Source organism: Lithobates pipiens, unplaced genomic scaffold, assembly GCF_037356315.1.
Source record: "Lithobates pipiens isolate NorthernLeopardFrog02 unplaced genomic scaffold, aLitPip1_a1.2 Scaffold_18, whole genome shotgun sequence".
Classification (NCBI taxonomy): Eukaryota; Metazoa; Chordata; class Amphibia; order Anura; family Ranidae; genus Lithobates; species Lithobates pipiens.
In genome coordinates this window covers 58,169,541-58,457,898 of record NW_027507758.1, presented here as the reverse complement: position 1 = coordinate 58,457,898, position 288,358 = coordinate 58,169,541, and the positions used below count along the sequence as shown (strand labels likewise).

Sequence of the window (288,358 nt, the reverse complement as noted above, 5' to 3'; positions counted from 1 at the left end):
TGCAGCATGGTGGCCAATACCATACAGTGGTTTAACTGGACAGGTTCCACTCAGAACAGGCCTCGCCAAGGTCGACTGAAGAAGTTGAGTGCATGTGCTCAGTGTCATATCCAGAGGTTGTCTTTGGAAAATAGACGTAAATGTGCCTCCAGCATTGCTGCAGAGGTTGAAGGGGTAGGGGGGGCAGCCTGTCAGTGCTCAGACCATATGCCACACACTGCATCAAATTGGTCTACATAGCTGTCGTCCTAGAAGGAAGCCTATTTTATAGATGATGCCGGCACTGGGGAGCTACAGTTCATTGAGGAAACCATGAATGCCAACATGTACTGTGACATACTGAAGCAGAGCATGGTCTCCTCCCTTCAGAGACTGGGCCGTAAGGCAGTATTCGAACATGATAACGACCCCAAACACACCTCCAAAATGACCACTGCCTTGCTAAAGAAGCTGAGGGTAAAGGTGATGGACTGGCCAAGTATGTCTCCAGACCTAAACCCTATTGAGGAGTGCAAGGTCTCTAACATCCATCAACTCCATGATGTTATCATGGAGGAGTGGAAGAGGACTCCAGTGGCAACCTGTGAAGCTCTGGTGAACTCCATGCCCAAGAGGGTTAAGGCAGTGCTGAAAAAAAATGATGGTGGCCACACAAAATATTGACACCTTGGGCCCAATTTGTACATTTTCACTTAGGGGTCTACTCACTTTTGTTGCCAGCGGTTTAGACATTAATGGCTGTGTGTTGAGTTGTTTTGAGGGGACAGCAAATGTACACTGTTATACAAGCTGTACACTCACTACCACTGTGAGATATTGTATACGTATGTATATAGTAGAACTAGACATGAGCATGTGCAGCCTATTGGATTAGGGTGTGCCCCTCAAAACTCAGGCACACACGGATATATATATATATATATATATATATATATATATATATATATATATACATACAGACACACACTTTTAAATAAATGTAAACAAACATTTTGAAATGTGTTAAAACAATTTTTCATATTTCAATATATTTTACATCTTTTGGCTGAGCTGGTCAGAGGGAGAAAGAGGGGGTGGGGGGGGGGGTGGGATCAGTTGGCAATGGTGGTGGGGGGGGGAATGGGATCAGCGGCAGTGCTGGGGGGGGTGGAATGAGTGGAAGTGCTGGAGGGCATGAGATCAGTGGCAGTGCTGGAGAGGGGAGGGGGTGATCAGTGGCAGTGCTGGAGGGGGGGGGGGGTAATCAGTGGCAGTGCTAGGCGGTTGATAAGATCAGTGACAGTGGTGGTGGGAGGTAATGGGATCAGTGGCAGTACTAGGGTGGGGTGAGTGGCAGTGCTGGAGGGGGGGGTGATCAGTGGCAATGCTCGAGAGGGGGGTGATCAGTGGCAGTGATAGGGGATTGATGGGATCAGTGGCAGTGCTGGGGGGGTGGGATCAGTGGCAGTGTTGGAAAGTTGATGGGATCAGTAGTGTTGATGGTGGTTGTGGTGGGGGGGGGGGGGTAATGGGATCAGTGGCAGTACTGGGGGGAATGGGATGAGTGACAAGGTTGGGGGGGATCATTGGCAGTGCTGGGGGTTGATGGGATTAGTGGCAATGGTGGGGGTTGTGGTGGGGGGATTTGTGGCAGTACTGGGGGAGATGAGTGGCAGTGGAAGGGGGATCAGTAGCAATGCTGAAGGGAGATAGAATGAGTGTCAGTGTTGAGGGGCATGAGGTCAGTGGCAGCAGTCGTGAAGGGGTGGGATCAGTGACAGTGCTTGGTGGGGGAGATAGGATAAGTGGCAGTGCTCGGGGGCATGGGATCACTGGCAGCAGTGGTGGGGGATGGGATTAGTGGCAGTGCTGAGTAGGGGAGATAGGATGAATAGCAGTGCTGAGGGGCATGGCATCAGTGGCAGCAGTGTGGTGGGGTGATGGGATCAGTGGCAGTGCTGGATGGGGAGGATAGATGGGATCTGTGGCAGTGCTGGGTGGGATGGATGGGATCGGTGGCAGTGCTGGGTGGGGGGATGGATGGGATTGGTGGCAGTGCTGGGTGGGGGGATGGATGGGATCGGTGGCAGTGCTGGGTTGGGGGGGCGGATGGGATTTGTGGCAGTGCTGGGTGGGGGGGATGGATGGAATCAGTGGCAGTGCTGGGTGGGGGGATGGATGGGATTGGTGGCAGCGCTGGGTGGGGGGATGGATGGGATCAGGGGCAGTGCTGGATGGGGAGGATAGATGGGATCGGTGGCAGTGCTGGGTGGGGGGGGGGGGTGAATGGGATTGGTGTCAGTGCTGGGTTGGGGAGATGGATGGGATTGGTGGCAGTGCTGGGTGGGGGGATGGACGGGATCGGTGGCACTGCTGGGTGGGGGGACGGATGGGATCGGTGGCAGTGCTGGGTGGGGGGATGGATTGGATCAGTGACACTCACTTGCTCTCAGTGTTGACGCCATGCTTACTGTGTGTCTGCCTCCCTCCAGGCTTCACGTGTCTCCTCACCTAAATGCTCGCTTCTCCTCCTCTTCCTCCCGAAGGCATTCAATAGCTGTAGGTCAGAAAATGCAGAGCATCAGTTGTTCTGTATGCTGCCTGCAGCCCCTATCATCCAGGTGTAGACAAGTATGTCAGGGGATTAGGGTGTGCCCAGGCACATCCGGCACCCCCCCTGCGCAAGCCTATGGAACTAGAACTAGAAATGGGAGCTGATCACTTTGAAAGTGCAGTGTCTACCTAATGCAAGACAAGGATTTTTTTTATATAAAAAATCCGCTGGGTAAATTTTTTGCTTGTTTTCAGTGCCTTGAGGCACCAGTGTATAATTAGCCCCTAGTTTATAACTATAACTTTAGTCCTTAGAAAAATTTACCAACTTTAACTTCAAAAGTTTGTTCAAATGAAGTCCTTCATCAGGTTTTGAATACATGATTATAATGAACATAGTGGATTAAAACTTTCTGTAGCACTTCTTATTCGTGTGCTTTTACGGCTCTGCTGATTTTTTTTTGATTTTTTTTTTTTTTTTGGGGGGAGTTGTAGGAGTTAGCTGAAAATACCCATTTTGATTGATATTAAATCTTCATTTCTTATACAAGAACTGGTTCTCCTAAGTGACAATGAATACATAAATATCAAATCTACTCTGCGGCAATTGCTCACTGTATCAAATGGCTTTTTCCACTCAGCAAAAGTGTGAACGAATCAGCTCATGTATTTAAATTCATTCTTTACATAATAAAACCCTAATAATCCAAGATCTAAATTACAAGCAATTGTGATTCCCCTTTTGAAAATTATACATTTTCATTCCTTTGTACAATCAAGTCTTTTTTTTGCCTCTTTTTTTGTAGCAAACCCTGTGTGCTCTTTTGAGTGATGATGAAATACAGCTGGTATATGTAACACAGCGACCTCTTACATTCTCTATTGTTTATCAGAGCTTGATTACACAGATTTATGTGACACATGGCATGAACTATTACTAATATTTTTATATTGATGTTGTCATGAAAAATGGTCTCATTAAGAATTTTGTTCAAAATTTTTCTAAGACATTTTAATAGGCAAGTATACGTATCTACCCGGGAGGTCCAACTAGTTGGCAAAAGAAAAACGAATTAAATTGCTTTAGCCCTTGTCCACGCTGCTGCAGCTTCAAAGTCGCACAACTTTAAATCCGACATCTTTAACAGAAGTCAATGCAAGTCATGTTGAATTCGCACCAAAGTAGTGCAGGAACCTTTTTCTAAGTCAGAACGATTAGAATGCTTCCATTGCCGTTAACCCTCCTGGCGTTAATCCCGAGTGTGGCTCGGGGTTAAATTTCACTACCATTAGTGGTAACCCCGAGCCACACACAGGATTGCATTGCAGAATCCTGGTGCAAAATACTTACCTTGTCACCAAAATCCTGCGATTTCCCACCGCTGTGTCATTCGTCAGATCCGCCCGATGTCCTGTGTTCCAGGCTCCGTTCCATGCGAGCGTCGTGACGCATGGGGGTGGAGCCCGGCGGGAAATTCAAAAAGTACAAAAAACATAACACATACAGTACATTGTAATCTTACAGCTTACATTGCTGTATCAAATAATTTCACCTCCATTTTGCCCATGGTGCTTTGTCCAATGCCCTGCATGCAGTTTTATATTATATATACTGTTCTTTCTACCTGGAAACTTGAGATTATCCATAGCAACCAAAAAGTGTCCCTTTACATCAAAAGTGGTTTTAGACCAGCTAGAAAACAGCGATAGTAAATTAGAATCACTTGCAGAATTGAGCGATAGCGATCTTAGGGAAATTAATTGTATTATTATATTATTATTTTTTATAATTATTTATAGTTATTTATTATATTATAATTTATGATTTAGTGTTTCAAACTTTATCATACCCAGGATGTCCACTAGACTCTTTTTCGGACAGATTTATGTGTGTTAATACTAAGAATTACAGGCCTACAATATAAAACGCCAAATTTCTATGCAAAACAATTGTACCACTTTGAGATTCAAAAATCTGACATAATCATACCGCCAGGGAGGTTAATGGGGTGCGACTTGTCATGTGACTTTGAACTCTCAAGTTGCATGACAGTGTGAACCGGGGCTACACATGTATGATTTGTTGAATACATTTGCAAAAACAAAAATAAATCTCACTGCCACATCAATCCTCCTCTGCTGAGTGTGGTCCCTAAAGCTGGCTACACACTATACATTTTCCTTTAGCTTTACCAAAACCATATGATATGAGTTAAAACCTAAACACTTTCAACTTGTATGCAATCAGGCAGGTCCTTGCACTACATAGTTCAAGGTAAATCTAAAGGAAATCGAACAACAAAAGTATTATATGTATCCAGCTTTAGGCTGGCCATACACTATACAATCAGCTTATTCAATTTCCTTTAGATTTACCTTCAACTATGTAGTGGAAGGGCCTGCCTGATTGCATACAAATTGAAAGGGCTTATGTTTAACCTCATACTATATGCTTTTGGTAAATCTCAAGGAAAGTTGAACAAGAAAATTGTATAGTGTATGGCCAGGAGTGTTATCCTGCTGTGCATTCTGGTAAAGGGTATTCAAGGTACTGACATCACGTGCTTCTGGGTTCCGGTCCAGAAGATTCTTCTGTCGGTTTGGTCCTGGTCCTCCTGACCAGCCCCCAGGGGCCCTCATGGCCTGGGGTGCGGATCCATCCAATTCCGAGTCTCAGGGCTGAAAGGAGGATTCAAAGGTGTTCCGATTCTGTCTCACCTGAGGAGAGGCCCAGCAACTGGAGAAGCACCCAGGGAAGGACCCTTCGGGAGGAGGCTATGCATAAGGCTGGCTCTTCCGAAGGAGCCTGGAGGCTCAGTTGAAGGACACTAAATGGATTTACACTCATATGGTATCGCCGGACCGGCTGCGAGATACTGGTACCGTATGATAGCTCTCTAAATTTACCTACGCTCCTCAGTTACATCCAAGTCTGTGGCAGAGAGTTTGTTCTACTTAAACACTCTATTGGCTGCTAGGCCTAGTGAGAGGAGGTCTATCCGGTAGCTGTGAGAATCCAGTTGTGAAACGGTAATTCTCTGGATTTCTATTGTGAGAAACTTTCTACTTCTGCAGTTCCAAAAAAGTACCTGAACTTCATTCCTAACCCTCTACCCTTCATTTAAGAGACTGTGTTATCTTTTAAACAAATATCCCAAAAAGAGGATCCAGTGTCAGTTTCTGCAGTTCTTTTGGGCCATCTACCACGGGAAACCCTAGACGCATACAAGGTCAAGAAGCTAACGGTAAGCCCAACAAAACCAGCAGCTCCTTTGGAGGTCAGTGCTACACAGATAAAATGTGCACTTTGCAAGTGCAGTTGCACTCATTTTCCCCAGAGCATAGTGAATGTGGTGAAGTCCTACTCATTTTCAGCACCCAATCATGTCCAAGCAAAAATTCTGCTTTTAAAAAAAAAAATTCCTTGCAGCTGTTTGAGTGTTTTTTACAAAGGGCAACTGCACTTGCAAAGTGCACACTATTACCGTATTTTTCCGTGTATAAGACGCTACTTTATCCTTAAATTGTTAGGCTGAAATTCGAGCAGCGTCTTATACACGGTCAGTCAGCCTGAGAGAGAGCCGCGCGGGTGCGTAGATGGTGCGTAGCTTACGAACGGCTTCCTCCAATCACGAGCTGTATGCTAGTGACGTCAGCTGGAGGTAGAGGCGGAGGTGGAGAGTGCGCAGATGCGATCCCGTTCGTGGAGACTGCGCAGATGCAGAGAGCGGAGCGTTTTGAGCCCAAGATGTCACAGAATACCGGTAATAAAAGTAAGAGACTGTCTTATTCTGCAAAATTCAAACTCAGTGTAGTTAGCTATGCAAAAGAGCATGGGAATAGAGCTGCAGAGAGACAGTTTGGACCTCCCCCCACTGAGAGTATGATCAGACAGTGGAGAAAACAGGAAGAGCAACTCCTTAAGATGCCAAAAAAGAAGAAGGCCTTAAGGGGAAAACCAGCAAAATGGCCAAATTTGGAGCAGAGGCTTAAAACTTGGATTTTGGAGCAGCGCCAGAGTGGCTTATGTGTGTCAACCAAACTTATTCAATGTCAGGCAAGAATGTTTGCAGGCGAAATGAACATTGTTGATTTTACAGGAAAGGCAAAATGGTGCTTCAATTTCATGAGGAGAGAAGGGCTGGCCATGAGAACACGAACAAAGTTAGCTCAGAAAATGCCACCAGTTTACGAGGATAAAATCCAACAGTTTCACTCCTATGTCATAAAACTTCAGAAAAAATATGATTTTGAACCAAGTCAGATTGCAAACATGGATGAGGTCCCTCTCAATTTTGATGTGCCTTCCAACAGAACTGTTGATGTGAAAGGAATCAAAACAGTGCCAATAAAAACAAGTGGCCATGAAAAGACACACTATACTGCTGTGCTTTCATGCTGTGCAGATGGTACTAAACTGCCTCCTATGCTTATTTTCAAGAGGAAAACCTATCCTAAAGAGACCATACCACCTGGCATTATTGTGCAAGTTCAAGAGAAGGGATGGATGGATGAATGAAGACATTATGGCCATTTGGTTTGCAAAGGTTTGGTCCAGAAGACCTGGAGGGCTCTTAAAGAAGCCAGCTCTGCTTGTCTTTGATCAATTCCGAGCACATTTAACAGAAAAGACTAAAAGGGTTGCATCAGATTTGCGAACACACCTAGCAGTTATTCCTGGTGGACTTACAGGTCAGCTACAGCCACTCGATGTTTCAATCAACAAGCCATTTAAGATCCTGATGAGAGAAGAATGGAGCAGATGGATGCAAAAAGCAGGTGATAACTTGACCCCGGCAGGAAGAGTGAAAAAACCAACCATTACCGAGGTCTGCAATTGGGTCCTAAACTCATGGCATGGCGTCAAACAAGAGGTGATTGTGAAGTCCTTCAAGAAATGTGGAATCAGCAATGAAATGGAAGGAACTGAGGATGATCTCACATATTTAGACAGTGACTCAGAAGACAGCAGTGATGCAAAAGAAGTTGAAGAAATTCTGTCTGGAACTAGTGATGAAGAAGAGAACATTGATGCAACAGAGGTTGAATAAAGTGATATGATGCATAATATACTGGTATGTAAACTTTAATTACTAAATAAAACTGTGTTCTGTTTTACCTGTTTAAAATATGGATTTCTTAATTCTGGGTTGCAAAAGTGGGGGGCGTCTTATACATGGGGGCGTCTTATACACGGAAAAATACGGTATATCAAATTGACCTCCTAGTTTGGTTTCTGTGAGTACTAGCAGATCTGTGCTTCCCCACATTGCTTTGTCCACTGCCACTGAAATTTTCTTCAGGTCTTATTCTACAACTGGCATCTTCTGTCTCGGATGCAGATTAAAAATGCTATGGACTGCATCTGGTGTGAACCAGTCCACACGTCGGATGTTTACCAGGAATACCCTAAAGGGGGAGAAAGCAAAGAGACTACCTCATCAGTCTGCTTCTGCTCTTTCACTGTCCAATCACTGACTGGTGAGGGGAGTGACCTACTCATGTTACCTACCTGCAGCATACAAAAGCCAAGTCAACAAGCCAGCTATATTGTAGGTCTGTGTACATTTCAGGAAGAGGTGGACAAAATTACAAATCCTATGACAGGAAAAATAGCTCCCTTATATGATTTTCAACCATGTACAGTGGAAAATTATCACCCCTCATTAACCACTTCAATACCTGGCACTTTTGTCCCTTCCTGCCCAAACCAATTTTCAGCTTTCAGCGCTTTCACACTTTGAATGACAATTGCGTGGTCATGATACACTGTACCCAAACACATTTTTATCATTTTATTTCCACAAGTTTTCTTTTGGTGGTATTTGATCACTTCTGGCATTTTTATTTTTTGTGCAACAAATAAAAAAAGACCGAAATTTTGAAAAAAAAATGGTTTTCTTTGTTTCTATTAAATCTGTGAAAATAAATGAGTATAACCACCAATCGTGTACAAAGATAAGTGCCTAATTACAGCAAAACATATGTGAATATAAATAAATAAATAAATAAATAAATAAATAAATAATTTCTCCTGTATAATGAAAGAAAGAAAAAAAGGATGAGGGTTGGACGTCTAGTAGTTATCCAATCCAATAATAGACATAATAAAGTCAAATCAAATAACAGTAAAAATGTTCAAAATAATCCGTAATTATATTGAAAAGTCCATACAGAAAGTCCTAAATTATGAAATGGTGATTGTAGCTCCCGCAGTGAAGAAACAGTGACAAGAGATCCAAATCTGTGAAGACTGTGAACACCTCCACCACGGTTAACACTGCCGCTTACCAGAAACACATGGTTCTTTATTACAGAGAACCACAGATCGCAGATGGCTAATTTTCCCCAGCCAGGGGTCCTTGGACAGATAAGGTGGTGAAAACACCCTCTCGTAACTCAAACTCAGCAGCAATCCCTCACGTCAGCGAACATATAAAAAGATAAGGCTCGCAATAGTGTAAAACCAAAACTTTAATATAATAAATAAAAACAAAACAGTATAAGTCCATCAGTTTATGAGTATTTATCCTTCACTTTTATTTTTTTCAGTTATCTGATACATCCCCACGTTGCTTCCCTGCAAATCAGATCACCTGATCCCATTTGAGGGATTTGTAAGGGAGAGGTTGTCAATAAGCACTGCCCCCCCTCTCCACATCCCTTAGGGTTTCCTCATTTGGTGCAGCGGCGACACTTTTGCAGTGTGGTTAGTTCAGAGAGCGCGTCAAACTCTAATGCCGCATACACACGATCGGAATTCTCATCGGAAAAAGCTCTGATGGTTTTCCCGACGGAATTCAGCTCAAGTTGTCTTGTCTACACACGGTCACACCAAATTCCGATTGTTTATAACGTGGTGACGTACAACACGTACGACGGAACTAGAAAAAGCAAGTTCAATAGCCAGTAGCCAATAGCTTCTGTCTTGTAGTTGAATCTGAGCATGCGTGATTTTTGGCGTGTCGGAATTGCACACACACGATCGGAATTTGCGATAGAAAGTTTTTCCGTCGGGAAAATTGAGAACATGCTATACATTTTTGGCTGGCAGAAATTCAGACAGCTAAATTCCGTTGGAGCATACACACGGTCGCATTTTCCGATGAAAAGCTCTCTTCGGTCTTTTTCTGGCCGGAATTCCGATCGTGTGTACGCGCCATTTGAGTGGTGAGTTCATGTGTTATGCATAATGTAACGATGTAGCCTATTGTTGTATATACATTTTCTGCTTGATGCAAAGTGTAAGATATATTGTAAGTGGTATGTCCTTCTTTATCTCTATATAGAAGCTCCTGAGGAAGCGAGTTTTTACTCACGAAACATGTTGAGCAGAAGCACTTTTTAACTTAGTAGGACAAGTGGATACCCCAACATGCTATGCCACATCCTGGCGGAAGTCATTAGGAAGTAGATATACATGCTCCACAGGAAAGCAACTCCCTTCTTTCCTAATTTTTCTTTTTTTTTTGTTTGTCTTTTGTGTTCTTATATTTGTGTTTTGATATGTAATAGGTGTATAACATGTTTTATGTATGGCCTGTGAACAAATAAATTTTGCTATTTTTTTACCTGCCTGTAAAGTCCATTTCTTTTTCCAAAATAAAATTTTTCAAATGTTTTTAGGATGTGGCACACATTACATTGAGGGTGTTTTTTGATTGCCACCCGAGGGCTCAGCAATCATTATTTTTCCTAAAATAAGTAAAGTGAGTAAATACAGCTGGATAAAAGGAAAACTTGTGTCTGTCTTCACATCAGGCTGCAAAGCAATAAAATGTGATTATTTTAAAGGGGGTGATTCTTTTCTATACCCACTGTAAATTCCCGTTTGCTTGGAGTTCAGCTTTAATACCAGGAGACCCCCGGGCAATAAAGGTGGACTGATAGCAGCTGGGAAAAAACAAGATGTGCTGCATGGGTAGAACACTTATGACTTTAATCATGCAGTCAAGAAAGACAATCAAGTTGTATTGTATCACATTATGCAGGGTCTTACATGCACATAACCAGCAAGGGGTAACGTCAGTCTTGATGGGCCTGTAAATGTCGTTTATTTAAGACCCTTAATTAAAAACACATCAATGTGCTTTGTAAGCCTGTTGTGCCAGTTGTTTTCCTGTCAAATATTCCAGTTGGGTTACAACAAAGATACTGTATAGCTCCTGTTGTATTTGACATTCATTTGTTGCAGAATTTCAAACAATATACAAAGCATGCTGAGGTCAATAATTGTTATAACCATGCTTTGTGATCCTTTAAAAGCATTCCAGCACTGTTATGTTTGCTACCAAAAAAGAATATAATGCAAAAAAATAGTATATCCTTGCTCCTTCACTCAAGCTTGCTTTATTTAGATACATACACTATATTGTCAAAAGTATTGGCACGCCTGCCTTTACACGCACATGAACTTTAACCACTTCAACCCCCGAAAGGATTTACCCACTTCCCAACCAGGCCATTTTTTGCGATACAACACTGTGTCGCTTTAACTGACAATTGCACAGTTGTGCGACATTGTATCCAAACAAAATGTATGTCCTTTTTTTCCCCACAAATAGAGCTTTCTTCTGGTGGTATTTGATCACTTTGACAGTTTCTATTCCTTGCGCTATAAACAAAAAAAGAGCAACAATTTTGAAAAAAACACAATATTTTTTACTCTTTGCTATAATAAATATCCCAAAAAAAAAGTAAAAAAAATAATTTCTTCATCAGTTTAGGCCAATATGTATTCTTCTACATATTTTTGGTGAAAAACAAAACAAAACGCAATAAGCGTATATTGATTGGTTTGCGCAAAAGTTATAGCATCTACAAAATAGGGGATATAATTATGGCATTTTTATTATTTATTTATTTTTTACTAGTAATGGTGGTGATCGGCGATTTTTAGTGGGACTGAGACATTGTGGCGGACAGATTGGACACTTTGACTTTTTCAGACCATTGACATTTATACAGCGATCAGAGCTAAAAATAGCCACTGATTACTGTATAAATGTCACTGGTAGGGAAGGAGTTAACACTAGGGGGGCAATCAAAGGGTTAAGTGTGTCCTAGGGAGGTTTTCTAACTGTGGGGGGAGTGGACTGACTGGAAGTAAAGAGAGATCACTGTTCCTGATCACTAGGAACAGCAGATCTCTCTCTACTCCCCTGTCAGAATGGGGATCTGTTTGTTTACATACACAGATCCCCATTCTGGCTTTCTATGGAGCAATCGCTGGTGGCCGGCGGACATCTCATCCGCCGGCCATGCGCATTGGCTCTGGCATCTTGGGCACACCCCCTATACCTAAAGAGGCTGACATACATCTACAGCGGTTTGTCGCCGTGCTGCGGCAGAGGTTAATGACATCCCTGTCTTAGTCCATAGGGTTCAATATGGAGTTGCACCACCCTTTGCAGTATAACAGCTTCAATGCTTCAACTCTTCTGGGAAGGCTGTCCACAAGGTTTAAGAGTGTGTCTATGGGAATGTTTGACCATCCAAAATGAAAAAAGAAATAAAGTTTTGTCTATAGTTCTACTTTAACTATTTATTTATGCTTAGGAGAGCATGAAAAGCAGTTTTACTCACCTGATCCTCTGCTCCCACTGGCTCCTCTGCGCTGCTAGCCTCTTCTCCCCTGCAGCTCCTGTGGTCTAAGATCCTCTGATATCATCAAGACTGATGAAGAGTCCATAGGCCTACATTGGATGTGAGGACACCAAGGGACAGTTCACTGCAGGAGCAGAAGAGAGTGTTGTTTGCTGGTGGGGGAAGGGGGGGAGTCTAAGCAAAGCGCCAATCTACTGTTCCTCAAACTGTGGCCAATGGAAGTAGAAATGTGTTGGCATCAGAAGGGGTAAACAATGCCCCATGATTGGTATTAGGGGGAGTAATAGTGCCTCATTGGTGCCAATGGGAGGAATATTGTGCTACCATTGGTGTTAATGGAAGGAATATTGCCCCAGGATGGGTGTTAGTGGTAAGAATAGTGTCCCATGGTTGGTGTCCGTCGCAGGGCCCCACTGTTGCAGAGAGTGGAGGGAATAATGCTACAAGGGCCAGATAAAAGCAAGCAAAGAGCCGCAATTTGGAGACCATTGTCCTGTAACCATTGCAGTATGGGGCAGCCCCACTGCAAGTGCGGACTTTTTCGTTTTCCAGAGTTCAGTTTTAAAAGGTACCAGAGCTGCCTGTTTGTCTGGGGAAAACCTTAGAGGGCACCCTGTTAGCCAGGATCGGACCTGATTTTAGTAAGTAAAACAAAAAACATATTTGGGGGGCACACCCTAATGCGTTTAAATTCAAGATGGTGCTGCCATAAGACCAACAAACAGTAGCAAACATATTACAGCTCATACATTCAAGAATGACATTTCCAGCAGGCTAGTTAAAAACACCTGAACATATTCAAAAAAGCTCACTTACTGCATCAAATAGAGGAGTTTGGCTCCCATGGTTGAGACGCAGGATCTTTCATTCTATTACTAGGGTAAAACCCATTAATCGGGGTACTTTGACGCAGTAAGTGGGCTTAGCACTATATAACCATATATTGTGACCAAACCCCTGTATTTTTTGAATATGTTCAGGTGTTTTTAACTAGCCTGCTGGAAATGTCATTCTTGAATGTGTGCACTGTAATATGAAATACTGTAATATGTTCACTACTGATTTTAGTAAGTGGCGCAGACAAGAAGATATTTTCTTCTATGTAATGGACTTAATGGAAAACGCCAAACTCTGGGACCTTGGTTTCCAGATGAAATGCTAAGTTTTCCATAGTGCGTAATTATTTGGGGAGCCATGTCATCTGGTAGTGTTGGTCCACTGTGTTTTATCAAGTCCAAAGTCAGCGCAGCCCTCTACCAGGAAATTCAAGAGCACTTTCTGCAACCCTCTGCTGACCATCTTTATGGAGATGCTGATTTCGTTTTCCAGCAGTACTTGGCACAAGACCAGACGACGTCCAATGACGAAACGCGTAGGGCGTGGCCTAAGGTGTACACTCTCTCATTACGGCGGCGGTGGTGAATTCAAATGCTGTGACCAGCTTATACATTGAGGCGCTTTTCTCATCCTTTGTTTTGTGAGTAGCATTTCATGCACCTAATAAAATGTTGTTTTAAACTAGATTACACTATGTATGCTTCATTCTGTTTTTAATGAGGGAAACTACTGGATGGTAAACGGAGCAGCTCTATATAGCGACACAGGGGCTTACACTGTGGAGGCGCATTAACCCCTTAAGGGGCAGGGGAGCTGGTGAGTGTGGAATATTGTCCTTATGCATGGGAATCGCACCGGTTGCAATCCAGGAAGCCACTAAGCACTGAAGCACACTGTCACTTTTGTTCCAGAAAGGACTTTCTGATATTAACTTTCTGCTGCTGGACTTGTGTATTAACTTACATTTGCATTCTTCTATTTAGCGACTTTTATTTAGCGACTTTACTAAATGTAAAGTACCGTATTTACACATTGCGGCACTTATAGAAGCACGTAACACTTTTTTTCAGTATATATTGAATCTGTGGCACTTTCATAAGCACTTAGCACTTTTTATCATGTGATTTGTATAAACGCACATATGCCTTTTCTTCTATAGAAAGTATATAGAATTTTTGCACTAATATATAGTAACTTAGTGATAATTTAAAACAGTATTTCTGTAACACCTTCATGCATGATTCATACTGTTATTTGTATATTGCACATATGGAATTTTTATTTTTATTTTTCATTTTTATGTTTTCATTTCATTCATGTGTAGAATTATTAGCAAGTAATTTAACAACAAGGTACAATTATTAGCAGGTGAGTTCCCTGCAGATACTAGGTATAATTAACAGCAGGTGAGCGCCATAGCTACCTCTTTAATATTTGTCTAAGTACTTGGCACATGCCTACACTGCCAAAAGTACCAATACCTGGTTTAATGATCATGGTATCACTGTGCTTGATTGGCCAGAAAACTCGCTTGACCTAAACCCCATAGAGAAGGGGTATTGAATTAAAATTCATGGAGGTCTTATTAGTAAAATTTTCTTCCAGCAGAGGTCCGAATCCCATTTTTTGTGTGAGGACTCCGATGCTTTACATCACAGCCCAGATGTGCAGCCATGACAGCCCATTCATTTAATCAAGCTGCTGTGCCTGTGTTTTCTGCTGGGAAAAGGTCCTGGCACCTATTTAAAAATGCAGCCACATTGAAACTACATTGTGCATTTGTACCATGCAATTTCCATGTGCGGGTACCACTGCCCCATCCCCACCACAGCACTTTCTCCCTTCACATCACCCCCATACACACACACATAGCACTGCCCCTTCACATATCATCCCCACAGGACTGCCCCTTTTCGCTTCCCTCTTTACATCACCACCCCCCACACACAGCACTGTCCCCTTCACATATCACCCCAAAAGCACTGCCCCTTTCACATAACCCCACCCCACAGCACTGTTTCCCTTCACAAATTTCCCCCACAGTGCTGCCCCCTTCACATATAATCCCCAAAGCACTGCCCTCTTCATTTATCACTCCCAAAGCACTGCCCCCTCATATATCACCCCCACAGCACTATCCCCTTCATATATCACCCCAAAGCACTGCCCCCTTCATATATCACCCCCACAGCACTGCCCCATTCATATATCACCCCCATGGCACTGCCCATTTCATATATCAATTCCAAGGCACTGCCCCTACATATATCACCCCCACAGCACTGCCCCCTTCATATATCACCCCAAAGCACTGCCCCTTCATATATCACCCCCAAAGCATTGCCCCTACATATATCACCCCAAAGCACTGCCCCTTCATATATCACCCCAAAGCATTGCCCCTACATATATCAGCCCAAAGCACTGCCCCCTTCATACATCACCCCCACAGCACTGCCCCCTTCATATATCACCCCAAAGCACTGCCCCCTTCATACATCATCCCCAAAGCACTGCCCCCTTCATACATCATCCCCAAAGCACTGCCCCCTTCATACATCATCCCCAAAGCACTGTCCCCTTTACATGCCCCCACAGTATTGCTCCCCTTTACATGACCCCTCAACACACCCAAAGCACTGCCCCCCTGTACCCCCCACCCTTTACAGTGCCATGTTCTTTCCTCCCTTCACTGAAAGTGGAGGCACAGCAGTACAGGATGGGGAATGGGAGCTGCCGGGTTAACTCATATTAGTAAACTGGTGATTGGCTGCTAGGACTGCCTCCTAGCAGCCGATCGCCTCCTGGTTAACGTGAAAAGTAAATTCAAGTGTTTAGCAGCTGCCTCTCTCCATGTAGTTCTAGCCCCGCTCCTAGTCCAGAATTGTCCAACCGTTCGCTCTGCTAAAGACAGTGGCAGAGGCTGGGGAGAAAGGCAGCAGCTAAATGGCACGATTGCAGCGTTACAGATAGAGCAGTAGCTCGGACCGGACGTGAGCCTTAGGCTGCCATTTAGCAATGCCGCCATAGAGAACCCATGGGGTATTGTCAAGAGGAAATTGAGAGATGCCAGACCCAACAATGCAGATAAGCTGAAGGCCGCTAAGCAACTTGGGCTTCCATAACACCTCAGCAGTGCCCCAGGCTGATCGCTTCATGCAACTCCACATTGATGCAGATTTTCATGCAAAGGAAGCCCCAACCAAGTATTGAGTGCATATTATACTGTACATGGACATACTTTTCAGTAAGCCAACATTTCTGAGATCCTGAATTTTGTGTTTTCACTAGCTGTAAGCCACAATCATCAATGTTAAAAGAAAAATGCTTGAAATATATCATTCTGTGTGTAACGCATCTATATAAAATATATGAGTTTTACTGTTCTTCTGGTATAGGACACCAGAGATCATGCATTTTTATGATCCCTCTCTGTCCCCTCTTTGCTGGAGATTTGGTAAGACCAGAGGTATCCATTACCATATAATCTGGCAATGTGAGTTACTTACACCTTTTTGGTCCATGGTAATGTCTCTGCTCCAACGCTTAATTGAGTTCCCTCTCCCGTTGGACCCGTTACATCTCCTCCTAGGCCTTCCCTTTCCAGGGTTGAGGAAAAAATTGAACAAATTAGCTTTATACATTTTATTAGCAGCTAAGAGAGTTATTCCAGTGCGTTGGCTGGCCTCCACTCCTCCATCTCAAGAACAATTTCTCAATGTTATCGCCGAAATTCGCAGAATGAGGCACATGATGGCTTTAGTAGAAGATGCTATTGACAGGTTTGATGAGATCTGGGACTTGTGGGACAAATCTGAGCATGGTTCCCCCTCTTAACTCTGTCTGAATCACATTAATCCTTTCATCTCCACCCCCTCCAGGTTTAGATCCCCCACATCCAGTTTCCTTGCTGATTTCTGTATGCCACCCAGTTTACTACCCCATGGTATATATATATATATATATATATATATATATATATATATATATATATATATATATATATATATATATGTGTGTGTGTTTTATAATTTTGCTATACATTTCTAGTTGTAATCAAGAGAAAAATTGTTATAGCCTTTAGATGGTTTGCTATACACAGTTCTTTCTATGGATACATATCTGATCTAGATCTTTATTTTTTTTTCTTATTTGATTCCATCTACCTCTCCCCGAGCTTATTGTGCCTTATTTGTAATGTAAAAATATTTAATAAAAATACAATGAAATTAATAAATGTACAAGTTTCACTTTTTGAATTGAATTATTGAAATAAATTAACTTTTTGATGCTATTCCAATTTTATGAGATGCACTGTACTTGCTCTGTGCAATGGAAATGCACAGAGAAGCCCCAAAACTCCTCTTCTTGGGCACCCTCGTCAGCGCTCCTGGCTCTTCCTCTATGTTCAGTGTCCCCACAGAAAACTGGGTCCCATGGGGGCACTCGTGCTACTAGCTCCTGAGCCCCGCTGTGGCGTCCATTGACAAAGACACCGGGACTCTGCCTCTTAATGCAAGGAATGCATTAAGGTAAAAAATGTTTAGGCCGGGTCAATGGGGTCCTGTCCGACCCCTTTGAGATACGCAACGGGACTCACCAGGGGTGCCCGTTATCCCCTCTCCTCTTGGCCTTGTCGCTGGAGCCTTTCCTGTGCAAGGTGAGAGCCAATCCGAGCATTACAGGTATTTCAGTGGGGGACACGCAATACAAAACTGCTGCATATGCAGATGACATGTTATTTACACTGACTAATCCAGTGACCTCCCTTCCCCACCTACTGCAGGAATTTAGGGAATATGGCATCGTCTCCAACATGAAAATCAATTTCCATAAATCGGAGGCGATGGGCGTGGGCCTCAGCCCGCGCCTGGTCTCCACGCTCCGACTGAACTTTAAATTTAAATGGACACAGACGGCCCTGAAATACCTGGGAACGTATATCCCACCAAAAGTGTCACAAATCTATGCACTAAATTTCCCCCCACTGCTATCAACAATACGGAACCTGCTCCTCAAATGGAACAAGGGCTTACATTCATGGCTGGGCAGATGCAACATCGTTAAAATGTGTATCCTTCCTAAATTTTTATACCTTTTACAGGCTTTACCGATCCATATCCCTTCTCACTACTTCCTACAGACTAGGGCCTTATTATCAGACTTTATTTGGGCTCACCACAGACCTAGAATTAGCTACAACCAGTTGACCAGACCAAAACAACAGGGAGGATTAGCAATCCCATATCTCCGTAAATACTATCAGGCTACCCATCTGACGAGACTAATTGATTGGAATAGGCACCACAATACGAAACAGTGGATTCAGCTAGAACAAGCTCAATGCGTAGTGGCACTGCACAGAGCCCCGTGGTGCCACGATAGCTTGCCAGGCAATGTGAGGGAGCATCCTCTTATAGGAGTTACCTCGCGCGTGTGCGCGTCTCTCTTCCTGAGCGCCAGGCTAGTGTCGCGAGCCTCCCCGCTCCGCCCGATCCTGGGAACCCCAGAGTTTTCTCCCGGTCTTACAGATCCGCCGTATCGTTCACTTCAACGGTCAGGGATATTTCAGGCGTCTCATTTGCTCACGGGGGGTAAGTGGCCCACGGCAGCCGCCCTGGTTGACCAGCGGGGGCAGTACAAATTGGACTTCTTGAGAGCGTCACAACTGCTTCATTTTTTGCAGTCTTTACCTCCCCCTGGTGACTTCACCCTAAATTTAACCCCCTACGAGGTCCTCTGCTCGGAGGAGGGCACTTTGCCTCACGCCTTGTCTGCCTCATATCATTTACTGATCGCGCCACCGGATGATTATGATTTGCATTGCCTTGGGGCCTGGGAGAGAGATGCGCGGTGCAGATTTTCGAGCCGTCAGAAACAAAATATCCTTTATTTTACGCATAAGTCTTCCATCTGCACAAGAACACAGGAGACCAATTTCAAAATTGTAACTAGGTGGTACAACACTCCGGCGAAATTGCGTCGGATCTTCCTGACTTCGTCAGATAGATGCTGGAGGTGTCAGAGGGAAGAGGGGACGATTCTCCACATCTTTTGGAGCTGCCCTCTGTTGGAGCAGTTCTGGAGGACGGTTCGGGGAATGATATCGAAATTAACTGACAGTCCTGTTCCGGATGATCCTACCTTTTTTCTGCTCCATGCCACGAATGTTTCCCATAAGCGGTATAAGACCTCCTTGACCCGTCATCTTTTAGATGCCGCCAAAGCATGCATTCCTCTAAAATGGAGGAGCACGCAACCGCCGACAGCTGGGATGTGGCTTAAAAAAGTCAAGGACATCAAAAAGATGGAAGACTTAATCCTTACACACAGGGGCCAGAACGAGCAATTCACTAAAACGTGGTTGGGTTGGAACATGTTTATATTCTCAAGGGAAGGTAGGGCCCTCTTGGAGGAGGATGTGTCCCGGGTTTGATTCTCTGTGAGGGTTGATGGGCCGATGCTGTTGAGCTAGGTACTTGGAGAGGGGAGCTGGTTTTGGGGGGTTATGTTGCCTCCGTGTTTCCCTCCTTGCCCTGGCCCCCCCCCCTCTGCCCCTGGGGCTACCAACCCCCCCCCTTTTCTTTTTTTTTTCCTCCCCCCTCCCCATTCTCCTATCCTTCCCTCCCCATCTTCTTCTGTCTTACCCTTCTACTTATTCTTGTCTTCTTCTTTGTTTCTTTATTCCTTTCTCTTTAAGGATTGGGGTCAGGAGAGAATGTTGGAGTGTCCTCCAGGCCTTCGATACCTTTTCCTCTCTTAAAAACTGAAAATTGGGGCAGGCTGATGTTTTTTGGGCATATTTTAAACTACTATGGGCTATGCCCTTTGCGAATCAGAAGAGACGACACTGAAAAGGAAGACGCTCCCTGAGAGGGAGCAGAGGAATGGAATTTACATGGATAATGTTAAGGCTCTGGGTGTCGCTCTCTCTTAACCCTACTGGTCCATGGGATACAAGGGCAGGATGTATTTCATACCAATCGATGCAATAGTTTACGCCGAGTGTTATCAGCTCATTGTAATGTTTACTTGTTATGCTCCATGTTTCTTTGTCCTTTGAATAAAAATAAATTTAGGACCACTTTCAATGCAGACACAACACTTTATAATAAATTGCTTCCAAACGCCCTTCTTGGTAGCAGATTCCCTTTAATGTGATATAGCGGTTAGAATATAATTAAAGGGGTTGTAAAAGAAGAATGTTTTTTTTATCTTAATGCATTCTATGCATTAAGATAAAAAGCCTTCTGTGTGCAGCAGCCCCCCCACACCCCTAATACCTTACCTGGGCCCCCTCTAGATCCAGCGATGTCCACAAGTGACTCGGCCATCCGGGACTCTCCCTCCTGAGTGGCTGAGAAACAGCAGTGTCAAGGTCAATCAGCCAATGAAGAGAGAGAGGGGATGGGCTGAACCGCGGCTCTGTGTCTGAAGGGATACACAGAACTATGCCTCAGCTTGGGTGCTCCCATAGAAAGCTGCTTTAATGTGGAGGCACTCAAAGGAGGGAGGGGCCAGGAGCACAGACGAGGGACCCGAGAGGAGGAGGATCTTGGCTGCTCTGTGCAAAACCAACTGCAACAGGGTAGGTAAGTATAACATGTTTGTTATTTTTATAGACAAAAAACAAGACTTTACAATCACTTTAAATATCACTTGTTGCATATTAATTTTAATTTTAAAGTATATAGAAGCTCAGTCTGAAGTAGAATATTTCAATAGTTAGGAACAAATCTTGCCGTTTATCTGGATGGAATCAAGACAGTTTAAACAACAAGTTTCACACCTGACACTGGCAATTAGGTCATTTTTATGAGCTGCGGTAATCTTGCTTAGTCCATGGTCTTAGGTAAGGTGACCTGTTACAGACGGTGTTGAGCTGAGCAGAGGTCAAAGCCTGGGAGCTGAAATGTGATAATAGGTAATCCACGGACGGAGCGGAGGAGTAGACAGAGGCTGTTTGATGAAATTACTCTTCAACAAAAGACGCCCAGCAATTGTTTACCTGCCCTTGGATTAACCCAGGAACATTATGAAATGCAATATACCTGTCCGAGCTAGCAACTTGCTGAATACTTAGTCAATTTAACAAAATTAATGGAACCCAATCACCAGAAAAAGCTCAGAAAAATCAAGTATTTTTAAATGTTTACTTTCAGTGTTTCCTTTCCAAACTATTTTTTATTCATTTTTATTGTAAAATTTTTATTGTAATATGCCTCTGAACTTGCTAGCAAATTCGGCTACTCGAGAAAGTTAGTTCCTTAGCACAGCCCCCTCACTCCTTGCATGTCATAGCCCTTTCATTTTTTGGCACTATCCCTTCACTGTCTGTGCTGGCCCAGCTCCTCCAGCTATCCCTTCATCTCCCTGCATAACCATGTACAGTATGTAGCAGCCCACAGAGAAGTAAAGAGAAATACTATCAAGCATCACTGAAGTCAAAGCTCTGAGCCCAGACCTAGGAGTCACTTTCTCAGACTTACAGAAAAACAAGATCTTCATGTTCACGCATAAGGCGTCAATAGCAACTAGATACCAAGAAGGGGGCTATAAAATTTTGTCTAGATGGTACAGGACCCCAGAAGTATTGCACCAGATATACCCACAAGTATCAAATTTGTGGTGGCATTGCCAGAGAGCCGAGGGTACTCTGTTACATATATTTTGGGCCTGTCCCGGAGTAAAAGATTTTTGGAAGATGGTATCGGAAATAGTGAAGGAAATAACAGATGTGTCTCTTGGGGAAAATCCGGCAGCCTTTTTACTGCATGATGTTCCGGTATCCATAGAGAAATATAAAAAGTCTCTCTTAAGGCATTTGCTTACAGCAGCAAAAGCATGCATTCCAGTTTTATGGAAAACCACGGTGGCTCCAACCAAATCACAATGGATGAGCAGGGTATCGGAGATCCAACAAATGGAAAATTTGACTATGATATTGAGAGAGCAAGAGGATAGGTATCATGAAGTGTGGAAACCCTATATTATATATAGGGAACAAAACCATTAGGGGGGGTTCCCTTTTATTTTTTTTACTTTTTTTCCCTCTCTCCTGTCTGTTATGTCCACATTCTGGTCCGGGGTCATCCTGTCTCTATAATATCTCTGTTTTACCATTTTGATCCTGGTCTAGAATGGGGACATGAAAATCCTTCCATGTTTTTTTTCTGGGCAGGGTTAAGGGGAGAGATATACTAGTTGGGTCATAACACAAGGTTAAAACAAAGATTAATCTCAATGTTTTCTGGTATTTAAATATCTGTGGGAGGGTCAGTAATTTTTGGGAGGGGTAGGGGAGGGGGGAGATAGAGGAGGAAGAAAAAGAAACAAAAAACATTTTTTTTTTTATTTCTTTTTCTATATTTATTTCTTTTTTTTTTTTGTCCTTTTCCTCTTTCTCTTTCTTTTTTGTTATGTTTTATCATTTTTTTTTTTTTTTCTCTTTAAAGACAAATAACCAGGGCTATCCCAGGTTAAGGAAAAAAAATAATAGTGAATATAAGGAAATATGGTAATGTAATAGAAGAAATTAAGCACGATTAAATGATGAATGGCACGGTGTTAAACATAAGATGTAGGTGTGTAAGTGTTTAGATATGAAAAACTGTATCACTATATTATGAAAATAAAGAATAAAAAAAAAAAAAAAGCTCTGAGCCCACTGGGGCTGCTGACCTCACATTCAGGCTCGGTTCATACTGATGCGATGTAGGAAATACACAGGAATCACTGTGTTTGCCGTATCACGCCACATAGCAATCACGCTGTGTTCATGCGATCTGCTGCAGATGTCGATTAAAAGTTAACACCCCAAAAGCAGGTCGCAGAATGCAGTGCGGTTGCTGGAATCAGAAAAATGTGGTGCAGATGCGGTGTTATTTGAGACATTCAAAATAAATAGGCTCAAATCGCACCCCACAGAATCGCATGTGATTTGCACAGGAATGCAGTGTGATTACTCTGCAAATTACATGCAATGTGATGCATCGCATCAGTGTGTATCCAGACTCAAGATGCAGGAAAAACCAGCACACAGAGGAGTTAAATTTAAAGCAGGATTTACTGAGATCCCATATCAGCAAATATCAGTGGCGGTGTGTCCATTAAGGGCACGGCGGCGCCCCCTCTCTCCGGCCACCCCCTTTGTGTAATATGGATAGGTTCATGCATTGAACATCAAACTGAACACACCATAACACATTAAAGCGGTTGTATACCCGCTGATGTTTTTTTTTTTTTTACTCACCTGCAAAGAAAAGGGCATAATGAGCTAGTATGCACCGCATACTAGCTCATTATGAAATACTTACCTTAGAACGAAGCCCCGACATCTGGCCCGATCCACGCCGAGGGAGCTGACATGTTCCCTCAGCGTTTCTTCCGGGTATCGTGGCTCCGGCACTGTGAGTGGCCGGAGCCGCAATATCGTCACTCCCGCGCGTGCGCGCTGGAGATTTCTTCCCGGCGGGGTCCGGCGTTTGAATCCCCTGTGCGTATGCGCCCCTGCAGTCAGCGGAGCATTGCGAGGGGAATATCTCCTAAACCGTACAGGTTTAGGAGATATTTTCTTTACCTACAGGTAAGCCTTATTATAGGCTTTCCTGTAGGTAAAAGTCCCAAAATTACTATATAACCACTTTAAGCACAATAAAAAACATTCTCCAGTAAACTTTTTGTTAAAATTCTTATCCTAGCACCTGTGGTTCACAACTTTCAATGCTGCTGGCTCCTGGCCTCTCATTGCTACTTACCTGAAGTGCCATTCTTCACAGTAAAAGTTAAAAATGGACAGTGTACTCTCCAGGCAGTCTGTTAGCTTGGAGAGAGAGCCTTGCCATCTTAGGCTATGGGGCTATGTGTTTCTATTGATGCACATAATGTAGGGAGACAAAACTCCCTACAGGTAAGGGTCGCTCCACTGGATGCAGCAAGAGAGGAGGTAGCTTTTTGTGACAGCTATCCACTCCCACATGAGCAAGAATTATGTCAGTTTGGCCTGGCCCCTCCATCCACTCCTACTGTCACAGGAGGCTAAAAGCCCATCTGACAGTGCAGCGCTGTCACACACATATGCAGTAGGGAGCTGACTGTGGGACATCAGGAAGTCAAAGCTGGCTTTGATCCAGGACTGAAGTTGCTCTTTAAATAGGGAGCACAGGCAATGAATAAAAGATTAAGAAGCCGCATACTCAGTAAGTTATTATTTGGCTGCTGAAAGCGCTTAAAAGTGTTTAATATCACTTTAAGCCAAAACCAGTGGAATTTATATTATGCAGATTCAGTTTCCTCTTTCTGACATGCTGCTAATAAATAATAATATGCACAAAAACAAAGTTTACCAGTCTTGGAATAATGGTACACCAAAAAATTAAGGCTTTTAATACATCAAAGAACCCTATGGGTTCAGATATGACACACACTGCCAACTCCTGAATCGATATTTGGATGCCGCCTTTCACAGATCCATCAAAAAGGTGAAATACTGAAAAAGTAATGGCTCTTTTATAGTACCTAAAGTACCATTATCACTAATATTAATGTATTCAGCTAACTGTATAGAGTTAATACATGTCATCAGGATATTTCATTATAAATGATTCCCTTTTATGTGATGATGTTGTCCCCAGCTTGCGATCGATGTAAGGGGTTTAAACAGTAGTGTATTTAGGTTTTGTGCTTCCCTAGGCCTGACTAAACTCGTGTACCCCCTAATTTAAATATGACCCACCCCTTTCTGACAAGGCTACCTTCCCTTGCTGTTTAAGACCTGCCCTGAAATTTTCGAGTGGGGACACTAGTTCTGAGAGCCGGGGGGGGGGGGGGGGGTGGCGGGGGGGTGACGGACAAATGAGGCAGGAAGTGATGGGAAATATCTGCAATGGAGTAGGGATGGTAAAAAAATAGACTGACGGGCTATAAACCTCCCTGATAATTTTATGGAGAGGACTAAGAAGATATAACCATGCCAATGGTGCAGCAGAAAACATAGCACAATGAGGAAGGTTTGTGGTCCAGGATGAGAGGACAGTCAAAGTTAGAAGCAGCGACCACGCCCCCCCCCCCCCCCCCACACACACACACACACAGTTGCGGAATGTCGGCCGCCCACAAGCCAGAAGCAGTGTGGCCGCTTTATGGGGCGCTGGACTAATTTGGCTCTCAGCCCATTCCTCCTCATTAGGCTGGCGCTACACTAACAGTGTGATGCAAGCCGGTGGGGACTCTTTCCATGCTGCCTCCCTGCAGAGTGCTGCCCTAGGCCTGGGCCTTGGCGGCCTAGTACAGGATACAGCATTGGGTTTGAACTACACTTTCTGTCATTCAGCCCATAGAGACCAGTGGCACTTGATAGAAAAGACATTGTGAAATGTGGAGAGGATGAACAGAGCTTGGCCATGTTTTATTTTTATTTTATTACAGGAGGAGGGGGCCAAAGCTACAAAATGAATAAAAAATAAAAAGGTTTTACAGGTTTTTATACATGTGGCAGTAATTTAATTAAATAAGCCACCTGCTACTGGAACCACTAAAACAATCAATATATACATGACACATGTTTAGGGTCCATTCACATGATTGTACTGCATAAACGCGTCATGCCACACCAAAAAATGTGTATGTAGCATTTTTAGCAGCACACTTGTAATGCACGTCTATTGGCACGGTGCATTGGAGTGCCATTCAGAATGAATGGCACAGCACAGAATCAGTAAGCATTATTGAAATGCAATAGTCTGCAGTGATTACCATGATCATATGCAATTTGCAGGTCTTAGAACAGGAATGGAAACAATGCCATTCTATAGATAATATTGGCACTGGAAGACATCCAATGACAACTTAGCATTAACTTCCTGGGCTGGAGAAATCTAGCAAGTAGTCCCGCACCAAAATCTTGCAGCAACCCCCCCCCCCCCCTCTCTGACTGACTGATGGGAGGGGGGGGGGGTTGCTGCAAGATTTTGGTCAGTTGCTGTTCCCCAGTGTCTCCTCCCTCCTGGCGGCTTTGGTTCCCCAGGGTCTTCTCCTTCCTCCTCCTTTCGGGTGACGGCTCTCATGACCTGCTTCCTGATTGGCCGGTAGGAGAATCAGTGTTACAATAGTGAATATTCATTTGCTATTGTAACACAACAGGGTGGGCTTGGAGCGCAGTGTTCAGTGCCCTGAGCCCACCCTTTTTTGAAATCTATTAGAGCCTCTGGCTCTAATCATGTGCTTCAAAACCCCTCCCCCCAATTGGAATCCAATGCACCCGTGCCCTGTATGTAGATCAGGGGGTCAAACGCATAGATGGGGGGTGCTGCCCTTATGCCCCTAATGGACGGGCCACCACTGGTGGAAGGACAGACAACCACATTCAGATCCAATCAGAAATGGAAAAGCCTTAGGTACCCACAAACCCAACTGCTGGTAGCAGAAAAAGGGTCAGAAAGCCAGGAGGTAGCCAATTTGTATGCAATCAGACAGGCCTTTGCACTACATGTTTTGGTAAATCCGAAAACAAAAATCTTCTGAAAATCTAATGTGTATAGTCTTCAAAAACAAGGTAAGCACTGAAGCAATTGCAGGGGCTCTGGACCTGGAAAGCGATCTGCCCCTAACTTGTAACCAAAATGGGGTCTGGAAAGCTGCATAAGCAGAATCCAGTATCTGAAGGTCACTTTTAGTTTTGAAACCAGTGGTTTCAAAACTGCTGCCCTTTGCTTACTTTTATCCAGCCCTTGGGCCACTATTTTCATCCATTGATACCAACAATGGGACATAATTCCCCCCACTGACACCAATAAAGGGGCAGAATTTCTCCCAATGACACCATAGATGGGGTACAATGACACAAATTATGGGGAACAATTCCTACCACTGACACCAAATAATAGGGCATTGTTAATACCCACTGATGTCAGGACCTTTTTCTACTCCCAATGGCCACAGTCTGGCCCCCCTGAAGTCTGAAGGACAATTAACTGGGCCTTTGTTTAGAAAGTTTGGAGACCCCTGGGCTAGACCCACAACGTCCAATCCAGTGGGGTTCAGCACTCCAAAGCTAGGCTGAGAAAAGGCGGATGCAGATAACTGCCAAGTAGAGACCAGCTCAAGCAGCAGTGGCCAAGTGTTTGGAAGACAAAAATGCTAGCAATATATTGGTGAAACTTTTTCCAGAAAAATTGAAGAAAACACATCTATCTTCCTAGGACACTAGCAAAAAACCAACGCACGATAGTAGTAGGAGAAATTATCTTGGGCTGGCACACAATTTATTTGTCCAGTCCTTCTATAGGCGGCAGTATAACCTGTCACTTAATATCTCCCTTTGTCGCCCAAAGGACGAAAAATAAATAGAATCTCTTAAGGGAGAATGCTATCTTTTCTAATAAAGAAGGAACAGAGTTCCATGGCCTTCCGACATCTCAAACTTTGCTGTCTTCTAAATGTAAACCTGTTTGCCATTTCTTTTCTTTTTCTCAGACAATGAATGAATTTTTCTCGCATTGCAAAGGAGGTTATGATTTTGTATTCAGCAGAAAATACAATGTAACATGATTCATAATTCAGAAAATGGAGGAAAAACTAACAACGGTATTGAAGGAGGGGAAAAAAACTCTACTTGTAAAGAATGTTTACTTTGCATTTGAACATTTCTTTCATGGATGGGATAGTGGAAACCTGGCCTCCAGCTGCTTCTTTCTTTTGCCTTAGTTTTCCCTGCAATCAAATTCAATTAAACAATCCGTATACCCTTCTCAATGGATGACAATAAAGCCAATTACGCTGCAATCACACAGTCTTTTTGCACTTTCCCTGTTCCTTGCCTATTGTGCTGGGTATTTTTATTCCATGCTGGAGACTTTAACCTACACCTTCTCTGAGTATTACAAGAGCAGCGCACTGCTTGGCAACCAATCACTAACCCACGGCGGACCAAGCAAAGGGTGATTCAAAACACTATTTAGCACCAGCCAGATCTGGAATTAAATGGAACTCGCTGCTGGCCATTGTGTGACTCTGTGGGTTGCAGCAGTTTAATGGCAGGAGATCTGAAGGAAACGAGACCCTAGAATCTAAGGCTGAATGTGATATCCACGTGCAGAGTGATGTATTGGGTAGAGAAGAAAAAGCTGCTGCTTGTCAGATCAGTCATTTTATCTTAACAACCTTAGTCAGAGCACAGAGAAACTTAAAGGAAACCTGTTATGACCGCAACTGCATTTTCTTGGCTTGCCTTCCTAAAACACTTGTTGCCTGGCTGTCAGTACTTCAGATTTTTATGACTTTCCTTATCAGCATACTTGTTTTTGGGTCAGCAACACAACCAGACAGCTAGTATTTTCAAAAGAAGGTCAGCAATGGCTGCCAGCATTTCTCTCATGACATGTTCACTTTAAAGCGGTTCTCCACCCTAAAGGGGAAGTTCCGCTAATCTGATCCCTCCCCTCCTCCGGTGCCAAAATCGGCACCTTTCAGGGGGGAGGGGGGTGCAGTTATCTGGATAATCCAGGTATCTGCACCCACTTCCGGGACAGATCGCCGCAGATGCCCCCCCCCCCCCGTTGTGTTCTGGGAAACACACAGTTCCCAGGACACAGCGGGGACCAGAAGAGACACGCAGAGCGACTCGCGCATGCGCAGTAGGGAACTGGGCAGTGAAACCGCAACGCTTCACTTCCCGATTCCCTGACAGAGGATGGTGGCGGGGGCAGCAGAGAGACGAGCGATCGCTCGTCATCTGCCGCCGACGTCGCTGGACCCTGGGACAGGTAAGTGTCAATTTATTAAAAGTCAGCAGCTGCAATATTATTAGCTGCTGGCTTTTAATATATATATTTTTTTTAGGTGCAGAACCACTTTAAGGTCATTTCTTTGGTTCTCATTGATGCTGTGCAGACCTTATTGCTTTACCACAGATTTTCATAAGTCTGTCTATTCATGTGACCTTTTCATGCACTATTTTTGCACATTTGAAAAAGCAACTTTTTGTTAAAGGAATTACAAAAAAAAGTGGAACTGATATGTTTCAATTGAAAAATCTGGTGTATTTATTTTTTCGATAAAGATTATTTTCTGCCAGTACTTACCAATTAACCACTTGCCTACTGAGCACTATTACCCCCTCCCTGCCCAGGCCAATGTAGCACTGACCCCCGAAGGAGCTGCTGGTTTTATTGGGCTTACCGTTACCTTCTTGTTTGTTTCTCCGTCTAGGGATTCCCCTGGTAGATGTCCCAAAGAATGTGCAAACTGACACTGAATCTTCTTTTGGGTTATTTATTTGGAACAGAAACAGAGTCTTTCAATAAAGGGTAGAGGGTAAGTAGTGAGTTCAGGTACTTAGATTGCAAAAAATAATGGAAGTCCTTAGAGAAAATCCAGAGAATAAAGACCGTTTCACAACTGGATTTAACAACCCCCGGATAGACCTCCTCTCACTAGGCCTAGCAGTGGGTAGGGTGCTCGACAAAGTCTCTGCCACAGACTTGTGATGTACACTTGAGCGTTACTGAGGAATATGGATAAATTTAAAGAGCTAACATATGGTACCAGGTTCTCTCAGCCAATCCGGCGATACCATATGTGTGTTGATCCAGGTTGCGTCCTTCAACTAAGCCTCCAGGCTCCTTCAGAGAAGCCAGCCTTGCGCACGGCCTTCTCCTGAAGAGTCCTCCCCTGGGGTTCTTCAGTTGCTGGGCCTCTCCCTTGAGATGAGACGGCACCGGACCACCCTTGGATCAGTAGGCCCCAAAATCCAGTCAGACCTGTCCCTGCAGTTGCGTTGCCTCAGGCCAGCCGGCCCAGAGACTCAGGATGCATGGTTCCGCACCCTAGGCCAGGAGGGCCATGGGGCTGGGTCAGGAGGACCACCAGAACCGAACAGATAGAAAATAAAAATGGAACCCCCGAACCACGTGGCGTTGGTACCTTATATACCACCCCCCAGAATGCACAGCAGGAAAACAATCCCACTGGGCTGGTTCCGAGAGAACTAGTGGCATTCAATGCACCCAGCTAGACTGCGTTTCTACTCTTGCCGGCGGTGACAGCAACACCTGCGGTCAAGGAGAACCCAGCTGGACTGGTACTGAAACCTGAAATTTAGAGAAATAGTCCTGAAACCCAACTGTGGTTTCAGGCAAATTACCTTTTCAAAAAACCATAGCGCCTGCTCGTCAGGAGCCAACGCTACACCAATTTTCAGCTTTCAGCACTATCACACTTTGAATGACAATTGCGCAGTCATGCAACACTGTACTCAAATTACATTTTTTTTTTTTTCGCACAAATAGGGCTTTTTTTGGTGGTATTTAATCACCACTGGGTTTCTTTTTTTTTTTCTAAATAAATATATAATAAAATAAATAAAATAATCAAATAAATAATAATATACTGAAATTGTGGAAAAAAACTAAAACTTTTTCATAGTTTGTTTTAACATTTTGCTAACAGGTAATTTTTTCTCCTTCACTGATATGCGCTGATGAGGCTGCACTGGTAGGTGGCATTGATGAGCACTGTTGGGACTTCACTGATAATCAGAACACAGATAATCAGTGCCCTGATTATCAGTGTAGATGTCACTTTTACACAAGTCGGTTATTGGCTCTCTTCTCCTCTCCTCACGCTGACAGCTGATAACTGACGTCTGTTTACATTGTAATGAGCTGTGATTGTTCCTCAGATGATGTTGTGGATGACGAAACGCGTCAGTGTGAGGCCATACGACGAACAATAGTGACGTCAGCACGCCGTTCGGGGACACGGCTACTACTATCGTCAGAAAGCTGAGCTGAGTGTTGGAGGAGACACTGCCACATTCATCCCCATATGGTTCACTGCTGACTACATTAACAATATGCTTGTGTGAAATTTATTTTATGTAAATGAAAGTCCTAAGAGGGGGGACGTTTTGGAATACAATAAACCTTATTAAATGGAATTACGCTATGGAGTTTTTCCTTTTATCTATTTCTTTTATCTTGGAATGAGCTCATTAGCGTGTGACCCATCCTCCTGGCTGCAATAAGATTTGGGGTGAAATCCATCCAGAGACAGTATCCAAGTAAAAGAGTTGGTGTTGATGCCTATTATCTAGTGTTGTCTGGTAAGAGTTTTGTTAAAGGGGGTTTTGTTCATCCCCCTATCTTTTCACATGTGGAGGTGATGGTGACAGCTTATCAGTGCTGTAATTAAAACACGACGTTGGTCTTTCTCCTTATATGTACTGTGAAATAACATACATTTGCAGTGGATATTGGACATTTATATGTGCACACTTTTTATGACAGCACACCTGTAATAATTGGAATTTCTTTATTGCTATGTAGTGCTGCCTTTATGTTTGTTTTTATTGTGATTGGACACAGCTGATGGTAAAGAGCCGCTGATTGGCTCTTTACCTTAATCTGTGATCAGCAGTGTCCGGTTTACACCAATGTGATTTCACAAGCCATTTAAGGGCCCTTTCACATGGGACGGATCAGTAATGATCCGCCCCGTGATGATCCGCTTGCTCAGCGGGGATCGCTCCGTTGTCCCCGCTGAGCCGGCGGCTGACAGGGAGGTCTCTGCATACTGTGCATGGACCACCCTGTCAGCTCTCCGCTCTCCTCTATGGGGGATCGGATGAGCACGGACCGTCTGTCCGTGTTCATCCGATCCGCTCTGCAGTCGGATAGAAAAATAGGATTTTCCTCCGTCTGCAGAATCGGACAATAGCGGAGGCGGACAATAGCGGGTATCTGCGGATGTTTATCCGCAGACACCCGCTATCCCATAGGGATGCATGTATGCCCATATTTCATCCGCAAACGGATGGATGAAATACGGACATAATGTCCACATGTGTGAAAGGGGCCTAAGGCTAAGGCTGACTATTTTTCTTTTTTCTGAGAGCACTTTATTGGGCACGTGTGTTTATTTTTTTTATTTGACGTTTGCACATTTCTATCTTTAAGCACTTTAGAAGTTTATTAATTATATAAATTTATTTATGTTTACATTTGATCTATTTTGTTATTTCAATGAATTTTTAATATTTAATATTTATATATTTGAGTGAAACTGTTTATATATTGTATATGCACTAATTTTATATATGTATCAAGATTGATTTTTATTTGCTTATTATTACTTTTATGCACTAATTTTATATATGTATCACGATTGATTTTTATTTGTTTATTATTACTTTTCTTCTTAATTTTTGGCAGTCATAATAGATGATGGCTGAATTCCATTAGGGTTTATTATATTGGAGAGCACGGTTGTAATCTTTGTTTTATTTAGAAATAGTAGATTTCGATGCTGCCTGTCCTCTTTTAGGACCTTCAGGCAACACAAACATAACATCCGTTTTCCGAATCTAAGCAGTCGCCTTCAAGTAGACTTTGACAGATCTCATGACATCAAGAGAATGTAGTGATTTTTCTTCCGCGGAACAGGGTTCTGGAAAAAATGAAGGCAGAACAATATCCTGGTTTAGATTAAAACCTGATTCTACCCTCAGTAGAAAATTAGAATGAGAACACAATACAATCTTATCCTTGTGAATAATTAAATATGGCTCTTTACAAGAAAAAGCAGCCAACTCTGATACCCTTCTTGCAAGAGATATGGCTAGCAGAAAAACTAGTTTCCTTGTCGGGAGGACCAAGGGAATATGTCGTATCAGTTCAAAAGACTGTTTCTGTAATGCCGACAGAACTAAATTCAAGTCCCAAGGGTTCAGGGGTGACCTAACTGGAGGATTAATCTGCGTTGCCCCTGAATAAAGCTACGAACCAAACAATGAGAAGCAAGTGGTTGTTGAAATAATAAAGAAAAGGCCCGAAACCTGGCCTTTGATAGTACTCAAGGCCAGCTTCATTTCTAACCCCATCTGAAGAAAATCAAGGATTCTACCTATGACATATTTCCTTGGGTGCGAACCCCTGGATTCACACCAGGAGACTTATTCCTTCCAGACTCTATAATATATGATTCTGGAGGCCGGCTTCCTTGCATTAAAAAAGGTAGACACTACTGAACCACACAGCCCATGCTTCTTCAGAATGTGGGTCTCAATAGCCAAACCGTTAAATTTAGCTTTTGTAAGGTAGGATGGAATACCGGACCTTGCAAGAGAAAGTCTGGACGTGGCGGTAGGATCCATGGGACCCCTACCACCATCTTTATGATGTCTGCATACAAAGATCACTTGGGCCAGGCCAGGGCCACAAGAATCACCGACTTCCCTTCCTGCTTGATCCTGCAAAGAAGTCATGGAAACAGCAGAACAGGAGGGAATACACAAATCAGTGAAAACTGATTCCACAGGAATACCAAGGAATCTCTTCCGCATGCCATTGGATGTTTTGTTCTTGACACAAAGTTGTCAATCTTTTTGTTGAACCTGGACGCAAACAGATCCACATCCGGAATTCCCCATTTTTGACATATCGTCAGAAATATGTCGGGGTGAAGAGACCATTCTCCCGGGAACAACTGCTGGTGACTCAAGTAGTCCGCCTGCCAATTCTCTATTGCTGGAATGAAGACTGCCGATAGGCAAGGTATATTGTTTTCTGCCCAAGTTAGGATATGATTCACCTCTCTCTGGGCCGCATGACTTCTGGTACCCCCTTGGTGATTGACATAGGCCACTGCTGTGGCATTGTCGGATTGGATCCTGACAGGGCAATTCCTTAGCCTGGAGAGAGAAAAAAGGGAGGGACTTATGGACTTTTAGTCACTAAACAAAACGATAATGTCACCACAGATTAATCATACTATATATTTGTCTCCTATGCCCCGTACATACGGTCAGAAATTCAGAGGGAAAAGGTCCGATCGGATTAAATTGTCGGAAAATCCGATTGTGTGTGAGCTCTATTGGACTTTTTCCATCGGATATTCCGACGGAAAAAATTTGAGAGCAGGATCTCAAATTTTCCAACAACAAAATCCGATCTGACTTTTGCCAATCGTTTGTAGAGAATTCTAATCGCACAAAGTGCCACGAAGCTCAGATCAAATTACGAGACCAAAGCTATTGGCTAGTAGCCTCAACGTAGTCTCGTCGTAATGAACGAACGTCATCACATTCCGAACAATCGGATTTTCTGACAACTTTGACTGTGTACGCAACACCAGTTTCGGACAAAATCCATCGGATTTTGTGGTTGGAATGTCCAACCGTGTGTACGGGGGCTTAAAACCATAAAACCATTACTGATATACAGTACTATACATGTTTCCAATAATTTTATATATATATATATATATATATATATATATATATACATATACTCAACAAGCTAAAAAAGCTGTTACACAGTATATAGCACTTGAAATCCCAGTCTGCCACCTAGTGGAAAATTCTTAATGGCATCGTCAACAGAACTGCATATATCTCTGGGGATATCCAGTATACATCTAATTAAAATGTATTATTCCTTACCTAAAATATCCTGACCCATAACAGTACACTATGGGGTATATTTATCAACAAGTTAAATAAAAATGACATTTTCATTAGCGTCACTTCAGGCAATTTATCAAGGTGTTTAAAAAGTGAGTACTTTAGTATAGTACTTGTGAATGGCGCCAATTTATTATTCCAGATATTATTCGGATTGCTGCCCATTGTAACACAGGCAGAAAAAAAAAAAAAAAAAAAAAAAGTATATTTATGATTGGCTGAACATTAAAAATCATGCCGTTCTGTAATGCCAAAACCCAGCTTTTGTTTTTGGTTGAGAGGTTTGCATGCGAATTTGCATGTCACACATAAGGGCATAAAGTGTTCACTTCACGGGCTGCCCTATGCCTGTTTTTGGGAGACAAGCTTTGCACCATTTTTAACCATTTGCCCTCCAGTTGGTTTACCCAGATATGGCACTGTGTTACTTTAACTGACAATTGCGCAGTCATGCGACACTGTACCCAAATAAAATATCTGTCCTTTTTTCCCCCCACAAATAGCGCTTTCTTTGGGTGGTATTAGATCACCTCTGCGTTTTTTTTCTGCTGTAAAACACATCCAATAAAAATAAATGGAAAAAAAATAAAATTCTTCATCCGTTTAGGCCAATATGTATTCTGCTACATATTTTTGGTAAATCCCAATAAGCGCACATTCAATAGTTTGCGCAAAAGTGTTTCTCAAACATTGTGCTGTTGGAAACATGGGGTGGGGGCCTGACCCAAGCTATAGCCCCGCATGGGCCCCCAAAAAGCTCATAGTGCTCGTTTTTATATTATTAGCCCCAAAAGTCCAGGGCGGCATGCCGATTCTCCACTGGTTGCCAAGATCGCCTGGCATCTAGCAACCAGTTATGTCAGAGAGCGAGGTCCCAGTTTTCAGAGCGGAGGAGTATTTAAATTCCTCCTCCGCCACATTAGACCCAAAACAATGCTTACTTGGGGTGCTTCCAGATACTAAAGAAAAATACACTAAGCACGCGGTCAGACATTCCGACAAAAAAAATCAGTTGGATTTTCCAAAACTGGCGTTGTATACACACGGTCGGACAAAGTTGTCGGAAAATCCGATCATTCGGAACGTGATGACGTTCGTTACGACAGGACTACGTTGCGGCTAGTAGCCAATAGCTTTGGTCTCGTAATTTGATCCGAGTATGCGTGGCACTTTGATCAGAATTCTCTACAAACGATCGGAAAAAGTCCGATCGGATTTTGTTGTTGGAAAATTTGAGGTCCTGCTTTCAAATTTTTCCCGTCGGAAAAAGTCCGGTAGAGCCCACACACAATCGGATTTTCCGATAATATAATCCGATCTGACCTTTTCAGTTGGAATTACCGACTGTGTGTACAGGGCATAAAGACATTCCTGCATGAGGCCTTGTTCTCGGTGCGGAAGGTTATTGCCCTGAAGTGGATGTGACCCGCACCCCCTAAGCTGGTAGAGCGGAAGGTGGAGATCAATAATAATTTACCATATAAAAAGGTTATGTATATTAACAGGGAATGCCCAGCCAAATAAGGCAAAATAAGGGATTATTGGTTACAAGACTCCAATACTTGTACGTAAGGCACCTTGAATATATGTTGCCAGTTGGATAGTTTGGCCCTAGCTGTGTGTCTTGGTATAGGTCTAGATGACCCACATGGTCAGGACCAGCTATTGCTCTCTCCCTGTTTTTGTTCCTTTTTACATACGTTTTGTTATTTATGACACCGCTTTTGAACTGGCTGTACTCAGTGATGCTTTGGATGCATCTAAAAATACGTATGCACTTTTTCTCAGTTTTTATTCCTTTGACATAAACTTGATTATATAAAAAAAAATAAAAAATAATTCCTCCTGCGCCCGCTCCACGCTTAGCGACTCCATTTTGGTTCCAGCTCCACCCACCTCCCTTCATCTTCTCCAGCACCGTGCAGCTCAGAGCCTGGGACCGAGGGAAGGGAACATAAACACCGCACGTCAGAGGAGCCTGTCCAGTGTACACCTGCACCTGTCTCAGCCTGAGGTGAGGCGGCCTAGCCAGCTTGTGTAAAGTGCTGCTGGGGAGGAAGGAGTTAACAACGCTTGTCCCAACTCTGCCCCATGCTGCCCACTACTATGGGGGAGGCCAGGCTGTACATACAATCTATAGAGGTGTGAGATACGATTTCAGAAAGTGCTGATGGGAATGGAATTAAATATTTTTTTAGGATGTACTGATCCAGGCGTCAGGGGCATTCTATGGATGGAGAGGGGGAGGGGCCCTAAGTTCACCTGGATGCCAAGATGTGAGCATACCCCATCAGTACACATTAGGTAAAAACTAATAAGTTCATCACCACAAAAAATTGTTAAATCTTTTCAGGTGTGCCATGACAATTTTTAGATCTTTTTAGTGCACCACAGGACAAAAAAGTTTGAGATATTTTTATTTTTTACTAGTAATGGTGGTGAGCTTGATGCAGACAGTCGGACACCAATTGACACTTTATTTGACCAGAGACACTAATACAGCGATTGGTGGTAAAAATATGCACTGTCACTGTACTAACGACACTGACTGGGAAGGGGTCAAACAGACGATCAAAGGGTTACCCATTTGCCTAACCAGTGTTCTCTTAACGTGGGGGAGGTGCTATTACTAGTGGAAGGCATTGATCGATGTCCCTGCTTTACAGGAACACAGGATCAATGCCTTTACTTACTGACAGAACAGCGATTCTGCCTGTGCATTGAATGAGTGAGTATTGGATCCATGGTGCCCGCTGATCAGCTGCCGCAAGCTGGCAGTGGCGCACACTCACGCCCGATACCCGGAAGTGCAAGATCACATATATATGCACGTGATCCTGCGCATCACTGTGCCCTCTAGCAGTAAAACTGCTATAGGGCGGTCCGGCAACTGGTTAAAGGCAGGGTTTGCCACGCGACATAAGTAACAGACTTACATAGCATTTGGGGGGTCATTAAAGTATAATGGCCCCCGAGTGCGCATCGGGCTATGTGCAGCGATTGTTGTGCAATTTGGAATTGCATGCAGAATTGCCACAATTCCAAATGGCGCAGAGTGAATGAAGCCTGAATGTTATTAAAGCCGAATTCCAAGCAAACAGCTAAATATGCAGATGAAATATTATATAGAAAAGCGGTTACAACTGCCAAAGGATCGGTATTCCTGTCCACCTAGCCCAGAGATTTACATAGATCTGCAACACAGCACAGTCCTGCCAGGCGGGTAAGGGGACCGAATCTTTTTCTGTTGCAGTTTTATTATCACTTACAAGTCTCCTCCTCACCCCCCCCCCCAATGTTACTGGACTGTGAAAGAAGCAGTATACTTATAAGCTCATTTCTATCACACCGCTTCCTCCTCCAATTAGCATGCTCTTTGCACTACAACACATCACATTGTGCTGCTTCTCTCTCCCCTTTTCTGACCTCTGCTGTACAGGGAGTGCAAAAGGTCGAGACCAAGATAAAAATCAGATGCTTATAGCTCGCATTTAATAAAAAAAAATTACAGAAAACAGAGCTGCATTTTTTTTTTTACAGCTGTGTGCATGATCCATTCAACAGCATGAGTGAGGCTGTGTACACAGGCCCAGGGGTGTCACGTAATAAACTGCAGACTAGTTAAGCTTACCTTACAAGATAAAACAAGTAGCGATGCACCAATATATTAACCCACCAAAAATTATCGGCCGAAAAAAGGGTTATCTGGGTTTTACCAAAAAGAAAAGAAAAAAAGGGGGCTGATAATGGCATGCTGTGTTCCATTGACTTCAATGCAAAACTGCATCCCACAGACCTCAATGCAAAATTGCATCCCACTGACTTCAATGTAAAAATGCCAGCCACGTCAATTAACCGGTTCCCGACCAGCACACACCGATGTACGTCGGCAGAATGCCACGGGCAGGCATATTGGCGTACAGGTACGTCCAATCTTCAATGCTGCCCTGCCATCGCGAGCGCGCCGTCGGCAGCGGCTCTCACGTGCCGGTCGGGACCCCCATGAGTCCGGTCGCGGCTCCAGTGGACTCGATCGCCGCGGGCATACCCGCGATCGTCTCACGGGACAACTGAATGGAGGAAATGCCATGTAAACAGCATTTCTCCATTCTGCCTAGCAACTAGTGACGCTGATCTCTGCTCCATGTGATTGGAGCAGAGATCAGTGTTCCCTAAATGAAAGCCCAACCCCCCTACAGTTAGTAACACACCCCTAGGAACACTTAACCCCTACACTGCCACCCACTGGTTAACCCCTTCACTGCCAGAGTCATTTACACAGGAATCACTGCATTTATATAGCAGTGATTACTGTATAACAGACAATGGTCCCAAAAATGTGTCAAAAATGTCCGATGTGTCCGCCACAATGTCGCAGTCATAATAAAAAAAAAAATTCGCTGATCGCCACCATTACTAGTAAAAAAAAAATTATTAATAAAAATGCCATAAAACTATCCCTATTTTGTAAAGGCTATAACTTTTGCGCAAACCAATCAATAATCGCTTATTGTGTTTTTTTTTTTACCAAAAATATGTAGAAGAATACGTATCGGCCTAAACTGAGGGAAAAATATTTTTTTTTATATATTTTTGGGGGATATTTATTATAACAAAAAGTAAAAAATGCGTTTTTTTCAAAATTGTTGCTCTATTTTTGTTTATAGCACAAAAAATAAAAACCGCAGGGGTGATCAAATACCACCAAAAGAAAGCTCTATTTGTGGGAAAAAAAGAACGTCAATTTTGTTCGGAAGCCACGTCGCACGACCGCGTAATTGTCAGTTAAGCACTTCCCGACCGCCGCACGATGATGTACGTCGACAGAATGGCACGGGCAGGCATAAGGGCTTACATGTACGTCCTTGCCTGCCCGCGGGTCGGGGGCCTCGCCCGGTGCCTGCGGCGGTCGGTATTCGTTCGGGAGCGATCCGGGATGAGGGGGCGGCCATTCATTCATGGCCACCCCCTCGCGATCGCTCCCGACGAATAGAAATCCTTCGTCACATCACTTCCTCTCCTGTAATGTAAACACAGGAGAGGAAGTGATGTATTCTCTCCTCCGTGTCGGTATTTTTCGTTCCGACACCGAGGAGAGAGGATCGGTGAGTTGCACCAACACGACACTACACAGTAGAACATGCCAGGCACACTCACACCCCCCCGATCACCCCCCCCAATTACCCCTGCCCCCCAGTCACAGTGACACCAATGTAATTTTTTATTTTTTTTTGCATTGGTGTCATTTGTGACTGTAATAACTGTTAGGGCAGTTAGGGTTAGCCCCCTTTAGTTCTAATGTACCCCCCTAACCCCCCCAATAAAGGTTTAACCCCGTGATCACTCCCCGACGCCAGTGTCACTAAGGCTGGGTTCACATTGCAGCGGTTTATGAGAACAAATGTGATTCGCACCGCACTGCAAATCACATCCGATCTCTGTGCGATTCGAGTTCAGCCATACAGATAGTATGGCTGAATTCGCATCGCACCCGCCGCACATTCACACGGGACCCTTTTTTTGGCCCACAGCAGAATCGGATCGCATGGGTGTTCACACCATGCGATCCGAGTTTGCAGATCGCACTGCGATATGCGAACTGATCTGGGGGTGTCATTAACATTTCACTGACACTCCCAGCAGTTCGCATAGGGCAGTGTGAACTGCCGCCGGGAGGCATGCGATGCGGGAACCCGCCGTGGATTAGTGGCGTTCCCGCATCGCTCCAGTGTGAACCCAGCCTAATAAGCGATCGTTTTTCTGATCGCTGTATTAGTGTCACAGGTGACACTAGTTAGGCAGGTAGGTATTTAGGTTCGCCGCAGCTTTTTATAGCGCCAGGGACCCCCATATACTACCGCATAAAGCCCCCTGATTGCCCCCTAGTTAACCCTTTCACCAGTGATCACCATATAACTGTTACAGGTGACGCTGGTTGGTTAGTTATTTTTTTATAGTTTCAGGGCACCCGCCATTTATTACCTAGTCTCACTAGTGTACCCCTAAATTTAGGGGTGTCTACTTTCCAAAATGGGGTCATTTGGGGGGGGGTTTGTGCCATCTTGGCATTTTATGGCCTTCAAAACTGTAACGCCCTTAGAAAGCCTGAAGGCGGTGCTTGGTTTTCGGGGCCCCGTACGCGGCTAGGCTCCCAAAAAGTCCCACATATGTGGTATTCCCGTACTCAGGAGAAGCAGCAGAATTTATTTTGGGGTGTCATTTCACATATGCTCATGGCATGCGTGAGCAATATATCATTTAGTGACAACTTTGTGAAAAAAATAAATAAAAAAAAAAGTTTGTAATATTCCCGCAACTTGTGGCAAAATATAAAATATTCCATGGACTCAACATGCCTCTCAGCAAATAGCTTGGGGTGTCTACTTTCTAAAATGGGGTCATTTGTGGGGGTTTTGTGCCATCTTGGCATTTTATGGCCTTCAAAACTGTAATAGGTAGTGAGAAGTGAAATCAAAAATTTACGCCCTTAGAAAACCTGAAGGCGGTGCTTGGTTTTCGGGGCCCCGTACGCGGCTAGGCTCCCAAAAAGTTCCACATATGTGGTATCCCTGTACTCAGGAGAAGCAGCAGAATTTATTTTGGGGTGTCATTTCACATATGCCCATAGCATGTGTGAGCAATATATCATTTAGTGACAACTTTGTGTAAAAAAAAAAAAAAATTTTTTTTTTTTGTCATTATTCAATCGCTTGAGGCAAAAAAATAAAATATTCAATGGGCTCAACATGCCACTTATTAATTTCCTTAGGGGGTCTACTTTCCAAAATGGGGTCATTTGGGGGGGGTTTTGTACTGCCCTGCCATTTTAGCACCTCAAGAAATGAGATAGGCAGTCGTAAACTAAAAGCTGCGTAAATTCCAGAAAACGTACCTTAGTTTGTAGATGTGACAACTTTTGCGCAAACCAATAAATATACAATTATTGACTTTTTTTTTTACCAAAGACATGTGGCTGAATACATTTTGGCCTAAATGTATGACTAAAATTGAGTTTATTGGATTTTTCTAATAACAAAAATAGAAAATATCATTTTTTTTCAAAATTTGCGGTCTTTTTACGTTTATATCGCAAAAAATAAAAATCGCAGAGGCAATCAAATACCATCAAAAGAAAGCTCTATTTGTGGGAAAAAAAAGGACGCAAATTTTGTTTGGGTACAACATTGCATGACCGCGCAATTACCAGTTAAAGCAGCGCAGTGCCAAATTGTAAAAAGACCTCTGGTCATTTACCAGCAAAATGGTCCGGTCTGAAAGTGGTTAAAGCGACGCAGTGCCGAATCGCAAAAAGTGGTCTGGTCTTTGACCAACAAAATGGTCCGATCCGTAAGTGGTTAAAATGTAAAAATATTTTTAAAAAACTGTTTTGGTTTTTTGGCCAAGTGCATCCTGAATTTTCAGTTTCGGGACCAGAATTTTTATTTTGGTGCACCACTAAAAAACAAAACAAACAAAAATATAAAATAAAATAAAAAAAACACTCCTCTTAAAAGAGCGTCATGTTTTTTTTTTTTAATTAAACCAAAATTCTTATTATTTTAGAGGTTACATAAACACACTGGGGTTGATTTACTAAAACTGGAGAGTGTACAATCTGGTGCAGCTCTGCATAGAAACCAATCAGCTTCCAGGTTTTATTGTCAAAGCTTAAAGTGTCTGTAAACCTAGTTACACCACTTGTACCTATAGGTAAGTCTATAATAAGGCTTACCTGTAGGTACTGTAAATATCTCCTAAACAAGCACAGTTTAGGAGATATTTACCATATACATGCTCGGCACATGCGCACTGAAGAAATGGCTTGCTCGTGCAGTTTCTTCAGCAGCTGTGCCGTGACCGGAGGGTCCCACACATGTGCGTGGGAATGACATCATCGCGGCTCCGGCCAATCACAGTGCCGGAGCCTGGGAACCCAGAAATGGCTCTGAGAGACATGTCGCTGGTCACAGCGGTGTATGGGGACCGCTGCAACAGCTTCAATCTAAGGTATGTGTTTCATAATGAGCTAGTATGCGATGCATACTAGCTCATTATGCCTGTGTCTTGGGTTCACAAAAACTTTAATTGAATAAAGATGAAGTTAGAAGCCAATAGGCTACCAGGCACCAGATTTTGCACTCTCCAGTTTTAGTAAATCAACCCCTATATATTTCCAGGTGCCGTGTTATTTTCAGCAGCTATTCGGACAAAGGATCCCCATTCATGCAATACGATATACACTGTAGTTCATGAAGTACAAAGTGCAATAAGAATGGAGCTGAAAAGAATTTGGGAATGTTGCCGGTCTAGAACCAATAGTCATTTTTTGTAGAATGAAGCGGAGTTCTGCCTGAAAGACTTCCCATGTATTCAGTTATTTTCCCCAGTAACAAACAGATGCACGTTCTTCTTTGACTGCAACATCTGCGCGGCTCTCTCTGCTCCCACCACGGCAGCCAGTCTCTGAGCATCGTACTTCGAATATAGAACTGTACAAGTCCACGTGGCTTCTTCACCCTGCTTCCACGCCTTCATCATGTTACACACCTCACTGTAGAAGTGTGGGTAGGTGGGCAGTTCATAAAATATTAGGTTCCTGATGCCTTTTAATGTGTATCTGAAAGAAAAATTATTACATTAGCATTAATCACATCTTCCCAGCTTTGTAGCATCAGAAAAAGTCAGGACACAGACAATAGCAGACATCTTCATATACTTTGTGTTTTGTCTTTACCCAGATAGAAAGCAATTGTGCTGAAAGTCTGAAAAGGACTTGCTAAAACTATTGCTAGGCTTGCCAGTCTTCACAAGTTTGTGGCACAATTGCAGCAAGACCGCATTGCATGACTCCAGATCAACTTTCTTTGCAAACATTCTGCAAGTCTGCTGCAAGTTCTGGTTCAGCAATAGTCATCCCACCACAAGGGGTCACTGTGGCCGTATTTGTTGTAGACTTGCAGAGCTTGTGTGGTAGATTCACCACTACAACTTTGCTCTTGCACTTAGGATGCTATTCCTTCCACTGAGACCAACAATGGGGCACTACGCCCACTGACACCAATAATGGGGCTATTCCTCTCAGTGACAACAACGATGGGAAACTATTCAACCCACTGATACCAACAACGGGACACTATGCCATCCACTGACACCAATGATGAGACACTACTCCTTCCACCGACACCAATGATGAGACACTACTCCTTCCACCGACACCAATGATGAGACACTACTCCTTCCACCGACACCAATGATGAGACACTACTCCTTCCACCGACACCAATGATGAGACACTACTCCTTCCACCGACACCAATGATGAGACACTACTCCTTCCACCGACACCAATGATGAGACACTACTCCTTCCACCGACACCAATGATGAGACACTACTCCTTCCACCGACACCAATGATGAGACACTACTCCTTCCACCGACACCAATGATGAGACACTACTCCTTCCACCGACACCAATGATGAGACACTACTCCTTCCACCGACACCAATGATGAGACACTACTCCTTCCACTGACACCAATAATGAGACACTACTCCTTCCACTGACACCAATAATGAGACACTACTCCTTCCACTGACACCAATGATGAGACACTACTCCTTCCACTGACACCAATGATGAGACACTATTCCTTCCACTGACACCAATGACAAGACACTATTCCTTCAACTGACACCAGTGACGAGACACTATTCCTTCAACTGACACCAAAGATTGGATACCATTTCTCCACCCACTGACACCAAAGATAGGGTACTATTTCTCCCATTACCTTCAACAATGGAGTACCATTTCTTCCACTGTCACAATGATGGGGCACTATCCTTCTACCACTAACCACAGGAGCCAGGTCATCTTTCACTTTGACTGCTCACCAACCCTGGGACTTTATTGAAAGTAGGACAGGAACACCTAAAAAGGTTGGTAAGGACATTAAAAAACTCCAAGATGGAGGGGTGAACAAATCAGAAACAAATGGTAGGCAAGTTCTTGTCAATAGAATCTTTGAAGGATTTAAGGACCACACTTCTTACCAACATAATAGAACATATATTTCTAGGTGAAATTTCCTTTTATTAGTCTTTAGAAAATGAATCACAGAGTTAAAAAATGCTCCGATATCATCTACTCTAAACATTCAGGTTTATTAACAAATGTAATGCTCCCACCTCTTATAGAAGTGAAATCTTTCCGTGACGAGGAGAAACTGTCTTTGTCCTTTCAGAAAGAACTGCCGCGCTCTAGAAATCCCAGGTTTGTCGGTGTATTCACAGATATGAGTGAAGCTGAGTTCTTCCTTTTTAAAGTAATTCCGAAGACGAACATAGTCAAAGTAAGATGGAACGTAGATGAGCGTGTGCGACATGATGGCATCTCGGTACTGCGGCAGGATCTTGTCAGTGAAAAACTTAAATCTGTAGCAATAATGAACAAATGTTACCAGTGACAAAACAGAAGATGTATACTTTTACAGAACAATCCCTTCAGACATGGCAACAGTACCAAGCAGGACACTGCTATGTATTCCATATTAACATATGATTAACAGAACTGCGTTTTATTAAAGCCGTTTGATAAATGCAGCAAAACACTCGTTCACCCTGCCAGAAATCCTTTGATATTGCTATAATCACATAACCTTGAAGAAATTAAAATCCAAAATCGTATTTAAAATGTCGCATGCCACGTCAAAAGTACCTTCTATGACCCTTACCTTGCATCTATCACAGAAAGCACGCTGTCGGCCTCCAATCGCTGAAATACATGTGGTAGCTGGACCAGAACTTGACATATAGATCCTGTCTTAGGGATGTTTTTCACAGCCACCTATATTGAAATAAAGTAAGCAGAGAAATAGGATTGAACTTACAACCACTAATAAACCTTGTTACTTCTAAGGGGCTTTTGCGTCCTTGGATCTATTTTCTCTAAGCCACCAATGGCTTTTGGTGAACTTACCTGCCCATTGTAATTGAAGCAATGCTTATTAAATATAGAGTTTATCTGGGGCTCCTGCAGAGCGCTGAACAGCAGTGTCTGCCGATAGTATTTGGACCAATTACTGAGGCTCCACATACGAACGCGGGAGAAGTCCACCCCATGAGAGTCCGTTGGTTGGAGGTTGAGGTGAGACATTAGGTGCTGAAACAAAGAAAATCAACAAAGTTATAAAAAAAAAAAAAAAAAAAAAAACACACGGACAATACTTCTCTCTTCATCTGAAAACGATGCATTGGCTAGCACTAAAATTGCAGCTGGGACAAAAATCCGGTCCGGAGCCTTGCAAATCTGCATCTGAAGAGCACCAAACACACACCTGAACCGCTAAACAATTTTTTTTTTTTTTATTTGCTTTTAAAAAGACATTCTATTCGCACTGTGAGAACCCAGCCTTATTGTCAAAGCGTCATTGAAAATGCTCACGTTAGAAGCCGATTGGTTAATATGCACAGCTGCACCAGATTCTGTGTGCACCAGTTTTAGTAAGGCCTGGTTCAAACTTATGCTGGTGATAAGTTTTCCAGGTGCCTTTTTTCACACGTTTTTGATGAGTTTTTATTGCGTTTTGCATTTCTGGGAGGCATCTGTTGTCTTGCTGGAGAACAGCAAAAACAAATCCAAAAGCATTGCGTTTTTGAAGCAATTCCATAGAGTCCATGGAACCAAAAACACAACCTGCTGCGGGAAAAGTAGTCCCTGATCCTTTCCAAAAAAACGCACCAGTGGAAAATGCACAGCTGTGCACGTGACCCATAAGAAACCATATTACTGCTTGCCTACCACCCCACGTATATGTACTGTGGGGTGGTTGTTTCTACAGCCGAAATCTTATACCTATATGTGAGCTTGCTGTTCGGGTCTGCTGCGCTTGGACACAGTGGGAGCCAAACATTGGATCCGATGGACCCGATGTCTGCCGAAACCTACTGATCATTCCTAACAGAAGCAAAAATGGCAGTCTGCCTATGTAAACAAGCAAGGAATAGGGATCTCTGTCTTCCCACAGTAGAGGCACATCCCCCCACACAGAAAAAACTCCCAAGGAACATTTAACCCTTTGATCGCCCCTGATGTTAACCACTTCCAAGCCAGTGTCATTAGTACAGTGACAGTGCATATTTTTTAGCACTTATCACTGTATTGGTGTCACTGGTCTCCAAAAAGTGTCACTTAATGTTCGATTTGTCCGCCACAATGTTGCAGTACCGCTAGAAGTCACTGATTGCTGCCATTAGTAAAAAAAAAAAAAAATGTATAAAAATATCCCATATTTTGTAGACACTATAACTTTTGCGCACAAACCAATCAAAATATGCTTATTGGGATTATTTTTACCAAAAACATGTTGCAGAATACATATTGGCCTAAAATGATAAAGAAATTAGATTTTTTATTGGATATGTTTTATAGCAGAAAGTAAAAAAAAAATTATTTTAATTTTTTACAAAATTGTCGGATTGTTTGTTTATAGCGCAAAAAAAAAAAAAAAAAAAAAAAAAAACACGCAGAGGTGATCAAATACCACCAAAAGAAATCTCTATTCGTGGGGAGAAAGGGAAATCCATTTTATTTAGGTAAAGAGTTGCACGGCCACGCAATTGTCAGTTAAAGTGACACAGTGCTGTATCGCAAAAAATGGCCTGGTCATGAAAGGAAGTAAATCTTCTGGAGATGAAGTGGTTTAATGGTGGTTTTCTGCAAAACTGAAAAACGCATAGAAAACCAGGCCTAAAATGCCCCCATTTGTGCCTTTTTTTCCCCCAACCATATTACCTATGTAACAAGTAGCAGCTGGAAGTGAAGCATACACAGACATCACAGAAAAGAGTTTGATGTTATCCATTCTTTGGGAAATACTAAGCCCCTGTACACACGGTCGGAGATTTCGACAACCAAATCCGTCGGATCTTGTCCGAAACTGTTGCATACACACTAAGTTGTCGAAAAATCCGATCATTCAGAACGTGATGACGTAATTTCATTACGATGGGACTACGTTCAGGCTAGTAGCCAATAGCTTTGATGTAGGAATTTGATCTGAGCATGCGTGGCACTTGGTCCGATCAAAACTCTCTACAAATGATCGGAGTATGTCCGATCGAACCAGTTGGTCGGGAAATATTTCCAACATGTTGGAAAATTGGGTCCGACGGAATCAGTCCGATGCATACCACACACAGTCGGATTATCCGACGACACGGTCCGATAGGACACATTCTGACGGATTCTCCGACCGTGTGTACAAGGGCTTACAGAAGGTGATATGTTATCTACACCAATATCCAACACCTACCAAGACATGTTCCCAGTTCTGCATGAGGTAAATATCAGCTTGATCAATGATGAGGATTTCTATGGAAGACAGGAAATCAAAATCCCGGTTTTTCTCTCCCTCACTACCAATGATGGTACGAAGACCAAGTGGAGAAGCAACAATGATGTCCGAGGAGTAGAATGGAGAGTAAAGTCTCATGCTCTTCTGCAGAATGGCCACTCCTGTCAACCAAAGATAGGGCAATGTCAACACCTATTCATTAAAGTTCTTCACAAACCATTAACAAGCAGAGAACATAAATTTCGTGTTTTACTGAGCTACAAATACTAGATCAGGGGTAGGCAAGCGGCACGCAAAGTCTCTTTTGCCAGCACTCGACTCCCTCCCCATCGGCAGAGCAGCGCAGGGAATGCATTCCAATTTCAGAATTCCCCACGCCACACCTGCACTGAGGGGGAGGCTCTGTACCCCCACAAATTGTAAAAGATGGGAAACATCGATTGGTTTTCCAACTGTAAAAATATTAGAATATATGTATGTGTGTGTGTGTGTGTGTGTGTGTGTGTGTGTGTGTGTGTGTGTGTGTGTATATATATATATATATATAATGTCTCTTACATATCTGGTAAGACTGATTGAGATTGTGAGACGAATTTCCTTAATTAGTTCTGAGTCAGCGTAAATCAAAAAGTGTGTTTTATTGTACACACTAAAGTAGAAAATAATACTTACAAAAATAGTGCAATGATAAAATTCTAGTATCGTTCTTTCGTTTCAAAGATATAACAATAATTCTTCAAGCTAGACCATGTGTTCTATTGTTATCTAAAATGGCGGAATAACCCTTTGTATGCTGAATGTAGCTGAGAGTCTGTTTGCTGGGATGTATGTTTCAAAGCTGTGGGAATCAAAGAGACTTGTCTTGCCATCAGCCTTTTGCTTATATGAACCAAAGCTTCTAAATTCGTGCCAAAAGAATAAACCCTCCTTCACAAAGGTGTGGGCTAAAGAGTGGGTACCATAGTAATCTACCATCTGGTAATACTTAAACATAGCTGACCATAGCTGACGAAGTGGGGGGGGGGGGGGGAGGAAAAATCTAAACAACATATCAGTTACATAGGCATATATCTCTTAAAATATATAAGATTTACAATATTGTAACACAATGGAAAATTCATATTCTAAATAAAGAATAATAAAGCCAATTTAAATTTAGATATTAAGAATATAACACTAACTTTGCTGTAGCTGCAGGGCTGGATTAACGTAGAGGCTATTGGAGCTTCAGCTCCAGACCTCTACCTTAATATAGGCTCAGCCACCCAAAAAGAACACACTGCTCATGAAAAGCAAAGGGCCAACAGAGTTCTCCCCTGACGGGAGATGGTGTCCTGTGTAAATTCAACAGATTTTTCTGTAAAGGTGAACTTACCCTTTAAGGATTTAGAGAAGATCTGTAAAGAAGAGTGGACCAAAATCCCTTCCGAGATGTGTGCAAACCTGGTCACCAACTACAAGAAACATCTGACCTCTGTACTTTCCAACAAGGGCTTCTCCACCAAGTCCTAAATCATGTTTTGCTTAGGGTAGCTGCGATCGTCAGCATTTGTGATGGTGAAGAGATTGGGTGCAATTTTGTAGCGGGGGGGGGGGGGGGGGTGTTGAAGTCCCCGTTTCCAGGAGGACGACTGGCCCCTGCTAAAGCCAATCACAGTCCTGCTAGCCCCATCTACCACCTGGAGGAAGATGACTCGCTTGGTTGCCTCTACCAATCTCAGAAAGAAGGGATTTCACAGTGATTGAGAAAACCACAATCGGGTGACAGTTTGTGGAATTACTGTTGAGCTTCTGAGAACTTTGTTGAAATTATTCCCGAACCTTTGCGCCACTAACAACCTTACCCCCCGGCAGCCACAGCCAGTATTCAGCCCCTGACCTGAGCTCATCTTTGCGCATCCATTCCAGATTCCTGTATGTGACATCACATACAAGCACGTGGGCTGGATGTGAGAGTTGGATCAGCTCGACGAGTGTGTCAGGACAGGTAGATGTGTCTCATCTCTGACTCCTTTTACCACTCCATATCCCACACAGTGGCGTGGCTACGGGGGGGGGATACCGGGGGCTAAGCGATACCCGCCAGATAGGTTGACACCTGCCCACTAACGCCGCATGCGTAGAGCAGTGAGGCAGATGTAAAAGGAAGTGTATTGGTGGGACAGGTAAGCAGGGGGAACAGAGGTGAGACAGGTGTGCAGGAGGTACATTGGTGGGGCAGATGGTTTTAGTGTTAGGACAGATGAGAGGGCGATTCAGTAGGGAGACAGAAGAGCATTGGGGATACGGTGATGTGCAGGGAGGTACAGTGGAGCAGATGAGAAAATGGGTACATTGATGGGGCAGATGAGAGGGGGGGGGGGTTTACAGTGGTGGGGCAGATGTGCAGGGTGGTATAGTGCTGGGAGGGATAAGAAGGGGGTTCAGTGGTAGGACGGAAAAGCAGGGGGGTACAGTGATGGGACAGGTGAGCAGAGGGGGTTTAGTGTTGGGCCAGATGAGAAGGGGGTTACAGTGGCGGGAAAGATGAGCAGGCAGCGGTGGGGAGGAATTTGCAGGGGGGACAGTGATCGGAGGTGTGAAGGTGCAGGAATTGGGGCCGATATGAATTGTGGAGTTGCAGGAACTGAGGCTGATCTGAGGCATGGGAGTGCATTTACTTTATAAAAACTCCTTTTTGTGACTGAGAGTGACATTTTTTTTGTTATAAAATCGGTACGTTCAATCTCTTTGAAAACATTTTTCGGCACACTGTGCTCAAGAGGATGCCTACCCCCGTACTAGACAGTTAAAAGAGAAGTACGTTTTTTTTTTTGCTAGTTATACTTACCTCAGTGGATGCAACATCAGACCAATCTCAAGTATGGAGCCAAAGAGTCACCAATGGTGAATCACGCAAAGGCCCTAGCAGCGCTTTGTTTTTTTAAAACAAACATCCAACTAGAAGTTTAAATTTAAAATGTGATACAGAATATCAACCTACACCCAGTAAGAAACCTTATAGTATATATAATTAATTTCAAACCGAAAGCATAAATACTATCACTTATGCCAGAAACAAAAAAGTCCATCACAATGTTTCAATAGTTGTACAAGGATGTGGTGGACGGGAAGACCAAGACGGACTGTTTCTTCATTCCTTCACATGTGCAAATCACCTTCTGGGAAAGTGACTAATATACAACCAATGAGATATATCCGATGCCTTGTCATATGTGAGAGCTGATGATACAATCGGTCATCTGGCGATATGAGCTTTTAAACCAGGTGTTTTCTGGTAAGTGCATAACCTATATGGATTTGCACAGGAGGTGTGGTGGTGGACTACTGTGAATCTGAACGATCTGCTAGCAACACTTGCCACTTTTTCACTTGCAGCACTTTATACTGGCAGGATTTGTGTTGAATATGAACTACTATTGAAACATTGATGGACTTTTTTTGTTTCTGGCATATGTGATAGTATTTATGCTTTCTGTTTGAAATTAATTATATATACTATAAGGTTTCTTACTGGGTGTAGGTTGATATTCTGTATCACATTTTAAATTTAAACTTATAGTTGGATGTTTAGGTTTTAAAAAACAAAGCGCTGCTAGGGCCTTTGCGTGGTTCACCATTGGTGACTGTCTGACTCCATACTTGAGATCTATGATTAATATAGCAGCAGCTACATTTTATGATTTACCGTGAGTGCCGAGGGAGTGGGATTTTTAGTTTTCTAATATCTTGCTCATATTTCTTAACATCAGACCAATGCTGCAGCTGTCCCCCGGTGTCTCTGCACTGAGAGCTGAGCCACCAAACATCACCGATGGCTCGGTTCTCACTCTTCCATGAGCAGAGCGATGCTGACTGTCCGTCAACATCGCTTCTGTGATGAGCTGTAGTGCGAATTTCATCCGTTTTTTTTGTCCTATGCGAGGTGCGAATTTGCCTTGCATTTTGGAAATGGACAGGTGCGAATTTAGCGAGATTTTCGCAAATTTCAGGGAGGCAGACAGTGAACAATTTGCAGAGATGTGAACTGTGCTCTGTGAGATTACAGCAAGTTCAACTGAAGCCTATGAAGATAAAATTCGCACTGCACCATAGGAATTTGCATTGCACTCAACGCGCACAGGACCTTTTTTTTTTATCCCCTCGCAACAAATTCCCAACGCATAGATGTGAACCAAAGCCATGGAATACAATGCTTTTTACATGACCTGCGAATCTGTGTGTTCCTAAATGCATCAAACCACCTGTAAAATCAGTGTGAATCCAGGCTTAAAGGCTACAAAGAGCTTCTGTGGTCTATTTTGATCCTTTTGCAGCAATGGGAAAAGAAGTGCAAATTTTTATGATGAAGCAGCATTCAATTCATAATTAAAAGCAAAAACCTTTTTTAGTTTTATTTAAAAGTAGAGCAGTGTTTTTCAACCTTTTTTTTTTAGCCTGGGCACCCTTTTTTTGCGCATTCATGCATGCATCACAGTTGTTTGAATGGGTTGTCCTCTTTATGTGAATCACCTCAAAAAAAAAAAAAAAAAAAAATATATATATATATATATATATATATATATATATATATATATATATATATATATATATATATATATATATATATATATAAAAAAGGTGCCAGAGTGAATTCTTAAAATCAGGCTGTTTTAGTGGGCTTGAACACAAGCAGAACAAAAAAAAGAAAAAAAAAAAAAAAAAGTGATGAGCTCATTACTGTGCTGCCTCTAGATTCACTGTTCAATCACAGGCTAGAGCAAGTCCAGAATGATACAAGCTCAAAAGATGTAGGTTTATATAAATATAATAGCTTTCTGCTCTTAGTTTACAGGTGTATGCCCCCAGCAGTCATACATACGTGAAAGGTGTCGTAGATGTCTATGTGATGGTAGACGCAGCATGGCTGCTGCTGGCTCCCAATTATCATATTAGAGTAACCACACACAGCAAAGAACAGAAAATTACTGTATGCTTGTGACAGTTACACATGCCCATCCTTACCTATCCTGAAATGATCATCGATATTCCCAGAAAACACTGCTTCATAATCATCTGGCCTCCTAAGGTTGGGAGGACGGTCTTCGGGGGCACAGCCAAACTGGTCTTTGAACCTCTTCTTGTTGCTCACATCCACTTTCTTATCAGGGACTTCCATGAGGCTGATTAGAATCTGGACCACTCGCAGGGCAGACTCACGAAATGGAACAACAATAAGGACCTGAGGATATCACAGAGAACTGTATATTAAATGTATAGAGATGGGGGATGAACACCACAGAAATATATAACAAGATGCTACAGTTCCACCAGAAGCATCATGTAGAAGATGCACTGGATTACATATAAACAAAACTAAAATTGAGTGGTTCGAGTGTATCTAAAACCAAAATAGTTTTCTACATTGAGTAATGAAGGATAGAGGTTTTTAATTTTTATCCAACATGAAAATAATTAATATTTATTGTTTTCTTCAGCTTGTATAAGGAGTATTGATTTCCATTTTGGGCAAGCTGCTAGTAGGCTTCAGCAAGCTTCAAGAAGTACTGAAGCCTGCTAGCAGCTTGCTTAAAGTGGCAATCAATACTCTTATTAGGATCTGTGTTCAACATTTAGAAACTAGGAGGTGAATGGTACTTTAAAGTGGTTGTAAACCCTTACAAACCACTTTGACCTACAGGTAAGCCTAGATTAAGGCTTACCTGTAGGTCCAAGAAATATCTCCTAAACCTATATGGTTTAGGAGATATTTGCCCGAAAACAGGCACTGCTGTCTACGGCGCATGCGCCGTAGACAGCGGTGCGCAGGCGCACTGAGCGCGGCATTCTCAACAAAGGAGCTGCCGCGCGTGTCGGCTCCCGTGCGCATGCGCGGGAGTGACGTCATCGCGGCTTCGCCGAATGACAGCAGCGGAGCTGTGAGACCCCACCAAGAAGATGGATGCGGCAGACTACAGGGGACAGCGGCGACTTCGCTGGCTCCTGTGTCAGGTAAGTGATACATAATGGACTACTATGCGATGCATAGTAGTCCATTATGCTTTGCCTTTGCAGGGAATGAAAGAGGAAGTAAACTCATCAGGGTTTACTTCCTCTTTAAAAGCTTCAACAAAGTTTGCTGAAAGCTTTGCTCATTTAATGCTTGGTTAAAGCTTGCGGTTCCACTTTGCTCTTAAACAAGCTGAAGCCCATGTAATACAGGTCTTATTATTGATACTACAGTAAAACATGACAAGGCAATTTCAGGTAAGGAATTAAGATAATCACTTAACTTCAATACTGGGCACTTTCACCCCTTCCTGCCCAGGCCAATTTTCAGCTTTCAATGCGATCACACTTTGAATGACAATTGCATGGGTTGTACCAAAATTAAAATTTTTATCATATTTTTGAGAAAGAAAGAACGAAAGAACGGACTGAAAATGTTGAACAAAAAAAACTTTTTTAGTTTCTGATAGAAAATGGTTGTAAATAAGTAATTTTTTTCCATCACTGTTGGGCACAGGCAGCACTGATAGGAACTGATAGTTGTCACTTAGGGGCATGCGGCACTGATTGACATCAATGCTGGGCACTGTTGGGGCTGAACTGATTATCTGTGCAGGTCTCCCCTGTGAGGAATTGCAGCTGATCGGCTCGCCTCTCATGCGGTCGGTGTGAGGAGAGGAAAGACGATGACCAGCATTTCCTTGTTTACATGTGATCAGCTGTGATTGGACACAGCTGTTCACATGGGTCAAGAGCCTCATCATTGGCTCTTTACCAAGATCTGGGATGCGCCGTGTCCCAGGAAGCAAGGCAAAAATGGCATATGACGTCATCCCAGAACGAGAGCACCACCGTCATTTGTTTATATGGCAGGTCGGAGGTGGTTAAAGTACTGTATATTTAAAGTCAAAACTTTTTATTCTTACCTGGAATTACAAGACATATAAGAATTTTCTACAAGAAGAACTGCCTGTTTTATCTCTAACAAGCAATCAACTTTTTCTCCAGACACTTGAAGATGCAGAAAAGATATATAAAGAACATTGGTTGTAAATGGTATCTCAGACAATTCTTACAGTGTTTCAATATGTCAAGAGCACCAAGAACTTTGGATACCTTAGGTCGAGTTAGGCCCTGGTCCCGCAGATCCTCTTCATCAAGTCCGCTCTTCTGATCTCTCTTCCTTGTGTTGTTGTTGAGGACCTGGGAGTTGGCTTTCAGCACGTGATTCAGGGCATGGAGACAGTACACATGTCTAATCTCTTCTCCTTGGGCTGTTGCTAGCCTGGATGGGTAATACAAGTCCTTGTAGGAATCCATAACTGTAAAAAGTTCCCTTTGTAAAGAGGTAAAGTTCTGTTCAGGCTGGTTTGGTAAATACAAACGGTTCACTTTAGGCCAGGTGGAATCCAATGGCTTGCGGAGATAGAGCTTATCCGGGTCATTTTCCTTGTCTAGTTTTACAGGAAGAGCTTCCTTGAATGTAGATGTAAATGCTAACTGTCCCAATGTTGGCCACTAAAAAAGGAAAATAAATGTAATCATTAGTACTCTAGTGCTACCCAACAATGAATACTGGCTGGAATAAACTTACGTTATTCTTTATTGGTAAAAAAACTATGAGGGTGGCACTGTAAAAATGATGAAGAGGTGCAAATAAACAAGAGACGATTCAGGGGGGAGAAGTCTGCAAGAACATTCTCTGTAGAGTTGTAAAGTATTCTGAGGGTAAAGCCTGAAAATCTTCATAGAAGACCAGGCAGGAGGTAAGAAATTGTACAAACATGAACAAGAGCATGAGTGGTCTCTTGAAACATTGCATCCTAGAGGTACGCAGAAAACCCAGTCTGAAATCTTTTTGCAGCAAAACAAACACTAATGTTTCAAGAGCATGATGGTCCCATCTTCATCTACATTTGTCACCTTGATAAAGAGGGGCTGCCATGCTCTCGGAAAGTTGAGGGTTGTTATGGGACATAACTGTTTTTCACCTGGATATTTTGTCTGCCATGCTCATATTTTGAATTGTTGGAGTTATACAACGTTTAGACATGCATCCACACCATCATGCCTGGATTTATTTTAGTCTGTATGGAATTAAGTTTTGGATTCCTTTAGTGACTGGTATGACTAGGAATGGCCAACATACAAAAAAAAACAAGAACAGAAAAAACAAGTGAAGTACAACCTAGAAACCGTAACCTAGAAGAAAATTATATATACATACAGCAGGGCAGATTAACAGTGAAGATGGTAATGCAGGGATTTTGCATCTGCAAAAGCCAAGCTGCATAGATAGACACCTGCTGGTGGTTACTAGAGTTACAGATTCAAAAAAAAAAAAAAAAAAAAAAAAAACACAGAAGCTTAAAGCCATGAGCAGGTAACAAACGGGATCAATCAATCTCCTGGCAAGGTACTGCACAAGCTGAAGTGGCTGGAGAAGTTCTGATGTATAGCATGAAGGAGAGGGCTAGATAAAGTGCAATCAAAGGCAGCAGGCTAGTCAGGCCGATAAAATGATAGAACAACTGGGGTTGATTTACAAAAATGAAAACGTGCAAAATCTGGTGCAGGTCTGCTTAGCTTCCAGGTTTTCTTGTCAAAGCTCAATTGAACAAGCTGAAGTTTGAAGCCGATTGACTACCATGCACACCTGCTCCAGATTTTGCACTTTCCAGTTCTAGTAAATCAACTCCACAGTGACTAAGCGGTTAGCACTTCCACCTAGCAGTACCAAGATTGTCTGTTCAAATCCCAACCATGGCACTACCTGTAAGGTGCTTGCATGTTCTCCCTGTGCCTGCGTGGGTTTCCACCATGTACTCCAAAGACATGCCGATAGGTTAATTGACCGGGTAAATTGGCCCTATTATGTGTATATATGAATGTGAGTTAGACTGTAAGCTTCTTGAGGGCAGGGACTGATGCGAATGTATGATAAATATGCAGAGCACTGTGTAAATTGATGGCGCTATACAAGTACCTGTAATAAACAGCCAACCACCAATAAAGGCATATACACAACAAAATTTGATGTCTGATACAAGGTCATTCCCAGGGAGGGAAAAATCACTCTAATGCTGCGTACACGACCAGACTTTCCGGCAGAAAAGGTCCAACGGTCTTCCCGACGGAGTTCCGACTGAAGGGACTTGCCCACACACGAACGGACCAAAGGCCATTCGTTTTGAATGCAATGACGTACGACGGGACTAGAAAAAGGAAGTTCAATAGTCAATAGCTGCCCTTGCGTCGTATTTGGTCTGTCGGACCAGTATAAAAACGGTTTTCCCGATAGAAATTGATTCCGTCGGACAGATTTGAAACATGTTCTATTTCTAGCTCCGACTGAATTTTTGAAGAAAAAAAAAGTCAGATGGAGCCCACAAACGCAAACAATCGTAATATCCGATGGACCTTTTCTGCCGGAAAGTCCGGTCGTATGTACGCGCATAAGGGATTCCCAGACAGCAGTAAAACCTGACAGGAGTTCTAATCCTTTCCATTCAATCTGAAACACATTAGAAAATACAGTAAGAGAAATATTAATGTATAAGTGTGGGGGGTTATATATCCCTACTAGTGAATGTTACTTACTGGTTTGTCTGATATTTGAGATCGGTGTGAAACTCAGGTCAGACTGCAACATAAGATCCAATTGAAATGCAAACACTGCATTTGATATCCTTTATAAATGCATCACAAACTATGCCCAGAAGCTAAAACACAAAATGATTATGCACACTAGACCTAATACTAAAGCCTGGTACAAACAGGCCAAATTTTCAGGCAGCATTGGCTGGTTCAATAGAAACCTGGTTGACATTCGGCCTGTGTACCGCAGCTGGTGGCTGGCTTCCATCGATGGGTCATGGCCGAAAGTAGTCTGCCAATCAGTGCTCTCAGCTAATGGCCGAGAGTGCTGACTGGAGTGTTCTGGCAAGGGGGGCCGACCCCCACCCCCATCAGAACACAATAGCACAGCAGGGGAGATCGCAGTACTAACATTGGATTATAAGTACAGCGGCTCCTCCAGAGCTGTCAATTTTCTTTCATTCAGCCCAGCTGGGTTAGTATAGTACGAGCCATAAGCTTTTTGTTTTAGGCCCAGCAGTCCTTTAATGAAGGCTTTACACTGTTCTGTAGCACAAACATAAACAAGGCACTGATAAAGGCTGCATACTTTACCTTGGAATTCACTGTTTTTTTAGAGCTGGTTGAAATTTGAGTGATGTCATCCTCCTCCAATTCTCGAGCAACATGCTTTTTGAAAGGATCTTGGAGGAGAAATAAAAAAGTTGTTTCAGATGTGGGTTTCTGTGTCATTCACCATTCAAAAGTATAATGATCCTGGCAGAAAAATTGATAACTACAAAGTGGGCTGATAGAGAACCTGGAGGAAAGAAAGTGGAGGCGATTCTCAAAAGCAATTAGTCATAAACCAGCTGTCATTTCTAAGTGCAGGTGACAAAGTCACAAAGTGGTTGCTATGGCTGACAAATTCCAGGTTTCCTCCATATTTTATTTGGCTAGAACAAGCAAAATTAACCTCATATTGTCTCATTTTAAAGAATAGATGAATATTGTATGTACGCCCTCCTGCCACATTCATTATTTCCCAGATACAATACCAAACCTCAAAATATAAAAATTGTAGATGCGCAAGTATCCCGTACCCACCTCTCCGGCCACATAAATTATTTCTATAAATACAATAGACCTCAAAAGCGTAAAAATTGTATATGTACTGTACAAACAATCAGCTTCTAGGTTTTATTGTCAAATCTTAATTGAACAAGCTGAAGTTGAAAGCGGATTGGTTTTTATGCACAGCTGCACCAGATTCTGTGTGCACCAGTTTTAGTAAATCTCCCCCATTATGTTACTTCTACAATTAAATAAAAAAAGCTTCCTGAAAGCAAAATTTAGTTTAAAAGTTGAAGTTCCTCATCAGGTTGTAATTCACTTCTGGACTTTAAGTCATGATCAATCCTGATGGCTGGTACTCTTCAGTGCCCCCACGAATCACTAAATGTGCATAAACCTGGTTACATACCACCGATGATCTGCAGACCAGGATACACTTAACAAAAACACGAGCCGTCTCAGGTGTTTGAGATGTGTTTCACTGCCTTAGTAATTACCAAAGCTGGTTCATCCAAGGGAAATCCTGAAAAACATGACCTGTTGGGGCGCCTTGAGGACTGCAGTTGAGAAACACTGCCCTAGGGTACCTCTATGTACAAAGGTGCAAGTGCCTCATTGGACAGTAGGGTCAAGTCAAGACTCCTTGATGATACCATGTCTGGCTTAACGCAAGGGTCCCAAGATACAGATAGGTGGATTTACTAACAATTAAAAAGTACATGCAAGCACTGTATATTGTATGCTGCTAGCTAAGAACAGGTCCACATGAAGAAGGCAAGCTATAGGTATACCTGCAGAGGTAACAGCTGAAGGCGATGCAGGTCTGTCCTTGTAATCTTCCATGTCAGCGTCTATAAAATTTGTCTCTAAACTAAATGCAGATTCATGTTTGGTATCTGTAAATTCTTCTCCTTCCTGGGTTGGATCTTCAGGTTTTTTGTCATCATCTTCTTCTTCTACTTCAGCCACAAGATCTGGAACCAAAAAAAGGTCACATTTTACATTTTCTGATCAGGACACAGTTAAGAATAAACAGAATTTTTATACCATTTTGCTTTTAATACATACAAAATATGCTCCAACTACCAGACTGTAATATATAAAATATACCTAGAACAAGCTAAAGGACAAAACAAACACCATGGGACCACAGCTGTCTGCAGCATGGTCAGCCCTTTCCTCACCTGAACTCCTGTGTCCCCTGGCATGTGATGTACAAAACTATAAAAGTTGCTCATATAAGGATACCAATTTATTTCTGGCTTGCTAAATTAACAAACAAAATACCGTTGCAGTAAACATTTTGTTTTTATGCTCCCCAGCAGCTACTCAAAATGTATGGGAACACAGGGGAGGAGATATTTGAACAGTCATAATCTATAAATTAAGAGATACAAACTACCTGCCCACTTAATATAGGAGTAACATGAAGAAATGTGTGGGAGGAGAGGATGTTAGGCTGAAAATGGTATTAGAAGTGGCTTGTAAAAATTGGTAGCTACATCATTTAGCTACAAAGCAGTTCAAGCTGGGGTTATATAAATCTACGTGCAATATAAAAAAAAAAAAAAAAATCCAAATCAAATATACATTTCCATCAACCCAAATAAAATAACTAACTAACTATCAGAATAAGAATCATATGTGGGGATTCACGTTCAAAATTGTACCTAGGAAAAGGCATTGTTGTTACAGCCAGAACATACGGGTTTAAAGTGATTGTACAGTCTTGTTTTTTTTTCCCATATAAAAATTAGAAAAAAAAAACAAAAAAAAAAAAAAAAACATGTAATACTTTTCTCCTCCGCACAGTGGATTTGCACAGAGCAGCCCAAATCCTCCTCTTCTCAGGCCCTCTTCTGTGCTCCTGGCCTCTCCCTCCTGTTCAGTCCCCCCACAGCCAGCAGCTTGCTACGGGGGCACCCGAGCCGAATTACAGCTTCCTGTGTCCATTAAGACACAGAGCCCCACCTGGTCTCGCCCCCTCTCTCCTGATTGGCTAGGTGACTTTGACAGCAGTGGCAGCCAATGGTGCCGCTGCTGTGTAGGGAGGAGGGAGAATCTCTAACATCTGGAGATCCTTGTGGACATCTCTGGACAGAAACAGGTACCTCAAGTTTTAGGGAAGCTGCTGCACACAGAAGGCTTTTCATCTTAATGCATAGATTGCATTAAAGCGGAGTTGCACCCAAAAGTGGAACTTGCACTTTAAGCACTCCTTGCCCCCTTACATGCCCCATGGGGGGGGGGGGGGCCTTCTTTTTAGTAGGACTTCCTGTCCCACTTCCTCCTACCTCTTCTCGGTCGCCAAGGCAATTGCTTCTCTCTCCCTAGGCAGCTGCTCCCTACCGGCAATCTTCTGGAAAACGTCACAGGTCCCAGAAGATTGCCTGGACAATAGCAGAGCACATCATGACTCACGCATGCGCAACCGGCTGTGAAGCCATAAGCTGTAGCTTATGTAGCCCACAGTTGCTACGGAGGTGCTGTGGAGAGGAGGGGGAGAGTAGCGAGGCTCTGGGCGGCCGCATCGCTGGACCGCGGGACAGGTTAGCGTCTGTTTGTTTATTAAAAGTCAGAAGCTACACTTTTTGTAGCTGCTGACTTAAAACCACTTTAATTTCCTCCTTCTATAGTGTCTAAGCGCAACATAAATCTACCCGATTACTTTAAAAAGCAATTGGACATCCCAGATCTCTCCGATGAAAACTGGGAAGAACGTCTTGGTACGTATTTTGTCTCCACCAGTTCCGCTAGGGACAGAATGATACAGGTATGTATCTTTCACAGAATATTTTATACTCCAATAATGTATACCACATTAAGGCTCTTCTCAATGTGTAAAAGGGATAGTCCTACATGCCATAAAATGTCACAAAAGCATGGGCGATTTACTCCACATGCTTTGAAACAATATGACAATTTTGATCATTTTAGTATAGCTATTTTTAATTTACCCAATATGTGCAGTCCGAAGTGGTGTATATTAGCGGTGTTGGAGGACGTTTGTTTACGCTCATATCAAAAACAATTCCTACGTTTCTTACTGTTTTATGCCAGGAAAACAGTAGTGTTGCAGTGGATACATCCCACAGTAATCTCCCTCAATCAATGGAAGACCTTGATCAATCAGGTATTACCGACTTATAAACTTTTAAGGCTAGGGGCTTTCCTAGTAAATTTGAGAATTTGGGGCCTGTGGACTGAACTTTCTGATACCGGTGTATTGCCCCGATCTATGATCTGGACTCACAATGTATAGGAAGTGGAGCTTAGATTGCATATTATATGTAACATGTTTCTATTGTACACCTTGTGTTATAAATATCAAAAAAAATAAATAAATAAAAAACACAATTGGGGAAAAAAGAAAAAAAAAAAACACAATCATATACGATTTCTATATAGTTAACCATACTTGACTGTTCCTGAAAATGGTATTTGTAGTCCTAAAGTGTATCTCTCGTCTAAAATTATGGAGTAGTATAATGTAGATTATACTTTCCTAAAACTATATAACCTCTTTGTATTTCTGTAATTTTAATAAAATGTACAAGTGGATCCAGCCAGCTTACCATAGCAACCTTGCCAAGTTCGTGCAACACCTCTAAATATTTTCCCTCTGTAGCCTCATGCCAGACCTTGAACCCCTATCACTGTTCAATCCTTGGCATCTAAAATATTAGAATACACCTCTTATAGTTATTATTTTGGTGCTGCACAAACTCATGACATTACAGGGATGCTGCTTTCCAGAGCCGAGAGATCCTGTGTAAATTCTGCACTTTGAATGGATGCAGAGGAAAAACATGCTGTAGTTACACAGGTATAACTTATGTAAAAAGGTTTGTTTTATCTCCATGCATCACCTGAGGCCAGTCATTTCATTGGGTACAGGTAAGGGTTTACAACCACTTTAACCTCTTGCCCCATGCGCTATACCTGAAAGACGGCTACAGCGTGGGCCTAAATTGCAGGGAGGGCGTCCATGTATGTCCTCCTGTGCATGTGATGCCTGCAGGGCATGAGCAGAGCTCTATGTAATCAGCGAGACCATGAGACTCGGCTGATCACAGATCGAAGTAAGGGGCAGATCCTGGCCCCTTACCATGTGATAAGCTGTCAGCCAATGACAGTTGATCATGTGATGTAAACAGAAGTCGGCAATTGCCTTTTTTACCCCCTCATGCTGACAGCGCGAGGGGGGGGGGAGGCAGATTACAGTCTTGTGTAAACAGAACATTGGTTCCACACCCTCACTCAAGACCCACTGCTGCTAAACAGTGCCAACCATTAGTGTAGCCTCTTCAGTGCACATTAATGAAGGAGAAAAATTACTGGTGTGCAAAATTTTATAGCAAACTATAAAAAAAAAAAAGTATTTTTTTTTCAAAATCTACAGTCTTTTATTATTCGTTTAACAAAAAATAAAAACCCCAGTAGTGATTAAATAGCATCAAAAGAGAGAGCTCTATTTGCGTGAAAAAAATGATACAACTTTTCATATGGGTACGGTGTTGCATGAACGCACAATTGTCATTCTAAAGCATCATACACATGATCGGACTTCCTTCGGACTTTTCCGTGGATTTTTGTCCAAATGGGCATTGGCTGTGAACTTGTTCTGCATACACACGGCAGAACATTTTCAGCCAACTTTCACCAAATCACATGGTTTTAAAGGCTCTTTACCACCACCCTTTGGGCAACTTCTGCTATTGTTGGCTAATGTTTAGCATTGGTTCTTAGCATGTGTGTTTGTACTTTGGACTTTAGTCCGATGGACTTGTATACACATGATTGGATTATCCTCCATCAGACATTTGTTGTTGAAAAGTTTAAGAGCATGCAAAGCGCACATTTGTCCGTTGGAAAAGCAACAACAATTGTCCGATGGAACATACAGATGGTCGGATTGTCCGATAAAACAGGTCCATCGGACCGTTGTTGTCAAAAAGTCTGATCGAGTGTATGGGCCTAGGCCATACACACGATCGGACTTTTCAACAACAATGGTCTGACGGATCTGTTTTATGCTGAAAGCTGAAAATTGGCCTGGGCAGGTAGGTTTAAGTGCCCAGTAAGAAAGTGGTTAAAGGTAGAAATAGAGCCCACAAATAAGGAGCAATTCTTAGAGTTCACTATTCTAAAGATTGGGCATATACAACATAATGCTGTGTCCCCAATTAACAGCAAGAGAGACCTGTATATAGTTTATGGATGTCTGCATATGCGGGACAGCCATATTTGAGCTCTTTATTAGTACTGCACAGTCAATGTGCTTTGCAGTGCAAGCCAGCTCAGATGGACTAGACAAAAAAAATAAAATAAAAAAAAGGTATTCAGTATATGTACTCGCAAAAAAAAAAAAAAAAAAACACCCACTACAGTTGCCCTTTTAAAATTGCATAACCATGTTCTGCCAAATTGCCCCCTACTGGTGAAACAAAATCACTTACCTTCTCCCTCTGCCTTTTCCCCAGACAATTTGTCTGCTGCCGTGTCATTCTCTTCCCCATTGTCCTCCTCCTCTTCTTCAGAGGCCCCTCCTTCCTCCTCTGCTCCACTTTGCCCTTCTGCTTCTTCAACACCTTCATTATCATCATCTTCTTCATCATCATCCTCCTCTTCCTCGTCATCAGAGACATGCTTTAATGTGGCCAGCAGCTGATGATACACACTGGCATTCTCTGGCTCACTTTCAGGCTCACTTCCACTCTCATGCGACTCTTCCTCTGAGCTTTCAGGCTAAACACATATCACATTGTCAGAGGAGAAATCATGAGAAAAAGAATATTCACTTCGGAAATGTAAACAACGGTTTCTTTAATGGCCCAATATTATAACTTTCATGCAGCCCTTTCTTTTGGAGACTATCAATATCTTCATCTTTATCTTTGTATTCATCATCCTAAATATCAGGCAAGGCGGGACCATCCCACAAAAACTCTACAATAGACACAATCTAATAAAATCAAAATTACTTTTCCGATACAGCTAAATGCTAGCTACTTTCTTCTTTTAGACTCCACCACGCATGCTTTGGTTAACATAAAAAATTATTAATTTGCATACTTGCACAACTTTTAAATAAGGCTTTACTTGATTCAATATTTTAGGAAAAAAAAAAAACTCTGCTGTATTTTTTACCATAGGCCGACAAAAGCACAAATAAAATGTACAAAATTTTGTTTTTGTTTTTTTTCTTACTACTGTCATTGTACCCAACAATTACAACAATAAACAGGTGCACACTGCCACCTTCAGGCTGCATGCGATCTGAAGGTTACTTTGTGAACAAAAGCTTAAACGCCTGCGAGTTAAAAAGCAACCCGTGCTGACAGAAATACTTACATTTTTCAAATTTGACCAGTCCTTCTGTAATTGCTTGTAGACTGACTGTCATGATGATCCAATGGCTTTTAACCACTTATGGACCCCTTCCGCCGTCGTTATACATCGGTATTTTGAAGAGGGATGATGTTGTCTTTTTGACCCCAGATCTCATATTTAACCACCTTCAGACCGGACCATTTTGCTGGTAAATGACCAGAGGTCTTTTTACAATTTGGCACTGCGCTGCTTTAACTGGTAATTGCGCGGTCATGCAATGTTGTACCCAAACAAAATTTGCGTCCTTTTCTTCCCACAAATAGAGCTTTCTTTTGATGGTATTTGATTGCCTCTGCGATTTTTATTTTTTGCGATATAAACGTAAAAAGACCGCAAATTTTGAAAAAAAATGATATTTTCTACTTTTTGTTAGAAAAATCCAATAAACTCAATTTTAGTCATACATTTAGGCCAAAATGTATTCAGCCACATGTCTTTGGTAAAAAAAAAAAGTCAATAATTGTATATTTATTGGTTTGCGCAAAAGTTGTCACATCTACAAACTAAGGTACGTTTTCTGGAATTTACGCAGCTTTTAGTTTACGACTGCCTATCTCATTTCTTGAGGTGCTAAAATGGCAGGGCAGTACAAAACCCCCCCAAATGACCCCATTTTGGAAAGTAGACACCCTGAGGAAATTGATAAGTGGCATGTTGAGCCCATTGAATATTTTATTTTTTTGCCTCAAGCGATTGAATAATGACAAAAAAAAAATTTTTTTATTTTTTTTTACACAAAGTGGTCACTAAATTATATATTGCTCACACATGCTATGGGCATATGTGAAATGACACCCCAAAATAAATTCTGCTGCTTCTCCTGAGTACGGGGATACCACATATGTGGGACTTTTTGGGAGCCTAGCCGCGTACGGGGCCCCGAAAGCCAAGAACCGCCTTCAGGTTTTCTAAGGGCGTAAATATTTGACTTCACTCCTCACTACCTATTACAGTTTTGAAGGCCATAAAATGCCAAGATGGCACAAAACCCCCATAAATGACCCCATTTTAGAAAGTAGACACCCCAAGCTATTTGCTGAGAGGCATGTTGAGTCCATGGAATATTTTATATTTTGCCACAAGTTGCGGGAAAATTACAAACTTTTTTTTTTTTCACAAAGTTGTCACTAAATGATATATTGCTCACGCATGCCATGGGCATATGTGAAATGACACCCCAAAATAAATTCTGCTGCTTCTCCTGAGTACGGGGATACCACATATGTGGGACTTTTTGGGAGCCTAGCCGCGTACGGGGCCCCGAAAACCAAGCACCGCCTTCAGGCTTTCTAAGGGCGTTACAGTTTTGAAGGCCATAAAATGCCAAGATGGCACAACCCCCCCCCAAATGACCCCATTTTGGAAAGTAGACACCCCTAAATTTAGGGGTACACTAGTGAGACTAGGTAATAAATGGCGGGTGCCCTGAAGCTATAAAAAAAATAACTAACCAATCAGCGTCACCTGTAACAGTTATATGGTGATCACTGGTGAAAGGGTTAACTAGGGGGCAATCAGGGGGCTTTATGCGGTAGTATATGGGGGTCCCTGGCGCTATAAAAAGCTGCGGCGAACCTAAATACCTACCTGCCTAACTAGCGTCACCTGTGACACTAATACAGCGATCAGAAAAACGATCGCTTATTAGGCTGGGTTCACACTGGAGCGATGCGGGAACGCCACGAATGCGCGGCGGGTTCCCGCATCGCATGCCTCCCGGCGGCAGTTCACACTGCCCTATGCGAACTGCTGGGAGTGTCAGTGAAATGTTACTGACACCCCCAGATCAGTTCGCATATCACAGTGCGATCTGCAAACTCGGATCGCATGGTGTGAACACCCATGCGATCCGATTCTGCTGCGGGCCAAAAAAAGGGTCCCGTGCGAATTTGCGGCGGGTGCGGCGAATGGCTGAACTCGAATCGCACAGAGATCGGATGTGATTTGCACTGCAGTGCGGTGCGAATCACATTCGTTCTCATAAACCGCTGCAATGTGAACCCTGCCTTAGTGACACTGGCGACGGGGGGTGATCACGGGGTTAAACCTTTATTGGGGGGGTTAGGGGGGCACATTAGAACTAAAGGGGGCTAACCCTAACTGCCCTAACAGTTATTACAGTCACAAATGACACCAATGCAAAAAAAAAAAAAAAAAAAGCAATTGGTGTCACTGTGACTGGGGGGGGCAGGGGTAATTGGGGGGTGATCGGGGGGTAGTGAGTGTGCCTGGCATGTTCTACTGTGTAGTGTAGTGCTTGTGCAACTCACCGATGCTCTCTCCTCGGTGCCGGAACGAAAACTACCGACACGGAGGAGAGAATACATCACTTCCTCTCCTGTGTTTACATTACAGGAGAGGAAGTGATGTCACCGGACAATTTCATTCGCCGGGAGCGATCGCGAGGGGGTGGCCATGAATGAATGGCCGTCCCCTCGTCCGGGATCGCTCCCGAACGAATACCGACCGCCGCAGGCACCGGGCGGGGGCCCGATCGGGCCCCCGATCCGCGGGAGGCAAGGGACGTACATGTAAGCCCTTATGCCTGCCCGTGCCATTCTGCCGACGTACATCGGCGTGCGGCGGTCGGCAAGTGGTTAAGAGGTCCCGTCATGCTTTTTTTCTATTACAAGGGATGTTTACATTCCTTGTAACAGGAATAGAAGTGACTTTTTTTTTTTTTTTTTTTTTTTTTAAAGAACAGTGTAAAAATAGAAAAAAGGTAAAATAAATAAGAATTTTTTTTTTTTAAACACGCCGTGTCCCACGAGTTTGCGTGCAGAAGCAAATGCATACATGAGCAGCGCCCGCATATGAAAACGGTGTTCAAACCACACGTGAGGCATCACCTCGATCGTTAGAGCGAGGGCAATAGTTCTAGCCCTAGACCTCCTCTAACGCAAAACATGCAACCTGTAGAATTTAATCACCTATGGGGATTAAGGGTAAAAGTTTGTCGCCATTCCACGAGCGGGCACAATTTTAAAGCGTGACATGTTTGGTATCAATTTACTCGACATAACATTATCTTTCACAATGTAAAATAAAAAATAAATGGGGCCAACTTTACTGTTGTATTTTTTTTTCCCCCAAAAAGTGCGCTGCGCAAATACGGTGTGACACAGTATTGCAACAACTGCCATTTTATACTATTTGAGGGTTCTAAGCAATTTACATATTGTAACAAAAACAGTTTTTAACCTGTAAACACCAAATCTCAAATAGAGGCTTGGTCCTTAATTGGTTAAGTAACATTAGTATCTCTTGTGATAGAGCATTGCACATTTTTACCGCAAAGAACCCCTACTTTTTTGGGGGGGGGATTTTTAGACCAAAAGGATGTCGGTAAGGGACATTTATGGGACAAATGTAAAAAAAAAAAAAACAGATTTTTTACATACTGTCACAGGTTTTACTGAGGCTGGCAACCCTGATGGGGCCCCCTAGTGGCCTGGGGCCCTCAGGCAGTGCCCGAGTGGTCGGTCCGCCCCGGTACAGATACTGGTATTGGTGCAACCAGGGGTCAAGTCCTGGGGAAAAAAGTGTGGGAACTACCACCCAAGATCCACTCCCCCACCAAAAAAAATTTAAATAAAAAAAAAAGATACGCTCATATGTACGAACACTTCAAAAGTGGTATTTTTCATCCAATTTTGGTATAATGTGTATGAAGCTTAACGGTTAGTACATATAAAAAAAAAACAATCCTCAATAAACATAAATACGGTAATTCTCTGAATAATTCAGCATTCATTCAATTGTTTCTTAATGCAAATGTGAACATCATGTTCTGATCTTTATTGGGGAATGTTATTTTGTATATAAAGTGTTTATGTGGGGAGTTTCGCATTTCATTGAACAGAGTTTGGATAACACAGGGTTAAACGGAAAGGACATAAATGAACTGCGCATTATCTGGACAGAATGCTTGGGGAGATAGTGATGTGTTCCTGCTTAGGAGATGTATGTTAGCTTGGGGGGCTGCAAACTCTGCAGGGCTCCAACACACACTCGCTGATATTCCAACCCTTCACATATTTCCACTTAATCTTCCTTCCTGGCATTACACTTTTATTTTTTTATTTTTTTTAAGTATTTATTAATTTTGTCAAAAAAATAAATAAAAGGATATTACATACATGTATTGACATTTACATCTTACACATGTTGTCATCTTACACATATGCGTGGATTTCAACATGAGAGTGAACCGTTTAAATGTACATATCAGTAGCCAAACAGGGCTTACTGGTAGTGACCATAGGTCCTTATTTCTTTATTCCTCAACGGAGGAGTAAACCTTTGTCTAAATTTGTTACAGGTTACTTTACTTTGACCACACAGGGTCCATTTTGGTAAGTCCCAGTGCTGAAAACAATAGTTTGCATTCATCAACAAAATATCCATACCCACACCCTGGCATTAAACTTTGCCAGGTATTGTGCTCAGCTTACCTCCCCAAACTGATGTTCCTCCCTCAGCTCACCTCTCTCCCTGCATGTCCTGTGAGCAGAATAGCTGTGCTCCTCCTCTGGGTTCTCTCATCATATGGCACTGCAGATGGGGGGGGGGGGGGGGGATTCAGCAGGACACACAGAGCAAGTATTAAGACTGGGGGGGGAGATGAGGAGACAGAAAACCAGGAGGACCGGCGGGGAGGAGCGCATCACGAGAGGTCTGACTAAATACAATCTCTTAGCAGCAGGGACCTGATCTACCCGTCAGCTAGCTGTGATTGAAAGGTAGATCGATGAGGAAGCTGTCATGGGGCCCCCTAATGGCAATGCTTGAATGGTCAGTCCACCCCTGGTGTGCGGCACTTACTATTGCAAGCTGTGTCGGCGGCTGCTGGTGTAGCACCTGCCACACAGCTCACATATTTCAAAGTCTTGCAGGATTGCAGGACGCGGCTGCTAATGGGAACTGAGTTCCTGTTGTGGAAAAAGTACAGGAACTCCGTTCCCATGCATTCCCGCATGACTTGAGCCCTGGGTGCAACCGTAACTTATATATGAACATAATTGTTTATCCGAAATAGTTCCTCCCCCCCCCCCAAGGGAGCATAACTAATGCTCTCATTTTAAAAATCTTGGCAAAACTTATGTTCCTTTTACAATGGGGGGTCCAAAACCATAACCTTCTAGATATAGCCTTACATGTGATTCACACAAAACACACACAATATATATATATATATATATATATATATATATATATATATATATATATATATATATATATATATATATATATATATATATATATATGTATGTATATATACACACACACACACATAGCCTTGCGAAAGTATTCGGCCCCCTTGAACTTTTCAACCTTTTGCCACATTTCAGGCTTCAAACAAAGATATAACATTTTTATTTTTTGTGAAGAATCACCAACAAGTGGGACACAATTGTGAAGTGGAACGAAATCTATTGGATTTTTGAAACTTTTTTAACTAATAAAAAAAATGAAAAGTGGGGCGTGCAAAATTATTCGGCCCCCTTGCGTTAATACTTTGTAGAGCCACCTTTTGCTGCGATTACAGCTGCAAATTGCTTGGGGTATGTCTCTATCAGTTTTGCCCATCGAGAGACTGAAATTCTTGCCCATTCTTCCTTGCAAAACAGCTCGAACTCAGTGAGGTTGGATGGAGAGCGTTTGTGAACAGCAGTTTTCAGCTCTTTCCACAGATTCTCGATTGGATTCAGGTCTGGACTTTGACTTGGCCATTCTAACACCTGGATACGTTTATTTGTGAACCATTCCTTTGTAGATTTTGCTGTATGTTTGGGATCATTGTCATGTTGGAAGATAAATCTCCGTCCCAGTTTCAGGTCTTTTGCAGACTCCAACAGGTTTTCATCCAGAATGGTCCTGTATTTGGCTGCATCCATCTTCCCCTCAATTTTAACCATCTTCCCTGTCCCTGCTGAAGAAAAGCAGGCCCAATCCATGATGCTGCCACCACCATGTTTGATAGTGGGGATGGTGTGTTGAGGGTGATGAGCTGTGTTTCTTTTACGCCAAACATATGGTTCTGCATTGTGGGAAAAAAGTTTGATTTTGGTTTCATCTGACCAGAGCACCTTCTTCCACATGTTTGGTGTGTCTCCCAGGTGGCTTGTGGCAAACTTTAGACGAGACTTTTTATGGATATCTTTGAGAAATGGCTTTCTTCTTGCCACTCTTCCATAAAGGCCAGATTTGTGCAGTGTACGACTGATTGTTGTCCTATGGACAGACTCTCCCACCTCAGCTGTAGTTCTCTGCAGTTCATCCAGAGTGATCATGGGCCTCTTGGCTACATCTCTGATCAGTCTTCTCCTTGTCTGAGCTGAAAGTTTAGAGGGACGGCCAGGTCTTGGTAGATTTGCAGTGGTCTGATACTCCTTCCATTTCAAAATGATCGCTTGCACAGTGCTCCTTGGGATGTTTAAAGCTTGGGAAATCTTTTTGTATCCAAATCCGGCTTTAAACTTCTCCACAACAGTATTACAGACCTGCCTGGTGTGTTCCTTGGTCTTCATGATGCTCTCTGCGCTTTCAACAGAACCCTGAGACTATCACAGAGCAGGTGCATTTATACAGAGACTTGATTACACACAGGTGGATTCTATTTATCACCATCAGTCATTTAGGACAACATTGGATCATTCAGAGATCCTCGCTGAACTTCTGGAGTGAGTTTGCTGCACTGAAAGTAAAGGGGCCGAATAATTTTGCACACACCACTTTTCAGTTTTTTATTTGCTAAAAAAGTGTAAATTATCCAATAGATTTCGTTCCACTTCACAATTGTGTCCCACTTGTTGGCGATTCTTCACAAAAAATTTAAATGTTATATCTTTATGTTTGAAGCCTGAAATGTGGCAAAAGGTTGAAAAGTTGAAGGGGGCCGAATACTTTCACAAGGCACTGTATACACACACACACACACACATATACATAATTTTTTTTTTTTTGCTCTTGCAGCTTCCATTCAGCATTGAGTTGTGCTGCTAAGCTCTCTGTTCTTCTTTAGCTGTTTAGCCAGTCCGATAAATGTAAAGGCACTTACCAGCTGGACAACCTGAGTCCTCTCTGCTCTTTGCGAAACTCTGCAATCAAAGGAAAAAAACTAAATCAGTGTCAATATCATCAAAATCATCATTTTACAGTGGAAAAACTTACATTTTCTGAAAGTAAAATATATAAAAATAAGTGAAATTTTTCAACTATGCATCTGGTATGTTCTATTATAAGTTGTATTATAAGGAAATAAAAGAAAAAAAAATAGTATTCCATATTTTAAAAAGGCACATACAGAGATAATTTCTCTTTAATTATGTTCAGAACTATAACATTTAGCAAATTCTTTTTTTTTTTTTTTTTTTTTTTTAAGCTGTATACATATGAGTAAATGCATAGAAGTGTTTGTAAACGTAAAAATACATTTGTCTCTTTATTTTAGATGCGATTTTATTATAAATAGGTTATTTGTGCTTGTACTCTTTCTATGTTACCTGGTTGATCCTGCCAGTTCCCCACTTCCTGGTTAAAAATGGAGCATGCTTGTACAGAAGCCGATCCATGTTAGCATGGTCAATCTGCATTTTCATGTCATCCTGTTCTTAGATAGAGGCAGCTTTGTGAGCAGCGTGCCTTTATCTTCTATGGTCAGTGTATAGCCATGCCCCCAAGCCCATCCCTCCTTCCTTCCTTAATTGATAACTTCCCTAGCCAAATCGATGGGCATGAACGTCCTTTTCGGAAGTGATATTTGGTACGTCCTTGCTTTGTTTACCTTGGATACTGTAATGCTCAGCAACAAATGTCACTTCTGGAAGTGATGCACATGCCCATCAATGTGCACATGCCCACCTGCAGGTTCGCTCCAGGAAAGCGATCTCGTGACCTGTTTTTTCAGAATGAAAAAATACGTAAAAGTTGCACATTTTACTGGGAAGTCCTATAAAGTAAATCTAAACCCAAAACATTTAATATATTTTAGCTTGCCAGTACTTCGATTTGGTGGCTGCATTTGTTTTCTCCCCCCCCCTTTTTATGTTCTTCGGGCGATTTGGCCAGCAACACTTTCTATGCTAGGGCTCATTCACCCCACACTCAAACTGGATCTGTGAATGACTAAACCACATTTCTTCTGCCACCACAGCAGATGGACTTATAGTTCTCAATGGATTGTGAATGTGGTAATCAGCACACTTGTAGTCCACCGATTCTTCCTCCAGCTCATTGACAGCCATAGAAAGATACGGGCAGATAGCTAGAGGAAGCGTTTGATGGAGCCTGACCATGCACATGTAGTCAGTGGATGCTTTATTTAGAGACTCCTTTTAAAAAAAATATATATATGTGTATGCAAGACAAGTTGGAGCCAACAACCTTCGAACAAAAATCCACGGTTTTATTGTTGGAAAGTCTGATCGTGTGTAAGGGGCAAAAGTGTCAATCAACCAGCACCGTTTCAACTATTAACCATTGGTGACACACTCTCCCCCCACAAGAGACCCCCAAGTTTCCCACACCCCTGGGTTAATGCACAGGCTGGATGTCTACATATAGCCATACTGGTACAATAACAGGACCCAATTGTGAATTTGTATGACATCCTGTATGTGCATTATGAAAAGGCATCCGGATGTCCATTGTTTTTAAAGAGTTTTGTATTGTTGTATTATATGTGTGTCTCCGTCTATTGTCATTTTGATTCAGTACCTTCCCCAGGTACTGACATGACCCAGATGATAATGCGAAGCTGCAATCCGAGCCGATTGTAGAAAATTATTTATTTTAAAGCTTGTTAATACATTTATATCTGTTTAAACACATCCCAAAACTACCCTTATCTAGGGATGAGCTCGGTGTTCGACTCAATGGCATGTTGGACTCAAACATCAGGCATTCGTCTGTTCGGCGAATTCAGAACTTTGTGGACCGTTCGCACCAAATTCGTGTGGCGCAAATGGCCCTCAATGCACCAGGCCATCGCAGTGCCTCCAGCACAGTATACACCTGAAGATACCCCTTATTGCTGGTGTTGTCTGTTGCAGATTAGCCCTTAAAATTAGCACTTTTGATTTTGAACGTTCGAGTCCCATAGACTTTAATAGGGTTCTAAATTTCGTACGAATTTTCGGTCTGTTCGAAGGTTTTGGTGCAAACCGAACCGGGGAGTGTTCGGCTCATCCCTACCCTTATCAGTAATATTGGAAAGAACACACTGCTGACAAGAGCAAGAAGGGTGCTGCTCACCCCTATAAATCAGAAAAATAAAACAAATTCCCCCACCAACGGGATTTTTAGGCAGCAATAAACAATAAGCGTAGCATACTATATAAAAAAGATTACTTTATTGTGTGGTAAAAACATGAGCTTCACCCAGGTATTTAAAATAAAAAGATATAAATAGAACCAAGCTTGTACATACAAAAATTACAATAACAATTGGGCATACACTAAGCAGACCTAACTATAAATATACTGTATAAGATTAGTAACAGCAAAAAATAAATTTATAGTTCTAACGCGTTTCAACCACTAGGGTCTTCTTCAGAGATAGTCCAGTATGGTATTGCCGAGAGGTTCATACAAATTATAGTGCTTAATGGTGGAGTTTACCCAGGTTCATGCTTAGACGTCCTTCACAAGTTAAGAAAGATATATGGTCCATACATCTCGCCACAGGATCCAGCAGTGGGGTGAGGGTCGGAAGCCCAGAGGCGCGGCTCACGAGCGGTCACACGACAAAACCCTATGCCCCACAAAGGTTGTAGGGAATAGGTGCAAACGTAGGCAGCCTGCCTGTATGGTAAGCCACGCCTGGATAGCTGGGCTGAACAAAAGATTCCCAAAATGGAAAAGGGGAGACAGTAGCTGGGAAACTATCCCGGGAAGAGTGCCAGATACGGTCAATAACTCCTAGTCCATAGGGGCACCCCCATCAACCAGGGATTCAAAGATACGAGAGTCCTCTCGGCAATACCATACTGGACTATCTCTGAAGAAGACCCTAGTGGTTGAAACGCGTTAGAACTATAAATTTATTTTTTGCTGTTACTAATCTTATACAGTATATTTATAGTTAGGTCTGCTTAGTGTATGCCCAATTGTTATTGTAATTTTTGTATGTACAAGCTTGGTTCTATTTATATCTTTTTATTTTAAATACCTGGGTGAAGCTCATGTTTTTACCACACAATAAAGTAATCTTTTTTATATAGTATGCTACGCTTATTGTTTATTGCTGCCTAAAAATCCCGTTGGTGGGGGAATTTGTTTTATTACCCTTATCATTAGTAACCACTATGGTTTCCCACTGGCCTCTACTGGGACTCCCCCCCACCCCATTTTTTTTTGTATACTAAACCCAGGACCCTGCATCCATGTTCTCCCAGAGAACATGGAAATGCAATTTTTTCAGTAAGACCCCTTTTCACACTGGGGCCGGTAAACTAAAGTGGTACTTTTTGGTTGCTAACAGGGCGTTTTTAACCCCAAAGGGGATAAAAAGTCCTGTGTTGCGGTGCTTCCAAAAGCAATTTGCAGCCATTTCGAAAGCGCTGCCCATTCATTCCAATGGGCAGAGTGTTTTGGGAGCACTAAATACAGCACTCCCAACCCGCCCCAAAGATTTCGTAATGCCTGCAAGTGCATCGCCCCAGTGTGAAAAGTCACACTTGAACAAATGGAAGGCGGTTTTTAGGCGCTTAGCAGAGGCCATTTCCAGCGCTAAAGTGCCACTGAAAACTGCCCCAGTGTGAAAGGGGGTCTAAATATAAACTGGTAAATACATTTTCTTATCAGAGGTATAGAGCAGTCTTGTGACTTATCAGTGCCTGGTTAAAGCTTGTAGGAGCTTTCATACTGCACTGGCTGTCCTATCAGGATGCAGGACCCCTGACCCTCTGTCTGGACAGTGCTGATTGGCCCTGTGCTGTTCATATGCACCCTCCCAAGAAAAAATAAATAACCTCTCTAGCAACACACACTGAACTGAGCATGTGCAGAGCACCCCCCAAGGCTCTGTTCTATCAGTTGAAGGATTGGGGGCAATAAAAGGAGGGGGTGATTAGAGAAGGCAGGATCAAACATCCTTTTAACACAATGCAGTGGATTAACCCCTTAGGTTCCACAGTGCGTATAACAAGCATGCTTTACTGCATATACACTTTAAAGTTGAGCTTTAACATGAGCAGTAGACTTTAACACTCACTTGTCATAGAACGGATGCTGCTCCCCAAATTCCTTCAGATGCTTCTTGCTCAGCGCGCTCACATCCTCGTCCCCCCTCCTCTGCCTCCTTCTCTTCCCCATCGCTCAGCTCACTCACACACACGTGAGCTCCCCTATGCACAGGAGTCCCGTCGCCCACCGATGACGTCACGGGAGCAGCCACAGCGGAGGTAGACAGGAGCGCAGGCGCCGTGCCCAGTCACCCAACGTCATCCGGAAGCGCGGCGGTTACTCAGCTGTCACTATGGAAGCGGAGAGGTCTCGTGTACCGGAGCGCTTACAGCGGAGGGATGAGGAGCGGCTGCGGGAGGTGGGAAAGAAGCGGCAGGAGAAGGAGGAGCAGACCGTGGTGGAGGAGAAGAGCAGCTACTTCAACGCCAGCTTCGGGCAGGAGCGGGCGGCCATAGAGGAGGCTCTGGGCGGGGAAGGGGGGCCCGAGTTGCTGGAGGAGGCCGCCGGGCGGATTCAGGGGCTGCAGAAGCTGCTGAATGACAGTATCATGTTCCTCCCTTCCTATGACACCCGGCAGGCCCAGGAGCAGCTCACCCGCCTGCAGAGCGCCCTGGACGCCCGCCGCCAGCAGATCCAACCCACCAAGAAATTCACCTTCAAGACTCGGAAGAAGGAAGGTGTGCCCACCGCCGTCGTCCAACCCACCCCGGCCCCGGCTAAGGAGGTCCTCGTCGAGCCGGTGGCCCAGCGCGGCTTCAAGGGTCTCTCCGGCCAGGCGCTGTCCATGGGCGCCCAAGAGATCCGCCAGCAGGACGTCCAGCTCAGCCAACTCCGGGATTGTACCATCATCCTGAGCGGAAACCCCTCCACCCTGCACATGAGGGAGCTGAGCGGGTGCCGGGTGCTGAGCGGGCCCGTCTCCACCTCCATCTTCGTGGACAATTGCCACGACTGCCTCTTCGCCTTCCCCTGCCAGCAGCTGCGCACCCATTCCTCCCGGGACTGCCGCTTCTATCTGCACGTCACCAGCCGGGCCATCATCGAGGACTGCACCAACCTTATGTTCGCCCCCTTCACCTGGAGCTACCCGGAGATCCTGGAGGACTACCGGCTGTCCGGACTCGACAGGAACCGCAACAACTGGGACCAGGTGGATGACTTCAACTGGCTGGCTATGGGGGAAAAGTCTCCAAACTGGAGCTTGATCCCTGAGGAGGAGAGAGTTACCCACTGGAACTGAAGTCCCATACCAAGCTGTGTTCACTGAGGTGCCTCAGCTGAGCTTTACTTGCATAGAAATCGATATACCATAAAGAATTCAATCAGAACTGAGCTGGATACTGGGGAGCACTGCATGGATCTCCTGATTGATACCTTCATTTACAGCTACTCAGGGGTCCTGCAGATCTTCTGTGGACCTGTTTACCTGGAGCTACTTGAGGACCCTGCAGAACGTTTCATCCTTTCACCTGGAGCTACTCCAGGGTCCTGCAGATCTTCTTCTTTGGGCTCCCTGCTCCTGAAGCTACCTTGGGGTCCTGCAGATCTTTAATGGGCTGCCTCCATCAAAAGCTACTCTGGGGTCCTACAGATCTTTTGCGGGCCCTTTACTATAGGACCCTGCAGAAATTTTGATGGATCCATTCACCTGAAGCAACTTGCGGGTCCTGCAGATCATCTTCTATGGGCTCCCTGCACTTGAATAGGGATGAGCTCAGGCGTGTTCGCATGGAACACGTACAGAGGCCGCCAGGAAGTCGGCGCAGCGCTACGCTAATCACAGGCAGTGAGACATTGCCCCGATGTGCGGCTGCAGAGATCGGGTAATGTCTCACTGCCTGTGATTAGCGCAGCGCTGCGCCGACTTCCTGGCGGCCTCTGCACGTGTTCCATGCGAACACGCCTGAGCTCATCCCTACACTTGAAGCTAATCTGGTGCCCCACAGATTGTCTATGGGCTCCCCCTGCCAAGAGCTACTCTGCGGCCCTACAGATCTTTTGTTGGCTTCCTTCGATTGTAGATACTGTGTGGTCCTATTGATCTTCTACTTAAAAAAAATATATAAAACATATAGGAAAGGGGTGGTTCTAAAGATTGGTACACACTATTTGAGTTGAATCACTATATGGGTGGACCTGCCAGCCACTTTTTACCCAATATCCCTCCATTTAAAAAATCCAAAGAGCCAGGGCAGAAAATCGTCAGGCAAACTGTGGCTCCAATCAGATGCAGCCACTGTTCAGGTATTCTGACGGGTGCTGGCTGCAGCTGTCAGAATACAGTAGCCGCAGCGGGATATTCCTCCATGTACTCTGTACCTCGTGGATGTGGGGTTTTTCCAATTCTTTTGTTCAGCGTGTATACTGAATGAAAATTAGCTTTGAGTGTGTGTATCTAGCTCAAGAGTATTTGTCAGCAATGTGATCACAGTACGCTAATGATGATATCCTCACCTTGTTGTCTAATAAGTCTGTTGTTTTAACAGCCACAAAGCAAGGGGAGGATAGCGTCATTCGCTACCTGTGATCACATTGCTGACAGGTACTCTTAGAGACACCCCTTCCCATATGTTTTTTCTTTTTAGGATTATGCCATTTTCCTGTTGATGGACTGAGGTTGAATTGCTCCCAGAAAAGCACACTGACAGACTGCACTGCATTCATCTTGGTTTAACAAAGAAGAGCTCCCCTACAAGATTGTATTGTATACAAAATACTATTCTGGATCCTTTCATTTAGAGCTGCTCTGAGTCCTGCAGACCTTCAGTGGGCTTCGTTCATGTGGACCTATCCTGAGCCCCCGCAGATCTATTGATTGCTTCCTCCACCTGGAGATATTCCTGGGTCCTGCAGATCTCCTGTGGGTCCTGTTCACCTGGATCTAATTTGGGGTCTTTCAGGTCTCTGGTGTGCTCCCTATACCTGGAGCTACTCTAGTGTCCTGCTAAGTCTAGTAGCAAGTTCTTCCCAGTTAGAGTTCCCCCACCCCTAAAAGGTTCTCACTTAACATTCCATGAAATTAGGTATTTTGCTCTCTTCCTCTCAGTGTGGTCAAACAACTGGACTTTGAATAGGATTGCATCCATTTAAACTGTTGCTCTATACCTGCAAAATGCAAATAAAGCTTTATATCCACTTTATTAACAGGGGTGCCTGAATTGTTACTCCATCAGTAGCAAACATTATTCTAGAAATAACTGCTGGATTACTGGTTATCAGGAGGTGCCATGCAAGACTTGGCAGCACAGTGGTGTAGTGGGTAGCACTCTCGCCAAGCAGTAAAGTGGGTCGCTGGTTTGAATCCCAACCACGACACTACCTGCCTGGAGTTTGCATGTTCTCCCTGTGCCTGTGTGGGTTTCCTCCGGGTACTCCGGTTTCTTCCCACACTCCAAAGACATGCTGGTAGGTTAATTGACTTCTCTCCCAAATTGGTTACTAGTATATGAATGGGGACCTTTGGATTGTGGGCTCCTTGAGGGTAGGGACCGATGTGAGTGTGCGATGTATGTGTGGAGCAATGTGTAAATTGACAGTGCTATTTGGGTACCTTTTTAAATAATAATATAATAGACGAGCATCTTAATGAGACACAATGTACAGGGATAGGGACAATTGTAGATCCTCATTTAGGTTGAACCGGATGGACTGGTGTTTTTATTCAACCTTACTAACTATTTAACTATGTAAGACTTGTCTGTGGGTAATATATAAAACCATTGGGGCAGTATTCTAACGTGCAACGTGACACCTTAAGGAACCCTGTTGCTAAAGTTCACATAATAGAAGAAAGTAAATAGTGAGGTTAGAAGTGCTTCTGAAGGGATGTTGGGGTGGGTGATTGTTCTATATTAGTGGAGTATGGTTGTGCGGTCAGTGAACATAACTTTTTTTCTCTGTAGGGAATTAATTTGTTTACAGGATAAACTCTCCTTATAAATGCACATTTTTTTTTTTTTTGCAGGTAAAAAGATTTCAATTCATTGATTTTTTTTTTTTTTTTTTTTTTTTTTTCTAGGGAGCCTGCAAAGCATTGCACCCGCAATCAGCAGATCATGAGTGTAATGCAGGGCTCCTGCAGACTCTCAGAATAACTGCTCGTACCTTGTATGGGCAGGCAGTTAGGCTGGATTCACACCTATGCATTTTTAGTGCTTTTTGCATTTTGCAGATTTGCACTACAGTCCATTTAACATGGTTTCCTATAGAACACGTTCTGTAGTGCAAATCTGCAAAGTGCAAAAAGCACACAAAAATGCGTAGGTGTGAATCCAGCCTTACTTAAGAGCAGAAAGGATCCATGAACTACGAGTGTGCTCATCAGTGCCCTCACAGTTCATTGAAAACTACAAGCCAGCAGCCGGTAGTTGTGGTTCATTCACAGGAATCTCTGAATGAATGAAGTGGCAGGACCCAGTATGCCTGCATTATTTTCAAAAAGTGATAGCAGGAGGGGAGAGAAGATCCCCCTGCCCATTGTCATAGAGAAGTGGAGATCAGTGGAATTGGCAGCTGGAGCTGGCACGTGTTACATGCTCCAATAGGTCATGAGTGCTCAACCTGTGGCCTTCCAGCTATTGCAGAACTACAAGTCCCATCATGCATCTGCCTTTGTGAGTCATGCTTGTAACTGTCAGCCTTGCAAGGCCTCATGGGACTAGTATTTCCACAACAGCTGGAGGGCCACAGGTTGAGCACCCATGCAATAGGTAAACCTATCCTTTAAAGCTGGACACTAGGATAAGCAAATATTGTCTAAATACAACAGATATACGTTCCTACTTAAAGAGGAAGTAAACCCTGATGAGTTTACTTCCTCTTTCATTCCCTGCAAAGCATAATGGACCGTCCATTATGTGTCACCTGACACAGGAGCCAGCGAAGTCACCGCTGTCCCCTGTAGTCCGGCGCATCCATCTTCTCGGTGGGTCTCGCAGCTCCGCCGCTGTCATTTGGCGAAGCGCGGGAGCCGACATGCACGGCATCTCCGCCGTTGACGGTGCCGCGCTCAGTGCGCCTGCACGCCGCTGTCTACGGTGCATGCGCCGTAGACAGCGGTGCCTGTCTTCGGGCAAATATCTCCTAAACCGTATAGGTTTAGGAGATATTTCTTGGACCTACAGGTAAGCCTTAATCTAGGCTTACCTGTAGGTCAAAGTGTGTTGTAAGTGTTTTCAACCACTTTAAACTTGGTGTGCTTTGCATATTACAGATCTGTTCAGTAATCCAGTGTGATCGTTTAACTCTGTGCAGGAGCTTCCTGTATCAAAGATGTGTCACCTCTGCTCTCTCTCCTTGTGCAGTGTGACTGGTCTTGTCTCCTCCCCTTCCTGTAGTTCTCTGCAGCCAGCCTGTAGTTGGTGGAGTCTGTTGGGTTCCTCCCACAGCTCTGCTTTCTGCACAGGCTATGTACAGCACAGTAATGATTCGCTGCTTCTTTTACAAGTTAATATCTAGGTTTGCATTTGGTGCACACAAGGTGGATTTATATCCTTTGTGGCTTATGAGCAGTATATTTAAATTTAGAATTTGTGTGCCCTGAGTTCTGCTTTAAACTTTCAGTTTAGCAGTAGTCACTTTAACTTGTCTCCTACCAATGAAATGCTGTCAGTTACACTGCCAACCAATAATTTTGCCATTAAAGCAACTTTACACTACTGTGTTCTGGTATACGTCAACTACGTTTTTCCCAGGGATCCAAGAGAAATATATGAATCTGTTGTGTTTGTTGGTAGAAATGAATGCTTAACTTTAGTGACGTCTTTTTTTTTTTTTTTTTTAATCGGCGGCGGGGATGGTACTTGTGTCTAAAAAGTGTCCCTCGTGCTGGTGGCTGCTGTGTTGCTTGAAAACAAATAAAAAAAACAACCTGATGTATACTTGTACTGTAGTATTGGTGTTTATGTGGGAAATATTCACAAATGCCAGCAAGGTTGCACTAAACCCATCTTGACCTAAAACGTAGCTTTTATTCATAACTATCTAAAACCCATGATAAAGGACATGGAAGAAAGTGATCAAAAATGCCAGGTGTAGAATCTTATAGGGCAATCCAAAATGGTGGCACAAATATACAACTGATTTCAGTACAGGGAGATCGCAACCAGACAGCAAATATGTCTTTAGCTGCCATTTAGTTATTCAGAGTGGAGATGTGTATAAGGTAGGTGAGTATCCTGGCCACATACCACAACCTAAAGGCATGGATTAATACTGTGGTTACTCAAAGGCTCAGCTTCCCTTCAACATCAGATATACCACAGTGCCCTACCAGCCTAAAATATACTCCTACCAGTCCACTATCTCTACCAGTCCACAAGAATCTCCCTTATTCTCATGCAGCTAGATCCACATTGCCCCAATAAACTAAGTGCCCATAGAATGAAAGGCATTTGTATATTTGTGCCACTATTTTTTGGATTCATGCACTATTTCCACATTACCCTATAAGGTTATACACCTTGGACTTCCTTCCATTTCATAAATCATGGGTTTTAGCTAGTTTTGAATAAAAGCTAAGGTTTAGGTCAAGGTGGGTTTAGCGCACCCTTGCTGGTGATTGCTGCCTGAAATCTTCTGTCCTTCAGTTGGTCAGCCAAGAAAAATATTTAATCGGAACTAAATATACCTACTTTTTCAAGTCCAGGAGGGGCCCCTCCACAACTCCACCCAGGTGCCAGTCTTCAGTTCTCTTGATTGGCCTATGCAGGCATGACTATCTCCTACACAGGATTCAGTCATTCCGACACACGGGGACTGTCCTAATGATCTAACCCTGACCTATGCATGTGCAGCTCACTTTACATGCCACAGAAGGCTGCCGGTAGGTAGGTGTTTATTATCGCAGAAGAGACATTGCATGACTTTTCCGCAATAAATAACCTGTTTGTTCTTAAGTTGTGTTTTTTTTTTTTTTTTCTTGTTGCCTTCAGTTCCGCCTAAAATCATTATTTTTCTTGGCAGCAATGAAGGCTTCCATATTTCTGTCCTTACTGGTTTTCTGTTTATTTTAAAACAAATTTACTGTAGCATTTTAGATTTTAACGTTAACTTTTTTTTGCACTGTTAATGTATTACACAATCTAATCTGTTAGCGTTAGTTAACACCCCCCCAAAAAAATCCTTTTCCTTTAAAGCATGTTATACAGCAGTTATAATGCTGTGCCATTGACCCTCTATAATACCTGTCTAATCCTGCCAGTTTCTACCTTACCCCTGTATGCTGACCCTGATATATCAAGGCTGCTGAGCCCAGACACCAGAGTCAGTATGTGCCTGTATCTGTACTAATAACGCAGTCTTTCTGCAATCATGTGACTCCTCAGCTCTGTCTCTCCTGCTGATGTCGGCTCCCCCTGCATGAACTGTCAGCTAGGCAGAGGAGAGAGGAGGAACCTGATGGTATGTTATCAGTACAGATAAGCAAATTTGTGATATAACATAGACACAGGGGAACTTATTGTTACAATACAAAGGGCATAGGAGTTTTTTTTTATAGAAGTGGCTTAACCTCTTTAAAGAATACATTTGCTTAAAATGTTCTCTAATAAAGGCTTTCCTCAATGTAATAAAATACGTTTTAAAAGAGAAGTGTGGGGTTGTTTTTTTTGTTTTTTTTTGGGGGGGGGGGGGGGGTTTCAAAGATCAAGGTCCCCCAGCACCTCTAAGACTAAAAACCAAGTGATCGAACACCGCGATCGCTCGGTTCTCACAGCTCCCCGAGCAGAGAGCTGCTGACTGTCAGTCTAGTCTAGATGCCTAGACCAAATTGATGATTTGGGGAGCCATGGCATCTGCTGGTGTTGGTCCACTGTGTTTTATCAAGTCCAAAGTCATTGCAGCCCTCTACCAGGAAATTCTATGGCACTTCATGCTTCCTTCTGCTGACCAGCTTTACGGAGATGCTCATTTCATTTTCCAGAAGGATTTGACACCTGCCCACACTGCCAAAATACCAATACCTGGTTTAACGATCGTGCAAATGCAGCACCACGCCAATTAGGACGGTGCCATTGCCTGCAATTGCCACTTATTTGACATGTCAGATCGCACCAATGTGAACCAGGGATAACTGAAATACATCACGGGTGATATCATTTGCTTTCAGTGATTGCACTACTCTAGTCTCCATCTCCCCAAGGTAAAACTTGAATCTGTGGGGTATTTTCAAGAATAAGAAATTTGGGTTTGTGGCTAGTGGGCTTTAATGGTACCATAACAATCTAAGCACTTTATGCCTGGGCCTATTTTTCAAACTTCTTTACAAGTTTAAAATCGTTTTTTTAATTTTTTTTTGCTAGAAAATTACTTGGAACCCCCAAACTTACATATTTTTTCTAACACCCTAGAGAATAAAATGGTGGTCATTGCAATGCTTTTTGTCACAATGTATTTGCTCACTTTTTTTTTTTTAGAAAAGATTCACTTTTTTAAATTAAAAAATAAGAAAACAGTAAAGTTAGCCCAATTTTTTTTTTTTTTCATATTGTGAAAGATGTCAACGCCATCTTCCCCTCAGTCGTATCCATACCTAACAGGGAGAAGGACTTGATCGCTTACGCCGCTGCTGGCGGCTCCAGTAACCGGCAGAGGATGGCGAATCTGCTGCAGCGACCACTTTTATCTGAAAGCAGACCGCCCGCTGAAGAAGAGGATACTGGGGTTATGGCACCTCGCTTCTGCCATAACGATATCCCTCTTCAAACAGCCGCCGTATAATGACAATGGGCGGTCCGGAAGTGGTTAAAATGCACAGAAGTGTAAAACAGACTTTTATTGAATCTGCTTATTAAAACATACATATTTATTTAAAATGTATATCTCTGTCTATTCATTCATGGGGGGGGGAGGGTACAGATAAAATGTGAAGTACCAGTTCGCCCTGTGTCAGTTAAATTGGCATGCTCTACATGTTTTTCGGGCGCTCAACGCTTCCTCAGGAGCATTTGTTTGCATCTTATGATGTTATAAGAACAGAGATAGTGTATAATACTACAAAAAACAAAAAAAAACAAGTTAATCATAATATACATAAGGTACGTCACATCACATGACCAATAATAACAGCATAATAGCATGGTGTTCCTCCCAGAAGGTGATCATGACCCTTACCAAAGTCAGCAACAAACATTTTAATATGCTGATGTTAATTCAATAAAAATCTGTTTGTTTTATACTTCTGTGTATTTTAAATTGTTACGGTACCATTGAAGTCCACTAGCCTCAAACACAAATTTCTTCAATCTGATAGGTACACTTTTCTTCTGTTATTAAACGATTGGCACTCCAATTAAAGTGGAAGTAAACCCATTAAATTAACAGTTTCAAAAAACAGTTACATTCCTGGCATGCCAGGAATGTAACTGTCACATTGATTGTGCTCTCAACCAAACTGTTAAGCCATCCAATGGCTGCTGTCATAACTGATCACATGTGTCACAACATGGCAGTTGAAGATTAAACAGAGGTCAAGATGGCAGCTTCCTTGCCTGAAAATGATAGGAGGGTTTACTTCCACTTTAACTTGTCAAGAAGAAGATGAGAGACACCAGACCCAACAATGCGGGTGAGCTAAAGGCCGCTATGCCAGCAACTTGGTCTTCTATAACACCTCAGCAGTGCCACAGGCTGATCCCCTTCATGCCACATCGCATTGATGCAGTAATTCATGCAAAATCTCCTGCCCAAGTGTTGAGTGCATACTATACTGTACATGGACATACTTTTCAGGAAGCCAACATTTCTGTATTAAAAATCCTTTTTTTTTTATTGGTCCAATGTCAGAGTCAAATTTTCTGAGATACAGAATTTTGGGTTTTCACTAGCTGTAAACTATAATCCTCAAAAATAAAGAGATGTTTGAAATTATGTGTGTAACGCATCATATAAAATATGAGTTTCACATTTTGAAATTAATTACTGAAATAAATTAACTTTTTGATGATATTCTAATTTTATGAGAAGCACCTGTAGATAATATAATAAAACTTCTTTTATTTTTAGAATTCAAAAAAAAAAAAAGGCAACATAAATCTATTGCGATATATGACACTGAGGGTTATTTACGAAAGGAAAATCCACTTTGCACTACAAGTGCAGTCGCTATAAATCTGAGGGGTAGATCTGAAATGAGGGGAAGCTCTGCTGATTTTATTGTCCAATCACGTGCAAGCTAAAATGCTGTTTTTTATTTTCCTTGCATGTCCCTCTCGGATCTACAGCGACTGCACTTCCAAGTGCACTTTCAGTGCAATTTCAAGTGCACTTTGCATTTGTAGTGCAAAGCGGATTTGCCTTCAGTAGTTAGTAAAATAACCCCCACTGTTTATTAAAAACACTCATCAGATTATGTTTTTAACAAGAAGGCTCATCAGATATTTTGGTTCTGATTTTGCCCTTCATGTGCTTCACCCTTGAAAATAGTTGCTCAAAAATATAGGTGCTGCTGAAAACTGATGGCACTAATAAGGGGTGATTGTGAAGAGCGGGATATTTTTCTTTGGGAAGATAAAACATAAAAAAAGTCAAGTAAAGAGACACTCAAATTTTTTTTCGGCCACATGTATTCGCTAAGTGTAAACTAATTTAAAAAAAATAATTACCCCCCTCCAAAAAGCAACATTTTTAAGTAAGTTTACAATATTGTGCTGGGCCGTAGTTTGAACCCCCCTGCTTTAGAAACACTTTAACTACAACTCTATGAATCGTTTACTAAAAATTTTTTTACATCTTTTAAAAAGACATGTCGAGCTTTTGGTTTTTAAATCCCATGTTTTTTTTTTTATTATAGACTGACTAAAATTTTTTTTATACTGTAATTGTATCTAATATCTCTTGGCTGCAGTGGTACAATGCCTTGAAAAAGTATTTATACCCTTTGAAATTTTCCAAATTTTTTCATATTACAACCAAAAACATAAAAGTTTTATTGAGATTTTATGTGATAGACCAACACAAAGTGGCACATCATCGTGAAGTGGAAGCAAAATGATAAATGGTTTGCATTTGTATTCAGTCCCCTTTACTCTGATACCCCTAACTAAAATCTAGCGGAACCCATTGCCTTGCGAAGTCACCTAATTAGAAAATAGAGTCTACCTGTGTGCAATTTAATCTCAGTATAAATACAGCTATTCTGTGAAGTCCTCAGGTTTGTTAAGAGAACCTTAGTGAACAAACAGCATCATGAATGCCAATGAACACACCAGACAGATCAGGGATAAAGTTTTGGAGAAGTTTAAAGTGGTTGTAAACCCTTACAAACCACTTTGACCTACAGGTAAGCCCAGATTAAGGCTTACCTGTAGGTCCAAGCAATATCTCCTAAACCTATATGGTTTAGGAGATATTTGCCCGAAAACGGGCACCGCTGTCTACGGCGCATGCGCCGTAGACAGCGGCGCGCAGGCGCACTGAGCGCGGCATTTCCAAGAATGGAGCTGCCGCGCGTGTCGACTCCCGTGCGCATGCGCGGGAGTGACGTCATCACGGCTTCGCCGAATGACTGCGAGACGCCACCAGCAAGATGGATGGGGCGGACTACAGGGGACAGCGGCGACTTCGCTGGCTCCTGTGTCAGGTAAGTGACACATAATGTGCTACTATGCGATGCATAATAGTCCATTATGCTTTGCCTTTGCAGGGAATGAAAGAGGAAGTAAACCCATCAGGGTTTACTTCCTCTTTAAGGCTGGGTTCACACCTACGTGAATTAGATGCGGGTTTCCCCACATCCAATTCGCATAGAAGGAGAATGTGACTGGCTCCCTATGGAGCCGGTTCACATATCTCCGTTGCGGCTGCAGAGCGCACTGCACAGAAACACTGTGCATCTTTGGCTTAGTTTCAGGGCCAAATTCAGGCATAGATTCTGCCCTGATTCGTCCTTGAAATGGGGAACAGGCACATACAGCGCTCCTGTGCGAATCCGCTGCTGGTTCCAGTGTGAACCGAGCCTCAAGCAGGGTTAGGTTATAAAAAATATCCCAAGCCAAACATCTCACGAAGCACTGTTCAATCCATCAATCGAAAATGGAAAGAGCATGGCACAACTGCAAACATACCAATACATGGCTGTCCACCTAAACTGACAGGCTGGGCAAGGAGAGCATTAATCAGAGAAGCAGCCAAGAGGCCCATGGTAACTGGAGGATCTGCAGAGATCCACAGCTCAGGTGGGAGAATCTGTCCACAGGACAACTATTAGTCGTGCACTCCACAAATCTGACCTTTATGGAAGAGTGGCAAGAAGAAAGACATTGTTGAAAGGAAGTCCCATTTGTATTTTGCAAGAAGACATGTGGGGGACACAGCAAACGTGGAAGAAGGTGCTCTAGTAAGGTGAGACCAAAATTTAACTTTGTCCTAAAAGAAAAATTCAATGTGTGGCGTAAAACAAACACTGCACATCACTCTGAGCAGATCATCCCCACTGTGAAACATGGAGGTGGCAGCATCATGTGGGGATCCTTTTCTTGTGCAGGGACAGGGAATCTGGTCAGAGTTGATGGGAAGATGAATGGAGCTAAAAACAGGGCAATCTTAGAAGAAAACCTGTGAGAGTATGCAAAAGCCAGAGCTACAATGGAATGGTTTAGATCAAGGCATATTCATGTGTAACAATGGCCCAGTCAAAGTCCAGACATAAATCCAATTGAGAATCTCTGTGGCAAAACTTGAAAATTGCTGTTCACAGACGCTCTCCATCCAGTCTGACAGAGCCTGAGCTATTTTGCAAAGAAGAATGGGCAAAAATGTCACCATCTAGATCTGCAAAGATGGTAGAGACATCCCCAAAAAAGACTTGCAGCGAAAGTTGGCTCTACAAAGTATTGACTCGGGGGCTGAATACAAATGCGCCCCACACTTTTCACATATTTTATTTGTAAAAAAATTTGAAAACCATTTATCATTTTCCTTCCACTTCACAATTATGTGCCACTTTGTGTTGGTCTATCACATAAAATCCCAATAAAATACATTAACATTTTTTGGTAGTAACATGACAAAATGTGGAAAATTTCAAGGGGTGTGAATACTTTTGCAAGCAGTGGCGGAATTACCAGGGTCGCACCAGTCGCATTTGCGACTGGGCCCTTGAGTTCCGCCACTGTATGGGGGGCCCGCCGCTGCCCTGGATATAGTACTGGTCATTTACAGGGAGTCTCCGTCTGCTCTGCCCATTCTCTCCAGCTGCTCCACCCATCCTCTCCTCCCGCATGCATTCTGCCAGCAGTGCACTCACGGGCACAGTCCCTGCCCATCTTCTCTGTCTTCGCCTGCAGTGCACTCACGGGCACAGACCCCACCCATCTCCTCCGACTCCGCCTGCAGTGCACTCACGGGCACAGTCCCCGCCCATCTTCTCTGTCTTCGCCTACAGTGCACTCATGGGCACAGACCCCGCCCATCTTCTCTGGCTCCGCCTGCAGTGCACTCACAAGCACAGTCCCCGCCCATCTTCTCCGGCTCCGCCTGCACTTGAGCGTACTCACAGTAAAGAGGGGAAACCAAGTGATCTGGAAGTGAGTAGCACCATCTCTCAATATCAACACTACCACTAATTCTCTACACACACCACCACCACTGCACTGATACCCCCCTCACCACCACTGCTGCCACTGATACCCCCCACACCACCACTACTGCCACTGATACCCCCCTACACCACCACCACTACTGCCACTGATACCCCCCTCACCACCACTAGTGCCACTGATACCCCCCACATCATCACTATCTGCCACTGATACCCCCTCACCACCACTACTGCCACTGATACCCCCCTCACCACCACTACTGCCACTGATACCCCCCACACCACCACCACTACTGCCACTGATACCCCCCACACCACCACCACCACTACTGCCACTGATACCCCCCTCACCACCACCGCTACTGCCACTGATAACCCCACACCACCACTACTGCCACTGATACTCCCCCACGCCACCACTACTGCCACTGATACCCCCGCACACCACCAACCACTACTGCCACTGATACCCCCTCACCGCCACCGCTACTGCCACTGATAACCCCCATACCACCACTACTGCTACTGATACCCCCCACACCACCACCACCATAATCTCATTCCCCTGACCACCTCTGCCACTCATCCCATTCAATCCCCCCTACCACTGATCCCATCCCCCAAGCACAACCCTTGCCACTGATCCCATCCCCCCTCACAGCTGGCAATCATCCCACCAAACCACCACTGCTGCCACTGATCCCACCCCGCACCACTGCCACTGATCCAATCTCTTCCTCACCGCTGCCACTCATACCATCCCACACCACCACCACCAATGCCACTGATCCTATCCCTCCCCGACCACCACTGCTGCCACTGATCCCATCCCCCACCGCTGCCACTCATCCCAGGGGCACAATTGCAATAGCGCACATGTTGCCCCTGAACACCCGGATTGGGGGGCATTCAGAGGAACAAATCCACTCCATTTTTCTCCTGCAGCCACTAAAAGTCTGCTTCTCCTCCTCTCCCTCTGATAGGCATTCAGTGGCTGCAGGTGGAAAAATGGAGGGGATTTGTTCCCCCTCCTATTCAGGTCCTGCTGCCCCCAGGATCAGTGGAAAAGACTGTGGCCAGAGGTCAGGGGGGCCCTCCATGATTTCTTGCACCGGGGCCCTGAAGGTTCTAGTTATGCCTCTGTTTGCAAGGCACTGTATCTGCAGGCTTTAGACCCCTTTCACACTGGGGCAGTTTTCAGGTGTTTAAGTGCTGGAAATAGCCTCTGCAAAGCGCAAGCGTTGGAAATAGCCTCTGCAAAGCGCCTGAAAACCGCCTCCAATTCATTCCAGTGTGTCTTTTCACACTGGGGCAGTGCGCATGCGGGACGTTCCGAAATGTCCATCAAGCACTATCTTTGGGGTGGGTGGGCTGTTTTTTTCCCCCCACAAATAGCTTTCTTTTGGTGGTATTTGATCACCTCTGTGTTTTTTTGGGGGTTTCTTGCGATATAAACAAAAATAGACCGACAATTAAAAAAATTAAATACATAAATGTTTTTACTTTCTGCTATAAAACATAAATAATTTTAAAAAAAAATATCTAATTTCTGCATAAATTTAGGCCAAAATGTATTTTGCTACATGGGTTTGGTAGAAAAAATTCCAATAAGCATATATTGATTGGTTTGCACAAAATGTATAGCTTCTATAACCTATGGGATATATTTATGGAATTCATATTTATTTATGTTTACTAGTAATGGCGGCGAGCAGCAACTTACAGTGGGACTGTGATATTATGGCAGACAAATCGGACGCTAACTGACACTTTTGACACTTTTTTTAGAACCAGTGTTACTGATACAGGGATCAGTGCTAAAAATATGCACTGTCACTGTACTAAAGACACTGGCTGGGAAGGGGTTGCCATTGGGGCGATCAAAGGGTTAACTGTGTGCATATCCAGTGTTTGTGTTTGAGCAGCAACTTACAGTGGGACTGTGATATTATGGCGGACAAATCGGGCGCTAACTGACACTTTTGACACTTTTTTTTAGAACCAGTGTTACTAATACAGGGATCAGTGCTAAAAATATGCACTGTCACTGTACTAAAGACACTGGCTGGGAAGGGGTTGCCATTGGGGCGATCAAAGGGTTAACTGTGTGCATATCCAGTGTTTGTGTACTGTGTGGGAGGTACTTTAACTAGAGGAAGTTATGGATCCTAGTCCCTGCTTTGCAGGAACACAGGATCCATGCCTTCCCTACTGACATAATGGCAATCTGCCTTGTTTACATAGGCAGATCGCCATTCTGCCTGTGTACTGAACATTTAGTGAGTGTCGGTGGACATCCAGTCCGTGGTACCTGCTGATCAGCATGTGTATAATCGCAGCGGGAGCGAGCCATTGCTTATTCGAGCCCGCTACCCGGAAGTGCAGGATTACGTGTATATATACACGTGATCCTACACACTGCGGCCACCCTGTAGCCATGGGCGTCCGCAGAACTTTTTTCAGGGGGGGGCATAATTTTAGGGTCACCCATGCGCCGACCCTTTTCGACAATGTCATTATCACATTATCATGGTCAGAGACTGCAGACGTAGTACAATCCCTAGGATAAGTAACTGATAATGGCCAACAGGCCCTCTTACCAGACCCAGTGAAACTTACAGGAGTGATCCCTCCGGCTGGACGATCGCTCACTTTGGGTTCCCCGGGGGCAATTCCGGTCAGTAGTGTAGCATGTCTGTACCCTGGCAGTGGCTCAATCTTTCTCTCTCTGGCGGTGCTGGGCAGCATGGCTCTCTCTGGTGGCGCTGGACAGCATGGCTCTCTCTGGTGGCGCGGGGCAGTGTAGCTCTCTCTCTGGTGGCACTGGGCAGCGTGGCTCTCTCTCTCTGGTTTCTGCCCAGCACACTCCTCATTCTTTGTCCTGTAGCACTCTCTCCCTCAGCTTTTTTCCAGGCTGCAGTATCTCAATCTCTCTCTTGATCGAGCTGTAGCTTCCTCCCTGTGGAAAATGGGGCTGCCAATCTTTGGGACTACATGTCCCATGATGCTCTCCTCTCCTAGTCTCCTTTGATTGGCCCTCAGTTATGGCCAATAGGGAAGGAACGGAGCGGGCAGGAAGCTGGGCGAGGAACCTGGTGAGAGCCGTCGTCTCTTCTCCCAAGTTCTCCTGTCACAGCACCGCCAAGTTCTCTACTGGACTGAGCAGGAAAAAGAGCCCGCAGTCACACTGATAGAGAACCTTGATGGTGTCACCCCACTGGCGGGTTGCACACGGGTGTGGGCTGCCCGCACCCCGATAGCGATGGAACTGTGTTGAATTTAAGATCTGATCCCTGATTCCAGGGGGGGGGCACTTGACCCCCCTTGCCCCTACCTGCGGACGCCCATGCCTGTAGCAGTATATCTGCTATAGGGCGTTCGTCAAGTGGTTGACTTATAATAAAGATGTTCTAGCTTGCAACTTTGTTTCTATTTTGTTTTGCTTTTTGTCTAAACAGTCGGAATTAGCTGTCGAAAGCACTCTACTAACAAACAGATAATCGAATGATCATCATATGGACATTTGTGTCCGCTTTTCATAGGGGCAGATTCCTTTAAATTGAAAAAAAAGAAAATGTGTTAAATAGCTGACCCAATAGTAATCTGAATTCAATCCGAATGCTTGTTAACACAAATAACACGTGTCGAGTTAGAGTAGATGATTTGGAGGCCATGTTCCTTTGAATCTCCGTGTGAAGTGAGAGTTCTCCATTCTAATGTTGTCAGGAGACAGGGTGAAATATTAGGTCAAGTAGCCGATTGTGGAAGTTGCCATTTATCTGTCTACCTACTAATCACCAGCAGAATGTATACCAGGTCACAGGCTTACCGAGGTTAGCTTATGGGTGTCCTGAGCACTGGCCTTTTACAGGCTTAACCTCCACTGCTTGCATGCAACGCCTTCTGTACTCCAAAACACCGCCTCCTCCGTGTCAAGTAAATCCGAACTGCGATGTCTCTTGTATACAAACACACGTGGTTTGTACTTACAATTGCGCTCAAAGGTTTGCACCCCCTGGCAGAAATTGTGAATTTTTGCAATTGATATTTAAAATATGACTGATCATGCTAAAAAAGTATTTTATTTAAAGGGTAACTCCACTTTTTTTCCGTAGGGGAAAAAAATTTGCAAAAAAATTAAAATAAAGTAACATAGCTTATACAATTGCGACTTGTCATATTGTAACTGAATGTTATTAAAAAAATACCTCTCCTTTTCAAGCTGCAGCATTTTAATTTTCTGAAAAATGCAATATGGCAACCTGTAGGTTTTCTGTACACAGAATGTATACAAAATTCCACCCAGAAACCATATTTCCTGCTTGTGTGATTGGCTCACTGATTTTCCCAGAAGTCTACACTAAGATACAAGTCAGATATCAGGAATCCCCTGCAACAAAAATAATATTTTTGGTGAGATATTCCCAATTAGGGATTAATCCACAGTTTGAGTCGAACGTAAGTTTGACATGAACATCGGGTGTTTGTTTGTTTTAAAACAAAACATTCGGGAAAAATTTGAGTACCGCGGAACGCCCCATAATGCACTGCGAGATCGTGGTGCGTTGCTGTATGATGATTGGCCAAAGCATGTACCCTCTAAGGAAGACACACGATTAACCCTATGTCGTCACATGTGGGGGGGCCAGGATGGCGGAGGAGCTCGGATACATGCTTGTTTGTAAAAGCTGCTGACACATACAAGTTTGGAAGTCGCTTGGAGAGGAATCCTATGCTTAAAGGCCAGGAGTGGTTCACCTGCTTATGTGGACCAAACTTAAGTGTGCGGTCACACTGTTGGAGGTGAGCGCATTCACATGGGGGGGAGCACGTGTGTCATGTCACCCTCTTCTGATCAGGATTAGCATCACTAGAGTCACTTTTTGGACAGTAATATGTATAATACCCCAATTTGTACTTTTGTCTCTGTGGATTGAGGAAAATTGGGAGAAAAAATATTTTTTTTTGGATACTTGATGTGAATGGATAATACTAAATTTCTTTCACCGTGAGCTTGCTTGTTACACAAAAAAGATTTTTTTTTTTCATAGTTATATTTTTTAGTAATATTGGTTTTCATTGTTTATGGCACTATCTATGCATTTGTAAGGTTCAGTATCACACAGCGCTGCTTTTTCTTGTTTTTTGTGTATATGTTTTCACAGATTATGGGATTGTGATCAATGCTTAGCAGCTGTCAATTTGCAGCTGCCAAAGCGGCCTATTCCACTGACTCCTTTTCCACAGTCACTCCTTCTGTAGCCCCACCATCATGCACAGAGGAGTCCCCAGAATTATTCGACCACAGTGTGGGTTATATGCTGCTGGAGGATGTGCAGCGATTTGAAGGCTCCGATGTTGGTTCCCAGGTTGAGGAAGGGAGTAACGTGAGCCTAGAGAGAGGGGGTGTCACAGAAGGACAAGAAACCGGCAGTCATGTTTTACAGCAGGTCCCGTTCCTGCACCCAACAAGAGTATCTGTGAGGGGCAGGCATGTACTGGCCATAGGGACTACAGGGAGTTTCCCGGTGGGCCGATGGCTCAGTGGGCCGGTCTCAGTGAGCCTGCCAAGTAATGGCTGCACAGCTCACCCTCAACTTTACGCAGTGATGTGAGAAGGATGAGAAAAAATACAGAGGAGAATAAGTGAAATAATAAGAGGTTAGTGAGGACTCCTTATATTATGCTACTTATGTTTTTTTGCATAATTGCGTATAGTTTATATACTGTTTTTGTGCTTGTTTGCAAAATTAAAGTGGGCCGGTCTGGATGAAGTCCAGGGCCAAATTTTTGTCCCAGTCCAGTCCTGGTGAGGGGTTACAGTGTTGTGGCACCACCACCACCACCCAAGGCCCAATTTTTCTGCCCCTGTTTAACAGGGGCATGTAATTACAATTCTTGATACAATATTTCACAAAAGGGCCCATTCCTGCGCCCACCAAGAGTAACTGTGAGGGCTTACAGTGTTCTTTTTTTTAGATCTTTATTCAGGTCTTTACAGTACAAGCAATGCAAATGCAGAATTAGTATTATACAAATTGATACAGATAACAGTATTATGTGTCTATCTATTATCCATAGGAGAGATGGGAGCGAAATCCCTATATCACATTGAATATTGGTTCAGTAGTTACATATTCCAGCACAATTACCCAAGGAGGTCACGTGGGGGGGGGGGGGGGGAGGAAAAGGAAGGGTGGGGGGGGGGGGGTGAGAGGACCTTGTGTGAGTGGGTAGTTTACATACTGTAGCAGGTCAATAACATACAGGGGAGCAAACCTGTGGTTTATTATTGTGGTTCTTCAGCTTGAATACCCTGAGCATCATCCAAAAGCTCTATCCCCCAGGCATCTATCCATCCCGACCATATTTTTTCAAACTTGCCAGAGCAGTTTTGTTTGATATAGGTGATTTTATAAAGTGGTAGCACTGAGTCCAGAACCGAATGCCACATAGGCACAGTAGGTGGTGTAGAATCCTTCCAGTGGAGGAATACAGTGGTGTGAAAAAGTGTTTGCCCCCTTCCTCATTTCCTGTTCCTTTGCATGTTTGTCACACTTAAGTGTTTCGGAACATCAAACCAATTTAAACAATAGTCAAGGACAACACAAGTAAACACAAAATGCAATTTGTAAATGAAGGTGTTTATTATTAAAGGTGAAAAAAAATCCAAACCATCATGGCCCTGTGTGAAAAAGTGATTGCCCCCTAAACCTAATAACTGGTTGGGCCACCCTTAGCAGCAACAACTGCAACCAAGCGTTTGCGATAACGTGCAATGAGGCTTTTACAGCGTCCTGGAGGAATTTTGGCCCACTCATCTTTGCAGAATTGTCCTAATTCAGTTACATTAGAGGGTTTTCGAGCATGAACGGCCTTTTTAAGGTCATACCACAACATCTCAATAGGATTCAGGTCAGGACTTTGGCTAGGCCACTCCAAAGTCTTCATTTTGTTTTTCTTCAGCCATTCGGTGGTGGACTTGCTGGTGTGTTTAGGATCATTGTCCTGCTGCAGAACCCAAGTTCGTTTCAGCTTGAGTACACGAACAGATGTATAGGGAGGATAAAGGTTTATCTATGATTTTGGCAATAAGTAATCCCTCTACGGAGTCCGATTCCAGGGTAATAGAAGGTGGGAATGCTTATTTTTTGATAATTTCGAAATAGCATCCAACCCGGCAGCTGATAGGCATCCCTGAGGTCAGGGAACGATCGCAATTTACGGCCAGTGACTATCCCCTTCCTTGCCCAAATCTGTGAGTCTGGGACTTTGTTCAGGTGCGGGGGGTTGGGTTTACCCCATAGAGGGAGGTGAGGGGAGTACGTCCCTCGGGAGCCAGTTCGCGTTCCAACCCTGTGCCATACCGAGATTGTCGTACGCATGAGTTCTGTGAGGCCGGGGTGAGATCTTGATCCCCTGAACATCAGCATGCTGAGGGAGGAGTATGATCCCATAATCACAACTTCGAGGGTTACCGCTGGGTTGTCTCTGGGCTGAGAGAACCACCACCTGACTGTTACCAGAACCGCCGCCCCAAAAATACACCTGAAAGGGATAGGGCTAGGGATAGACCCCCCTGAGTAATGGGGAATTGTAGGGTGGAAATGGCTAATTCCACACAAAGGAGGAGGATATGATACCTTTCAGTATGGCAAAAAATGAGGCTGGGGGCACTAGTGAGTTGTGGAAAAACTATAGGAATTTAGGCAAGTAGATCATCTTAACCAGGTTCACCCTACCCACTGGTGAAAGAGGAAGAGATCTCCAGGTCATGCATTTCTGTGAAAAAGGTCTTTAGTAGTGGCATGAGATTCGGTTCTATGCATGAGGACAGAGGAGCTCTAATCAGCACCCCTAAGTATTTGATTTCTGAAGTCCAATTTAAGAGGGTAACCGTTGGAGGGTGATGTCCCAACGCATGAAGCAAGAAGAGGAGTGACTTACCCCAGTTGACCCTAATGCCTGAAAATGAGCCGAACACATCCACAATGTGGAGGGTCGGTGGGCGGAAGAAGACGTCTTTGAGGAATGGGAGAGTGTCGTCAGCATATAAGTATATTTTGTCTGTGATCACTCCCTGAGTGACATGTGTAAGCTCGCTGGTGAGGATAATGCCACTTCCACATGTCAGTCAAGTTGGAGGCGCCCGCCTATGCGAGCAGTTCCGGGAGTGGCCCTGCTGCAGCAGAGAGTCTGTCCATCCCAGGCTCCGGGACCAAATTAAAGTCACCCATTATCACCACATTATCCGTAGCAAATACAGCAATCTTGGATGTTGGCTGGTTGAGTAGTCTCATGAAGGCCAGAGGGGGGGGGTAAGTACAGTCCCCCCACCACCAGCTCCAACCTATCTATCATAGCATGCAGTATGAATGTCCAGGTCCAGCTCCAGTGCCATCAGCCTGAAAGGTAAGGATTTGTGAACTAGAATGCTAACCCCTCTGGAGTAATTAGTATTGGTGGAGTGGTATTGATGTCCCACCCAGGGCCTCCTAAGACTTAAAAGTTTGCTGCCTGTTAGGTGAGTCTCCTGTAGGATGCAGATCTGGGTACGGTAAGTATTGAGGAACTGAAACACCGGTGACCTCTTCACAAAGGAGTTTAGACCCCTAGTTTTCCACGAAATTATATTGCACTCAGCCATATTCGCCCTGTGGCACTAGTGGAACACAACCACTGGGCCCAGGAGCTGAACACGGACCACCACATAAATCAGGACATGACGTCCCAAGTATGCCATGTCATATATTAGAACATCGCTTGTGAAAGTATAATAAAAAAAATCATAACAGAACCGTCCCAACAAACCCCTCCACCCCCCACATCGCCAACCCCGACTCCAACTTTGGGGAGGCTTAGGATCCCAACTCAGAACAAAGGCGAACACGGCTGCAATGGGGAAACGTGTGTGGAATGGCATCCACAGTCCAGCAATTAGATGACACACATTTAGTCCTCTGCTGGGGACAGGATCCAAAAATATGGGTGCAGTCTCCCAGCAGTGCAAAACTTTAACAGTGACCAGTGACGGTACACGTGCTACCAAAAGTAAAGACCTAGGTATCAGGATGGGGAGAAGGGGGGAGATGGGAGGGCAAAACAGGATACAGTCACATGCAGGGGCGGACTGACCATTCGAGCCCTCGGGCCCCATGCCACCAAGGGGCCCCATCAGGGTTGCCAGCCTCAATAAAAGCAGCGACAGTATGTAAAAATCTGTATTTTTAAAAAAATCCCAAGGTTATAGCTGCCCCACCTCTCCAGTACCTTTTCAGTTTGTGTATGTGTATTCTGTGTATGTATATTGTGTGTCTGTGTGTGTATACTGTATGTGTGTGTGTATATACTGTGTGGCCTCATAATCTATTGCCTGGGGGCACCATAATCTCCTATTACTTGGGGGGCCCATAATCTCCTATTGCCCAGGTGCCCCATAATCTTCTCCTATTTCCCGGGGCCCCATAATCTCCTATTGCCCGGCGGCCTCATGAGTTGTTAGTCCACCCCTGGTCACATGGGTGTACCTCCAGCAGCTAGGCCTCAGGGGTTAGTAAGGAACATATTCTTTTGGTCCCCAGGAGCCATGGGATGGGATGTATACTGGCGTATGAGAGCTGTTAGGATCCAGAAGGTTGAACCAGATCAGTGTATACAAAGAAGGCACATTCAGAAAGCAGCAGGTGAATTTGGCCTGTATGAGCAGGTAGCCAAGATAAGTACTTATCTGCGTGGTAATGTGTCGATCCACATGGAGGCCTCCTCTGGGGATGTGAAAAACCGAACAGATTCTCCATCTCCCACCTGCAACCTGACCGGGAACAACATACTGTACTTGTATTTGGAGCGAAGCCTGGCTCTCAGTGCATCATAGGATTTGTGCTGCCTCTGGGTCTCCAACTAATAGTCCGGAAATATCAGGAGTTTGGCATTTTCAAAGTGGAATTCGCCTTGGGCTCTGCCTTCCTTCATCACCGTATCCCTATCCCGGAAATAAGGCAGCTTTAAAAAAAAATGTGGGGCAGTGCTCTCTGGGGGCCCCCTAGTGGAGGGCATGCGATGAACCCTCTCAACAGTAAAAAAAGGAGAAAAAAATGTGATGAGGGGAATAATTGTTGTAATAAATGTTCAGCAAAGGCAGTGGGGTCTGCACCCTCGGCCCCCCCAGGGAGCTCCAGAATACGCAAGTTATTTCTTCTGTTGCGATTTTCTGCATCCTCTGCCTGGGCCTCTAGCATCATAACCTTGGTCTTTAGTGTATGGTGGTCAGCCCCCCGGTCACGTACCACGTCCTCAGTCTGGGAGACCCTTTTCTCAAACTCGGTCATATGGTCCACCTTATCGGTCAGGGTAGTTATAGCCTGCATGACCACTTTAAAATCGGCCGCAGTAGAAGGCAGCCACTTGGGGTCCTCGGCCTGGTTCTCCATTTTTTTAGGCGAGGCTGCAGCCTTGCCCACGAAGTCCGGCGCTGCAGCCTTTTTCTGGGTTTTCGGCCCTATTTCAGGACCTAGTCTGACGGAAAGTCCGGTCGTGTGTACGCGGCATAAGGCTTTATTCCAACTGACTGCTAGCCTCAGGAGATTTTGATTTTGGTGATGTCACTGTAAGCACATATTCGGTGACCCATCGCAGTTTGCTAGTGTTAACATCGGAAGAAGAAGAAGAAATTGAAGAAGAAGAAGAAGACGGCGAACGAGAAGATCGGGCCAACGCTAGTAAAAGAGCTGGAGGAAGATAGCGGAGGAGCCCGGCAGCAGAACCGGAGAGCGGGATAAGACCCCCAAAGTCAAAAGAAGACCCACGAAGTTGGAAGAAGACCCCGGACGGCGACAACGACGAAGGAGAAACCCGGGCTCCTCCGCTAGCAAAAGAGCGGCAAAAGAGCAGAAGATAGTGGAGGAGCCTGGCGAGAAGACCCCCAAAGTCGGAAGAAGACCCCCGGAGCTGCCCAATAAACTACTTTAAAAACCTGTGTTGTGTGTTTTTTTATTGACGCTTTTTCCCCCCAGGTGAATGGGTAGGGGTATGATGTACCCCATACTCATTCACATAGGGTGGGGGCCAGAATTCCGATAAGCCCCCCGCCCACAGACCCCGACAAACAACGGCCAGGGTTGTCAGGAAGAGACCCTTGTCCTCATCAACATGGGCATCAACATGGGGACAAGCACCCACCGCCACCAATATTGAGGGCACGCGGCCTGGTACGGTTCAGGGCAGGGGGTGCTCGTTCGTCCCCACCCCCTTTCCTGACCGTCTGGGCTGCGTGCTCGGATAAGGGTCTGGTAAAGGACTTAGGGGGGGCCCCCACAATATTTTTTGGCATAGGGGTTACCCTTAAAACCCATACCAGGCGACGGGGTTCGCAAGGTGTCAATCTCGCAGATGAAAGCGGGGACATTGACTTCCTTCTCTAGTCCCATCGTACCTCGAGTCACGTTCAAAATAACGGTCTTTACTCCGTGTGTGGGCAAAGTCCATTCATTTGCAAGGTCCAGCGGACCTCCGCCAAAAGTTTGCCGGAAAAGTCTGTTCATGTGTGGTCGTGTGTGGGCAAGTCTGCTCTTTTCGGAAAGTCCAGCGGACCTCCGCTGCAAAGTCCGGCGGATTGTCCGATCGTGTCTACGGGGCATAGTGGCTCCTGCACTTTGGATTTAACAGTTTCAATTTTGCATTGGCCTGGCTAATCTCTACTCAGGAAACAATCCATCATCCTTTTCAGTAAAATGTAATACAGAATTGCTTATATTGCTGTAAAGGGAGGTCTTACCTGGTACTGATTATCATTTAAATTATTTAAAATCATTATTGTTGATCATTATAGAAATCATTATTCTAGATTGCACGTTAAATTATTTTGCAAAGCTTAATTACAATCTTTTAATTTTCTGTAGATGCTGGAATTTTAAGTGGTAGCAAGGCTCATCCTAAAAAAAATAAAAAATCAGGCCCCTGGGTAGTTTACGTCATGATGTGCTAGTATGCATCGCATACTAGCACATTATAAGAGATTTACATGAAAACAAGGCCCTCAAATGGCACGCTGTCACTATTTCCATCTTCACCCGGTCTTCTGTCTGGGTTTGAGGGCTTCGCCGATATGAATGGCCAAGCCGGCGATGATGTCACTCCCATGCATACATGTGGGAGTCACGGTCTAAGGCATGGCTCTGAAGGACCGGCACAGGCATGCTCCAGTGCTGTCACTGGCTGCATCAAAAGTAAATATTTCCTAAATGGCGCACGTTTAGGAGATATTTATGATACCTATAGGTAAGCCTTATTTTAGGCTTACCTATAGGTAAAAATCATACATACATTTTCACCACTGTATATCAAAATGTTGTGTCTGAGTCTTTAGGTACCACGTGGCTCTCTGGCTCTTCATTAACTGCAAGTGCCAGTAATCCCATCTGCCTTCTTCACATTTGCACTTGTACTTCATCCATAGCTGAGGAACTGTAAATTGTCTATATCTATCGTCTTTAAAGCAACACTTGCTAGATAAAAAAAGTTATGTAGTTCCATTCTTCAGCCCTTATGTCACTACATGAGACAGTAGCAACTTAGGTGGATGGAACCATAGCGCACATCTGAGGACTAGGCATCCTACATTCCTGCTAATGATAAAAACTGATAGGACTGCACCATTGCAGTGTGCTAGGCAGGGGTTAAGAATGAAACAAAAAACAAACAAACAATCCAAGTATCATTTATCCAAGAATACTAAGGACCTCCTGTGACTGTGGAAGGAATTAAGGAGGCATCACCATGGAGCTCTACAATGACAGTGTGATGATGCAGAGAGCGGCCCTGACATCGTCACATTAGCAATGCTCAATGCATGACGCAGGACTGCTCAGTGACAGTGAAGACAAAGGAGACCCTGTGTTCCCTGATCTGCCTGAAAACATCTAGAAAAAGTATTTTTTTAAAAAGGATAACACACTGCTGCGTAGAGATGGGCCGCACACCCCCCAGTTACAGTTTGCAAAAGAAATCCTGAACAGGGAGAAAGTTTGTCCCAAAGCCGCAAACCCATTGATGTCTATGGGACTTGAACATGAAAAATCTAAATATGCCATTTTAAAAGCTTATATGCAAGTAATTTGCCATATAAAGGGTATGGGGCACTGGGTACTGCCCTGGGGGGTCATGCTTCAATGCAATGCACATTTTTTTTTTAAAACAATCATTTTTTTCAGGAGCAGTGATAAATATAATTCCGGGGGGGGGGGTCCCCTTAGTCTGCCTGTAAAGTGGTGCATCTGTACCATGTATAAAACCTGCTGCAGCAAAACTGACATTTAAAAAATGCATTTACATGTACTTCACAGCTGAAAGCCATTGCCGGCACCTGGCAATACAAAAAAAAAGAACAAGAATGTGGAAAAAACGGCATGCGCCCTACCCCAGTACATTTGGATTTTACATGAATTTAAAGTGATTTTAAGTGAAACCCCGTGCCAAACCCCATGCCAAAATGATAAATAAGAAGAGCCATACCCCAGTACATTCGGATTTTAAGTGAATTTAAAGTGATTTTAAGTGAAACCCCATGCCAAACCCCATGCCAAAATGATAAATAAGAAGAGCCATAAATAAGGACGAGCGAGTCCCCCCTCCTCAACCATACCAAGTCACATGCCCTCAACATAGGGTGGTGCTTTGCGGTGGGGGGCTTTTATTGGAATCTGGAAACCCCCTCTAACAGCCCCCTAATAAACAGTACATGTTTTTGACAAGTCCTTTATTTAAAAAATGTAAAAAACATAAAGAAACAATGTCCCCCAATGTAGATCCATTGTCAATCACAATGCCGCCACCGCCGTCGGACGTGAAAAAAACAAAAATGCTACACCTGCAACGAAGGCTAACCGCCTACTGCCGGTTCTGCCATTTGACAGTTCTTATATAGGTATCACCTGGTGGCACCGACCCCTTGTGACGTTATCGACCCAGCATGCATCACAAGGGGGCGGTGCCAACAGGTGACATGGCTAAACTGGTGAACCGGTGATGTTCGGCCCAAACTTTTGCTCAGCTCGAACAGTTCACCCATTTCTACTGCTGAGGGGGACAACAGGGGTGGTCGTGGGAAAGTCAGTGGGGTTTTAAAGCTTCTGTAGCGATCTGTACATGTCTACATTCTATACATGCAAGCAGTTTTATTATACTTTTTTTCTTTCTTTTTTTTTTTTTTTTTTTGGTCACAGAGATACTGAACACATTCTCTGATGACCAAGCAAGTTAAGAATATGTTTGTAAAACATTACTTTTGGGAAATTATATTATAATCATGATTTTACTAGAATTTTCCTTTAAACAATCATTGAACATTAAGTTTATTTAAAGTGTATGTAAAGGCAACATTTTTTTTTTATTAAGTTTTAAACAGAGTGGGGAAGGATAGGTCACTCTGTCAGTTTTTTTTAATGCTGTCTGTTTCCCCTGTGTTACCTTATTTGTCCTGGTGACCACTGTCACTGAAACAGAAAGTGATAGGAAATCCCAAATGTTACAGTTGCCACCAGAGCAAAAACTAGAGGAAAGTCCTCCAAAGGGGACACCCGTCACTGACAAATCTGTAAGATGGGATGTCTGTTCACTTTAGAGAAATTTGTATCTCGAAGACAAGAACTACGTGTAAAGGGAAATGTCCCTAGCGAGACACAGGCAGCAAAATATAACCTGATAGGGGTTTGATTCTGTTTTTACCATATCCAAAAAAATAAATGAATTGCCAGCTAATAAAAACTGGTATAAAGATATATCACTTTGTGAAAGGAGAAATTCAGTAGCCAGTAAAACGAGGATTATATCTGCTGATTATCAGAGCTGGCAGAGATTCTTGCAAATGGGATGAAGAGGATTAGAAGTATTTAGATGACGTCTTGCACTTGTAGGTTTAATCGTCTGAAACTTTCATGCTCCTTCTTCTTCGGTGGGACTGGGCCACCAGCAATAGGTGTAGCTGCCTTCAGCCAATTACCCTTTAATGACGGAGCTATTAATAACTCAGGAAAGAGTAGTTGTCGTGTCACCTCCGTCTTTAGGTTAGGATGGCAAACATGGAAGAACCACAAGTAATGAAGTCACTCGTGGAATGAGGGGAGACCCCAAACATCTTTCCTTCATTCTGTCAACCACCTTTTGAAATTCCCAAGATATCCACTCTCTGCCTGCTGCAAACATGGCACTGATGAAGATTAGATTTAACCAGAGGAAAAGAGTCAAGTTGGCTCAGGGGTTATGGCTAATGAATTGGTGCTGTGTATTAGCTGGCATAGCCCTTTTCACTATGGGAATATTCCTAAAAATCGAGCTCAGGAAGAGGAGCGAGGTGATGGATAATGTTGAAAGCCATTTTGTGCCCAATTCTCTCATACTTATTGGTGTGCTGGCTTGTTCCCTCAATGCGTTTGCTGGGAAAATCTGCTATGATTCCCTGGACCCTGCAAAATTTGCAAAGTGGAAGCCAATGCTGAAACCTTATCTGATTATCTGTCTGCTCTTCAATATCTTCACCTTCTTCATCGCTGTGATGTGTCTTGTGACCAGGGGGTCCTTGGAGAGTACTCTGGCACACGGATTAAAGAATGGCATGAGGTACTACAAGGACACGGACACCCCAGGCAGATGTTTCATGAAGAAGACCATCGACTTGCTCCAAATTGAATTCAAATGCTGTGGGAACAATGGCTTCCGGGATTGGTTTGAGATTCAGTGGATCAGTAACCGATACCTGGACTTCAGCTCTAAGGAAGTGAAAGAGTAAGTAGATTTTAGTTTTACTTGTATGCTATAAAAACACAAATAGTACCCTGACTGCTAAAGGTTTTCTAAGCCCTTGTACACATGGTCAGAGATTCCGACGGAATGTGTCCGATCGGACCGTATTGTCGGATAATCCGACTGTGTGTGGTCTCCATCGGACTGTTTCCGTCAGAATATCCGACGGACCAAGTTTTCCAACTTGTCTATAAAATTTTCTGACAACATGATCCGATCGGACATACTCCGATCATGTGTAGCCTACTCTGATGGACAAAGTGCCACGCATCCTCAGATCAAATTCCTAGACCAGAGCTATTGGCTACTAGCCTGAACGTAGTCCCGTCGTAACGAAATAACGTCATCATGTTATGTACAATCGGATTTTCCGACAACTTTGTCAGACCGTGTGTATGCAACAGTTTCGGACAAAATCCATTGGACAAAATAAAACTGATATGGTTGTCAGAATGTCCAACCGTGTGTACAAGGGCTTAGTCTCAAAACTTGACATCCAGATGCTTAGACACAACCAGAATAACTTATTAATATAATTGTTCTTTAAACAACTCCTTTTTAAAATAATTTTCTCCAATTCAGTAGTTGTTAAGTTCTATCCACTTGGAGAAAAAAAAAATGTAATGCAGATTGTTAACAAAAGTGAGAAAACTTGATATTTGTTCATCAAAAGGTCATACTGATTGATGGTATACAAGCCTAAATGATGACCTGTATCTGTCATGGGTGAAGCAAGATCACAGTGTTGTAAAAAAAAAAAAATGTAACAAATCAAATTCTCTCTCATTAACCCATTCCACCATTGCTAAGTAATCAGTAGTTGAAAAGCAGCAGCTTTGGCACCTTTCATTGAATTCACTGACTGAATAGGAAATTGAGTCATCGGCAGTGCTGTGAGTTTGGACCCTGTAGATCAGTCATTCCCAGCCAGGGATCTTTGGAACAATAGGTTTCCTCCAAAGGTTGCAAGGGGTTTCTTGAGATGTGGCTGATTGACCTCCCATCTGATGGTGCCTCTATAGTTCCAGGTCCAAAGCCACTTGGCAAAGAAAGGGGCATGAGGCTAATGATTTTTTTAGTTGTCTGTAAGGATGGCATCATTCCTATCGGCAACCAGTGTAGGTGGAATTTTTCCTATTGACCCCAATAAGCTAATTTTAGTAAGGGTTCTCTGAAACCTGAAAATTATTTTTGGAGTCCTCTGGGGTATAAAGGCTGAGAAAGTTTGCTGTAGATCCAAACTGTGCAGCCCTTTTCTTGCCTTTTTCTGGTCCTTGGGGCACTATTCCTCCCACTGATGCTTGGGCATTTTCTACTTCTACTGGGCACAGTCCAAGCCCCGCAAAGTCTGAAGGACAGTAAGCTGGTCCTTTGTTTAGAAAGTTTGGAGACCCCTACTCTGGATGATAATCCACAAATGCTGAATCCAGGGTGAAGCCATGTCCAAATTAAGCATAGCATTACATTTTTTTCCTCAACTACCTTTATGAAGGCTTCACCACATTCATAAATGTGAATGTCCTTGTATGGAGCCCAGACTTAAACCCCATTGAAAATGTATGGAATGACTTGAAGACTGCAGTCCACAAACAGTCACCATCAAATTTAACTGGACATAAGAAGTTCTGCAAAGGAGAGTGGGCAGATATTGCAAAGTCTAGATGTGCAAAGTTAGTAGACACATATCCCAACAGACTAAAGGCTGAAATTAAAGCAAAAGGTGGTCCAACAAATTACTGACATAGGAGGGTAATCATTTTTCCAACTCAGTGATTCTGTTTTTGAATTCTTTTTTTTTCTGACCTGTTGGTGTTATATCTTTTATTTGGGTGTTATACGTTGCCCTAGTCAATACAGCTGGATAACAAAAACAGTGTCTGTCTTCATTTGAGGCTGCAAAGCAACAAAATGTGATTATTTTAAAAGGGCGTGATTCTTTTCTATACCCACTGTATGATATTGTCGTTAATTCAACACCAAGAGTGTTTATTTCTTGGGCATGAACTTGAGAATTATGTGTGGCATTGAAATTAGTGCACAATTGGCACTCACAGGCAACTAATTTATAAAAACATCAGCACCATCATGTGGGTTGTTTATTAGGACACCATACATACTCTCAAGGTCCTTGCGCTTTGTTTTGTGTTTTACCTTTTGATTTCTTCTACCCTACAGCAGCAGGACTATTGGGGCTACTTTAGTCACTACTGGCCAATAAGGTTTAGCGCCTTGGTATATCGTTTGTGTTGTCTCTTATACATCTACATACTAATAAGGGATTGCCAAGACAATATTTGTGAAAGTCGGTTTAAGAAGTGCATTGTAAGCAGTGGACATGCTGCTGTGAGATATATATAGTCCGGAGCTGGGTGATTAGCTCATTATTATCCGTTGGTTAAGGGGTGGGATATGCTGGTTAATCTGGCAGTAAATACACACAATGCATTGTGCTGCGGAGGAGTTGCTATATGCTGAGAGAATAGATGGAAAGTATATTAACCCCTAAGGATTGCCACTGGCCATAAACGGCTCGATCTCACCCCAATCTGATCATATAAGATGCAGGAACAAGGACCGGGCCCTGCAGTGCTACACGTGGGATGGCAAAAATGTGCAGCTCCAAAAGTCAGAACAACTAGGATTTTCTAGCACGTTGGAAAATCTCAATGGGACCTTTTTTTCTCCTAATTAGAACATAAAGGTGTTAATTGAACATTCTACACTTCCATCCAAAGAGTGAGTCGTGTGAGCCAGGCTGGCGTTACAGGGGACAGAGGAATGCCTTCTTGCCTTTCAGTCTTGAGAGACATCTAGTCTTATATGGGTAGCTTTAGACTTGTGTATATGGACATTCAAGTCCTATCCAGTTCAACCATTGCATGCAGTTAGACTCAAAACTTGAATGTATATTACACGAGGACTGATCTTAGGGCTTAATAAAGGAAGTACACTATATTGTCAAAAGTATTGAGACACCTGCCTTTACACGCACATGAACTTTAATGGCATCCCAGTCTTAGTCCGTAGGGTTCAATATTGAGTTGACCCTCCCTTTGCAGCTATAACAGCTTCAACTCTTCTGGAATGGCTGTCCACAAGGTTTAGGAGTGTGTCTATGGGAATGTTTCACCATTCTTCCAGAAGCGCATTTGTGAGGTCAGGCACTGATGTTGGACGAGAAAGCATGTCTCACAGTCTCCACTCTAATTCATTCCAAAGATGTTCTATCGGGTTGAGGTCAGGGCGTGCAGGCCAGTCAAGTTCCTCCACCACAAACTTGCTCATCAATGTCTTTATGGACCTTCCTTTATGCACTGGTGCACAGTCATGTTGGAACAGGAAAGGGCCATCCCCAAACTGTTCCCACAAAGTTGGAAACATGAAATTGTCCAAAATTTCTTGGTATGCTGACACCTTAAGAGATCCATTCACTGGAACTAAGGGGCCAAGCCCAACCCCTGAAAAACAAGCCCACACCATAATCTCCCCCTCTACCAAATGATTTGGACCAGAGCACAAAGCAGGGTCCATAAAGACACGGACAAGCGAGTTTGGGGTGAAGGAACTGGATTGACCTCAACCCGATAGAACACCTTTGGGATAATTTAGAGCGGAGACTGCAAGCCAGGCCTTCTGGTCCAACATCAGTGCCTGACCTTACAAATTCGCTTCAAGAAGATTGGTCAAACATTCCAATAGACACACTCCTAAACCTTGTGCACAGCCTTTACAAAAGAGTTGAAGCTGTTACAGCTGCAATGGGAGGGCCAACGCAATATTAAACCCTATGGACTAAGACTGGGATGCCATTAAAGTTCATGTGCTTTATCCACAGGGGTGCCTATAAGAAATCCAAGTCTTGTGAACAGAACAGCTAGAGTAGACCTCTAACATACACTACTTTTGACAATATAGTGTATGTTAGAGGTCTACTCTAGCTGTTCTGTTCACAAGACTTGGATTTTATATAGGCACCTGTGTGTATAAAGCTTTAGGGCAGATTCACCCTTTTGCATTGCAGAAATATGCAGGTTTATGTGCTTTGTGTTGTATTGCCATTCATTCTAAATTGCATGCCAATTCACGTATACAGTAGAAAACAATTCACCTGTGCAGGAGTGCACTACAGCCCAGCACTGTAAGAAAATAGTTCAGGTGTGTTTTTTTTAAACATTGAGGTTTGTTGAGACCCCATTAATACATATCATATATCATATCATCCACCTATCATATTCCTCTACATTACATTTGCAAGAAACCCATCTAAAGGTTTTTGAATTTGTCTACATTCTCCACTGACACTACCAACTGTGGAAGGGAGTGCCACATCCTTATCGCTCCAACAATAAAGAAACCCTTATGCAGTTTAAAGAGGAGCGCCAGGCTCTTTCAGAAATAAGGAACAATAAAAGTCAGCAGCTACATATACTGTAGCTGATGACTTTTAATTTTAGGACACTTTTAATATTAGGACACTTATCCACAATTCCAGCAGTGTCTACTTCACTCTCGGTGCTCCCGCCGCCATCTTGACTGAGGGAAACCGGCAGTAAAGCCTTGTGGGAGAAGGGCTCTTACAGTTCACTACCGCAAACTGCTCAATTTGGCAGGACCTCGTTCCCTTTGTTATTCACTTGGGCACTTGCAGCTAAATGTAGAAGGATAACTGTATAGGGATGTGTGTGCAGAGGACATGGACTAACTGTAATTTAAAGTGTTAATAAAGGTTTGGCTTAAAACATATAAAGAATAACAAACATATTATACTTACCTGCTCTGTGTAATGATTTTGCATAGAGCAGCCTTGATTTGCCTCTTCTCAGGTCCCCCGCCGGTGATCCTGGCACCTCCTCCTTGACCAGTTCCCCCAATAGCAAGCCGCTTGCTATGGGGGCACTGGTGCGTGCTTGAGCATGAGCCTTGCTTTATGCATCCGCCCATAAGACACAAAGTGCCGTGGCTTGGCTTCGCCCCCACTCTCTCCTCATTGGCTCACTAGCTGTGATTGACAGCATTGGGAACCGATGGCTCCCGCTGCTGTCTCAGCCAATGAGGAGAGGGAGGCCTGGGACAGCTGAGGCCCTCGCGCACAACGCTGGATCGAGAGGGGGCTCAGGTGAGTAATAGGGGGGCTGTGGTGGGAACAGCACACAGAAGGTTTTTTACCTTCATGTATAGAATGTATGAAGTTAAAGAACCTTCAGCCTTTACAACCACTTTAAGAAACATGAAACCATCTCTTCTTTTTGTTTGTTGGTCTATACAGTTAGAACTGAACGATGGCCACTCAAAATTAAATCAGTATTTCCTTCTACTTACACTCCTAAGCAATCTCTACCTTGTTTTTTTTTAAAGCAGAGCTCCAGAGAGATAAAATAAAACAACCATTATTCACCACTAATTTACTGTTTTCCCCTTTTTTGTCTGCTATGATATCCTCACTTTGATGGCCAGCATCATTCAATCTACTTCCTGTAAGCCCAGGTCATCCTGGACCCACCTCAGCCTGTGACCGGACAATGAAATTAGGAGCACAATCAAGAGCTGATTTCATCACACTGATTTCTCTTTCTGTCTGCATGCTTCAACTCAGCACATGAACTGATTGGTTCCATGTACTGCTTCTCCCTCTTGCACTCCAGCCCTGCTGTACAGGGATTGAAAGAGGCTGACACCAGTCAAATTCAGGTTCTTACACAGTTTGCAATAAAAAACTAAAACAGTTCAGGCATCAGCTACTAACCCACTTAAAGTTATTATTATTAATATTATTAATATAATACAGGATTTATATAACACCAACAGTTTATGCAGCGCGTTACAATATAAATGAGAGACAATACAGTTAAAATACAATAAAATACAAGAGGGTTAAGAGGGACCTGCTCAGAAGAGCTTACAATCTAATAGAGTGTGACGAGTGGTGCAAAAGGTTGCAACTATAGGGGATGAGCTGACAGATGTGATAAAAGATTAGTTGGAGGTGTGCTAGGCTTCCCTAAAGAGATGAGTTTTCAGGTATAGCCTGAAGGCCACCAGAGTAGGAAATAGCCATACAGATTGAGGTAGAAAGTTCCAGAAGATTGGGAGAGGCTTTGAAAAAGTCATGGAGATGAGCACGGGAAGAAGAGACAAGGGAGCTAGAGAGCAGGAGGTTTTGAGAGGAGCAGAGAGGACAGTTTGGGTGATATTTGGAGACAAGATTGGTGCTGTAGCTCGGGGCAGAGTTGTGGATGGCTTTGTATGTTGTTAGTATTTTGAATTTCATTTGCTGGGTGATCAGAAGCCAGTGTAGGGATTGGCAGATTGGGGTGGTGAACACTGAATAGCTGGTAAGGTAGATGAGTCTGGCAGCAGCATTCATAATAGACTGAAGAGGGGATAGCCTACGGGGGTTTTAGTAAATATTCTATCACCAACTTTGCCATAATCTATAGACCCAGTACAACAAGCATCCAAGTCCTCTGATCCTTATAAAAAAAAAAATAGTCCTTCAATCCTCAGCCCTGGAATGTGGGTGGGTATTTCTAGCTGTTCTCATCTCGGCCAGCGGTCTCCAGAGTGATGCCAGCAGCAGGAAAGAAGAGATCTTCAGGTCAGTGTGAAGCAATACACCGGGTATAATAATATAGGGCTCCTTTCACACTGATGTGCTGCTGTTTACCCACACTGTGGCAGCAGTGCAGTGTACCTGCAGCTCTCCTGCAGGTTTTCTAGGTTTAGCCATAGACTTCTATTATATCCTGCTGTTTTACCATCCCAAACTTTACGTGTTAATGAGCCCTAAGGGTACCACTGCTGAATGCAACCAAGAGCTCATTCACAAGTGCTTCTCCTCTGAAAAGCGATCCAAGTGTGTGTTGATAGGTGGTGAGGGGGCAATGTGTTGCCGTCACACTACCTGATTTAAACCCATGATTGCTGTGCAATCCTCACATTTGCAACACAGTAGTACTGCAATTAGAGTTTTAAATTAGGTGTGAGGAGGCGACACTGTGCCTGGTGATCTTTGACTTCTCCTGTGTTGTTCAGGTAGATCTCCACCCCATTAAAGTCGCCTACCCCTGACTTAAAGTATAGCTAAAGGCAAAACTTTTTTTTAGTTTTGAATAAAGTGGAGAGGATTTATTATGCTTGTCAGTTATTATTGCTGTCTGTGCCCCCGTTACAGAGACTCTCTATTTGTCCTGTTTACATTTATAATTGAAAGTAAAAGAAACTCCCAAATTTTGGGTTGTCCCCGGAAAAGTAATAGAAGGGAAGTCTTCCAAAGGGGACACTAGTTCTGGTGACTTGGGGCCCCCCAGGAATTCCCTTAATTTACAGGGATTTCCTCTCCCTTCCTGTTTGGCTATGGGACAGGAAGTGAAGGGAAATCTCTGCAATGGGACACACATGGCCAAAAAAAATCTGACAGGGGTTATAACCCTCCCTTGCTTTATCCAGAAAGGAAAAATGTTGCCTATAGTTCTATTTTAACTGATATTTTCTTATGTCAAGAAATGCCCAACCTACATATCTTATCTTGGCACATTAATCTTACTTGGAGGCATGAAAAGGTTTCCAGGTTCGCTCACAGACTATGGAGTTGCTTTACTAAAGGCCAATAGATTGTGTACGTTGTAAAGTGCAGTTGCTCCAGAACTTAGTAAATGAGGTAAAGTTTCATTTGGCAAAGAATGCCCAATCACGTGCAAGAAAAAATAAAATAAAATTTTTGCTTCTGCTCATTTACTAAGCTCTGGAGCAACTGCTCCTGCAAAGTGCACAGTCTACTTGCCTTTAGTAAATGAACCCCTATATGTAGATTGCACTGCACCTCCTACTTCAGCAGTGTGGTACACGGTAAAGATAGAAATCAATGGGGTTGATTTACTTAAACTGGACAGTGCAAAATCTGGTGCTGTTCTGCATATAGAAACCAATCAGCTTCCAGGTTTTTTTTGTCAAAGCTTAATTGAACAAACTGAAGCTGGCTACCTTGCAGAGCTGCACCAGATTTTGCACTCTCTAGTTTTAGTAAATCAACCCCAATGTTATGTTCCATAGTTCAAGAATGTTTATCTCTATGCCGCCAATAACAGTGTGTGGTGGTGCTGAATTAGAATGGTATCCAGGGTCTGAGCTCATTATAGTGAGGTGCAGATGGCAGTTCAGTGTGAGACTTGTCGGATCAGATCCTTGGCTGCTCAACTCCTGTAGATACCAGTGTGGGCACAGGTTCTTCAGAAAAGTGTAATCGGTGTAATACGGTGCATGAAGAGTCATACAACTTGATGGATAAGATCCAATCTTTATTGGTAACCAGATAAAACACAAACAGCCAAAGCATTTCAACAGATGCAGATTAAAGCACTTCCTTTCTAAGGGCTGCAGGGCAAAAAAGAACAAACATATAGTGATCCATAGGAATATACAGTTAGCTCCATATATATTTGGACACAGGCACAATTTTCATACTTTTGGCTCAACTCATTGAGCTGACAATTTGCATTATATTGCGATTCTGCGACTACCATCCAAAGAGATACAGAGCAACAACCCCCATAACTGCATATTTTATTTCCACCATTTATAGTGATACACTGCATCCAGAAAGTATTCACAGTGCTTCACTTTTTCAACATTTTGCTATGTTACAGCCTTATTCCAAAATGGATTAAACTCATTATTTTCCTCAAAATTCTACAAACAATACCCGATAATGACAATGTGAAAGAAGTATTTTGAAATCTTTGCAAATTTATTAAAATAAAAAAAAAAATCACATGTACATAAGTATTTACAGCCTCTGCTGAATACTTTGTTGAAGCACCTTTGGCACCAATTACAGCCTCAAGTCTTTTGGAGTTTGATGCTACAAGCTTGGCACACCTATTTTTTGGCAGTTTCTTCCATTCTTCTTTGCAGGACCTCTCAAGCGCCATCAGGTTGGATGGGGAGCGTCGGCGCACAGCCATTTTCAGATCTCTCTAGAGATCTATCAATCGGGTACAAAACTGGGTTCTGGCTGGGCCACTGAAGGACATTCACAGAGTTGTCCCGGTGGCACTCCTTTGTTATTTTGGCTTGTGCTTAGGGCCGTTTTCCTGTTAGATTAATGAACCTCCGTCCCAGTCTGAGGTCCAGAATGCTCTGGAACAGGTTTTCATCAAGGATGTCTGTACATTGATGCATTCATCTTTGCCTCGATCCTGACTAGTCTCCCGGTTACTGCTGCTGAAAAACATCCCCCCAGCATGCTTTGCTGTAGGGATGGTATTGGCCAGGTGATGAGCAGTGCCTGGCTTCCTCCAGACATAATGCTTGCCATTCAGGCCAAAGCGTTCAATCTTATTTTATCAGACCAGAGAATTTTGTTTCTCATAGTCTGAGAGTCCTTCAGGTGCCTTTTGGCATACTCCAGGCAGGCTGTCATGTGTCTTTTACTGAGGAGTGGCTTTCTTCTGTCTACTCTACCATACAGGCCTGATTGGTGGAGTATTCCAGAGATGGTTGTTCTTCTGGAAGGTTCTCATCTCTCCACAGAGAAACACTGGAGCTCTGTTGGAATGACCATCCGGTTCTTGGTCACCTCCCTGACTAAGGCCCTTCTCCCCCGATCGCTCAGTTTAGCCGGGCTCTAGGAAGAGTCCTGGTGGTTCCAAACTTTGCTACTGTGCTCATTGGAACCTTCAATGATGCAGAAAATTTTTCTGTACCCTTCCCCAAGATCTGTGCTTCAATACAATCCTGTCTTGGAGGTCTACAGACAATTCCTTGGACTTCTTGGCTTGGTCTCTGACATGCACTGTTAACTGTGGGACCTTATAAAGACAGGTGTGTGCCTTTCCAAATCCTGTCCAATCAACTGAATTTACTGGGTTGGTGCCCTGGAACCTGTAAGTTATGTGGTGTTTGAGCTGCTCACATGTGCGAGGAAATGCAGGTACCATCAACATTTTTAGTGCCTGTAACCAGTTCTAAGCTGAAAAACCAATCCACCACACATCTCTATTTTAAAGGGGCAGCAGAGCCTGCCCTTGAGTGCCATTGCACTTACTGCTGCCATTACCCTGCACATAACATCTGCTCCAACAACATACTTTTCTTGGAGCTGTGCTGGGAGCTGTACCGAGAGCCTGATGACATAACAGCTGGGGAGGGGGAACAGCAGCCAACAGCTGTGAGGAAGAATTCTACTTTGCCTACATTGAGATGAGGTAGTATAAAAGCTTTCCTTGGTCTCTTCGTGGCTGGTCAGACAGCAACACTGTAACTTTGTAGCAAGTTATAAGGTTAGAAGATGCCGCAAAGGTTTATCTGTGTCAGACAACTACTGAAACTTGTTAAATGGCTTGTAAATGTTTTCTGAGTATGAAGCTCTTCAGAGAACTATTAACAGGATAAGATTTGACACCAAGTAGGGGTGGCCACCACCCATCCGCGACCTAGATGGGGCTGGATGACTGACCGACACTGCACGCAGAGGGGGGGGGATGGGTAGTTCGGGTGAGCTGACCGGCTGACAGGGTGAGGGTATGCCTCTGGCCAAAATCACTGATCCAGGGGGGTTGCCCCCCCAAAAAAAACACCAGCTGCCACTGACACCAAGCACACCTATATTGCCTATAGGTGAAAGATTCATCATGGACGTGTCATATTTGGTGCCTAACTAATCAGAATTTCATTCTGCTAAATAATATGCTGTTTTTTTGGATTGTGAAAGCTTGCCATCTGGAAATATGGGTATACCCAAAATAATTGACATAGAGGGTGTATCCGCTGGGCATAATAAAATACTTAATCTGTGAGGTTTCGGTTCATCATCGGAACAATTAAAAATTCCTGAAAGTCATGTTAAGAGGACCAGCGACTCTTGCAACATCAGATTAGACATAATCGTCAAGTGATCTGAACTCTGCACTGTACGGAGGCAGGCTCCATTGAAAGTGATTGTAAAGTCTCCTTTTTTTTTTTTTAGGTAAAAATAACAAGCATGTCATACTTACCTTCTATATGCAGTGGTTTTGCACAGAGCAGCCCAGACCCTCCTCTTCTGTGGTGCCTCTTTCCGCTCTTCTGGCCCCTCCCTTCTGTTGAGTGCCCCCATAGCAAGCTGCTTGCTATGGGGCACCCGAGCTGAGCCACAGCTCCCTGTGTCCATTCTGACATGGAGCCGTGGCCCAGCCCTCTCCCTTTCTCTTCTCATTGGCTGACTGACTGACACCAGTGGGAGCCAATGGCGCCACAATGCTGTCTCAGCCAATATGGAGGAGAGTCCCAGCAACATCGCTGGATAGAGATAGGGCTCAGATAAATATTAGGGGGGCTGAGGGGGGTGCTACAGTCATAAATTTTTGTATTTTAATGCATAGAATGCATTAACCTCCCTGGCGGTAATCCCGAGTCTGGCTCGGGTAGGGATTTTAGTATCATAAGCGGTAACCCCGAGCCAGGATCGGGATCGCATCGCTGGATACAGGGAGAAGTTACTTACCTTGTCCCCTGGATCCAGCGATGTCCTCTGCGCTGTGTGATCGAGCTGTCCTCCGCTCGATTCACACAGTGCCCGAGTGCCGCCGAGCTCCGTTCCCTGCGACGTTATGGCGCACGGGAGCGGAGATGGGCGCAAAATTCAAAAAAGTAAAAACACACAAAACACACACAGTACTGTTATCTTACAGATTACAGTACTGTATAAAAAAAAATGACACACCTCCTTTGTCCCTAGTGGTCTGTGCAGTGCCCTGCATGCATTTTTATATTATAAATACTGTTTTTTCTGCCTGGAATTTGGAGATTGTCCATAGCAACCAAAAAGTGTCCCTTTATGTCAAAAGTGATTTTAGACCAACTAGAAAACAGCGATAATAAATTATAATCACTTGCAGAATTGAGCGATATCGATTTGTGGGGAAATTCGTCATCAAACACTAAATCTAATGACAGCGACAATTCTGCAAATGAGCAAATTTCAGTGTTTATGGATTTGATTACATTATTGAATAATTTTTATTATTATTTATTATATTATAAACTTTATCATACCCGGGATGTCTGCTAGACTCTGGTTTGAACAGATTTAAGAGAGTTATTCCTAAGAATTACAGGACTACAATCTAAAACGCCAAATTTCCATGCAAAATAATTGTACCGCTTTCAGCACCTAAAACCAGAACTAATCATACCGCCAGGGAGGTTAAGACCTTCTGCCTTTACAACCACTTTAAAGATCAACTTGACTCCTCCCCTTCCTTACCTGATTTACTGGGTACTCACCTGCCCAGTAAATCCAGCCTCATCCTGTAGCAATTCGGGTGTGATGGCCCGTGTCACACGCCATCATTTTGGTTCTCTTGAGTTAGCTGCCTCTACCGAGTTCAGGCAGCCTAGTAGATCTGTGAATTGGCTCCTGCGGCCTACTGGAATATGTGACAAGGTTATCCCACTGGGCTGCTGGAACATGACAACCCATTCTGGCGGTGGAGGTGGGACTGCCTAGAAAAATACAAAAGAATAAAAATACCTCTCCAAAAAAACACTCTTATAATTGTGGAGGTGTGCACAGCCATGGCCTTCAAAGCAAATTTCAGAGTAACGCTCCACTTTGAAGTATAACTAAAGGCAATTTTTTTTTCAATTTTGGATAGAGTGGAGAGGGATTGGAAAGCCTATCAGTTTTTATTGCTTTTTATGTCAATGTTAGAGAGATTCAACCTCTCTATTAGTCCTGTGTACCATTATCATTGAAAGTGTAAGTAAAAGAAAATCCAACATTTTGGGTTGTCCCCACAACAGTAATAGAGGGGAAATCTTCCAATGGGGACACTAGTTCTGGTGACCTGGGCGTCCCCAAGGAATTCCCTTAATTTGCAGGGATTTTTCTCTCACTTCCTGTTTGGCTATGGGAGAGGTGGAGGGAAATATTCTGTGTAATCGTGCAGGAGTGAGATAAATTCTGTGTAGAATTTTAAATTGTACAAGTCTATCCCTAATTAAAATGTGTCTGCTTTGTAATATATTTTCTATAAATATTTCTCACAGTTGAATCTCAGAATACTCTGCCTTAAAATTAAGAACTCTGCCTCAATGAAGAAGCTACCATAGTGTAAATGCTGTTACATTCCCCTCTGGATGTGGCAGCGAGTGACACTGATATTTTTTTATTGGTTGCAACAGAATGCCAACAGCGGATTAAACACTTGGTGGTGGCTGCCATATGTGTGTGTAAAGGGTTAACTGCTTCGTTGACCTGTGATGGTCACTCTCAGCCTGCTGGTTCTTGGATTGTTGTCCTACAGCCTGGAAAACCTCAGCACAGGGTAAGGCTGAGAGAATATCACATTATGTATAAAAGATTTTTATTTACTCCAATTTCATTTACCGTGAACATGACTTTTCAGCAAGAGAGTCAAGTGTCACATATAAGCAATGGTGTATTTAGGTTTTACGCTGCCCTTGGCCTGATTAAACTCGTGCACCCCCCAGTTTAAACATGGCCCACCCCTTCCTGTCAATGCCACACCCCTTCCTATTTAAGACCCGCCTTGTCATTTGTAAACCACACTTCCTCTTTAGACTCCACCAACTCAGTTGCTGGTGTGATTGGACCCTAAGCTCCTGTGCTGAGAGGCTTTCACTTGCTTCAAGTATGTTTTCCACACCTATGCAAGTCTATTGGAATGCAAAACCTGCATGAAACACAGGTAAAAGCAGGTCAGAAGGAGGTCAAGTGCATCTGTCAACAAATTCTGAATGATCACTGAAACATCTCAAACTGATGTCAGAACAAATGCCAGTGCTAAGTGATTACAAAGGCACTTCAAGTGGTGGAAGTGCTCATATTCACCTGCTAAAATACCCCTAAATGACATCACATTGGGCCAGCAGATAGGGTTGGGCTTAATCCATATTTGTGGATTAATGGACATACAATGCTGATCTGACCACGCAGGTACCACTCTTGGCTATCGGTGCCACTTATCCCAGTAGGGACACCGGGGATGGGGGCCTGCCCAACTAATGTTCAATTTGATGGTGGCCATGTGACATTCACAAACACATTTAACAGTCAAAGAATTAAGACTCAATCAGGCCAAAAATTACCCCAAGATATGTCAACACACAGATTGAAAGATCTTTAACCCTTGCATGTTTAATTACAATACATTTGTAAGACAAATCAGCAGGTTGCAAAAACCATGAGCAAATAAATATACGTTCCAGCATTACTTCTCATCCAGAAGACTACAAATGCCCGATAATTTCATTAAACCAACTCTGGCGCTCTCAAGATTTAACCCCATCAATTCCAAAACAACAGGTAAGATTTATTAGCGTTCAAAGAATGACAAGGAAATAACCCTGTAATCACTTGATATAGCTTATCAAAGTTATCAAGCAGGAAGGAAACCATCTAAATGCCCTCTTCAGAGTTCTCAGTGAGAACGCAAAGAAAAAAACCCTCTGCTGCCAGATCTGGGGGCTTCCCTCCTCTCTTCTCCATGCTATTGACACAGAGAGCCCTGGGAGGAAGTTACATTACATAGTGTAACTTCCTTCCAAGGATACCGTGGAGGAGGGTAGGTGGAGCATTAGGCTGCTAAGACCTGCTGCCAGTACCACACTTACTATTATTGCCAGAATGCCAGTATTATTAAGTGTAGCCGCCGATCTGTCCAAACATCAGGTCATATTATCATACCACAGCAGTGCGGTCACTTTATGGGGAAGCCAGACTGATTTGTCTTCTGGACCCTGCCCCAGAAGGCTGGCATTACACTAAAAGTGCATGACAAGCTTTTTGGCTGCCATCCTGCAAAGTGCCACCCTAAGTCTGGACCTTGTTGGCCTAGGCCAAGATAAAGCGCTGCATATAAGGGCAATTTACTCTATAACAGCTTCAGGTATCAGGCAGCACAAGGACCAATCAGGGCCCAGTCACACTACTGAGCTTCTATAGTGTGCATTGATGTGCTGTAGTGTCATTCATTGTGAATGGCTTCCCAAATGCATCAATGTGTGGTAACGCACAAACATGTTTTCTGGTGCACTAGCAAAGCATGCTGTAGGAGCAATTTATGGTCCATTGTGTTGCATCAAAAAAGGGCAGCCCTTGTATGAATGGGTCCTCAGTTGTCCAGCAGTGCTTATGTGCAACAAGAAGCATGCTGTTAGGAGTGCTGTAAGGAGTAGAGATCAGAGCGACAGAGAGGTGAGCTTATCAGTCTGTTACTTTTCTTACACTCTCCAGTCTCAGGTTGGGGGAAGGACAAACCTGTTAGTGTTAATTAAAGTTATTGTAAGCTCAAATAAAAATAAAAAGAACACATTCATAGGCGTGTGCCGGATGTGCCTGGGCACATCCTAACCACCCTGTGCGATGCAGATTCCCTCTGCTGACTGTGGGCTTGTTTACAACAACCACTGCACTGCAATACAGCAGCTGGTGTGCGGTGCAATGAGGTCGCGTTTAGCACAGTGATGATGCACTGAGCTCAGCGCATCGCTCTTTTTCCCTTGTTTTTTTTTTGAAAGAATTTTTCTGAGATGTTACACAGACATCTCATATAGTTTAATTGCCAGCTGTGCGGTGCGAGGCAGTGGATTGCCTTGCATTGTGCTACTCTGAATAAAAGTACTGCTTGCAGTGTTTTTTCTCAGGGCACTGTGTCTGTACACCACCGCAATGCAGTGGCGTGAACACCACACATGAGAAGTGACGCCATCCCGCACATTGGCACCGCTGCAGGGAAATGCACTTTACAATGTGAGTGGGCATTGCTTTATGGGATTTTAACCCCTTCAATACCTGCCCATTGTCACAGATGGGATCTTCCATCCTGGGTGGGCTTCATACGATGTCCTCGCCTTCCTGGCGGTATAGGAGGTGCGCATGCATGCCACTGTGTCACCGAGGAGCTCATGCACATGCCTGGCGGCTGTGATGTCACTGCTCATGACAGAGAACAAACGTTGATCTGTATGTGTAAACACAGAGCGACGTCCTGTCAGGGGACAGGAGACAGCTCGTGTGTTCCTAGTATATAGGAACACCGATTGGTCTCCTCCCCTAGTCAGTTCCATGCCCCCCACAGTTAGAATCACTCCCTAAGTAACACATTTAACTCCTTGATCGCCCCCCTAGTGTTAACTCCTTCTCTGTCAGTGACACTTATACAGTAATCAGTGCATATTTATAGCACTGATCGCTGTATAAATGTGAATAGTCCCAAAATATTGTCAAAAGTGTCCGATCTGTCCGCCGCTCACAGTCATGATAAAAAAAAAATCGCAAATAACTATCATTACTAGGGGGAAAAAAATGCCATAAATCAATAACCTATTTTGTAGGCGCTATCATTTTTGCACAAATCAATCAATATACGCTTATTTCAATTTTTTTTACGTAAAATATGTAGAAGAATACATATCAGCCTAAACTGAGGAAATAATGTGTTTTTTATTGCAAAACTTGTCATTTTATTTTTTGTCTTGTATAGCAAAAAAGAAAAAAAAACGCAGAGGTGATCAAATACCACCAAAATAAAGCTCTATTTGTGGTGAAAAAAATTATAAAAAGTGTGGGTACAATTTTGCATGACCGAGCAATTGTCATTCAAAATGTTACAGCGCTGAAAGATGAAAATTGACTTGGGCAGTAAGGGGGTGAAAAGTTTTAATCATAAGATACAAGGGTTTTACACTATAGTGGCCTTTCTTGTGCTTTCCATGGAACTCTCTATGTGAGCTGGTATATTTTGGATACATCCCGGTTTAAAGTATAATTACAGGCTAAACTTTTTTTCTAGTTTTGGATAGAGTGGAGAGGGATTAGAACGCTTGTCAGTTTTTATTGCGGTCTGTGCCCCTGTTAAGCAGAATAACCCTTTCTGTTTGTCCTGTTTACCGTTATCATTGAAAGTGAAAGTATAAAAAAATCCCAAATTTTGTATTCTCCCCAGAATAGTAATAGAGGGAAAAGCTTCCAATGGGGAAACTAGTTCTGCTGATTTGGGGGTCCCCAAGGAATTCCCCTAATTTGTAGGGATTCCCTCTCACTTCCTGTTTGGCTATGGGACAGGAAGTGAAGGGAAATCTCAAGAATGGGACACAGATGGTGAAAAAAATCTTCTGAGTTATAACTCTCCCGTACGCTATCCAAAATGAAAACAAAGACAAATCTGCATATACAGTAGTTCTACGTTAAGAGTGGAAGTGACCCTGGAAGGTTTGATCCACTGGGGAGACATAAGCACTCAATGACCTACCATACAAACGGGTGGTCATGGTAATCAGGTGAGTTCTCTGATATGGTGGTGGAGAATCATGGAAGATAAGCACAGGAGACAATAGAAAATGGAATGATATTACTGGAGGATATCTTCACAGCACAGAGCAGTTATATTCTCTGCATGGACACTTTATTAATGCATGGACACTTTAATATATTTGATGTTGTATTATATTTATTGGTTTACGAATATAAAGCACATTTTAGCGCTGTATACTTAGTAATTAATATTTTTTGGCACTAAGTTTGGATGTTTGCATACAGCAGCTGGTGCGTGTTTTATAGATCCTAGCGCTAGTGAATAGTGGTTATATTGCACAATATTTAGGCATGCCTCTGACTTCTGGCTAATCATTTAACCTTCACATTTTTCAATGCAGCCGGATTAAAAGTAATGTGGATGGAAAATACTTGATTGATGGAGTCCCTTTCAGCTGCTGCAACCCCAACTCTCCCAGGCCGTGCATCCAGCTTCAGATGACCAATAACTCTGCCCACTACAGTTATGACCACCAGATGGAGGAGCTCAACTTGTGGACCCGGGGCTGCAGGGAAGCTCTTCTCACTTACTACACCAGCATGATAAGTTCAATGGGGGCCCTTGTGCTCCTTGCCTGGATCATGGAGGTAATAATAATAGCAAACAAGGAGATTCTGTTTTTGAGTGCTATTTTTCCTTTCCTTGTTCTTTGCAGGATATTCCTTTAAGTAAAGATTTGATCTTGGTCTGAAATTATGAGAATTCGCTTTTTTATGCTCCTCATGTACTGGAGAATGCAATACATTAACATTATTCTTCGGAAAAAGAAAGCCGCAACCCAACAATTTGGCATAGGGGCAGGGAGATTGGTTGCAAGAAAACCTTTGGAAGCTTTGTAGAAAAGGTTGGTACTGTCGTGCAGGAGTGTTGCTAGACCCTGGTACCCAGAGCATGTGCTTGGGTCTTCTACAGAGTGCTTCAGGACTCCTTTAAAGTGGTTGTAAACCCTTACAACACACTTTGACCTACAGGTAAGCCTAGATTAAGGCTTACCTGTAGGTCCAAGAAATATCTCCTAAACCTATACGTTTTAGGAGATATTTGCCTGAAAACAGGCACCGCTGTCTAGGGCACATGCGCCATAGACAGCGGCGCGCAGGCGCACTGAGCGCGGCATCGTCAACGGCGAAAATGCCGCGCGTGTCGGCTCCCGTGCGCATGCGTGGGAGTGACGTCATGCTATCAACTTTATATTTTAAAGAGGAAGTAAACCCTAATGGGTTTACTTCCTCTTTCATTCCCTGAAAAGGCAAAGCATAATGGAGTACTATGCATCGCATAGTAGTCCATTATGTGTCACTTACCTGACACAGGAGCCAGCGAAGTCCCCGCTGTCTCCTGTAGTTCGGCGCATCCATCTTCTCGTTGGGGTCTCGCAGCTTCGCCGAATGACAGCGGCGGAGCTGCAAGACCCCACCGAGAAGATGGATGCGCCGAACTACAGGGGACAGCGGTGACTTCGCTGGCTCCTATGTCAGGTAAGTGACACAAAATGGACTACGATGCATAGTAGTCCATTATGCTTTGCCTTTGCAGGGAATGAAAGAGGAAGTAAACCCATCAGGGTTTACTTCCTCTTTAAAATATAAAGTTGATAACATTCTATCCAATATACAGTAGACACAGAGCTGAGACAAGGGGTGGGTAGAAGAGGCGGCTACCCTGTGCACAGCATGTATTGTAGGGATGCGGATCTCACAAGTTCCTTCTACTATAAGGCTTAAAGAAGTAGTGACAACAGCATCACTACTTCTGTCAGCCCAGCTCTGAAAGTGGCAGGGAGAAGAGGAGAGAGCCGGGAGGAGGTGCGGGCTGTGTTCTTTATCCCCCTCCTCCTCATAAGCTCGCACAAAATGAAGGGGGGGGGGCAAGTTGGCAATTTTGCCCTGGGCACTAAATGGTCTTGTCCCAGTGACACTGAGTGGACACACAGTATAATTTCATCTCATCTATTAATTATTTTGTAATAATGATGTAACATTACAGTTTTTAGACCAATTCATTTTTGTTGAGATAAAATAAAGTGGTTATGATGGAACTCTACCAGCCCCTAAATATTATAACCTGTGTGCCCGGAGGTGCTCCATGTCTAATAGCACCCTAAAAAGGAGGTGGAGATTTTGCAATCTCGACCCCTTCCCTCCACTTCTTTGAATCTCATGTAACCAGTATTTTGGCCCCATTCAGGAGTAGTGTTGACTTGAAATCATCAGATCTTCAGACCTGAAAGATTGAGTCACCAGTGACCCAAACAAGTCAGACTGGACGGCCAAGTACTGTACACTTGTGGGTGTGTTTTTTCATTATCTTTGATTAAAAATGATCTTCTTTATTAGTATTATTTATATAAAACAGTGCAGACAAACACCATTGGAACTAATCACTACAAAATGTGGTCACCATCAAGTCATGTGAGCTTGTCACTAATATTTTCTAAGACACACACCTTTTAAGGTTCAGTCCACACTAAATCAACTTGAAAACTGACTTCTATTAAATCTTGGGGACTACGGTGTGAAGCTGCCTGCACAGCCCACTTCTAATACAACGTGGTACCATACTTCCTATTAGATTTTTATTTACTTTATTATGGAGAATGGGGTAGAAGAGGTAAAGATTCATAGGACAGGGATCTACAAATCACAGCATTATTCCAAAAAGATAACTGAAGCTAGAGGGTTAACTTCATGGACATCAGACACTAAAACTGCATTTTTAGAACGCAACCTATTGAATTCTACGGTTGGTCCCTATATATGCAAGAAAAAAAAAGTGTTTTGGTTCAGTGCCTAGGATATAAGTGAATTGTGTTGTAAAAGTTGATGTTCTAAACCAGAGATATGCAATTAGCGGACCTCCAGCTGTTGCAAAACTACAAGTCCCATCATGCCTCTGCCTCTGGGTGTTATGCTTGTGGCTGGCAGAGTCTTGCTATGCCTCATGGGACTTGTAGTTCTGCAACAGCTGGAGGTCCGCTAATTGCATTTAACTGTTCTAAACAACTGCTCCAAGAAAAATCACAGTCGCAGTTATAATGTGTACCGGTGTGAACACCACTTAGATATTATTCAGTAATCAACCCCACTAGTTGAACACCATTCCATGTGATAAACAAATGTAGATACCATATAAAGTGCTTAGCATTGCATAAAAAAATGTGAATAAAGTATTTTTTTTTTTTACAAAAAATTACAAAACAATATAAAAGTCCCATTCACTTTGCCCACAGTGCATGTGCAGGTGCTCTATAGAAATATTTCACTTTGGTGCTTGATCTGACTAGTGCATGTAGTGCCCCATATGAGTTTGCATTCACCAGATATGTGTGACCAACTATTACTATTATGGTCAATCGCACTTGTGGGACATGTCCCCTTAAATCCAGTGTCTCCTCTGCTAGGTTTGCCCGATCATACCAGGGATAACACAAAAAGAAAGCCAATAGCGTAAAACTGTTTTTTTAAATGTATTAGGTAAAGGTAAGGGATATTCTCACTTGTTTTAGAACCCAGCACTTGCTGTGTACAGCATTGGAAATAAGTGGGTCCCTGTCCAAAGATGGTGTCAGCAGAAGTTACGTGACTTCCGCATCAATGCAAGTGAGAGTATCCCTTAGCTTTATCCAATAAATTAAAAAAAAAAAATGGTTTTACACTAACTTTAACCACTTCAATATCAGGCACTTAGACACCTTCCTGCCCAAGCCAATTTTCAGCTTTCAGCGCTTTGACAATTGCGCGGTCATGTTGCACTGTACCCAAACTAATTTTGTATCATTTTGTTCAAACAAATAGATCTTTCTTTTGGTGGTATTTGATCACCTCTGCGGTTTCTATTTTTTTGCGCAACAAAAAAAAAAAAAACCCGAACATTTTGAGAAAATAAAAAAGTTTTTCTTTGTTTCTGTTAAAAAGTTTTGTAAATAAGTATGTTTTCTTCTTCAGTTACGGGCACTGATATGGCTGCACTGACAGGCACTGATAAGGTGGCACCATCGAGGTGGCACTGATGATGGGCACTGATAGGCACTGGTAGGTGGCACTGGTATGCGGCACTGATGGGTACTTATGGGTGGCACTGATAGGTGGGCACTGATGGGCATGGATGGGCACTGATGACACTGATTGGTGGCACTGATGACACTGATGGGTGGCTTTGCTGGGCATCATGATATATAATGTTGCCAGTCAGTGCCCATTTGTGGGCACTGATTGGGCATCATTTGCACATGTGGATGGCCATGGGGTACATACCTGGCCATCCACATGTTGCCCCCTTCCCTGGTGGTCCTGGCGGTTCTCCTGGTGGTCTGTGGGCATCCGAGTGGAGGCTGCGCTGATAAATAATCAGCGCAGACCCCCCGTCAGGAGAGCTGCCGATTGGCTCTCCTCTACTTGGGCCTGTCAGACACGAGTGAGGAAAAGCCAATCAATGGCTTTTCCTGTTGACATCGTGATCAGCCGTGATTGGACATGGCTGATCACGTGGTAAAGAGCCTCCAAAGATTGGTGTGTCAGACTGACACACCGCTCCACCAATTGCCACGATGCGCGCCCCCAACAGGCGAGCGGCAGCTGTTATCCTTAAGGACATCATATGACGCCCAGTCAGGATAACTGAACCACCGTCCGGCCGTCATTTTGCTATAGGCCGGGTGGAAAGTGGTTAATGGCATCTCAATCTTAGTCTGTAGGGTTAAATACTGAGTTGGCCCCCCCTTTGCAGCTATAACAACTTCAACTCTTCTGGGAAGGCTGTGCACAAGGTTTAGGAATGTGTCTATGGGAATGTTTGACCATTCTTCCAGAAGCACATTTGTGAATTCATGCACTGATGTCAGGCAAGGAGGCCTGGCTCGTAGTCTCTGCTCCAATTCACCCCAAAGGTGTTCTATCACGTTGAGGTCAGGACTCTGTGTAGGCCAGTCAAGTTCCTCAATCCCAAACCTCGCTCATCCATGTCTTTATGAACCTTGCTTTGTGCACTGGTCCAAATCATTTGGTAGAGGGGGATTTATGAATTGGGGTTGTTTTTCAGGGGTTGGGATTGGCCCCTTAGTTCCAGTGAAGGGAACTCTTAAGGCATCAGCATACCAAGACATTTTGGACAATTTTATGCTCCCAACTTTGTGGGAACAGTTTGGGGATGGTCCCTTCCTGTTCCAATATGACTGCACACCAGTGCACAAAGCAAGGTCCATAAAGACACAAATTAGCAAGTTTGGGGTGGAGGAACTTGACTGGCCTGCACAAAGTTCTGATCTCAACCCAACAGAACATCTTTGGAATGAATTAGGCCGCGTACACACGGGCGGACTGTTCGCCCAACCTTGTTCGGCAAACAGTTTCATCAAACAGTCCGCTCAAAATTTGCATGAGCGGACTTGCCCACACACGAGCGGACTGTTTGACGAACAAGGTTGGGCAAACAGTTCGCTCAACTTTTGAAATGAACGGACTCGCCCACGTAAGGCGGAGGCAAATCCGCCCATTTCGAGCGCGTGTACAGGTAGGCGGGGCCCGCGAAGGAGACGTCGCGGGCTCCGCCGCCTGGAATGGGCTTAAAGGGGAACCCCAACGCCGAAAAAAATCGGCGTGGGGGTTCCCCCCAAGTCCACACCAGACCCTTGTCCGAGCACGCTACCCGGCCAGCCAGGAAAGGGGGGCGAGCGAGCGCGCCCCCCCTCCTGAGCCGTACCAGGCCGCGTGCCCTCAACATGGGGGGTGCCTTGGGGAAGGGGGGGCCGCGCGGCCCCCCCACCCCAAAGCACCTTGTCCCCATGTTGATGAGGACAAGGGCCTCTTCCCGACAACCCTGGCCGTTGGTTGTCGGGGTCTGCGGGGTCCGTTCTTGTTCTTCTTCTTGTTCTTCTTCTTCTTCTCCTGGAGATGTTGACTCGACGATCTCTCCGGCCGGAATGCCAGAGCCGCGCTGTGCGGTCACTTATATAGTGACAATGGGGCGGTGTCACATGGTATATGTCACATGGGTTGGTCACATGGTGACCCCGCCCCCTTACGATGTCATAGTCCCCATGTGACATCAACCCATGTGACCAACCCATGTGACATATACCATGTGACACCGCCCCATTGTCACTATATAAGTGGCAGCGGAGCGTGTCCCTGGCATTCCGGCCGGAGAGATCGTCGAGTCAACATCTCCAGGAGAAGAAGAAGAAGAACAAGAAGAAGAACAAGAACGGAAGGCGGCGGCGGCGGCGACAACGACAGCGGCGACAGAAGACCGGGCCACCGCCTGTAAAAGAGCTACAAGAAGGCGCGGTGGCCCGGCAGAAGAACCGAAGGCGGCGACAGAAGAACGGAAGACGGCGACAGAAGACCGGGCCACCGGACCAGGCGCGGTGGCCCGGCAGAAGAACCGAAGAGGGGGACAAGACCCCCGAAGTCGGGAGAAGAGGCCGGCGGCGGGGAGGAAGAAAGCCGGACTCCTCCGCTAGCAAAAGAGCTACACACACATAGCGGAGGAGTCCGGCGAGAAGACCCCCGAAGACCCCCGGAGCTGTGCAATAAAATATTTTTTCTCTGTGTTGTGTTTTTTATTGTACTTTAGTTCACAGGTGAATGGGTAGGGGTACATTGTACCCCATACTCATTCACATAGGGTGGGGGGCCGGTATCCGGGGGCCCCCTTCTTAAAGGGGGCTCCCGGATTCCGATAAGCCCCCCGCCCGCAGACCCCGACAACCAACGGCCAGGGTTGTCGGGAAGAGGCCCTTGTCCTCATCAACATGGGGACAAGGTGCTTTGGGGTGGGGGGGCCGCGCGGCCCCCCCTTCCCCAAGGCACCCCCCATGTTGAGGGCACGCGGCCTGGTACGGCTCAGGAGGGGGGGCGCGCTCGCTCGCCCCCCTTTCCTGGCCGGCCGGGTAGCGTGCTCGGACAAGGGTCTGGTGTGGACTTGGGGGGAACCCCCACGCCGATTTTTTTCGGCGTTGGGGTTCCCCTTTAAGCCCATTCCAGGCGGCGGAGCCCGCGACGTCTCCTTCGCGGGCCCCGCCTACCTGTACACGCGCTCGAAATGGGCGGACTTTCCGAGCGGGAACAGTCCGCTCATTTCGAAAGTACAGCGGACAAGCCCACACACGGGCGGACTGTTCGCTCAAACACAGTTTCAGCGGACAGTTTTTCGGAATTTCCGAAAGACTTTGTCCGTCCAACTGTCCGCTGAAACTGTCCGCTGAAAGCCCACACACGAGCGGACTGTCCGCCCAAACACTGTTCAGCGGACAAGGTTGGGCGAACAGTCCGCCCGTGTGTACGCGGCCTTAGAGTGGAGACTGTGAGTCAGGCCTTCTCATCCAACATCAGTGCCTGACCTCACAAATGCATTTCTGTAAAAATGGCCAAACATTCCCATAGACACACTCCTAAACCTTGTGGACAGCCTTCCCAGAAGAGTTGAAGCCGTTATAGCTGCAAAGGGAGAGCGAACTCAATATTGAACCCTATGGACTAAGACTGGGATGCCATTAAAGTTCATGTGCGAGTAAAGGCAGGTGTCCCAATACTTTTTACAATGTAGAGTATCTTGTGAGTGCAAATTCATGTGGGACACTACATGCAGTATTCGGATCAAGAACCAAAGTTAAATATTTCTATAGAGCACCTGCACATGCACCATGGGCCAAGTGAATGGGGCTTTTATATTTTCTTGTATTTTTTTTTGTTCAAAAAAAATACTGTGCCCATTTTGTGAGATAGTAAGCATTTTATATGGTATCTATATTTGTTTTTCACATGAAATAATATTCATGACTAGCGTTGATCACTTCTCTATATAAATGCCCTACCTACCATTGGCTGGTTATTGGTGGTCAATATATACAGGGCAGAGTGTATCTCTAGGCAAAACTTATTTTTTTGATAAAGTGGGGGAGGGTTAGACTCTCTGTCAAGTTTTTATTTTTGTCGGTGCCCCCACTGGGAAGATCTGCCCATCTGATTGTACTGTTGAGCAAAGTAGCAGGAAAATGCAAATTTTAGTTGTTCCAATAACGAGACGTAAATCTTCTCGGACGCCTGTTCGGGGGACAGATGTTATTAGCTCACAAGATTTGTGGCAGGATTAACAGGTTTGTTTTTCTTTTCTTTGCACTTTTGAAACAGATATAACAAAACATTTTCAATTGTATATGTAACGGACCAAAAAGATAAATAAGAGCAGTGAATTATTAGGGTTACAATATTTGACCAATAGCATTTCTTCCAGTTTAATTTAGTAGTTAAAGGAAAAGTTCACGTTTTATAACATGTTACACATTACACCCATATTCAGCTTGTAACAGGTAACATGTCACTGTAGCACCAGCCCCGATCCCCATTGTGACAGTAAGTAGGGGATCTTCTCCCCCTGCTCGCTGTCAGAATTTTAAAGTTCTGTGAATGGAAAAACACCCACCAAGGCTGTCGGCTTGTACTTCTCAATAAACTACCAGGACTCTGTTGAGTGCTGTGGTAGTCCATTGATTCTTCCTGTCAGTGTGAAACTGCTTGCACATACGATGTACAGCCAAACAGCTTACATTTACAAACAAAAACAAATAAATATTTCCCAGCTCAACTCACCAGCCAGCCTGCAACAAACCGAATTGTCCTGTCTAACAATTCATGTTAAAAATAGGGGTTTAGTTTACACACATTTGTAAAAACACGTATAAGCTGCAGAGGCATGGCACCCCAGAATTATCTGCAGTGGTGGTTGGTGTGTTGTTGTTTTTTTGGAGGGGGGGAAACAACCACCCCCCCCCCCTCCGTTTGCCGGTCGGTCCAGCACTAACCCCACAGCAGCTCTGTGTCCTCTTCTCCATCGGCTGCTTCCAGAGTGCGGCGCCTCCGCTCCTCCTAGGCATCCAATAAGATCGCTTGTCCTTTCAGCCAATCGGGTGATGGGTCTCATACCCGCATCCTGATTGGCCTGGAGGAGGACCAGTGTTAGAATAGCGAACATTAATTCGCTATTCTAACACACCTGGGTGGGCTGTGAACGAATTCTCTGCACCCAGAGTCCACCCTATGTTGAAGCCTATTAGAGACTTTGATTCAGTTCTTCAAAAAAAAAAAAAAACCCCTGCAACTGTAATTCATGTGCCCGGCATCCTACAAGGGGCCAGACGCATGGATAGGAGGGGTTGTGGCATGGATAGGGAAGACGGCTCCTGTGTGCCTTTAATGGACAGGCTGTCCCTGGCCTCATAGTAGGAGTGCATATGTAGCACTGACCCCCCGAAGGAGCGGCTGATTTTGCTGGGTGTACCGTTTACCTTCTCCACCTCGTTGTTCTTGTCTAGGGGTTCCCGAGGTTGATTGCCCAATAAACTGCAGAGACCGACACTTATTTGCATAAAACATTGAACAGAACACAGTCTCTACAGTTGGGAATAGAGGGTATGGGTAGGAAAGCTCAGGTACTTTTGGAACTGCTGACATTTGAAATGTTTCTCTCTAGATGATCCAGGGAATAGCCATTCCCAACTGGATATTTCAACTACCGGATAAATCCCTGTTTGTGGATTTAGCAGCCGACAGGTGATTTAAGCTTAACAAAGTCTCTGGCACAGACTTGGTTGTAGAACTTTAAACAAGTAAAGAACTTATGCTGCGTACACACGAGCAGACTGTATGGCATACTTAGTCCGTTGAAACACATTTCAGCGGACAATCCGCTCATGTGTGGGCTTCAGCGGACTTTTTCAGCGTGCAGTCCGGCGTACTAAGAATTTAGTTTTTTTCGAAATTCTGTCCGTCGTACTCGCATTTCGGCGGACAATCCGGCCGTGTGTATGCCAGTCCGCCGTACTTTTGAAATGAGCGGACTTTTCCCGCCCGGAGGAAAGTCCGCTCATTTCGAGCGCGTCTCCAGGTAGGCGGGGCCCGCGAAGGAGACGTCGCTGGCCCCGCCGCCTGGTATGGACTTAAAGGGGAACCCCAACGCCGAAAAACATCGGCGTGGGGGTTCCCCCCAAGTCCACAACAGACCCTTGTCCGAGCACGCTACCCGGCCGGCCAGGAAAGGGCGGCGAGCGAGCGCCCCCCCTCCAGAGCCGTACCAGGCCGCGTGCCCTCAACATGGGGAGGCCCTTGTCCTCATCAACATGGGGACAAGGTGCTTTGGGGTGCCCCCCCCTGTTGAGGGCATGCGGCCTGGTACGGCTCTGGAGGGGGGGCGCTCGCTCGCCCCCCTTTCCTGGCCGGCCGGGTAGCGTGCTCGGACAAGGGTCTGCTGTGGACTTGGGGGGGACCCCCACGCCGATTTTTTTCGGCGTTGGGGTTCCCCTTTAAGTCCATACCAGGCGGCGGGGCCAGCGACGTCTCCTTCGCGGGCCCCGTCTACCTGGAGACGCGCTCGAAATGAGCGGACTTTCCTCCGCGTGTGTGGACGAGTCCGTTCATTTCAAAAGTAGGGCGGATAGTACGGCGGACTTAGTACGCCGTATTAGTCCGCTCAAAAAGTGCCGTGTGTGGGCAAGTAGCCCGTTCGGAAAGTCGGACGGACAGTCTGGCGGAAAGTACGCCAGACTAAGTACGTCATACAGTTTGACCGTGTGTACGCGGCATTAGATGTAACTGAAGGATGAAATTAGGAACTTTCTTACAGTACCAGTATCTTGCAGCCAGTCCGGCGATACCATAAGAATGCGGATTCACTTGGTGTCCTTTCAGCTTAGCTTCCAGGCTCTTACTGAGTAGCCAGCCTCGTGCGTGGCCCTCTTCTGAAGAGCCCTCCCCTGGTTGCATGACGAGTTTCTGGGCCTCTCCAAACCCGAGACGGCACCGGACCACCTTGAAATCCTCCTTCCAGTTACTGTGCCTCAGACTAGCCAGTCCCGAGACTCGGAAACGGATGGATCCGCACCCCAGGCCATGAGGGCCTCTGGGGGCTGGTCAGGAGGACCAGGACCACGGACTCAGAACATGCTTCTGGACCGGAACCCAGAATCACGTGACCTCAACACCTTAAGTACCCTCTTCCGGAATACACAGCGAGATAACGCATCCACTGATTGGCTCAGAGAGAGAGATTGGTACCCAATGTGTCCAACCAGACAGCTTGTTAAAGGTGATACCTACACCTATGACCAGGCAGAACATAGTACAGCCCAGCCAAACTGATGCCAAGACCACAATTTAGTGAAATTAACCCCAAGACCCAACTACGGTTTTAGGAAAAACTAAATTTACAACACATAGCCGGCGCTACACATATATAATAATAAATATATTGAGGGCAGGTACTGTATGCCTGGAGGGAGCCCACCCCTCCTTAACGGCACCCAGCATATAGCACAATAGCAGAAAAGGTGTCCAGTGCTCCCCCTCACCAAATAACCAATGGTATAAACAAACGGCAACTGCCCCAACCTATAATTGGCCTTCATAGCAAGGAGTACATGGAAGGGTGACACATGTCTGCAGGAGTCCTGCATGGCACCCGCAAACTGCTGATTGAGGGTGCAATCCTTTCCAGGCTCCTTGAAATTTTCTGAACTGCAGTAGTAGCTGAAGTGGGCTTTTGGCCTCCATTTACTGTTATTTCTCATGTATTGCAACAATTGTCCTTTTAATGCCCACATATTGTAACAATTGCGCATGTATTATATTGCAACTCCAGGTTGTCCTGGTACACTAAGTGCATGCCATCAACCCCTTATGACAGTGATGGCGAACCTTGGCACCCCAGTTTTGGAACTACATTTCCCATGATGCTCGAATACACTGCAGAGTGCATTAGCATCATGGGAAATGTAATTCCAAAATATCTGGGGTGTCAAGGTTCCCCATCACTGCCTTATGACATGCTAAATTCGCTGCTGTTATCCTGACAGTCCACCATAGTCCTAGTAGCTTCCCAATCTCAGGCTTGTGAAGTTCTAAAAGTTACAAGGTATGCCATCAAGGAATCTCTCTCTCTCTTTTAACTTCCTGCATTATCCACACCTTTCAAACTTCAAAGCCAATTTAAATTCTGGTGTCTAAAAGAAGCTTCTTTGTACTAACTTTTTTTTTTACATGTAGGTGTTCCAATATCACAAGCACATGTGTTCCAGGATCAACAGTTGCCAGACAAAAAGGGACTGGTGTAGTACAGAAAACTCAAAAAAAAAAAAAAAAACTAAAATGTTCAATGGGTAGTCTGTGCTCCCTTGGCGCATCTCAAGGCTTTATTTTGATTTGACTGGGTGTACATTTAAAGCTTGCATTTACCTGCATTTGAAATGCACTTTGAACCCAGGTCAGCAAGTTCAACTTTACTTGAATAGTACTTTCCACTGAACGCAGCGTGTACTAGTGGAGTTGTGTTTGCATTGCAGCCAATGCAGCTCAGATGCAACCTTTTGCATTATAACACATGCATTTAAATTGTTACTAAGCCCACAACAGTACAATCCATCTGTGTATGCAGTAAAGCGTGCTTGTTATACTCACTGTGAAACCTAAGGGGTTAATCCTCTGCATGTGTAAAAAGGCTGTTCGACCCTGCCTTCTCTGATCCTCCCCTTCTTCCACTGTCCCCACAGAGGGTCAGCGGCCATGCAGCCTCATAGGACAGTCAGAATAAAATGTAAACTCCTCCTACAAGCTTTAACCAGACACTAATAGAAGTCACTGCTATATACTGCTGATGATAAAAGGTACAATAAAACCTTGGATTGCGATCATAATTCGTTCTGGAAACATGCTTGTAATCCAAAGCACTTAAATATCAAAGCAAAGCTCATGGAGCGCAGCATGGACGGGATGTTATTTGATGGTGGTGTGGAGGATGGTCTATGTGGACCGCTTTACCCCAAATGCCTGCATACTTAGATGGGCCTTTTAATCATCAACCATATGAGTTGTTAAATGTTGTACCTTCATTAACCGCTTGCCGACCAGCAGCCGTCATTATACTGCAGCAGGTCGGCTCAAACCGTCGTAGCTGTATGTCGGTCCCTTTAAGCGGGATAGACAAACAACAAAGTAAACACACAAATCCCTGTCCTGTGAGGAGAGGAGAGGCAGATGGTTAGTTCCTACTAGCTAGGAAGCACGCTCTGTCATTTCCTCCAGTCACTCCCATCCCCCTTCTTTCTTTTTTATCACTCCCATCCCCCTACCGTTAGAACACACACTAGGGAACACTGTTAACCCCTTCCCTGCCAGTCATATTTACACAGTAATCAGTGCATTTTTATAGCACTTAATGTTGTATAATTGTCAATGGTCCCAAAATGTGTCAGAAGTCGTAGTCCTGATAAAAATGCCATAAATCTATCCCCTGTTTTGTAGACGCTATAACTTTTGCGCAAACCAATCAATATATGCTTATTGCGATTTTTATTACCAAAAATATGTAGAAGAATACATATCGGACTAAACTGAGGAAAAAAAAATAGGATTTTTGTAACAGCTTACCTGTAAAATCATTTTCTTTGAAGTACATCATGGGACACAGTGCCATAGTAGTTACTATGTGGGTTATAGGCCACCTTCAGGTGATGGACACTGGCACGCCCTAAGACAAAAAGTGCACTCCCTATATAACCCCTCCCTCTACTGGGAGTACCTCAGTTTTTTTTGCCAGTGTCTAAGGTGTTGGTCACGAGTGAAGATGTGCTGAGCTCCACTGGAGCAATCCTTGCTGTCTTTTTTGCCGAATTGAATGGTACCCGGGCCTCGTATCAGAAGAAACAAGGTCTAGCCTGTAACGCTTCTCTTTTTAGAGAGCTGGACCCGGGATCCAGTACTTTTTGGTATTAAGGCTATAAAGTTTTTACTGGCAGTGGTGCTATTAAAGGTCCAGGATTGTGGGTTTTCTCGAGGATCCCCAGTTCCTGAAGGTTTAACGGAACCGACCGTGAAGGGTGAAGATTGGGTCTGTTGGTTTACGACAGAAAAACCTGTGGCGGGAAAGGCAAGTGGAGTTTTCTAAGAAAGTTTTAAAATTTTCTTATGATTGTCTCCTTTAAATTAGTAAATATTGTCATGCCTATGTGTCACCACTGGGGGCTGTATTGAGCACTTACCGCCTCATGCTTCTGAGAAAGCCCACATTGTGTCTAGGTATGAGCAGTTTCTTCTTCCTCTGGCCAAGCAGCAGACCTCCGGTAAGTCTGGGGGGTTCCCTCTCCCCACCAGATGCCCCGTGTGCTGTTTTTTCTTCCCCTCTTCTCGGGGGAAAGAGCGCCACAAGAATTAAAAGGAAAAACTTTGCGAATGGCACGCCGCTCTATGGCTTCCAGACCCCCCCGCCATTCCTCCTTGCTCCCTGTGGATCCTGTAGGATCAGGAGCTCAAGCAGGAAAGAGTTCTTTAAAAAAAAAAAAAAGGGTGGCTTAGCGTGGCGTTGGCATCCTCCAACGTCCAGTCCAGGAAGGTATGTTTTAAAATGCACCTTTTGTGCTGTTACATGCTGCAGGAGGTACACAAGAGCAAAGGTGGCATATAAGAAGTTTGGTGATACAGGCATTCCTTTTGACACATTTAATACTGCATCAGGCTGAGCATTAATAGCAGGGACAGGGCTGGACTATTGCTCAAGTGATGGATACATTCCTTTTGTTAGTACCTCTGCTTTGTGCATCGGGCTATGAGCGGAAGTGGGGTAAAAACACCAAAAAAAATGGCTATAGAAAGACTTCTACAGTCACACGGAAGCCTAGAACCATCTCAAAAAAGATGGCATCCTCCCCTGAGAGTTACAGTGGTGTGAAAAAGTGTTCTTGGGGTAATTTTGGGCGGCCGGCCACTCCTGGGAAGGTTCACCACTGTTCCATGTCTTCGCCATTTGTGGAGAATGGCTCTCACTGTGGTTCGCTGGATTCCCAAAGCTTTGGAAATGGCTTTATAACCCTTTCCAAACTGATAGATCTCAATTACTTTCTTTCTCAATTGTTCCTGAATTTCTTTGGGTCTCGGCATGATGTGTAGCTTTTAAGGATCTTCTGGTGGACCTTACTGTGTCAAGCAACTCCTATTTAAGTGATGCCTTGATTGTGAACAGGTGTGGCAATAATCAGGCCTGGGTGTGGCTAGAGAAATTGAACTCAGGTGTGGACAACCACAGTTATAGTATGTTTTAACAAGGGGGGCAATCACTTTTTCACACAGGGCCATGATGGTTTGGATTTTTTTTCACCTTTAATAATAAACACCTTCATTTACAAATTGCATTTTGTGTTTACTTGTGTTGTCCTTGACTATTGTTTAAATTGGTTTGATGTTCCGAAACACTTAAGTGTGACAAACATGCAAAGGAACAGGAAATGAGGAAGGGGGCAAACACTTTTTCACACCACTGTATATGGCTGGTCAGAGTGAGCCATCAGGAGGAGCAAGTGTTGCAGCTGCTCTTTACACTGCAGCCCATGTGTATATTACTAAGGAGGTTTTTTCTTCAACGATTTTAAGCTTGGAGCAAAAAAATTATGCTTTAATTGCATCCCAGAGTGGAACTAAGCGCAGCAATTCCCCGTCCATCGCTCAGGACCCTCTTGCTGAGGAACAAGGAGCAAGAGATGATGGATTTCTTTCAAAGGACCAGGAAGAGGCTGAAGTCTCCTCTTCCGAAGAAGCTGATATGGAAATGTCAGATTCACAAGAAAGATTGTTGGTACAGTCTCTCACTGAATTGGTGGGCTCCACATTTTTACTGCCAATAACGCAGTCAGTCGATGAGCCCACTTCTGGTTTGGGTTCACTAAAGCCTCCCCAATCTGTTCATTCTTTTTCTATCCATTCATGGCTAAGGAAGCTAATGCATTCTGAGTGGGAGCACCCAGATAAACAGTTTTTTCTTCCAAAAAAGTTTTCAATACTTTATCCTATGGAGGAAGAGTTTTATGAGAAATGGGGAATTCTAGCAATTGGCGCTGCTATATCCTCTTTAAATAAAAGCCTGACTTGTCCAGTAGACAATGCTCATATGCTAAAAAAATGTTTAAAATTGTCACTCTTTTTTGTTTATAGCGCAAAAAATAAAAACCGCAGACGTGAACAAATACCACCAAAAGAAAGCTCTAATTGTTGGAGAAAATAGGATTTTATATGATTTTTATACATTTACCTGATAGAATCTGGTGAATGTATGGACTGAAGACCAGGTTATGGCCTTGCAGATTTGAGCCATTGAGGCTTGGTGATGCACTGCCCACGAAGCACTAACAGCCCTAGTGGAGTGCGCTTTGACCCGAAAAAGTGGAACTTTCCTCTTCATACATAAGCTTGAATAATTACCTGCCAAATCCATTTGGCAATAGTGGATTTTGATGCTGCCTGTCCTTTCCTAGGACCTTCTGGCAACACAAACAAACATCTGTTTTTCTAATCTTAGCAGTCGCCTTCAAATAGATCTTGACCGCTCTCACTGCATCCAAAGAGTGTAGTGACTTTTCTTCCTTAGAACAGTTCTGGAAAAAATGAAGGTAAAACAATATCCTGGTTTAGGTGAAAACCTGAAACCACTTTTGGCAGAAAGCTAGGATGAGAATGCAATACAACTCTATCCTTGTGAACTATTAAATATGGCTCTTTACAAGAAAGAGCCACCAGCTCTGTTACCCTTTTTGCAGAGGAAATGGCTACCAGAAAAACGAGTTTCCTTGTCAAAAGGACCAAAGGAACCTGTCATATCGGCGCAAAAGCCTGTTTCTGTAATGCCAACAGAACTAAATTCAAGCCCCAAGGGTTCAGGGGTGCTTTAACCGGAGGATTAAGCCACGTTACCCCCCCCCCCCCCCCCGTATAGAGCTTCGGATCAAAGAATGTGAAGCCAGCGGACCTGAAACAACACTGATAAGGCGAGACCAGGCCCTTGATAGTACTCAAGGCCAGCTTTATCTCTAGCCCCATTTTCAGAAAGGCAAGAATCCTACCTATGTCATACTTCCTAGAATGCAAACCCCTGGATTCACACCAAGAAACATAGGCCTTCCAGACTCTATAATAAATGACTCTGGAAGCTGGCTTCCTTGCATTAAACAAGGTAGGTATCACTGAGCCTGAAAGCAGACGATTCTTTAGAATGTGGGTTTCAATAGCCAAATCGTTAAATTTAGCATTTGTAAAGTAGGATGGAACACTGGTCCCTGTGATAGCAGGTCTGGTCATGGCGGTAGGGTACATGGGTTTCCTACCTTCATCTTTACTATTTCTGCATACCCACGCTGGTGCCACAAGAACTACAGACTTTCTTTCCCACTTGATCCTGTGAAGAAGTTGAGGTAGTAGCAGAATAGGAGTGAAATCATAAATCAGTAAGAACTGACCCCACTAAGTCACCAACGCATCTGTTCTGCATGTAAGTGGATCCCTTGTTCTTGACACAAAGTTGTCAACTTTGTTGTTGAACCTGGACGCAAATAGATCTACATCCGGGATCTCCCATTGTTGGCATATAGCCAGGAAGAGGTCGGGGTGAAGAGACCATTCCCCTGGGAACAACTGCTGGTGACTTGGGTAGCCTGCCTGCCAGTTCTCTCCCCCTGGAATAATATAAGCCACTGCTGTGGTATTGTCGGATTGAATCCTGACAGGAGAATTTTGCAACCTGAATGTCCAGGCTTTTAGGGCTAGATGCACTGCCCGAATCTCTAGAATGTTGATAGGCAGGGTCTTTTTGGTTCTGGCCCATTTCCCTTGGACAGACGCTTCTTCCAAGACTGCTCCCCAACCTGACAGGCTGGCATCTGTTGTTACCACCTTCCAGGTAACCAGTAAGAAGGATTTCCCCTTCTGCAGATTCTCAGATATCCTCCACCAACTGAGGCTCTGGTGCACTTTTGGCGACAAACGCATTGGAAAATCTAGTGCCTGAATATTTTTGTTCCAGGCCGATAGGATACTGTTTTGCAGCAGTCTCGAATGAAACTGAGCATAGGGAACTGCTTCGAATGAAGCCACCACCTTTCTTTGCCCTGACCCTTTGGACCAGCTCCTTTATGGCACTGATCTTTGTCTGGGGTAAAAACACCTTCTTTTGGGCTGTATGTATGACCAGACCCAAGTACTCTAATCTTCTTACTGGCTTTAAAAAAGATTTTTCTAGGTTGATGACCCAAACTAGGTACTCCAGGTAGTTGATTGTGGTGACTGCACTTTGATCCAAGCAGACTACCGACTGGTCTATTAAGAACAGGTCGTCCAGGTATGCTATTATTGTTATACCTTGAGTCCTTAATTTGGCCAGAAGTTTTGTAAACACCTGAGGTGCCGTAGCTAGACCAAAAGGCAAGGCTACAAACTGAAAATTACGGTTTTCTACTTCGAAACGCAGATACTTCTGGTGAGCAGGGAAAATAGGTACATGCAGGTATGCATCCTTGATGTCAGAAGCTCTCCCCCTTGTAGGATGGAGACTACTGATCGAATTGATTCCATGCAAAAAGAGCAAATCTTCAGGAACCGGTTTAGATCTTTGAGATCTAGAATGGGTCTGACATCCCCATTTGGTTTTGGTACCCTGAAAATGTTTGAATAAAACCCTGACCCCTGGTCTTTTACGGGGACCACCACGATCACCTTTTGTGACAAAAGTCTAATGCTAGAGAGACTTCTTTTTCTCTGGATGTTTGGGGACATTTGACCCGAGGAAACGAGGGGATGGGAATTTTCGGAACTCTAGTTTGTAACCTAAAGCTATTGTGGAGACCACCCATCTGTCTCGAAATTCTTCCTACCAGACCTTTGAGAACTGCAGAAGTCTTCCCCCCATTTGGGCGAGCGGGGGTGCCCCTTCATAAAGAGGCTTTAACGTTCTGTCTTTCGGGTTTCTTCCCACAGGGCCTCTTTTGTCCCTGGGATTGACCCTGAGGTATACCTTTTGAAACTGATGGTGGAGGCTGTCGCGACTGCCTGGAGGCTGATGCCCCTGGCACTGGAGAAAGAGCCCGTTTAAATGAGGGGCATTTACTCATTTTCTTAACTGACAAAAGGGTACTTTTCCCACTTGATAGTCTTTAAATATATTTGTCCATATCCTCCCCAAACAGCTTTTCACCACAGAAAAGAAAATCAGCCAGGAGCTTTTTGCAATGCTCTTCGGCTGACCAACCTTTCAACCATAAGATTCTACACATATGCAGCAACCCAAGCGTAAGGTGAGAGGTTTGAAGAATAGAATCTCTAATTGCATCAAAGCACAAAGCCACTGGCAGCTGAGCTAATTCCTGGGCCTGCTGTTCAGGGTACAGTTGCCACCTCATCCCTTTAAACCCGAACACCTTTGAATTACACAGGTTCTGAGGCTAATTTAATGCAGATAAGGCACCAAGTAAGTTTAATTACAACCTTAATCAGCCACAGAATCTGTGTAATCAATATGTGTTCGGTTTTAAAGGGATGAGGTGGCAACTCTAGTTCAGGGACCACCTTGAGTACCTGTTTTAACTGGTCTCTCAAGGACTGACATACTCCAATTGCCGCCACTGCATCTGCCAGGGAAAATATATTTTTTAACAGGAATTCCAATTTTTATCAGTTGGATCCCAAAGCATTTGCACATTGTCAACCGGACAAGTCAAATTTTTATTCACAGAGGATATAGCAGCGTCAATTGCTGGTATACTCCATATCTTAGTGAATTTTTCCTCCATAGGATAAAGTGTTGAAAACTTTTTAGGAGGGAAAAAGTGCTTATCTGGATTATCCCACTCAGAATACATAAGCTTTTCTAGTAATGAATGGACAGGAAAGGTATGCAAAGCTTGAGGAGGCTTTAGTGAACCCAAACAGGAAGTGGGATCTTCAACCGACTCCATTAAAGGTAGCCTAAATGTGGAGCGGACTATTTCAGTAAGAAAACGTACCAACAACTTCTCAGCATGTGAAGCTGAAGAAGATCCTTCCTTACTTGACTCCTTGGAAGAGGAATCATCAGCCTGTTCACGGTCTTCTGAGGGGGATTCATCTCCCCCCTCCCACAGTTCCTCCGTTTGGGGATCCTGGGTGGTAGAAGGGGACCTAATGCATTTTCTTCCACTCTGTGAAGCCGTGATTAAAGCCACTAATCTTTCCTCTAAGCCACTCATAGCTGAGGAGAAAACCTGCTCAGTTATATAGACAGGGGCTGAAGTGTCGGAAGCAATTGTAGCCCCTGATGGCTCACTCTGATCAGTGTCCTTAGTATGGGATGGTGTTGCAGAGTGAGGGTTCTTAGGACCTGTAGGTGACTCCTTCATGTCCTTGGTCTTTGCGGCATGTGAACCACCACCTCCTCTGGTCATAGTGCCACCAAAAAGATGCACCCACTGCTGAGCAATAGTCCAGCAACTGCAGCTGCTATTAAGCTCAGCTTGATGCTTAAAGTAAAAGTGCCTGGGAATGCCTGTGTCACCAACTCTCATGTCACCCGTCCGCTCTGTGTCCCTCCTAACTGTATGCAACTGAAAAGGGTGCGTTTTATAGCTATACAGCTGTTGTGGACGCTCAATTCGCGCCAACGCCGCTAAGCCCCGCCCCTCCTTCCACCCACCGCGCCCCCTCCATCTATTTTAAAATAGAGCGATTTCCCACGCGAGGCGGGCTCTGATCTTGCCCGACCGTATCGAGGACTGGGAGAGGAGGAAGCTGCCGAAGGAGGACTGCTGTAATGGCGGAGGGGAGCGGCGCAGCACAGTGCCATGCTCCCCCTGCCTGGAGGAAGCTGTCCATGTGGGGAGACATTCCTGGAGAAGAAACCCCCCGATTTTCCCTGGAGCTTTGGGCCGAAGAAGCATGCAGTCAGAGACACAGTGACGAGACTGATAAGCATGGAAAGGTACGTGCTCTTGACAGCTCCCCGGTGGTGACTATAGGCATAGCAAACATTTACTGTAAAGCAGAAAGCCCACAAGAATTAGAAAAAATTCTCAGGAATCTCCCCTTACCTTACCAGCTGCAGGGCTCTGTGGTAACAGACCCAATCTTCACCTCTCATGATGGGCTCCGTTTAGAAAACCTTCAAAGACTGAAGCCCCCTTTTTTATTGAGGGATCCACAGCCCTGGGCCTGTAAAAAGCAGCGGGCCAGGAATATGGCTGAAAAAAACAAATACTGGATCCCAAGGTCCAGCTCTCTAAAAAGAGAATCGTTACAGGCAAAACCCTGTTTCTTCGTACACGAGGCCCGAGTACCATTCAATTCGGCCAGGAAAAGACACTTTGAATAGATCCGGTTGCATGGCTTGCCCCAGTAAGGAATATTCCAGTGGAGCTCAACACAGCACATCTTTACTCGTGACCAACACCTAAGACACTAGCGGAAAAACTCCCGGTAAGGGGAGGGATTATATGGGGAATTTAACTTCCTGTTTAGGGTGTGCCAGTGTCCATCTCCTAAAGGTGCCTATGTAACCCAGACAGTACTTACTGTGGCTCTGTGTCCCGTGATGTACGATAAAGAAAAAAGGACGTCAATTTTGTTTGGGTGCAGCGTCGCACAATTGTCAGTTAAATCGATGCAGTGCCGTATCGGAAAAATGGCCTGGTAATTGAGCAGCCAAATCTTATGGGGCTGAAGTGGTTAAATGTAACCATAGTGCTACACTTAGAGGTGCCTCTCTCCTCTTTTATACTCAGTTGTGACATGACGCTACTTGTATAGCAAGACACCGCTTGTATATCTTGCAAAACGCTCTCAAACCAAGGTTTTACTGTATTTAGACGTTTATATTTATTAAAATAATTGCATTTCCATGTTCTGTGTACTGTGGGAGTCCCAATATATTGTATGCAGGCTCCTGGGTTCAGTAACACTTTAATCTGCACTGCATTTGTAAAGCTGAATTTTGGTGTAAGCAAGTATTGTCTAAATATAAGAGTTATGTGTATTTCTTACTGGAATATTGGTGTGCTTTGTGCATTTCTTCCAGATCTGTGCAGTAATTCACTTGTCTTCTGTGCGGGAGCTCCCTGTAATACAGACCGCTCACTGCTGCTCTCTCCTTGTGCAGGGTGACTGGTCTTGTCTCCGCCCCCTCCTGTAGTGGGTAGCCCCTCCCACAGCTCTGCTCGGGCTGTGTAATGCACAGGGATGATGTTATTGTTACAATTAATTTGCAAAGGCATTTGGTGCACACAAAGTGGATTTATATTGTTTGTGGCTTTTGAAGAAAATATTTAAATTACAGTTTTGTGTCCAAAGTTCAGTTGCAAAGCCTGTCAGGGCAGAAATATGGCAGCTGATATCAGTCATATATCAATATGACTGATATATTTATTTATATATACAAGTCATGTTCCTGGGCGTTCATCCCATGTCTCACTACCTGCTCCATAACTGAAGCAGAACAAGAAAGTGCATATCAGATATCATTGAATCTGATATTGAACAAAACAGAGGAATAAGGAATCTGGAGCATGCACCTTCAAAAAATGGTGATCTGTAAAATCACATAGAACAACACAGGTGAGGTATCCAGACCCTGTCCCTCCTCGCCAGGAACATTTCCCTATCTCTACACACGGTCCCTGAACAGTGAAGAGCCCTATCCCTACACTGCCCACGTTACAAAATGTGCGCCAACCACAGTGTTTGTGCATTAGCACTGCCTTCGCCAAAGATGGCCCCAGGGGTCACTCAGGTTTGCAGGGTCCAATCCAATCTGTTTCACTGATGACATCAATAGAAGACCCAGAGGAACAAAGTTCCACTTATCTTTCATTACTCCACCACGTACAGCAGCCGTGACACAGCACCACCTACAGGTGGGGGAAGAGGGTGCCTGTCCTCCTCTTCCTGGCTCTGAAGATTCAGGGCTGCAATGAGTAATAGGTTCAGATCTTCAGGCAGAACAGCAGTACAGATTGTCCCCTGGGGACACACCCCTACCTTTCTTATCCTTCACTGAGAAAAGTTTTCTCATTGGTCACACTGCCTGTAACATGGGATTCTCTCCCCCATTCACAGGGCGTGTCACAAGCTGTGTAAATCAATGAGAAAACTCTGCTTATTGGAGGAGGAAGGAGGGAGCATGTCCCCACCGGATAATCTGCCCTGCTGTTCTACCTGAAATGTTAAACACTGCAGCACCAGAATCTCAGCATTAAAGCGGAGTTTCCACACACACAAAAAAAAAATTAAATGACAGCAGCTACAAATACTGCAGCTGCTGACTTTAAAGAATCGGACACTTACCTGTCCCAGGGTCCAGCGATGCAGGGGACATTAGCCCCGCTCATCTCCCCCTCCTTCACAGCCGGGCACCCACTGCGCATGCTCGAACCGTGACTGGCCGCGCAATCATCTGGGACCTGTCACGTGTGATCTCCCTTCCTGCGCTGAGGGAAGTGACATTAGGGGCCCAGGCGCCGAACGAGGCAGACTACGAGGGACCCCCTAGCAAAAGCCATTTAGAGGTGAGTAAAAAAAATAATAATTTTCTCCAAATGTTTTTTTATTTTTTTAAGCACATTAATACATGTTTTTTTTCTGGGGTGGAACTCCACTTTAAGAAGAGGACAGGCATCCTTGCAGTGAAGAGTTCTCCAGGATCTGGCTACCTACACATCGTGGGGCATACTTCGCTAGAGATAAGTGATGTGACTAAAGCTGTAGGGATTTTTTTTTTTTTTTAAGATATAAATACTTAATACATCAGTGGGACGGAGCTTGTTCTTCTATTATATGTAAAACTTTTACTTGGGGCACATGTAGAAGTTCTGGAGGTGTATTGCCATGGCTGGTGTAGAATTATTTTTTTTTAAAACAGAACTAGACGCACAAAATTAATTGGGAGAAGTCACAAATTCTTCCACTCGATTTTGCTCCCCAGATGGAATTTCAGAGTAGATTGCCCCTACAGGGCGTGGATGGTGTCAAATACTTGGGCGTGAGCATTACTAGGTCCCCGATTGATTACATCTCTCTCAACGTGGAACCATTGTTTGCCCTGATCAAATCCAAAACACAAATATGGTCATGTCTCCCTCTCGGGATACTGGGCCGTATCAACCTTATTAAAATGATACTCATCCCTAAAATTCTATATCTCTTATGGCAAACCCCTGTGCATCTCCCTCTGAAATATTTCTAAACCATGGATGCAATCCTCAAACCCTTTGTCTGGGGGAAGAATAGACATAAATTAGCATGGCGATTACTTAAAAACCCCACTGACCTGGCTGGTATGCCCCTACCAGACTTCGCTTCATACTACCTAGCATCCCAATTATCCCAATTGTTCCATATAGATAAGACAGACAGAAAGAGATTTACCTTGCTACTATGCCCCACCTGGGCCCAATTGATAAATGACCCCATATGCGCTATAGCAGCTGGTGCTGAAGGTCCTACTAAATCAGAGGAACACAATTCCCTATTAAGCCACTATAGGAAGATATGGAGATTAGCCTCCATCAAACTAGACATTCCTACACATAACGACTATTCTCCCATCTGGCATAATAAGACACTACAGGAATTCTTGACTATACCAGACTCGGAAACATGGTGCAGAAGTGGAATCTTCTACCTATCACACTTACTCACTGCCGGCACATTGAAGACATTTGATACACTAAAACTAGAATTTTCACTCTCAAATCGCATGTTTTTCTGATTTCTACAGGTCCGACATGCAATTCGCTCCCAGTTTCCAGAATCATTACCTAACCCCACTTGTAATCCTATAATGGACATAGTCAAAAGTGTAGAAACCCAGAAATTAATATCAATATTCTATAATATGCTTCATACTCCCTCATCCACTAAAATAGCATACAACATAAAACCAAGATGGGAGGGAGATCTAGGAATCCTGGAAGACAAGGAATGGAGTGAAGCATTGGACCCATGCAAAGCTGTCTCACCCAAGTTGTCTGACAGACTGACCCAAACATACATCCTACATACCTCACGCCTATACGAATAGCAAAATTCACCCAGGGACAACCCTCCACATGTCTATTATGTAGTCGAGAAACAGGCACATTCTACCACCTCCTATGGTCCTGCCCCTACATACAGGGCTTCTGGAAACAAGTGGTAATTTTCTTCATGACAATAGGGGATCTCCGCTGACCCTAGACCCCAAACCATGCCTACTGGGTATCTTCCCTGACGCTAACACTGACAAATACACGAAAACTTTTATGCAGGAGACCCTATTTTCTGCCCGGAAAACTATTACTAAACTCTGGATGAGACAAGTTCCCCCTAGATTATCTGACTGGGAAACGGACATTAATAGCACATTGCCTTATAAAAAAATGTGTCTATATTAATAGAGGGTGCTCTGCAAAATATAACAAGATCTGGGACCGTTGGCTGAACACAACTGACACGTGTGTAACGCCGCAGAGCGCATTTCCTTCTTTATCGTACCACCCTACTGGACCTATACCATATGGCTCATTCTCTTCAAATCTGTATAATAGCAAATTATATATTGATACCCAAAAAGATCTAATGTATTGCTACATTGTAACAGTCTTTATAATTAACCAGAGACTTCTGACTATCACCCACGTGAGTAAGATGTATAATAATTGTGCTGAACCAAGGATATAATGTTTGTGCATTGGAAAATTGTACTATTATTATTTTATTTTTTTGGGGGGGGGAAATAAAGTTTTAATAAAAAAAACAACAGAACTAGACAGGGATGTGCAATGCAGTTTTAATGGAGTTGTAATACATCCCACAGATGGCCGTCATGATTGGGCTGCGGTATCTGCACACATGTCTGGAAACCATAGACAACCCTGAAGACCCCGAATGCGAGAGTGAAGGTTGGGTGCTGGATAAGAGCCTGAAAGAGACTTTTTCATCCTTCTGGGAGTCCCTGAAAAGTTTGGGTAAGCTGAACCAGGTGGAGAACGCGGAAGGTGATGGAGGAGACAAGGGTCCATCAGTCGCCACAGTCAGCTGAACTCCAGGACCCACAGGGACTGCGAAGAAGACATCTTTACCAACATGAATTTTACTTCTGCGCAAAAAAAAAAAATGCGCATCTGCTAAAATGTCCAGACATCCCCCTTCATTGCACAGCGGTTTGTGCCGCATTCACTATCAATTCTTTTTCTAAATTGCACATATCCAAACTAAAGAGGGTCTCTGCCAAAAAATATATAATTAAAATTGCCCAACCTCATAACATTTTGCAAGAATGAATTCAGTGAAGGGGACTGGACTAGTAATTATTTAACATTTCTCCCTTTAAGTTGCTACCATAAATGTACTAAAAAGGAATTCCTTTATATCAGATTGAGAGACAGAAGGTTTTTTCTGTATAGTGTTGCATATACATTTATTATTACAGGTCTGTTAAGTGCAAAATGATCACTGGCTCCGTAACGGCCTGGGATGTTGTACACTATTATATCAGATAAAGGCTTGTTTGTTAGAACACAGGGCTATAGCTGGTTATTCTAGAAATGGGAAAAGTATTTTGAGTCACTAGTTTCCAAAAATCTGGGAAAAAAAAAAAAAATGTTTAAGCTACACCTATAAGCCAGTTTGTACTTAAATACTATTAGAATTTTATTGCTGCCTCTAATCGGGTAACAAAATGTAAAAGCTGATATGCTGAGGGACAGAGGCCTATGGGTAACACGGAACAACAAATAACATTAGACACAGCTAAGCTGCCATTTTTTTCTCATCTTGCAAGGCCCCATTCACATGGGCGCTGAGGCCTGTAGTCCATCAATGAACTGCGCGAATATGCTGTTTGAGGCACCAGGTGCTGCTTGCAGGCAAGCCATCCAAGTCTATGGGGATGCCAATTTGACAGGCCTGCAGGTACGGGTGAGCACTGTCTGTATATGGGGCTGCTTATCAGAAGGCCTGCAAAATTGGTACAAATGGCTGTAGCAATGCACCCACTACATCCCCATAGACCTGAATGGGCTGCTTGAACACAGCACCTGGAGGCTTAAGCCCCATATAAACATGGCCACTTCACGGACTACCGGCCTCAGCGCCCATGTGAACAAGGCCTAATTGATAAATACAGTTTGTATAGTTACTTTATTCTGGCTGTTGCATCACAAGTTTGTCTTTCTGCATCAAACAACATTTCATTCAATACATAGTCAGACAAGTTTGTGAGATATGACCCCGTTTTGTGGCTGAAAACCACTACCAGCATTTTGGAGTAAATGAAAATATGACAAAAAAATTCTGTTTGTTCATCTGACTTTACACTGCAAGCTTTATGGATGATAGCGACACAAATAAAACATGTAACAGTGATACGTAGATTGGATGCAACTCAGTGTAACCTGTGATGTATTTGTGCTTATCCAACCCCTGCATTGTGTCACAAATTAAACTGAAGGCAGCCGCTCAAATCGACCCTACAATAACATGGGCGATGAAAATTGGGAAAAGTCATTCATCATGTGCACAATGTAATACAAAAATACCAAGCACTGAGCTATGCAAGATGAGGAGGACCTTTGCTGAAACACAGCACTTCTTACTGTATGTAGCTCAGTGGTCTCCAAACTGTGGTCCTTTGAGAACCATTCCACCCATGGACTACAATGACGGGGCCCAATTCCTCCCATTGACGCCAACAACGGGGCCCAATTCCTCCCACTGACGCAAGCGACGGGGCCCAATTCCTCCCACTGACGCAAACGACGGGGCCCAATTCCTCCCATTGACGCCAACGACGGGGCCCAATTCCTCCCATTGACGCCAACGACGGGGCCCAATTCCTCCCATTGACGCCAACGACGGGGCCCAATTCCTCCCATTGACGCCAACGACGGGGCCCAATTCCTCCTATTGACGCCAACGACGGGGCCCAATTCCTCGCATTGACGCCAACGACGTGGCACAATTCCTCCCACTGACGCCAACAACAGGGCACAATTCCTCCTATTGACGCCAACGACAGGGCACAAATTCTCACATTGATACCAACGACAGGGCACCATTTTTTCCCCACTGACACCAACTATGGGGCACCATTTCTTCCCACCGACACCAAGGATGGGGCACAATTCCTCCCATTGACACCAACAGTGGAGCAGAATGCTTTCCATTGACATGATGGGGCACTATTCCTTCCACTGACATCAACAGTGAGACCTTAGTCCTCCCAATGACAGCAAATATAAGGGCATTGTTTACTTCCACTGGACACCAAAACATTTTCCACCCCCACTGGCCCTAGTTTAGCCACCCCCCCCCCCCCAAATCTGAAGAACAGCAAATTGGCCCTTTGTTTAGAAAGTTTGGGGACCCCTGATGTAGCTAATATTACTACAGTCCGTTACAGCACACACAGTATCTGCGTTGTTCTGCAATGAAAATGTTTCCTTTGGACCACCTTAGCCCAATCTAAAGTGCATTGAAACCTGACATTCTACTTTAAAAGCAACTGCAACAGGTTAAAGGAACATCAGCACAGGACAGTCAATGACCTAAACATTGCCTTGTCCAGCAAGTCCCAGTTCCTATTGCAGCATCAGGAGAGTAGATTCAAGGGGTGGCGGGGGAGCCTTTTGAAAGAACCTGAACACAGCACCTATGGAAAGGAGGGTATGCATGCACACTTGGACCAATGTTGGCATGGTCAGAATTGAATTGAACCTTTGTGGATACCACGTTCGAAGCTGCCATTCCTGACTTTTAAATATGCAGGCTTCAATTGCATCACTCATCTTGATTCCGTACACAGAAACACTAAAAGAAACATGCAGTTTGGGAGTTCAGATTTTTACAGTAACTTGACACCAGGGAAGCCAAAAAATGATGAAAGGCCCAAGCCTGCACATATAACCAAGTTAGCAATGGTAGCGCCCATATTTACATCCTCATGTTTTTTCTTTAAACATCAGGACATTACAAGAGACTCAGCAGCTGTTATCAGTACTAGTATACTGTGCGGAAGGTCCTAGTTTTTGGCCACTGAGCATATAACATCTAAATGTAAAGGTTGATCATACATAGGAAAAGCCATCTATGTCAATAATGGGTGACACTTTTGTTCATTGCTTTTACAATCACTAAACCCTGGATGTTTAGAACTTGTGGCCTTTTATCCTTTATAAGGCCATTGAGCTGCTCTCCATTACAACATGATTATATTTTCTCTGAATGTTCACTTGGGGACACAAACCTCTACCCTAGGAGTACAGTCAATATGAAAAATAAGGACATTGCTCTTCCAGGTCCCCACTTGTGCACAGTAGAACTTGAACCGAATAGGACAGATGTAAATTTTTGTGAAATCAATACCCACTCAGTTTTCTGTCCACATTCTGACAGCAGACGGTGGCAGACCTATGTTGGATCTATGGGCTGCCGGATGTAAAAGACTTGTGTCCATTTACATCATGCTACTGAGGACCTGTCTTGTTAAGCTCTGTGATGTCTACTTGGAGACAACTTCTACCCTAGATGCTTGGAAAACATAAAAGAACAGGACATTGCTCTTCCAGGCCACCCACATCTGTGAGCAGAATGGGATGGATGTCACTTTTACGGAATACCCATTCAGTTGTCCACATTTTGACAGCACACTGACAGGCCTATGTTGGATCTATGTGCTGCCAGATGTAAAAGAGTCATTTACATCAAACTACCACTGATCTGTCACGTTAAAGTCTGGAAAAACTTAAAAAAAAAAAAAAAAAAAACACATGCAAAACTTTTCAGTTTTTTTCTTTTGGTAGGTGGATGTAAATGGACACAAGTACTTTTACATCCACCTGCCCATAGACCCGCATGAAGCTTCTGATAAAGTATGCCTGAAAAACTGACAGGTGGACCTGATTGGAAAGCCTGTGTGAAAGGGGTCCAACAAATTTAGCTAAACTCCAGCCAACACTTTTTTGGCCCCATTCACACTTATTAAAAGGGGCTGTCACTGATTACACGCAAAAACCCTAGCAGGGGTTCCCAGCGATCCTACGGCTGTTCACATGTAATCACTAATGGGGCGATCATCTGAACATTATCAGCCCTGGATCTAGACTGCCTGCATCCAGGGCCAATCACTGGCTCCATAAGTGAATACATAAGAATAGCCACGATCAGCAGAATTTTGAATTTGGCACATTGATTGCACCACAATGTAAAAGTGGTGCATTCTAGAACTACCTGAATTTGGTGCATGAGTCACTCTCAGAACCAAGTGTCGCAAATGCTTCATGAATTTGGCAATACAGTAATAAAAATAAATAAAAGGGATTAAACGTGGCACAGTAGCTTTATTGAATCCCCCTGTGTGCCCTAACAAACTGGTAGAAATTTAGATTTTGCCTTTCTCCATTGTACATTGAGAAGAGTAAGCGCAGCCTAGCCTAAAGCCAACCATAGATGGTTTGGATCTCGGCCAGTTCAGCAGGGAAATTTGAACCATGTATATAGGCAGGCTGAATGTACCCAAGTTGTTCCATGGATAAAATTGGGTATGTTGGCTTTTTACATGCGATTATTGCCAGTGGTTATAGCCGCTAGCAATAACCACTGTGTTCTCCCAGAAGGGAAGGCCCCCCCCACCACGAGATCACAATAGCTCCACGGGAGGCCATTTAACGTCTGTCCCAATAGAAAGACTTATGCCTGGTACACACAATGAGATTATAGAATAAAAAAATAAAAAAATTGGAAGTGATGCATTGTGTTGTAATGTATTTGTATTGCATTTTCAAACAAGTGTACCGATCAAACAAAAATCGTACGATCTGGCATTGTATGCAAAAATGTTTTGTGCATGTCTGATCAAATAAAATCAGCTGACCTGTCCTGATCGGCTCACAAAAGCTCTGTACTAACGATCAGATTATTGTACATCACTCCAAAAATCTGCATTTTCTGACCGTGTATGGGGCTTTAAGCCGGCCATAGATGTGATTTTCTTGGGTTGCAGGAAAGAAAAATCACTTGAAATCCCCATCAACACAATGTTGATGGGGGAATCTAGTGATTTTCTTTCCTGCAATCTGTGGTTGCAGGAAAGAAAATCACACACGCCATCTATGACCTGCCTAAGGTCTCTTTCACACGGCCGATCCGTTCAGGTCCGCCTGTCAGTTTTTCAGGCGGACCTGAACGGATGCTCCATTGGCCTCTATGGAGCGTCGGATATCAGCAGTGACATGTCCGCTGAAATCCGACCCGCTCCGAACCGAAAAAGTGTGACGGAGAAAAACCTACCTTTCCATCCGTCATCGTAACGGGTGTCAATGGACTCTGCGGTCCGTCCTCACCCGATCTCCCATAGGGGAGAGTGGCGCTCTGACAGGTCCGTCCCTACAGTGTGCAGAGATGGACCTGCCATCTTCCTGCTCAGCGGGGATCGACGGAGCGATCCCTGCTGAGCAAGTGGATGTCCACGGGCGGATCATCGCGGATCCGCTCCGTGTGAAAGCCCTTAGTCTTTCTATTGGGACATACTTAAGCTGGCCATAAACAGATAATTGTTTTGCCTTTTAGCTTGTAGACTGAACAGGAAAAAAAATTAATCTAAATTAACTCTTTGCACACTGCTATACGCCCTAATTTCCAGCAAATTTTTGCATTAAAAAACAAACAAAAAAAACAGGTAATTTTTGGTATGCGTATATTGCAATACTTGTTCAAGCTGGCCAGCTGCAGCAAAGTAATTGCTCTTATGGCCAGTCTCTACTCTACTTTGCAGAATGCCAAGATAATTGCTTATAGCATTCTTTAGCAGAGGAAGTGTCATAATGGGGCAGACAGACACAGCTGGAGACTCTGAGAATGCACCCAAGAGTGGAATTACAAGGTATAACTAAGAGATTAATGACAATCTTAGAAGGCACACAGCTTAGTTTGACCAACCTCTAAACTCACACACATACTATATATAAGACAGAGGAAAGCTGGTATCCTTAGAATGACCATTCCCACAGCAATCTATAGCCATCCCAATGAAAGTGCCCACGCTGTAATTAGTGAAACTGATGAGCAAGCGTTAGCAGGATTGCCCCAGTGCTAATAGCCTAATCACCTTTTCCTTCTGTCCTTGTACCTGCCAATGGCACCGGTATTCAGGTAATCCAAAGCTCATCACTGACATATCTGGGCTACCTTAGCGCTGAGCTAGTCAACAGCGTCTCAAGCTCAACAGATGCCAGGTCAAGAAGAGGACAACCAAAACAAGGACAACCAATGCGTTTATTCTGGATAAGTTGTGTAGCTTTGTTTTTTTTTTTATACATATATTACATTCAAATATTACAAGGATTTAAACGTATATTAAAGAATTCAAAGTCTTTCAGGCTGAATTCCATTCATACATATTTTTACATGAAAATTTCTACATGAAACATCAATACATGCTTCAAGAAAGGAACATCTCGAATATTGCATGGACTGAAGAAAAAAAATAAGAGTTGGAAAAAATAAGGGGAGGCCTATTTGATACAACATAAAGAAAGTTTAAGGGTCAGCCCACTTAGAACAAATATTTCACTTCTGGGTGGTGTCTAGGGGAGGGGGTCTGAATCACTTAGTGGCTTTCCCAAATCACAAAGGGAATTTAGATATAAGATCTGCCCAACAAAAGTTTACTCTGGCTGCCTCAAAGTCTTCATATTCTTGCTAAAGTCCCTTTGTAATGGGTGTCAGGGGGGCGGAGCTGGGAACCTTTGCAGAAAATTAATACACAATCTCAGAGATACAGGAAGCCTGTATGATTTGGTTTACTAGCACCTTACCAAAACATGCATCTGTTGCCAAAGGGCCTGGAACCACTAAAGAATACAGCCACAGATTCATTAGAACGTAGTAACATATAAGGTATATTACAATATACTCTTTGAGGCATTGTCCCTTTTTCGCCTTTAAGAGTTCCCTCTTTTCAAAAAAAATGACAGGTTCTTTTTAAGCCACAGAGTGGCTGCCACCACATGTGCAAGAAATCCCAGCTAAACAAATGTAAAGAAAATGAGAACCTCCGTCTACAAGTCACACAATCAAATGACTACAAATCTTCCAAAACATTCACAGATAGATCACCAATGTGCCAAATTTAGGGTGGAAGTAGATGGAAGGTTGTAAAGTTAATAAAAAAATAAAAACATTAAATTTCTCATAAAAGTTTTCTGTTAACTAAAGTCACTGCTCCAAAGATTGAGCTACATCAATAGTGATACCCCTGCTGCAAAACCAAAAGAGCCGCTTCACACAGGGGCGACCTGGGATCCGACTTTGCCGCCCCAAGAAGCGCGGTTGAGAAAATCAATAGAAGTGAATGGAGCCGTCTTAATGTACACTACTGAAGCCGCTCCGACTTCAGAAAAGGTTCCTGTACTACTTCAATCCGACTTGTACCCATTGATTTCAATGGAAGTTGCCTCCAAGTCGGATCCCCTGTCTTAACTGGAGCAACTTTCCAGGAAGTAAAAATAGTTTTCTAGGCAAACCCCTCCCTCCCACAGAGCTGATTATTACGTGATTTGCCACTGGCAAAGTCCCCTGTCCTGGAGACAACTATAAGTTGCCTTGTAAGTTGCATCAAGTCACGCTGTGATTCATACTCAAGTCGTGTTGCCCCTGTGTGAAACGGCTCTAAAATGTACCAGTGTTATAAACACAAGTGTGAAAACTAAGTATAAAAAAAAAAGTCTATGGGCGCTGGGTATCAATTATCCCTGATGCAAATGTATAATAAAAATGTAAATAGCAAAAAAAGGAGAAACTTATTTTGCACACCAAAACGTCTGTTTAGCAATCCAACATATGTGTCATACTCCACCAGTGTTGAAAGTAGTATATCCAGTGTTTATTTTGGTGTGCAATATAAGTTTCTCCTTTTTCTGGTCTTTAAATATTGGCAATTTATATTTTTATCATACATTTGCACCGGGGATAATTAGGATACTCAGCTCCCATACACTTAAATACTTAAAGTGTTGCTAAACCTAGGACCCTGCATTCACTATATCTGGTCTCCCACAGTACACAAAAAATGGAAAAGCAAATTATTTTGCTAAATATAAACTGCTAAATATCTTTTCTCATCTGCAGTATATAGCAGTTTTGTCACTTCTATCAGTGCCTGTCCTATCAAGATACAGGACCCCTGACCCTCTGTCTGGACAGTATTAATTGGCCCTGTGCTGATCACATGCACTCTCCCAAGAAATAAAAAAAAAAACTGTAGCACAATACAACAAAAGGAGCATGTGCAGCCTGACTCCAGTAACTGTCTTTTCCAGACCGGTTTGTGAGTCAGTGGAAGAAGGGGAGGATCAGAGAGGACATGATCAAACAGCCTTTTTACACAATGCAGAGGATTAACCCCTTAGGTTCCACAGTGAGTATACCAAGCATGCTTTACTGCATATACAGACTGATTTTACTGTTGTTGGTTTAGCAATTTAATTCTCATAAAAGCCACTATAGAAAGTGAATTGGTGTACTGTGTGCTATCCTGGTCAAAACTGTTGCAAACACAAGTATTAAAGTTAAACTATAAGGTAGTTCAGTGAAGTGAAGTGTAGTTCATGTATTCTAATGAAGTCCTAAATTCAAACCACAGGTGTGAGTAGATTATTACAGTGCTTTCCTGTCTAAAAAATGTCAAATTGTCTCATGGACCATGACTGCATGGTCATAAGGATCCTGGAACTTCATTATACAAGTATTATCCGCCCAAAACATTTTGGACCCCGGACCATCGCACCAACACTATATGGTCAAACGTTATGAGGCTATCCCCCCAAAATTGAGCTCAAGTGTTTCCAGTGAACAGGTATTTTTACTTTCTGCTATAAAACATATCCAATAAAAAAAAAAAATCAAATTTCTTCATAAATTTAGGCCAATATGTATTCTACTATGTTTTTGGTGAAAAATCCCAATAAGAGTATATTGATTGGTTCGTGCAAAAGTTATAGCATCAACAAACTATGGGATATATACTGGAATTTTTTTTATACTAGTAATGATGGCAATCAGCGACTTATAGTGGGACTGCGATATTGCAGCGGAAATTCTGCCACTGAACCAGTGACAGTAAAAGTGATCAGTGCTAAAAAAAAAAATATGTACTGTCGCTGTACTGAAACTGGATGGGGAGGGGTTAAACATCTAGGGTGATCAAAGGGTTAAATGTGTGCCTAGCCCGTGTTTTTGTGTGCTGCTTTTACTAAGGGATGTGATGGCTTTTCCAAAAGCCGTCAGGACGGAGCTCTGCATTGTTTACATATGCACAGCTCCTCCATTCAGCTGCTCTCGACAATTAGTGGGTGTCGACGGAAAATCCATTGGCTGGTACTCGCTGACCGGCTTCTGCTGTGACTAATCACAGCAGAAGTAGAGCGTGCCCTACCTGGAAGTGCAGAATTACATATATATGTGTGATTCTGCACAAACTAGATGCCCTGCAGCAGTCTGTTATTCAATTCACAAAAAAAGTATTAACCCTTTAACTACCTGGAAAAAAAATAAGCAGTCAAAACTATTAGAGAGACACTTTACCTGAATTTCCTTTTAAATAAATTTGGGGCCTCTGCATGTATTACTCCATTACATTTAATTCAGCCCTTTGTAGAGGAGCCCTATATAATCCAGAAGAATGACTTGCAATGCTAATTTTACCTTGTACTGTTCAAAATCAGTGGAAATCATATGCTGACGAAAGACCAGGGCAGCCTAATACTAGATTTCTTTCACCAGCAGGTGACACTGCAAATTTAATTTTTAAATTAAGCATCCCATCATAGGAAATCCTGGGAGCTGACAAAGTCGGCAGTCTATTTTACTGTACTGAGAAGTTCCTGAACACACATGAAAGTTCAAAGAACTGGAAGTCCCTAATTTAATGAAGAATACTCCTTCTGGCAGCCTAAATTACAGGCATCAGTTAACTAAGGACAACTTTCAGCATAGGGAGATGAATTCCACCCAGTATTAAAAGTTCAGTGACCATTTCTCCATACTTGTAAGGCGGCAATCATCAATACTGTCTGTAACATAACTGATGAGTATAATTTAATAAAAATACAACAGTCCACCCTCTTTAGCCTTCTAACCAAGAAACCACCCAATCAGTTGCTTACTTACCTCTCAGCACGACAGTCACAGACCTCATCTGTGCCACATTCAACTTCAAGCTGGCCACACCTGAGCACGTGAGCCCCCATAGATTTAATAGGGTCATACTCTGAGTTTCTCCAGTCACAGAGCTAAAAGATGATTTTGGCCCAGAAGAGGTACACTGTATGGCCAAAATAAATGGAGAAGCTTTCAAAAATTTAGCTCAGGAGAGGTGGAGGGCATGATTTATTCTACAGTACACAAAAATATTTTAAACAATTGTATGCTTCCAACCTTCTTTTCCAGCTTCATAAAGACATGGTTTGAGCAGTTTGCTGTGGAGGATCTTGGGTGGCCTGCACAGAGCCCTCACCTAAACCTCACAGTATAACTTCAGGGTGAATTGGACTGTCAACCACAAGCCATGTCTTCTTGTCTAACATCAGTACCTGACCTTACAAATGTTCTTTTGGATAAATTTCCACAGACACGCCACAAATTCTTGTGGAAAACCTTCACAGAAGAGTAGAGGATATATTATAACCACACAGAAGTGGGGAGCAATGCCACAATAAAGCCCATGATTTTGGAATGGAAGGTCCACCGAGCTTGTATAGGTGTGATGGTCAACGCCCTGAAACTTTTGCGAAAGCAGCTGGGTGGTAGGTTTTTAGGCAAGTCAAGGAGAGCCAGGTAAGATGGACTAGTGCACTGGTTACTAAATGTAGACTTGTTTGTTAAGCAAGCTGGTTGTCCTATTCTGTTGCTAGAAGTTTACTCTTGTGGGACTGGAGCATGTGGGAGGAATTCTGACAAAGTTTTTCTACTTGGATCAGAATGTGGCTGCAATAGCAGCAGATAGTGTAAACACGAATGTGTTCATTAGCAATAAAAACAGAATTTTCACAGATGAGTGGAAATATACTTTACATACATTGACATCTCCAAAATTTTTTGCTTTTCCCTTGACAATGTTTGAAAATTTAAATACAAATTAACTATTGACACTGTCACTTAAAGATAGACCAGCAACATGAAATGCTCAGCTTGAGCGCTACGACTTACATTTGTCCCTCTCTCTATTCAGGTCCTACATTACATGTGTAAGCTGAGAACTCCTAATAAGATGACCTTTGTAGTGTTTCTCGGGGGAAAAAAAAAAAACAAACTCTGCTTTATTCCTTGGACTTGACAATGAAATATAAATTAAAGGTCTGAGCTGTTTATACATATGACATATCAGTCACATAAATTTTCTTATAGAAAATGAGACTGCTAAAAAATAAAAAAAAGTCAAAAATGAAAAGGAGCCTGCATTATAAATGTTGCCATTCAATGCCCGCTAACGTCTGATTGGCTTCCTGTGCATGTCCGATCTCCTCTGTAATGCTGTGCTGCTGCCAGAGTTTCTGGATCTTCTTGAAACGCTCTTTGCAGAGGTGAAGGGGGTTCCCCCGTCTAGACAAACACAAGACACTTCGGTTAGCACAAGCACTGACTATTGTTTATATGACTCTCTCCAAAAATGTAATTGCAGTGTTAATAATATAATACCATTTTATGGCACTTTTTCGCTAGGTACAACAAATAATTACATTTTACTTGTCTGGTGTTTTTATTTTGTCTCTTGCACCCCTTAATGGTTTAAGAATTTAACATAACAAAACATACCTACAGTACACTTACCTTCTCTGTGCAATTGTTTTGCACAGAGCAGCCCCTATAATTCTTTGTGGGGTGCCCCGCTGGCACTCCAGTCCTCTTATCTTCATTGGGTGCTCCCATGGAGAGCCGCTTTCCCCGTGCTGGCTCACGCCCGAGTCCCGCTGCTGCATCGATTGACACAGACAGCAGAACTCAGCCTTACTCCCTCGTCACTGGATTTGATTGAAAGCAGCGGGAGTAAATGGTTCCTGCTGCTACCAGTCTGTCCAATGAGGAAAGAGTCAGTGGCTAGAGCACATCGCTGGATCGGATTGGGCTCAGGTAAGAAAAAGCGGGGGGTCTGAAGGGAGGCGCCGCAGCACAGAATGTTTTTTTACCTTAATGCATAGAATGCATTAATGTGAAAAACCTTGAGGCGTAGCAACCACTTTCAGGTAAAATTAGTTAAAAAAAAGCTGCTTTTGCTCCCATTAGATGCCTTCAGTCTTCATACCTCAAAGACAAGAATCATCATTACACCCACTTCCTCTAAGCAGAGAGCTGTCATGAACCTGCCCCTGGAATGACTTCATCACGTGGCTTAGGGTATTACTACAGTGAACAGTGCTCGCTCATCATTACAAGGATGCCTTTGCAGCAGCAGGGTCTACCCACTGCTGTCATCAAACTGGCCAGAAGACTCTTGGAAAGTGGGTGAGTATATCACCAAATCCAAAAGGCTATTAATGGACTCATGACACACAACTGGGATAAAGTTGTGTATAGGAGAGCTATAATTTGCCCATGCATGGCAAAGAAAAAAGGTTAATTTAACCTTAATACCAAATTCTGACCTTGCCTCATTCCCACATCACTTTGTTTGGCTGTTGACCTTGAGGAAAAGGCCCTGTTTAAGTTCCAACCCGACTAGTAGGAGGTAACATAAGGTTATCTCATTCACACTCTCTTGTGATATGATTACTCTGCAATACAAGTCCGGCATTTGACAATCCTTGGTGTGCTGGTGAATATGTGCATTTAACATAAGGCTATAGACCTACTTTCCAGGCCCCCAAATGACAATACTAGGCCAATCAATTCCAGTTTGCTGATCAGAACAGAGAGGGAAGCAAAAAAATGCTATGGGCTCTCTACAAAACAACTCACACAGACTACATATATGGACCCATTTGGACTGTTGGTTTAAACTGCTATGTTCCCTCTGGTGCTTGGTAGGTGTCAACAGAACAATCGCAATCTGCTCATTATAGTGACAGATGGCAGGTGCTAAAGGAAATATACTGTATCAGAGTATACACATTTGTGGGTTTCACCTAGGTATACAATATGATGCCAAAGCCAGCAATATACGATGCAGATTAAAAGGCTATAATACAGACAAAAACAAAGTTTCAGCATGAATTTTACAAAACCTTTGTGAGCTATTTTATGAAGAAGCAGTGGTGTATGGTGAGATACCGTTAAAACATACCGGAGTCCTTGGTCTGTCTCTCCATAGTCGTCAAGATACGGAGGAGCATAGAAGCAGCCCTTTGTTTTCCCAGCCAAGAAGAGGACCTGACATTCTCTTACTCTGTAGAGACCATAAAAAAAAATATATATATCAAAACAGTAAATTAATGTATGATGAGACTAACCTTTATTTAGGTACAATGCCAACATATTTTACAGCACTGGAACATGAGAAAACAGATATGAACCAAATTCATATAACTAAGGTGATTTAAGTGCAGTTCGGCATTACAAGGCTGGGGAAGCACCAGAAACTGCAAAATAAACAGTTTTCATTGAGCAGCCACATCTTGTGTGCCTTAATGAACAAAATGGGTGTATTTACTAACACTGGAGAGTGCAAAATCTGGTGCAGCTCTGCAGGGTAGCCAATCAGCTTCTGATGTCAGCTTGTTCAATTAAGCTTTTACAAAAAAAAAAAAAAAATTTGGACTGTCCTCTCAACCTGGACCACAAAACCCCCTCATTGTGCTATATGTTTTCTGCTGCACCATTGGCATGGAAATTTGTGCTTAAAGTAGAACTATAGGCAACACTTTTTTTTTTCATTTTGGATAGAGTAAGGGAGGGTTATAACCCCTGTCATTTTATTTTTTTTACCATCCCTGCCCTATTGCAGAGATCTCCTTTCACTTCCTGCCCCATAGCCAAACAGGAAGTGAGAGAAAATCTATGCAAATTAAGGGAATCCATTGCCCCCCCCCCCCCGGCCCACAGAACTAGTATCCCCACTCGAAAATTTCAGGGCAGGTCTTAAACAGCAAGAGGTGTGTCATTGACAGGAAGAGGTGGGTCATATTTAAATTAGGGGGTGCACGAGTTTAGTCAGGCCTAGGGCAGCACAAAACCTAAATACACTACTGGTCAGAAGCATTAAAAACGCCATAGAGGGGTGGGTGCTGTGTCTGTCAATACTCAGAAACCGATTTTACAGTAAATCAAAAATCCTATTTTCTCATTCGTTCATTGACAGACACAGCGCTTCCTTATTCAGAACCATATGGATGTCCCAAAGCAGTCCCAAACATGAGGGGTGGGGCAGCCAACAAAAAAAAACAAAAAAAAAAACAGGCCAACTAGACAACCTGGAGCTCAACGAGAACAACTGGAGCCCAACCTGAACAGCAAGAAAATCCCTTAATGAAAACCCTCTAGACAGCAGCCTGCAGAACCTTGCGGCCAAAAGAGGCATCCGCAGATGCCAGCACATCCACTTTGTAAACTTTTGTTAAAGTGTGCACCGACCAGGTGGCTGCCTTGCACACTTGCATCACCGACGCCTGATGACGCAAGGCCCAGGAGGCACTCAGCGCCAGAGTAGAGTAGGGAGGGAGTAACCCGACCCCTGACAGAATAGGCCAGAGTTGAGGCCAGTCCGGGGCCACTAGAATGATCGGATTTCCTTCGGCCTCAATCCTGCGTAACAGCCAAGGCAGACGCTTGAGAGGAGGGAAGGCGTAGATCAGACAATACTGGCCCCACGGAGCCACCAGAGCGTCTGAAGCATCCGCCAGAGGGTCCCGAGACCTGGCCACAAACCTCTGCACCTTCCTGTTGACTCGGGATGCCATCAAATCTACCTCTGGAGACCCCCAATGCAGACATATATCTTGAAATACCTCCTAATGAAGGGACCACTCCTCTTGGTCCAACACTTGTCGACTGAGGTAATATGCCTGCCAGTTGTCCACCCCCGGAATGTGTTTGGCGGAGATGGCTGGGATGAAATGCTCTGCCCATCAGAGAATGCCGGCTACTTCCAGGCCCGCTAACATACTCCTTGTTCCTCCCTGGTGGTTGACATAAGCCACCGCCATGGCATTGTCTGGGAGCCCCTGAAGTCAATCCGTCCAATGATCCAGACAGAGTTTGATTGACCGGAGTTCCAAAATGTTGATAGGTAGCCTGGATTATTCCAGTGTCCAGCGACCCTGAGCAGAGCTCAGGCCCAGGACCCCTCCCCTACCCAGACAGACTGGCATCAGTGGTGACCAATGTCCAGTACAGAGGGAGAAAGATTTCACCTGCCAAAGAGCTGGGGAACTAAGCCACCGGATCAGGGACCCTTTGGTTCCTTGGCTCAGCCGAATCTGACTGTCCAGAGACCGTGGACATTTGACCCATTTTAACAAGATCTCTTTTTGCATGGGTCTCGTATGGAACTGAGCAAATGGAACCGCCTCGAACATAGACACCATCAGGCCTAGCACACGCATGCAAGTCCGCAGGGAGACCCACCTGCTGGACAGCAGTAAACGTGTTGCCGCCTGTAACTTCTGGAGTTTGTCCTGTGGAAGGAACACTCTGGCCAGAGCGGAATCCAGATTCAGACCAAGATGAACAAATTTCTGAACTGAAATCAGCGCAGACTTTTTGCAATTTAACAGCCATCCAGACTCTGAACAGCAATCTCCACGTCGCCCCTCAGGGTCACTGGGGACTCTGCTTGCAGCAGAAGGCTGTCCAGGTAGCCCAGAACAGCAATTCCCCGCTGGTGCAGCAGCGCCAGAACCGGGGCCAACACCTTGGTGAACACCCGAGGAGCGGAGGCAAGACCAAAGGGTAACGCCACAAACTGATAATGCTCCTCTCACACAGCAAAGCGGAGGAACCGCTGGTGTTGTGCACATATCGGAATGTGCAAGTAGGCATCCTTGATGTCGACGGAAGCAAGAAAGTCCCCCTGATGAAGAAATGCCACCACGGAGCGAATGGACTCCATTCTGAACTTCCACACCTGCACAAAGCAGTTCAGGGCCTTGAGGTCCAGAATCGGACGTACCATACCCTGTTTTTGCGGATAGTAAACAGGTTTGAATAAAAACCCTGGAAATGTTCCAACACCGGAACCAGGACAATCATCCCTTAAAGTAACAGGCCTTGTACCAAGCCCTGGAGGGATAATAAACGGTCCAGAGACAGATGCAGATTGGATGGAAAAAAATCTGCTTTGGGGACAAGACTGGAACACGATCTTGTAACCAGACAGAATCACTTTGTGGACCCACATGTCATTTATCAGAGAGGTCCAGGGGCCTGGAAACCAACAAAGATGTCCCCCCACCCGGACTGCGGGTGAGGGCGCCCCTTCATGCTGATGGAGCCTTACCTGGGGTTCTGGAGAACCCCGCTCTCTGTTTGCCCAACCAGGGTCGCTTGCAACCTCCCGAGGGGGGCTTGAAAGACTTAGAGCCTTTATCAGTGGACTCTGAGGGACAAAAAACTTTCTGTGTGCAGAGGACTCAAGAGGAAGAAAAAGTACCCCCCCCCCGTGACACTCCTTAATGATATCATCCAGAGTGGCCCCAAACAAACGATCGCCTTGAAAAGGCAGTTCAGCTAGGCCTGGTCCGCAGTCCAGCACTTCAGCCACAAACCCCTGCCGAAGCACTACTGAAACAGACAGCTTAGAAAGCAAGGGAGCTGTGTCCAAGGAGGCATTGCAGACAAACTGCAGCCCCTGGACTTGCTGGTCCGCCAATTCAGTGAAGGCAGGAGGAAACTGATCACAATCCAGATCATGGCGCAACAGCTTTGACCACTCTGTCAGCGTTTGAGACACCAGGGCAATGGCCAGGACCAGCCGAAGCACCAAACCCGCAATAGTGAATATAGTGCGGCTCAGACACTCTGCCTTCCTGTCAGCTGGATCTTTAAAAGTCAAAGAGTCTTCAATCGGAATCATGGTGGTTTTGTTCAATCGAGGGACTGGAGGATCCACCACAGGTGGAGTCATTCACTTCTTGAGAAGACCCTCCTGAAAAGGATAACGCACAGTGAAGCACTTTGGGACAGCAAAGGGACGTTTTGGACGCTCCCATTCCTTATAGACAAACTTGTCAAAAAAGGAGGGATAAGGGAACACTTTTGTCGTGCGAGATGGCTTGTGGGTGCCCAATGGGACCAGCACCTCTACCGCATTCTTCATTTTTAAAGTTTCCCACACAGATGCAATCAGTGCATCCACCAGCGCCTTCTAGTGCGCAGCCACTGGTGCAGAGAAATCATCCACACCGTCCACCAAAAGTCTAGGAGCGGGGGCTGCAGACCCAACAGGGTAGGCCCTGTCCACGGATCCAGATTCAGGATCCGACGAGACAGTTGAAGTAGGGGAAGGCAGGGAACACTTCTTGCTAGTCTGCGGCCCAAGAGCCACCTCCACCCAGGACACAAAGGACTCCAGGGCTACCTGTGTGTCAATAGATGGCTGGGATCCAGAGGGACCTGCAGCCTCTGATAGGGGGTCAGTTGGGGAAACATGCTCCTGAAACTCCATAGGGGAAGAGGAGAACCCCCCACACCAAGAGCGACCACTGCAAAGGGACACCCCCCATGCCAATAGTGGTACCAGGACACCCCACATCTTAGAGGGGAACTGGCCCCACCAGACTCAGCACCCCACCGGCGCAGCGTTTGCTGCCCAAGGTGTAGACCCGCACACACGTGGCGTCCGAGGAAGAGGAGAACACAGGAGTGAGCACCGGGTTAAAAGGAGGATCTTCCACCTGCTAAAAATGGTGTCTGAATTACACAGTAATGGCCGCTGCTGCCTGAGCACAAAAAAGACCAATTCATGGCCGCCGAGCTACACAAACATGGCTGTCAGCCATAAGAAGTGAGCACCGGCTACAGCAGAACGGCAGCGCTACACAAGGCTGACAGACCCCAGGAAAGCCCCTGAAAGAGAGAATCTGGGGACCCCTGGGAGCACCCAGTACCTCGCAACCCCCCCCCCCCCCCGTAAGCACTGCACCTGGTGGCAGGCGCCCCCTGCCCACCAGTACTCAACCCCTTCCCCCTGGAGCCATCATAGCACCAAACTAGCCAATATAGATTAGGGATGGGGAAAGGGGGGCTCTACCAGGGGACCAGGGACAATCCACCCCAGGAAGAGAGGGTGCAAGGGCAGAGGGGCACTGCTCCAGACAGAACCTCCCCGCCACCGAAGTGGGGGGCTGTCAGACATGAGGGACACTGTGACTCTAGCCGAGAACTGGTCGCATGCGACCTCGCAAGACGTTTAACCCGCATGGCCAGCCCCCGTCCAGTGGGGCTATGTCGTGGCCAACCTAGCGCGTAGCACGCACTCACTGGCCAGACTGGGAAGACCACTGGATCAAGTGTCCAGCCCATCGCCCAGTCCGGCAGTTGATTGCAGATCTCACTGGAAAAAATCCAGGAAAACAACAAAAATAAAATTGGCCAGGATTAGAGATCCCAACAGGGAACTAGGTCCTTACTCCTGACTAGGCAGAAAAAATTGAAGGCCTATAGCAGAGAGGGGAGTGTATATCACCTAGGACTTCCCATGGGTGTAGCCAAGTCTTTTTTCTGCCTAGTGTCCTACTCCTGTAGGGGGCGATATAACCCTATAGTTCTGAATAAGGAAGCACTGTGTCTGTCAATGAACGAATGAGAAACCTGGATACCGATTGGTTTCTACGCAGAGCTGCACAAGATTTTGCACTCTCCAGTTTTAGTAAATCCTCCTCAAATTTACTTACAGAGAAATGTAAACTGACACACTATCCCTGTACTTTGTAAAACGTGACCCTGCAAAATAAAATAAAAACAAAAAAACAGACATATTAAGCAAGCGTTACTGACCTGAGAAAGATTCCCATTCCGGATCCACAGGTATACGTGTGCGCAGTGCAGGCCCCCACGTCATCCCCTTCCAGCTCAGTCTGACAGCAGTAACTTTGAGAGCAGAGCATGGCTCCACATACCAGGCACAAAGTGGGGGCTCTGCTCTTATCCCCCCCTGACTTTGGACACCTGGAACCAAAACATTGATGAGTCAGTTTCATATTGATTTCAGTAATCACAGCAGACCATCAATACACCTGACTGGAAGTTTTGTTTATTTACATAATGGGAAGAACTAAACTGTCTTCATTAAACAGGCTGTTAATCTAGTTAATAGTGCCCATACACCTATCAATATTAATGATTATACAATCGATCGTTTAACTGAATAATAATAATAAAAAAAATATCACAAACCAAACATCCCAATAATCGCTTGCAAAAACGCTGGTACCTAGACTGATCACAAATCACAACATATATGGCCACCATAATACACTAACCATATTAAACCACCATAACAAGGCAAGAACAAGTGCTAAGTGCAAACTACCTCAGTGAAAGCAACTATTCTGAATTATCTTAAAGCGGTTGTATACCCTGCTTTCACATTCTTACCTACAGTAAAGCCTACTTACCCGTAGGTAAAATGAAAATCTTCTAAACCTGTATGGTTGAGGAGATATTCACCTTGCATGCAGTCGCTGACGTCAGCGGCGCATGCGCTCTTAAGGTCTGGCGGATGCTGCCGGAAAATCAGAGCTCCTTGCCGGAAAGGGGACTCATGCGTGGGAGTGACGTCATCACGGCTCTGGCCACTCACAGCGCTGGAGCCACAAACCTGGAGGAAACTCTGAGGGAACACGTCAGCTCCCTCAGCAGGGACTGGAAGGTGATGCCAGCACTTCGTTCCAAGGTATTTCATAATGAGCTAGTATGTGGGATACTAGCTCATTATGTCTTTGCCTTACAGGTTTTTTTTTTTTTGGTGGGTATACAACCACTTTAACTCAGACCAGGACAAGAAGAATTCCAATCTAACTTTCAGCACAATTTGCAGATTATGTTATTTTAGCGAATAAGCCATTTGAAATATATTTTAAGTCAATTTTTGTTTTTTAGTTGCAAAACAATTTTTAGGACCATGTTTTTTTCTGAAAAGTTCTTTTTATTAGGACTATGTTTCACCCACGATTAAGATAATGATTTTATTGTCGAGTTTGCTGTTGCATGTTCTTTATACTGATGCTGCTAAATTTGTTCATAGCATCTAGGCTTCGATGACCTCTAGTCATGAAGGGGTTAAAACAAGTCAGTTACTTACGAGAAATTGGATGCTTGATTGATGAGACTGCTGTAGTCCTCCGGGAGGTTTATCAATTTATTAGACTCTCGTGGAAAGCTAACAGGAGGGATAGAACCATTAATTGACAGGGGAAAAAAAAAAGGAATGAAGACATTAAACTACTCTAATAGAATTAGATCATCACACAAACCTGTACAGAATTCACTGTACAATAATATCAGTCTGTTACTATCAGATACTCAGCCCTGTATAATCACAGCAGAAATGTCGCCTACCTGATCGCCGTCCGTTCACCAGCCACAAATCTTCTCACCTCCTTGTGCTTGCACCAACTTCAAACATAGAAGACAATCTCATTTAGAAAGGGAAGGTATGTGTCAGGTATACCAAGTTTGCATGCATTCAATTTTTTTTTTTTTTTTACTTCAGCAGTTACTACTACAAAAAACAATATAAATATTAGGTCTTCCAGAACAGGAGTATTATTGTGTGCATTTTAAAATAGGGAAGGGTTAAAAACGTATTTATTTATTTTTTTGCTGTCTGTTGCCCTGATTTCGGTTCCCTTCCTATCCTAAGAACACAACAAAAGGAAATGTCTAAAAAAGGGAGTGGCAAAAGGGTATTCCCCTCTTACACCATTGTCCCCAGAACAGGTGTCCCCCTTAGAAGATTTATGTTGCATTTCCCATCCCGGTCTGTCTTTCTGACAAAGGTCAAATACAAAAGGTGAAGCTACTTAAAACCATAGTAAACTGCTGGGGGAATAATAAAAAAAAAAATCCTGCAAGACAATGGAATAATGTGCTAGTATGCATCGCATACTAGCACATTATGAAATACTTCCCTTAGAACAAAGTCCTTGCAGCGGCGCCCACACACCGATGAGAAGGCAGACCTGTTCCCCCAGCCTTACTTCTGGGTTTGCGAGCTCATAGTTTTTTTATTTTTCAAAATTGACGGTCTTTTTTTTGTTTATAGCGCAAAAAATAAAAACTGCAGAGGTGATCAAATACCACCAAAAGAAAGCTCTATTTGTGGGGAAAAACGGACCTCAATTTTGTTTGGGTACAGTGTCGCACAACTGCTGTATCGCAAAAAAATGGCCTGGTCATTAAGGGGGTAAATCCTTCCAGGGCTGAAGTGGTTAAACATATAGGTTTTAGCTATACATAGACTTCAAAAGAACATTTACACATTAGTAAATACAGAAATTTAAAGTGGGAAAAACAAAACAAACAAAAATATAAGTCAATGGAAGCAATGTTATGAAACAAACTAACTGTATCCTCAGAAAAATAAAAGGTCACACGTATGATGAGGTACAACAAGCAGAGCAAAGGAAAAAGCCCCCTGCGCAAGGATGACAAATTCTTCTACTGAAAACCCAGCTCCAGACAAAAGGGTTAGAGGAGAGAAGAGTTGGAGCATCTATCAGGTTTCTATGTGTTGTCTTTTTCACCCAGAGCGGCGATTTTCCTGATTGGGATGGGAAGAAATTCAGAAAAGACGGCAACCATCTTTTTTTAACTGAAATGTAGATTCTCTGTCAGGTTACTATTACTATTTGTTTCTTCCTCTCCAAGTGACTAAAACTGGAGAGGACCTTGAGACAACAATAAAAAATGCCAGTGGCTTACCTGGTAATCATGGCCTCCGTCACTTGGGGTTTCTCCTGAAAGATGCTGATCAGGTTGGTGGGAAGTGACAGGTAAGTACACAGGTGTTCAATCTGGCTCAGACCACTCACTAAAATGGTTAAAAAGGAATAATATTTATACATTAGAAATCATTATCACCCAACTCACCTCTCACTTCAAACATGAGGCAGATTTATATTTTAGTGCAATCTTAACCCTTTCGTGCCTAAAGTCTAACAAACACTGTTAGGTTTTTTTTCCGTGCTACCCAGCAGGCTGAACTAAAAAAAAAAAAAAAAAAAAAAAAAAAAAGTGAAGGGCTCAGGAAGAGCCGCTGTACTATGGGATGTTACTACAGCGATCTCCCCCACTGAGCTATTGTGTTCTGAAAGGGGGGCGGCCGCCCCCCCGCCATAGTCCTCCAGTCAGATGCTGATTGGCCGACCTTTTTTGGTCGTGCCCCTGAGAACAGCTGGATTCTGTCAGACCGGCTACTGTACACACAGGCCGAATGCCGCCTGATAAACGAATGTTAATGTCTAACCACAATTTTGCAAATTTGACATGCATTAGTGAAATTGTACATATCACAACTAAAAAAATAGTGTATCCAGGTGCATTATCTTTTTTTTTTGTTAGGACAAACTTGGCTTTCATTTGGTGGTAAATGGTAACTGATATCTCCTGATTTTTTTTTTATCAAGGAAAACTGGCCCAAAATAGAATATTTTTTTTTTAATTTAGCTGTACATTTCTTGTTACATCATAACCTACCAAAGAAAAACCCCAAATAAGCTTCTCTGTGCCCCATGATTGCAGCGATGCCACGTATGTGTACGTTAGTTGTTTTAAATACCCGTAGTACAGCCCAGAAAAAATAGTGTGCATCTTGTTTGGTTTATTCTACAACACACTGACACTAATTTAAAAAAAAATGTTTTTTAAAAATAAATAAAAATTCTGCTCAAAATATACTGACCATGACCTTTGACCCTGACTTGACCCAAACACTAACCCTGGCACTGACCAAGGTCAAATGTTGATCTAGGTATTTCTCTATTCTTTTACAAACGGTTTTATTTTTCTCCCTACAAGGAAAGAGAGAGATAAAATGTATCTCTCCCCGTCATTCAGAGAGAAAGAAAAAAAACCACATGGGTGGGCTTCACGGTGACTCATCACTGCGATAGCCAATCAGAGGCCATTACTATGATGAGGTGACCCAGTGCTGGGAGTTTGTATGGGACCCGGGGCTCCCAGGGAGACCCTGGTCTCTGTGGTGTGAGTATGCTGTGCAGCATCGTCTCAGCACAAAGACAGATACACATATAATCGCACGGAAAGGCCAGTCCGGTGAGGCCACATATGTGTACTGTCAGTGTGAAGGAGTTAACATTAAATCAGCTAGTAGAACTATGGCCTCCTATTAAAAAGATATGTGCTTCAGCACTTAACCTTAGACTCCTGCAAAGTCCCACAAATACCTGCTAACCCTGTCAGTGAAGTCCACCTCATTCATCTTCCTCTGATGAGGTAACAATGCTGCTGAACTGCTCCTGAAATCAAGCATTGCCACCCTCAGGCCGGCTGTGCATGCATGCACTTCAGTGAGATGAGAATATGTTGCAGGGGATGTGGCTTTCAGGATTGTCACTGCGGATTCATAAATCTTTAAGTAACTAGTCAATCAGCAGTTGACCACACCTAGCCCCACCCACTGCTTTCTGGATTGACAGCACTTCCTTTGTTGCTGAAACCCTCCCACTGTGAGCTGCAGTGTCTGGGGGGGGGGGACACAAGTAACACATAAATGAAGAAGGAAGATTTGGCTCATTCAACGAGTGTAAAGTTTTCTTTTTAATTAACTTTATCAGGCTTGTGCATTACATAGTAAATGGATAGTAAATCTATTTGGACTGTCATGCACACTCTCTAGGTGTACTTCAACTAACCACAAATTAGAATTGAAATCACCCCTTTAGTAAAATCAGACTTGGTGTGGTGTAGTCACAGAACAGAAACAAACATTCTTAGTAAAATGACTCTTTATCTGGAAAGTCACTAGCATATAATTTCGAACAAGTTGGATGGAATACCAGGGAAACAAAGGTGACAGGTTTACCAACAATACTTTAATAAAATGTTAGAAAACTGCAGACATACCTGGAAGGTCTGTGGGCGGAGGGACACCATTCAAATAATGGAAGAAGACAGCGGAGCACCTCAAGAATGGAAGAACTGCCACTTTTATTGCTCTGTAGAGGTGCCATCCTGATGACCACCTTGGCGTGCTTTTAAGCAGAAAGCAAACAACAAAACATCATTTTTTCCTTCAATACATTTTTATTCGCTTTTCAAAAAGACATTTTTGGATCCAGAAAAATAAACACATACTAAATATGATCAGTCAGATTACAGAGCATTCAGGAGGTTTTAAATATTAAGCCTGCTTTCCTCAAAATCTAGATTGGCCCCATACCTCCCTAGATGTCAGCGAGGCTGACTATCAGACAGAAAACAGATAGGAAGGTGCCTAGGCTAGACAATATTTACAGAAAAAGGAGAATTTTGCATATACCATTTAACAGCCTATTAAAAACGGGATCTACTGTTACTTTTTATGTTTTTACTGAGGGTAATCTTTGATTGTGGGTATACAGATTTTTTTTTAAGTGCCTTAACTTCTACCTAGCCCTGTTATTGCTAGCAATGCTTTAGGCTTGGTTTACATATATGTAAATCGGATGCGTATTCAACTGCATCCAATTCGCATAATATGTGAACCAGACCGGCTTTCAATGGAGCCACATAGATGCGGGCCAGGTGCGGTGCAAATTTAAAAAGGGTCCTGTGCAGTTTTCAGTCCAGTTCAGGTGTGATTTCAGTGTCAATTCTGCGACTGAGCTGCTGAATGGAAACCACTCCTGACTCGACACCGAAACTGGACCCACATATATGTGAACCCAACCTTAACCACTTCCCGACCAGCGCACGTCGATGTACGTCGACAGAATGGCACGGGCAGGCATATTGGCGTACAGGTACGTCCAATATTCAATGCCGCCCTGCCATCGGGAGCGTGCCGCCGGCGGCGCGCTCCCGCGCTGGTCGGGACCCCCGTGAGTCCGGTCGCGGGACCCGCGGACTCGATCGCCGCGGGCATCCCCGCGATCGTCTCACGGAGCGGCCGAATGGAGGAAATGCTGTGTAAACAACATTTCTCCATTCTGCCTAGCAACTAGTGACGCTGATCTCTGCTCCATGTGATTGGAGCAGAGATCAGTGTTCACTAAATGAAAGCCCAACCCCCCCACAGTTAGTAACACACCCCTAGGAACACTTAACCCCTACACTGCCACCCACTGGTTAACCCTTTCACTGCCAGTGTCATTTACACAGGAATTACTGCATTTATATAGCAGTGATTACTGTATAAATGACAATGGTCCCAAAAATGTGTCAAAAATGTCCGATGGGTCCCCCACAATGTCGCAGTCACAATAAAAATCGCTGATCGCCGCCATTACTAGTAAAAAAAAAAAATAATAAAAAATTATTAATAAAAATGCTATAAAACTATCCCTATTTTGTAAACGCTATAACTTTTGCGCAAACCAATCAATAATCGCTTATTGTGATTTTTTTTACCAAAAATATGTAGAAGAATACGTATCGGCCTAAACTGAGGGAAAAAAATGTTTTTTTTATATATTTTTGGGGGATATTTATTATAACAAAAAGTAAAAAATAATGTGTTTTTTTCAAAATTGTCGCTCTATTTTTGGTTATAGCGCAAAAAATAAAAACCGCAGGGGTGATCAAATACCACCAAAAGAAAGCTCTATTTGTGGGAAAAAAAGGACGTCAATTTTGTTTGGGAGCCACGTCGCACGACCACGCAATTGTCAGTTAAAGCAACAGTGCCGAATCGCAAAAAGGGATCTGGTCTTTGACCAGCAAATTGGTCCGGTCTGCAAGTGGTTAAGTGTATGTCATGGAACAAATCGTATTTTTCTAGTTTTAGAGTGGGTTAGGATTAGAACTCACATTGGGTTTTTACTGCTATTTAGGGTTGCGTTAGTGAGTCAGCTCACTTCCTGTTTTGTTGACAGTGGCATTACCAGGCAGGAAGTGAGGGGAAATCTGCTTCCTGACCAGTAAAATATAGTCATCAGGACAGGAAGTGAGAGGAAATCTCTTTAGCATAGACCCAGATAGCAGTAAATACCAGACAGTGGTTCTAATTATTCACCACGCAATCCAAAACTAAGAAAAACTGTGGCTGGACATACATGGTAACCTTACTGTCATCTTATGCTTCCACTGGATCATGTTTGGTCTTTTCACTAAATTAAAGTGGGTGGGGGAAATAGAGATAAAACAGAATTTATAAACGGCTTATGTAATGGAGTGCAACAGACCTTCCAGTGCACTGGCAGATTGTTCTGTACAGAGACATCACAGCGTGTTCCTCCTCTCCATCTGAACATTCCTGTTCCATCCCATCTTCCTCTGCAGAAAAGAGATTTTCATCACTGAACCGTAAACAACTTAGAATTAAGTGAATATTGGAAGCTATAAGTTGTATGTCTTGACTTACTAGCAGCACTTGTACCCAAAGGCTCAAAGCTCAAATACTTAAGTATCAAATACAGCTCCTGGCCATCTTCTGAAATTTAGACATATTGGGAGAGATTTTCCATACTGGAGCACTCAGAATCTTGTCTAGCTGTCCATGGCAGCCAATCAGCTTCCAACTTCAGCCTGTTCCGTTTTGACAAACCTGGAAGCTGATTGGTTTCTATGCAAAGCCCCACACGATTTAGCATTCTCTAGTTTTAGTAAATCTCCCCTATTGACTTTTCCCTAGTAAGAGGAGTGAATCAACCCATATTGTTCAATATTGTATGTATGGGGGAAAAGACAAGGCCAATAGGCTGCATATTGTTGGCTGTAGAAGTACACAGGAGTGGTCTCAAAAACTGCTGCGGCATATATTCCCTTTGTTTTCAAATATTAAACGCACAATCATGATTTTTGATTTCTGAATTACATTTTTTTACAATTTAGCGCTTTACCTAAACATGAAGTCAGCATTATCTGAACGATATGCGCCATGGTTACAAGGTGGAAGAGATGGAGGTCTCCAGTGGCCAAGCTGTACCCAGAAAAGTCCTGGCACTGTACAGCTGGGAACGATAGCACCAAGCTGACCTGTACAAAGAAACACACAGTCATCATCAGGCACATAATATTATACAACGGGAGAACCCCTTTTACTATATGCATACAACAGAGGTCAAAGTCTCTAAGAAACAATAATTTACTTATTTTATGGCTGCTGGCAAAAAAGCAAGCGGAAATCCCCTCTTAGTTGTCATCTGAATCACTGTTCCCAAAGGATGATTGCTCAGCAACATCTTTTCTAGTGGCAAGTTTTGTATTTCTCTATCAATATAGGCAGTATACAGAAAGCAATACAAACCTGGCAGGTGTTCTATAACCCCTCAGCAATTTAATCAACCTTTTAAAGCTTTTAACCTCCCTGGTGATAATCCAGAGTGTGGCTCGGGGTTACATTTTACGACCATTAGCGGTAACCCCGAGCCACACTCTGAATTGCATTGCAGAATCCTGGTGCAACATACTTACCTTGTCACCAGGACTCTGCAATGCCCTCCACTGGATCCTCCACCCAATGATCTGTGTGCCGGACTTGTTTCCATGCGAGCGTCGCGACTCATGGGAACGGAGCCCAGCGGCAAATTCAAAAAGTACACAAACCATAACAGTCTTACAGATTACATTACTGTATCAAATCATTTTACATCCCTTTTGTCTCCCTAATGCTTTGCCAAGTGCCCTGCATGCACTTTTATATTATATATAAATGTTCTTTCTGCTTGGAAACTTGCGAATGCCCATGGCAACCAAAAAGTGGCCCTTAATCTCAAAAGTGGTTTTAGACCAACTAGAAAACAGCGATAGTAAATTAGAACACAGGAATTGAGCGATAGTGAATCGTCGGGAAATTCATTTTATTATTACAATATTTTTTATAATTATTTATAGTTATTATATTATCATTTGTGAATTTGTGTTTCAAACTTTATCGTACCTGGGACTAGACTCTTGTTTGCACAGATTTAAGTGAGTTATTACTAAGAATTACAGGCCTACAATATAAAACGTCAAATTTCTATGCAAAACAATGTACCGCTTTGAGACACAAAAATCTGATAATCATACTGCCAGGGAGGTTAAAGAATCTTACAGAAGGGGTGGCCAGTTAGCATTTCCCATCATGGGAAAGTATGCCCATTATCCAATACTGCAAAAGTCATCAGTAGGAACCTTGCTTTTTGATATGATTTTTTTTTTAATTCTACAGGTTGCTGCTATCTGCTTCCACTTTAATAAAAAGGTGTAGAGATAAAATAATTGGATATCCAAGTCCTTTCTCCAGGTGACTTTTGGAATATGCTGGAGATATTAAACGCCCAATTTAAGCAGTTTTTTCATGCACACAGCATTCAACGCAACAGTGGATTGGTGTACGCTTCATTGCAAGATATAGTCAGACATTATGGCACACTTATCTCTGGGTGTGCTCTACTCCACCAATGGGATAGGAGCACTCCTGGCTGTCACCATATATATATATATATATATATATATATATATATATATATGATCAAATCAGGCATGCAAGAGAAGGAATAGTGACATCCCCTATAGAACATCAGTAGCAGACCTTGGATGAATAGGCACAGCAACAATGTCTATGACTCTGACTGGAGATCAGGCCACTGGATTTCTCAGGAGATACCAGTACAGTGACGAAGCCCGCTGTACTCCACAAACAAATATTACTTATGGGTAGAATAACCCTTTAAAATCTGTATCGGTTATTAACATTGTATACACTTACCATTAAATGGAATGCGTCAATGTCAAGTATACTCTGTGACTCCTGTCCATCTTCTTGAGGCACAATTGCTGTGATAAAGAACATATGTTAATTAGCATGTCATGGATATGTGTTATACAGCACTTCTAGATTACCCAATTCTAGCCTACAAAAATCTTGTACAATGTAAAAGGGAGAATTTGTTGAAGTGTATCTAAAGCCAACATTTTTTTATTCTGTTTAGGATTTAGTGGGGAGTAGCTAGAAATGACATTTTTTTTCTACTGCCATCTGGGGAGATTCACCATCTTTGTTTCTACTGGTGATCATTATCACAAAGACTAAAAGAGAAAATACAAAATTCTGTCACCAGAATAGGAAATCTTCAATGTGAACTTCCTGTGACACCTGTCTATGAGACGACCATTCCTCAAATCGTCTGATATGTCTGTAGGACAGGAATTAAAGCGCAAACTCCCCAATGGGACAGAGGGCAAGAAAACTTGACAGGGGTTACAACCAATCCCAACTCTATAAAATCATTTTTTTTCTTTGGATATACTTTAAAAAGAAAATTAAATTAGGATTTTTGGTTTATCTGTCAAGTTCCTTTCTTGGAGTACATCACAGGACACAGAGGTCTTGATGTTTAAGACTACTTAACTTATGCTGTCGCCTTCAAGTGAATGGACACTGGCCAAAAGAGGCAAGTGTCTCCCACCCAAAGACCCCCCCTCCTTGCATAACCCCTCTCTGCTCAGCTAAGCCTCAGTTTTTTTTAGCAAGCATGGGGGAGTAGACAAGAGGTAAGGGATATCTGTGTCCTGTGATGTACTCCAAAAATATTCTAGTTTCTTAACTGTCCATCACAGGACACAGAGAACATCATGTTATGACTACATGGCACATTCCAAAACACAGCAACAAGGCAGAAACACAGCAAAAATAGAACTTGGGAAACACCACTACAAATCCGCCTGCAGGACCTTCCATCCAAAATTGTCATCTGCAGAGCTGTGAACATCTACCTGGTAGACTTCAAACTTTAAAGACCGGACCCTTCCCCAACAGGACCATTAGGGTCTTATTTACGGAGGAAACTGTTGGGTCAACAGCAAGAAAGAACTATTTCTCCTCCATGGAAAACAAATCCTCTAACATAATGAAGCTGGCTACACAGTAACATCAATTGCATCAACTTATTATTGGCTACATGGCAGGATACAGCAGTAACATGCTAATGCGTTTTGACCTTACTCCTGGATTATTGCTACGTTCCAAAGGCACTTGGAACAGAGCAGCAGTTCGCAGTCTTCCAGGTAATTTGCGCTAGAGCATTATTTTCTCTGTTGGACTGTCCAAGAGGTACTGGCGAGCAAACACTCCACTCAAGGGGGATCACACCCCCGGACCTGCAAGTGTACTCTGCCAGCTTGGTCACTGGATACACCTAGACGACTGATGGCTGCGGGATCCAGCACCAATAGGCAGACATTGGCCGTTAAGGTTGTATTGACAGATCAGGATAAAGCCCTCCTCTACCCCTTCAGGGGTAGAAGGAAAACACCAGGAATTCGGGACCAAGTCCTTACAAGGAAGAGATGGTAGAGACTCTTACACTTAAAAAGCCGTGAGAAGTGTTTCTGTACCACCGTCAAAGGACACACCGTCCAGTGTGCTGCTGCAAATCTGGTCAGTGACTTCAAGCAGTCATCCTAAAAGTTGAAAATAAGACATCAAACTTATGAAAATGACACAAAGAACATTAAAGAGATCATTTATTGAGGATAGTTATCCATTTTTATGTCATCTAAGTTTGGTGGCAAAGGAGGCACTTTTTGTTATGCAAACATCATAGCAAAGGCCTAATAAAAGTAGATATAAACACTAAATGACTGACCGTTATAGTTTGCTAAAAGAACAGTGTATCACACACAATTTTTTTTCAAATAAAATACTTGTTTGAACATTTTTTTTCATCCTTTGTTGCATACGAGCACAGTTATCTCCTGCAGCGTCTTTGAAGTCACTTCCAATCTACATGCATGCACAGCAGCAACTGCAGTACATAGTATCCCAAGGGCGGCTTCCAGGACGCTAATAAGGCCCCTTAGACACTCTGTGCTTGTGCTGCGCTTTGCCACGGCGACAAAAGAGCATGAAAACCGATTCCATATTAAATCCTATGTAACCGTTTACACTGCAGGTGCGCTGCACTTTGAAAAATCCTGCATGCTCTTTTGACTTACAATGAAGGGTGCCTTTTTGGTGCAGTTTTTCAAAAGAGCATAGATGTGATTTTCTTCCCTGCAACCAAATTGCTCAATTAGTCCCAAGGAGTTATTTTGTAATCTTGGCGGGGAGAGCAGTTTGCACAGGGAGCCATCCCTGCCGGAAGAACACTGATTATTGCTAGCAAAATCCAAAATGCTGGTTGTACATTAGTCGATCAATGGATCGATTTTGGTACAATAAGCTTTCCCATAGATGGTTCGAATCTTGTCAGGTCCCTGCTGAACCAGCCGAGATTCGAACCATGACCAGCTGAAAGCAGCGTTCCAGCCGCGATTAGTTTTTTTTAAAAAAGTCATCAGCTACAAACACTGTAGCTGCTGACTTTGAATAAGGACACTTACCTGTCCAGGGAGCCCACAATGTCGGCCCCCCGAGGCCGATCTGTCCATCGGATCGGGTGCCGCTGCCACCGCCATCTTAACTAAGGGAAACAGGCAATGGAGCCTTGCGGCTTCACTGCCTGTTTCCTACTGCCCACGCGTGAGTTGTGTGGCACTTTGTGAATGTCGCTGTTGATTTCTGGGACACACACATGTCCCAGAGGACAACGGGGCAGCTCGCCGAAGAGGAGGAAGTGAAGGAATAGTGCCGCGGAATAGGAAGAGGCAGATTAGGAAGACTGCCTAGCAACAGGTGTTTCTGGTAAGTAAAAAAATGTTCACATTTTTCAAATTTATTTTTTTGAGAATATTAATGTCATTTTTTATTTTAGGGTGGGCCTCCGCTTTAAAGTGATTGCAAACGATCACATTGTAAAACAACCCATTCAGTTTAAAATTGAAATGAAAAGCAAAAATGTTTTGTATAGATATAAAAAAACATTATAAATACCCTTTCCCCATTTTTTATAAGTGATCACATCCCCTCTGCTCTCAGCTGCATAAGAGCTGGGGGAGGAGGATAAGTAGCAGCACAGTGAGCTTCCCAGTTAATATCTGTGCAGGGGGGGTCGTCAAGTCAGATCATTGGAGGAAAGCACACAGAGCTCCCAGCATAGCTACATAACTGACTACACTGTGTTCTCCTGCTTAGCGTGGTCGGTTTTTTTAAAGAAAAGCAAAGAGACTAGCAGGTACACCAGGGATTTCACATAAAGGAAGCAATACAATGAGAACAGCATGCTTTCTCATACAAGCACATGGTACAGCAGCCACATATCAGGAACATTAAGTTTTGGGGTAACAAACGCTTTAAGTCTGCCAGCAAATTCTTTATGTATATTTAGGATTCACTTAATTTATTAAATTTGGTACTTCTGCAAAGCAATCCTCACCTGTCGGCATGGCAAATTTCCAAATAAAGGTCTTTCTTCATCCGTCAATATGCGCTCTAAAAGCAAAAACGAACCATCATGTAAGTTACCTTGCCACTATGTTAATGCACAAAGCAACTTCAGCCAGACAGGAATAGCCTTACCAATAGTCTGTATTGTATATGCACAGCTGGCCCAGCACATTATGGAGACTCGTTGGTCCTGCTCGTTGGGATGGACGTTAAGTCCCACCTTGTATGTTGCTGTCCCAAACGTCGTCAGCATCTCTTTAATGCTATCGGAGTATGGGTTCCTAAGATGGAGTGGATCAAACATGGCCATCAGCATAATATGTTAATGAACCAATCTTTACCAAGCCCAGAACTTCAGTAAAAACAAAAGATACATACTTTGGCTGGAAGGAAGGCCGGAACCCTTCAGGAATATTCACTTGTCTAGGAGTTTCAGATTCATCTGTAATCAACAGAAAGGAAAATATCAAAAACCTTTAAAATGGTAATTCATTTAAAAAGAACAAAATAAAAACGCTCTCTGCAGTCTCTATACACAATAGCATCACCCTAAGCTGATCAGATTTTAAAACTATGATTCTCTTCCACAAACACACCTGTAGGCCATTCTTGCAATGACAGAAGCCTGCCAGAAAAACTGGAAATGCTTTTTATGGCTCTGCCCTGTCTTCTTACTAGGATGCAGAAGCTAATAGGACAAGTGCCTCAGGAGGGAGCATTGTCCTTTTCCTGGGGGCATATGCTCAAGTCTCTCTCTCTCTCCAGTTGTACCCACCATGTTCATTCTTGTCAGCAGGAAAGAGAATGCACTCGGGAAAAGCCCCATAGTGCTATGGGGCACTCATCATAAAGGCTGCTCCATCCTATTGTAGAGTGATGCTATTCTGTATAGTGCTTTATTTGTAAACCTGAACTAACCCATTATTGAAGGAAAGGTAAACATTGCAATGTTGAAGGAGGTGGTCAATGAGTGATGGACTGGCATTAAATCAAGTACAGGAGTAAAACCCTCCCTTCTGCTGCATAAATAAGTGGTCATCAAAGGGGTTCTGAAACGAATACCTACTAGTGACCCCATCTGCACAGTTTGTGTTTTTTGGGGAATTCCATCCGCATTCCAAAAACATTCTTGTACAGTGCCTTGAAAACGTATTCATAACCCTTGAAATTTTACACATTTTTGTCATGTTACAACCAAAAACGTAAATGTATTTTACTGGGTTTTTCTGTGATAGACCAACACAAAGTGGCACATAATTGTGAAGCGGAAGGAAAATGATAAATGGTTTTCAAATTTTTTTACAAATAAATATCTGAAAAGTGTGGGGTGCATTTGTATTCAGGCCCCCGGAGTCAATACTTTGTAGAACCACCTTTCACTGCAATTACAGCTGCAGGTCTTTTTTGGGATGTCTCTACCAGCTTTGCACATCTAGAGAGGGACATTTTTGCCCATTCTTCTTTTCAAAATAACTTGAGCTCTGTCAGATTGGATGGAGAGCGTCTGAACAGCAATTTTCAAGTCTTGCCTCAGATTCTCAATTGGATTTAGGTCTGGACTTTAACTGGGCCATTCTAACACATGAATATGCTTTGATCTAAACCATTTCATTGTAGCTCTGGCTGTATGTTTAGGGTTGTTATCCTGCTGGAAGGTGAACCTCTGCCCCAGCCTCAAGTCTTTTGCAGACTCTCAAAGGTTTTCTTCTAAGATTGCCCTGTATTTGGCTCCATCCACCTTCCCATCAACTCTGACCAGCTTCCCTGTCCCTGCTGAAGAAAAGCATCCCCACAACATGCTTGTTGTTTCACGGTGGGGATGGTGTGTTCAGGGTGATGTGCAGTTGTCTGAGTTTTGAAAGGTATAACTAAAATCTTGTTAGAATAACCTCACTAGATATTCTAGAGCGACTATTCCCTATGGGTTACCCGTAGAGTGAGACTCGTCTAAGATATTTTAGCAGCACAGTGGTGTAGTGGGTAGCACTCTTGCCTGGCAGTAAGAAGGGTCGCTGGTTCGAATCCCAACCACGACACTACCTGCCTGGAGTTTGCATGTTCTCCCTGTGCCTGCGTGGGTTTCCTCCGGGTACTCCAGTTTCCTCCCACAATCCAAAGACATGCAGGTAGGTTAATTGGCTTCTGTCCAAATTGGCCCTAGTATATGAATGGGGACCTTGGATTGTGGGCTCCTTGAGGGTAGGGACCGATGTGAGTGTGCAATGTACAGGGATAGGGACAATTGTAAACACTCACTGAGGTTGAACTGGATGGACTGGTGTCTTTATTCAACCTTACTAACTATGAAACTATATTTGTAAATGTGGGCCGAGATGTAATTGACTTCTAGTCTTTCTTATTTTTATATATAAAAATTTTATTAAAATGGCAAAAATATATACAAGGATAAAGTAGATTGCAAAGATCAGAAATACAGTGACAATAGTAAGATCAAATAACATGGTAATGCACGATACATATAAGTCAGCCTGATAACAAACAATATGGAATAGAACTAAAAGAAGAGAAGAGCACAACTCTTGGTCTTCCTTTGAGAAAGTCAAGCTCTCTGTTGGGGCTATGAAGGATGAGAGTTATATACTAGTCTTCACTGACAGATAGTACATCGAAGGGTGTTTCAATGACCACTGCTACATTGAAGGCTAGAACTTGGAAAGGGTTAATCCTTCACTGCTGTTATTTACACTGAAGATTTAATCATGTTCACTGTCACAGCTGACAATGAAGCTCGACAAGCTGTCAAACCTTGTGTCTGACTCATTCACTTCCTCATTTGAGTTTCATTAGCGCTTGCGGTTACTTAAGGCATAAACATTCATTTATATTTCTGAGCTCAGACTGTAAGAGGGTATAATGGACTTATGATGGTTCAAAACATCTCAAAATGACAGTGCTAGTTTTCCGCCACACATAGCATTCTGCATTTAGGCCAAAAAGTTCAATAATGGTTTCATCTGACCAGAGCACCTTCTTCCACGTTTGCTGTGTCCCCCACAAGACTCCACGCTAACTGCAAACTGGACTTCTTACGGCTCTCTTTTTGCCACTCTTCCATAAAGGCCAGATTTGTGGAGTGCATGACTAATATGATCTGTCCTTGTGAACAGATGACTAATATAATCTGTCCTTGTGGACAGATTCTCCCACCCGAGCTACTATAGACCTCTTGGTTGCTTCCCTGATGAATGCTCTCCTTGCCCGGCCTGTTCGTTTAGGTGGACATCCATGTCTTGGTAGGTTTGCAGTTCTGCCATACTCAAGCCATTTGATGGATTGAACAGTGCTCAGAGAGATGTTCGAAGCTTGGGATATTTTTTTACAACCTAACCCTGCTTTAAATTTATCCACAACTTAGCTATATTGCTATTGCTGTACTCTTTATCCCTTTACTAATGTATGTTGTTGGACTATCTTGCCCTGTCTGTTGTGCTCAAAAACTTTTATATGAAAAAAAAAAATGTATCCACAACTTTATCCCTGGCCTGTCCGGTGTGTTCCTTGGCCTTCATGCTGCTGTTTGTTTACTAAGGTTCTCTAACAAACCTCTGAGGGCTTCACAGAACAGCTGTATTTATACTGAGATTAAATTACACACAGGTGGACTCTACTAATTAGGTGACTTCTGAAGGCAATTGGTTCCACTAGTTTTTAGTTAGGGGTATCAGAGTAAAGGGGGCTGAATACAAATGCACGGCACACTTTTCAGATATTTTTGAAAACCATTTATTATTTTCCCTCCACTTCACAATTACGTGTCCCCTTTGTGTTGGTCTATCACATAAAGTTCCAATAAATACATTTACAATTTTGTTTGTACCATGACAAAATGTGGAAAACTTCAAGGGGCACGAATACTTTTTCAAGACACTCTATGTACCTTCTCAATGCAGCAAAGGCTTGTATATCAGCTATATGGAAGAAATCCTCTCCACTTCAACTGAACAATGGCTGGATCGAGTGGCCGACATACTTTACTCATACGCAGACTATGCTTTACTGGACTGCCACCTGTGGGAGGGGATGTTGATGTAAAAAATTCTTACTACACTTACCTGTGCTAATCTTTTCTGCTTCCAATTCATTTAGGGCTCTGTTCTGCTGCCCAGTAACAGAGATCCATTCTGCCAAGTCTGGCTGATCTGAGAAATCTAGTCTGAAAAGGGAAGATTCAAAGAAGAAATTACAGTACTTAATTTGTTTTTGGGGAAAAAAAAAAAAAACGTGCTATTTAGACCCCTTTTACACCACACCGCCCATTGCGTCGGCGGTAAACGCCGCAATTTTTAGCTGCGTTTTACGGTCGGATTTGCGGTGCATTTCGGCCACTAGCGGTGCGCTTTTAACCCCCCCGGCTAGCGGCCGAGAAAGGGTTAAAACCGCCGGAAATACGCTGCAATAGCGGCGTTTTGCCGGCGGTATTACAGCGCTGCCCCATTGATTTCAATGGGGAGCAGCGATGGAGGAGCGGTAAACACACCGCTCCTTCACCGCTCCAAAGAAGCTGCTGGCAGGACTTTTCCCCGACGTACTGCCAGCGCACCGCTGTAGTGTGAAAGCCCTCTGGCTTTCACACTACAGACAATGGTGCAGCTTTTTTAGACCCCTTTCACACCAGGGCATTTTTCAGGCACTATAGCGTTAGAAATAGTGCCTGCAATCCGCCCAGAAAAAGCTGCACCGTTGTCTGTAGAGTGAAAGCCCGAGGGCTTTCACACTGCAGCGGTGCGCTGGCAGGACGTCAGGGAAAAGACCTGCCAGCAGCTTCTTTGGAGAGGTGCGTTTACCGCTCCTCCACCGCTGCTCCCCATTGAAATCAATGGGGCAGCGATGTAATTCCGCCGGCAAAACGCTGCTATTACGGTGTATTGCCGGCGGTTTTAACCCTTTCTCGGCCCCTAGGGGGGTAAAAGCGACCCGCTTGCGGCCGAAATGCGCCGCAAATGCGGCGGTAAAACGCCGCTAAAAATAGCAGCGTTTCACCGCAGACGCAATGGGCGGTGTGGTGTGAAAGGGGTCTTAGGGCAGATTGCCGGTGCTATTTATAACGCTATAGCGCCTGCAAAACGGTGTGAAAGGGGCCTTAGTCTGGCTCACGGAAACTCCATTAATACTTGAATTCAGTTATATTCCAACTGTGCTGACAATTTACAGAGACTGGTTGTCGGGGCAGTGGGAATATAAAGGCAAATGACCTGAATCAGTAGATTTGACCTGCAGCTGACTGAAATGACAAGTCAGAATATTCAGTTCCTCCCAGACAGTGAAAACGCTAGAACGGGTCTTTTCATCTCTGCTTTCCAAATCAGCAAAGTACAGCCAGGTACAGAGGGGCATTTACGTGAAGGGAGACCTCTTGTCAAACAGCCTTGAAGATTACAGCTCGTTCCAAAACATGGTCATAAAAGGGACAAAAGCCTTACTAAGAACATCGACGATTGTCCTTGATTAAACTGCCAGACTGCAGAGATCCATCCCAATTCCCTACCTATTAGAAAGCTTGTACAGCAGTAACAAGGCACACTTAATCAGAAGTAATTTCACCCAAAGGAACATCATACATGATCCGTTTCTTGCCCAACCATTGCAAGCTTTGATTCATTTGGCCCCTGTATGGGCAACCCTATATGGCCATACTGGTATAAATATATTGAACAAGTCCTTCCAATATAAATTGTGGGACCCTCAGAGGAGGGACAAGCACTCAGAGAAGCCCAACCGTGCGTACTTACATAATTCCCCCACCGCCAAGCTGATGCCATATTATAGTCTGACATGATTACACCCGAGCTCCCCCCCCCCCCACACCCATCTACTTTCACCCCCCCTCACGCCTTTCTAATATCTATACTTTCATGCTCCTAATACCCTGGAGCTCAGACTAACTCTTTCCCCCCTCCCCCTCTTTCTCCCCACTCTACTCTTATCTAAACTAGAAAAAGTTAGGGCATAGGACCCGCAGGGCTATGGCGACCTGCCTAATCACAATCGGATGCAGGAGACAACCTTATGGATGTTAGTATCTATATTAGAAAACAATCAGGAACATCGCAGATAGATGAAAGACCAAGAAATTGTCTGTCAGATGTGCTTATCCTTCAACAAACCACACGGGATGGGGGCATTTGACCGACGATAATCACATATTGTATTCTTTGTGCATGTACCCTTTCCTGTATCTGTAACATTGTCATTTTGAATATATTGTTGTAGTGGTCCATGTGGATCCATTCCCCGATATAAATAAAAAATAAAAAAGAATTGTGCGACCTGTCATTTCAAAATAGCAAGCAGGCACAGAGAAATAAAAAATAAAAAATATTAAGCAAGCAGAGACAATTGGTGTTCTTAAAAACACAAAAATTTAGGTTAACGCTGGTTAACCAGTTGCCAACCGCCCTATAGCAGTTTTACTGCTACAGGATCACACACACAGGGAAATAAATTCCAGCACATCCCCACTGACAGCACAGAGCTCTGCTTTACATTTTTCTCCTCCACAATCAGTAGGTGTCGGTGGACATCCATTGACTAATCACAGCAGAAGCAGTGGGTGTGCCCCCCTACCCAGAAGTGGCGGATCACGCACTAGGTAGGAGAGCCATTCTGCCACCGTATAATCATGTTATGGGGTTGGCAACTGGATAATCAATCAGCTGCTGTACTTGCAGGGCTTTAATGAGGAAAGTGGCAGGGTCTGCATCCCTTTAACACTTATCTCACCAAAAATGAAATTTTTGTTACAGGGGATGCCTGAAATCTGACTTGTATCTTATTGCCGACTTCTGAGAAAATCAGTGAGCCAAGCACAGAAGCAAGACATTACATATCTAGGGGGCGTACTGTGTATAGAACACCTCCAGGTAGCCATATTGCATTTTACAGAAAATGACAGCGCTGCAGACTGATAAGGAAAGGTAATTAAAAAAAAAAAAAAAAATTACAATATGACTTGAGTCGCAATTGTATATGGTATATTTTTTATTCCCCCACACGAAAGTGGAGTTACCCTTTGAACCTTCTCCCACTCCCCCTCTAAGCCTATCCTATTACCCTGTAAAGAAAAGATGCGACAACACTGAAGAAATGACACTTTGCTACAATGTAAAGTAGTGAGTGTACAGCTTGTATAACAGTGTAAATTTGCTGTCCCCTCAAAATAACTCAACACACAGCCATTAATGTCTAAACCGCTGGCAACAAAAGTGAGTACACCCCTAAGTGAAAATGTCCAAATTGGGCCCAAAGTGTCAATATTTTGTGTGGCCACCATTTTTTTCCATCACTGCCTTAACCCTCTTGGGCATGGAGTTCCCCAGAGCTTCACAGGTTGCCACTGGAGTCCTCTTCCACTCCTCCATGATGACATCACGGAGCGAGCTGGTGGATGTTAGAGACTTTGCGCTCTTCCACCTTACGTTTGAGGATGCCCCACAGATGCTGAATAGGGTTTAGGTCTGGAGACATGCTTGGCCAGTCCATCACCTTTACCCTCAGCTTCTTTAGCAAGGCAGTGGTTGTCTTGGAGGTGTGTTTGGGGTCATTAACATATTGGAATACTGCCCTGTGGCCCAGTCTCTGAAGGGAGGAGATCCTGCTCTGCTTCAGTATGTCACAGTACATGTTGGCATTCATGGTTCCCTCAATGAACTGTAGTTCCTCAGTCCCAGCAGCACTCATGCAGCCCCAGACCATGACACTCCCACCACCATGCTTGACTGTAAGCAAGACACACTTGTCTTTGTACTCCTCATCTGGTCGCCGCCACACACGCTTGACACCATGTGAACCAAATAAGTTTATCTTGGTCTCATCAGACCACAGGACATGGTTCATGATACACAGAGATTAAACAAATCTCCCTACATAAGCTTTTAATGTATATCTGCTGTCTTCATCTTTATATATCCTTTAGAAAGTGCTCTTAGTGTTACAGATTCTCTCTTGGTCAGCACTGGGAGTGGATTACTGGCATACGGCCAAGACAGTTGATTGGAGGAAAGTCACACACCCCACTCCACATTGGTAAAGGAAGGAAGGAATGTGCAGAGCTCTCCTGTGAGAGGGCAAGCTGTCTGCTAATCTATTTATAGCAACCTCCCCCCACACACACACACTTCAGGCTGCCATCTCAGAGAACTTGTCAGAAGTTATCAGGCTGATAACAGAGATGCCGAGCAGGAGAAAGCTACAAGGCTCTTGAAGAGAGACAAGGGATAGACTGCAGATATATGTGCCCAGCTCAAATTTCATCAAACGGGTTTACATCCACTTTAAGCCTCAACATTTGGCCTGACGCAGCCTGCTAAAAATCTCACCTGTGATACAAGCTCCTGGGTGGTGGAAGCATCGGGATAACTGTGTTGCTTAAACATTCACACAACGGACATAGGAACTCTCCATTCTCCACATCGTAACTTGTGTGAACCCGCAATCTTTGCTGTCTGCGTTGCTCCTTCATCTGTACAGCATCAAAATACCTGCAAATAAATGTATATTATAGGTCAAGTAGAATTCTTCCAGTGCTATTCTAATCTGTCTTCTATGGTAATCAAAATATGGCTCATCTTTTTCCTATTAGAGGTTACATGTCTAGAGGAAACCATTATCCAAGTGTCTATTCTGCAGTAGAAAGGTCATGTATCCTATAATGCTATACTTACCACTGACTGATAACAAAGATGAACAGTCACATGAGTCAGTTCTAAAACTATCTTCAGGCTTATGGAGGAGATGCAAACCAGAGAGTTGGTGGGCAAAATTCAGCACCTTTTGGTACATATGGATGCATTATTCCTCCTCTGAGAAATTGGGCAACAAACTTAAAGTGGTTGTAAAAACAGAAGGTTTTTTATCTTAAAGCATTCCATGCATTAAGATAATAAGCCTTCTGTGTGCAGCAACCCCTCTCAGCCCCCCTAATACCTATCTGAGCCCCGTCTAGATCCAGTGATGTTGTAGGAGTGTCTCAGCTGCCCGGGACTCCCTTCCTTATTGGCTGAGACAGCAGCGCAGCGTCATTGGCTCCCGCTGCTCTCAAAGTCGGTCAGACTCTTCACGAGTAATGGAATGCACTGGCCCTTTTATGACTGGGTCAATTATTATTGTACTGTATAAATGCACCAAGGTTCCTACTGAGGACATTGCTCCTGCTTGTCGCTTTGCGATTACCTCTAGCAATTCTACAGCTGTCTTCTGAACATCTATAATTGTGTCATGTTCCGTTTTATGAAAAGTATCTCCCAATGGCCCTTGTCCCCTTTTGAGAATTAATTTACTGACCGTTCTGTAAATGCTTCTCATGTGTATTTGATCTCGCTTATGTTGAGTTGACCATTTTTGTAAATTTATTTTTTTAAATTTTTTGTCAATAAAAATATATTCAACCTTAAAGAGGAAGTAAACCCTGATGGGGTTACTGACACAGGAACCAGCGAAGTCACCGCAGGAGCAAGCGAAGTCACCGCAGGAGCAAGCAAAGTCACCGCAGGAGCAAGCAAAGTCACCGCAGGAGCAAGCAAAGTCACCGCAGGAGCAAGCAAAGTCACCGCAGGAGCAAGCAAAGTCACCGCAGGAGCAAGCAAAGTCACCGCAGGAGCAAGCAAAGTCACCGCAGGAGCAAGCAAAGTCACCGCTGTCCCCTGTAGTTCCGAGCGTCCATCTTCTTGGTGGGTCTCGCTGCTCCGGCGCTGTGATTCGTCGAAGCAGCGATGATGTCACTCCCGGGCACAGGAGCCGACACTCGCGGCATGTCGCCGCGATCTGTGGCTTACCCAGTGCGCCTGCGCTCCGCTGTCTTCAGGTAAATATCTCCTAAACCGTGTAGGTTTAGGAGATATTTCTTGGACCTACAGGTAAGCCTTAAAGCGGAGCCCCACCCTAAAGTGGAGCTTCCGCTCATTGGAACCCCCCCCAGTGCCACAATTGGCACCTTTCAGGGGGGAGGGGGGTGCAGGTACCTGTACAGTACAGGTATCTGCACCCACTTCCGGCATAGATATCTGCAGAATATACGCCCCTTTCCGCAGATATCTACGCCCCTTTCCGAAGGTCCCCCGCTGCCTGCTGGGAAACACACGGATCCCAGAGACAGCGGGACCATCCTTATTGCGCAGAGCGACTCGCGCATGTGCAGTAGGGAACCGGGAAATGAAGCCGCAAGGCTCCACTTCCTGATTCCCATAGCCAAGATGGCGGCGGCAGCACCTGAGAGACGATCGAGAGATCGGCTTCGGGTGCCGACATCGCGGGCGTGCTGGGCGGGTAAGTGTCATTATTTTGTAGCTGCTGGCTTTTAAAAAAAAAACAGAAAAAAAAATGGCGGACTCCCGCTTTAATCAAGGTCAACGTGGTTTGTAAGGGTTTACAACCACTTTAAAACTATCTTCAGATTCCTCAGCCTCCTTCCCCTGTGGCCTCGCTGTCGGTCAGCAGAGAAACTCACCCCAATAAAGAGACTACATATTGCTTAAATAAAATTTCATATAAACACCAGCGCTGCCTTCCTTACTGAACGCTGCTCCAACGAAAAGAAATTCTGCTGTGATGTTTCGTCAGAAACTGACCCTTTTATGTGTGTCAATCTACTGTTGCCTAAAGCACATCTGATCACCCTGACTAGAATGGTCTTTAAGGCTACACTTCAGGGCACAAAAACCCTTAAAGTGATTGTAAACCTTTGTTTTTTTTTTGTTTTTTAAATAACAAACGTATCATACTTATCGTCTTCTGAGGTCCCCTGACAGTGCTCGCAGCTCCTCCTCACATTGGTAAACCCCCTGGGAGAAGCACTCTCCCGGGGGGGTTACCTTGCGGGCGCCCTCCCGAGTCCAGCATTTGTGTGCATAGACACAGAATGCTGGACTCAGCCCCGGGTGCCTGCATCATTGGATTTGATTGACAGCAGCGGAAGCCAATGGCTTCGCTGCTATCAATCTATCCAATCAAGAGTCGAGAACCCCCGGGCAGAGAGGTAGAGCGCGTCTCTGCCGAGGAAACAAACTGGCTCAGGTGAGTAAATGGGTGGGGGGGGGGGGGGGGGGTGCATTAGGATGCATTAAGGTGAAAAAAACTCCTCACCCCCCTAGTCCTGCTGACCAGGAGTACGGTGACCACCTCACTGGTCTGGGGCTTAGAGATTATCTGCAGCTTGATGTCCAAAATGTACATCAGGAGGTACGTTTATGAGAATTCTAATTGGTTGGTGCCGCCACATGGGCATAGCCCGTCCTGTCACCGCTAGTGAAGAGGAGAGAAAGCTGCAGGGATTTAAAATCCCCGGATCGGTACAGTGGCAATGAGATCTATCAGAAGGTGAAATCGCTGTACTCTAGGTTAGCGGGACCAGTGGGGATGGGGTCCAGTGTAAGTTCATCTTACAGATTTCCTGTAAAGGTGGACTTACACTTTAAATAGTATCCAAAATAGCCACAAGAGATATAAATCCACTTTGTGTGCACCAAATCCCATTGAAAACCCCGATATTAAAAGTAACAATGACATCACTGTGCTACACATAAGCTGCGCAGAAAACAAAAAACTGTAAAAGGGAGTCCCACCCACTACAGGTTGTGTGCAGGAAATTACAAGAGGGAGCGGAGACAAGACCAATCACCCTGCACAAGGAGAGAGAGCAGCGCTGACACGTCTTTATTACAGGAAACTCCTGCAAAGTACAGCAACACTAAGACATACACATGGTTCATGTATTTAGGCAATATGTTTAGTCTGAATTTCAGCTTTAACCACTTGTCCTCCAGAAGATTTACCTTCCTTCACGACCAGGCCATTTTTTTGAGATATGGCACTGCGTTACTTTAACTGAAAATTGTGCGGTCATGCAACACTGTACCCAAATGAAACTTAAGTCCTTTTTTTTACCCCCCACATATAAAGCTGCCTTTTGATGGTCTTTATTTACCTCTGCGTTTTTTTATATTTTGTACTATAAACAAAAGAAAGACCCCCAATTTTGGAAAATATATATATTTTACTATAAAACATACCCAATAAAAATAATTTCTTCATCAATGTAGCATGTATTCTGCTACTTGTCTTTGGTAAACAAACACCAAATAAGCGTGTATTGATTGGTTTGTGCAAAACAGCATCTACAAAATATGGTATATAGACGACACACTGGAATTTTAATTTCTTTACAATTTTAGTAGTAAAGGCAGCGATCATCACTTCATACTGGGTGATTTACAAGGCAGTAATGGGGAAACTGGGTTGTCTTTACCAGTTTATCTAATCATTAAAGTGGTTGTAAACCCTCTGGGACCACTTTAACCTACAGGTAAGCCTAGATTAAGGCTTACCTGTAGGTGCAAGGAAGATCTCCTTAACCTACACGGTTAAGGAGATATTTTACAAAAACTGGGCACCGATGTCTACGGCACGCACTGAGCACGCAAGTGAAGGCGAACGTCGGAGCCGCGATACCCAGAAGTCACTCCAGGTATCATGGCAGTGATGGATGACGTGGACGAGGGTCGCTTCAGGGGCTTTGAACTTAGGTAAGTTATTCATAATGAGCCAGTATGCTATGGATACTAGCTCATTATGACTTTGCCTTGCAGGGTGTATTTTTTTTCCAGGCTTTACTTCCTCTTTAATAATGAAAACAAAAAATCTGACATAAAGCCTGAGTCACACCTATGCAGGTTGCAGTTTGCATATTGCAGGGGCATGTTGCGTTTTTCAATACATGCTTTTCATCTATTGAAGTCTATGGAACCAAAAATCTGAAAAAAGTCCCTGGCCGTTTCCATAAAATGCACAGATGTGAACTACATCTATAGGAAACCATGTTAAATGGACTGTAGTGTGTTTCTGCAAAACTGAAAATGCACTAAAAAATGCATAGGTGTGAAAAAGGCCTACATTTTCAAGCCCCCAACTGTTTTTAAATCCGAATTTATATAAGTTATATAACACTTTAGTGCAGCATAAATGAAGAACTGCTACATGATCAGCTGCATCATCCAACTCTGATTAACTACCTTAAAGTAACCACAGGCAATCATTCGTTCTGTATGTTAAACCAAACACCAAAAGGCTCAGATGGATGCTGCCTTTTTTCGTGACTCCTGTGCTGCATGTTACAGGATAAGTTCACTTCTTATTAAAAAAAATAAAATAAATGCACATCTGTTTAAAGGTAAAAAAAAAATAAAAGTGAATTTTTTTATACTTTTTGACTGGAGCCTGTAAAGCATTGCATCTGCAATACCAGGATCCTGCTGACTCTCATTACAGGGTCTGCCCTTACCTCCGATATGGGCAGGCAGTTAATGAATTACAGGAAGAATCAATGCACTATGAGAGCATTCACCAGCACCCTCTCAGTTCATTGAAAACTGCAAGCCGTCGGGGTACTTGTAGTTCATTCCCAGAACTCTGAACAAATGACGCGGCCATGTGAGCTGCAGTTTTTAAATTCTGATAGAAATTGAGAAGATCCTGTTGTCAAAGGGATGGGGTGGAGGCAAGAGCTGAAACATGTTACATGCTCCACCCTAAATACAAGTTGAACATTAAATATGTTCCAATGGTGAACTTAGCCTTTAATTTTGGAGCTATGAAGCTGATCCTATTCAGTAGGTTTCTACCCTGGAGGGTTATATAAATATACACTTATTTGGTTGCTTTTATTCATCACATTTACAGAAAATTTAGTATGGTCATAAAAAATAATGAAAAAAATTACCTCTGCCAGCAGTGTGCGTGCATAATATGCCCACAACTTCCTGTGTGTGTTCCACATGCCAAGTCTGGATGCATGATTAGAGGATCGTAGTTTTCTACAAAGACAGCAAATGAAACAAACTTACTCCAAATAAAATTGTACATCAGTACCATACACGAGTGGAGTCTACAATGCCAGAATGATAAATATATTTTATTAGGCAATGTCATTTGTTTCAGTGCCCACCATCCTTTGCCCCCAGTGACTAATGCCTAAATGCTGACTTTCAGAAAGTCATGGATCGGGGTAATGAGTAGCTCCGTGAAGGTTAGATGATGTGCAAATTGGTGCTTTCTTTATACCAACTGTATTACTTTGGTTAGTTGGCCCTAATAATAGGGTCACCTTAATATAAATATAATCCTAAACCCAGCATTAAAAAAAAAAAAAAAACTAACGCGAATACTATAAAGAAAATATCAAAGCAAACCTAAAACTGTCATTCTGATAATACTGACAATATAACAGAGATTTTTCTCAAAGCCAACCACATACAAAAATCTGTGAGACTGACTCGGCAATGAAATTCTATCCATGAAAGCCATTTGAGAAAACAATTGGTATTTGTAGGTAATGTTTACTATTATTATATTTATATGCGATTATTATGAGATATGGGCAAAAGTATGTATTAAGATTGTCTCCTCCCTCTCAAGAGAACTAGTCTTTCCAGTTGTGCCTTCACTAGTACCTTAAGGCTGGGATCACACTGATGCGAATTGGATGAGGGTTTCTTCACATCCAATTCGCATGACAGGAGAGTGTGACCAGCTCTCGATGGAGCCGGTTCACACAGCTCCGGGGTGGCCGCGGTCCGCACTGGAAAAGGGTACTGTGCGTCGTTGGCTCCGTTACTGGGTACTGTGCATCCTAGTTGGTCATATGCCTTTGGTATGCTAAAATTGATGTCCAAAAATCCAAGTGTGATAGAAGATAGTTAAGATTAATGAATGCATACTTTCAAGAGATGGCGTGACTCAGAATAATGAGAAATCTTAATTATTATGGTAACAATATAAAGGGGTCAAGTACAGAGAACTGATGGGGGATATAGCAGGCCTTTAGGCAGGAGGAAGGATCAGACCAAAGTCTGGTACTTCAAAATCAAGCTACCAAAGTTACTTGAACAGCGGTGTATCCCATTGCTGGTTATCCAATCCTGCAGCAGGAGCCAATGCAGGTAAAATCCTCAATTGTTAGCTCAACAGGTAGCAAGCTCCAAATCGGGTTTGCGCAGGCCAATCTTCATTAGAAAACAGGCCAATGGCATATAGTATCCAAGAAACCAAAGTCTTCGCTCCCTGAGTAGCTTAGACCTGGAGGGGAGCAGACCTATCCCTGTTTGCTCCGTATTCAAGGGAAAGGCTAATTCTGCAAAGTAAAAGTTCTATTCCAGAAATATATTAGATACTGGCAGCACACAATTCAAACAAAGCTGCTCACCTGGATCTTGAATAATCTTTGCCCTGTTCTTTGAGAAGACTGTTGATCTTTGAATGAAGGCAGCAAGAACCATGGCTTTGTTATCCACACTGAATGCCTGCTCCTCCTGGCATAGAATGCAGGTCACCAGCTGGCTCTGTTCTGTGAAGCGGGTCTGATGAGGGCCAAGAGCAACAAGTTTGGTGTCCAAAATCGCAGGACCGCTGAGAAGATAAAACATTAAAGGGAACAATTAGTGGTTTTGTATATATTTTCTGTGAAGTTCAAGATTAAAAAAAAAAAAAATTGTATTCAGGTAAATATGAAATACTACAAAATGTAGATTATGCAGGCTTGTATCCAATCAGCAGATTGAGCATTAGGGCTCCCTTTTCACATCTTTACCTCCATTTACAATTGCTTTACAGTGCTCTGGGAATTCTTTATTTATTTAAAGTTGTTTGCAAAACAAATGTACATACATGAACAAACCTTTGAATCAAGTATATATACTTTTAAACTATAAATATATATATATATATATATATATATATATATATATATATATATATATATATATATATATATATATATATATATATATATATATATATATATATATAAAAAAAGCGCATCATTCTTTTTTTTAGGACTATAGCTTAGCAAGGTGTGAAATCAACTGTTGAAATACCAAGTAATAAAAAGGAATCAATTTTTAATTTATTTTTCTAATTGGAATCAGATTTGTGGCCATGAGTCAGTTAAAGTGGTTCTAAAGGCAGAAGTATTTTTTTTTACTCTTACCTGAGCCCCATCTCGATCCAGCGATGTTGCACGAGAGCCTCGACTGTCTGGGAACTATCCCTCCCCAGTGGCTGAGACAGCAGTGGGTGCCATTGGCATTCAAAGTTAGTGAGCCAATGAGAAGAGAGAGGGGGCGGGACCGAGCTGGGGCTCCATGTTTGAACAGACACACACAGCTTGCAGCTTGGCTTGAGTGCCCCCATAGCAATCTGCTTGCTGTGGGGGCACTCAGCAGAAGGGAGGGGCCAGGAACGCCAGCAGAAGACCTGAGAAGAGGAGAACCCAAGCTATTCTGTGCAAAACCACTGCACAGAGCAGGTAAGTATAACATGTTTGTTATTTTTAAACAAAAACAAACAAGACATTAATAACACCTTAACCACTTTCAGACCGGACCATTTTGCTGGTCAATGACCAGAGGTCTTTTTACAATTTGGCACTGCGCTGCTTTAACTGGTAATTGCGCGGTCATGCAATGTTGTACCCAAACAAAATTTGCGTCCTTTTCTTACCACAAATAGAGCTTTCTTTTGATGGTATTTGATTGCCTCTGCGATTTTTATTTTTTGCGATATAAACGTAAAAAGACCGCAAATTTTGAAAAAAAATGATATTTTCTACTTTTTGTTATTAGAAAAATCCAATAAACTCAATTTTAGTCATACATTTAGGCCAAAATGTATTCAGCCACATGTCTTTGGTAAAAAAAAAGTCAATAACTGTATATTTATTGGTTTGCGCAAAAGTTGTCACATCTACAAACTAAGGTAAGTTTTCTGGAATTTACGCAGCTTTTAGTTTACGACTGCCTATCTCAGTTCTTGAGGTGCTAAAATGGCAGGGCAGTACAAACCCCCCCAAATGACCCCATTTTGGAAAGTAGACCCCCTAAAGAAATTGATAAGTGGCATGTTGAGCCCATTGAATATTTTATTTTTTTGCCTCAAGCGATTGAATAATAATTTTTTTTTTTTTTTTTTTACACAAAGTTGTCACTAAATGATATATTGCTCACACATGCTATGGGCATATGTGAAATGACACCCCAAAATAAATTCTGCTGCTTCTCCTGAGTACGGGGATACCACATGTGTGGGATTTTTTGGGAGCCTAGCCGCGTACGGGGCCCCGAAAGCCAAGAACCGCCTTCAGGTTTTCTAAGGGCGTAAATATTTGACTTCACTCCTCACTACCTATTACAGTTTTGAAGGCCATAAAATGCCAAGATGGCACAAAACCCCCACAAATGACCCCATTTTAGAAAGTAGACACCCCAAGCTATTTGCTGAGAGGCATGTTGAGTCCATGGAATATTTTATATTTTGCCACAAGTTGCGGGAAAATTACAAACTTTTTATTTTATTTTTTTTTTTTTTTCACAAAGTTGTCACTAAATGATATATTGCTCACGCATGCCATGGGCATATGTGAAATGACACCCCAAAATAAATTCTGCTGCTTCTCCTGAGTACGGGGATACCACATATGTGGGACTTTTTGGGAGCCTAGCCGTGTACGGGGCCCCGAAAACCAAGCACCGCCTTCAGGCTTTCTAAGGGCGTTACAGTTTTGAAGGCCATAAAATGCCAAGATGGCACAAACCCCCCCCCCCCAATGACCCCATTTTGGAAAGTAGACACCCCTAAATTTAGGGGTACACTAGTGAGACTAGGTAATAAATGGCGGGTGCCCTGAAACTATAAAAAAATAACTAACCAACCAGCGTCACCTGTAACAGTTATATGGTGATCACTGGTGAAAGGGTTAACTAGGGGGCAATCAGGGGGCTTTATGCGGTAGTATATGGGGGTCCCTGGCGCTATAAAATGCTGCGGCGAACCTAAATACCTACCTGCCTAACTAGCGTCACCTGTGACACTAATACAGCGATCAGAAAAACGATCGCTTATTAGGCTGGGTTCACACTGGAGCAATGCGGGAACGCCACGAATCCGCGGCGGCAGTTCACACTGCCCTATGCGAACTGCTGGGAGTGTCAGTGAAATGTTAATGACACCCCCAGATCAGTTCGCATATCGCAGTGCGATCTGCAAACTCGGATCGCATGGTGTGAACACCCATGGTGTGACTGGGGGGCAGGGGTAATTGGGGGGGTGATCGGGGGGGTGTGAGTGTGCCTGGCATGTTCTACTGTGTAGTGTCGTGTTGGTGCAACTCACCGATCCTCTCTCCTCGGTGTCGGAACGAAAAATACCGACACGGAGGAGAGATTACATCACTTCCTCTCCTGTGTTTACATTACAGGAGAGGAAGTGATGTCACAGAGCATTTTCATTCGTCGGGAGCGATCGCGAGGGGGTGGCCATGAATGAATGGCCGCCCCCTCATCCCGGATCGCTCCCGAACGAATACCGACCGCCGCAGGCACCGGGGGGGGGGGCCCGATCGGGCCCCCCACCCGCGGGAAGGCAGGGACGTACAGGTACGCCCATATGCCTGCCCGTGCCATTCTGTCGACGTACATCGTCGTGCGGCGGTCGGCAAGTGGTTAAGGCCCCTTTCACACGGGGCTGTCTGATCAGGTGGGCCTGTCTGTTTTTCAGGCGGACCTGATCAGACCCTCCATTCCCCTCTATGGAGCGACGGATGTTAGCGGTGACATGTCCGCTGACATCCGCCGCTATCCAATCCAATAAATCCAGACAGGTGGTTCCCCCTATTTTCCATCTGTCTGGTCGATCGGGTGAAAATGGACAGGCGGTCCATTTTCATCCAATCTCCCCATAGAGGGAAGCTAGACTCACAGATCCATCTCAGCACAGTGAGCGGAGACGGATCCGCCTAATAGTTATGTAACTCCTTTACTAATGTTTCCAGAAATGTTTTTAGTAAACTTATGACATAAATACAGGAGGTGCCATTTCTGACTTCTTCTTGTGAATGCCAGTCTGCTGGCTGGCCAAGTACCTGATCAACCTGGTGTGACTTCTCATGCGATTTGATTGTTTCAAATCACATGACAAGTCACACCTTATTGTCCGCAATGGAAGCAATCGAATCAGAGTCGCGCCAATTTTGAAAGTAGTTCCTGCACTACTTTTCTCAGACATCTGTGCATGAAGTTCAACAGATGCCTTCCAAGTCGCACAGACTTCGAAATCATGAGGCTTCAAGTGAAGCACGATTGAGTGTGAGCGGAGACTTACTAAATTGCTTCAAGTCTTTGTTCCAGAACAATGTATGCAGATTAGGAAAAAAGTAAAACAAGGTCAATGTGTCCTTAGATTAAAAATCTGGAGGGTAAGCAGGAAAAGTGAAGGAAAACACTAGTTATCTGACAGAGTGCATTTACATGAGGCATCTTTGTCTGGCCATTGACAAACTCTGGTGTATCAATGTCCATGCGCCAGAGGAAAGAGGGGGCACTTAGTTAAGCTTGCTTTCATTTAATGCTTTCAGTGAGTAGATTAGGATAACATGATACAGGGCACCTTGAAGCAGCGTGGCTTCCCTCAAATGAGGTCACTGTTTTAAATTAGGATCCTCCTCCTAACAAAGTTGGGATGAGTGTGAGGGAAGTCATATTACATGATCTAATTGGTGCATTACCCTTCCCCCTGTACACCATCCATGCAAGGTTTAAATTAAATGTCTGATGTTTTTTCTGTTTTCTTTTACCACATAACAACTGAACCCCAGATCCAGCATAGCCCCAATCCTCTCATTCACAGACTAGGAGTATCTAACAGGCATCAGAAGGTGCTGATCTCACCTGTGATCGTGGGATGTGGATGCGGATACGCTGAGTTCATCCAACGACTGCTGGAAAAGCTCCCTGTTCTCATCAATGAAGTGCCTCTGCATTTCGGACATCTGTGCCATGATCTTCTCCTTCCGGAGGCGAGCAATCTCTGCCTTCCTTTTCCGCTCTGCTTTGTCTTTATCACGCGTGCTCTGCAAAGAGCAACATTGCATGTTTTTGTGGGACATGCAGAAAACTGAACTGCCTAGAACATATTATAATCTAACAAATGTCAAATGTAATATATCCATTAAAAATGTCTTCTGTTCTTACAAATGCCATTAAGGCACAATGCCTAAACGATCACAAAGAAGAACTACAGAAAACAAGACATGCAGATTTCGGCATAAGATCCCATTCAAACCATGTCAGACTAGGTTCACACTTTGTGCATGTTGGGAACGCATGCAAAAATCACGCACTCTCAGACACAGAAACTAATTGTTAATGGCACTCCCGCGCATCTGCTAACAAGTGAAATTGCTCATGTGTAGGGCAACCAATTAATGGGCTGCCCTACACATGACAACATGTGGAAATAAGCTTATGGTTGTTGCATACACAAAGTGTGAACCTAGCCCTACTATTTCCTATGCATAGGTACTTGGGGAACGGAATGAATGTGAAAATACTCATGGGCATGAACATGAAGCTCTGCATTAATTAGTACAGGAGGGCTTAAAACTTTTTTTTTGTACCCTCCAATAATAGTCTTCATAGAGTTTTGAAAATATCTTATGTTTTATCCACTGTAACTAGGGAGTAACCTTGAGATTCTGGAGTGCTAATTTTTCAGGCATCTGCACAGTAGATGAAGAACTAAATACATCTGTATACTGAGTCTTATGACAATGAGCACATAAAAAAAATAAATAAATAATAATCTATTTCAATTTTTATTTTTAAGAAATATTGAAACTAAAAACACAATTTCTTTAAAAATTCAATATTTTTTTTAGGGCTCATTCACAACAGAAAATGCGCAGAGTTTAGGGCAGACATGCACAAAAAAGGTGCCGCCAAGGTTTTAAGGATGGCCCTGCACTTAAACGCATGGTACTACGGTACCAAGAATTTTGGCAAATAGGTAAGTGGGAGTAATCCTCCCTTACTCTATCCAAAATGAAAAAAAAAAAAAAAAGTTTTGCCTGTAGTTCTACTTTAAATGCGGTGGCTGCATTTCTGTTCTTAGGCTCTTTTTTTTTTTTTAACCGTATAACCCTGCCAATGCATACCATTTATAGCTGTCTGTATACTAGAGATTAGTGAAAAACTGCTGGGGTCAGAGTTTCTACGTTTCATTATTCTACCTATACAGTATTAAATTTCCAAACACAGATACCAAAGTAAATACATTTTTGATGGACCCATTTATAAATATTATATACCATTGCCTGTACACACTTACCTCCTCTAACCCACTTCCTGCTGTCTCCAACACAGGCGTGGTCGATGAGCTCTCCCTGATCTTCTTAATAGTGCTGAACATCTGCAATACAGAAATCCTTTAGGCATCAGCCTTTTCACATAATGCATTGCCAATTAGCTCACTATACATTACAATTGGATTGTACAATTACTTTCAGATCTACCAACAAGTATGTAGTGCAAGGATCTGCCAGATAGGATACAAATGAATTGGATAGATTAAGTTAGTCCTCAAGTTACATACAAGGGAAAAGAGGGGCGGCTCCGGGAAGTCGCACATCTAAAGTGTCCTAGACAGGTGAATAGAGTGGCAACCTCAGCCTGGACTCAAACCAGGCCACGCTTCAAAATGTTTCACTCCGCCGCCCCCTGAGCTTAGTCATGGTCCTCCTCAATGAGCCAGAGCACCACACATACACTTTCCAGGTCTTCAAGTTACATAGTTATGGTAAAACTAAAGGGTATTGTACAAAGTTTGTATGGTCAGACATGTATGGTAACCCTTAGATTACATTATTTTAAAGATTAGCTCCAGACAAACATTTAAAATTATATATACACACACACACATATATATATATATATATATATATATATATATATATTCTATTTAATACATTTTTAAATGCAACTTGTACTTGAAATTGATTTTGTATTAGCATTGTAATTGCCTGTACAGCAGACTAGGATAGGGACCTGCAGCACTAGGAGCCAATCAAGTGTTCTGCATGCACAAGTGCTGAAAGGAGTAGAATGACCAGAGGACTATGGGAAGAGCTAAACTTCCTCAGCGTGTTGTTGCTCCTCCACTTTTCAATCACATGCTGGGGGCAGGAAAGTGGCCAGGCTGTACTAACTACAGTGCAGAAATGTGAGGTGACCCACCTGTCTGTACTGTTCGGCAGGGCTGTTGAAATGTGATCACTTGCTGTATAGGATTACAAATCCTTTGACAGCTAAAATTGTGTATTTATCTATGAATGTGAAAATACAAGTACCGACAGCTGTCGGCTTGTAGTTCTCAGTGTTGAGCGCTGTGGTAGTTCATGGTCTCTTCCTGTCATTGTGCATCTGCTGTCTGTACGAGATACGAGCAGACAGATACATTGACAAATCTGCAGGAGTCCTGCTTGGCACCCACGATCTGCTGATTGCAGGTGCAAAGCTTTACAGGCTTCAAATTAAAAAAAATAAAAATACACTTTTTTTTACCTGCATTAAATTTTTTTTTTTTTAAGTGAAAGTATCCTTCTAGATCTGTATAACAAAACAACACCAATCAAACACCTTTAGTATCCAGCGGATCATGTCCTTGTGGACCTCCAGGTGAGCGGCATTCTGCAGAGTCTCCAATAAAGCCAGTATGCTGGGGGATGTGTTGGAGCCTTCACCAGGTCCTGAAAGCATGAAAATAAAATAAAAATCATCCTATTTTAATGTACTCCGATTTATATAGCCATTATATATTATGGAATGCTTAGCAGGGAACAAAATAACTCATACCACCTCCCATCCAGAGCAGCTTACAATCAAATTATCTACTATACGCATTTTGATCAAAAGTCAGCCAACAGGGAACATAATCCACATAAAATAGAATTAAAGGCAACAAATTGAATTTTGACTTACCAGTAAATTCCATACCTTATAGTACAGTACAGACCAGAACAAGTCATAGACTTTGTATTTAATGCTGCTACCTTCAGGTGATTAGACATGTTGCAGTAAGCAATACAGAGAGACAGAGGACAGAAAGAAAGGACCTGTGTCCTATACTATACTTCAAGATGTGGAATTTTCAAGTAGAAATTCCCATTATTTTAATTTTACAGCACATGGTAGGAAGTCATAGTCAATGGGACATCCCTAAGCAATTAACTGGGGAATGAACAATAACATAGTGAAAAGCAGCAAACAAGCCTACAAAAGGAAAGGTCAACAGACCCCCAACGCTCAGATGACAGCTTGAAGCACCTTGATGTGAAAGTTTGCATCAGCAGAGGCCTGAACGTCCACCCAGTGAAACATGAACAGAACAAGCAGCAGCCTTGCAAACCCACAAAACTGGTGCTCGATTCTGAAAGACCCAAGAAAACACCTACAGATCTGGTGAAATGAGCAGCCTGAGCCATCCAACAATGGTGGAAGAGGGTACAGAAGTCCTTCCTTCAGAAGGAACCTCCAAAGAGGACAAAAAGGGACTTTCTTAAAGATAGTGCTGTGGTTAGGTGACAGCATCCAGGGCTGTTAAGTGAAACCATCTTGGCATGTTTTGGAACAGGACAAAGGGAAGGACAATATCCTACCAAGTTGAAAGGAAGAAAATATCTTTATTGGGGAGGAAAGAGGGTCTTGTATCTGACTATCCCATTTCTGGAGAGTGAGGACAGCCCTTTGATGTGAGGTGGGCCTCTAGGTAGGCTTGGAAGGGTCTGGGTTCCAAGACATGTGACGATTGATGGATCTGCCTTTGACTTAGAGAAAGATGTCTGGGTGGACAGAAAGGACCACATTCGGTAAGTAGCAGTCGTAGTAATAGGCTTAGGCTGGGCTTTCTTTTTTTTTTTGTGTGGTACAAGTACCTTCCTCCCAGTAACTTCCTTAATAAAATTATCAAAGGATTTACCAAACAGGCATTCTCCACTGAAAAGCATGTGCAAAAGATGCAGTTTTGCAAGCAGACCAAGTCTTTAACCAGACAATTCTGCACGCATACAGTGTCATCTTAGAGATCTGGCAGCGTACATTCGCTACGGAATCAACACAAAATAGGACTGAAGAACAGGATTCTCAAAAGCAGGATCATATTCTCTGTTAGTCCAGTTAGCAACAGTCTCACTAACTGACATATCTACAATGGCCTGGAGGGATGAAGATGCCTGCAGTGGGGCTTGAATCTGCACCTGTCTCTGCCTAGTGCACTAAAACAACATCACAACTGCAAACCTGTGAAAGCACCCTGCAGCCAACTACACTCATCGCACCACGTGCCAAGGTGAGCTCTAAATGCAGAACTCAGTGCCCAAAGCACTCATTACAGGCCGGCCTTGCTATTGCAGGGTCCAAGTACGATTCCCAGGAGGATAACCGACTCAGAAACTGCTAGTGGGCCCTAAGGCAATAAACAGTAGGGTATGGATAGAAGAGTCAATTGGAGCAATAAATAAAAAATAAAAAAAATAAAATGTTCAGAAAACTTCTCCATATCAAAAGATGTCCATCACCTAAGAACACTAGCAAAACTGGATTCCCACAGAGTGGGTGAGGGTTATAGGAGGGTGCATTGGTAGCATTCCCAGCAAAGATTTTGCCAGTATCCAACCATCTGAGAATAGTGGCATAAAACCCATGGTCTGCTTTCCTGTGACCTGTACTGTACAAGATACTTTTTTCTCCATATGGATATGGTAAGGTTAGGTTATAATCCCCTGTCAGTTTTTTGCCATCTTTGTTCCATTAGGGAAATTTCCCTTCGATTCCTGTCATGTCAAAATAGGAAGTCCCTCCAAAACAATGGAATCATGTGAAAACCAAAACATGGTGCCCCCATTGGAAGATTTCTCCTCTATTCCTGTTCCGGTGAGACCTCAAATATACTTTGCTGGTGGAGGGGTGGATTGTTAGGAGGCACTACCACATTTCCCTAAATGGCAAGGCAACAGGGTCTCTTTAAAGCAGTAGTAAACCACAGTTGAAGATAAAAATAAAAAAATTCCCTTGCAAGGCAATGTCATAATGTGCTACTATGCGAGAGACTTACCCTAAAATGAAGCATCGCACTGTCACCACAGAGAGCTTCTGTCTTCACCCAGTCTTCCTTCCGGGTTTGTGGCCTCTGGTTACATGAGTGGCCGGAGGCATGATGACATCACTCCCGTTCATGGCGCAAGAACTGTCGTTCACAGCACGGTCTCTGAAAATCCGGCTGGACTGCATGCACTACGAATATCTCCTAAACAGTGCAAGTTTAGGAGATATTCACAGTATCTACAGGTAAGCCTTATTATAGGCTCACCTGTAGGTATAAGTGGTAGAACAGAGTTTACTACCACTTTAAGAGATTGCCCAAACAACTGGTTGGTTGCAGAATGGAAGCAGCCTCAGACCCAAATTTTACAGCTGGAGTTCTCAGGGGATCAGGGGGTACAGAAAGTGCAAAGATCATCATTACACTTTCCTCAACCCCATGCTGAGATTTTGCAATCCTAGAGTTTCTCTTTAAATATTAGTACTGCAGGTTCAGCAACATCCTGACACAGAAGATAGGTGGAATTTTCATCTAGGGGAAGCAGGGGCGAATTATAGATGAAAATCCAACAATCTACCACCTAACTGCATTGATTTTTCAGTTGAAGTTTGAGTTGGGTGATATTGACAGATCCACTCAAAGCTTTGATTTTAGCAAAAATTGGCAGAAATTTTAATCCTGTATGACCAGCTTAAGGAATAAAGGATTAAGGCCCCTTTCACACTTGTGCGACCTGAAAGTCACGCAACTGTGCCGCAGTTTTGACGCAAATTGAAGCAATGCCTGTGTAATTGTGAGCTCTATAGACCTCAAGTTGCATCAAAGTTGGATAAAAGTAGTGCATTGACTACTTTGAAGTCAGCCAGATATGAACGGTACTCATTGAACACCATGGAGTATGACTTGTCATGCAACTTTGCAGTCCCAAGTCGCACAAGTGTGAAAGAGACCTAAATAGGAACACCTCTGAAATGGATGCAAATAGTAATACATTTTTGGTCTTTCAACTTACTTGAGATCTTCTCTGAGAAAGTAAAGGTGACAATGTTGTCCTCACTCACAATCTGTAGATGCTGGTTCTCCTCCTGTAATGCCATTCCGATCACATGCAGAACCTTCACAATTGCATAATGAGAAGAATGTCCGTCAGGGTCAGGGCAAAACTCACCAAAAAGCTTATATACTGTCAGGTTATGTACACTAGGTGCACTGTAGATTGCAAATCACTGGTCAGAAACTAAGGACATATTTCTACTATAGCATTTTATGAAGGTACACTGAAAAAATTTCATTGGTGTAATGGATAAGTGTCCAGAACACAAAGGCAGAACGTTTTTAGGGTTTTACATCCTTTTTCAGGCTAAACCCGCTATGTAACATATTCTTCTTTGAAACAGTTTGATTTAGAACTCTCCTTTAACATTTCCAGTCTGTGTTTATTACCCACATGATATAGGTATGCAGTGAATTGCTATGGTTGAATGGAAGCCAATGTGGCAAGTTGGTGTCACCGGTAAAATAATAGTGCCAAGTCATAAAAAAAAAAAAAAAACACGGAGGGAAGATAATCAAAACTGGAGTAACTATGAATGGCCACTAATATTGGTCTTTCATTTTCAAAGCTTAAAAGCGTAACCACTTTTGTTGAGAAAAAAAAACAACAATTATGCAGAGAATGAACAGTGAGCTGGTGCACTACAAATTAAATGAAAGTTGAAGACCCCATGCACACTTGTAGGTCTGATGAGGCAAACTAACGCATGTTATGTCACACCTTAGCATGCGTGGATAGGGCAGCCCTTACTTTTAAACGATTTCTAACACATCATAAGGGACCCTGAAAAGCAACTGTACAAATATGCCACAGCGTGCCACAATGCATTATAGTAGGTTTAAATCAGAAAAAGGTTTTATTGTGCCAATAGTCATACAACATGTTACAATAAAAATGGCAATAAACAATTGATAAGAAAGGGTCCAGGATACACATCAATAAACTTACATAAGCATTGTAAAGAGGCCAATAACATGTCTCAGGGATTAGAGTGAACCCATGCAATACAAACAACCAATTGTCAGCATGGTTTAGGAGAATGAAATCAGCAGAGTGGCATTAGGTAACATCCTAGGATCATGTAACCACAATAGTATGTTAGCAAGTGTTGTAGAGCGCCCCGTTGCATTGAGTTTGTGCGCTGGGGTGTCACTTAAAGTAACTGTCACCAACTGAATCATTTGGAGCTCATGTTCAGGGGTGTTTCTGCCCCTATAGTGTAAAACTCCTGGTGTTTTCAGGCACCCAGGACACACATGGGCAGCACACCCCACACAGCATAAAATCCATATGTTTTCAGATGCTCAGGAGGCACAGGTGCAGCGTACAGTCTGCGGTCAGCAGCATGTCAAAATATATGAAAGGCTGAAATACGCTACGGCTGAACACTGCTCTGAGACGTACTCACATTCAGGGCCACATGCACTCTTGAGGCATATGCTCCGAATGCAGGAATTCTGCCTTTGGGGCATATGTCTCTGAACATATAGGGCCCTAAATGCAAGTACCGCTTGAAGCAACATCCTGCCGCCGCATATTTCATCCAGTCATAGACTGATAGGCTGCTGTGCCACCCAGGCTCCTGAAAATACTTGGATTTTATGGCGTATGGGCTGAACCTCCCTGGTGCATGAACCCACACATTGGAGGAATATTTGTTTGAGGTGCAAAGTTGCAAATGATTACCATTTTTCATACCTATAAGTCCTGGTTAGTGACTATTCTTCATCACCGCATCTCAAACAAGATGTGCAATACATATCCAAATCTCAAGGTGGAACTTTGTCTTTAACGGGGGAAACAATGTAGGATTTTTGGTTTCCCTCTAAAATCGCACATGACACAAAGGAGTTCAAATTCTTGGCTACTTGGGTTATGCAGCCAATTCTTATTTTATACGAATATTGAAATAAGGGACAATCAGTACATTAACTTGTAAGCATTGAAAAAAATGTATAAACAAAACTAATTAAAAGCCATTTCTTTTATACATCACTACATTGTAAAGCGCTGCGCAAAAAGTTGGCACTATATAAAATTGTGTATAATAATAATAATGAGGTGTACATATTCATGACTACTGGGGTTATGCTGCCACCTTCAGGCAAATAGACACTGGCCAAAAAGGGCAGGAATCCCCACCCAAGCATAACCATTCCTGGATCAGCTTGTCCTCAGTTTTGTACGAAGTGATGAGGAACACAAGTAAAGGGGGGGGGGCAAGTAGGGAGTAGGGAAACTTACTTAGGGTAAGTTTCTCATAATGTGCTAGTATGTGATGCATACCAACACATTATGACATTGACTTGTAGGGGAATTTGTTTTTGATCTTCAACTGAGGTTTACTACTGCTTTAAAGAGACTCTGTTGCCTTGCAATTTAGGGCAATGCTGTAGTGCTTCCTAACAGACCACCCCCCCCCCCCCCCCCCACCCACCAGCAAAGTATATTTTGAGTTCTCACCAGAACAGGAATAAAGGTGAAATCTTGCAATGGGGCACTAGTTCTTGTGACAACCATGGATTCCCTAGCTTTGGAGGAACTTCCTGTTTCGACAGGACAAGAATTGAAAGGAAATCACCTCAATGGGACACAGATGGAAAAAAACTGACAGGGGTTATAACCCTCCCTTACTTGGTCCAAAAAAGAAAAAATGTTTTACCTTTAGTGACACTTTAAACATTTTTTTTCAATGCTTACAAGTTGATATACTGATAGATTAGGTGCCTTTTTTCAATACTTTAAAAATGACACCGTGTTTGTAGAGCTTTCTGTCTGCCAGTAGATGCTCAATTTTGGACAAAGCAATATGCCTCCTCCAATTCATTCAGCACCGTGTGTTCAAATGACACACTCTGTACAATACTGAAATAATGTGTGCACGCAGCATTTATGATAGTCATGAGCAACACGTCATGTTTACCCAGTAAAAGTAATGATTTAAAAATTATAATTTTTCATTTTCAGCACAAAACATAATAAAAAATAAATAAATAAAAGTACAAAAATACCATACTGTCTCATTAATGACTACCGTATATACTCGAGTATAGGCCGACCCGAATATAAGCCGAGGCCCCCAATTTACCCCCAAAAAAACTGGCAAACTTATTGACTCGTGTATAAGCCGAGGGTGAGACATGCCTGTCCATCCCTGTGTGTGTGTCCGTCCATCCCTGTGTGTGTGTCCGTCCATCCCTGTGTGTCCGTCCATCCCTGTGTGTCCGTCCATCCCTGTGTGTCCGTCCATCCCTGTGTGTCCGTCCATCCATCCCTGTGTGTGTGTGTGTCCATCCATCCATCCATCCCTGTGTGTGTGTGTGTCCATCCATCCATCCATCCCTGTGTGTGTGTGTCTCCATCCATCCATCCATCCATCCCTGTGTGTGTGTGTCTCCATCCATCCATCCATCCATCCCTGTGTGTGTCTCCATCCGTGTGTGTGTGTGTGTGTGTGTGTGTGTGTGTGTGTGTGTGTGTGTGTGTGTGTGTGTGTGTGTCCAGCCTACCTTTGTCCCGAGCCTCCGTCCCGTGCCTTGCCTCCGTCCCGTGCCGTGCCTTGCCTCCTTGCATCCGTCCCGTGTCGTGCCTTGCCTTGCCCCCGTCCCGTCCCGTCCCGTGCCGTGCCGTGCCGTCCCGTGCCCTCTTCGTCGGCGGCCATTGTAAAGTTCAAAAGCTGCGCCGCCGCCTTCGCCTGTGATAGGCGGAACACTGAATTTCCCAGCAGCCTGTGTTCCGCCTATCACAGACGTCGTATCATCCTCGTCCGTAGTACGAGGATGATACGATGTCCGTGATAGGCGGAACACAGGCTGCTGGGAAATTCAGTGTTCCGCCTATCACAGGCGAAGGCGGAGCCGGAGGCGCGGCTTTTGAATAGAATGGCCGCTGTCTGTCTGCTCGACACGCTGATCGAGCGGGCAGACAGCGATGACTCGAGTATAAGCCGAGGGGGGCACTTTCAGCCTCAAAAAAGAGGCTGAAAATCTCGGCTTATACTCGAGTATATACGGTACTTCATTTTACCACCTTTTAATGGTGATAAAATATTCAGTTTAATACCGAGCATAAACCAGCTGAAATTGGTGCATAAATGTTACCATAGGGCATATAAGAAGTTGACTCAGCTTACCCTTTGTAGCATGGCCTCTGACCAGGAATATCCATTGGGTTCTACAGCCCACTGAAGAATAGTTCCCATAATAGAGAGCATAACATCGGATTGGAGAATGTTAATGAGGCTGGCAAAGAGAGGACAAAACGGAGGCAGCACAGGAGGTGGCAAAGCTGCAACAGAAAAGATTTTGTGAATACTTTTGTTTGTAAACTTACAATTACACTGCAGATTTCCACATATATCAGTTTCTGACAAAAGAAAATTTGACTATTTCCCACGGCAGCCAAAATTCCATAATTTCATCTTTTTTTCCTAATAAAAGAAGTTCAGAATGCCTAAAGCAGTATCAAACGCTTGATTTTTTTTTTCCCACTACCCTGAACTGTTAGAAGAAGGAAACATTCTGCAGATCAGTTTTACTTAATATTAAAGCTGATTGCAGGTGCTCGCTCCATAGCGCTCTGTGCCGCTTCCCCAAACATACGGGTAGGGAAGCTTGAGCATATAAATTGTCAAGGGTGGCAGTCATTTACGCAGTGAAGACTAAAGCTACCATCAGTCAAGCTGCTGGAGGAGGAAGGAACAAGGTTGTGGATTTCCACCATAGGCTTTCTGGTATCTGATTGTCTGCATGCAGGAGTGGCTTCATGGAACCCTGCAAAGGGAAGGCGCTACCTTAAACTAAGTACAGGTGGAGAGTTCGCTTTCACGCATGAAATGCAAAGCAACTACAAGTTTTGTAAAAACAAAACATAAAAAACAAAACAAAAACAAACATACAGCAAAAGCCTGTAAGGGCCGGTTCACACTGCAGGCGAGGCGAGGCGAGGCGACTCCGACTTGCCTCGCCGCGACCTGCAGCGGCCTCGGCGGCGACTTGCAAATGACTTCTGTATAGAAGTCAATGCAAGTCGCCCCGAGGTCGCCCAAAAGTAGTACAGGAACCTTTTTTCTGAGTCGGAGCGACTCGAGTCGCTCCTCTCAGAACGGTTCCATTGTACAGAACGGGGGCGACTTGCGAGAGCGAGGCGAGTCGTGTCGCCTCGCATCGCCGGCTGTGTGAACCGGCTCTAAGGCCTCTTTCACACGGGGCGGATCAGTAATGATCCGCCCCGTGATGATCCGCTCGCTCAGCGGGGATCGCTCCGTTGTCCCCGCTGAGCCGGCGGCGGACAGGGCGGTCTCCGCACACTGTGCAGGGACCGCCCTGTCAGCTCTCCGCTCTCCTCTATGGGGATCGGATGAGCACGGACCGTCTGTCCGTGTTCGTCCGATCCGCTCTGCAGACGGACAGAAAAATAGGATTTTCCTCCGTCTGCAGAATCGGACAGTTGCGGAGGCGGACAATAGCGGGTGTCTGCGGATGCTCTTCCGCAGACACCCGCTATCCCATAGGGATGAATGTATGCCCGTATTTCATCCGCAAACGGATGGATGAAATACGGACATATCGTCCACATGTGTGAAAGGGGCCTTAGTGTTGAGCACTGCAGGCTTTTTCTACAAAAGCACTTTCACGTGAAATTAAAGTGATAGTAAACCCTTTACAACCACTTTTTACTACAGGCAAGCCTATAATTAGGCTTGCCTGTAGCTACACTGAATATCTCCTAAACCTGCACGGTTTAGGAGATCTGTATTTGCATTTGCCAAGGTGATCGGCGCATGCACACTTAAGCAAACTGAAGCAACGGCACATATGCACCGTTGCTTTAGTTAGAATGTGCCATTACCGGCGGCTTCCATGCGCATGCACGGGAGTGACATTGTCACGGCTACGTTTTTCATAATGAGTATTAAATTGCCTTTGTCTCGCAGTTTTTTTTTTGGGGGGGGGGGGGATTTTTCTTTTTAGGGTTTAACACCACTTTAACTAACAAGTAGCCTTTAAGTATTGAAGACAAAATTGAACTCTTATTTCAGGGGCTGGACAATTTTTGGACAATTTCATGCACCCAACTATGTGGGAACAAGTGCACAAAGCAAGGCCCATGAAGACACGGATGAGTGAGTTTGGGTGGAGAAACTTGACTGGCCTACACAGTCCTGACCTCAACCCAGCAGAACCCCTTTGAGATGAACTAGAGCAGAGACTGCAAGCCAGGCCTTCTCAACCAACATCAGTGCCTGACCTCACAAATGTGCTTCTGGAAGAATGGTCAAACATTCCCACAGACACACTCCTAAACCTTGACAGCCTTCCCAGAAGAGTTGACGCTGTCATAGCTGCAAAGGGTGGGTCCAAATACTTTTGGGAACATAGCGTAAATTTTGAAAAGTCTTAATATTGTGAAACTTTCTTTCTTTTTAAATCGGTTTTCCACCACACCAATAACACAAGTATGATTCGCATAAACATGAACCCGGGGCTCACCAACGTACTTCCGATGTGCATCGCATCCAAGACTTAAAACAAAAAAAAAAAAAAAAAAACAGACCCCTAATATAAATAATGTATATATAAAAATATATACACACACACACACACACACACACACATTTTTATTACATGGACTTTTTTACTTTATTTAAAGCGGTTGTAAATCGCAGATGTTCCAAAAAGAATAAAAAATAAAAACCTGCAAGGCTAGCACATTATGAAATGCTCACCTTGGAATATGTTCCCCATCTTTCTGGCTATGTGGTCGGAGCCGCAAAGACATCACTCCCGCGCATGCGCATGGGAGCCCTTGCTTTCGGTATGATGCTCTTAAGTTTGCGGCAAGGTATACCGGACCTTCACAGCGCATGTGCCAGTGATGTCACTGGCTGCATGCAACGTGAATAGAACAGTGCACGTTTAAAATATATTAATTTTACCTACAGGTAAGCCTTCTTATAGGCTTACCTGTAGGTTGAAATGACCAGGTGGGGTTTACTACATGACTATTGATGTAAATAGGTTTTGCACAATGGCACTCTAGTATATGTGGGTGTATTACACCATAATGTATTGATTTTTAGTCATAGGATTAGAGCACTGGGAATTGGAGAGATCACAAATCTGAGCACAGCGCCAGGCTTTTGATAATCTCAAAGATATACCAGCCATCGGTCAAAACAAAAAACAAGCAAAATCAAAAAACAAACCAAAATATCTTTAAAAATTCACAAAGCTCATATTTAATTGACCCTTAATCACATTGTATTAGGCTGCCCAGCTGAGAGAATAGCGGAAATCCCTGTACCTGTATCTTCTTCATTCAGTCTCTTCAGTTTACGTTGGGCCTCTTCAGCCTGCAGAAGAGAAGACAGTTCATAGAGTGAGCTTAAATATATTATTTGCATTTAACATTTGCAAAGCAAATGGAGTATTTGATGAACAGATGAATATGCAACGTTACGATCAATAAAACCACAAAAAATTAAAAAATAAAGCAGAAAAAGAAATATAGGCTGCAGTCACTTGGAGGACACATTCAGGCAAAGAAACACTCACCTACTTTTATGTGTTGTTACTTTGCTGAATGAAGGAGTGAGCGGGGCTTTCCCTCCAGTGACTTGGCCTTTTTGGCAGACTGGGATTGACGCCATGCTGCCAAAGCCAGTGAGGGAACTCATACAAGGCAGATACAGAATGTGTCCTCCCTGAATTTCCTAGTGATGCTGTAGCTCAAAATTTCTCATTAACAGCAGGATTGTGGCACGTGGCTCTTATTTAGCAACAGGGAGCAGGTGGGGCAGCTTTGATAAGTTACAGGACAGTCAAAGTCTGCGTAAACCTTGATTGGTCTCCAGATCTACCGATTATCTGTTTTCTTGTCATCTGCTCATTATGGATTTATGCAATATTTCAAAATACATGTCACGGCTTTGAAAGGATTAAATAATTTCACTGCTGCTAATTCAGGGGGGAGTTTGAGTCTTTTTTTGGAATCAGTCTATTCAGAGCCACATAATCACTTTTTTGCAGGGTGCTGCCCAGGACTAATGTATACATTGTCAGGACGGCGAGCAGGTGGACACAGAGGAACAGCCATTCCCTGATGACCTCTGCAAAGTGTAAACCTGGAAGAAAAAAAAAAAAAAACGTACCCTAGTGTGAATCGCACCATATAAAATGTATTAAAACCTAAATATTGCACTTACAGGAATGCAGGCTAAAAACAACAAGAAAAACAGCCTGCCGGCTTGCGAAACAGCCGTCCACTACATTACAGGGGGTCCCCGACTTACGAACCACTCCTACTTACGAACAGGGTGCTGAGGGGACCCTCTTCTGTTCTGCTCATACCATCTGCCGTTCTGCACATGCACGGCCAGACGGAGCCTTGGAAAATGTCCGTAATTTGACGGGCATGCGCCGAATGGCATTCAATGGAACAACAGGAATGTCCGTAATTGTCGTTCTGTGCATGAGCGGCCGACTTATGAACATTTCCAAATTGCAAACAGGAGGAAAGTCCCTAAAGGGTTCGTAACTCGGGGACCTCCTGTTAAACGCAATGACGTTAGCATGCCAATTCTCCCGGCATGCGTTTCATCATAATCAGACGTCATCTTGTTTCCCTAAGACAGGGTCAGATTGTGACAAACGCGCATTTGGGAGGATTGGCGTGCTGACGTCATCACGTTGTAACCTAGTGAACCAGTGTTCGCAAGCCGGCCGGCTGTTTTTCTTGCTGTTTAAATCCTGCATTCCTCTAAGTGCAATATTTAGCTTTTAATAATTTTTGTTTGGAGCGATTCACACTATGGTGAGTTTTCCTTGCATTTTGGGTTATGCTTGACCTATATCCTTGATTGGCCGAAGATCAAGTCTCCCTGGTCACCTGGTGTGTAATCAAAGTCCCTTCCTACCCAGTACCTGTGAGCTTCCATTTCAATATCCTTTTGGACAGAGGCCCTGGCTGGGTTTATAGCCACAGGCTCATAAGAGCTTGCCTTCTGGTAAGCACACACTCTTTGCATGGAGGTGCACTTTTCCTTGGTGGTATTTACTACAAGATTATACAGTGGTACATATGATATATGGACTGAATTTGTTTAACACATAAACACATAAGTCCCTTTTGTGTTGAAAGAATTTTGACTATTATACACATTCACTGTGGTATATGGACTAATATTTTTAATATGTATTTTTTTTGTAGTCATCTGTCTTTGTTTTTAGCGCAGCTTTATCCAACTTAATATCTGTATAGGTGTGTATCATGTTTTTAACTGCTGCTTTGTTTTTGCTTTATTTAATTTTTTTTATCTTGTATTTAGCGCTGTTACTTTCCTTTTTATGTAAACCTGGAAGCACTCAGCTCTGAGCGCTTCCAGGTTCAGAGCTGTAAAAATCTTGACTGCAAAGCTGACTAGAACGTAGACTGAACACTGACTGATCGCCAAAATCGCCATTTGTGAATACTATCCTTTTTTTTTTTAAATCTGCGCCATTAGCAGCAGAGTAAAGCGGAAGTGATGTAGCTTCCGGGATTTTACATCGGGGACCCAATCAAATCTGGCTTTGTTTGGGTCTCAGCCTAGGCGGTGGACATGCCGAAATGGTAGCTCGGGTCTCCCGATGGGACGGGAGGCACGGGAAGAACAGCGGAGGGAGGGGCGGAGGAGAGAACATCACCTCCCACTCCATTAGGATAACAGCCGAGTGGCTTTTAGCCACATCGGTTGTTATCACTAAAAAGCCAACCACTGGCTCTAAAAACAAAACAAAACAACAGAATAACCCCTTCAAGTTGAGAACACATATTTTTGTACGGTTGGTGTGAAGGGGTTAAGTTCATTTGTACCCAAAAATGCAGATTTTATGCAAAAAAATTGTGTTGGTAGTGAAAGGGTTAAACTCAAAGATTTTTGTAATAACTCTACTGGAATCTATTACTGCTGTGGTTGACTTATGGAAAGGTGGTGTCATGTCAATGCGTATAAGAAGTTTTACTGACTGGGTTCAGAAATACTTTTAAGTACATTAACACAGCATTTACCTTAGACTGTTCAGCTCTGGAGTAATGGTGATAGAACAGGTTAAACTCCTTGGCACACTCAGGCTTCAACTCATACAGGCCTCTTCCTGTTAAGCCTGGCTTTCTAAACAGAAAAGCAACAAAATATATAAGTACATCATCTAGAAATCTTGAATAAAATGACATAAAGGTCTTACTTCACTCAACTTACTTAAAAGACGCTATAGTTTCAATCACTTGCTCCATTCCTGTCTCTTTGTTCTCCTATCAGGAAGGAAAGAAAGTCATTAACTCTATACTAAAGGCACATCTTAAATCAGGTCGATCACACGGTACCAGCAGAGTACTTCAACAATAAACAGTGTGTGCTGTGTGCACTTGCAGACATGAAATGGGAAGATATGAGGGAAGAAAGAGTAGGGTGCCACCTGCAGGGGAACACATGAACAATCTGCAGAGATCTTCAGTAAAGTACACTATATTGTATTTTCAGTAAGCAGATATTTTGAACATTTATTGTATGGTTTATGAGTTTCTCAGCACAAGGCTGCCTGTGATGAGAATCAGTGAGAATAGCAGCATTTTTTGCTCCAACACCCCCTAACACTTAACCCTAAACACTTCAAACCCTAATACTTGGAGAACTCCAGGAAGTAGAACCCCCCCCCCCCCCCCCAATTTTCTTTATCAATGTGTGTATATATACTTTTTTTCTGGAGGTCACCTGTTCAAACTCCTTTCTCCTGCTCCAGTGGGGATAATCCTGAAAGCTGCAGGGAATGGGGCCATATCATTTTAAAAGGTTAGTTCACCTTACAGGCTAAATGCACATGTTTTTCCAGGTAAAAAAATGTGCATTTATTAATTCTTTACACTTGAGCCTGTAGAGCATTGTACCCACGACCATTAGATCATGGGTGCAATGTCACGCTCCTGCAGACACTGATGAGAGCTCTCTGCATGTATCTCCACATTATTCAGCTGCACGAACTGTCGGTTTACTATGAGCGCGCTGATTAGCACCCTGGTAGTTCATTGTGAATTACAAGCTGGTGGCAGATGGCACTTCCTGCGAATGAAGGATGTGTTATTTTTAAAATGAGACAGCGGCTGTGGGGAGAAGGACCCACGCCCTCTGTTACAGGGAGTGGGTGTTATTTTGGGGGGGGGGGTGCTGAACATGTTACACCCTAAATACAGGTGTAACATGTGCAGAAAGTACACGTATCCTTGAACTGAAAAGCCACTATGCAGTCACTGTACATCATAACAGAACCCTATGCTGACTGGATCTTACAACCATGCCTCTTCTCTAGTAACTTATCTGTGGACCATATTTGTAATAACATTAACTTTCCATTAAAAAATTGCCGCTGCTTTACATGACTTCATCCTGTCTTACTACAGCCTTTAGGAATAGTACCCACTAATTGTACAGGAGGGAGCGCTGTGCTTTTCATGAGGGCCACAAAAGCACTGTGTGCTTTCTCTTTGCCGCAGAAGCTGAACTCACCTGAGCCGACAAGAGTGAGCACAGTGCATGAGCCGCCCTTGGGGAAAAAGACCATGCTCCCTCCTGTAACTATAGTGGGGATTCAAAAGTACTAAAATAACTCCATTGCTACATCCATAAACACTAATTTGAGTACATGCTCACATCCAGACAAGGTGAATATGAAAATGGAATTGACTACATTGTTTATGATTTAGGTACAAAATATGGTATTATACACATGTAACAAACAGACATTTATGAAATATGCTGTATATCTTTTTGTTTATATAGTGAGGCCTGTTTTAACCTATGTCATCCTTCTGTGTGTTATGAGGAAGCAAAACACATTGACGCACAGGGACTCACCTGTTACTACATAACAATGAAAAGAGAATTATGGGGGTGTTTTTTTTTTTGAGATTCATTCTTACCTAGGTGGATGCAGCATCAGACCGATGTTGCATCTGTCCGCCTCTGCCTCTGCCTCTGCACTGAGAACCGTGCCAATGAACACCGCCAATGGCTTGGTTCTCTTACTTCCCAGAGGGGACGGCTGCTGACTGTCAGTCTGCATCTCTCCTGCTCTGCTACTCCATGCTCATTGGAGCACTGAGCTGTGGAGGGATGGGGAGCGGCCATCTCAGTGGCTCGCTGAGAGGCAGAGACTGCCATGAGTCCAGGCAGCTGGCGGATCCAGACTTCCTAAGTGGGGATGACGCATTGCCTGGACTGATTCCAATGATGTCAGCAGACTTCAGACCACTCTCCGCTGAAAACAGGTCACAGGCTTGCAAAACTAATAGCACTACTGCGACCCATAGGAGAAGCCCAGCCATAAAAGCTCTTGCTGGACTTCGCCTTTAAAGAGGAAGTAAACCCTGATGAGTTTACTTCCTCTTTCATTCCCTGCAAAGGCAAAGCATAATGGACTACTATGCATCGCATAGTAGCCCATTATGTGTCACTTACCTGACACAGGAGCCAGCAAAGTCGCCGCTGTCCCCTGTAGTCCGCCGCATCCATCTTGTTGGTGGGGTCTCGCAGCTCCGCCGCTGTCATTCGGCGAAGCCGCGATGACGTCACTCCCGCACCTGCGCACGGGAGCCGACACGCGCGGCAGCTCCGTCGCTGAGAATGCCGCGCTCAGTGCGCCTCTGTCTACGGCGCAAGCGCCGTAGACAGCGGTGCCCGTTTTCGGGCACATATCTCCTAAACCATATAGGTTTAGGAGATATTGCTTGGACCTACAGGTAAGCCTTAATCTAGGCTTACCTGTAGGTCAAAGTGGTTTGTAAGGGTTTACAACCACTTTAATTTGAATATAATTGGCCATGGTAGGCCGAACTTTTTACAAGATGTGAATGCACGTTTTTAATCATGTCCATTCATGTGGAAATATCTACTTTTATGTTTTCTATGTATAATAAAATATAGGTTTTTAATACTTTGTTGTGGTCCAATTTGCCTTTAAAGTCCAATCTAAGGAGTGCCCAAAATTGCATAGGTATTGTTGTGCAGTGGTCGATACCGTGACCAGGGTATTCCAGGTATCTCTTCCTCTTGACCCTAAAGTCAAGTCAGTGCTTTCTCAGTCTGTTGGATGAATTTGAATGGGAAAACCATACTAGACAGGCTATAGTCAGAGTTCTATTCTTAGCTCAAAAGCAGATAATGGTACATTGGAAGTCAGAGGACCCTCCTACAGCTGGGGAATGGAAAGCTAATGTTGGTAATGCATTACAAATGGAAAAAGTTATACATCAACACAGAGGATGTCTACATAAGTATGAAACGTTATGGGCTCCATGACTAGAGGTCCCTGGGCTAGCCCCGGTGGACCTGATCATGGATAGACTATTAAGGCTCAATGTTGGGTGATGACGCTTATGATGAAATGGGAGTGCATTTTTTATTTCAAGGATGTGTACTATGTAATTAAAGAATGTCTCACAGAGCAATGAGTGTTATATGTACACAATGCAAAGTAAACTGTTGGCTTTGTTATCTTCTGCTTTTCTCAATAAAGCTTTTTTTCAGGATAATAAAAAAAAAAAAGTCTGTTCCAAGGGGTTTGTTTTTATAGTGGGTACTTCTCCCAATGCCTGCTCCATCCCTGAAGCAGTGGCAGTTTTTCTGGAAGGCTTTCGTTATTACAACTATGACAAATAGGTATATTATCAGGGGGCAATAATGATTAACACTGGGGCTACTATGGTGTACTGTAACTGCATAAGAGGGTTTATATTAAGGTGAAAGCAACATACACCTGTGACCTCAGAGCACCTTAAAGACCCATCCAGTCCTAGGCTGACAGAATGTGGGTTAAATAGCAAGAGATTTCATTCAACTCAAAGAGGACTGTCACTGGAGAGACTGCAGGGCACAGTCACTGTGTACTGCAGTGAGATGTACTCAACTATTAAAAGTAGAACTGTAGTGGCTATTTCTGCTTTGAGTGATGGCTATATTAACCTTTGCAGACATCATGCGCTATACATTCATCACCTTTCAACATAGGAGAAACCCTGCCTATTAAACTTAGGCACACTTACATCTTCCGGCAAGGCCTTGACCAGTTCACTGTGGGCCATAGGTCTAATGCTGAGCTGGTGGATGATCTCCCGCTTTATCTCATCAGTGACAGACACCTGCCCTACACCAGGGCAAAATCGTTCACCTGGAACATAAAAACATAGTGTTGATATGAACAGTAGAGGTTCGTCAGCCACTTCCTATCAGAGGGTGACAACACTGGTTGTGCTCTGGAATACAGGATTATGTTCCAAAAAGCACAGTGCTCTGGCACCTCCTGCCATCTGTCCCTATTAATAAGTTGTCTACCACTTGTGTCACACCTACAATTAGAGCACAAATGCATATATGATTTGTTGTCCAAAATAATTTCATACGCAAGCACAGGAATTTCCCAGGCCATGCCACCATGATGTGTGTGTTGCTGAGAACTTAAAGCATGTGTCAAGCTAAAAATGGTTTTCTTAATTTGTGATAGATTGAAATGGATTAAAACCACTGTCCAGTGATTAGTGATATCTGGGCTCCATTAGGATTTACCATTACTTAATGTCCTACTAACAACCGTTTTATCAGACAGAAAGTGAGGGAAAATCTGCAACTGGGACAACATGTAATATGAAGGTGATGGGGGTCCATGTGTGAGATTTGTATCTTAAACTGAACAGTCCATTTAGCTAAGTTTGGGGGACTTTATGCTACTGCCAAAGATTAGTTAACGGCCAGGGTATATAGGAACACAACAGTAAAGGGTTAGTTCACCTCTACCAAAAAACTTCCTATGCAGGCCTGTAGATGAAAACAAACTGGGCAGCTTTGACTAAAGTTAAATAATGCCCATACTGTAGGTGTAGGCCCTTTACATACTTCTTGAAGCCTGACTTGAAAATTCCCAGGACATTGCTAAGCGAGGGCAAGCCGATACTGCTCACCTTCACCATCACAGAAGTGAGCACACAAACGTTAAGCTCAGAGCTACTCCATCAAGGGAGAGAGAGAGCATGTGAGGGGGTTTGAATCAGAGAAAGAGCTCACTCCTGTGAGCCAGTCATGAGAAGGCCTCAATTAGCAAAGTTCAGGGAGTAATTACAGTCAGGCTTCATCTATAGCAAGGGTATTATTCAACTTTAGTCAGAGCTGCAGTTTATTTTTATTTACACACAATCCTTGCCTGAATAGGCAGTTTTTTTTGTAAATGTGAACTCTTTAAATGACCCTTTAAAACTTCAAAACATTGATCAGCTTTATGTGCACCATTAAAGCGGAAATAAACCCATCTATTTAACGGTTTGAAAAAACAGTTACATTCCTGGGTACTATGTAACCGGTTCCCAGTTACATGTCTACCAAGAATGTCACATTTGCTTGTGTCCTCAAAAAAAAGATAGGGAGGAGTTAGTTCTGCTTTAACATGTGCAACATACGGGCCACATTTATATAGAAATAACTGCAGACTGGAATAGCATGATGACAGACCATAACATATTACAAATTCAGCAAGAACACCATTATTCAGACTTGGTGGTAATAAACTGTTACACCTACAGATTAGTCTATAATAAGGCTTGCCTGTAGGTACACAAAGTAGCATAAACTTGCACCGTTTAGGAGATATTCAAAGGGCATGCAGCTGATGACCAGCACATGCGATCTGAAGGTCCAGCATACAGCGCCAGACCTTCAGAGCCCATGTCGTAAACGTGGGAGTGACATCATCGACCCCCCCCCCCCCCAGCAACTCATGTAGCTGGAGGCTGCGAACCCATAAGGAAGACCAGGGGAAGATGGAAGCTCTCTCAGCGGTGACAGTGTGGTGCTGGAGGGCTTTGTTTTAAGGCAAGTCTCTCATAACTTGCTAGTATGCGAAGTACACTAGCACAATATGACATTTCCTGGCAGGAATTTGTTTATTTTTTTTCTCCAACTGTGGCTTACTACCGCTTTAAGCCAATCAGGAGGAATGACAGCAAGCAAACTTACCAACAATCATAATGATGAGATGTAGCATTTCCTCAATGAGGGTGTTATTCTGCTGCACTATGTCCTGGAAGAAGAGAAGACACGCAGAGTATTAACAGGACAAAGCCACAATTTATGCCTAGAAAGATAGTGGGGGACATTCATAAATCATTTTGCAGGGAAAACCAAATGCAAAGGGCACGTTCAGAGGGTTTTGATAAATGGGGAGTACTCGGAATGGTCAGGGGCAGGTAGTGAGGTTCCCCAGGGTCCTGTGCTGGGACCAATCCTATTTAATTTATTCATAAACTATCTGGGGCATGGGGTAAACAGTTCAATCTCGGTATTTGCAGACAATACTAAGCTAAGCAGGGCAATAACTCCTCCGTAAAAATCTTGCAAAAAGATCTGAACAAATTAATGGGGTGGGCAACTACATGGCAAATGAGGTTTAATGTAGAAAAATGTAAAATAATGCATTTTGGTGGCAAAAATATGAATGCTATCTATACACTGGGGGGGGGGATCTAGGATGGAAAAGGACTTGGGGAACCTAGTAGATGATAGGCTCAGCAATGGCTTGCAATGCCAAGTTTCTGATAACAAAAGAAACAGAATATTGGCATGCATTAAAAAGGGAATCAACTCCAGAGACAAAACAATAATTCTCCCACTGTACAAGACTCTGGTCCGGCCGCACCTAGAGTATGCTGTCCAGTTCTGGGCACCAGTCCTCAGGCAGGATGTACTTGAAATGGAGTGAGTACAAAAAAGGGAAACTAAGCTAAAAAAGGGTCTGGAGGATGTTAGTTATGAGGAAAGGTTGCGAGCACTGAACTTACTCTCTCTGGAGAAGAGACGCTTGAGAAGGGATAGGATTTCAATTTACAAATACCCCACAATAGGGATAAAACATTTTGGCGGAAGTGAGTTTAACAAGAAACGTGGACACTGACTAAAATTAGAAGAAAAGATAACCTTAAACTATGTAGAGGGTTCTTTACCGTAAGAGCGGCAAGGATGTGGAATTCCATTCCACAGGCGGTGGTCTCAGCAGGGAGCATCGATAGTTTTAAGAAGCTATTAGATAAGCACCTGAACCACCGCAACATACAGGGATATACAAAGTAATACTGACTTATAATCACACACACACATAGGTTGGACTTGTGTCTTTTTCAACTCACCTACTATGTAACTATGTAGAGGAACAGAGGATGAAATCATACCTTGTTTGAGTTGTCTTTTCTGAACCTCTTCCCATAATCAGGGGTGTTAAATATCTGGAAGAGTTCAAACCGGCTAAGCACGATCATCAGAAAATGGTTGGGATCCATCATGGAAGCTCCGGCCTAGAATTAAAAACACATATTTCTGGTTGAGTGGACATCTTATGTTACAGAAACTGAATTTGGGCAGTGGCGTGGCCTCTCCTCATTTCTACAACATAAGCAGGAGGTGTTTTGTAGTCTTGCAGATGGAAACTCAAGAAGGGTTGATACAACTTGCAATAGCGCAGCAGAGTCAGACTTAACCACTCACAAGAAACTGGGAGCTCAGTTTTTTTTGTTGGCAGGATCAACAGCTATTTTTCTGTACCTGCAGAATTTTGCAAGACAAAATAAGGGGTCTTGTGGTTGAATTGCAGAGATGTACCACATAGTTTTTGCCTATACTTTTTAAAGAGACACTGTCACCTTGCCCATGCAGGGCAAAGTGACAGTTTCTCTGCAAAATGGCTACCACATTCCAATACTCATCTTTCCTGTGCTCCCTCACAGCTCCTTCCTCCATTGTAGCTGGCGACACTACTTGGCGATGTCTCAGGCCTAGTAGCCAACTGCTAGGCCTAAGCACTGTGACTTGACTGACGTTCCACCCTGCCAGATCACTGCTGATTTCAGGGCTGACTGCGATGATGAAAGAAGCGGCAAGGGAGAGCAGGCCAGATAAGTATAAGAGTCAGTGAGGTCAATTGCTGAGACACTGGTATTTATTTACTAAATCTGGAGAGTGCAAAAACTGGAACAGCTGTGCATGGGAGCCAATCAGCTTTTAATTTCAGCTTGTTTAATTAAGCTTTGACAAAAAAAACAAAAAAACAAACAAACTGGAAGCTGATTTCAATTCAGAGCTGCACCAGATTTTGCACTGTTCAGTTTTAGTAAATCAACCCCACTGTGACTTTGCCTTGAATGGTTTAAGAAAATGCAGATGGCCTAAAGACACCCTTCAATGTACATATGGTAAGTATATTTTCTGTCTTATTCTAGGCTTTTTGGCGTTGATGGTTTTTAACTTATCAATTTTACCGACAAGTGAATGCATTAAAAGGGAGCAGTATAAAGAGATATATTTTGAAGAAAATAAAAACGAACTAATGCTTACTTGTAACATCACAATGTCTTTGTCAAACATCTCTCTTCTGCATTTCACATTATGATAGTAGTAAATCTGTGAAAAAACATATCAGGTCAAAAATGATTTATAATGAATAAAAATGTTCTGCTGCTTATTAAGGCACATTAGCATAATGTGAAGGTTTCTTCAAAGAAGCTCCTGAGTTAGTAGATCCTTATGATATTTCTCACAACCCCATAACATTCTTGGCCATCTAAAATTTTCTTCCCCTAAACCCTTTGAATGTGAGCACACCACCAGGTCATTGTCAGTGTCATAATGGGCTGTATGTAGGGTAGATTGTAGCTTAAAAACTGCAACTAAACCAGTTTTAAAAATAGCTAGCAGGTAGGTTTTTTTTTTCAAAATGTACACTGGCTGTTGTGCATGCGCAGCTCAGTGTACGATTCTGGAAGTAACTTCAGGGAAGTAATAACTCCTATGCATATGAGCAGCTGAAGATGATTGGCATAACGTGGCAGCAGTGATGAAGTGAAGTTTCATCTCTAGCACAGGGCACTTTGGGAGGTGAAAGTGCCAAAAATAGGATTTTTAAAATGGCTTACCTGTAAAAATCCTTTTCTTTGAAGTATATCACGGGATATCCATAGGGGTCAAACCAATCGTCACCCTTCACGGTGGGTTCCGTTAAACCTTCAGGAGCTGGGGATCCAAAAAGGAAACCCACAATCCTGGACCTGTAATAGCACCACCGCCAGTGAAACCTTATGGCCTTATTACCAAAAGTACTGGATCCCGTGGTCCAGCTCTCTAAAAGAGAAGCGTTTACAGGCAAGACCTTGTTTCTTCAGACACAAGGCCCAGGTACCATTCAATTAAGCCTAAAAGACACTTTGAATGGATCCGGCTGCATGGCTAGCCCCAGCAAGGATTGCTCCAGTGGAGCTCAGCCAGCCCATCTTCACTCGTGACCAACACCTTAGACACTGACGAAAAAACTGAGATACTCCCAGTAGTGGAAGGGGTTATATAGGGAGTGCACTTTTTATCTTAGCTTAGGGCGTGCCAGTGTCCATTACCTGAAAGTGGCCTATAACCCACATAGTAACTACTATGGCTCTGTGTCCCGTGATGTACGATAAGAAATGGGTTAACCCCTTGGAGCCAGCACCTCCTGGCCCTTTAAGGGGTTCAAGATGATGGGAGGCAGGCAGGGTTTATGATCACGTGACCACCATAATTGGCTTTCATGGTGGTCACACGATCGGAAATCTCCAGATCAGGAGCAGTTATCTGCCGGTAACTGTGCAGGGAGTGCGCTCTTGGAACAGTTGTAATCACACTAATGCACATAAATATGTAGCTGCTCAGTACCAAAGCCCACCCCCCAAGAGGCTGTATATTTGTGTGCCGCCGGCACCAAAAGGTTAAAGTTGAACGTCACTCTCCCTATCAACATTGATTATTTTTAATCTTCATGCTGCTAGCATTAGTAAATAGATAGGAAAGTAGATCATATTAACTTGTTTTAAATTTCATCAGTTCCTGGTTTCTTTCCTAGGCAGATGATGTCATACATCCCAAGAGTCTTCAGGAGGGGACAACGGGTTTTCTCAGCTAAGTCCACTCTCCTGCATGCATGCTTGAGCTAAAAGCAGATTGATTCCAGGAAGCAAATGCTACATGAATCATCTGCCCTTACTCAAGATGGCAACGGCTAGAAATGCTAAGAGGGTGTTTTTCAAAGCCCGCAATGTCGGCACCCGAAGGTGACCAGTCCATCAGCTCCAGTCGCACAGGTCTGAATGGTTCCATTGTCTTCTGGGACACACACAGATCTCAGAAAGCGACGACGGTGGGGTGGGGAGGAGGGCAAAAGAATCAAAAAACAGCGGAAGTGACGTACGTCGCCGTGGGACAGAAGTTCCGAAGAAAACATTAGCTAAAAAAGGTATGAAACCCCCCTCCCCCCAAAAAATATTTTTGCCTGGAACTCAGCTTTAAAGTGGGGTGCCCCCTAAAAAAATTTTATTTAAAAGTCAGCAGCTACAAATACTGCAGCTGCTCATTTTTAATAATCGGACACTTACCTGTCCCAGGGTCCAGCGATGCGGGGGAACGAAGCCCCCCCCCTCGTTCCCCCGCTCTGCTCGCGGCGCTGGCATTCTTACTGTGGGCACCCGGCTGTGGCTTCACAGCCGGGCACCCACTGCGCATGTGCGAGCGGCGCGAGCCGTGATACGCCGTACAGTCATCTGGGACACGTGACAGGTCCCAGATGACTGTGTGGCGCCGAGGGGAAGTGATGTCAGGAGCCCGGGCAATGAAGGAGGCAGACTACAAGGGGCCCCTTAGCAACAGGCATTTAGAGGTGATGTTTTTTTCCAATAATTTTTTTTACATTTTTTTTATGAATTTTAAGCAATTTATTTATTTTTGGTGGCAACACTACTTTAAGTAAGCTGTGCAAAGTTGCACATTACGGTAAGAGCCCTGAAGACCTGCAGCAGCATAGGTCCACTTTAACAAGAGTACAGAAATGTTTGGCAAACATTAAAAGACTATCACCCACCTGGTTTACTAAAGAGAATCCATTTCTTCTCCACATTCCAGCATGCACCTGAGCACATAGCACTAAACAGCGGAGTGGGTGCTCAATCAGCATTGGTGGACTCAGTTCACTCTGAGTAAGAAACAGTCAACAAACATGACAACTTCAAAGCACGTTCATACATGAAATATAACATAATAAAGAATAAACCAAAATTATATTTGAGTAAGAGGATAAGTGCTTTTACTTTCAACCCATCCTTTTCGGAAGGGGTTTTCTTACTCTAGTCAAACTTCCAACATACAGCTACTGTCAATCAATCAATGAGCCAAATAAGTTCTTATACAGGTCAGACAAAAATTAATCTGGTTTTACGCTATATATTTGACCATAGACAGTAATGTTCTGAAGATCAGTCAAGAGTAAAGTGATTGTAAGGTAATTAAAAAACGAACAAAACAAAAAAACAAACAAAAAAAAAATGTTTATATTTACCTGCTCTGTGTAATGGAATTGGAGAGTGGCCACAAACCTTTTCGGGTCCCCCGTTGGCCCTCCTGACCATTCCTTTCTGTCCCATGCTCCCATGGGAAGCCGTTTCCCATAGGGGCACTCATATGTGCTTGCACCAGAGCCCTGCTGCTGAATCCATTGACACAGACAGTGGGAATCGGCTCCATTCCCTCATCACTGGCATTGATTGATAGCACGGGAAGCCAATGGCTCCTGGTGACCCAGCAAAGCCAGCGAAACCTAGAAGTGAAGAGCTGCAGATGTGCAAGGCGCTGAATTGAATGAGGGCTCAGGTAAGTAAAAGTAGGGGGGGGGGGTGAGGGGGGTGCTGACAACCTAAACATTTCTTGCCTTAATGCAAGGATTGTAAAAAAATGTTTAGATAACCACTTTAATTAACAGAGTGCTTTCATTAAAAACATCTTGAACAATGTGTGGATTGTGTTTGGTGTGGACAGGCAGACATACACCTACTTACAAATGGCAGAAGCTCAGGACACTTGTAAGCCACTTCACTTTTACTGAGCAATGCATGTAGCCCTAAGTGTGAAAAAGACAGCAATAAGAATTAGGACAAAGATACAGTTAATTATTCCATTAGGCACTAGTAGAACTGAGTACAGCTTATGCACCTTCAGTATTAAATGCAAAAGCAAACTTACTATATTGCAGCTTACCACTCCTTAGATGTGGTGGCACTGGCTGCAAAAGTTCTGTTTTATAAGCTATCTTTTTATTTTCACCTAGTGATTCAGCCAGTAGGTATGTGATTTTTTAATAGAACAAGCTGTCCAGCAGACGACGCAGCTGGAGGGTTCAGACAAACCATTTAACATTGACAGGGGTGCTCACAATGGTGAGCATTTATGCAAAATTGTTATCTAACTGCTTGTAAAGTTCTAGATGTACTAGCAGATTTAAATAGAATAACAAATTGAAGCCAAACTCCAGCTAACCCATCCCTACCCTCCAACAGGCAATTCTGCTGTCCAAAGGTGCCCCCTCTGCACCTTCATCCAGAGTGGGGGCATCCTAATAAGAAATATCTTAATGGCCAGATCACCAGGTGAAAACAGAGGGAAAGAAGCCTTAGAAAATAAAACTAATGCAGCCACCACACCTGCTGACTGGTAAGCTATTAAATTTTTGGTTTGGTGTTAACAACGCTTTAACAAGCAATTTATGGATTTTAAAACAAGCACTTGCTATTCTCTGTAGTTTTGGCCACTTTGGAGTAGTTTGTCCTCAAATTTTGTCACCAGTTTAACCTTATCAGTTTTTCTTTCACTTTCTCTTGGTAGTTCAACTCCCCTCTCCCAGCAGTGACTTGGCAGCCTACCAGCCTTCTTCATCTGTGATGTAAACAGAGACCTGGCTTCTGCTGTGAACTCGGAGGAGGAATTGAAGCCTATAGGGGCTCTATCCACCAAGGTCACTGGCTTGTTTAAAAGCTTTTTTACTGCTTGTCAAATTGAATATTAGGTATTAAACGCAAAAGCACAAATTCACCACTTGACCCCCAGAAGACCAGGCCATTTTTTGTGATACGCCACTATTACTTAAATGACAATTGTGCGGTCGTGTGACGCTGTACCCGAATAAAATGTATGTCCCTTTTTTTCCACAAATAGAGCTGTCTTTTGGTGGTATTTGATCACCCATGCGTTTTGTATTATATGCGTTATAAACAAAAAAAAAAAAAAAAAAAAACAAGAATACAACAATTTCTGCTATAAAACTTATCCAATAAAAATGTTTTTAAAAATCAAATTTCATCAATTTAGGCCAATATGTATTCTGCTACATGTATTTGGTAAAAAAAAAAATCCCAATGAGCATATATTGATTGGTTTGACCAAAAGTAAAAGTTATAGCGTCTACAAACTATAGGATTTATTTTATTTTTATTCATTTTTTTTTTTTTTTACTAATGGCGGCGATCAGCGACTTATAGCGGGATTGCAATATTGTGGCAGACAACCTGAATACTTACATATTTTGTGGACCAGTGACATTAATACAGTGAGCAGTGCTAAAAAAAAAAATATGCACCGTCGCTGTACTAATGACACTGGCTGGAAAGGGGGTTAACATCAGGAGCATCAAAGGGTTAACAGTGTGCCTAGCCAGTGTTTTCCTACAGTGTGGGAGGTGCTTTTACTAGGGGAAGACATGGATCCATGTTCCTGCTTTGCAGGGACACAGGATCCATGCCTTCCCTACTGACAGAACAGCGATCTGCCTTGTGTACATAGGCAGATAGCCATTCTGCCTGCGTACTGAACAATTGGTGGGTGCCGGCGGACATAGAGTCTGCAGTAGACGCCGCTGTGTATGATCACAGGAGGAGCAACCCACCGGCGGCACACACCCTAAGCGGAAGAGCTGGATCATGTATATATACACACACATGATCCGATGCACAGATGCCACCCTGTAGCAGTAAAACTGCTCTGGGGTGGACCTGAACTGGTTAAGAGCTCAATAATCCCAGGACACAGGATACAATTTCTGGCCTGACATCAGTACCAACATGCAGAGCAGAAAGTGAAAAATAACCTTTTTTTCTACATTTTATTTGAACAGAGCAGAGATCTACTCTTGTGTTGTCAACTTAATGGCTAAATCTGCAATACCTACCTGCTAGAAGTCGTGAAACCGGGAGGTGAATGCTAACTTTCTCCTGAGACACACAGTATCGTATGGTATCCACAGAGTGACCCGCCATGCTGAGAGTTATAGGCTGTTCCCCATCCGTGAACCCACCGTGACAATGTGTCAGCACTTCCAGGCACTTCTTATAGGCTTCAATCAGAACATGCTCCTGGAGACCAATAAGACACAACTTTACTTTTTTATATTGTTCTTCTCTCACTTTGAGGTTATGCTATAGCTGGGCATAGATGGATCGAATAAAAAAAAAAAATGAAAATAAAAAAAGTGATAAAATCAATGCATTGAATAAAAAAGTAGGATGTGATGCTTACATCAATAGAACACCAATCTTGCATCATGGAAATGATATGGGTTAGCTTCATCTGTAAAGTGAAAGCCGCCTCCCACTCTGGTTCCATCTCAATATGCTGGCCTACCTGGCGGGTTATCGGGTCCATCCCCTGCACACACACAGACAGACAGGTGAAGCAGATATACAGGAGAAATTTCTAACAATAAATAATTTGCATATAATGAAAGACAGAGGACAAAGGACATACCTGCATGCACTTCAGCAGTTCTAAAAAGGCATAGAACCCTTCAAGAAACTTGAAGCGTAGAGCCGATGACCACTCAGGAGGTTTGCTAATAAGCAGATACCTAGCGAGGAAGAATAAAACATTTCTTTATCTTCTTTCACAGACTCCCTGCTGCCAGCATAGTTTCCTAAAATCGATCTTAATGATAGGATCAAATATCACTTTATTGCTCTGCCAACATGATTGTGAACACTAAAAATGTTCTGTTTAGAGGAGCAGGAAAGCACCAGAGCACCTGAGCCAACAATTCCAAAAAAGGTCTATAGGAAAGTGCAGGTAACCTGCATAAAACCCACACACACATTGTGCTGCACCTGCGGTGTGGGAAAGCTGCAGTACATCAGTGTGAAAGCGCCCCCAATGCTACAGGTTGGCCAGGGCTCGTATAAGCTGGAAGAAGTACCCTGGAAGGGTATATTTAGGTTGCCATTTGCCTACTTACTTCAGATCCAAAACTAGGCTCTGAACTCTTCTAAACTTGAAAGCTTGCAGTGCTGTGTATCGTTCAAACTGAAACCTGCCCTGGACATCCCGATGTCTCAAATGATCCATAAATGTCCTTATTATGATGGTCATTAGGTTCTCTTCAGTGATCAACATCCGGGCCTAGGCAAGATCAAAAGGTTTAATCTTTAGTATGTATTAGTAGTAACAATAAGGGACATTGTGTCGACATGCACTGCGAATCTGGTGATAAAATGTTGAAAAACCTTGAAAAGAATAAAGAAGTGTGAACAGTTATACTTGTAATGAACATCCATTCATGGAAATAAAGCATGGAATGAGTTACGTTTGCTGTACTCACAATAAACTATCTCAACCTACTCGACTAAGCAAAAGGTCGGTGGAAGCAGAAAAGATCATGAAACAGCTCAACATTTTAGGGTATTGGCAGGACCCAGACTTTCTTCTTTTTTTATTTTTTTATTTAAAGGATCACCAATATTTTTTGAATCCTACTCTGAACAATCAGACAGCATCATCACAGGTTCAGTCTCACTTCTGTGGAAATATCACATAGGAATTTGGATTTGTAGTGACTTCCTTTGGCTAAACTACGATGACCCTTTATCTAGGTAAGCCTGTTGCAATAGAAATATGCTCATCTTAAAAAAGGAAGTGCTGGGTTATTAAAAAAAAAAAAACACACAGTTGGAAAAATAATTATTTAATCCTCTACAGAGTTTGCCCAATTACAAAGAAATGAAGGGTCAAGAATGCCTTATTTAAATGATAGAGACAGAATATCAACCAACAATCCAGAAAAAACACAGGATACAAATGTTATAAATTGAGTTGCAGTTCAGTGAGTAAAATAAGTATTTGACCCCCTACCAACAATAATTCTGGCTCCTACAGACTGTCTACAGTATGTGGTACAAAGATTAGTCCTGTCAATTTAAGAAGGTGCTCCCAAGAACTAGTTATGTATATAAAAGACACCTGTCCACAGAATCTCTCTATTCCATTCAAACTTCACAATCATGCGCAATACCAAAGAGCTGTCAAAGCATGTCAGAGATAAGATTGTAGACCTGCAGAAGGCTGGGACGGGCGAAAAAGACCATCAGCAAGACGCTTGGTGAGAAGACAACTATTGGAGTGATTATTTGCAAATGGAAGAAATACAAAATAACCAACAATGGCCCTCAGTCTGGAGCTCCATGCAAGATTTTGCTTCATGGAGTAAGGATGAGCATGAGGAAGATGAGGGATCAGCTCAGAACTACACGTGAGGAGCTTGTGAATGAGCTCAAGGCAGTTGGGACCACAGTCACTGAACAAACCATTGGTAACACAATACACAGCCATGGACTGAAATCCTGCAGCACCCGCAAGGTCCCCCTCCTCAAGAAGGCACATGTACAGGCCCGTCTTTGCCAATGAATATCGAAATGATTCAGACAATAATTGGGGGAAAGTGCTGTGATCAGATGAGACCAAAATTGAGTTTGGCATTAACGTGACTCGCTGTGTTTCATGCTGAATACGACCCCAAGAACACCATCCCTACTATCAAGCACGGAGGTGGAAACATTATGCTCTGGGGCCGTTTCTCTGCTAAAGGTACAGGCCAACTTTGCAGCATTGGGGGGGCCAATGGACAGGGCCATGTAGTGAAAAATCTTGGATAAGAACCTTCTTCCCTTCCCAAAACATATCGCCAAGGCAACAAAGTGGCTGAAGAAGCACATTAAGGTCATGGAGTGGCTTGGCCAGTCCCAAGACCTTAATCCTATAGAAAATGTATGGATGGAGCTGAAACTGAGTTGCCAAGCAACAGCCAAGAAACCTTAAAGAGGAGGCAAAGCCCCCCCCCCCCCCCCAAGGAAAAAGTTAAAAGTCAGCAGCTACAGTATTTTAGAACACTTACCTGTCCTGGAATCCGATGTTGACACCACAGCCGATGTTTCCATCAGCTTTTGGGTGCTGTCGCCATTGCCTGTAAGGGAAACCAGTTCCCTACTGAGCTGTGCTTTGTTAATGGCCTGGTGGCAGGGGAAGGTGGACTTTTGGGTGGAACTCCGCTTTAAGGATTTAGAGAAGATCTGTAAAGAAGAGTGAACCAAATTCTCTCCTGAGATGTGTGCAAAACTGGTAACCAACTACAAGAAACGTCTTACATCAGTCCTTGCCAAGGGTTTCTCCACCAAGTACTAAGTCACGTTTTGCTTGGGGATCAAATACTTATTTTACTCACTGAACTGCAACCCAAATTTATAACATTTGTATTGTGTGTTATTTTTGGTTGATATTCTGTCTCTATCATTTAAAATACACCTATGATAAAAATGATAGACCCTTTATTTCTTTGTAAGTGGGCAGACTTACAAAATCTGCAGTGGATCAAATAATTATTTTCCCCACTGTACATACGTAGAAAACTTCTGCAGCATTGATGCTGCAAGCTGTCCCCTGCCGGCTCTAAGCCAAGAACTGAGCGATCACATGACCACTGAAGGCGCAGTCCCCAGCTCTCTGCTCAGCACCACTACTCTGGGCAGGAGAGGGGGTGGCTGCGGCTGGCTCAGTCTCGTAGCGGTCCGCTGAGAGGCTGAGCCTGCTGCCTGTAAAGCATTTGGGTGGATCCCAATATTATTGTCAGGATCCCTCCAGAATTTGGAGCGGGTCTGTGCCATCAGCGGGCTTTATCCTGCTGTCAGGTGATTCTGGGTCACAGGAGAGCACTTATGTGCCCCACATGAAAAGTATGGCCAAAAGAGCTTTGGCCATACTTCTCTTTAAGGTTCTGTCCACACCTAGGGGTTTTGTTTTTAGCCAGAAAAGAAAGAAAGCAATTTTTGCAGTGATTTTGCACAGGTCAAAAGGTCACCCATGTAAAAAGCAGAAACGTATTTAGGGTAATTGAAAAAACAAAAACTGACATACTGTGCTTTATATCAGTAATGCAGTTACTTCTAGATATTTATATTTATAATATATATATATAATCTCCTAAAAAACACTTTACATACACCTAAATTTAGGTGTGTTACCCTATAACATGTATTGCTCCATTATGTGAAGGCAAAATTATATGATAAGAATGTAGGGGGAAAACTATGAAGTGAAATTAGCGCACGCACTTACTCATGCAACCCATGATAAGAGGTGAACTGTTTACGCTAGTTGACATGGCCCGTCAGCCTGGCAAATACTTACGAATCCAAGGACGCTGCGTGTGTGTACAGAGACTCGGATACTTACAAGTGAAGGGACTGTGAATATCTGTACGGATAGATCAGTGATTGAGAACTCCCTGTCGTGGTCATCTTTGACATAATCACTCTGCAATCGCTCATAGTTCTAGTGAGAGGAAGGTAAGAAAGACAAGGGGTGCCATCTATCAGTTCACAACAAACGCGGGCATTTACTCACCAGGGTGGGGACAGTGAAGAGTTGGACAGACAGAGCAGCCACCGACACGGCTCGCTCGTGATCATCCTCCATAAAATCTTTCTGCAACTGCTGGTAATTCTAAACAACAAGTGGGAAATTCACCTCCAATCCACACTGGCCTTGTAAACTAGGCTTCATATCGTTAAAGTATTTCAAGGTAAACTATAGTGCATTGTCACTGAATAAAGTTTACCAGTTATTGTAAAAGAAATTTTTTGACTATAAATTATAAATACATCAGGCTGATGGCAGGTATAAAGTGCGAGCATCTAGAGGGTCTGGTATTGATGCCTACCACCTATTTCTGTTGACCAGAGAGGCAGCCAGCCCTAGTAATGAGTCTACAGGGATGAATGGAAAACAGGAGGAAGCAGGCAGGCTCTGAAATGAACAGGTGTTGGTGTTCTGCAGTTTCTCAAAAGTCTGGTATCCAGGGGTAATGGAAGCTGTGACAGGTACACAAACACCTCTAGGTGGCTGTACTTTATACTTGCAATCAGTTTAAAGTGTTAATAAACCCAGTACCCTCAATTCACTATATCTGGTCTACCACAGTACATGTACATGAAATTATTTTAGTAAATATGCATGACCCCTGACCCTCTGTCTGAACAGTGCTGATTGACCCTGTGCTGATCACAAGCAACCCCCACCCCAAAAAAAAAAAACACAAAGATGCCTCTAGCAATACACACTAAAGCATGTGCAGAGGCTCTGTTCCATCAACAGATGGATTGGGAAACATAAAAAGGGAGGATCAGAGAAGACAGGATCAAACAGCCTTTTTACACAATGCAGAGGATTAACCCCTTAGGGTCCACAGTGAGTATAACCAGCATGCTTTACTGCATATACAGACTGATCTTATGGTTGTGGGTTTAGTAACAATTTAAACACTTGCTGTACCATAATTTGAGTATTAAACATGTTCACTGAATCTCTCAAAAGTATTTATCTATAGATCAGGCCCTCAGCCAACTTTTCTGCCCAACAATACATAAAATAAGATTTTAAATGCAGTCTGTTTTCAGTCAGTATGATCCTGACTGATAGATCTGCACCAAGGAATAAAAACAGTAAAATATAATCACTGTGCAGTACAGTAATGATATCTAATGGGCAGATATAATGGCCCGCCCTATGCATTTAAATAAAATATATTCAAGAAAGGTTTTCGAAAGAATGAACATCTCTAAGAGAAAGCTATAGATTCCTGTAAAATTGTAAAGATGAATACCAGGCATGGTACATTGGTCCATCTTGGACCAATGCAACTATCCATACACCAGACCTAGCGAATGCTACTAGAAGCTCAAAATCACTGACGTAGACACCGCTACTGCAGTGCTCTCCACTTGCTTCTAGTTCCTGTGCTGGGCGGCTGGCCTGATGCATTGTGATTACAGGAGATCAGTCACTCTGCCTCTCCACCTCATCCAATCAGAGAACGCTTTGCATACATACACAAAATGCAAAGCATTCTCTGAAGGGCTTCCCATGCTCAGCGGTAAACCTCCTGTGTTCACAATGCATCAGGCTGGCCGCTCAGCACGGGACTGGAAGTCGAGACCGCTGAAGCAGCTTCCAGGTGCATCAGCCAGATATAGTGAATGCATAGTTACATTGGTTAGGTACATGTAACTATGTAAGAATATACCATCCCTGAAATTCTTCATTAGAGAATCAATATGGGAAGAAACTCACAAGCAATGTCAGAAACATCAGTGTTGTTCATTCTGTTTACAAGGCATTAAAATGTATGTAAAGCCAAAACTTATATTTTATTTTTTTGATTTTGCATAGGCTAGGGATTAATTAAGGTATAACTTAGACCCCTTTCACACTGGAGGAGCTTTACTGGCTCTATAGTGTAAAAATAATGTCTGCAAAGTGCCTCTCCTGTCACTCCAATGCGAAAGCCAGAGGTCCTGTAAGGAGCTTCTTTGAGGTGATTTAGGAGCGGTGTATACACTGCTCCTAAAGTGCCCCTGCCCACTGAAATCAATGGGCAGCGCTGCCAAAGCTTTTAACCCTTTTTTGGCAGCTAGCGGGGATTAAAAGCGCCCCACTAGCAGCCGAAAAATCGCTGCTAACACAACGGTAAAGCGCTGCTAGAAATAGCGGTGCTTTACCGCCGGCGCCTGGGTGCTGTGAGTGTAAAAGGGCTCTAAAAGGAAAAACTTTTTTTTTTTGGATAGTATGGAGAGGGATTAGAACACCTGTCAGTTTTTATTGTTAAAGAGGAAGTAAAGTATTTAAAGTATAAAATATCTCCTAAACTTGCACCGTTTAGGAAATAATTTACTATATACACTGTCGCCGACGTCATCGGTGCATGCACACTGAAGGAACGACCTGCTTGTGTCATTTCTACAGGACCCGTGCTGTGACCAGCAGCACCCGCGGGAGTGACGTCACTGCAGCTCCGGTCACAGTGCTGGATTCCGTGAACCCAGGAAAGATGTCCGCCGCGGGAGCGGAGTGCAGGCAGCACTGCAGGGCATCGTTCTAAGGTAAGTATTTCATACTTATGCCTTTGACTTGCAGGTTTGTTTGTTTGTTTTTTTTCTCCGGAGGTTTACAACCCCTTTAAGGAGATTCACCCTCTTCATTTGTCCTGTTTACTATTATAATTGAAAGTGAAAGAAAGTCCCTAATTTTGGGTTGTCCCTGGAAAAGCAATAGAGGGTAAATCTTCAGATGGAGACACTAGTTCTGGTGACCTGGGGGTCCCCAAAGAATTCCCTTAAATTTGTAGGGATTTCCTCTCACTTCCTGTCTGGCTATGGGACAGGAAGTGAAGGAAAATCTCTGCAAGGGGACAGATGGCCAAAAAAAAAAAAACTGACAGGGGTTATAATGAAATCTATCCAAAATGAAAAAAAAAAGTTTTGCCTATAGTATTACTTTAAAAGTGGTGTTCTGCCCACCGCTGCAAAAAAATAAAAGCCAGCAGCACTGTACAATACTGCAGCTGCTGGCTTTTAATAATAGGACACTTGCCTGTCCTGGAGTCCAGCAATGTGGGCTCCGCAGCTGATGCTTCCATTGCACGTAAAGGAACCCGGCAGTGTAGACCTACACCTTCACGGCACAAACTGTACTGCACATGTGTGAGGCTCCTTTCCTCCCTCCTACTGGCCAGTGGCAGGGGGAGGAGGAGGGAGCCGAGTCAAAAGGTGCCAAATGTGCCACCTGTGGGGGGGCATTGCTTTCTTTTCTTGCTGGAAGAAAGAACAGCAAAATGTTTTTTTGTACAAAGCACTGGGCTGCATTACACATTTTGTAAACCTGTATCGTACCAGAAAAAAAAATTTGTTTGTCCCTTCGGATAATTTCAATGTAACGGTCATGATCGGCTCTCGAAAGCTGTATCCTAATGATCAGATTATTGTGCGATCGCTTTGAAAGCAGTATTTTTCGTCCGATTGTCTCATCGTGTGTACTAGACATAAGTGTTTTCCTTCCCTCCAATCAGCTTTCAGAGCTCTCCTCACTGATGTAACTTCACCTCCCCATCCCCTGCCTTTCAGAGCTGAGCGCTCTGGTGTGAATTCTGCCCTTTGAATGGATGTAGGGGAAAGACAGCTGTAATTACACAGGGACAATTTATATAGAGAATTTATTAAATCTCTGTATCACCTGAGGCCAGTCACTTCACTGGGTGTAAGTGTTTACAACCACTTTCATTTTAAAATTTTGTACAGTTGGGCCAACAAAGTCTTGCCTATATACTATACTAAATTATATAACATTTCTGAAAACTCTCTGAGCCAAGAGATATCTCACACAACTCAATGCTCTCCCTTTTCCCTGTAGATTGTGGGGAAGATGGTGAACAATAATGAGTATCAAAAAGTGTTGTACGATCTCTAAAAAGAAGGATAGTGGCTTTTTCAGCAGTTATAATACATTACAGAAGCTTTTTATCTCTAGGGGGTGCAAAGGTGCCCATAGAAAAAGATTATTTGGGGAGAAGCTGGATTAAAGATAAAAAAAAAAAAAAAGTCAAACAAAAAACCTACCCTTGCATGGGGGCTTACTTCACTTAAAAAATAAATAAAAAAAAAAGCAAGAGAGGTCAAGGATGGAATGTTTAAAAGCTTTTACTACTCGTTAAGAATATTTAACTTGTCTAATGTCAATAGCCAGGGCAAAGGTGCATTTTAATGCTGTCTGAATCACTGACCTAAAACGTGTACAGAGATAAGGAAATTGTACACTTCTTTACAACATCTCTCAGCAGTGACCGGGCGCTGCTGGAAGGGCTTAGTTTTAAGGTATTACATAATGTGCCAGTATGCAATGCATACTAGCACATTTTGCCGTTTTCTTACAGGATTTATTTTTTTTTTTTTCATTCAGCAGTTTACAACCACTAATAGTACTTAAACACAATAGAAAAGTACAAATCCAGCACCAGGACATCAACATAAAAACTGTTACTTTAATCAAATGAGTCTGAGTCTGAATGGATTGGAAGGGAAGTTATGGCTATGTGATTATTTAATCATTCTGATTGGATAATGTATGTATATCCACCATGTTGTATGACCTGTTTGTTCTGGAGTAGAAGTTTTATCTATTAAAACTTATCTACACCCAAGAACAAAAATGTAAAATCTTGAAGCTTAAGTCTCTTGTTCACACTGATGCATTGTGGGATTTGCAGCAATTCCTGTGCATGTCTCACACTGCATTCACATGAACTGCTATGAGTGTCGATGTTAAGCTAACGACACCCCAAAAATGACTTGCAAAACGCAATACGATTGGCTGAACCAGATCACATGAGTAATCTGATCCAATTGCATGGCGGAAAAAAAAAAAAAAAAGGTGACGGCACCTTTAGTGCAGGTGCGGTGCGATTTGAGCCATACAAAATGAATGGATCAAATCACACTGCAAAGAATCGCATGTGATTTAAACAGGAATGTGGTGTGATTTTTGTGCGAATCACATGTGGTTTGCCACACCACAATAATGTGAACTGGGACTGAGATGGGTGGATGCAAAAGTTTTTTTTATTTTTATTTTTTATACCCTTTCCCCCTCCCAATTGGTTCATTAAGCTGTTGTGATATGGACAATTCTGCAGATTCTCAGAAAAGCTTTACTTAACATCTACAGAATCACTTCCAAGCTGGCCTACAATGGTAGAGCTCCCCTATCCAGCTATGGAGAGAGCATCTCCATTAAAACAGGTAAATGGTTTGTTGGTAATCCTGTCATGTGCCATGGCATTTAGGCATTACATACACTTTAATAATCTGTGTTACAGAGAATGGTAATATTTGGATGTTAATGTAATTTTAAAGAATATTTACACACTGAAATAATTAGGGCCTCGCGGATAAAGACAGTTAATCAGAAACAAAATCAGAGCCAGTTATAGAATCACATGTCAAATATTTCCACATTGCATATTTCCTGCTAAAATAGCTGCAGTACCCCTCAGACCTATTACCAGGAACAGAAAGGTACCGATTCTCAGCTAAATAACAGAGACTGTACGGAGTAAGATTAAAGCATAAAGAAAGCAATATCAAACTTACTTTCGCAAATCGAATGGCAAAAAGTTTCTTGTATTTTAAGTCCATCAACAAGCTACTCATGAAAAGCTGGTGGTAACAGTTTCTTGCCCCTAAAAAAATAAAAAATAAAATAAAAGGTATAAAACATGGATTCTGCTATAATTAAAGTAGTTCTGACACATGTGCTTGCACAATGTTTGTATTATTCTGCAGCACCCAGAACCTTATGCAGGCCATACATAGGTTGAATGCCAAACATTTTTTTCTTTTTTTGCATATTAGAACGTGTGTGTTTTGTGATCCAATGGCGTCATTACCGATTTCGAAATTAGATTAACCCAACCTTCCATTTCACCGGCTACAGAAAATAAATTTAATAGCAGGGAATCTTCTTTTCTTTCCAGGTCACAGCTCATGCGCATTTCTATTTCAATTATATTTCTTGCACGATTCTCCCTTCATAATAAATTTGTTAGTTTTTTTTCAAAAAAACATCCAACATGCAAAATCACTCAGGAGTCTGCAGAGCATTGCAGCCATGATCTGTGTATTGCAGGTGCAATGTGAGGCTCCTGTAGGCCATAACTCCATACAGGCTGTCAGTTTCAGAGCTGCAGGAATAGTGAATGGACTACAGTTGTGCTGATCAGCACACTTGAAGTCCACTGAAACTACAAGTGCAACTGCTGCGGTGTCAGACAGCACTTGTAATTTTTTCATACACAGATGCTTGTGAATGAATGATATTGGGGGGGGGGGGATTGGGAAATCAGGGGGTGAAGGGGACTGCTGCAAACTAACATGTTACACCCTAAATACGGGTGTAACATGTAACATATTACTGTAGCACTGACCCCCGAAGGAGCTGCTGGTTTTATTGGGCTTACCGTTACCTTCTTTACCTCGTCTCCGTCTAAGGCTTCCCGTGGTAGATGGCCCAAAGAAATGCAGAAACTGACAGTGGATCCTTTTTTTGGGTTATTTAGAAGATAACACAGTTTAACGGAGGGTAGAGGGTTAGGAAGAAAGTTCAAGTACTTTTGGACTGAAAAAACAGAAAGTCCCTTATAGAAGAAATCCAGAGAATTACCGTTTCACAGCTGGATTCTCACAACCACCCGATAGACCTCCTCTCACTAGGCCTAGCAGGCGGTAGGGTGTTAAGTAAAGCAAAGTCTCTGCCACAGACTTGGATGTAGAATATTTGAGAAAAGTCTCTGCCACAGACTTGGGTGTAACTGAGGGACAAAGACAAATTTAGAGAGCGATCATACGGTACCAGCATCTCTCAGCTGGTCCAGCGATACCGTATGAGTGTAGATCCATGAAGTGTCCTTCAACTGAGCCTCCAGGCTCCTTCAGAGAAACCAGCCTTCTGCATGGCCCTCTCCTGAAGAGTCCTCCCCTGGATGCTCCTCCAGTTACTGGGCCTCTCCCTAGACGAAACGGCGGCGGACCACCTTTGAATCCTCAGGCCTCAATATCCCCTCAGGCCTGTCCCTGCAGTTACTTCGCCTCGGGCTATCCAGCCCAGAGACTCGGAATTGCATGGATCCGCACCCCAGGCCAGGAGAGCCATGGGGGCTGGTCAGGAGGACCAGGACTAAACAGACAGAAAGCTTTTCTGGACTGAAACCCAGAAACACGTGATCTCAGTACCTTAAATACCACCTCCCAGAATGCACAGCAGGATGACACTACCACTGGGCTGGTTCTGAGAAGACGTGGCACTCAATACGCCCAGCTAAACTGCGTTCTCATACTTGCCAGCGATGACAGCAACACCTGCGGCCAAGGAGAACTCAGTGCAATCCAGCTAGACTGGTATTGAAACCATAATTTAGCAAAATTAGCCCTAAAACCCAACTGTGGTTTCAGGAATATTAATTTTGAAAACATATAGCGAATGCTCGTCAGGAGCCGGCGCTACATTACTAAAGGGGAATTTAGCCTTGGAGACTCTGTAAAGAACACTGTCCCTACAGTCAAGCACGGAGGTGGTAACATGATGCTTTGGGGCTGGTTTGTTTGCTGAAGGTACAGACCGACTTTTCCGCATTAAGGAGTCAATGGACGGGACCATGTATTGTAAAATCTCGGATGAGAACCTTCTTCCCACCTGATGATGTGTCGTGGATGGGTCTTACAACATGACAATGACCCAAGGCAACAAAGGAGTGGCTCAAGAAGCAGCACATTAAGGTCATGGAGTGGCTAGCTGGTCTTCAGACCTTAATTCTATAAAAAAAAAAAAAAAAAAAAAGTATGGAGGAAGCTGAAATTTAGAGTTGCCAAGCAAAAGCCAAATAAACCTTAAGGATTTAGAGAAGATCTGTAAAGAAGAGTGGACCAAAATCCCTCCTGAGATAAAGATACAGGATTTATATAGGGCCAACAGTTTGCGCAGCACTTTACAATGTAGTGAGACACTACGCCAACAGTACAATTAAAAACAAAAGGGTTAGAGGAGCCCTGCTTCTGTGAGCTTACAACCTAAGAGGGAGGGACTGGTTAGACAAAAAGGTAGGGACTGTGAGGGATGAACTGATGAGGGGAGTAGAAGATTTGGTTGTTAGCTGGAGGCAGGATAGGCCACTCTGAAGAAATGAGTTTTCAGGGATAGTCTTAAAAGTGGACAGAGTAGGAGATAGCCTGACAGATTGGGGTAGCGAGTTCCAGAGGATGGAGGTTTTGGAGAAGTCCTGGAGATGAGCATGGGAAGGAGGAGACGAGGGATCTAGAGAGCAGAAGGTCTTGGGAGGAGCGGAGGAGCGGAGGACACGGTTTGGGTGATATTTGGAGAGAAGTTTGGTGATATAGCTTGGGGCAGGCTTGTGAATGGCTTTGTATGCTATTGTTAGTGTTTTGAATTTTATTTGTAATCTGAGATGTGTGCAAACCTGGTAACCAACTACAAGAAACGTCCTACATCTGCGCTTGCCAACAAGGGTTTATCCACCAAGTACTAAGTCATGTTTTTCTTGGGAATCAAATACTTATTTAAATCCTTAAGATCACAGACCCTTTGCCGGGTAAAGCAGCTCTCATATGTATTTGGATGTTCACTTGTAATGTAGCTTTAATGTAGAGTAATGCACTCTTTGTGATAAAATTTTGAGCTTACCTGTGGCCCTGCACATTTAAATCGATTGTACTGTTCAACTACAAAAGGAGATAAAAGTACATACAAACATGTGGAATATTACCTTTCCATAATATGGAATCACACAGCATTAATTTGTCTACGAGAGATGAATTTTCACCATCTGGACCTTCTTGTAAACCAACCTGACACAAGATTCTCCTTAGCCCATCTGGAGAGAGGCAGAATAAATCATACATGTAAGGATTAACTGCAACATATCATTGGTTGACAACTGTAAACATTAAAAACACCCCTTCCCCTTCTCATTTTACATATCATGTAGTACACCTTGAACAGAATTTCTCTAGGTTGAGGCTCTATATCAGGGGTCCTCAAACTATGTCCCTCAAATTGTTCAGGAACTACAATTCCCATCACGCCTAGTCATGTCTGTGACGGTCACGTGTAATGGGGCCCACCAGAGGGGAAGATTAGCTTGCCCCTCGCAGTCAGATCATAAGGCTACTTATTGTAATTGACTGTATCAAATCATCATCGTCTTATTTAGGCTATGGAACTCACACCCAGGAAGTCAGAGGTATAAAATGCCTCATGGGACATGTAGTTTCGCAACAGCTGGAGGACCATAGTTTGAAGATTCCTGCTCTATATCAAAAGGTGGACTAAGACACACAGCTTTTTCCTAACTGGTAAGGCTGCTGCAATGTAAAATTGTAGACAGACAATGAATAGGGGTCTGGTAGCCCACATCCACCAGAAAAGTAAACTCAACGATCCGCACTTCTTTTCCACCTCCAGAGCAATACAGTAGGAATTATAGGTATGAAAGAACATGCAACTACTTCTATATGATAATGCTTAGGCCTGAGCGGCCAATCACCAGGTCGGAACATTGGCAGTGATGCCATCTACCTGGGTAAGCTCTGACACTGGACCTTTAAAAAGCACTAAAACATACCTGAGTAGCCAAGGATCTGTCCCAGCCAGCTTAGGATTCGGAGGCCAAATGTCTGGTGTGCCACAATACCGGAGTACATGACCTGGACTTTAAGAGGTTTAGTCTGCCGGCTGGTGTTCCTCTGAAAATAAAAATAAAATACTAGGTCAGTATATAAAGCACAACTATTTTTGTTTTTTTATCTGAACTGCCATTTCAATTTTTTTTTCCCTCTATCAAAAATGTTAGGGCTGTATCATTTTGAAGAAAGTCAGACAACTCTCCAGGTGGCAAGAGCTTTGCTGATTAAAGGGTTTTCCCAAGTAAGAAGAATGAACACACCCAAAGGTGACAGAGAGCGTGGTATGTGGACTTGTTTTCATTTCCTGTTTAGCTGGCAGGCAAAGTATAAGTAAGCCTTCCCAAAATTGTATGCATTGGTATTTTGTGTCCCTATTAGGTGGATCAACTATATTTATAGCCTTTATAGGCAATAACCGATTGCCTCCTACAGGATCAAGGATCAATTTTTCCCCCCGCTACAGCAAATGGAATGATCTATTGGGGGGAGGGGGGAGTCGCCTTCCTCTGTGTACAGTATATGGAGGTTTTCTATTTGTTTGCTTTTTTTCTTTTGGTTCAACTGGATGGACTTGTATCAATCTTTTTTTCAATCTGTATAACTCCATACACATCCACCTCACTCCCCGTGATCGCTTCTGCTTTTTGAACCTGTATCACAGTGGTATTAAACCCAAAAGCAAACATTATATTATTGCCAGTTCTTAGCTGTGATGGCTGCATTAGTTGCCTTTTTTAGGCTCTCTTGCCTTTATTTTTAACTGGTGATCTAGCCAGTGAGTCTTGTTTTTTCAACAGGCTATCCTGCAATTGTAGCAATGCTGAGTGTTGAGAGAAACCATTTAACACTAACAGGTGTGCTGAAAATCTTAATAAAGGTTTATCCCAAAAAACAAAAAAAATAAAAATAAATGAAACCTCCTCCCCCCCCTCAAAAAAAAAAAAGGTTGCTGTACCTGCCTGTGTACTTGTAATGTGAGCTGGAGTTTGCCTTTAATTTGTTAGTACATCTAACATTACCCCCAGACTGACAATTCTGCTGTCCAAAAGGCGTCTCCTGTGCTCCTTTATCCAGAGCAGGGGCACTCTAATACAGGAGGTGTGTTACTGGCCAGATCACCAGGTGAAAACAGAAAAAATAAAAAAGTGAATGCAGATGCTACAACCGATTAGTAAGCTGCAATATATTACATTTATGGTTTTGGGTAAGGGTGAGTTCAGGCGTGTTCGCAACCCGCACGTGCAGAGCCCACCAGGAAGTCGGCACTGCGCTAATCACAAGCGGTGAGACATTTCTTGATCTCTGCAGCCGCGGACCAGGAAAATGTCTCCTGGCGGGCTCTGCACGTGTGGGTTGCGAACACACCTGAGCTCATCCTTAGTTTTGGGTTTAAAACTGCCTTAATGACAAGGTTATCCTGAAGATTCCTTGCACTTCCTGGTTGTGGGCACACCTTGCTGAAAGCTATCAAGCTGTATGTGCTTGTGCCCTGTACAATGCTATGTCAGCTCATAGTCCACATTGGGACTTTGCATCTGTGGGGGACAATGTTGCTTCAGCTCAGTAAGGGCATTCACCCTAACACAGGAAGTGGAATTAAAACTTAGCACTGGCATGATCACCAGACGACGTTAGCAACATGACATTTATAACCAAAGAACTAGTGGAGGGTAAGCTAGTATTGTATTTATTTTTTAAAGCGGAGTTCCACCCACAAGTGGTGGTTGTTTGGGGGCAACATGAACCGTTTATGACAGGTCCCCTTCCCCACTTCCAGGACCTGGGCCATGGTCCGATCTGCTGGAAGTTTGGCTCCCCTCCTCCCTCCCCCGTCGCTGAGCCAATTGGAAAGCAGGGCACGCTTCGCCTAAAAAGACTTCACTGCCTGGTTCCCTTACCAGGAATGGTGGCGGCAGCATCCGGAAGTCGATCCAAAGATCTGCTGGGGTGCTGACTTTGTGGGCCCCTTGGACAGGTAAGTGCCCTAATATTAAAAGTCAGCAGCTGCAGTATTTGTAGCTGACTTACTTTTTTGGGGGGCTGGACCCCCTCTTTAAGATGCACTTTAAATATTTCTTATATGTGACACTCACCACTATGACCGACTTGGCTTGATCACAACTCTGAAAACTCCCATACAGCACAGATCTACGCCCCTGCGAGACAAAAGCAATAGATCATTTTCCAAATCCTTCAATAGTACATTCAAGACAATGTAAAAATATGTCAAATTCTAAAGACTCACATCTCTGTCAACAGTGGTTGCAAAACTAATTGCTTCTTTCTGGCTGCAGTTGACTGCCTTCTGCAGAGTGTAGATCACTTGCTCGTAGGTATGAACTTCATCATTAAACAGCATGCAGTAATAGGTGTCATCCTTCTCTCTGGAAGAAAAATACAAAGTGCTACAAATCACTATATCCAAACAGAAGCTTGTCTGCCACATCATTTATTAGGCTTGGTTCACACTGGGGAGACTAGTTGCGTTCCATTCCGTGCAATGGAACCGGTTTGGCACGTTTCCTACAGTTATCGATTACACACAGAAAAAAAAAATTATATATATATATATATATATATATATATATATATATATATATATATATATATATATATATATATATATATTTTACACACACACATAATATATATGTCTGCATCCGATTTTACCAGGTGTTTTTCAAACATTATTGTGCTGTGAAGCAAGGCATTAGGTAAGCCTTATCTTCTTTAAGAGGGGCACACTAGCAAAATCAGCAGACATGACTTTGTACTTACACACACTCCAGTCCCGGCGGCAGCTCATTTTCTTTCTCCCATGTGAGTATATCCACTGTATATTGAAACATTATTGCAAAAATATTGTAAGCTCTTGCCACCATATCTTCCGATAACTGAACAAGTGGATCCTGAGTAAAAGCCAAAAAAAATCTTAAGTCAGAGCAAGTGTATAGGGGAAAAAGCAAGGATAAAAGACAAAAAAGATCTTCAAATGTACTGATGTGTCTACAAGTAAAAAGCTGCACATCTTCTGGTCGTGCTCGGTCATACAAGGTTTTTGGACACTGGATTTTCAAATTCACTTGTGTCTCAATGCTTGTTTACACGGCTGCTATTCTTCTATACCTCACCCCCATGTCAATGAAACGCTACAAGTGCTCTCTATTACACCTGCAATAGTTGCACCACTTATTATGCAAACAAACCATTCGTTTTTTGTTTTTTTTAACGAAGATGAATTAAATTAACCTTAGGGAGGAAATTATTCCCTCAGCAAATAAGATGGAGAAACGTTTCTGGAAAATATGGTTCTTTTAGACTCTTATTCACATTCTCCACCGTGTACCGGGACATCATGTGCTCTCAAGCATGACATGACAAGTCAAAACTTCCTGAAATGTCTGGGAACTCCGACAGGGAGTCCGGACAAACACCCATCTCTTGTTGCACACAAACGCACTTTTTTGTCTTCGTTTTGCTTTTTGCACCCATATTTAAGTGGTAGCACGGGCGATTGATGGGCTGGATTTTTATTTACACTGTTCAACTGGAGCAGGTCTGACAAGATTGCTTTTCCATTTTTCCTTGTTTGTATGTTCTGTGTTACGGACCTCTGGGTCCTCCTGGAGTGATGTGTCACCAGTAAGGCTCCATTCACACTTGTACAATGCCAAAGTTGTGCAGACTTTGGAGTGCAACTTTGGATGGGTGAGACTTGGATAGGGCTTTGGCTTTGACCAGTGAAAATAGACAATTTGTATAACATTCAGGTACGGCTTTCAACTTTGAGGGTTAACACTGAAGTCTTTGGCCCTCAAGTTGCATGAAAGATGGACCAAAGTAGTGCATGAACTACTTTGAAGCCGCTGAAACTTTATTTAATATATGAATGGTTATCATTGGAAAACATGGGGAACGACTTGCCATGCCATTTTGATGTCCAAAGTTGCATGACAAGTGACACAAGTATGACTGGAGGATGTGCTGTTTGCTAGAATTTATACATGGAGGTTGTCAATGTATGAATACTGTAGAGTTCAGATCACAATGTACTTTTGTGGATGAAAATGTAAGGATGTTTGTTTTTTTCTGTATACCTTGAAAACAACAAAAACTAAAAAAAAAAAAAAAAAAAAAAAAAAAAAAAAAAAAAGGACCAGACTTTGGTATATTATGTGGCTCTCTATGAATGTAAAAGTAGGACTAAAATAAGAATAAGAATAAAAAAACAAGAAAATATTGATGCCTTTGAACTTTGGTGCTGGTAAAGAATTCTAAGAATATTATTGACAGCTACGTAAGCTCGGTATATACAGCAGCAGTAGACGGCTGACTTTTGGTCCGTGTACGCTGTTGTCTGTTCTGTGGAACGGGTATGCTGGAAAACAAGCATTTGGTCAACACTCGCAGCCAATGGCTGCGAGGGCTGATCAGTGTACCCTGCTAGGTGGAGTTTCCCTGTCAGAATACAATCTCTCGGCAGGAGAGATTCCTGCCTCAACATTGCTTGTGCTGATGCAGCAATCTGTCAGTTTTTTTTTTTCTTTGTTTAACCCACTGGTTAATTGAAAAAAAAAAGGTGTTAGTGTGTATTCAGCTTTAAATGTACTAGCAGATTTAGAAACACTAACAAATTGAAACCAAACTCCAGCTAACACTAGATAATCAGTTAAAGGTTTTGCATTAAAAAAATAAAAATAAAAGCTGATCATTGCAAGATTTCCAGCCAGTGTTAAAGCGGAGTTCCCAACCAAAAGAAAAAAAATAATCAGCAGCTACAAATACTGCAGCTGCTGACTTTTAAAACTGGACACTTACCTGTCCCAGGGTCCAGCGATGTGGGAGATCGAAGCCCCACTAGTCTCCCCCTCCACTGGGCAGCGCCAGAATTTTAACTGTGGGCGCCCGGCTGTGGCTTCACAGCTGACCACCCACTGCGCATGCGTGAGCCATGACTGGTCATGCAATCATCTGGGACCTGTCACGTGTCCCAGATGATTGCCTAGAGGGAGGGAGGAGCTGATCTCCCTTCCTGTGCCGAGGGAAGGAACGTCAGGAGCCCAGGCGCCGCAGGAGGCAGATTACTAGGGACCCCCTAGCAACAAGCATTAAAGAGGTGAGTAAAAAAAAAATATATCCAAATGATTTTATTTTTTCCATGCACAATAATGATTTTTTTTTTTTTTATTGGGTGGAACTCCACTTTAAATGGTTTGTCTCCTGCTTGTAAATTGATACATCTGAAAGAGAACTTGTTCTTTGGTAAGAATTGGTAAGCTGCAGTATAATAAATGTTTTCTTTTGGGTTTAAAGTGGGGTGCCCACAAAAAAAAAAAAAAAAAAAAAGTTAAAAGTCAGCAGCTACAAATACTGCAGCTGCTGACTTTTAATAATTGGACACTTAGCTGTCCCAGGGTCCAGCGATGCGGAGGAACGAAGGCCCCCCTCGTTCCCCGCTCCGCTCGCGGTGCCAGCATTCTTACTGTGGGCACCCGGCTGTGAAGCCACTGCGCATGTGCGAGCGGCGCCTCACGCCGTGATACGCCGCACAGTCATCTGGAACACGTGACAGGTCCCAGATGACTGTGCGCCCCAAGGGGAAGTGATGTCACCAGCCCGGGCACTGAAGGAGGCAGACTACGAGGGACCCCCTAGCAACAGGCATTTAGAGGTGAGTAAAAAAATATTTTTTTAACATTTTTTGAAGAATTTTAAGCTTTTTTTTTTTTTTTTTTTGGTGGCAACACCACTTTAAGACTGCTTTAAAAGAGAAAAGAAAAGAAAAAACAGCAATAAGGTGAGCAGATCCAGGTAAAAAAATAAAAGTATGAAACATGATGGTGTGAAGATTGAAGACCTACATAAAACACAGATTACCCAGGAGAAACACCAGGAGCCAACATTGACTTAATGGATAATAATCATTTTAGATTCTGCTTTGCAATATCAAGGTACTGTACAAAACGGGATATTTAGGGCTATAATGGCAAGGTAGTAAACCAGCCTTCTGAAAATCCTTGCTTTCATCATCATGAAGACACACTATCCAGTTTTAGAAATTGTTTCCTCTTCTTTTAGAGCAACACTAGAGGAAAAGAAAGCCGTTGATTTATGTGCACATCTCATTACCTCAGATTCCTTTTCAGAGATGTGCATTCCATGCTTCTGGCAGTATGCTCCTTCCTTCCAAGCTTCAGCATCTCCGCAGTCACAGAAACCTCCACCTCCAGACGTGGTCATCTAAAACACAGAAATACAGTGAAGGGTCTGTATCAGCGAGAGATCATACACAATTTCAGTGGCGGCCTGTCCATTAGGAGTGCCGCTCCCCCTAATTCATGCGCCCGGGCCCCTAATCTCCATGCAGGGCGCCAGACGCATGGATTTCAAAAGGTTTTTTTTTTTAAGCATGTGATTAGAGCCGGAGGCTCTAATTGGCTTTAAAAAGGGCAGGTTTGCTCGGCGCCCTGAGCCCACCCACTTGTGTGACATTAGCGAATATTCGCTATGGTCTTCCCGCTTCTCCTCCTGGAGTCTTAGGACTCCCTGCCATTCAGGTCTCGGGACCCGCCTCCTGTTCTGCCGTGAGGAGAAGCAACGGTCCCGGCAGCAACAGCCTCTTCCAGGAGCCAGGATTCAGCAGTGCACTCCCACCCCGCACCCCTAGGAGGTGTGGGGAGGAGGACAAATCCGTAGGGGGGACCAGGTCTGCTTACCATCCCCCCCCCCCCCCAAATATTGACCACCAGCGCCATTGCACAATATACTGTTAGGTGCCTCCTTTGGATCTGCATCTAGCAAGTTTTGCATTCCCATGTGTGGCAACAAAACCCACTACCTTAATTGGCAAAAATTCCAATACTATCTATTCTTAACCACTTCAATGCCAGACATTTTTACCTTCTTTCTGCCCAGGCCAATTCAACTTTCAACGCTGTCATACTTTGAATGACAATTTGAAATTTTTATCATTTTTTCATACAAATAGAGCTTTCTTTTGGTGGTATTTAATCCACTGGAGTTTTTATTTTTTGCTAAATAAAGAAAAGACCAAACATTTTGAAAAAAAAGTTTTTCTCGGTTTCCGTCATAAAATAATCTTTCTTCATAAATTTAGACCAAACTGTATACTGCTACATTTCTTTGGTGAAAATAACCCAAATCAGTGATTATTATTTAGCCTGTAGGAAATCTACAGAGTCCACAAACTATGGTATATAAATTTGAAAATCAATGGTGTACTGAAGGCCTCTCATCTTAAAAATGTCAGAACAGTACAAATATCCCCCAAATGACCACTTGGTGCATTTTAGTAATTCTTTTAGTCACAGGTGTAATTTTTTGCAACAATTTTTTGGAAAATTAAGTATAGCATCATCATATAACTGGCGTGGCAGTGACCAGGGACAATGGTTGGTGAGAGTATGTAAAAAAATTAAAAAAAAAAATTTTTTAATTTCTTTTATCTTTTAACCCCTTGCCAACCAGCCACATATACTGCAGCAGGTCGGCTCTATTGCATGAAACGGCGTACCTGTACGCGGTTTCGTGTAATAGATACTCTGGCCACCACGATCGCAGTACAGTGAGGCAGAACAGGGATCTGCCTATGTAAACAAGGCAGAGCCCAGTTCTGACAGGGGACAACATTGAGATCTGTTGTTCCTAGTGATCAAGAACAGTAATCTCTGTATTGTCCCAGTGAGCCCATCCCCCCCACACAGTTAACCTCTTGATCACCCCCTAGTGTCAACCCCTTCCCTGCCAGTGTCATTTATACATGGATCAGGGCTTTTTTTTTAGCACGGATAATGTAATATTGGCACTTTTCCCCAAAAAGTGTCACTTGGGATCAGATCTGTCTGCTGCAATGTCACAGTCCCAAAAAAATAAATAAAAAAAAACACACGCAGATCACTGCCGTAAAAACATAAAAAAAGTTAAATAAAAGTCCATATAGCTATACCCTATTATGTAGACACAATAACTTTTGCGCGAACCAATCAATATATGCTTATTGCAATTATTTTTACCAAAAATATGTAGAAGTATACATATTGGCCTAAACTGATGAATAAATTTGTTATTTTTTTCTGGATATGTATTATAGCAGAAAGTAAAAAAGTTTTTTTCCCCCAAAATTGTCATTTTTGTTTAAAGCACAAAAAAATAGGATTTTTATAACAGCTTACCTGTAAAATTATTTTCTTTGAAGTACATCAAGGGACACAGAGCCATAGTAGTTACTATGTGGGTTATAGGCCACCTTCAGGCGATGGACACTGGCACGCCCTAAGACAAAAAGTGCACTCCCTATATAACCACTCTCATTACTGGGAGTACCTCAGTTTTGTAGCAAAGCAATACACGTGTATACCAAGAAGGGAGGGACCTGTGTGTCCCGTGATGTACTTCAAAGAAAAGGATTTTACAGGTAAGCGGTTATAAAAATCCTTTCTTATAATACATCACGGGACACAGGAGTCATAGTAGTTACTATGTGGGATGTCCCATAGCAATGCCAACTGAAGGGAGGGAGACACAACAAAAGTAGGGTACTAAGACTAGAGGACTTGTACTGCAGCCTGCAGTACACTGCGCCCAAAGGCGATATCCTCATGACCTTTTACATCTACTTGATAGAATCTGGTAAATGTATGGACCGAAGATCAAGTTGCGGCCTTGCAGATCTGAGCCATGTAGGCTTGGTGATGCACTGCACAAGAAGCACTAACAGCCCTGGTGAAGTGCGCTTTAATATGAAAAGGAGGAATTGTCCTTTTTAAACCATAAGCTTGAACAATCCCTTGACAAATCCATTTAGAAATACTAGATTTTGACGCTGCCTGTCCTCTTTTAGGACCATCTGGCAATACAAACAAAGCATCCGTTTTATGAATCTGAGCAGTCACTTTCAAATAGACCTTGACCACTCTCACCACATCAAGAGAATATAGCGACTTATAGTGACTTTTCTTCCACAGAACGAGGTTTTGGAAAAAATGCAGAACAATAGCCTGGTTTAAATGAAAACCTGACACTACCTTCGGTAGGAAATTAGTATGAGGACGCAATACAACCTTATCCTTATGAATAATCAAATATGGCTCTTTACAAGAAAGAGCAGCCAACTCTGATAACTCTTCTTGCAGAAGATATGGCAACCAAGAAAATTATTTTCCGCGTCAAGAGGACCAAGGGAATATCTCGAATAGGCTCAAAAGGCTGTTTTTGTAAAGCCGACAGGACTAAATTTAAGTTCCAAGGGTTCAGGGGTGACCTAACTGGGGGAGTAATCCACGTTACCCCCTGAATAAAGTTACGAACCAGTGTGAAGCAAGTGGTCGTTGGAAAAAATACTGACAAGGCCGACACTTGGCCCTTGATAATACTCAAGGCCAGCTTAATTTCTAATCCCACCTGAAGAGAATTCAAGGATCCTACCCATGACATATTTTCTGGGGAGCCAACCCCTGGATTCACACCAGGAGACATATGCCTTCCAGACTCTATAGTATATGACTCTGGAGGCCGGCTTCCTAGCATTAACCAAAGTAGAAACTACTGAAGGTGACAGATCACGGTCCTTTAGAATGTGGGTTTCAATAGCCAAACCGTTAAATTTAGCGTTTGTAAGGTAGGATGGAATACCGGACCTTGTGAGAGAAGGTCTGGCCACAGTGGTAGAGTCCAAAGGTCCCCTAACGCCATCCTTTATGAGCTCGGCAAACCAAGATCCCCTGGGCCATGCTGGGGTCACCAGAATCACCTCCTTCCCTTCTTGCTTGATTCTGCAAGGAAGATGCGGAAGCAGCAGAAAAGGAGGGAACGCATAGATCACTGAAAACTGATCCCACGGAAAGAACAAGGCATCCATTTCGTGTGCCATCAGATCTCTTGTCCTTGACACAAAGTTGTCAATTTTGTTGAACCTGGGCGCAAACAGATCCATGTCGGGAACTCCCCATTTTTGACATACTGACAGAAAGATGTCAGGATGAAGGGACTATTCTCCAGGGAACAACTGTTGGCGACTCAAGTAGTCCGTATGCCAATTCTCTATCCATGGAATGAAAATTGATAATAGGTAAGGAATGTTTTCTGCCCAAGAAAGAATATGATTCACCTCTTATGGGCCACACGACTTCTTGTGCCCCCTTGGTGATTGACATAGGCAACTGCTGTGGCATTGTCGGATTGGATTCTGGCAGGACAATTCCATAGTCTGGACGTCCAGGCCTCCAGGGCCAGGCGTACTGCCCCAATCTCTAGAATATTGATGGGCAAGGTCATCTCTGATTTGGACCATTTCCTTTGGACAGACGCTTCTTCCAGGACTGCTCCCCAGCCCAGAAGGCTGGCATCTGTTGTTACCACCTTCCAGGTAACAGGTAGAAAGGATTTCACTTTTTGAAGATTCTTGGATATCAACCACCAATTGAGGCTCTGACGCACATTGGGGGATAAATGCATTGGTAAGTTCAGAGCTTGGACCTTCTTTTTCCAAGTTGACAGGATACTGTTTTGCAGCAGTCTTGAATGAAACTGCGCATAAGGAATGGCCTCGAAAGAAGCCATCATCTTTAGCAAAAATTTCATGCAAAGTCAAATAGAAGGATTTTTCTTTGTTTTGGCCAACTGAATCAGTTCCTTTATGGAACTGATTCTTTCCTGGGGCAAAAACACCCTCTTCTGAGCTGTATCTGTGATCAGCCCCAATTACTGCAATCTCCTTGATGGTTTTAAGGAGGATTTCTCTAGGTTGAGACTCCAACCTAAGTATTCCAGGTAGCTGACTGTGGTGACCAAAGTTTGGTTTAAGCGGGCTACCGATTGATCTATCAAGAGTAGATCGCCTAAGTAAGCTAGTACCGTTATACCTTAGCCTGGCTAAAGCAGGAGCCAGGACCTTTGTAAGCACTTGAGGTGCAGTAGCTAGACCGAAAGGCAGGAGCTACAAACTGGAAATGAAGATTTTCTACCTCAAACCGTAGAAATTTCTGGTGAGCGGGGAAAATCGGTACATGGAGCTAAGCATCCTTGATGTGGATTGACGCCAGAAGTTCTCCCCCTTGTAGGATGGAGACTACTAATCAGATTAACTCCATGCGAAAAAGAAGGGATATTCAAAAACCAGTTGAGATCTTTGAGATCTAAAATGGGTCTGACATCCCTGTTTGGTTTTGGAACCGTGAACAAGTTTGAATAAAACCCCAAACCTTTCTCTTTCAATGGGACTACCGATATCACTCTTTGAGACAAGAGATGATCCAAAGCTAGAAAGAGAGACTTCTTTTTCAATGGACCTCTGGGAACGTTTGATCTGAGAAAATGAGAAGGGATTTCTCGGAACTCTAGTTTGTAGCCTAGAGAAATTGAGGAAGCCACCCATCTGTCTTGACATTGTTCCTGCCAGATCTTTGAAAACTGTAGAAGCCTTCCCCCCACTCGAGTGAGCGCGGGGGGGGGGGGGGGGGGCACATTCATAAGGAGGCTTTAGTATTCTGTTTTGTGGGTTTCTTCCCCCGGGTCATTTTTTGGCCCTGGGACTGACCCTGAGGTTTACCTCTTGAACCTGACGGTGGAGGTCGTTGTGACTGCCTGAAGGCTCATGCCTCTGGCACTGGAGAAGAAGCACGTTTAAAAGAAAAATGCTTAAACTACTACTTAACCGGTAAAAGGGAAAGTTTCCCATTAGAAATTCTTTGGATATACTTATCCAGATAGTCTCCAAACAACTGTTCACCATGAAAAGGGAAACTGGCCAAGAGCTTTTTGCTTGGCTGACCAATTTTTCAACCATAGGATTCTACACACATGTACCAGCCCTAGCATGAGCTGTGAGGCCTGGAGAATAGAATCTCTCTTAGCTTCTACTGTAAAACACCACCCTTCTGATATCCCAGCCAAATATGGGCCTGCAGATCAGGATCAGGAATAACTGAGTATCTCTATAAACTGGTCCTTTAAGGACTGAGATACTCCGATCGCTGCCAGCGTAGGTTGAACGACTGAACCTGCGAGCGAAATATAGTTTTTAAAAAGGAACTCCAACTTCTTATCTGTTGGATTCTTTAGCATATGAGCATTGTTTACTGGACAAGTCAGGTTTTTATTTACAGAGGCTATAACAGCGTCAATTGCTGGAATTCCCCATTTCTTATAAAACTCTTCCTCCATAGGATAAAGCAGGGCTCGACAAACCCCAGGCGCCAGGTCGCCAATGCGACCAGAAATCGCGACCTGGCGCCTAAGCTGCCACCAGCCCACTCACTATCGATGCCCCAGACATGCAGCAGCATTAACACTGACTGCCGTCGTCCTCCCTCCTTCACACTCTGCAGCGCCGCGCTGAGTGTGTGAAACTGACACGCAATGGAGAGAGGAGGATATGTCAGCCTGATGTCGGGGTGGGCGGGACCCGGTCGGAGTGGGCGGAACCCGGTCGGAGTGGGCGGGACCCGGCCGGGGGCGGGACCAAGCAAGCTATCAAACACCAGCCAATGGGATCTGGGCGGGCCGCTACGCGTATGTGGCCCGCCCCTTTTCTTAAGCAGCCCAATCGTTGGCTGTTGTTTGATAGCTGCTGAGTCCCCGCCCACCCCGGCCGGGTCCCGCCCACACCCCGGCCGGGTCCCGCCCACCCCGACATCAGGCTGAAATCTGACATATCCACCTCTCTGTTACTTGTCAGTTTCACACCCCGGCAGGGTCCCGCCAGCTCCTCTGTTACATTTCAGTAACAGAGTGCTCCGTGTGAAACCTGCCAGTGCCAATCAGTGCCACCTGTCACCAATCAGTGCCAACCAGTGCCACCTCCAATCAATACCACCTGCAACCAACCAGTGCCACCTGCCAGCGCCAACCAGTGCCAGCACCAACCAGTGCCACCTGCCAGCGCCAACCAGTGCCACCTGCCAGCGCCAACCAGTGCCACCGCCAATCAATACCACCTGCCACCACCAACCAGTGCCACCTGCCACCAACCAGTGCCACCTGCCACCAACCAGTGCCACCGCCAATCAGTGCCACCTGCCACCGTCAATCAGTGCCAGTGCCAACCAGTGGCACCTGCCAGTGCCACCACCAATCAGTGCCACCTGCCAACGGGAACCAGTGCCATCTGCCACCGCCAATCAGTGCCACCTGCCACCACAAATCAGTGCCACCTGCTAGTGCCAACCAGTGCCACCGCCAATCAATACCACCTGCAACCACCACCCAGTGCCACCTACCACCACCCAGTGCCAATCAGTGCCACCTGCCAGTGCCGAGTGCCACCGCTAGTCAGTGCCACCTGCCACCGCCAATCAGTGCCACCGCCAACCAGTGCCACCTACCAGTGCCACCTGCCACCACCTACCAATGCCACCGCCAATCAGTGCCACCTGCCACCGCCAATCAGTGCCACCGCCAATCAGTGCCACCTGCCAACACCAACCAGTGCCACCACCAATCAGTGGCATCTGCCAGTGACAACTAGTGCCATCGCCAACCAGGGCCACCTGCCATCGCCAACCAGGGCCACCTGCCATCGCCAACCAGGGCCACCTGCCATCGCCAACCAGAGCCACCTGCCATCGCCAACCAGAGCCACCTGCCATCGCCAACCAGAGCCACCTGCCAGTTCCAAACCAGTGTCACCTGCCAATGCCAACTAGTGTCCCCTGTCGGTGCCATCTGGCAGTTCCACGTGCCTTCCAGTGGCAACCAGTGCCACCTGCCAGTGCCAGCCAGTTCCATCTGTTGCCAGCCTTACTCTTTCTGGTCAGCCCATACCCCTGATGTAACAGCGTTTCAATGGAGTTATTGACTGGGTGCTCCATTGTGAGTTAAGGATAGGGGGTGAAAATTAGTGGCCTTACCCCGGGAGCTGAAAAAAAAACTGGCTCCTAAATGCAAAGCAAATTTGTCAACCCCTGGGATAAAGTATTAAAAACTTTTTCAGAGGAAAAACCTGTTTATCTGAGTGCTACCACTCAGAATGCATTAGCTTCCTTAGCCATGAATGGAAGGAAAAGAATGAACAGATTGGGGAGGCTTTAGTGAACCCAAACCAGAAGTGGGCTCATTGACTGACTGCGTTAATGGCAGCAAAAATGTGGAGCGGACCAATTCAGTGAGAGACTGTACCAACAATCTTTCCGTATCAGGTTGTTCGGAAGAGGAGACTTCAGCCTCTTCTGGTCTTTTAAAATAAATTTGCCATCTCTCGCTCTTTGTTCCTCAGTAGGGATGAGTTCAGGCGTGTTCGCATGGTCCACGTGCAGAGCCCGCCAGGAGGTCGGCGAAGCGCTGCGCTAATCACAGGCAGTGAGACATTGCCCGATCTCTGCAGCCACGCATTGGGGCAATGTCAGGCCTGAGCTCATCCTTATTCCTTAGCAAGAGGGTCCTGAGTGATGGACAGGGAACTGCTGCACTTAGTCCCACTCTGGGATGCAATTAAAGCATCAATTGTTTTGCTCCAAGCTTAAAATGGTTGAAGAAAAAATTACCTTAGTAAAATACACAGGGGCTGCAGTGTTAAGAGCAGCTGCAACACTTGCCCCTCCTTATGGCTCAGTCTTACCAGCCATATTACTCTCAGGGGAGTATGGCATCTTTTTTTAGATGGTTCTAGGCTCCTGTGTGACTGTAGAAGTCTTTCTATAGCCTCTTTTTTTTACCCCTCCTTCCACTCATAGCCCGATGAACAAAGCAGAGGTACTACCAGAAGGAACGCATCCACTGCTTGAGCAATAGTCCAGCCCTGTCGCTGCTATTAATGCTCAGCCTTATGCAGTAGTAAATGTGTCAAAAGGAATGCCTGTGTCACCAAACCTCTTATATGCCACCTTTGCTGGTGTGCCTCCAGCAGCATGTAACAGCACAAACGGTGCCTTTTAAAACTAACTTCCCGAGCTGGACGTTGGAGGACTCCAACTCCGTGCTAAGCCCCGCCTCCCGTCGCCTACGGCCCTTCCCCCCCCTTTTTTTTTTTTAAAAGAGCTCTTTCCCGCACGAGGGCGGGCTCCTGATCCTATGAGATCCACAGGGAGGAAGGTGGAATGGTGAGGGGTCTGGAAGATGCCGAACGGCGTGCCATTCTGGCTTTTTTAAAACTTTTATATTCTTGTGGCGCTCTTTCCCCGAGAAGAGGGGAAGAAAAAAAAATCTCATCTGGTGGGGAGAGGGAACACTGCCAGACTTACCGGAGGTCTGCTGCTTGTCCGGAGGAAGAGGAAACTGTTGCTTCCTAAACACAACGTGGGCTTTCTGAGAAGCATGAAACGGTAAGTGCTCAATACAGCACCCAGTGGTGACACATAGGCATGACAACACTTACTAAATTTAAAGGAGACAATCATAAGAAAAGTAAAAAAACATTTCTATAAAACTTCACTTACCTTTCCCGCTGCAGGGTTTTCTGTGGTAAACCAACAGACCCAAATTTCCCCCTTCACGGTGGGTTCTGTTAAACCTTCAGGAGCTGGGGATCCTCAAGGAAACCCACAATCCTGGACCTGTAATAGCACCACTGCCAATAAAAACTTCATGACCTTAATACCAAAAAGTACTGGATCCCGGGGTCCAGCTCTCTAAAAAGAGAAGCGTTACAGGGGAGACCTCGCTTCTTCGGATATGAGGCCCAGGTACCATTCAATTCGGCCAAAAAGACACGTTAAATGGATCCGGCTGCATGGCTAGCCCCAGCAAGGATTGCTCTAGTGGAGCACAGCACAGCACGAAAAAAAAAAAACAGTAATAGGAGGCGTTATATAGAGAGTGCACTTTTTGTCTTAGGGCGTGCCAGTGTCCATCACCTGAAGGTAGCCTATAACCCACATAGTAACTACTATGGCGCTGTGTCCTGTGATGTACGATAAGAAATAAAAACCACAGAGTTGATCAAACACCACCAAAAGAAAGCTCCATTTGTGGGGAAAGGGACATACATTTTAGGTACACCAGCGCACAATTGTCAGTTAAAGCAATGAAGTGCCATATTGCAAAAAATGGCCTGGTCATTAAGGGGGTAAATCCTTCCACAGTTGAAGTGGTTAAACAATTTTTATTTTTTTACATACTGTGACCAGAGCAATACAGCGTTAGCATAGTGACACTACTCTGGGGAAGTGATCAGGATTTTTTTTTTCTTTTTAATGAATGAATGTGTGTATTGTTGTGATTAACACCCCCCCCCCCTTCTTCTGCCTAACCTGTATAAAAAAAAAAAAAAAAAAGAAGTGTACTTGGGCATTTTTAATCCTCTCGTCTAGTCACGTGATCTCAAGGTGTGGTGATGATTTCAGGAAGCTATGTATAGCACTCTGCAGGGCTCTGCCACAAGCCATGATCTGCCTTCATTGCATAGAGAAGCACAGACACCCAGTGAAGACTACACCAAGTCTAAAATAAGATATGCAATAAAAAACAGAAAAGTTTTATTCAAAAATGACTTGAAGATGTTGGGCTGGGGGGTTGAGGAACAACGAAAACCAAACTATACACAGATTAAAATGGTTGTAAAGGCTGTAGGTAAGGCAAAAAACCTTCAGTATGTAGTTCCCCCAACAGCACCCCCTTAATATTTACCTGAGCCTGATCACAATCCAGCAACGTGCATGAGAGCGGCTGCTCTCCCGGGTCTCTGCCTCCTGATTGGCTGTCAATCACAGATCACAGCCAGTGAGGAGGAAGCAGGGGGCAGCCCAATCCCCATTCTGTGAGTCTAAGAGCAAGGCCCGGGAGCGAGAATGCACAACTGCCCCATAACAAGCAGCTTGCTATGGGGTCACTCATAGAAGAGGAGCCAGGAGAGTCAGCTGGGGGACCTGAGAAGAGGAGCTTCAGGGCTGCTCTGTGCAAACTCTTCCACAGAGCAGGTAAGAAAAATATGTTTTTTATTATATATATATATATATATATATATATATATATATATATATATATATATCCTTTATTATTTTAAACATCAGCTTTATGGAAACTAAAATGAATGGCTTACCCTGTATCGATGTTCCTTGTGAATACTTCCCAGGAAACACTCCATGCACAGGACACATGTTGGGTCAACTGCGCAGTCTCTGAAAACAAAAACAAAACACAACATATTATTATACAGGACGCTTTCCCAGTATTGGTTTAGTGAAACAGAGAACACCACAAATGACAATGCCACAACACCTTTCTGTAAATGTAAAATTAGGTCCTAAACATTAATGGAGTAGACGCGCCGGGAGACAAAGACAAAAATAATTTTTATAGGAAAAGTTATGCTCTGTATATAAAATTAGCAGCTTGCATCTATGGAGTTGACTGACTGACATACAATACTGCAGTTAACCCCAGATTGGGGTATTAGTGACATATGAGTAAAGCTGGGTATTCGTTAAAAAAAAATAAAAAAATAAAACATACATAAATGTAGGCCAGTGTACATGAAGCCTTAGTCATGGAGTCTGGAAAGTCAAAGTCAGCTTAAGGGGGATGAAAGAAAGCAATGCCTCTATTATAGTTAGGTCCATATATATATATTTGGACACAGGCACAATTTCAGATTTTTTTCAGGTATTTACCAAAACATATTCAAGCTGTAGTTCTATAATGGATATGGGCTAAAAGTGCACATTCTCAGGTTTAATTTGAGGGTTTGTACATCCAAATCGGAGGAAGGGTTTAGGAATTACAGCTCTTAAGAATAGCCATCCCCTCTTTTTCAATGTACCAAAATTAATTGGAAAATGGAATCAAAAGTGGTTTCATGGCCAGGTGCGGGCTACTCCTTCCTTATTCCTTCATCAATTAAGCAGGTAAAAGGTCCGGGTTCATTCGAAGTGTGGTAGCAGCAACATTAGAAGTGGCCAAATCAACAGTTTGGTACATTGTGAGGAAAGTACACACTGGTGCGCTCAGCAACATGAAAAGGCCTGGACGCCCATGGAAGACAACAGTGATGGGTGATCGCAGGATCCTTTCTCTGGTAAAGAAAAACCCATTCACAACATCCAGACAAGTGAAGGACACTCTCCAGGAGGTGGCCGACAATCAAGAGACTTCACGAGAGCAAATACAGAGGGTTCCCCACAAGGTGCAAACCATTCATAAGCCTGAAGAATAGAAAAATCAGATTAGACTTTGCCAAAAAACATCTAAAAAAGCCAGACCAGTTCTGGAAAAGCATTGTTTGGATGGATGAAACTAAGATTAACCACTTCCCGACCAGCGCACGACGATGTACGTTGACAGAATGGCACGGGCAGGCATATTGGCGTACATGTACGTCCAATATTCGTTGCCGCCGTGCCATCGGGAGCGCGCCGGCGGCGGCGCGCTCCCGCGCTGGTCGGGACCCCCGTGAGTCCGGTCGCGGGACCCGCGGACTCGATCGCCGCGGGCATCCCCGCGATCGTCTCACGGAGCGGCCGAATGGAGGAAATGCTGTATAAACAACATTTTCCCATTCTGCCTAGCAACTAGTGACTCTGATCTCTGCTCCATGTGATTGGAGCAGAGATCAGTGTACACTAAATGAAAGCCCAACCCCCCCCACAGTTAGTAACACACCCCTAGGAACACTTAACCCCTACACTGCCACCCACAGGTTAACCCTTTCACTGCCAGTGTCATTTACACAGGAATCACTGCATTTATATAGCAGTGATTACTGTATAAATGACAATGGTCTCAAAAATGTGTCAAAAATGTCCGATGGGTCCCCGGCAATGTCGCAGTCACAATAAAAATCGCAGATCGCCGCCATTACTAGTAAAAAAAATAATAATAAAAAATTATTAATAAAAATGCTATAAAACTATCCCTATTTTGTAAACGCTATAACTTTTGCGCAAACCAATCAATAATCGCTTATTGCGATTTTTTTTACCAAAAATATGTAGAAAAATACGTATCGGCTTAAATTGAGGGAAAAAAATGTTTTTTTATATATTTTTGGGGGATATTTATTATAACAAAAAGTAAAAAATAATGTGTTTTTTTCAAAATTGTCGCTCTATTTTTGTTTATAGCGCAAAAAATAAAAACCGCAGGGGTGATCAAATACCACCAAAAGAAAGCTCTATTTGTGGGAAAAAAAGGACGTCAATTTTGTTTGGGAGCCACGTCGCATGACCACGCAATTGTCAGTTAAAGCGACGCAGTGCCGAATCGCAAAAAGTGGTCTGGTCTTTGACCAGCAAATTGGTCCGGTCTGAAAGTGGTTAATCTGTACCAGAATGACAGGAAGAAAAAAGTGTGGCGAAGGCTTGGAACAGCTCTTGATCCAAAGCAAACATCATCTGTAAAACATGGTGGAGCTTGCAGTGTGATGGCATGGGCATGCATGGATGGCTTCCAGTGGCACTGGGTCATTGGTGTTTACTGATGTGGCAGAAGCAGCTGGATGAATTCTGCAGAGTTTAGAGATTACCGTCAGCCAGATTCAGCCAAATGCAGCAAAGTTGATGGACGGAGCTTTACAGTACAGATGGACAATGATTCAAAACACACTGCAAAAGCAACCCAGGAGCTTTTGAAGGAACCACACCCCTGGACCACACTGCACAACCCTGGACCCATAAAGCACCCCGCCAGGAAACTTTATGGCTGAAAAAACCAAAGCCCTGGATCCTGGGGTCCAGCTCTCTAAAAAGAGAAGCGTTACAGGCTAAACCTTGTTTCTTCCGCCACAAGACCCAGGTACCATTCAATTCGGCCTGAAAAGACACTTTGAATGGATCCGGTTCCATAGCTTGTCCCAGCAAAGGAATATTCCAGGGGAGCTCAGCATAGCACATCTTTACTTGTGACCAACACATAAGCCACTAGCAAAAAAACTGAGGTACTCCCAGTAGTGGGAGGGGTTATATAGGGAGTGAACTTCCTGTCTTAGGGTGTGCCAGTGTCCATCACCTAAAGGTGGCCTATAACCCACATAGTAACTACTAGGGTTCTGTGTCCCATGATGTACAATAAAGAAAAAGTGGAATATTCTGCATGGCCGAGTCAATCACCTGATCTCAACTCAATTGAGAATGCATTTCACTTGCTGAAGGCAAAACTAAAGGCAGAAAGACCCACAAAGAACAACTGAAGACAGCTGCAGGTAGGCTGGATTCACACCTATGCATTTTTTGTGCTTTCTGCAGATTTGCGCTACATTCAATTTAACATGGTTTCCTATGGCACACGTTCTGTAGTGCAAATCTGCAAAATGCAAAAAGCACTAAAAATGCAGAAGTGTGAATTTAGCCTTAGCCCACGTACACACGGTCGGAGATTTTGCCAACCAAATCCGTCGGATTTTGCCCGTTGGATTTAGTCCGACGGATTGTGTCCGAAACTGTTGCATACACACGGTCGGGCCAAGTTGGCGAAAAATCCGATCTTTGAGAACGTGATGACGTAATTTCATTACGATGGGACTACATTCAGGCTAGTAGCCAATAGCTTTGATGTAGGAATTTGATCTGAGCATGCGTGGCACTTGGTCCGATGAAAATGCTCTACACATGATCGGATTAGGTCCGTCCAGCCCAGTTGGTCGGGAAATATTTCCAACATGTTGGAAAATTGGGTCAGACGGAGATTCGGACGGAATCAGTCCAATGCATACCACACACAGTCGGATTATCTGATGACACGGTCCGATAAGACTCATTCCGACAGATTCTCCGACCGTGTGTACAAGGGCTTAGGCTCGGTTCACACAGGGGCGACTGCGATCCGACTTCAGGTCGCCCCTAGTCGCCTCAGGTCGGACAAGATTTAAAAATCAATGTAAGTGAATGAGAGCCGTCCTAATGCACGCTACTGAAGTCGCCTCCGACTTCAAAAGAAGTTCCTGTACTACTTCAATCCGACTTGTAGGCGACTTGTACCCATTGATTTCAATGGAGGTCGCCTCCAAGTCGGATCTCTGTCTATACGGAGGAGACTTTGACAGAATTATTAGCTCTGAAGGGGGAACTCCACGCCAAATTTGCGTGGGTTCCCCCTCCGAGAGCATACCAGGCCCTTAGGTCTGGTATGGATTCCAAGGGGAACCCCCTACGCCGAAAAAAACGGCGTGGGGGCCCCCCCCCAGATCCACACCAGACACTTATCCGAGCACGCTACCCGGCCGGCCAGGAAATGGGGTGGGGACGAGCGGGCGCCCCCCCCCCTGAGCCGTACTAGGCCGCGTGCCCTCAACATGGGGGGGTGCCTTGGGGGAGGGGGGCGTGCGTCCCCCCCTCCCCAAAGCACCTTGTCCCCATGTTGATGAGGACAAGGGCCTCTTCCCGACAACCCTGGCCGTTGGTTGTCGGGGTCTGCGGGCGGGGGGCTTATCGGAATCCGGGAGCCCCCTTTAATAAGGGGGCCCCCGGATACCGGCCCCCCACCCTATGTGAATGAGTATGGGGTACAATGTACCCCTACCCATTCACCTGTAAAATAAAAGTACAAAAAAAACACAACACACGAGATAAAATACTTTATTGCACAGCTCCGGGGGTCTTCCGTCTTTGGGGGGTCTTCTCGCCGGACTCCTCCGCTATCTTCTTGTAGCTCTTTTACTAGCGGAGGAGCCCGGAATTCTTCTTCGTCGCCGCGGCCTCTTCTTCCGACTTTGGGGGTCTTGTCCCCCTCTTCGGTTCTTCTGCCGGGCCACCGCGCCTTCTTATAGCTCTTTTACAGGCGGTGGCCCGGTCTTCTGTCGCCGCCGCCGCCTTCCGTTCTTCTTCTTCTTCTTTTCCTGGAAATGTTGACTCGAAGTTCTCTCCGGCCGCAATGCCAGGGACGCGCTGCGCTGCCACTTATATAGGGACAAGGGGCAGTGTCACATGGGTTGGTCACATGGGTTGATGTCACATGGTGACCCCGCCCCCTTATGATGTCACAGTCCCGGAGGATGCTGGGACTGTCACCATGTGACATCAACCCATGTGACACTGCCCCTTGTCCCTATATAAGTGGCAGCGCAGCGCGTCCCTGGCATTGCGGCCGGAGAGAACGTCGAGTCAATATCTCCAGGAGAAGAAGAACGGAAGGCGGCGGCGACAGAAGACCGGGCCACCGCCTGTAAAAGAGCTATAAGAAGGCGCGGTGGCCCGGCAGAAGAACCGAAGAGGGGGACAAGACCCCCAAAGTCGGAAGAAGAGGCCGCGGTGACGAAGAAGAATGCCGGGCTCCTCTGCTAGTAAAAGAGCTACAAGAAGATAGCGGAGGAGTCCGGCGAGAAGACCCCCGAAGACGGAAGACCCCCGGAGCTGTGCAATAAAGTATTTTATCTCGTGTGTTGTGTTTTTTTTGTACTTTTATTTTACAGGTGAATGGGTAGGGGTACATTGTACCCCATACTCATTCACATAGGGTGGGGGGCCGGTATCCGGGGGTCCCCTTATTAAAGGGGGCTCCCGGATTCCGATAAGCCCCCCGCCCGCAGACCCCGACAACCAATGGCCAGGGTTGTCGGGAAGAGGCCCTTGTCCTCATCAACATGGGGGACAAGGTGCTTTGGGGTGGGGGGGCGGACGCCCCCCCCTCCCCCAAGGCACCCCCCCATGTTGAGGGCACGCGGCCTGGTACGGCTCAGGAGGGTGGGGCGCCCGCTCGCCCCCACCCCCTTTCCTGGCCGGCCGGGTAGCGTGCTCGGATAAGGGTCTGGTGTGGATCTGGGGGGGACCCCCACGCCGTTTTTTTCGGCGTAGGGGGTTCCCCTTGGAATCCATACCAGACCTAAGGGCCTGGTATGCTCTCGGAGGGGGAACTCACGCCAAATTTTTTTTCAGAAATTTGGCATGGAGTTCCCTCTTCAGAGCTCATTCTCTGATTGGCCATGGCAAAAGTCGCCTGGCCTGGGGCGACTTGTAAGTCGCCCCAGGTCGTGTCTAAAAGTCGTGTTCAAGTCGTCTCCAAGTTGCCTCACAAAGTCGTCCTGAAGTCGTGTCGCCCCTGTGTGAACTGAGCCTTAGAGTCTGGCAAAGTATCAGAATGGAAGAAACCCAGTATTTGGAAATCTCCATGGGTTCCAGACTTCAGACAGTCATTGCCAGTAAAAGACTCTCAACAAAATATTAAAAATGAACATTTATGATTATATTTGTCCAATAACATTTGAGCTCCTAAAAATGAGGGGACTGTGTATTAAAATGCTTTCAGTTCCTAACACTTGTACTTGATATTTATGTTCAACCCCTTGAATTAAAGCTGAAAGTCTGCACTTCAAATTCATTCCAATTCAACTCGGCCCCCACCTACATCACTAACCTAGTCTCAAAACACCAACCTACTCGTTCCCTTCGTTCCACCCAAGACTTACTGCTCTCTAGTTCCCTCATCACCTCCTCCCATGCTCACCTCCAGGACTTTTCCAGAGCCTCTCCCAACCTCTGGAACTCCCTACCCCAATCTGTCCAACTATCTCCTACTCTGAATCCCTGAAAACCCTTCTCTTCAGAGGAGCCTATCCAGCCCCCACCTAAAATCTGTACTTTTATTTTCTCCATCAGATCATCACCCACATTTATTACCTTTTGTATCACTTGACCCTCCCTCCTAGATTGTAAGCTCTAACGAGCAGGGCCCTCAGATTTCTCCTGTATTGATTTGTATTGTATCTGTACTCTCTGCCCTTGTGTTGTAAAGCGCTGCTCAAACTGTTGGCGCCATATAAATGCTGTATAATAATAATTTGGATTGTTTCGTTTTAATTTAATTCTGGTGGCATACAGAGGCAAAAGTAAGAAAATTGTGCTTGTGTCCAAATATATATGGACCTAACTGTCCCTTATATCAGAGCATTTCAAATTATTGATTTGAAGCTAAAAAGTTCATCAACTGGCATTAAGAAGTCTTCATTTTTCCAGTGGGGGATACAGCTTATGTTAACACCCATCTTGATAGCGATCGCGTTTCTATTTCTTACGTTGCATATTTAAAAAAAAAAAAAAAAAAAAAGGAAGGAGCGCACACACACACACACACACACACACACACACACACACGGAAGGACACCTTATAATGAGCATGCTAGGTATGCAGGCCTGGGAATTCCAGTGCAGTGATATCACTGGACTCCACCAGAAACATCAGAATATGGTGGATTAGCTCTATAGTGTCTACCAAAAACTGATTAATAAATCCTAATTTAATGGACTGATACTTTAAAACAATACACATTTGAAGAGGAAAGCATAGCTGTTTATAAATTTATTGCAATTTGCCAGGACCAAAAGAAAAAATAAGTTACATTTTTTTTTATTTATAGTGTTCATTCTTTTTTTAAAAGCCTTTATATGGATTACTAAATTCCTTGCTCATAATTCTTATTGCTTAGGAAATATGTAGTGTAAGATTAACTAACCCATGTCTGTATGTAAAATAAAGAGATTGTATATATAGATAGCAAAAGACAAAAACAAAAAAAATGTTTTTATATATATCTCTCTAGGCTACTTTCACACTGATCTGCTGCAAAAATTTGCAGCGATTTTGCCATGATTTTACCTTGTTTGCGGTGAGTTTTTTTAAAGGGAAATGTGACTCAAAATGTACGAAAAATGCATTGTGGGTCCCTTTTTTTACCATGTTTTCCACTGCTTTCAATGGGAAGGCAAGTTTTTAAATGTTTTTTTTTTTTTAAGTCACCAAACATGCTCCAAAACAGACGCGCACTGCCCCTAATTTAAGGGAAAGCATCTTCCTTGCGGTATTCAGGCACTTTCGTTTCAACACAAAGGTGCTTCAAAAACTCCTCAGTGTGACAGTAGCCTTAGAGAGGCATTCCAGGTATGGAAAAGTTTACATATTTACATTTGTCCAGCTTGGACCAGTGCAACTCAGCATTTTCCATTCCAATATGGGGTCTTCCAGAAGCTAAAAGTCGCTGTAGTAGAAACCACTACTGCAGTGATCTCCATTAGCTTCCAGACCCCGTCGCTTTGCATTTTCCAAAAGAATGCAAGGCATTCTAGGATAGGATGAGGTGAAGAGGCAGGGCAGTGGTGTCGCACTCCACCGTGCCCAATCAGGAAATGCTAGGCATTTGTTGAGAAAAAAAAACGCTAAGTATTTTCTGAATGGCACTCAGTGAGACTTCCTTTGTTCACAATGTAGCAGGTCAGCCCCTCGGCAAAGGGCCTGAAAGCTAGTGGAGATCACTGGACTAGCTGTGTCTACTACAGTCATTTCCAGCGAGATCCCAAAAAGGTATGGTATATGTAAAGTTACCAAACCTAGATCTCATCTTTAAAATAAATACAACGAAAACTGTAAGGCTTCACCGACACTCGCACGACTCCAAAGTCGCACAATTTTCAGTGCGACTTTGCAGCACAACTTGATCAGACTTTACACTTTGGCACTAACTCAGACCAAAAGTCGCATCAAAGTAGCGCAGGGATCTTTTCTAAGTCACACCGATTTGAACGAGTGCCATTACATGCAATGGGCTGAGACTTGCTATGTGACTTTATGTGTCCAAAGTCGCATGACATGTCGCACAAGTGAAAATGGAGCCTAACTATATTTCAAGGAGTTCAGCAAACTGTATTGTATCATTCTTAGTTTTGATCAAAGATTACTTTTAACTTCCTGCCATAACAGAGCTGGGCAGATGAGACCCCAGTCCACTGTGGTGACCTTGCTGACAAAAGGCAGAGTGTAAGGCGAGGGCACAGAGCAGCGCAGAAGGTAACCAGATCTCTAGAGAAGCTATTTTTGGGGATGCTACTATTAAGATGCTCAGGACTAGATAAGGTGATGTGGCGGGAAGCACTGGGGAGTAGTTGCTGTAAACCAGGTCACGTTAAGAGTCACTCAGGGTTTGTTTCCTGTTTGCAAACAAGGCAGCCCGAGTTCTGCCTTTTCACTTTCTTCACATCTGGCATATCTACTGCATTCATAATGTTCTTATTCACATTTAGCAATCTTCATGTTCCTCTTCTCATACTTCACTTTGCAGTGTCCTCCTGGTACTTCCTTGGACCTTAATGATCTGGCACCTGATACTGTACTTACAGGAACCTCTTATGGTTCAGGAGAGGCTGCTGGAAGATACTCTAACCTAAATGCATGTGTAACCTATGCATAATGCAGCTCACAGCAGCCTCAGAAGACAGGCAGTGCAAATCGTACATGAAAACCATACTAGGACACAACCTAGCTGCTCAAGGCTTTCTTTTTTTTTCTCTCAGGCATAGCTCTGTCATGTTATGAATCCATCCTACAACCATAGGCATCTGGTGAAGTGGAATCTTCTTTTGTCTACCTGCTTGTAATACAGAAGAGGTGTCCCCAAATACACCCACTCTACGTTTCCTGCAGTCTGACATATCAGGGTTTCTGCGTGTCACAGTCTATAATAACGTGCTTCTAACAGACATCGATCAGATGCAAAACTCCAGTCCTCAGGGCACCCCAACAGGTCATGTTTTCAGGATGTCCCCAAGAAGAAACGGCTGTGGTAATTACTAAAGCAGTAAAACTGATCAAATCACCTGTGCAAAATAATGGATAGCGTGAAAACATGACCTGTTGGTGCACCTTGAGGACTGGAGTTCAGGAACACTGGTATAGAGAAAGAATACTAGTACAGATAGAGAAGACAGAGTTTAGAACAGTGCTTCTCAACCCTGTCCTCAGGACCCACTAAAAGGTCAGATTTTATGTATTACCTTGGGGAGATGCAGACTAGAATACTGCAATCACTGAGCAGCAAATTATATCACCTGTGATGTTTTTCAATTATCTTGCAAACCCGGCCTGTGAGTGGGTCCTGAATAGGGATGACCTCAGGCATGTTTGCATGAACCACGTGCTGAGCCCGCCAGGAAGTCGGTGCAGCGCTGTTCTAATCACAGGCAGTGAGACATTTCCCAATGTACGGCTGCAGATATCGGGAAATGTTTCACTGCCTGTGATTAGCGCAGCGCTGCGCCGACTTCCTGGCGGGCTCAGCATGTGGTCCATGCGAACATGCCGGAGCTCAACCCTAGTCCTGAGGATAGGAGTTGAGAACCGCTGGTTTAGGAGGAAGACCTACCCACAACTCATGTGAGGGGATCTGTAAAATCCGGCTGTAGGTAAAGTGGTTGACATGAAATATGAACTAAGTTTATCCTTCTATAGTGTGTACTGGTCTCTATCCACATCACCTGGCATTAAAGAGGAAGTAAACCCTTTCAAACCACTTTGACCTACAGGTAAGCCTAGATTAAGGCTTACCTGTAGGTCCAAGCAATATCTCCTAAACCTATATGGTTTAGGAGATATTTGCCCGAAAATGGGCACCGCTGTCTACGGCGCATGCGCCGTAGACAGCGGCACGCAGGCGCACTAAATGCGGCAAGTCCAAGAATGGATCTGCCTAATTTGTCGACTCCCGTGCGCATGCGCGGGAGTGACGTCATCGCGGCTTCGCTGAATGGCAGCGGCGGAGCTGCGAGACGCGACTCCCGTGCGCATGTGCGGGAGTGACGTCATCGCGGCTTCGCCGCTGTCATTCGTCGGAGCTGCGAGACGCCACCAGCAAGATGGATGCGGCGGACTACAGGGGACAGCGGCGACTTCGCTGGCTCCTGTGTCAGGTAAGTGACACATAATGAGCTACTATGCGATGCATAGTAGTCCATTATGCTTTACCTTTGCAGGGAAAAAAAGAGGAAGTAAACCCATCAGGGTTTACTTCCTCTTTAAAGTGGTTGTAAACCCTTACAACCAACTTTGACCTAGAGGTAAGCCTAGATTAAGGCTTACCTGTAGGTCCAAGAAATATCTCCTAAACCTATAAGGTTTAGGAGATATTTACCCGTAGACAGCGGCGCGGAGGTGCACTGGGGCAGGCCACAGATCGCGGTGATATGCCGCGAGTGTCGGCTCCTGTGCGCATGCGCGGGAGTGACATCATCGCGGCTCCGGCGCAGCAAGACCCGGAAGTCGCTCTGGGATACATGGCAGCGGGGAAGAGGAAGACGGAGGACTGCTTCCGGGGCTTCGTTCTCAGGTAAGTTATTCATAATGAGCTAGTATGCTATGCATACTAGCTCATTATGCCTTTGCCTTACAGGGTGCGCTTTAAAAAAAAAATAATTTGCATTTACTTCCTCTTTAAAAGCAAAACTCTTATGCACACAATACAATAGACTGCACCATTTTGCTGTTCACATTATCAAAACATGAAGTGTTAGTGTAGCTTCTTTTCAAAATTGAAGCCTCATGTCGAGTCAGCGGGCGTTTGAAGCCTTTTAACACCTCCCATTCAAGTCTATAGTAACGCTTTGCAAACACTCTGGCAGGTGTTTGAGGCACAGATTTGCCGCGATAAAATTTGTTTATTTCTGTCACTTTCCATTGTAGTGCAGTTTTAACGTGCTTTTTCCGTCCGCTGCCTGTTCCTCTGTTATCTGCACAAGTCCCTTCTGAAAAGCTCTCCACACTGAGATCTGCAGAATGTAATTTCAGCTTCCTACTCCTTTTTTTTCTGACCACTCAGACAAGCTTTATAAATTCTGCACTTTGAACTGATGTTGGGACAAGAAGACTGCAGATACAACAGGTACAACTTATGTAGGAGGATTTGTTCCATCTCTGTGTATCACTTCAAGCCAGTCACTTCCCTGGGTATATGTAAGGATTTACAACCACTTTAAAGTGGAGTTCCACCCAAAAATGGAACTTTTGCTTTAAGGGAAGGTGATCCCCGACATGCTACATTTGGCATGTCATTTTTTTGGGGGGGGGGAGAGCGGATACCCTTTTTTAGATGGTCCCAGCTCCCACCGCAAGGGAGATCACCCCTCCTCCCTCCCTCTCAGCAATCATCTGGGACAGGTCACAGGTGATGCCACAGCCGGGCACCCACATTAACATAGCAGGCACTGCAGAGAGGAGGGGGAGAGGAGCGGGGCTTTGTTCCCCCGCATTGCTGGACCCTGGGACAGGTTAAGTGTCTGATTATTAAAAGTCAGCAGCTGCAGTGTTTGTAGCTGCTGACTTAATTTTTTTTTTTTTTTAAGCGAAACTCCAATTTAACTAAAGAAGAATTCGACCAGCACTCCTATAAGAATAAGTTTGAAACCTCCCATTCCAGTGAAGATAAACTCTCTCTTGCAGAGCTTCAGATGCACCTATCACTTCCAGACGCTTTGGATAGCATGCCCCCTGCTGGGCACTGTGATCCTGTCCACCAGCCCTATATCACTATTCTGTAGTGAGGTGGTAGCCTGCGAGAGAAATTAAGTGCCCTGCAGGAGACGTTCTGTCTGACAGACCCAGAAGTGTCAGGTAGTAATGGCACCAGGAGCTATGAAAAAGATTGAAGTATACAACTCTTTTTTTTTTTTTTTTTAAGGAGACAGCTAGTCGAGATTTTTCATACTGGTGAGGTGACACAGGGTAATGAACCACGCACCATCTTCAGCATAGCTGCAGTGTTTGTTGGATGGCATAGTCAATTAAATAGTTGAATCTTTTGATTGGAACTGCGCTCTGAAGTAAATTAAGAACAACCAGGCCGAGTGAAAGGCCAGGCTATAAAGAAGGCTAAAAATAAATGATATTAACTTGCACTGCTGCTGCATCGAGCTGAAAACATCTTAGATATTTTAACCACCTGCAGACCGGACATTTTCACCCCTTACCTGCCCAGGCCATTTATTTTTCAGTGCGGTCACATCTTGAATGAAAATGACTCAGGCACGCAACACCCAAAATTACATTTTTATAATTTTTTCAGTTAAATAAAGCTATCTTTTGTGGGTATTTTATCACTACTGTTTGTTTTTTTGCAATATAAATGAAAAAATAGAAACTAAGAAAAAAAAAGTGTTTATTATAAATTTTGAAAAAAAAAAAATTATATACATACATACAGACACTGCATCCGGAAAGTATTCACAGCACTTCACTTTTTTCACATTTTGTTATGTTACTGCCTTATTCCAAAATGGATTAAATTCATTGTACCCCCTAATGACAACATGAAAGAAGTTTGTTTGAAATCTTTGCAAATTATTAAAAGACTAAAAAAAAAAAAAAATCCCATGCACATAAGTATCACAGTCTTTGCTCAATACTTTGGTGAAGCTCCTTTGGCTCCAATCACAGCCTCAAGTCTTTTTGTGAATGATGCTACAAGCTTTGCACACCTATTTTCGGTCAGTTTCTCCCATTTTTCTTTGCAGGACCTCTCAAGCTTCCATGAGGTGGATGGGGAGCGTTGGTGCACAGCTATTTTCAGATCTCTCCAGAGATGTTCAATTGGGTTCCAGTCTGGGATCTGGATGGGCCATTTAAGGACATTCTCATAGCTACTCCTTTGGTATCTTGGCTGTGTGCTTAGGGTCGTTGTCCTGTTGGAAGGTGAATCTTCACCCCAGTCTGAGGTCCAGAGCACTTTGCAGCAGGTTTTCGCCAAGGATGTCTCTGTACATTGCTGCATTCATGTTTCCCTCGATCCTAACTAGTCTCCCAGTACCTGCCGCTGAAAAAAATCCCCACAACATGATGCCGCCACCATGCTTCACTGTAGGGATGGTATTGGCCAGGTGATGAGCAGTGCCTGGTTTCCTTTAGACATGACGCTTGCCATTCAGGCCAAAGAGTTCAATCTTTGTTTCATCAGACCAGAGAATTCTGTTTCTCATGGTCACAGAGTCCTTCCAGGTGGGCTGTCATGTGCCTTTTACAGAGGAGTGGCTTCCGTCTGGCCACTCTACCATACAGGCCTGACTGGTGGAGTGCTGCAGAGATGATTGTTCTTCTGGAAGGTTCTCCTCTCTACACAAAGAAATGCTGGAGCTCTGTCCAAGTGACCATCAGGTTCTTGGTCACCTCCCTAAGACCCTTCTTCTCTGATCGCTCAGTTTGACCGGACGGCACACCTCTAGGAAGAGTCCTTGTGTTCCAAACTTCCCCCATTTACGAATGATGGAGGCCACTGTGCTCATTGGGACCTTCAACGCTGCGGACATTATGCTGTACCCTTCACCAGATTTGTGCCTCGATAAAATTGTGTCTCAGAGGACTACAGACAATTCCAAGGACTTCATGTCTTGGTTTGTGCTCCGACATGCACTGTTAACTGTGGGACCTTATTATAGACAGGTGTGCGCCTTTCCAAATCATGTCCAATCAACTGAATTTAGCACAGGTGGACTCCAATCAAGTTGTAGAAACATCTCAAGGATGATCACTGGAAACAGGATGCACTTGAGCTCAATTTTGAGTGTCATGGCAAAGGCTGTGAATACTTATGTGCGTGTGATTTTTTTCGTTTTTATTTTTTTCATGTTGTCATTATGGGGTATTGTTTGTAGAATTTTGTGGAAAATAATATAATCCATTTTGGAATAAGGCTGTAACAACAGAATGTGGAAATAGTGAAGCACTGTGAATACTTTCTGGATGCACTCTATATATGAAAATTGATTAATCCTGATGTACTGACGACCTCTCTCATTTCTTGAGACCCTAAAATGCCAGGGAAATACCCCCAAATTATCCCTTCTTTGAAAGTAGAAAGTACAGACTATTTAGTAAGATGGTGAGTTTTTTGAAGTTGTAATTTTGTCACAATTTTTTGAAAAATTAAGAAATAAAATTTTTATTTTTTCACAAAGTTGTAATTTTGCCAAGTTATTTCTAACAAACAGCATAGTAATACTTATAATTACACCAAAAAACACATTCTGCTATGAATATGGGGATACCACGTGTAATGCCCCGTATACACGGTAGGACTTTCCGGCGACAAAATCCGTCTGATTTTTTTCTGACGGATTTTGGCCTAGCGGAACTTGGAACTTGCCTAGCGTACACACGGTCGCACAAAGTTGTCAGAAAATCCGATCATTCAGAATGCGGTGACGTAGAACACGTAAAACGGCAAGCTGCTCCTTAATGCTGTGTGCTGACAGCTTTCCTCCATAGATAAAAGCACTTTTCTTAGCTTTGCCTTGCTAACACTGCCCTGTCCTGATCCTGTCTGACATACTAAGGCAGGCTGCATGATGGGCACTGGTGAGGCATAGGCAGGCTGCAAATGATGGGCACTGGTAGGCTGCTGGGCACTAGCAGGCTGTATTGATCTCCTGTTGTATGTCTGCAGTCTCTGACCATCTCCTGTATAAAAATATTTTTTAAAAACAGTAATTTTCGGTATCGGGCAATTTCGTTATCTGTTTTCAGCCTAATGTACTTTTCATTTTTGGTTTCTGCTCCAACAAACCCATTTGATGCACCCCTATTTGAAAGTAAATTGGAGCACAGAACTTACCTGCAGGAGTAAGTTGGTTCACCCACTTTAAACACACGACCACAGAGCTGGGAGGGTTTATTTGCTTGTTCCAACTTTTGAAACCCAATGGCTGGGTCTTCTCCGCACACGTACCACTCCAATGGTCCCAGGAGGACATGCTGTGCTAGCATTTCTTCATGATCAGTAACTGGGTCTGCCTGCCGGCAGTATATTTGAGGGACATAGTGGGCGAGATGTTGGTAGACTTCTTTAGGCAGATCAGTTGCTTGGAGCCATTTCTATTAAAGACAAAAGAAAACACACATATGAAATGGGGGAAAGCAACACTTCATCATGGCAGCAGAGTTTTGCTTCCTGGTTCACCTCCTCCCAGCTATGACACATATAGACTATTATGACCAGTGTGTGGCCACTCTGTATTTCCTAAATGTAGCTGTTCAAGTAAGGGTGGTCACTGAAGACTGGAGAAAATGCTACGATAGCAGGATGTTTTGCTCTTTGAGCTCACTTACCTAGACTTATTTTTTAAGCAAGCAGAAAGCACCCAGTTTCCCCTGAGCTGTGTGTCATGTCAGATGACACACAAAGCATGAGAAGTCACATCTTGCTTTTCCAGCAGTCTTCATCAGCTGCACATCTGACAAGAGGCTGGTGTGAAGGTTTGCGATTAAACCTCAACTCTGGGAATGATACAAAATCAATGCTTGTAACAGGGCCCCCCTGTACTTCAAATGTTGAATAGGGGTGCCAGGGATAATCGGTATTACTTGCTTTATCCCTGTGACTTGTCCTCCATAGAGTCCTCTCTAAAGAACTTTAGGCTGTGGTTACAGGCTATCCCCCTCACTTACAATGCAGGGTTATAAGTCCTGCACTGCACGTGATGACGCCAAGGGACTGCCCACAGCCTCGAGCTTGAGAACAGCGCTGGAGTTTGCCAGGGCCAGGGATATGGTAAGCAATAGAGTTTATCCTTGAATCCCTAAATGAGCATTTAACACTTGCATGGGGGGCAGTGCAAGGGTACATGGTTTCTTATTCCGAGAGTTCAGCTCCAGAGACCCAGTTGCCAGACCGTTCATTTTAATAAAAGTATTCCCATAAAATTATACGTGCCTTCATTGTATTTTATGCATGTTATTTGCCTGTAAAAACTTCCCTTAAAGCGGAGCTCCACCCTAAAGTGGAGCTTCCGCTCATTGGAACCCCCCCCCTCCGGCGCCACAATTGGCACCTTTCAGGGGGGAGGGGGGTGCAGGTACCTGTACAGTACAGGTATCTGCACCCACTTCCGGCATAGATATTTGCAGAATCTACGCCCCTTTCTGCAGGTCCCCCGCTGTCTGCTGGGAAACACACGGATCCCAGAGACAGCGGGGACCATCCTTATTGCGCAGTGCGACTCGCGCATGCGCAGTAGGGAACCGGGAAATGAAGCCGCAAGGCTCCACTTCCTGATTCCCATACCCAAGATGGCAGCGGCAGCACCCGAGAGACGATCGAGAGATCGGCTTTGGGTGCCGACATCGCGGGCTCGCTGGGCGGGTAAGTGTCCTTATTTTAAAAGTCAGCAGCTGCAGTATTTGTAGCTGCTGGCTTTTAAAAAAAAAAAAAAAAAAAAAAAAAAAACGGCGGAACTCCCGCTTTAAGTAGACATCAAAAAGCACAAAGACTGCTGCTGAGCCGAGCCATCTTAGATATGATGTCAACAGCCCCAGCAAATTCAGAGGGGTCACTCAACTGACACTCTCTAAGAGAGAGAAAGGAGAGAGCCACTGCTCTTGTTACATAAGCGGTAAGGATGAAAAAAGTCCATCCAGTTTAACCTGTGTTTATGTCAATAGTACATCGCATAGCCCTGTAGGTTGTGGTATTTAAGATGCTCATCTAATAGTTTTTTTAAATTATCGATGCTCCCTGCTAATACCACTGCTTGTGGAAGAGAATTCCACATCCTTACTGCTCTGACAGTAAAGAACCCTCTACGCAGTTTAAGCTTAAACCGCGTCTCTTCTAATTTTAGTGAATGACCACGTGTCTTTTTAAATTCCCTTTCGCTGAAAAGATTTTACCCTATTTTAGGGTCACCAGTACGGCATTTGTACATCGATATCATATCCCCTCTCAAGCGAGAATAGGTTCAATGCTTGTAGTCTTTCCCCATAGCGGAGGTCCTCCAGTCCCTTTATTAGCTTTGTTGGCCTTCTCTGGACTCTCTCTTGCTCCAGCAAATCCTTCCTGAGGACTGGTGCCCAGAACTGGACAGCATATCCAGATGTGGCCGGACCAGAGTCTTGTAGATTGGGAGAATTATCTTTTTATCTCTAGAGTGAATCCCCTTTTTAATGCACGCCAATATTCTGTTGGCTTTGCTTGCAGCAGTTTGGCATTACATGCCATTGCTGAGCCTATCATCTACTAGGACCCCCAGGTCCTCTTCCATGCTAGATTCCCCCAGAGGTTCCCCCCTAGTGAGTAACTTGCATTCATATATTTTTGGCACACAAATGCCTTACCTTACATTTTTCAACATTAAACCTCAATTGCCCTGTAATTGTTCACCCCATTTGTTTGTTCTTGCAAAGTTTCCACATCCTGCGTAGAAGTTATTGCCCTGCTTAGCTTAGTATCATCCGCAAATACTGAGATTGAGCCGATTATCCCATCCTCAAGCTCGTTTATGAATAAATTAAACAGGATTGGTCCCAAGACAGATCCTTGGGGGACCCCACTTTCAACACTGGACCATTCTGAGTACTCTCCATTTTGCATAGAGCTGGATCAAGATTGAGCTCAGGTATCACCAACATTCAAGAATCCTCAATGTGTGCGCAGATACACCAGCGGTATCTGGGGGGGGGGGGGGGTTATCCTGTGCACAGAAGGTTTTTTACCTTAATGCTGAGAATGCATTAAGGAAAAGAACCACTTTAATTTATGGAAGGACAAAAACTCTGCAAAAAACCATGCAAGCTACTTGATTTTCCTGTACTTTCACTGCAATTTTTTAGGTTGGTGATATGGTGTTGGTGACAGGGTCTCTTAAACAAAAAAACTGCTATGCCTGGATTTTGTAAGGCATAGTGGTAATTTATAGAGGGTTGCCAAAACTATATATATGGCTGCCAGAAGGAGATTGAGCATAGGGCCAAGTCCGGGTGAGAGTGATTTATGGGGCTTCCGTGCTGTGTGAGAGAACCCTCTATGGGGCAAGCTGTGGGGAAGAGGATGATAAATAAAAGTCAGAAGTTGCATTGTTTTTGGCTTTTTAGGTCTGGTACTTAGCTTTGTATTTCATTCTTTTTATTGGCATTTTTGTAGAAAATAGTACATCCAATTAGAACTGTATCAATAAAGATAATTATTTTGTTTGAAAACGTTTACAATAACAATGCTCTTTGAAAATCAATCCTTGGTAGACTACTTTTCAGAGGTGTTTGACAGGCTGTAAAGAATGGTTATTTGGTCTCCTCACCGCCTGTGTTAACCCCTAAAAATCCATTGCATTGCCATGACGTGCATTACACGCGGTTTTTAATGTGGAAATCAATCTCTGAATAAATCTCCCTCTCCACCCCTCTTCTACTCTGCCATTTTTTAAAATATTTCAGGTATCTTCCATGTGTGCGCAGATACGCTGGTGGCATCTTATATTTATTTGGGTCCTGGTACTTAATGTGATTGTAGCCGTATTAGTGCAATTGTGACAGAGAAAATTGAGTGCTGTCCATGATACTTTTTTATTTGCACTAAGGGCCGGTTCACACTGCGGGCGATGCGAGGCGACACCGACTTGCCTCGCCGCGACCTGCCGCGACCTCAGCGGCAACTTGCAAATGACTTCTGTATAGAAGTCAATGCAAGTCGCCCCGAGGTCGCCCGAAAGTAGTACAGGAACCTTTTTTCTGAGTCGGAGCGTCTCGAGTCGCTCCTCTCAGAACGGTTCCATTGTACAGAACGGGGGCGACTTGTCAGATCGCGGCGAGGCAAGTCGTGTCGCCTCGCATCGCCCGCAGTGTGAACCGGCCCTAAATGGGGGGGGGGCTTATACGCAGAAATCTGTCACACATGTGCAGATATTTTGCCGGTCTTTGCCAGGACCCAAAATTGAGTACTGTCCGTGATACTTTTTTTATTTTTTTTATTTGCACTAAGATACAATTTTTCAGGACAAGCTTTCAGTACTGCTTGGACCTTGAAGAAGGGGACAAAGACCGGCAAAACATCTGCACACTAGTGACAGATTTCTGCGTATAAGCCCCCCCCCCCCCCATTTCTGTTCTGCGTATGTGCTGCATATTTCTGTGCAAACATTCAGTAACTTACTGCCTTCTGGGATTGCTATGTTACACTCATCCCAGGAAGCAATGTTGGGTTTCACGCGAAGAGCTACTGCAAGGCTACATTGCCTTGGAGCGATCAACTGTCCCTAACCACAAGTGGTCACTCCACATATGATCAAATCTGAACACTGGAGAAAATTTGAAGCCACCGACAGCTTGCCACTGTTTTGTACATGCGATCAGTGGCTGCAAATATCCGCATCTGCCTGAGAGTCCATCTTCAAAAATCTGCTGGATTCCTGCAGCAGCTTAAACAATTTTGTTGTGTGAATGAGGCATGTAGCAGCTGACATTAGGCTCTGAATCAGGCACTCTTACAGAATCTATAGCCTTTTTTTCTTTGTATGCAAGGTGATGCGAGTAATGTAAATATAAAACTATCAATTATTGTTAGGTCCCTTGCACACAGGGCTTTCCCGCTGCAGTACGTCCCTCCCTGTGTTTTAGATATTGTGGATTTAGCTCCATCCAGCTGCAGGCAGACATAGATTATGACACGTTGCCTGCTGCACCTGTCCCTTCTGGGCGCACTGAAATGCTGGTAGAAACGCTCTGCAGCTGGACAGGCATGTGAGTAAGGGACCTTAAAGTAAGTTTTACTGTAACAGGCCCAAAGTCTGTAAGCTTTGTGCTCAAACTATTGAGTGAGGAGCTAAAACAGAAAAAAAAAAAAAAAAAATGCGAAACGGTCACAAAAAGTCACATAAGTTATTAAGTTTCAGTAACTATAGTTAAGAAGTCTTCCTTCACCACCTAGTTGTTTACTGCACTTCTAGATGTCCAAAAATAAATGCAATCATTTCAATTAGTCATAAATTTTAACATTACCAAAAAATGCCACAAATAGGTATTGTCCTTTTTCTGACACGTCGCCTTCCACAGAACATGCATTACAAATCGTTGTTTATTCATCAGACGAGTAAGGCCTCTTGTACACTGCAGCTTGAAAAAGCTCAGTACATCTTATTTTTTTTTACTGAGCTAAAGTACAGCCCATTTATTATAATGTGCCTATGCACACAGGCGTGTAAACAAGCGCTGCGTATTCTAAAGATTAAAAAAAAATAAAAAATTGAATCTGCATTTTCGGTCAGTAAATGACTCCTATATACACACACAAAATGTGAGCAAGTGCACGCAAATGGCTATTATTTGCAATCTGCAGAAGAACGCGAGAATAAGTTTGCGCGAAAATACACGCAAATACATAAAAAAAAAATGATATGAAAAAGTAGATGCTCTAAGAGTATAGTGTGCAATCTGCACTATTTATTTTCAACACAAAACATGTGTTGCTGCCATCAATTTCAAAATGACCTTATGTTTTCCTTAAAACGGCAGATTTTCTCAGTTTGAATATTTGATATGTATTTTATTTTCTATTCTGACTAAAATACATTTTTTTTTCCCATTTTTAAAAGTCTTTACATTCTATTTTTATGTAGATTTTACACAGCGTCCCAACTTTTTGGGAATTGGGGTTGTAGTTGGTAACAGATTGTATCCTGTGTGTATATAATTGGATTTATAAGGTATCCTGTGTGCACATCATTGGTTGTAGATTCTATCCTGTGTGTATAATTAGATATACAATGGGGTTGATTTACTAAAGGCAAATCCAATTTACACTAGAAGTGCACTTGCTGTAGATCCGAGAGGAAGATCGGAAATGAGGGGAAGCTCTGCTGGTTTTATCATCCAAACATGTACAAGAAAAATGCTGTTTTTTGATTTTCCTTGTATGTCCCCCTCAGATCTACAGCGACGGCACTTCCAAGTGCATTTGTAGTGCAAAGTGGATATACCTTTAGTAAATAAATCCCATTGTATCCTATGCGTGTATGTAGTTGGTTGCAGATTGGATCCTCAGGGATGTTCAATTCCTATCGCTCAATGCCCAGGATATGTGGTCCCTGGGCACCGGGCAAGAATAAAGTGTGACATGTTTGTATCTATTTACTCAGCGTAAAACATCATCTTTTATATTTACTAAAAAATTGGGTTATGTATCTATTTTTTTTGTGTGCGTTATTTCAAAAATCGCTGAGCAAATAGCAAATTGCAACACCCATCAATTTAATCTCTAGGGCCTTTACCTTAAAAAAATATATATAATGTTTGGGGGGTCCAAGAAATTTTTGAGCAAAAAATAAAAAAAAACATTAAAAGTTTAAGTCGCCTAATAGGGGTAGAGGGGGGAGGGCATGAGTAAGGCAGTCATGTGACAGTGAAAAGGGCAGTCAGGGCAGTCCATCATCCAATGAATTTAGAGTTAAGCCTGGTACACCAAGTATTTCTTCATTCAACCCAGTGGGCTGAATGAAAAAAAAAAAAAAACATGGAGGAGCTAGAGAGGAGCCACTGTACTATGTGATGTTAGTACAATGACCTCCTCACTGTGTTTTTGTGTCCCCAGGCAGAACACACCGAATGTCCTCTGGTTTCTGTTGAGCCGACCGATCCCAGCCGATATTTGGCCCATGTGTACCAGGCTTTTAAGAGCCTAAAGCCTTGTACACATGATCAGATTTTCCACAGACAAAACCTCTGACTCTTATCCGAAGGCGTGTGCCTGGATTTTGTCTTGCATACAAAACGGCAAGGAATTGTCGGCCAACAAACACGAACGTAGTGATGGACTACATGGTTTTACAGCTCTTTAGTGCCACCCTTTGGGCTTCTGCTAATTTCGTGTTAGTAGAAGTTTGGTGAGTGTTGATTTGCGCTTTTCATTTGTGAACGGCCGTTCGTCAACCAGCCATGTTGCAGACTCGGAGGAGCTAGCGTGTTATTTATTATTGGCCTTGGCATTATTGCTTTGACCCAAGTTCAGTCCAGGAACAGGAGGAGGATTTCTTGTACCAAAAATTGGTTGCTTTATTCATCGTGACCAATTATGTCATATGCCTTTACTGCTGGAGCTCCAGGAGAATAATCCAGATGATTTTCGGAATTATCTCCGCATGACTGACCCCTGCTTTCACCAACTCTTGGCATTGTTGACCCCCTATATTAAGAAGCAGGACACATGCATGAGGCTTTTATTCTATTCTTTGGTTGAATAATAATGATTTGATTTGGTATATTTTCTATAATTTTGGATGCATAGAATGCACTTTTTGGTTAAGTTCTATTGGCAGATAGCCTGTCTAATTTAGTTTTCTTTTTTAATGCACAATAAAAAAAATTGTGTAGAATAATACTTGGTTATGTGTTTACTTCAAATGACAGTTTGGGAGTAGGCAATTACATAAAAAAAAAATACCATGTAACATTGACAAGGGACACCAACATAGTTGTATCTTTGATCTTAAAAACGATGGGATAATGGTGCTGTGAACTTGCCCAAAAAAAATAAAAATAAAAACCAAGCATAATAATATTATTCTTGATCTCACTAGAAAAAAAAAGCCTTTGAAATTCGTTTGCAATAACTCCATCAGTATCACCAGCAAAGCAGCTTCATTATTATCCCATTAACCGCTTCCTGCCAAATTACGTCCTTGGCTTTGAGCGGGGACACAGGATCCACCGACCCCGGATGTTCAGAATAGAGATTTCCGGCGGACCAGAAGGTCGCTGGAGTCTCTATGATCGTTCGGAGGCCCGGCTCGATTTTATGACGTCACGCCCGGCCTCTGTATTAAAAAAAAACAGCGCCGCTTCAGCTGGGCGTTTTTTTGTTTTGTTTTTTATTTCAGGCTTCCCAGCCTAGAGGTGAGATGCGGGGTCTTATTGGCTCCATATCTCACTGTAAAGAGCACCTGTCATGCCATATTCCTATTACAAGAGATGTTTACATTCCTTGTAAGAGAAATAAAGGTGATAAAAAAAATTTGGGGGGGGGGGGGGGAAGTGTCAAGCTAAAATAAAATTAACAATGAAACATTTTTTTTTTTTAAAGCGCTCCTGTCCCTGTGAGCTTGCACGCAGAAGGGAACGCATACGTAAGTCTCGCCCACATATGAAAATGGTGTTCAAACCACACGTGAGGTATCGCCGTGAGCATTAGAGCAAGAGCAATAATTGTAGCCCTAGACCTCCTCTGTAACTCAAACATGTAACCAGTAAAAAAAATTTAAAAGCGTCGCCTATGGGGATTTTTAAGTAGCAAAGTTTGGCACCATTCCAGGAGCGTGGCTTGGGCCTAGCTCCGGAGTGGCGGCCATCTTTCTACACCCAGGCCGTTTACAATGTGATCTCTCCGTCAAATGACGGAGCGATCACTTGTAAACAAACCAGCGTCATGTCATGACGCCAGTTCCTCTCTCCCCTCTCTGTACAGTGGAGGGGAGAGATCGTGTCAGCAGCACTGTGGGCTGGATCTGTAGTGCCCACAGCGCTGCTCTGTGACAGCCATCCCTCCATACCCCGCGATACCCAGCCATACCCTGCGATACCCAGCCATACTCGGCCGATATTACAGTGCAAATTCAATTATTATTTGCTGATCCGAAAACTGATCCGATCGGTGACTCTGATCCGAGGAATGATCCGATCCATGAGTTTTTTGATCCGTTGCACCCCTATTACTCGGCGTAACAATTTTTCACACTATGCAAAAACATTGGGCTAACTTTACTTTTTTTTTTTTTTAAACACAAAAAACATTTTTTCCCCCCAAAAAAAACGCATTCGAAAAATTGCTGCGCAAATACCGTGCGAGATAAAAAGTTGCAATGCCTGCCATTCTATTCTCTAGAATAATTTTTTGCTAAAAAAAAAAAAAAAAACATAAACAATGTTTGGGGGATTCTATATAATTTTTTAGCAAAAAATTATGATTTTTACATTTAGGGGAGAAATGTCAGAATTGGCCTGGTAGGCGAGTGGTTAAAGAGAATGTTTCGCAGCATTTGGAGATTTCAGAATTTGCTGCATCACAAATGTTAATTCTCTTATATCAACGCTAGTTTACAAGACCGACTGCTGCTGGTCCTGGCTTCCGAGCATGAGTGTTTGTACTTTGGACTTTTGTCTGACGGACTTGTGTACACATGCTCTGACAACAGACATTTGTCCGCGGAAAGTTTTAAAGCCTGCCAGCCAACATTTGTCCGTGGAAAATTCGACAATTGTTCGATGGCGCGTACATATGGTCAGATTTTCCGACAACGGTCTGTCATCACAAATTTCCCAGCGGAAAATCTGATCGTGTGTACGAGGCTTTAGGCTGGATTCACATATGTTGCAGTCGCAGGTCACAGCAGGGGGTCCGGTGAGTCCCTGTTCACCAATTCAGGTGCAAATCGGGTCAGAATTTCTGCCTGAACTGGCACCTGAATTGGAACCAAAGACGAACATGACCCCTTTTAAAATGAGTACCGCAGCCGCCCCAGAGCTGTGTGACCTAGCTGCATAGAGAGGTGGTGCAGTGGGTAGGACAGGTGGCACACAGGAGAGAGGTGTGAGGTGCAGTGGGTAGTAGAGGTGGTGCAGTGGGTAGTAGAGGTGGCACAGAGGACAGAGGGGTGCGATGGGTAGTGGAGGTGGTGCAGTGGGTAAGACAGGTGGCACACAGGAGAGAGGTGGGTAGTAGAGGTGGTGCAGTGAGTAGAACAACTGGCGTGCAGGACATAGGCGGGTAGTAGAGGTGGTGCAGTGGGTAGGACAGTTGGCACGCAGGACAGAGGTGGTTCAGTGGGTAGGACAGCTGGTACACAGGACAGATGTGGGTAGTAGAGGTGGTGTAGTGGGTAGGACAGCTGGCACACAGGACAGAAGTGGGTAGTAGATGTGGTGCAGTGGGTAAGACAGCTGGCACACAGGACAGAGGTGGTGCAGTGGGTAGGACAGCTGGTATACAGGACAGAGATGCAGTTGGATCCTTCTAGAAGGTAGCAGTGTGGACAGGTCGGTGTGGTGATGGTGGGGCCCTGGCTCATACACAGGGGCCCCGGTACACGGAGGGGACACCTACCAGCGCCACATCCCGGGCGGAGCAGGCCAGCAGTTCGCTGTCAGTCCCGGAATCCTCGGCCTCCGGTACAGAGGACGCCATCTTCACTGAGCAGTAGACGGACCGGAAGCGGAAACACGTCACGCAGGAGAAAGCCTATCCCGGAGCAAACGTCGGAGGTCCCCGCCGGCTGTGTGACTACAAGTCCCAGCATGGAGGGTGTAGGAGGGGGACATGCTGGGAGTGCACATCCCTCACCCTGCGCTGTGTATACATCTATGCTGGGACTTGTAGTTCTCTGGCTCCTCTGTGTGATGTTGGAGGAACGTCCTCCACAGTCCTGTGTGTAGAGAGCTCTATGTCATAGTATGTCAGTGTACACAACTTTATTCTCAGATCTGGGGGAGATTTCCTTTGTGGGGACAGAACAGGAAGGCAGAGGAAATCTCTACAACCCTGCTTAGACAGGTGTTCCCAATGGAAGATGTCCCCTCTCTTCCTGGTCTGGGGACAACAAGAAAGATTGTAGATTTCCCATCACCTCCTGTTACTGTGACAATAGCCATCAGAGTCAGTAGAGAAGGGGAATCTACCCTTGACACACAGACAGCAATAAAAACCTGACAGTCCCAGGGACACGCATGGAGAGCGGTACAAGCGCACATATATGAGGTGAAAAGGCATTAATGCTCCCCCAAAAATCTCTCTATCCTGTGCTGGGAGATGTATCCCCTGTACGTGGATGTGATCAAATCTGTTATATCTTCCAGGTCCCATGCCCGGTGGCTGCACAGGGTACACAGGAGGTTGCTTGCTTGGCACTGCTGCCATTCACAGAACACTTTAAATTTTTTTAATT

The 288,358-nt window shown here is 43.7% G+C and overlaps 4 protein-coding genes and 1 long non-coding RNA gene across 6 annotated transcripts; 3 read left to right on the top strand and 2 right to left on the bottom strand.

Moving 5' to 3' along the window:
- Nucleotides 1-41,912: 41,912 nt before the first annotated feature.
- Nucleotides 41,913-76,215, bottom strand: UTP25 (UTP25 small subunit processome component). The gene is made up of 12 exons (XM_077485713.1): nucleotides 76,035-76,215; nucleotides 71,880-71,919; nucleotides 63,886-64,174; nucleotides 59,218-59,400; nucleotides 57,968-58,056; nucleotides 54,893-55,294; nucleotides 52,793-53,009; nucleotides 47,747-47,949; nucleotides 45,412-45,594; nucleotides 45,167-45,279; nucleotides 44,622-44,867; nucleotides 41,913-43,049 (listed from the first exon to the last, which is right to left on the bottom strand). The coding sequence occupies exons 1-12, from the start codon at nucleotides 76,133-76,135 to the stop codon at nucleotides 42,803-42,805; spliced, it is 2,313 nt and encodes a 770-aa protein (XP_077341839.1). The 5' UTR covers nucleotides 76,136-76,215; the 3' UTR covers nucleotides 41,913-42,802.
- Nucleotides 76,216-76,240: 25 nt separating this feature from the next.
- Nucleotides 76,241-77,751, top strand: TBCC (tubulin folding cofactor C). Its single transcript, XM_077485714.1, has one exon. It carries the CDS (start codon nucleotides 76,299-76,301, stop codon nucleotides 77,244-77,246), a length of 948 nt encoding a protein of 315 aa, XP_077341840.1. The 5' UTR covers nucleotides 76,241-76,298; the 3' UTR covers nucleotides 77,247-77,751.
- A 38-nt stretch (nucleotides 77,752-77,789) lies between these two features.
- LOC143987145 (uncharacterized) lies at nucleotides 77,790-83,596 on the top strand. The gene is made up of 2 exons (XR_013276603.1): nucleotides 77,790-80,533; nucleotides 80,696-83,596. It is a non-coding gene; the product is annotated as an uncharacterized LOC143987145 (long non-coding RNA).
- A 20,875-nt stretch (nucleotides 83,597-104,471) lies between these two features.
- Nucleotides 104,472-149,841, top strand: PRPH2 (peripherin 2). Its single transcript, XM_077485712.1, has 3 exons — nucleotides 104,472-105,320; nucleotides 122,994-123,240; nucleotides 148,274-149,841. The coding sequence occupies exons 1-3, from the start codon at nucleotides 104,740-104,742 to the stop codon at nucleotides 148,496-148,498; spliced, it is 1,053 nt and encodes a 350-aa protein (XP_077341838.1). The 5' UTR covers nucleotides 104,472-104,739; the 3' UTR covers nucleotides 148,499-149,841.
- A 9,664-nt stretch (nucleotides 149,842-159,505) lies between these two features.
- Nucleotides 159,506-287,649, bottom strand: UBR2 (ubiquitin protein ligase E3 component n-recognin 2). 2 transcript variants are annotated; one of them, XM_077485711.1, is made up of 47 exons: nucleotides 287,521-287,649; nucleotides 277,276-277,535; nucleotides 262,027-262,105; nucleotides 251,166-251,276; nucleotides 247,815-247,945; nucleotides 247,282-247,420; nucleotides 247,130-247,192; nucleotides 244,976-245,096; nucleotides 244,118-244,225; nucleotides 240,933-241,021; nucleotides 235,357-235,455; nucleotides 231,920-232,083; nucleotides 231,439-231,538; nucleotides 231,211-231,339; nucleotides 230,864-231,047; nucleotides 228,702-228,763; nucleotides 227,732-227,842; nucleotides 225,187-225,252; nucleotides 224,028-224,150; nucleotides 222,820-222,883; nucleotides 220,860-220,984; nucleotides 217,024-217,076; nucleotides 216,834-216,936; nucleotides 214,089-214,137; nucleotides 210,916-211,070; nucleotides 206,742-206,844; nucleotides 203,269-203,378; nucleotides 201,962-202,042; nucleotides 200,524-200,705; nucleotides 196,008-196,210; nucleotides 194,526-194,619; nucleotides 189,133-189,294; nucleotides 184,870-184,970; nucleotides 181,175-181,238; nucleotides 180,929-181,077; nucleotides 180,786-180,841; nucleotides 178,836-178,932; nucleotides 177,239-177,306; nucleotides 175,386-175,521; nucleotides 174,729-174,819; nucleotides 172,471-172,598; nucleotides 170,308-170,416; nucleotides 168,943-168,999; nucleotides 168,686-168,763; nucleotides 167,380-167,550; nucleotides 161,732-161,833; nucleotides 159,506-160,053 (listed from the first exon to the last, which is right to left on the bottom strand). In XM_077485711.1, exons 1-47 carry the CDS (start codon nucleotides 287,599-287,601, stop codon nucleotides 159,912-159,914), a joined length of 5,253 nt encoding a protein of 1,750 aa, XP_077341837.1. In that variant the 5' UTR covers nucleotides 287,602-287,649; the 3' UTR covers nucleotides 159,506-159,911. The 2 variants fall into 2 exon arrangements, with proteins under 2 accessions (XP_077341837.1, XP_077341836.1); XM_077485710.1 differs by lacking the exon at nucleotides 235,357-235,455 and adding an exon at nucleotides 235,186-235,284.
- Nucleotides 287,650-288,358: the final 709 nt, after the last annotated feature.

What these genes read in the sequence shown, in the direction of transcription:
- PRPH2 (XM_077485712.1), top strand. Translation starts at nt 104,740, where the DNA reads ATGGCACTGATGAAGATTAGATTTAACCAGAGGAAAAGAGTCAAGTTG. An exon ending in AGCTCTAAGGAAGTGAAAGA is followed by an intron (nt 105,321 to 122,993) that starts GTAAGTAGATTT and finishes TTTTCAATGCAG; the next exon opens with CCGGATTAAAAGTAATGTGG. An exon ending in TCCTTGCCTGGATCATGGAG is followed by an intron (nt 123,241 to 148,273) that starts GTAATAATAATA and finishes TACATCCCACAG; the next exon opens with ATGGCCGTCATGATTGGGCT.
- UTP25 (XM_077485713.1), bottom strand. Translation starts at nt 76,135, where the DNA reads ATGGGGAAGAGAAGGAGGCAGAGGAGGGGGGACGAGGATGTGAGCGCG. An exon ending in CGATGATCATTTCAGGATAG is followed by an intron (nt 47,950 to 52,792) that starts GTAAGGATGGGC and finishes TTTGGTTGACAG; the next exon opens with GAGTGGCCATTCTGCAGAAG. An exon ending in AGAACTGGGAACATGTCTTG is followed by an intron (nt 45,595 to 47,746) that starts GTAGGTGTTGGA and finishes TCTTTGTTTCAG; the next exon opens with CACCTAATGTCTCACCTCAA.
- TBCC (XM_077485714.1), top strand. Translation starts at nt 76,299, where the DNA reads ATGGAAGCGGAGAGGTCTCGTGTACCGGAGCGCTTACAGCGGAGGGAT.
- UBR2 (XM_077485711.1), bottom strand. Translation starts at nt 287,601, where the DNA reads ATGGCGTCCTCTGTACCGGAGGCCGAGGATTCCGGGACTGACAGCGAA. An exon ending in GAAAAGACAACTCAAACAAG is followed by an intron (nt 222,884 to 224,027) that starts GTATGATTTCAT and finishes CTCTTCTTCCAG; the next exon opens with GACATAGTGCAGCAGAATAA. An exon ending in AATCAAGCATCCAATTTCTC is followed by an intron (nt 167,551 to 168,685) that starts GTAAGTAACTGA and finishes TTTTGGTTCCAG; the next exon opens with GTGTCCAAAGTCAGGGGGGG.